General features: G+C 47.3%; 6 protein-coding genes and 2 long non-coding RNA genes across 20 annotated transcripts; 4 read left to right on the forward strand and 4 right to left on the reverse strand.

Annotated features, from left to right (window-relative positions):
* Positions 1-17,247: 17,247 nt before the first annotated feature.
* Positions 17,248-69,537, reverse strand: NKAIN1 (sodium/potassium transporting ATPase interacting 1). 4 transcript variants are annotated; one of them, XM_084963664.1, is made up of 8 exons: positions 69,140-69,229; positions 25,107-25,244; positions 24,367-24,521; positions 22,584-22,664; positions 20,868-21,065; positions 20,118-20,178; positions 19,364-19,445; positions 17,248-19,215 (listed from the first exon to the last, which is right to left on the reverse strand). In XM_084963664.1, exons 3-8 carry the CDS (start codon positions 24,475-24,477, stop codon positions 19,206-19,208), a joined length of 543 nt encoding a protein of 180 aa, XP_084819790.1. In that variant the 5' UTR covers positions 24,478-24,521; positions 25,107-25,244; positions 69,140-69,229; the 3' UTR covers positions 17,248-19,205. The 4 variants fall into 4 exon arrangements, with proteins under 4 accessions (XP_084819790.1, XP_003127796.4, XP_084819791.1 ...); XM_003127748.6 differs by lacking the exon at positions 24,367-24,521 and having other exon boundaries at positions 69,140-69,537; XM_084963665.1 differs by lacking the exons at positions 24,367-24,521; positions 69,140-69,229 and having other exon boundaries at positions 20,868-21,081.
* Positions 69,538-82,706: 13,169 nt separating this feature from the next.
* On the reverse strand, positions 82,707-123,361 carry SNRNP40 (small nuclear ribonucleoprotein U5 subunit 40). Of its 3 annotated transcripts, XM_003356266.5 has the most exons (10): positions 123,188-123,361; positions 120,325-120,454; positions 117,930-118,023; positions 116,007-116,172; positions 107,510-107,632; positions 93,828-93,948; positions 90,822-90,904; positions 88,517-88,578; positions 84,359-84,462; positions 82,707-83,642 (listed from the first exon to the last, which is right to left on the reverse strand). In XM_003356266.5, exons 1-10 carry the CDS (start codon positions 123,329-123,331, stop codon positions 83,593-83,595), a joined length of 1,077 nt encoding a protein of 358 aa, XP_003356314.1. In that variant the 5' UTR covers positions 123,332-123,361; the 3' UTR covers positions 82,707-83,592. The 3 variants fall into 3 exon arrangements, 1 of the variants encoding a protein (XP_003356314.1); XR_014807424.1 differs by lacking the exons at positions 82,707-83,642; positions 84,359-84,462; positions 88,517-88,578; positions 90,822-90,904; positions 93,828-93,948 and adding an exon at positions 104,584-106,852 and having other exon boundaries at positions 107,191-107,632; XR_014807425.1 differs by lacking the exons at positions 82,707-83,642; positions 84,359-84,462; positions 88,517-88,578; ... (1 more) ...; positions 93,828-93,948; positions 107,510-107,632 and adding an exon at positions 112,767-114,507 and having other exon boundaries at positions 114,951-116,172.
* A 238-nt stretch (positions 123,362-123,599) lies between these two features.
* On the forward strand, positions 123,600-188,412 carry ZCCHC17 (zinc finger CCHC-type containing 17). 4 transcript variants are annotated; one of them, XM_084963730.1, is made up of 8 exons: positions 123,600-124,123; positions 132,580-132,700; positions 139,650-139,707; positions 155,450-155,550; positions 157,609-157,700; positions 168,394-168,494; positions 170,392-170,537; positions 185,382-188,412. In XM_084963730.1, the coding sequence occupies exons 2-8, from the start codon at positions 132,635-132,637 to the stop codon at positions 185,541-185,543; spliced, it is 726 nt and encodes a 241-aa protein (XP_084819856.1). In that variant the 5' UTR covers positions 123,600-124,123; positions 132,580-132,634; the 3' UTR covers positions 185,544-188,412. The 4 variants fall into 4 exon arrangements, with proteins under 4 accessions (XP_084819856.1, XP_084819855.1, XP_020951427.1 ...); XM_084963729.1 differs by having other exon boundaries at positions 123,600-123,921; XM_021095768.2 differs by having other exon boundaries at positions 123,600-123,652.
* Positions 187,196-194,903, reverse strand: FABP3 (fatty acid binding protein 3). Its single transcript, NM_001099931.1, has 4 exons — positions 194,788-194,903; positions 190,782-190,954; positions 188,600-188,701; positions 187,196-187,251 (listed from the first exon to the last, which is right to left on the reverse strand). Exons 1-4 carry the CDS (start codon positions 194,858-194,860, stop codon positions 187,198-187,200), a joined length of 402 nt encoding a protein of 133 aa, NP_001093401.1. The 5' UTR covers positions 194,861-194,903; the 3' UTR covers positions 187,196-187,197.
* Positions 194,904-194,963: 60 nt separating this feature from the next.
* Positions 194,964-195,674, reverse strand: LOC146402653 (uncharacterized). 2 transcript variants are annotated; one of them, XM_084963738.1, is made up of 2 exons: positions 195,519-195,674; positions 194,964-195,287 (listed from the first exon to the last, which is right to left on the reverse strand). In XM_084963738.1, the coding sequence occupies exons 1-2, from the start codon at positions 195,627-195,629 to the stop codon at positions 194,964-194,966; spliced, it is 435 nt and encodes a 144-aa protein (XP_084819864.1). In that variant the 5' UTR covers positions 195,630-195,674. The 2 variants fall into 2 exon arrangements, with proteins under 2 accessions (XP_084819864.1, XP_084819865.1); XM_084963739.1 differs by having other exon boundaries at positions 194,964-195,262; positions 195,519-195,672.
* On the forward strand, positions 195,034-199,520 carry LOC106510641 (uncharacterized). 2 transcript variants are annotated; one of them, XR_014807431.1, is made up of 3 exons: positions 195,034-195,384; positions 197,374-197,562; positions 199,082-199,520. It is a non-coding gene; the product is annotated as an uncharacterized LOC106510641 (long non-coding RNA). The 2 variants fall into 2 exon arrangements; XR_001309284.3 differs by lacking the exons at positions 197,374-197,562; positions 199,082-199,520 and adding an exon at positions 195,687-195,934.
* Positions 199,521-204,671: 5,151 nt separating this feature from the next.
* Positions 204,672-212,172, forward strand: LOC110261129 (uncharacterized). Of its 2 annotated transcripts, none has more exons than XR_002344961.2 (3): positions 204,672-204,808; positions 207,918-208,028; positions 211,774-212,172. It is a non-coding gene; the product is annotated as an uncharacterized LOC110261129 (long non-coding RNA). The 2 variants fall into 2 exon arrangements; XR_002344959.2 differs by having other exon boundaries at positions 204,684-204,972.
* Positions 212,173-237,283: 25,111 nt separating this feature from the next.
* On the forward strand, positions 237,284-261,502 carry SERINC2 (serine incorporator 2). 2 transcript variants are annotated; one of them, XM_021093393.2, is made up of 11 exons: positions 237,284-237,357; positions 237,902-237,952; positions 248,229-248,390; positions 249,280-249,470; positions 250,462-250,541; positions 250,944-251,081; positions 252,010-252,179; positions 254,095-254,185; positions 254,488-254,629; positions 259,233-259,448; positions 260,939-261,502. In XM_021093393.2, exons 1-11 carry the CDS (start codon positions 237,343-237,345, stop codon positions 261,072-261,074), a joined length of 1,392 nt encoding a protein of 463 aa, XP_020949052.1. In that variant the 5' UTR covers positions 237,284-237,342; the 3' UTR covers positions 261,075-261,502.
* Positions 261,503-264,869: the final 3,367 nt, after the last annotated feature.

The following is a 264,869-nucleotide window of genomic DNA, read 5'->3' on the forward strand; positions in this document are numbered from 1 at the left end:
AGTCCTACAGGGAGGATAGGGTGCGGGTGGAGGCGCCAAGGTCCGGTTCCACTTTGCTGAGTCAGCGACTCCCAAAACCGGCGGGTTGGCTGTGGAACAAAGGGAGTCCGCGGGGCGAAGGGGTGGGGCTCGAGCCGGGAAAGCTGGAGTTGGAGAGCGGCGGCCAGGCTCGACCCGGGAGACCGGGCGGGAGCGGCCGGGTTCAGAGAGGGGTGGGCGGGGCCCTCTCTGAAGGAACTAGGCGGGGCTGGGAAGAGCCGGAAGCGGGGGCGAGGCGCTCCTTGAGGGGTGGGGCTGGAGGCGGGGCCCAAGCTCCGGGAGCGGCGGGCGGGAGGGACCCTATGGGGCGGAAGGCGGGAGGTCGGAAGGGGCACGATGGGCGGGGCCGAGGGCCAGTCGCCGAGGCCCTGGACTTTTCCAGGACGCTGCTAGCTCCACAGCCTCCCCTGCTGGTCCCCGCCGGAATGGCCGCCCTGCGGACCCGGAGGTCCGAGACTCTGCTGAGCCTTGCGGCAAGTCCTTCCCCCTGCGTGGATGCTGCTTCCTCTCCTATGAAATGATGACCACCCGCCAACCCTTAACAAACATGTATTTTGTATTTGCTCAAAAGAACTGTACTAATCACAGTGTGTAATTATCTTGTTTTTACTTTTTGGTTGTTTTCGTCTTCCCTGAGACTGTAGGTAGGCCCTGATCTTGCTCACCACTGTGTTTGCAGTGCACAGCACTGGTGGGTGGTAGGTGGACAACTGTTGGATGAATGGATGTGAATATTAGACATCTGTCTGAAAAGTGCCTCTTCTACCAGGAGATTTTCTTTTGGGTTTTTTTTTGATTTGTTTGTTTGTTTTGTCTTTCTCTCTTTTTAGGGCCGCACCCGAGGCATATGGAAGTTTCCAGGCTAGGGGTCGAATCGGAGCTTCAGCTGCTGGCCTACGCCACAGCCACAGATGCCATCGGCCAGATCCGAGCCGCATCTACGACCTACACCACAGCTCATGGCGACGCCAGATCCTTAACCCACTGAGCGAGGCCAGGGATCGAACCCAAAACCTCATGGTTCATAGTCGGATTTGTTTCTGCTGCACCACAATAGGAACTCCTACCAGGAGATTTTCATCCAGCTCACCCCCTCCAGGTTTTCCAGGTGTTTTCCCTGCCCCCTTACTCATCTTTTTCCAGTTTGTCCCACAGATCCTCCAAAATTCTTCTCACCCTGTATGTAGAGCCTGTTCCATTTTCTCCAGCCCCTATTCCCAAATGCATCTACAAATCCAGCTCCCCCAGAAATTTAGAAGAAACAAGAGAGCTACTCTATTAAGCATAGGGTTTTTGTTTCCTTTTTTTTTTTTTTTTTTTATGGCCTAACCCATAGCATATGGAAGTTCCTGGGCAAGGGATGGAATCCCAGCCACAGCTGCAACCTACACCACAGCTCTAGCAAAGGCAGACCCTTAACCCACTGCTCCACAGGAGGAACTCCACACAGTGGTGGTTTTCAATGTCCCCAGAAGCTCCCATTGTGGCTCAGTGGATTAAAAACACATCATAGTGTCCATAAGGATGCGGGTTTGATCCCTGGCCTTGCTCAGTGGGTTAAGGATGAGGCGTTGCCTCGAGCTGCAGCAAAGGTCACAGATGCAGCTCGGATTTGGTGATGCTGTGGCTGTGGCATAGACCAGCAGCTGCAGCTCCAGTTCAACCCTTAGCCTGGGAACTTCCATATGCCTAATAAATAAATAAACAAACATCCATTATCATTTCACCCCTAGTACACTGTACAAGTCTTGGCACAGTAGGAGTTGAGGCTACACATGTATTAAATGCAGCGGAATGGAGAGACTTTAGATGATGTGACAGATTAAAGTTGATCACAGATTCTTCGCCAATCCTCTTATTAAAAGGTAGAGTCAGGGAGTTCCTGTTGTGGCTCAGCAGTAATGAATCTGACTAGTATCCATGAGGACACAACTTTGATCCCTGGCCTTGCTAAAGATCTGGCGTTGCCATAAGCTGTGGTATAGTTTGCAGATGCAGCTCAGACCCTATGTTGCTGTGGCTGTGGTATAGGCCAGCGCCTATAGCTCTGATTTGACTCCTAGCCTGGGAACTTTTGTATGCCATGGGTTTGGCCCTAAAAAAAAGGTATGGTCAGTGGTTTCATTGGCTGCTCTTTTTTTTTTTTTTTTTTAAGGGTGGAAGTTCCCAGGCTAGAGGTTGAATTTGGAGCTGCAGCTGCCAGTCTACACCACAGCCACAGCAACAGCAACGTTGGATCCTTAACCCACTGAGCGAGGCCAGGGATGAAACCTGCATCCCTGAACATTAAGTTGAGGTTCTTAGCCCACCGGGCCACGATGCTGACTCCTTAAGCCATTAAGTATTTAGGTTGATTTGTTATGCAGCAGTAGGACAGGAACAGAGGGAGCAAGCCCTTTGGGGAGCCAGACCAAGGAGGCTGGCTGGGCCACCACTAGGACTCAGGAGGGCAGGTGAGTGACACCCTGATGGGAAAAGGAAAGCAATAAGAACATCATTTGCACCCTGACAGACCTGTGGCTGGAGGGACAGGCAGTGGTGGCCGCCCCACCTCTCCCTGGCTGGCCCAAGCAGAACGAGTCCTTGGTGATCTACAACATTGGCCTCCCAATGGAGGTGATGATGTACCTTGTACTGATGCCATGGGACAGTAGGGTACATATATATTGAGTTTCTACTGAGTACTGGGCACTGATGCATGGTTCCTTACAAACCCAGTGCAACCCAGGGGGAGAGTGAGTGAGCGAGCGAGCGAGCGAGAGAGAGAGATGTGTGCAAATAACAGGTCTGCATGCATAAAACCAAGGCTTGGAGAGGGATGGTGATTTGTCCTGGGGGCAGTGCTGGGATTGGAGCCTGTGTCGCCTGTTTCAAAGCTCCATCTCTAAAGGAGTTCCCTGGTGGTCTAATGGTTAGGATTCAGCACATTTACCACTGCGGCCCAGGTTCCATCTCTGGTCTGGGAACTGAGATCCCACATCAAACTGCTGCACACCATGACCGAAAACACTTCAGCTCTGGAATTGTGGCCTGGCCACATCAGACGGGTCAGAGGGCCTTGAAAACCACACGGCGATGGTGGTGACCAGAGTGCCCAGTGGGGCTGATGTGTGCATTCACCCTGGAGGAGGGGCTGCGGTGCCCCCTGCTGGAATGAGGGCTTTTTTATTTTTCCCACAGAGAAGAGAATGGGGAGTGTGGGGAGCCCAGGTCCCCTAAAGCCCAGAAAATTAGGCCTCTTGTTCTACCATGTCCACAGAGGGCAGGAAATGCTGCAGGACCAAACGGCAGAATCTCAGCTGATAGAAGAACAAGGGCTTTATTTATTTATTTATTTGCTTTTTAGAGCCACACCTGGAGCATATGGAAGTTCCCAGGCTAGGGGTCGAATGAAAGCTGCAGCTGCTGGCCTACACCACAGCCACAGCAACACTAGATCCTTAACCCACTGAGCAAGGCCAGGGATCAAACCCACAACCTCATGGTTCCTAGTCAGATTCAGTTCCACTGTGCCACGAGGGGATCTCCAAAACAAGGGCTTTAGAGTCAGAGACCAGGAATCCAGTCGCAGCTGTGTGACCTGGTGAGGGAAAGGGCCCTTTGCCTCACCGAGCCTCAATTTCGTGATTTGTAAAAAGGAATAACCACAGTATCCACTCTGCTCTTCTTTCGCTCATTCATTTATTCATTCATTCTCTTACTTGCTCAACAAACACCTACTGAGCACCAACAGGACCAGGCTGGGAGCCTAGGGTGCAGCCCTAGCTGCAGTGTGCCGGTGACATCCAGACCCCAGGCCAGTCTTTGCAGGCCATGGCATGGGGACAGAAGATGGTCTCCAGACCTGGAACACTTCCTTTCACTTCCAGAGGCCCTGTTTTCACTTCAGGGCAATGGGAGTGCTTATCACAGCGGAGGCTTGGAGACACCTCCTGGGGCCGCCTTTGGGCAAAGGCTGCAGAGGGGTGAGCAGAGTGTGGAGTGGAGAGAAGGCAGGAAGAGATGGCAGCTGGTTCTCAGGGCCAAGTCCTGTGACAGTGAGAGGGGTGCTTTGCCCATCGCCATCCCAAGAGGGCAGGCTGGGGCTGCAGAGGCAGATGGAGAAAGTGTAAGCAGCCCCCAGAGATGCCCCAGGCCTGGGAGGCCTCTGTGAGCACCCCTGGGGGTCAGAGCTGAGACTCAGATCCTACCAGACTGCTCCAGAGGCCTGGCAAGAAGGCCTCAGGCCACCCAAAAATACAATGAGTTCTTTTCCTGTGTACGGCTTCCTCTGTGTACAGCTTTTACAATTGCCAAAGTCCATACCCTCTATGGCCTGAAGATATAATTTATTAGGGCCATTTTACAGATGAGATGATTGATGCTTAGAACAGCAGCTAACTTGTCTAAAGTGACCCATTAAGAGTTTCCATTGTGGTTCAGTGATAATGAACCCGACTAGGATCCATGACGATGTGATGGATGGATCCCTGCCCTCACTGAGTGGGTTAAGGAGCCAGCGTTGCTGTGAGCTGTGGTGTAGGTCCTAGATGCGGCTCAGATCCCACGTTGCTGTGGCTGTGGTGTAGGCCAGCAGCTGCAGCTTTCATTCGACCCCCAGCCTGGGAATTTCCATACGCTGCAGGTGCAGCCCTAAAAAAAGCAAATGAATGATGAATGAATGAATGAATAAAGTGACCCATTAAACAGATAAGAACACACCTTCCTGGCCACTCCCAGTGCTCTGTCTCACCCTGACTCTTCCCATCTCCCCACTGACCTTCTCCCGACCCCAGCTCCCCATCTACCATTCCCATCCATGGTGATCCGGGTGCTGTTTTCCGGAAGGAGGTGGATGCCAGGGGAGGGCAGGGATTCGGAGGGGCATGGACTGGAGTGGAATCCTACTGTATTCCACTAGGCAGGCAAAGAGGACACCTTCAGAAGGGAACATACACCTTTTTTTGGCCACAGCCACGGCATGCAGAAGTTCCTGGGCCAGGGATGGAACCCCCCACCACAGCGACAATGACAGATCCTTAACTGATTGGCCATCAGGGAACTCCCCACATTTCATATTTTACATTCATCACCACCTGTGATCCTCTGAGAACCCTATCTGGTGAAGGATTTTACAAGTGAAGCACTGAGCTTCTGAGAAATTATATGACTTGGCTGAGATTACCCAGTTAGTCAGTGGCAGAGCCAAGACAAAAACCCTAGTCTAACTCCAGAGCCCATGACCTTTCTGAGACTGAGATCAAGAAAAGAGAGGGAGAGGGAGGGCACTGGCTGGGCAACAGAATGGCCAGGCATTCAAGAGGACATGGACTCAAGGGTAGGAGAGGTTTTCCCCTCCCAGTCTAGATGTTTGGAGGCAGTGCAGATGCAGCACCAGCCAGCAGGTGTCGCTGTGACAGCCTTGCTTCCCAGTGTTCTTAAGGAAGGAGGGGGAGTGAGAGCAAGACTAAGATTGTGAAGGGAGTTCCCGCTGTGGCACAGTGGGTTAAGGATCCAGCGGTGCTGCAGCTGTGGTGTAGGTTGCAGGTGAGGCTCAGATACAATCCCTGGCCTGGGAATTTTCAATGATGTGGGTGCAGCTGAAAAAGAAAAAAAAAGATTAAGATTGAGACAACCAGCAAGAGACTGCAAGGGTAAAACAGGAGATGTACTTCTACTGGAGATGGTGGAGAGGATGAACAATATCACTTATGAAAAGCGTCCCGCCAGACACTCAACAAACAGGTGTCTTCTCCCTTTACCACCTGTCAGTTTCCTCATCCATAAAATGGGGATTATGATAGCTTCTCTGGATCTCTGCAGATAAAGGAAGTTAAGGTAAGGCAGGTTATAAGGACTTGAGTGTTTGATGTTGATTATTTTCCTCCTATGAGTAGCATCCTGCCCCGCTGGGCTGCAGGGCTTTATTTCCTACCACCCTCACAAACCCTACCAGTCACACCGAGGACCTGGTCACCAGGACAGGAGGCTGAGCATGTGGACGGAAATGCATACAGGGTCACCTGGAGGGTGAGATAGTATGGAAGTCAGTGTCCTTGGCAGGTGACAGGATGCTACCTATAGAAAGCCCTAAAGAGTCCACAAAAAATGACTAGAACTGATAAATGAATTTGCAAGGTAGTAGGACACAAGATTAAACACAGAACTCAGTCGCACTTCTTTACATTAATAATGAAATATCAGAAAAGGAAAGTAAAAAACAACCTCTTTTAAAATCACATAAAGGGGAGTTCCCGTCATGGCTCAGCAATAACAAACCCATTTAGTATCCATGAGGATGTGGGTTTTAATCCCTGGCCTCACTCAGTGGGTTAAGGATCCGGTGTTGCCATGAGCTGTGGTGTAGGTCACAGACGGGGCTCAGATCTGGTGTTTCTGTGGCTGTGGTGCAGGCTGGCAGCTCCAGCTCCGATTCAACCCCTAGCCTGTGAACTTCCATATGCCGAGAGTGCAGCCCTAAAAAAAGACTAAATAAATAAATCACATAAAAAAGAATACTGAAGTTCCCTCTTGGCTCAGCAGGTTAAGTATCCAGCATTATCACTGCTCGGATTGCTTCTGTGGCTCGGGTTTGATCCCTGGCCCCAGAAACTTCCACATGCTGCAGGTTCGGCAAAAACAAAGCAAAACAAACAAACAAACAAAACCCAAAAAGCTTAGGGATAAACCTGACCAAGGAGGTGAAAGACTTATATGCTGAGAACCATAAAACATTGATAAAGGAAACTGAAGATGATCCAAAGAAATGGAAAGATATCCTATGCTCTTGGATTAGAGGAATTAATACTGTTAAAATGGCCATACTGCCCAAAGCAATCTATAGATTTAACACAATCTCTATCAGTGTCCTTATCTATGAAATGGTGACAATGTCAGTGAATGAGCCAGCCATGCAAGTGTAACCCCAAGCCCAGTGCCTGGCTCAGTAGCTGTAGGACTTGGTCCTGGTGCTGGGGGTGCTTGGGAGTCCCTGCTCTCATATAATCACCAACTGATCTGTGACTCTACTTCTTCTCATTTTCTCTCTCTCTCTCTCTCTCTCTCTCTTTTTTTTTTTTTAAATCTGAGCCACAGTTGCAACCTACATGCCAGATCCTTAACTCCCTGTGCCAGACTGGGGATCAGAACCTGCATCCCAGGGCTCCAGAGACAATTGCATTGCACCACAGTGGGAACTGCTGATCTGAGATTTTTTTTTTTTTTTTTTTTTTTGTCTTTTTAGGGCCGCACCCTCAGCATTTGGAGGTTCCCAGGCTAGGGGTCAAATAGGAGCTGCAGCTATTGAACTCTGATCCTGATCTGTGCTTCTTCATCTGAATTCGGGAGCTTCTAATGGCAGAATGGGGTCCTTGTGCTTTTGCAGCATTTCTGAAAGCCAGGGAACCGTCCTGTATTTAAGTGGGAAGAGGTTGTCAAGCTAACAGAGGAGTCTCTGTTCTGGCTGGGATCACCAACTCTCCAGGTCACAGCTGGTCACAGTAGACAGCTGTCTTGGGCAATTGGGAAATAAATGAATTTAATCAGTGCTCTCTTTTTAAAAATAGGACCAGGATGAGGGTGGCAATTTTAAAAATTGGAAGCCACTTGGTCTAGCTTCATTCCTCTCTTCACCTCAATGCCATTTTATGGGAAGAGACGTTGAGGACTATTTTGGAGCCTAAGTACCGTAATCTCCAAAGTAGCCTGCAGTTTGATGAGCCTGGGGGTCAGGGATTATCATTTTTGTCTTAAAATGGAAAGGAACTAACATTTATCAGGGGTCTTTTATGTGTCAAGTGCTTTACAGGTAATCTCATTAATTATCCCAATAGGAGTTCCCGTCATGGCGCAGTGGAAATGAATCCAACTAGGAACCATGAGGTTGCGGGTTCCATCCCTGGCCTTGCTCAGTGGGTTAAGGATCCGGCGTTAAAAAAAAAAAAAAAAAAAAAGGAGTTCCCGTCGTGGCGCAGTGGTTAACGAATCCGACTAGGAACCATGAGGTTGCGGGTTTGGTCCCTGCCCTTGCTCAGTGGGTTAACGATCCGGCGTTGCCGTGAGCTGTGGTGTAGGTTGCAGACGTGGCTCGGATCCCGCGTTGCTGTGGCTCTGGCGTAGGCCGGTGGCTACAGCTCCGATTCAACCCCTAGCCTGGGAACCTCCATATGCCGCAGGAGCGGCCCAAGAAATAGCAACAACAACAAAAGACAAAAAAAAAAAAAAATTATTACAATACTCCTTTGGAGTATGGTACCATTTTACAGATGAGAAAAATAAGGCTCGAGTTAAGTGCTTTACCCCAAGTCTTACTCATCTCCTCCCTCGACTTAGCTCACTTTATTTCTTCTGCCTACAGAGGTAATACTCCACTGGGGGCGATACTGCCTCTCAGGGATGTTTGGCAATGGCTAGAGTCATTTGGGGTGTCACTCCTGAGGGTGGGGGTCCATCTCGTGGGGAGGGCCCAGGGATGCTGCTAAACACCCTCCACTGGGCAGGACAAGCTCCCACGACAAGGAATTATCTGGCCCCACATTGGAAGAGAACTGACTTTGAGAAACTCTGGTCTAGAGAACTCTGTGTCCTTCCTCCTGGGTCACTCCAGGAGGCCCTCCCTTCGTCCCCACATGGGAGAAGTGGTCCCTCCTTCTAGCCCCTGCTGCCTGCTGCCACCTCTCCTAATGGATGCTGATCATGCTGCCTCGAACCAGAGCTCTTTGGGTAAATGGCATTGGACAGATAATCAATAAATGCTTGTTGGCTTGACACACAAGGTAGTGCCTGTCTTTCTCTTAAGGTCCTGCTTCAATTCGGTTGGTAATTCCTAACATTCCAGGACTGGAATGAAAAACCCCACGGCTTCTTTGTCCTCGCCAGAGAAACAGTGGGCTTCCTGTCACTCCAAGTGTGCAAGGTGAGACTGCATGAACACTTAGTGGTGTGCATGTAGTGCAATGCAGAGGTTAAAAACACAGGACTTGTGTCTCAGCAAGGTCCCGATTTCAGTCATAGCCCTGCAACTCACTGTGCAATCCTGGACCTGGTACTGAACCTCAGTCTCCGTTTTCTCGTTTATGAACTGGAGATAATAATAATAACCACCTTAGAGGTTTGTTGTGAGGTTCAAACCAGACAATCCCGCCACAGTGCTTTGCACAGTGCCTGGCAGGCATCTGAGAAGGTTGGCTATTACTATGACGAGGAGATGCAAGCAGCAATGAGGTTTCCACTAAATAACACCAACGTTCCTTCTAACTCTGAAATTCCCGGAACATGCTAGATTCTTTCACACCTCTGTGTCTTTGTTTGCCTTTTTATCTTTTTAAGCCAACACCCATGATAGATGGAAGTTTCCAGGCTAGGGGTCGAATCGGAGCTGTAGCTGCCAGCCTACGCCACAGCCACAGCCACAGCAACGTGGGATCCAAACTGCGTCTGCAACCTACACCACAGCTCACAGCATTGCCAGATCCTTGACCCAACTGAGCAAGGCCAGGGGATCGAACCTGCATCCTCATGGATACTAGTTGGGTTCGTTAGCACTGAACCACGACAGGAACTCCCACACCTCTGTGTCTTTGAACAAGCTGCTCTTTGGGCCCGAAATGTCGTCTGTCCACACAAGTCTTCCAAGCACCCTCTTCATTCTTCAAGTCTTAGTTCAAACTGCCACCTTGTCTCTTTTTTTTTTTTTTTTTGGCCACCCTGTGACATATGGAGTTCTAAGGCTGGGGATCAGATCCCAGCAGCAGTTGAGACCTAAGCCACAGCCATAGCAACACTGGATCCTTTAACCCACAGTGCCCGACCCGGGGAAAAAACCTTCCACCTGTCGCTGCAGAGATGCTGCCAATCCCATTGCACCACAGTGGGAACTCCGTGCCACCTTTTCTAAGAAGTCTCCTCAAATTGCCTTCTTTTCTTCTTCCAGCCTGATTCTCCACCGCATCCTTCGATCATACTGCCTTTTATAGCATCTATTTTGTCTTTGGGGGTTTTTTTTGGCCACGCCCACAGCATATGGAAATTCCTGGGCCAGGGACCGAACCCATGCCATGGAGGCAACTCAAACCAGTGCAGTGACAATGCCGGATTCTTAACCCACTGTGCCACAAGGGAACTCATAGATATAGACATATAGATATATACAGTATTACAGTTTGTTTTTGTTTTTTGCTTTTCGGGGCTGCACCCGTGGCATGTGGAAGTTCCCAGGCTAAGGGTCGAATAGGGGTTGTAGTTGCCAGCCTACACCACAGCCACAGCAACACGGGATCTGAGCCATGTCTTCCAACCTACACTGGAGCTCACAGCAATGCCAGATCCTTAACCCACTGAGTGAGGCCAGGAATTGGACCCGCATCCTCATGGACACTAGCAGGGTTCTTTACCACTGAGCCACAATGGGAACTCCATGTAATACAGTTTCTTGTATTAAATTTTCCCTCTATCTGAGGGCTCCGTCCAAGGACACGGATTGGATCAGATCTGTCTTTGCACCCCAGCTCCAGAACAGGCCTGTGGAAGCAGCAATAAACACCTATGGAACGAATCCATATGTCTGATTGTAGGAGGTCCTCCAGCAGGCTTCTCCCGTAAATATTTATCAAGTATCTACCATGTCCCAGGCACCATGGACTCTTCACCAACTAACAGATCAAATCGGCTTTTTTCCCCGGGGCTCCAAGTTTTGAGTTTTGGAATCTGGAAGATCACAGGGAAGAGTAGAGGGCAGGAAACTGATGGTACATTTCTTCTAAGCACCTGTTCAATTTCTTAAAAATAAGGTAAGACAGAGTTGCTGCAGGGCTTTTAAAGTATGTCTACAAATTCTTTGACAATCTTCCCCTCAAAAGGTAGAGAGGAGTTGCTTATTCTTAGGAGTGGATTGGATTTAGTGAGTGAGTCACATCTAACTAAAAAGATTAAAAAAAAAAAGAAGAATGTGGAAGTGCCTCAGGACTGTCTTCAACCCACTTCCCTGTCTACTTTCACTCTGTTGGTGGTTTTTTGGTTTTGTTTTGCTTTGTTTTGTTTTTAGGGCAGCAACTGCAGCATAAGGACGTTCCCAGGCTAAGGGGTCCAATCAGAGCTGTAGCCACCGGCCTAGACCTCCGCCACAGCAACACGGGATCTGAGCCGTGTCTGCAACCTACACCACAGCTCACGGCACTGCCGGATCCTTAACCCACTGAGCGAGGCCAGGGATCAAACCCACATCCTCAGGGAGGCTAGTCGGGTTCATTGACCGCTGAGCCACAACAGGAACTCCTCTTGGTGGTTTTATCCATTGTCATGACTTGAAATACCATCTCCACACCAGTGGTTCCAAACTTCCTCTCTTCAGCTGAGACCTCTCCTCTCTTTTACCCAAGGACCTCCTTGACATCTGCTCTTGAATGTCTAACAGGCATCTCAAACTTTACGTGTTCAATACCAGGACACTGAAATCCTCCCCCAAGCCTTCTACCACTGTTGTCCCATCACAAGGGCAGCTTCCCCTCACTCAGGCTGAAAACCACAGGGTCTTGGGAGTTCCCACTGTGGCACAGCAGGTTAAGGATCCAGCTTTGTCTCTGCCATGATGCAGGTTCCAACCCTAGCCTGGGAACTTCCAAATGCCATGGCTATGGCCCAAAAAATAAAATAAAATATTTAAAAAATTTTAGAAGTTCCTATTGTGGTGCAGTGGGTTAAGAATCCAACTTCAGTGGCTTGGGTCACTGCAGAAGCACCCGGCCTGGCACATCGGGTTAAAGGATCCAGTGTTGCTGCAGGTGCAGCATAGGTTGCAGCTATGGCTTGTATTCAATCCCTGGCCTGGGAACTTCCATAAAATTAAAAAAACAAATAACCTTGGGCTCCTGTGTGACTCTTCTCTCTTATTCACATCCCACAGCCAAACCCCGAGAAAATCCTCTGGGTCCAACTTTCAAAATATATTGGAATCCAGCCACATCTCCCCTCCTCCACCTCTGCCCCTTGATTGAACACTGCCATCCCTCACCTGGATTATCTTGAAGGTCTCTGTGCTTCAGCCCTTGACCTCTTATAGCCAATCCTCCACGCAGTATCCAAAGGGATTCTTCCCAGCTCTGTGGCTTCCCACCTCACTCAGATTAAGAACCGAAGCCCTTATGGTGTCCTTCAAGCCTTCAAGGCCAATATGGTGTCAGACACGACCCTACCCTGCCTTATCTCTCTGGCTTCATCTCCAACTATGCTCCCCTGTCTTTGCCTTGAACCACACTGGCCTCCTTGTTTCCCTCTAGTATTCAGGCTCCCACCTCAGGGCCTTTGCACTTGCCGTTCCCTTTGCCTTCTAACTAACTTCTTCAGGTATTTTATCCAAAATATTTCTCAGTGAGACCTTCCTCACTAACCTGATGTCCAGTTTAAAACCAAAATCAGGGGACTTCGCTGGTGGACTAGTGGTTAGGATTTGGTGCTTTCACTGCTGTGGCCTGGGTTCAATCCCTGGTCTGGGAACTGAGATACCACATCAAAATGCTGTATGCTGTAGCGAAAAATAGGAAAAAATAGCACCTATTCCTAACCTGCATCCTTTCCTTGCCCTCTTTTATTTGGTGACATTTATCTGACACTGTATGTGTACACACACACACACACACACACACATAGCCTTTTTAGGGCTGCACCCAAAGCATATGGAAGTTCCTAGGCTAGAGAGTTGAATCGGAGATGCAGTTGCTGCCCTACGCCACGGCCACAGCAATGTGAACCTTGTCCAGGTGACCCACACCACAGCTCACGGCAATGCTGGATCCTTAACCCACTGTGCAAGGCTAGGGATTGAACCCACAACCTCATGGATACTAGTCAGGTTCTTAACCTGATGAGCCACCATGGGAATGCCTACAGGCTGTATATTTTATTAGTTTACTTATGTATGTCTCCTCTCATAGATAACCTCCACAAAAGCAGGGATTATGTTCTGTTTTGTTCACTGCTCTATCCCCAGTACCTGTACATAGTAGGTTCCTTTTTTTTTTTTTTTTTTGCTTTTTAGGGCTGCATCTATGACATTTGGAGGTTCCCAGGTTAGGGGCTGAATTGGAGCTACAGCTACCGGCCTATGCCACAGCCCCAGCCACATCATATCCAAGCTGCTTCTGGGACCTATATCACAGCTCAGCTCACGGCAATGCCAGATCCTTAACCCAATGATTGAAGCCAGGATTGACCCCGAAACGTCATGGTTCCTAGTCAGATTTGTTTCCCCTGCACCACGCCACATAGTAGGTTCTTAATAAATACTTGAAGGACAGATTCAGAGGCTTGGGTCTCAAAGAACTAGAAATCTCTTTTTTGTTTCGTTGTTTTGTTTTTGCTTTTCAGGGCCGCACCCACAGCACGTGGAAGTTCCCAGGCTAGGGGTTGAATCAGTTATAGCTGCCGGTCTATACCACAGCCACAGCCACTGCCACAGCCACACAGGATCTGAGCTGCACCTGCAATCTACATGGCACCTCACAGCAATGCTGGATCCTTAACCCTCTGAGTGGAGCCAGGGATCGTACCTGCATCCTCATGGATACTCTTCAGATTTGTTTCCACTGAGCTGTGATGGTAACTCCCAAAATCTTTTTTTTTTTTTTTTTTGCTGCCTCTGTGGTATGTGAAAGTTCCTAGGCCAAGGATCTAATTCACACCACAGCAACAACTCAAGTGACAATGCTGGATCCTTAATCTGCTGCGCCATAAGAGAACTTCAGAAATCTGTATTAAAAAAAAAAAAAATCCCAAGTACAGTTAGGGTTGAGGAGCCCTGTCCCAGTAAAGAAGCCCAGGAGTGTTCTACAGGGTCCAGCCCTCTCATTTCACTGATGAGGTCATGAAGGCCAGAGGTGGGAGGATTGGCCCCAGGTCCCAAGGTGAGTAGGGAACTCTAATATCAGCATTGGACGCCTGGGGCAGGGCTCTCTCAGCAGCTCCAGTTGGCTGAGGCCTGTGTAGTCTGATTCCAGGGGAATCGCTGAGTCCCTAGACCTGAGACTCAGGGCACAATGTGGCCCCCAGCTCAGGTGGCCATGGGCAAACTCAGACCTGCCTTGGCCCAAACTAACCCAGGGATGAAGTTGTCAGTGTTTACATTCAAGAGCTGGAGTTCCCGTTGTGGCTCAGCAGTAACAAATCCAACTAGCATTTCTAAGGATGCGGGTTCAATCCCTGGCCTTGCTTAGTGGGTTGGGTATCCTGTGTTGCCGTGAGCTGTGGTGTGGGTCACAGACATGGCTCAGATCCTGCAGTGCTGTGGCCATGTCGTAGGTCAGCAGCTGCAGCTCCAATTTGACCCCTCGCCTGGGAATGTCCATATGCCACAGGTGCAGCCCTAAAAAACAAAAAAGACAAAAATAAAATAAAATAGAAAGAGCAAGACCCAATTCCAAAGCATTCAGGTAAACATTAGTCTGCAAATCCCAGGAGCCTCTTGCAATTGCCAAATGCACCTTATGGAATACATACTCTAGTGCTTCCAAGAATGGCTTGGGCACTTTTACAACTCAGTAGTTATTGAAAGATATGTTCTGTCTGGATTACTGGGATGTGCAGAGGCTGTCTGGAGATGGTTCCAGGATGCTGGAGCTATACTGGACTCTGTGGGGAGACCAGCTTGACTGTTTCTAGAGTGATAAGTGGGGCCCAGGGACGTTTGACTCCCGCAGTTCATGCTGATCATAACTGCACTGGCGCACAGAACTCATGGTCCCACACCAACTCCCAAGAACACACACTTACACAGGATAGTGAGAAACCCTAGGTCTCTTCCAGACAGAATACTGCTTCCTGCTTCCATCCTCCAGCGCCCCCTTCCAGCCCTGCCAGTTCTCTCTCAAGGACGGTTCTGAGTAACTACTGCTCCATCTCCACCAAGAGCTCCCACTACCATCAATCACATCAGGCTGACGAGCTCTGGTTTGACACTCAGGCCCAGTACACCTGGATACCATCTCCCTCCCTTCCTGTAGCAGAAGAATGACACACACACACCCCCCCCCCCGCACCAAGGAGGTCCACATTCATTCCTGGAATCTCTGAACGTGTTACATGGCAAGAAGGACCCTACAGATGGGATTAAGGATTGTTTTTGTTTTTTTTAATGGTAGCATCTGTAGCATATAGACGTTCCTGGGCCAGGGACCGCAGCTGCAGCAATGCCGGATGCTTTAACTCACTGTGCAGGGCCAGGGATCGAACCTGTACCTCCGCAGTGACTCAAGCTGCTGCAGTTGGTTTTTTGTTTTTGTTTTTTTTTTAATTTGAATACGAGCAGTTGGATTCTTAACCCAGGGTACTGCAGCAGGAACTCAAGGATTCAGGACTTCAAGAAGAGATTATCCTTGAATGTTCAAGTGGGCCCAATCCAATGGCATGAATCCTTACAAGTGGACCTTTCCCGGCTGTGCTTAGAGATGTGATCATGGAGAAAGGGGTCAGAGAGCTGCAGGGTTATTGGCTTTGAAGATGGAGGGAGGGGGTACAAGCCAAGAAATGTGGGCAGCCTCCAGAAGCTAGAAGAGGCATGGAAATAGGTTCTCCCCTAGAGCCTCCAGAAAGAGATGCAACCCTCCCAACATCTTTTTTTGCTTTTTACAGCCAAACCTGCAGCATATGGAGGTTCCCAGGGTAGGGGCTGAATGAGAGCTGAAGCTGCCAGCCACAGCCACAGCCACACAGGATCCAAGCCGCATCAGTGACCTACACCACAGATCATGGCAACGCCAGACCCTTAACCCACTGAGCGAGGCCAGGGATGAAAGCCACATCCTCATGGATACCCATTGTGACCCATTCAGCCAAAACAGGAACTCCCAGACTTCTTGATTTTACCCCGGTGAGATCGATGCTGGATCAAACCAAACTGTAAGATCACAAGTGTGTATTGCTCTAAGAGACTAAAGTTGTGATAATTTACGACAACTACGAAAAACTAATACATTCCCCACTGAAGCTTCCTCCAGCCAGTCAGTCTCCGGTTGTTCCTACCCCAGACGCCTCAGGTTTTCCTCTTCCACACCTGGCTCATGCTGTTGGCCTGTCCAGGATGCTCAGTTCGCCTCTCCCCCCAGCTCCTATTAATAACTGCCTTTCACAACTCACTGTCCTCAGCATTGACCACCTGCTCTCAGCATCCAGCCTTCTCCCTGCTCACCCTGCGGGCTCCCCACTAGACCTTGATTTATCTCCTCCTGACTCCACGGTCCAGAGTGGTCCACGGAGGTTTGCACAATGGACCTGGGCATCCCTATGTAGAACTTCTGGTTCTTGGCCCCTAGGCACCAAGATCACCTGGGGATCTCAAAAATGGTTCCAACAAATCATGGAGGATGAATTGAAGGCAGCCCCATACGTATTAATGGGAGAAAATTTCCAAGATTCAGATTTAGGTGAAATAAGCAGGGAGTTGAAGAGTGAGTATCCCGCTGCAACTTTCTGAATCCTGTACCATATACCCTGTTTTTTTTTTTTTTAATCTTTATTACCTATTCACAAAAATAAACAAAATTTGGTCATTCAAAATACTGATTCAGGAGTTCCCGTTGTGGTGCAGCGGAAATGAATCCGACTGGGAACCATGAGGTTGCACCTTCGATCCCTGGCCTTGCTCAGTGGGTTAAGGATCTGGCATTGCAGACGCGGCTCGGATCTGGTGTTGCTGAGGCTGTGGCGTAGGCTGGCAGCTGTAGCTCCTATCAGACCCCTAGCCTGAACTTCCATTTGCCGTGGGTATGGCCCTAAAACAAAACAAAACAAAACAAAACAAAAAGCCCCTGATTCAGATTGTACTGCCAGAAAAGGATCCACGATGTCCCAACTGGGATGCAGCAATCTGTGTCTGAAGCCCTGTCTGCCAGCTTATTCCAGGCTAGGAACTGAATTGTCAGGAAGAAGGCAGAGCCAGGATGTAAAGGATTTGAATGCATCAACTTCAAATGCACCTAATCAGAAAAATAAATAGAAAGCTCTCTAAGGGATTCTGAAGCCAGGTTTGGGTAGCCCCTGATTTAGTCCCCTCTCTGCCTTTTATGGATGAGGAAAAAGAGGGAGAACTCATCTAAAGCTATACAGTCAGCCAAAGGCACGGGCCAGTGCCCCAGGAATGTCTGACAATGACAGTGATGTAAATTCCAAACCTCTGCCCACCCTTCCTGCAGAGACTTCTCCCTTAGAAGAGCCTGTCAAGTCATGGGGCAGGAGGACAGGAAGAAAGAGAAGAAAACACCATCTTTAATCAACCCACCTGCACAGAAACCAGGGGACAACTCCCTGCTTTGCAAGGTCCCAGTGGGAAGAAAACTTGGTCTCCTTGAAAAAACCGTCTTATAAAAACAAAAGGCTTCAAAGCACCAGTGGCTAAACCCGTTGAGTAAAAAGGGGACTGGGGGGTGGGGGGTGGGAAGAGATGACAGCTGGCTGGGATGGGAGAAAAGAGGACTGGAGGCAGGAGTTGGCCCAGGGGCAGGGCAGCAGCCAGATCTGAAGGGAATTGTCGCCCTTTGGGGCTGTGCCCATCAGCCAACCGGGCCAACCTTCCAGGACCTCGGTCTCTGCAGCGACCAGAGGAACTCCTGGGATTGGCTCTTTGGCACAGACCTGCAGATGGGATGGATGGTGGGGTGAGGTCTTAGTTCAGGATATTTTAGCCTTGGATGGGAGGGAAGGCTAGATCCGAGGGGGGGAGCATGGAATGGTCCCCATTGATGGGCTCAGGGGTGCAAAGCGTCCGCAATTCCCGCTGGGACCCTGTGCCTCCCACCGTCCTTCCTAAGCCGGGGCCACTCCTGGTTCACAGACCGGAAGCTGAGGCCACACCTTCCTGTCCTCAGATGCACCAGCCAGTGCACAGGATGCAGGGTCCTTGGGGGTGTCTGAGGAGGGAGGTGGGAAGAAAGAGTTCTCGTCTCTACTTGTTCTTAAGGAAGGGTGCTGGCCCTCCAGAGCCCCCTCCCCACTGTGACCCACACCCCCATTCTGCCTCTTCGGAACAAATTCTGGGCTTGACAGAGGTTGTTTCTGGAAACTGGCATGATCATGAACTCTAGTGATCTTTGAACACTGGTGCCCTTTTCCACTCTGGAACCACAGGTCTTCCAAGTGGTAAAGTGGCTGGAGCTGTCAGGGGTTGGTGGAATTGCTGGGGGTGGGGAATCATGGGTGCAGCAGCCTCAGGGACCTGGAAGGGGGGGGGCGGTGACTGAGTTGTGCCCTCCCCCCCTTGCTAGAGAGGTTGAAGGTTTTGCCAAGGGTGGACAGGGACTGAGTCTAAGAAGGCTTCCCTGTGGGTCAGGCTGAATTCAGGGCTCTAGGATCCATCCAGCCCATTCCCAACAGGAGAACAGGTATATTGCTTTAAGAGAGGCGTGGGCAAGTTGTGGCAGTGGTATGGAAGCGTAATATCGAATGGGTTCTAGAGTGTCCATGCTGCAAGGGAGCTTGGAGATGGAATTCAGAGACCAGACACCGGGTTTTGGAGTCTGAAACTACAAATCACACCCTGCGTTCAAGGCCTGCCTCCAACAAAAGTCTAGCTCTGTGGCTTTAAGCAAATCACTTTACATCTCTGGGCCTCAGTTTCCCTATCTGCAAAATGGAGATTACAGTAAAATCCCAATATTGTCCACGGAGTTGAGAATCAAATGAAAAGGCTAGAAAGAGCTCTGTGTACTCAGGGATTATTTTAATTGAGGTGGGAAACTGAGGCCCAGAGGGCAAGGGCCTTGCCAGTTATCACACAGAGAGTGATGGAGCTGTGATTAGAGCCCAGGACTCCTGCTCCTAGTTCACAGTAACTTTCCCCAGGGCTGGTGAATGAGTGTGGTGAGATGGGGTGCGTCTGTCCTGCCCTTTCTCTCTGGACAGGGGACAGGATGCTGGGTGAAGGGTGAAAGGGAGAGGCTGGAGAAGGAAGGGAGGCTCTAGCACAAGCCAAGGCTGAGATAAAAAAAATACAAACTCCGCGATCCCCCTCCCCCGCCCCTCCCCGCCCCGCCCCACCCCTTGAGTCCAGGTTTCTAAGGGTCAAGTCCAAGTCCACTTCAGACCCTGATCGAGCCGATGCAGGCTGCAGTCTGGTCAGAAAGCCGCCAGGGGGCGCGCCTGCAATCTTGGCGGGAGCTCGAGGCAGCCGCGTCAGTCTAGCCGCGGGGGTGGGCGCCGGGCAGAAGCTACCCGGACCTGCCGGAAAAAAAAGCAGGTTAGGGAAGTGGACCCCCAAGTATTGAGGCGGAGAGATCTGGCTTCCTCCCGGCTCCTCCGTGCTCTTCTTTCTCCTACACTAACGCCCGGGACTTTCCACCCCACCCTGCTCTGCGCCATGACCCACGTGTACAGAGGCTGCAGTTGTAAATGCGAAGTCTTCTGCGGCGCCTGGTATCCGTAGGAATCAAAACCGCCGATGAAGTCAACTGCGGAAGGGGAGATGGCACGTGGTTAGAAATGGGTCTGCGGGAGGGCAAGTTATGGGAGGCTGGGTTCTGAAAGGGAGGAATCTTAGGGCCAGACCCCGTACTGGGCCTGAGGGATTGGGCTTTGCTGCAGTATCCCGATGCGTGAGCCAAAGCCCGAGACAGCTGGGGGACAGGGGGTAAGGGTGTGGATGGTGGAGGGGGACGGCGCTCTAAGGGAGAAGGCTCGGGGTGGAGACGGCGAGAGACAGGAGGGAGGCTGGCGGGGAGGGGGTGGGGTGGGGGTTGGGGGGGTAGGCAAGACCTCCCGGGGGTTGGGGGTGGGACGAACTGAGAATGGGCGGCGCTTAACAGGGGTAGGGCTGCGGAGCCCTTCCAAGGGACGCGGCCTAAGAGGGACGGGTAGGGGGAGCGACGCTGGGGCCTTGGACTGGGCACCTGGACGTCTGGACCACAGCCCAAAATGGGCTGGCTATGCAGATCCCTAGCCACCCTGCGCCTCTTCTTCTCCAGCCCCAAGAGGGGCTCCTTAACTGACCCAGTGCTCCCTCCTGCTCGGGCCCCTGTCCAGGGTGCTGACGGCGTGGGGTGGCGCGCGGCCAGGCCAGGTTTTCCCACTTCCCTATGGGCCCCGGCCAGGTTTTCCCACTTCCCTATGGGCCCCGCACTCACAGCTGTCCTCCTCCTCCAGGAATACTTTGCTCACGTAGCAGGCAAACACGAAGCCGAACAGCTGGGGGAGGACACAGAGCGTCACGGAGGGGAGGAGGAGAGGGAGGCTCTTTCTTCACCCTCTGCCTGGCCCGCCCACCCCTCCTGGAGGGATGTGTGTGCTAGGGGGAAGGCAAACCCATAGCAACTTCACGTTAAATGACTGTGCCTGAAACTTAAGACACCTGGTTCCATTCTCCGTTCTGGGAGTGTCACTCTGTACAAGTAAGTATTTTACCTTTTTGAGCCTCAGTTTCCCCAGTTGGACCTGGGCAATACCTTACTGGCTTGTTAAGAAGAAAGAGGATTATGTGACTTTGTGTGTGTAAAGTGCCTCGGACACAACTGGCCCTCCTAGAAATGGAAATTACTATCTTGGAGTCATTTTTAATTTCTTCTCACAACTCTATGAGGTTGATATTATCATTCCTTTTAGAGAGTAAGGAATCAAGCTTGGAGAAAGTCAGTGACTTGTCCAAGGTCACGCAGCAGGTATGTTGGAGATTTAAACTCAGGATTGACTCACGTCGGATGCCTCATCCTATTCATTAAAGCTGCTCACTTCCTGAAGTGAAGGAAGGTGGTACAAGACACAGAAACAGAGCCAGGACGAAGCACAGGAGGGTCGTCCTTCTTAACAAGGGCTAAACAAAGGGGTGGGGGTGCCCTCCACCTCTGGGGGTGCATCAATTAAGAGACAGGAGAACTCACGGCCAGGAAGATCTGCAGGGCACTGCTAAGTGCTTCGATGTAGGGATAGTCAAGCAGGCAGCCGGTGACCGAGATGACATGGTGGTCTTCCAGGGCCAGACGGGAGTTCAAGACAGGTGTCACCAGGCAGCCTGGCCCATTCTCCATCCACCAGGAGCGGTGCAGGGATGTGTTGAAGGTCATGATGAAGTCCCGGTCCTGGGGGCAGAGGGGCCTAGGATACTGAGCTGGGTGGGGAGGGGGAAGGGGAATCCTCCCCTGGCTCTAGGAGACTTTACATAAAGTCTACCTCACACCCAGGTGGTTGTAACAGCTTCCTTTCCTGTCTTGGAAAGGAAAGGGTATGAAGTCTGTATCTGCAAGTTTATGTTTGGCCAGTAGGCGGCGCTTGATGACCATGCGGGCCTCATCGCAGATGGAAGCGGGACCCACAGGAGCCCTAGAATTTCAGGGCTGGAAGGGGCATTAACTGTGACCGTTTCCAATTTTCCAGCTATTGAAAACCTCAATAATACAGACCCCCTTCATAGCCTATTTAGCCTCTCCGCTTCTCTCTGTGTGTGACCCTGGGCAAACCTCTCCTCTCTTTATAGTCCTTGGTCTCCCCTTTTGAAATGGAGAATGGGCTGGCCCAGATCAGAGGTTCTCACCCACATGTGCATTTACCGTGTTCATCAATCCATTCACTCATGTGGTCCATCCACAAATCTTCACGGCATGCTGACCAGGTGCCAAGCACTGAGATGTGAGATCTCCTTTCATCCCTTCAGCAACCACATGAAATTGGGATTTCTATCAACTGCACTTGCTAGATAAGGAAACTGAAGCTCAGAGAGGGTAAGCCACCAGCCCAGGGTCACACGGCTAGGAAATGGTTCAAGCTGGGATTTAAATCTAGCAGAAGTACAAAGCCAGGGCTCTCTTTCATATATCTTGCCTCCTTTACATCTAAAAATAGAAGTTGTGCCCTCTGGACTTGCTCTTCTCCAAGCTCAACACTCCCGCTTTCTTCAGCAGTTCTCCAGGGTCTGTTCCATTTTCCCAGAACAAACTCTATCTAGTCTCCTTTCCTCTGAAAAAGTATCGATCAGAATTGGACTCACATCTTTGACTAAGCAGCCGTACAAAGCACATCCTTTTTCACTCTTTTGCACTGAACACGGTTCTTGTCCACCACATATTGCTGGTTTTTACTGAGATTGGGGTCAACTGGGACCCTAATCCATTTTCACACAGACTGCCCTTCAACCTCATCTGCTCCATCTTTTTTTTTTTTTTTTTTTTTATCTTTTTAGGGATGTACCTGTGGCATACGGAGGTTCCCAGGCTAGGGGTCCAATCGGAGCTGTAGCTGCCGGCCTACGCCACAGCCAGGCGGGATCTGAGCCGCATCTGCAGCCTACACCACAGCTCACGGCAGCGCTGGATCCTCAACCCATTCTGTGAGGCCAGGGATTGAACCCGAGGCCTCATGAATGCTAGTCGGGTTCGTTAACCACTGAGCCACGACGGGAACTCCCTCCATCATTTGTTTTTGAGAAGTACAGAGGAGGTGTACAAAAACACAGGGATGCGGGTGGGGAGCACAGATGATTTGAATGTGTAGAGGGTGGTCTCTTCAAGAGATGATGCCCAGACCCACCCCAAGGAGCCTGGGGGGTGGGGGATGGGGAAGGTCAGGCTGTGCCCTCTGGCACTGCCAGGCCTGAGGCTTACCTGGGACAGCTGTCCAACCTCCAAGTAGAAGCAGATGATAAACGCATTCCAGCCAACCCAGAGCACCAGCCAGGCTGCGTACTGGGGAAAGCAGAGGTGGGATCAGGGTGGGGCGTGGGGGAGTGGGGTGGGGGTGTATCAATATGCTGAGGAGACCTTTGCAGGGGAAATTATGACAATGCCTCACTCAGAGAGCTTACAAATCAATTTTCTTTCCATATGCACCTGTCTTTTTAGGGCCACACGTGTGGCATATGGAAGTTCCCAGGCTAGGGGTCCAACTGGAGATGCACAGCTGCCGGCCTATGCCACAGCCACAGCAATGCAAGATTCTAGCCACATCTGTGATCTACACTGCAGCTCATGGCAATGTGGGATATTTCACCTGCTGAGTGATGCCAGGGGTCGAACCTGAATCCTCATGGATACCAGTCGGGTTTGTAACCTGCTGGGTCACAATGGAACCTCTACAAATCATTACAACACAGTTGTCCTTACAACAACCCTGCAGGGAGGGCACCGTATTTCTCTTTAAAGATAACTAAGTTAAGGCTCAGAGAGGGTTACATTTTCCAAGATCACACAGCTAGGAAGGAGTAAGGCTGGCATGTGAACCCAAGTCCTCTGGTAGCTAATCCTATCCATTCTGCAGAGAAAAACAGACACCAGATGACATCCTACCCATGGCAAAGAACGAGACAGGAGCTGCATATTTCCAACCCCATCCTCTGCCTACAATTCCAGGGGCAGCCACCTGGCAGGCGGTGTTGTTTACAGGGGTGCTGGGGTCTTTCCTGAGCACTGGAAAGAAGGGTCCTCTCATCTTGTTAAGGGAGAGATTTGGAAGCCCTGTTCACTTGGCTTCTGGAACTGAGCCTGTGGGATGTGGAAAGAAGCCCTAGAATGAGTGTGAGTGGGCTCAGGGGAGTGGCATGACATTACGAGTCATTGCTATTGTGGGTGTCAAACATTTATGTAGCAAATCTACTGAAAGCCTTTTCCTTCAAGAGAGGTGTGTGAATGGGTCACTGAGAAAGAGCAGGGGACAAGGCTGAGACTAATTGAAACTGGTAGTTTGATCATCATCAAGGACTGGGGCTTGGAAAGAGGAAGTAGGAGGAGAGAGCTAGGCACACAGTGCACTCCTGGGATTGGGGCACAGGAGGCACTGGCTTCACTAGCCACTCTAGCCCACGTTATTTTATTCTATTTTATTTTTGTCTTTTTGCCTTTTCTAGGGCCGCTCCCACAACATATGGAGGTTTCCAGGCTAGGGGGTCTAATCAGAGCTGTAGCTGCTGACCTACGCCAGAGCCACAGCAACACAGGATCCAAGCCATGTCTGTGACCTACACCATAGCTCATGGCAACACCGGATCCTCCCACTGAGCGAGGCCAGAGATTGAACCTAAAACCTCACGGTTCCTCATCAGATTCGTTAACCACTGCACCACGACGGGAACTCCTTTTATTCCATCTTTTTTAGGGTCACACCTTCGCCACATGGAAGCCCCCAGGCCAGCGGTCAAAGCCACAGCAACTTGGGATCCAAGCTGGGTCTGCGACCTACACCACAGCTCACAGCAATGCTGGATCCCTAACCCACTGAATCAGGCCAAGGATCGAACCCGCATTCCCATGGATACCACTCAGGTTCATTACCACCAAGCCATGATGGGAACTCCCAGCCCACATTCTTGATGCACATCAAGGGACAGAAGGCAAGCCTTCCTAAGCAACCTGAGAAACCAAACGAGACACTCTATCCCTCCCACGGGCTTACTGGGGCAGCGTGGGGATGCAGCAGGAGCCTTTGCTCTGGACGTGGTGCTCTAATCCTGCCACTTGTTAGCTGTGTGACTTTACGAAGCGTCATCACCTTTCTGAGCCTCATTTCTTCATCTGGACAGTGGAGATGGTAAGATACACCTCTCAGGGCTGTTGTAAAGATAAGGAAAGCAGGTGAAACTCTTCTCACGTGCCTGGCACGTGGTAGGCACTCAATAATATAGCTTGCTAATATTTGGATTTTTCTCTAGGTAATTCTTTTTTTTTTTTTTTTTTTTTTTTGCTTTCTTAGGGCTGCGCCCGAGGCATATGGCGGTTCACAGGCTAGGGATCCAATTGGAGCTACAGCTGCTGGCCTACACCACAGCCACAGCAACGCAGGATCTGAGCCATGTCTGTGACCTATACCACAGCTCACAGCAACCCCAGATCCTTAACTCACTGAGCGAGGCCAGGGATCGAACCTGCAATCTCATGGTTCCTAGTCAGATTCGTTTCTGCTGTGCCACAGTGGGAACTCCTCTAGGTAATTCTTTAGGAAAAATATTAATCTCGTCTCCACTTAGAAAAGAAGCACTGGGATTTGAACATCCACATCACCAGCCAGGCTGGAGTCAAGACAGAGGCAGGGGTCTGGGTACCCGGGGTTTAGGGAAGCTCTGCCTGGAGATGGAGGGGGAATGGATGGGGGTGAGAAGAGGGGGTTGGCTTGGGCAGGGGCCAAGTGAGTCATACCAGAATGAGGTACCGGGAGCGGTACTGCACGGTGCCAAAGATGCCCAGGATAACTGCCATGATGTGCAGGAAGTTGGCTAGGATCGGAGCCCACTGGTAGCCCAGGAAGTCAAAGATCTGCCGCTCCAGCGCAGCCACCTGTGGGAAAGAGCAGAGGACTGGGACTCCTCCTTGACCTTGTGGTGACACCGGTTACCATGGTGATGAGGCACCACGGGCTGGTGATACACAAGTCTCAGAGCCCTCCCAGCCCCACAGTACCAAGGGGGTGCTGAGAGGTGAGGACAAGTCTGTGAGGATGAGGGGGAATGCAGCCCTGACCGTGACTTTGGGATGGGCTAAAGGGTCATGGGAGCTAGGGCTCAGAACACCTTCCTCCCCACCAAGAAGCCTCCCCAACTTCTCAGGGCATTGGGTCTCAGCTAGTAGATTCAAGATCCAGACTGCCCCACCCAAGCCACATGGACTGAGCGTCTGGGGGGGCAGTTGCCACAGCTCACGGCACCACTGGATCCCTGACCCACTGAGCAAGGCCAGGGATCGATCCACAATCTCTTGGATACTAGTCAGATTTGTTTCTGCTGAGCCACAATGGGAACTCCCCAAATGGTTGTTTTAAACTTCTGTTTTGGAGGAATTCGTTACACAGCAAAAGCTAACTGATATAGGATGCAATCAACACATTCCCTTTCCAGGAGCCCCTGGTTCAATCTTTCAGCTGATACAGTTAGGAACAAAGGTGCCAAGGATACCAATTGTTTTTTGGTTGTTTTGCCCCCTCCCCTGCACCAGAGGCATAGGTAATTTCCCTGGCCAGGGATCGAATCTGAGCCACTGCTGTGATCTATGCCATAGCTGCAGCAGCTCCAGGTTCTTAACCTGCTGTGCCACAGTGGGAACTCCAAGGATACCAATTGCTATTGACCATCCCATATTCCTTTCTCTGTTGACAGAACCTATCTCTTTGTTCTGGACACAGAAACCTATCTCAAGTCCACGTGGCTTGGGTGGGGGCTGAGGCCACTTCTACTTCCCACAGTGGGTTTGTGACGAAGAGCTAACCAAATAACCAACATGGTGATATCTGTTCAGGGATGGCACTCACTCTGGGCCTGCTCCTGAGAGTCACCCTGGGTATTTGCCAGAGCTTGGGGACAGAGATACTCTCCATCTGCCAGGATACCTGGTCAGGTATAGTGTCAGCTGACAGCTGTTGGCGGCTGTCTTTGCCACCACTGGGGAGGGAGGGGGAGAGAGCCGGCTTGAGGAGGAAGCCAAAGCTAAGGGACAGAGAGTGAGGGGGGACGCGTGAACAAGCAAAGGCAGTGTCTGGGAGACATCATTCTGGGTCTGAGGATCTAGCCATGCCGCAAATGAACTCTCCTTTCTTGTACCGCTGATTTCTGTCACTTGCACCTGAGTATCCTGCCTAAGACGGAAGGGGAGATAAGCGTGTCTGGCTAAAGAGGGAGAAAGAAGATCCTCATAAAGTAAGAAGACCCCAGGAGTTCCCGTCGTGGCGCAGTGGTTAATGAATCCGACTAGGAACCACGAGGTTGTGGGTTCGATCCCTGACCTTGCTCAGTGGCTTAAGGATCCGGCATTGCCGTGAGCTGTGGTGTGGGTTGCAGACTTGGCTCGAGTTGCTGTGGCTCTGGCGTAGGCAAGCGGCTGCAGCTCCGACTGGGAACCTCCATGTGCTGTGGGAGCGGCCCTAGAAAAGGCAAAAAGACACACACACACACACACACACACACACAGAAGATCCCAGAAACCTTTTTCCTGGCAGGGAGGCAGGAGGAAGTGGAGCTAAAGCTGCCACACAGATGGCAAAGCTTGGGCAGAGACCCAGGAAGCAGCAGGCCCAACCCTGGTACCCACCCCACCTGGCACCAGCCTGCCTCTTGCTGGTGACTCCCCTTCCCAGGGCTCTGAAGATTGTAACGAGTTTTCCAAGTTCATCTCTCACTGCATGCTCCTTGGCAAAAAGGTGCCGCTGAAATCATTATCTCAGAAGAAAGAGACCAGGAAGCTCAGAGAGGAGAAGTGACTTTCCCAAGGTCACACAGCAGGCTGGTGACGGAGCTAGGCAGCCATCCTGCCTTTCACTGCCTCCTGTCCCATCTTGGCACCAGCGCACAGCCTTTCCCAGTTGGCACTGGCTCAGGAGTTAAGACGTGTGGGTTCTGGTTGAGAGTCTGACACTGATTCCTGGTTTCCTTGTTCCAGGCTACCTTCCCTGTTGGGTCTTGGGCTCCTCTTCCATATGTAGAGGTCAGGCTATAAGACCTCTAAGGGCCCTTCTGGTTTCCAGTGACCCTGCTGATCTTGGGAGAGAAACTCCCCAGGCTGCTGCCCCTCCCAAAAGCTCCTGCCGCACTTTGGTTCTCCTTTCCACCCTGACTCGGCTGGGTCTTAGGAAGCCCTGGTAGTTTGGGGTCCAGCTGGATGCTCTTAACTCAGCTGGCGTGTGGTCCTGGCAAGGAGGTTGTGACAAAGTCACACAGGCTTATACTGTAGCTGGGGAGACACCCTGCCAGGGCACCTTTATCTAAACCTGACATCACTCCCAGTGCAGCCCTTGCTCAACAATCCTATGTCCTTAGGGACCTCATTGATAGAGTGAGCAGCAATGGAGTTACTAAAGCTCAGGTTCAAATTGCAGTTCTGCTGTGTGACTCATGGCAAATTACTTTCCCTTTCTGAGCCTAGTTCTTTAATTATAAATGGGGAAGATAAATCCCTCCTGAGAGAAGCTGTGGTGAGGATACGGAGACATCACATAAACTAATAATTAGAATTAATATATGGTGGTTAATTAGTAGAAGACCTAACAGTCAGAGCTTCTAAGTTTGGCTTTGAAGGCTGCTAGGATCTGGCTCAATCCTTTATTCCCTCAGTTCCTGCCCTCAAGTTGGGGTTCCACCATCATTGCCCTTTTCCTATATCCAAGTCCTCCTCAGTTTTCTTTTTTTTTCCTCTCTTTTCTTTCTTTTTCTTTGTTTTTTAGGGCTGCGCCTTCGGCATATGGAAGTTCCAGGCTAGGGGCCGAACTGGAGCCACAGCGGCCAGCCTACACCACAGCCCAGCAACGTGGGATCCTAGCTGCATCGCAACTACACCATCGCTCACAGCAATGCCGGATCCTCAACCCACTGAGCGAGGCCAGGGATTGAACCTGCATCCCTCACGGATACTAGTCAGATTCATTTCCACTGCGCCACAGCAGGAATTCCTCAGTTTTTAAAATATAGCACAATTTTCTCCTTTCCTAGGAAGACCTTCTGACTGGTCCGAAGGGATCTCTCTTTGCACTGAATATGGAAGACTAGCTGGTCATGTCACTTTCAGCCATCCCTCCAGCCTCCCATCCAACACTCACCCACTCATTCATCAAAACCCCATCCATATCCATTTATCCATCCATCTACCATCTGACATGCCCTCATATCCATCCTGGGCCAATCATTTATTTATTCACAGGACATTTAGTCTGTGTCAGGCCCTGTGCTGGCACCCCTGCCTTTTGGGAATTCAGAGCCTAGGAGGAGACAGATGGAAAATCGGACAGTTACAAACCACTGTGATCAGTGCTATAACCCAGGCCTGAATGATGCTGCCTTTCCCTTCAATGGTGACTGCAGAGATTGATTTAAACAAATAGATAGATAGACAATTTTGAGATTCAGTGTGTTATAAATAATCCTCAGAGTTCCCCTTGTGGCTCAGCGGGTTAAGAACCCAACAAGTATCCAAGAGGATTCGGGTTCAAGCTCTGGCCTCACTCAGTGGGTTAAGGACCCAGCATGGCTGCAAGCTGCAGCATAGGTCGCAGATGTGGCTCGAATCAGTGTTGCTGTGGCTGTGGAAGTGGCCAGCAGCTGCAAGCTTCAATTTGACCCCTAGACTTCCCAGGAAGTTCCCTAGCCTGGGAACATCCATATGCTGAAGGTGAGGCCTTAAAAAGTAAAAATAATTGTAATCTCAATTCTAATGTTTTTGGCCACACCCATGGCATGTGGAAGTTCCTGGGCCAGGGATCAAACACATGACACAGCAGTGACCCGAGCCTCACAATGACAATGCCAGATCCTTAACACACTGAGCCACAAGGGAACTCCTAAAGTTGTTGGGATTTTATTCTTTCTTTTTTTTCTTTGGCCGAGCCCATGGCATGCAGAAGTTCCCAGGCCAGGCATCAAACCTGTGCCACAGCAGTGGCAACACCAGGTCCTTAACCTGTTAAGCCACCATGGAACTTCCTAAAGTTGTTGTTTTTCATTAGAAAACCAAGCCAAATTCCAGAACTCCTGCTTGTGCAGCAGTGATATGCCACTAATAAACAAAGATAAGAACAAAAAATAGGAGAAATAGCTTCCCCATCTGGTTGCAATGGCTTAGAAACAATCAGCTGAGAGCGGCGGTGGTTGCAAATCATAACTGACCTTGGAGTGTCTCTCTCACTTTGATGGGAGGACTTGTGCAGAGATAAGTGCAACCTACTCCTTTGCAGAAAGTTCAAGTGCACTGAGGAGGAAAAAGCAACTTTGGGGATATTTTTCCCTAGTCAGTCCACAAGCCAGATCAAGCTGACTTTTTTTTTTTGTCTTTTTGCCTTTTCTAGGGCCGCTTCCCGCGGCACATGGAGGTTCCCAGGCTAGGGGTCGAATCGGAGCCGTAGCCACCGCAACGGGGGATCCGAGCCGCGTCCTTGACCTACACAACACACAGCTCCCCACAATGCTGGATCCTTAACCCACTGAGCAAGGCCAGGGATCGAACCCGCAACCTCATGGCTCCTAGTCAGATTTGTTAACCACTGCGCCACGACGGGAACTCCTCAAGCTTACTTCTTAAGTTTCCCTCCAAAGTGGGCAGCACAGAAGCTTCTGTGGGCAGCAGATGCAGCCTCCCGCCTGATCTCCTGATAGAAGGAGGGGCTGGCTACCATCCCTGCTGAGCACTTTTTCTTTTTCTTTTTTTTTTTTTGCTTTTTAGGGCCACACCCACAGCATATGGACGTTCCCAGGCTAGGGACTGAATCAGAGCTACAGCTGCTAGCCTACAGCACAGCCAAGCCACACAGAATCTGAGCCATGTCTGCAACCTACATCACAGCTCATGGCAATGCTGGATCTTTAACCTACTGAACGAGGCCAGGGATCAAACCCACATCCTCATGGAACCTAGTTGGGTTTGTTAACCACTGAGCCAGGAAGGGAACTCCCTGAGTGCTTTTTCTAGAGCACAGATCTAGTCAAGTCACTGTCATCAATGCAGCCCAGAGAGCCTAGGGTAATCCCTAGGGCCTCTGGGCCACCAACTCCCTGGTCACACAGCACTCCAGAGAAGCAGGACGAGTCCCCTGGCTGTAGTCCCAGAGGGACACATAGATCCAGTCCCCCAAGCCTCACAGTCCTGTTCAGATCTGTCAGCGCCCACAGAGGAAGTCCCACTTTCCTGCCCGTTAAGCCCTCTCTGTCCTTGATCCACAACACGCCGTCCCGTCCTTTGACCCAGCCCTCCCCTGGCCCCTTGCACCAGCCCTTCCACATCAGCAAGTGTCTCCCTGGCCTCAGCACCTCCCCTGAGAGGCGCCCCCACCCCTTACAGTGGCACCCAAAGAGGCTGCTTTCTCCGCAGTCTTCTCAGTTACTGATTCTCTTCTCTTGTCCCATGTTCCTCAGGTCCAAAGGTGGGGTTGGTATCCTCTGGGGTCCTGAAACTGCCTGTAGAACAGCATGAGTCTGTGGTCTCGCCATCCACTGGCCTCTGGGTCTCACCCCTTCTTCTTTTAAAAATAAATTTTTTTAAGGCTGCACCTGTGGCATATGGAAGTTCCTAGGCTAGGAGTCAAATCCGAGCGGCAGCTGCGGTCTACACCACTGCCACGGCAACACCGGATCTAAGCCGCATCTGCAACCCACGCCATAGCTTCCTGCAATGCCAGACCCTCAACCTCTGAGGCCAGAGATCAAATCCACATCCTCATGGACACTATGTCAAGTTCTTAACCCACTGAGACACAATGGGAACTCCCAAATGGAAGGCTTTTTTGCTTTTTTGTTTTGTTTTAGCCTCCCCGAGGCATATGGAATTCCCGAGGCCAGGGACCAGATCCAACGCTGGATCCTTAACCCATTACGGGGGCCAGGGATCAAACATGACTCCCAGAGCCCCAGAGACATCGCCCATTCTGATCCCACTGTGCCACAGCAGGAACTCCTTGTCCTGAGTTTGATACCTACATCATCTAGGTCAGCTTTGACATCTGGGGGCCACCCCCTCCAGCACCCCAACCTTTCAGACTCTCAACTCTTCCTCCATTCTTTCTCATTCACAGCCACCTCTAGACTTGTCATCACCTGTAACTGTCCTGCCTCCAAAGTCGCCAACTGGCCAGCTCCTCTCGGACCACTTCAGCTTGCCTCCCAACACCCTTCAGGATGACGTCCCCAGCCCCAGCGCTCCCCCTCCCCATTCCCCACTTCGCACCCCAGCTCAGCCTGCTGGGATCACAGGACCCCTCGCTTCAACATCAGCTTTGCCTGTGACCCAAACTCTCAACCTCCTCTGCGTTTTCATTATGTCCACCAGGAAAAGCCCACACCTGGATAAACCCAATTAACAGTTTCCTCGTGCTCGCAAAGCAGCCCAGCGCTGCTGGAGAAAGTCAATCCTCAGGGCAGACTGGGGCCACTGGAGATGCAGAATCATCCATTCTAGGAAGGCCTGATGCAGGAGTTCCTGTCATGGCACAGCAGAAACAAATCCTACTGGGAACCATGAGGTTGCCGGTTTGATCCCTGGCCTCGCTCAGTGGGTTAAGGATCCGGCGTTGCTGTGAGCTGTGGTGTAGGTCGCAGATGTGGCTTGGACCTGGCATTGCTGTGGCTCTGGTGTAGACCAGCGGCTACAGCTCTGATTGAACCCCTAGCCTGGGAACTTCCATTGGCCGCAGGTGCGGCCCTAAAAAGACTATATATACATATTTGAAGCCCCAGCTAATGCCTTATGTATCCTAACTTGCTCTCTCTCTCTTTTTTGTCCATGCCCATGGCATGTGGAAGTTCCCAGGCCAGGGATCTAACCCGTGCCACAGCAGTGACCCAAGCCCCAGTATTTGACGCCAGATCCCTAACCCACTGGGCCACAAGAGAACTCCCCCAACTTGCTCTCATATCCAAAACTGTTTCAAGGTCTCCACACCGGCTCTGCCACTCACTCCTCCACCCATTTGCTACAACTTGGTCCAAAGGTTGGAGCAGAGCTGGGTTAGAAACCTGATGCCTCCGGTTTTGTTTGTTTGTTTGTCTTTTTGCCTTTTCTAGGGCTGCTCCTGCGGCTTATGGAGGTTCCCAGGCTAGGGGTCGAATCGGAGCTGTAGCCACCAGCCTACGCCAGATCCACAGCAATGCGGGATCCAAGCCTCGTCTGAGACCTACACCACACACAGCTCACCGCAACGCCGGATCCTTAACCCACTGAGCAAGGCCAGGGACCAAACCCGCAACCTCATGGTTCCTAGTTGGATTTGTTAACCACTGTGCCATGGCGGGAACTCCCTGATGCCTCTGGTTTTTATAGAACTTTGGGCACATCACTTAGCCTCTCTGTGCCTCAGTGTTCTCATCAACAAAAAGGGTATCACTCATGGTACCTCTCCTGCTTGGCCAGCACTATTTAAAATTATATTGGCTAACAGACTTTCTACTTCTTCTCCCTCCCCCCTTTATTTTTGTCTTTTGTCCTTTTAGGGCTGCCCCTGTGGCATATGGAGGTTCCCAGGCTGGGGGTCTAATTGGAGCTACAGCTGCCAGCCTACACCACAGCCACAGCAACTCGGGATCCAAGCCTACACCACAGCTCACGACAACGCCAGGTCCTTAATCCACTGAGCGAGGCCAGGGATCGAACCTGAAACCTCATGGTTGCTAGTCGGATTCATTTACGCTGTGCCATGATGGGAACTCCCCTTTTTTGGCTGCCCCACAGCATATGGAGTTCTCTGGGCCAGGGATCAAATCCAAGCCACAAGCTACTCTGAAGCTGTGGCAACACTGGACCCTTAACCCACTGTGCCAGGCCAGGGATGGAAGCTGCATCCCAGCATTCCAGAGAAGCTACCCATCCTGTTGTGCCACAGCGGGAACTCCTATGCACTCCTTCTTTCCTGTCTCCTGCATTAGAAGGCAAACTCCATGAGAGCAGCGCAGCTACATCTCCAGTGGTGAGAGCCAAGCCTGGCACACACTCATTCTCCACCTCCCTGGCCACTCCCCTGATTCCTGTGCAGCCCATCCTCCCTGCGCGAGTCGGGCCCTTAAGTGTCAGAGCATTTCAGGGCACATTCCAGCCCCTCTGCACACTCTACGTGTCCCAGCAAATGCATGTCCTCCCTAGCTTCGGCTCCTTTATAACCGAGTAGCCACTAGATGGTTCATCATGAACTTAATATGCCCAAACCTCGCCCATTTCCAGTGCTTTGGGCCCCTGATGTGTCCACAGCTGCACAAGCTAGAAAGCTAAGCTTTAGGCCCTGGTCTCCCTCGGGCTCCCTCGCCTCCATGCCCAGCCTGCCATCAAGTCCTGGCTCTCTGATCTTCTGAAACTCACATCTGGCCGCTTTCCTCCTGCTATCTTCTCTCACCTGGCCAATTGCAAGACCAGCCCCCAGCTTAACCCACCCCTCTTTCCAGAGTGAAGCTTCCACAAGGCTCCCCTGCTGCCCCTCCCCCTGCCCTTAGCTCCCCACCCCCACCCCTGATTATTTATTTATCGGGTAGCTGCCAGCTGAGGGGGATGCAGTTGCCATGGGAACCTTCAGCCCCGAGTCAGGGCTGCCTCTGTTCTCAGTAGGATGCTCTTGTCTGTCTAGACGCCAACCCCAGGAGCCCAACACCAGGTGGGGGGTTTTGGGTGGGGGGGTGAAAATGAATAATGCAGATGGGCCCATCCTAGCCCCAGAGAGCAGGCTGGGGGGAGGGTGGGAAGGGGATGGGCTTGGGACCACAGAACACATCAGAAGCCTCTTATCCCAAGTCCCGGCCAGCCAGTTCTGCAAGTTAACTACTCCCCTGTCCCAAATTCCAGCCATGTCACCAAGGGACTTAGATACCTAAGTCGAGTTGTCCAGAGAATGATGGAAGGGGCCCTTGAAGTTTCTAGAAAACGGTTTGATCAAGCCTGATACTGTCTCCTTTACTGACTTGAGTGCGGGAAGAGCTCGCCATTGGAGGTCAGGCAGACCTAAGTTTCATTCCCAGTTACCGCCCCTGCTCCCCGCACTCACTCTGTGACCTTGGCAAGTTATTCCCCCTTTCTAAGCAGCCTGTTTCTTCACAGGGAAAATATCCTGGGGATTCAGACAGTACATGCAAATCTGCTATCCCAGTGCCTGGTACACAGTTGGTGCTCAAGATATGGTAACAGCCCTTGCCACATCCCCAAACTCAAGCCCCCACCTCTCCCAATGGATTTCTGAGGCAGCTGACAAAATTAAACTCGACTCAGCCCCTCATCCGTGAAATGAGGTAGTGGGACTGAAGCCACAGACGGCAGAGCTGGAAGGACCCCTGGAGATCCACTGGGCCAACCCTCTCAGCGGAGAGTTGAGCCAACTGACAGCAGAGAGGGGCGGTGACTTGGCTCAGGGGAGGGGGGCGGGTCTTCTCTCTCTCCCTGAGTTCTGTCCCTATCTCCAGAGTCCATCTGGGGTCCATGTCATTTGAGCATGAATTGAAATAAATACCCAGTAAGAGATTAAAAGAAGTACAGTCACAGAGACCAAGGAATCTCTGGCACAGTCAGGGAAGATGGGCCTAAAAGGGGCTCAATTCACGGAACAAATATTCCTTGAGCACCTACTATGTGCCAGGCCCTGTGCAGGGTATACGGCAATGAGCAAGCTGGGGTGGCTTCTGCCTAGGAGGGCTTAAATCTAGATACAGATACCACAGTCCTCTGGGCACTGATGATGGGGGCTTCTCTGCCTGGTTTTCCACCTATTGTGCCTAGTGACCTGTGGGGGCTCCTTTCTACCCCAACACACACACACACACACACACACACACACACACACACACACACACACACACACACACACAAAATCACTCTCTCTCTCTTGTACTCCCAGAGCTCCAGAAGCCCTTCTGCCTCTCTGTCCCAGCCTGGATCCTGCTGGAAAATGGCCAAGGCCATCACTGTTAAGTGAAAAAAACAAGCTGCACAGCAATATGATTTCATTTACGTTAAAAGAAAAAAAGAAACAGACATGAAATGTGTGTGACTGCAGATACAGAATCAAGAGCCAGGGAAACACACAACAAATGCTCATAAGAAGTTCTCTCTAGGGAATGGGAAGGGTGAGGCTTTTCCTTTTAAATACACGCGCTCTTGTATTTCTGAGATGTTTCACCACAAGGCTATAATTTTTTAAAAGTTAAAAGAAACGTTTTAAGGTGGTGTTGACACATTGCTAGACTGTTGGAAGCGCACTTGGGATCTGAGGTCTTCTGACGGGACTGTGCTTTGAGACCCAGGGCAAGTCTCCCCCTTGGGGCTTCAATGCTCTCATCTGTACACTGGGGTTCTCTGTATCTCCAAGCTGCTATCTAGGCATGTGGTTGCTGTAGCCCACCTGTCTGCAAGGGGACTTGCCTTGGGGCCCTGTGACCTCTGCTGAGAGCCTAATGGCCCTTCTTACCCAGAAGGAAGTTCTGCCCATACCTGGTACAGCCTGTCCATAGGCTCTGCCCGGGTCATCATAGCCCAGATCCATCACCACCCTTCCTCCAAGTTCTGGCAGTCCCCTCCCCATAGCCCTAGTATGGCCACCTTGAAAGGAAGGTCCCCCTCTTATAGAGGAAGCTCAGAACAGTTGCTGAGTCTCCTGAAGTCACTCAGGATGTAGCAGACCTAAGATCTGAGTCCTTGTCTCTATACTCACTGCTCTTCCCACCCACCAGGCATCTCTGCAGAGACAGTCAAGGGCAAACGGAGGGACAGAGTGGAGGTGGGGGCAGAGCTGCTCTGCATCAAAGGGCCTCTTCTGAGCCACCCCAGCTCTGCCTCCCACGGGCGGGCATGTAATAGCTAAGGTTTATTAACCCTCTGTGAGTGCCAGGCTGTTCTGAGTACTTCACATCTGTCCATTCATTCTACAAACAGTTCTTGAGTGTATTTTGTGGGATTAGTGCTGAGAGCTCAGTGGTGGATACAGAGGAGCCAGTTCCTGTCCTCCTGGCCTGTTCCCTCCTCAGTGCAGATACCAGAACATCTGCCCCAGGCCAGAGAGCAGGCAAAGTGGGAGAGGACCAAGGAGAGAGGAAGCTCTTTCCCAGCAGAAAACTAAACCCCCTCCCAGTGGGTCTTAGAATTGAGTCATTTATTGAGTACCTACTGTATACCACACCTCCTGGGTCACACTGCTTTCCTCCCTTTTTTTTTTTTTTTTTTTTTTTTAAGGGCCACACCTGCTGCATATGGAGATTCCCAGACTAGGGGCTGAATGGGAGCTACAGGTGCCAGCCTATGCCACAGCCACAGCCACACGGGATCCAAGCCACGTCTGCAAGCTACACCACAGCTCGAGGCAACACCGGGATCCTTAACCCACTGACCGAGGGCAGGGATGGAACCTGCATCCTCATGGATATGGCTCTGGTTCGTTTCCGCTGAGCCACTACGGGAACCCCGTGGTCACATCTCTTAATCCTACCCCTGCTGATAGACGAGGAAATGGATGCTCTGGGAAGCGAAGGGTCTTGCCCACAGGCACGTGGCGAAGCTGAGTCTTCCGCCAGTTGCTTTTCTCACCATGCGCTTCCCTGAGACTGGGCCACTCTCACCTCTAGGGCCCTTCTCTTCCATGCCTTCTGCTCTCCAGGCTAACCTCTCTGCCCTCACTGCTTGGCCCTCCTCTTCAGGACAGCTCCCTGTGCCCCAGCCCCTCCCCCCGCCCCCCGCAGACTGCCATCTGTCTGTCCTCACACCCTCCCCCTGTGGCCCAGCCCCCTAACTCAGCTGGGTCTGGGGGAGCCAGAGAGCAGCTGGTCACTACCTTCCTTGTAATTAGCCCTCAGAGACCAGGCTTGGAGCTGTTAGAGGCGCCCAGGACTGTCTCAGTGGGCTGGGCTGGCCAGCCCTGGACCTGTCAAGAAGCAGCGGATGAGGCTTGGTCTCTGTCTCCATGGCAACCCCACCCCTTCATCTCAGTGACTGCTGACCCATCCCCTGCTGGGGGGCTCCTCAGGCCCCTTCTGGGCAGATCTAACCCACTACACCACTGAGCCGGCAGCTCCATTAGAACAATGGGCCTGGTAGTGGCCTAATTAGCATACATCTACATTAATTTGCATAAACCCTGGCCCCAGGGTGATACCAGGGTTAGTTGAAAATCAAAGGGTCCCTCCATCTCATGGGGCGCCTAACTCCTCATCCACCATCTGGTCCAAACACACAGCGCCAGAGTGGGAGGTGGTATGGGCAATGCAGAGAAGGTCCTTGAGGACAGGGACTCTCTGTGACTCAGTCTCCTCCTCTGTAGAATGGGCACAAGGTGTTTACATCACAGCAATGTTGAGGACTGAGGGGTCTTCTAGCTTCATGCCCAAGCCCAGGCCTTACCCACTCCTCCAACCCCTCAATCTCCACTCCTGGAGCACTTTGCTTTCAGCCTGTGGGGCCCAGAAAAACCTGTCGGAGCCCACAGAGCCTGCCCTCCCCAGGAGGCTCCTCCCACCAGGCTCCCCAGCTTAATTTCTGGGTTCTGGCAGGAAATGGTTTAGAAGCTGCTGGCTACCAGCTTCGGTCTTTCATCAACAATGCCTCTGGGCTTTGGCCTGGTTGGTGCACAGCCAGGGAGCAGGGGCCCCAGTAACACCCACTCCAGTGTTCCCTTTGGAAAACCACGCAAGGCAATTCAGGGCACTCTGGAGACAGACTGCTTGGGTTTATCTTCCACATGAGCCTCAGTCTCCCCATCTATAAAGTGGGGAGAACAAGTCTCCATACTTCCTGGAGTTGTGTAAATTCAATGAGATAATGTATGTCGAGTGTGCGACACAGGAAGCGCTCCATAAATGTGAACTATTGTTATTAAAATAATGACAGGAGTTCCCGTCGTGGCGCAGTGGTTAACGAATCCGACTAGGAACCATGAGGTCGCGGGTTCGGTCCCTGCCCTTGCTCAGTGGGTTAACGATCCGGCGTTGCCGTGAGCTGTGGTGTAGGTCGCAGACACGGCTCGGATCCCGCGTTGCTGTGGCTCTGGCGTAGGCTGGTGGCTACAGCTCCGATTCAACCCCTAGCCTGGGAACCTCCTCCATATGCCGCGGGAGCGGCCCAAGAAATAGCAACAACAACAACAACAACAACAAAAGACAAAAGACAAAAAAAAAAAATAATAATAATGACAGTCACGAGAAAGAAACCTGAGACCACCTGGAAGGTCAAAGGAGCGTTTACAGAGGAGGTGATGTATATTTTGCCTTTTAGGGCTGCACCTGCGGCATATGGGAGTTCCCAGGCTAGGGCTTGAATTAGAGCTCCAGCTGCCAGCCGACACCACAGCCATAGGCCAGGATCCAGATCTCATCTGCAACCTACACCACAGCTCATGGCAACGCGGGATCTTTGACCCACTGAGCGAGGCCAGGGATCAAACCCAAGCCCTCACAGACACAGACACTAGTCGGATTCATTTTCACTTCGCCACAATGGGAATTTCCAGAGGAGACATTTAAATTTGGCCTTGGGAGTTCCAGCTATGGTGCAATGAGTTTTGAATCTGACTGCAGCAGTTCGGGTTGGTGTGGAGGCACAGTGGGTCAAAGGATCCAGCATAGGGACTTCCCATGGTGGCACAGCAGATACTAATCTGACTAGTATCCATGAGGATGCGGGTTTGATCCTTGGCTTCGCTCAGTGGGTCTGTGATCTGGCAGTGTCGTGAGCTGTGGGGTAGGGTAGGTTGCAGACTTGGCTTGGATCCCTTGTTGCTGTGGCTGTGGCATAGGCCGGCGGCTGTAGCTTCTATTCAACCCCTAGCAAGGGAACTTCCATATGACACGGGTGCAACTCTAAAAAGAAAAAGGATCCAGTGTAGGTCACAGCTGCACCTCAGGTTCAATCATTGGCTATGCTACAAGGGAGGCCATAAAAAAAAGCTAAAAAATAAATTTGGCCTTGAACTGGCTATAATAATGAATGCTGAAAACACTCTGGATGCCCCTCAGAAGGACACAAAATAAATCATGGCATCTTCCTGTGATGAAACCAATGCAGCCATTCCACTAGGGGGTGGACAGGGGCCAAGCCGTGTGGTGTGAAAAGGCTGCAGGGCCACCTGAGAAGTATGATCCTATTTTTGTGCCGAAGGAAAAAGAATCATCAAACTGTTAACTCTGGCTAGTGGAACTGGAGGGGCTCTTTAAGAGTCAACCAGAGGTACTTGTATAAGGATTTTACATGGATGACGAATACTCTTATAAGGAAACAAAATACACTCCTAGAGGACAAATGAACATGGGCAAAACTCAAGGTGTGGGCAGGGTGACCAATCCTCCTGGTTGGCAGGGATTGGGAAGTTTCTTGAGCTTCTGCACTTGAGGGGATAAACCCCAAATTCCCAGGCAAACTGGGACAAGTTGGTCACCCCTGATGTGGAAGGGGATGGACCACTTGGTGACCTGGGGTGGCTCTGCATGGACACAGTGAGGAGTGGCAGGGTGGAAGAGACCTGCGACTGGGCCTTAGACACAGAACCTTATCCCACTGGCCTAGGAGTCAGGGAAGCTTTGAAAAGAGGGACGTGGATGCTGGATGCTCCGAGCACAGGGCTCTCTGGCTGGGGAGAAGGCTGGAGGTGGGCAATTGGCTGGGGATGCTGAAGCTTTCCTTGGATGGCTGAGGGCAGGGCCTAGAATCCCTTTCCATGAGCAGGGTCCCACGCTTCCAGGACTCCCACCTTCTTGGTGATGCCCACTCTACTTCTGCCCATGACTCCATGTCCAAAGTATTGGCTCACCCCCCAGTGCCATCCCCCAGCAGGCTCAGGAGTGGGCAGGAAGGGCCTGAGAGAAGGGTGCCCTCCAGAGAGGAGAGCCTCAGATAAGGATGGAGGGGAAGAAAAGCCAGGTGGAGAAAACCCAGCAAAAACTAGGCTCTCCCAGGAGATACCAGCTGCAGACAAATGGAAATGTGAATAAATATAAAGGTGATTAATCAGATCCCCCCATTAAGTTCAAGGAATGACACCATAAAATTAAGTCAAAACCTCGTGGCAGAAAGTACCTTAATGGAGCAGGCACTTAGGCAGGGAAAATTAAGGAGGTGTGGAGAATTTCAGGAGTGGCTTATGAGGATGGAGGGAGGGTGGCAGAGACCAGAAGACCAACAAAAATAATCAGGAATTAACATTTGCCCAGGATGGGATGGAGGCAGAGCCCTGGTGTTATCAGTTCATGCTGACCGGGCATGGAGTCCCAGGTCTCATTTACAAGCTGCGGCATCTGAGAAAGTCATTTCCTGGAGCCTCAGTTTCCGCATCTGTAAAATGGGACCACTACTACCACTAATACCCAATTCCTGGAGTTGTGAGGATTCAGTGAGGTAGTGTGAGTGAAGGACTCTGCATACAGTAAGTGCTCAGTAAATTATCATTCATTGGACAAGTCACTTTCCCTCTTGGAATTTTTGTTGTTGTTGTTGTCCTTTTAGAGCCGCACCCATGGCATATGGAAGTGTAGGAGAAAATGTCCCAATAAAATGTAGAAAGGAGAGACCCCAGCCATGATGACTAAGCAAAGTCTAGCCAACTGCCCCAACCAGTCCTCCCCCATGCATCTGCTTCCGCATCTATTACCTTGCCTGATGTCACTTCAGTCCAACTAGTCAAGCTTGGACCCGGAAGTCGTAGCCCATAAAAGCCTTGTGAAACCCTTCTTCCGGGCTCAGACTCTGGAGAGCGATCTCCTCTGAGCCCGCCGGCGTAATAAAACTGAGTTCTCCAACTCTCTGAGTGCTCGCTTGGTTTCTCGCCGGGTAAAAGAGCTGATCCACTGCAGCCGCAAAGCTGCCAGAGCTGGTACACTATCGCCACGGGGCTGTCGCCAGAGCTGATATGCTGCAGCGCAGGGCTGCTGGGTATCTGCCGTTAACAGAAGTTTCCAGGCTAGTTTCCAGGGGTCAAATCAGAGTTACAGCTCCTGACCTACACCACAGCTCACGCCAACACCAGATTCATGACCCACTGATGGAGACCAGGGATTGAACCCATGTCCTCAGTCCTCATGAGCACTAGTTGGGTTTGTTACCGCTGAGCCACAACAAGAACTCCCTCTTTTTTTTTTTTTTTTTTTTTTTTTTTTTGTCTTTTTTTGTCTTTTCTAGGGCCACACCTGCAGCATATGGACATTCCCAGGCTAGGAGTCGAATTGGAGCTGTAGCCGCCAGTCTACGCCACAGCCACAGCAACAGGGGATCCAAGCCGCGTCTGCGACTGACACCACAACTCACGGCAACACCAGATCCTTAACCCCCTGAGCAAGGCCAGGGATCGAACCCGCAACCTCATGGTTCCTAGTTGGATTCGTTAACCACTGCACCATGACGGGAACTCCAGGAACTTCTTCTTTTTTTAAAAAAAATAATTGGTGGATTACAATGCTGTGACCCTCTTGGGATCTTAATTCTCACGGCCAGAAGAGGATAATGTCCTCTCTTCTTCACTGAGAAACTGGAGGGCCAAATAAGACCACAGCCATGAAAGCCATTTATATACTATAATGTGCTTTTTAAACTGTGAAGTACTCTTCCCACATCTGTCGTTATTAGGATAATTAGTAAGTCCTTGGTTTCATACCAAGGCCGGACTCTTGCTGCTTATTCCCAGAGGCTATACTGTGTGGTGGCTAAAAGTTGTAGGAGCCAGACAGTCTCGGTTTGAATCTGACCTTAATATATACTAGCTGTGTGACCATCCGCAAGTTGCTTAACCTCTCTGTGCTTTAACTTCCCCATCTGTAATATGAAGGTAATGATAACAGTACCTATCTCATGGGATTGTGATAAGGCCTAAATGAGGGAATAGGTGTAAAACATTCAGAACATCTCCTGGCCTCGCAGCCGTGGGTAAAGCCATGTTGTTCACTGCAATGACTGCTATCAATGGTGTAGACACAGGCTCAGTCGACTCCTGTGCCGCAAGAGATGAGACCACAGTCGTGCTGGTGTGCAGGCTCTTTTGAGGCCAGGAAGCACTTCCCGCTCCGCCATCCAGCCCAGCAGCTGCCTGGCCCGGCCTGGCCCCTTACTCCACCCTTGTTCTTCTCAACCAGCCTTCAAGCATTCGTGGGTGCTGACTCCGTGCCAGGCCTGCACTGAATGCACAGACAACTGACTCTTAAGTGTCTGTGCAGTGAGAGCCCAGAGAAGAGAACAAGGCCTTCCCTCCAGGGATCTGCCCTGTACAGGTGGCTTTATGTCCATTCTATGGCTCCTCTCACTCTTGAGAAGTGTCATTTTTACATGCGGAAGCTGCGGTGCAGGGACTAAAGTCACAGACCTCAGAGCAGGATACAAACGCGAGTTGTGGGCTCCAGAGCCAGGACACCACCCCACGTTTCCCCAGGAGCCGCCCTGGTCCATGTACAGCATCACCACCACCGTGGCCTGACGCCCTCATGGCTGAAACCCGTGCCCTCCCAAACCATCTGCCAGAGCCATGGAGGATGCTGAGATGTCTTCTGTTGAAAGCCATCATTCTCTAGCTGTGTGACGTCCAGCAAGTCTAAACGTCCTGAGCCTCGGCTTCCTCATCTAGACAGGAAAGAATTTTTTTTTTTTTTGGTCTTTTTGCCATTTCTGGGCTGCTCCCGCGGCATACGGAGGTTCCCAGGCTAGGGGTTCAATCGGAGCTGTAGCTGCTGGCCTACGCCAGAGCCACAGCAACACGGGATCAGAGCAGCGTCTGCAACCTACACCACAGCTTATGGCAACGCCCGATCCTTAACCCACTGAGCAAGCGCAGGGATCAAACCCACAACCTCATGTTCCTAGTTGGATTCGTTAACCGCTGCGCCACAATGGGAACTCCCAGATGTCTTTTTTTTTTTTTTTTTTTTTTTTTAAGGTCATACCTGCAGCATACGGAAGTTCCCAGGTCAGGGTCAAATCAGAGCTGCAGCTGCAGCCTTCGCCACAGCTGCCACAACACTGGATCCTTAATCCGCTGAGTCACAATGGGAACTCCTGCAGTCAGATTCTTAACCACTACGCCACAGTGGGAACACCCAGATATCATTCTTTGGTCTCCTTTGAGTCCAATTCTTCTACCTGCCCCACCCCCCCTTTTGTAGACGGTGTTCTGATCTGCAGAAGTTTTCTTCTTCCTTCAGTGAAAGTTTCTTTCTGGATGCCTTTCTTCCTTGCTACTAGGACAAAAGAGAGGGGCCTTCCTGCAGCCCTTCTGCTATCACCTCAAGCAGGGTGGCCTGCCTGCCTTCGAAGTACCCTGCAAACTTCCCATGTTTTGTTTTGTTTTCCTTCTCTTTTGGCCACATCCATGGCATAAAGAAGTTCCCGGGCCAGGGATCAAATCCCCGTATCTGCAACCTCTGCCACACTTGTTGTAATGCTGGATCCTTAACCCACTGCACCACAGCGGGAATTCTCAGACCTCCAATGTTAAAGTATGCTATTTGTTGGGCCCTAGGTCTCCCTCAAAAAGCTCATGGGGTACTCCCTCCAAGCCAGGCTGGCTGCACCAGCCTTTGAGAGGGGTCAGCGCTTGGCTGTGGCAGAGGCGCTCTGACAAGATGCACAAAAACCTCCTGACTTCAGTGGCTCCTTCCTGAACTCTGGTATGAATGGATGCCATTCTGTCTGACTCAGAAAATTAGGATGCTGAGACCTTGGGCAAATCGTTTGACCTTTCAGGGCCTCAATTTCCTCATCTGTAAAATGGGACTTGTAAATCCCTACATTCTTGGCTCCCAGGTTGAAGGGTGGATTCAATGGGATAACTGACCTCTGGGAACCTTAAAGCTTTCCCGCCAAGGGGGAGACCCCTCCCTGCTCGTACTTTCTGTTCCAACAGGGTCAAGTGAAGCAGCACAACCAGTCCAGGTTCCTCCTCCTTCCCCCCTGGGCATCCCCAACCGCAGATCTGGCCTCCAGGGAGTCTCCTGTAAGAGGCGAATCTCCCGGAAGTGCGTTTTATCTTAAAAGAATATGCATCAGGAGTTCCCGCCGTGGCGCAGTGGTTAACGAATCCGACTAGGAACCATGAGGTTGCGGGTTCAGTCCCTGCCCTTGCTCAGTGGGTTAACAATCCGGCATTGCCGTGAGCTGTGGTGTAGGTTGCAGATGCGGCTCGGATCCAGCATTGCTGTGGCTCTGGTGTAGGCCAGTGGCTACAGCTCCAATTAGACCCCTAGCCTGGGAACCTCCATATGCCGTGGGAGCGGCCCAAGAAATAGCAAAAAAAAAAAAAAAAAAAAAAAAAAAAAAAAGAATATGCATCAGAGAGTTCCTGTGATGGTGCATCGGAAACGAATCCAACTAGTATCCATGAGGATTCGGGTTCGATCCTTGGGCTTGCTCAGAGGGTTGGGGATCCGGTGTTGCCCTGAGTTGTGGTGTAAGTCGCAGATGTGGCCTGGATCCTGTGTCACTAAGGCTGTGGTGTAAGCTGGCAGCTGTAGCTCCAGTTAGAACCCCAGCCTGGGAACCTCCATGTGCCGTGGGTACAACCCTAAAAAGAGACTAAAAAAAAAAAAAAAAAAAAAAAGGGGGAGTTCCCATCGTGGTGCAGTGGTTAACAAATCCGACTAGGAAACATGAGGTTGCAGGTTCGGTCCCTGCCCTTGCTCAGTGGGCTAAGGATCCGGCGTTGCCGTGAGCTGTGGTGTAGGTCGCAGACATGGCTCGGATCCTGTGTTGCTGTGGCTCTGGCGTGGGCCGGCGGCTACAGCTTGGATTAGATCCTTAGCCTGGGAACCTCCATATGCCACAGGAGCGGCCCAAGAAATAGCAAAAAGACAAAAAAAAAAAAGAAAAAAAGGAATATTCATCTAATACTCTACTCTGAAATAGAGCCTTCTTCTTAGATCATCTCCCCCCAGGTCAGAACAGAATGCTCTGTAGAGATGCAGTTTCTTATCCCGTGGTTCAACCTCCTCCTCCCCCCCAGCTGGGCAGGTACAGGAAGTGCAATCCGAAAGGCCAGACAGATCGAGTGCAAATCCTGTCTCCATCACTTACCTATGGGCCACACAGCTAATGAGCCACTCAGCATGGCTAAAGCTGTTTCCTCATCTGAAATGGGGATAATTTAAACCAGAGCCCACATCTGTGTATCAGGCCAGGGTAAGGCTGAGAGGAGTGAGTGAGGAGAAAGAGCCCAAGCCTGAGGTCAGGGACATGGAAGCTGGAGTCCTTGTAGGAAGTCTTGAGAAGACTGGGCTCCACAGCCCATGACTAGGTCTTTCCATTCGCCTTTCAGTTGTTCAATCGATACATCTTTACTGAATGTCGGTCCCACTACTAGACATTGAAGGTACAGTGCTGAGCAAAAGAAACCCAGACACAGCCCCTGACTCAACCAAACACTCAATGAAATGGGAATAGAAGGGAACTTTCTCAACCTGGTAAAAGGCATTTATGAAAATCCCGCAGCTAACATCATACTTAATGGTGAGAGACTGAAAGTGTTCCCTCCCCTAAGATCAGGGACAAGACGAGGATGTCCACTCGTCTTACTTTTATTCAACACCGTCTTAGAGGTTCTAGCCACAGCGATCAGACAAGAAAAAGAAATCAAAGCCATCTGAATTTGAAAGGAAAAAGTAAAACCAATCTCTATTTCAGATGACATGATCTTTTTTTTTTTAAATTGAATGAAAGAGGAGTTCCTGTCATGGTTCAGCAGTTGACAACCCTGAAAAATATCCATGAGGATAAGGGTTCGATCCCTGTCCTTGCTCAGGGAGGTGAGGATCTGGTATTGCTGTCAGCTGTGGTGTAGGTTGCAGACACAGCTCGGATCTGGCATTTCTGTGGCTGTGGTGTAGGCTGGCAGCTGTAACTCCAATTGGACCCCTAGCCTGGGAACTTCCATATGCTATGGGTGTGGCCCTAAAAAGACAAAAAAAAAAAAAAAAAAAAAAAAAAAATTGAATGAAAGAGTCTTTAAATTCTATAGGGCTTTACAAATTTCACACATTTTATCATCATGGAAAATAATATGAAAAAGAAGAGGTATATGTAACTGAATCGCTTTGCTATATATCAGAAATTAACACAACACTGTAAATCAACTATACTTCCGGTTTTAAAAAAGTTGCACACACTCGATTTCATATAATCCCATTATTACCCCTCTTCTCCCCCTTATCCTTACACTGTCCCTCTCCCCACTGGTAACCACTAGTTTGTTTTCAATATCTGTGAGGCAGATGACATGATGTTGAATATAGAAAGCTCTAAAGAATCCACACAAAAAAAGAACTACTAAATCAGATTAGCAAAGTTGCAAGATCCAAGATCAATATACAACAATCAGTTGCATTTCCATGCCCTAGCAATTAACAACCCAAACCTGAATTAAGAAAACAATTCTATTGGGTTCCCATCGTGGCTCAGTGGTTAACGAATCCGACTAGGAACTATGAGGTTACGGGTTCGATCCCTGGCCTTGCTAAGTGGGTTAAGGATCCCGCGTTGCCATGAGCTGTGGTGTAGGTCACAGATGTGGCTTGGATCCAGCTTTGCTGTGGCTCTGGTGCAGGCCGGAGACTACAGCTCTGATTAGACCCCTAGCCTGGGAACCTCCATATGCTGCAGGAGCAGCCCTAGAAAAGGCAAAAAGGCAAAATATATATATTCTAGCCCCTTATCATATCTATGATTTGTAAATATTTTCTCCTATTTTGGGAGTTAATTTTTCACTTTTTTTTTGGCTGCGCCTGCAGCATATAAACATTCCCAAGCCAAGGATTCACTTTCTTCTTTCTTTCTTGTCTTTTTAGGGCTGCACCTGTGGCCCACGGAAGTTCCCAGGCTAGGGTCGAATCGGAGCTCCATCTTCGACCTACACCACAGCTCACAGCAACGCTGGATCTTTAACCCACTGAGTAAGGCCAGGGATCAAACCTGTATTCTCATGGATACTAGAGCTCTGATGGAAGTGGTTGAGGAGGACTGCCTGGAGGAAGTGATCTGAGGGAAGAGGGGTTAGCAAAGTGAGGAGGGGAGAGAAGGGAATTGCAAAGATCCTGCATGAAAGGAAACTTGGCAAGCAGAAAGGTCCAGAAAAGACCCCTGTGCCTAGAGCAGTGGGAATGAGAGAGAGCAGGGCACCAGAGGGAAGGGCTGGGAGGCATGTTGTGTCCTGGGGCCCCATGCCAATGTGGCAAGATCTGAGGCTGAGCAGGCAGGAAAGCAGCTTGGCGCTGGGGAGGAGGCACCAAGCCCTCTGAGTGCCCTGTGGGCAAGCATCATGGGCTGGGGGAGCTATCTGCACCTACCGTGGGGGTCAAGTGCACCTGGTCAACATCTGGAATGAGGTGGGAGGTCATTTCTCCTGAGTCACTCTTCATGTGATCTGATGGAAGGAGGAAAAAATCCAATTCTCTGACTTATTTAGTGGCACCTCTTACACTGATGCTCCCAGGGAGGAAACACTGATGAAAACCAGCCTCACTGCTATGGCAACAGCAACCACTTCTGACTTCCCGTCCTGATGAAAGACCAGGTGGAAAGTCTGCCTAGCAACAGCTGTGGGTGTCAGGAGCCCCTCCCCGGGGCTTCAGGATCCCCCTTCCATCACTGTCCTGCCTTGGCTTGGGTCCCAGCTTTTCCTTCCAGTGGAGAATCGCAGCAGCTGCCAGCATCTGGACAGCTCTTCACAGTTCAGATTGTGATTTATGCCACTACCCTGTACCGCGGGACTATCAGCCCCATTGGCCAGATGAAGGCACTGAGGTTCAGAGAGGTGAAGGGGGGCCCTGGTATCCTTCCCTCTGTGCTTCCTTCAGTCTCCCTTATGATAAAGGTCTGTTGATCTGTGCAGGTCTTCCGCTCTGATTCATCTGCGGCACGAAGGAATAAATGAATAGAGTGTCATTCCCCTACCTTGTCCTGTCACCTTCTTTGTTGGTGATCTACCAGTTTGGGTTTTCCCGCCCCTATGCTCTGCTCTGGTGCAAGAGAGGACCAGGACAGAGGGTCATCTGGGGCTCACTGGGGCTGTAAGAAGGGATGGCAGGAGAAGCCCTGCACAGGAGAAGTTACCTCCCACCCCCGCCGGGCAACCACGCTGAAGTCTTTCCCTTCAAAATGCCTGGCTCTGAACTTTAACACTAGCATTAATATCGATGGTGAATATTTTGTGTGCACTTGCTCTGTGCCAGGCTTTGTGGCAAGGGCTTTGCACACGTCCTCTCATTTGAGCGAGGGCTGGGTCATCAGCCCTGTTCTATGGAGGGGAGCGCAGCCTGCGATCTCAGAGCTGTGGGAAGCCAGGTGGCTCTGAAGCCCGGGTCTGGCTCTTCACCAGATTCCTGTAGCCCCCCTGAGACATGCTCGTCCTCACCTCCCCATCCTCCACCCCGGGAGCTGGCTGGGAAGATGAAAAGGGCGGCCGGAGGAGCTGAGGAGCTGTCTCCTGCTATCATTTCCTGGCCCGGGGCCAGAGGGCTGCTGAGGGACCTGTTAGAGGAAGAGGTGCATTGTCTGCGGGGCAGCAAGGGTGGAGGGAGGAAGGGACTCGGCTGGCCTGATTTACAGGAGGAAGGGAAGGGAAGGCATGATTTTTTTTTTTTTTGGTCTTTTTGCCTTTTTCTAGGGCTGCTCCCGCGGCATATGGAGGTTCCCAGGCTAGGGGTCTAATCGGAGCTATAGCCACCGGCCTACGCCAGAACCACAGCAACGCGGGATCCTTAACCCACTGAGCAAGGCCAGGGATTGAACTCGCAACCTCATGGTTCCTAGTTGGATTCATTAACCACTGAGCCACAACAGGAACTCCAGGAAGGCACGATTCTTAAATGCCTACTGTGTGCATATGCTGACCATTGCCCTTTACCAGCGGCATTTCATTTTATCCCCCCGAAAGACCCAAAGAGAGAATAACAACTAATGCTTATGATAAACCAAGTATCTCAAATGCTCAGCATGATTTGATTCATTTAATCCTCACAGAGGCATGCCAAGTAGAGACGCTTTGCACAGGGGCAAACTGAAGCATAAAAAGAAAAGTAACTTGCCCAAGGTCACACGGCCAGAAAAGCTTTGGTCCAGGTCCTCTGGCCCTAGAGCCCATGAGTAATAGATGTCATATCCTGCCAGGGGAGTGGCATGCCCATTCCAGAGGGGGAGACCGAGGCCCTTCCTTGAGGATGCCAGGTGTCACAATGGGGTCTGAGCTCTGTCTCCCGGGAATCTCTGTGGCATTTTGTCTTGGAGATACCTTTGCCCCTGCTCCCTGCTGGCTCCTGTCCAGAAACATCGAAATCACAGAAACAGCTCTAGCTAAGGATGCTTGTCCACGGCTGCCCAGAACTAAGCTGAGAACAGCCTGTTCCCACCCACCTGGGGAGCTTATTTTTGTTCGGGGTATTTTTGCCTGGAATCACACACTCCAAAGCCCTCCTACCCAGAAACAGCGTCAGCTTGCTTCCTGGAACGGTCCACAAAGGGCCCTGACGCTCTTCCTCTATTGGGGCAGCAAGGGACAGAGACAGGGATTGGACCTCACTGTCTCCCTGGGGCTCTGTGGGCCCCTCTGTACAAAGGGTGGGAGGGACGTTCTCTGGAAACTTCCAGTTCCCACCCTTCAGGATTCTCTGCCAGGACCTTCACATTCAGCAAACAGTCCTCCCTGGGTGCTTTAGACACTCTACCACCCAAAGCATCATCACAGTTCCCGTTAGCCATAAAATAACAGCAGTCACTGCTTCCTAAGCATTGACTAAGGGCCAGGGGCTGTGCCGAGCACCTGTCATGGATTCTCTCACTGAATGTACTGAGCAGCCCTAAGAGGCCAGCACAGTGATCTCCACTTTACAGATGAAGAAACTCGGCTCAGAGAGGCTGAGCCCCTGGCCTGCGCTCACACTCCAGGGAGCAGCAGCAGAAGTCTCAGCACTGCCTCGGGCAGCTGGGAGGGTGAGAGCCGATCTAGTATTCAAGCATTTGGCCACAGGCCTTGATGAACCGCCAGGCCCTCCCTCCGTCCTGCCCCATCAGGCCCGGGCGCCAACCAGCCCAGCCTGTCACAGCTGACAACCCTGGTGTGATTCCCAGGACGGGCCCCAGACAGCGTCTCACTTTGGTGGAGGACCCCTGTGAAGCTGGTGGCCTACCATGGGAATGACGGCTAGTGGCAGCTTGGGGACAGCAGCCCACTTCGATGGCTCGTGGGGCTGCTGATCAGCAGACAGGCTGGCATCATTGGAGGCAGACAAGGCACCTGGGGAACCTCCACCTGCAACCACCCCTGAGTCCAGACCCTTCTCTAACATCTGGGGGCCTTCAGGATGGAGGCAAGATCACCACTTGCCACAAAGCACTGCAGGTCCAAATATTTAAGTTGTGAATCAAATTGACAAACTTTTTTTGGTGTGTGCTTTTAGGGCTACACCTGAGATATACCAAAGTTTCCAGGCTAGGAATCAGAGCTGCAGCTGCCAGCCTACACCTCAGCCACAGCAACTCAGGGTCCAAGCCGAGTCTGCGACCTATACCACACTTCATGGCAACACTGAATCCTTAACCCACTGAGCGAGGCCAGGAATTGAACTTTTGTCCTCATAGATATTAGTCAGTTTTGTTACTGCTGAGCCACAATAGGAACTCCCCAAACTGACAAACTCTTTTTTTTTTTTTTTTTTTTTTTTAGGGCTGCACCCACGGCATATGGAGGTTCCCAGAGTAAGAGTCTAATCGGAGCTACAGCTGCCGGCCTATGTCACAGCCACAGATCCAAGCCGCGCCTGCGACCTACACCACAGCTCACAGCAACGCCGGATACTTAACCCACTGAGGCCAGGGACTGAACTTGCAACCTCATGGTTCCTAGTCAGATTCATTTCCACTGTGCCACACCGGGAACTCCCTAATAAATTCTTAAATAAAACACGTTCTATCCTCCTACCCAAGCATAATGGTCTGGAAGGCCAGGCTGTGCACTGAAATTTCTCCGACTCCTCAGAGTTCTGTGCTAGAAAATGGTAGTGTCTTCTGGGTCCTTTCTCTGCAGGGGCTTCACACACCGGTCTGGACACCCTGGGAGACAGCAGGCGTGGGCAACATCTACACCCACCCCTCCTGCTGGCAGCCAGCCTTTGTCTGTCCAGAGGCCTCGGGGCGCACACACCAGCTGCACAGGTTTCCTCTGGAGAAGCCCCAGCAGGTCCTGAAAGTGGGCTTGGGGCTGACCTAACAGGGGACCCTGGGGTCTGCTGTGAGCAAACTGGCAAACCCTCCCTGGAGGCACATTCCCAAAAGTTTCAGGCCACACAGTTGCCTGAACTCCAGGTGGATGGAGTTTAGGATTTAGTATCAGGAGATCCAGGCAGACTCCAGCTCTGCCTCATGCGTGCTGTGACTTGTGGCTGCTGAGCTCCCCCGCTGGGCCCCGTTTGCTCATCTGTAAAACGAGGATGACAGTTCCTGCCCGGTGGGGTTGTAATCAGGAGTAAACGCAGTGAGTCCATGAAAAGGTTCGTGCCTCGTGGCCTGTTCAACTCTGCTGACCACCATCTCTAAGAAGCCCTCCCCTCAACACCCGGCTCCTTCACTGCTCCCCCCCCCATAGCACTGGCCACACCCCAACGTGATCACTGACAGCATCAGAGCCCACGCGAGCCAGGACTTTGCCTCCCGCACCACTGAGTTCCCAGCACCTAGCACGGTGCCTGGCACAGAGTAAGCAGAAGCTTGTGATTATTCACCTGGGCTGCCCATCTGCTGGGGTTCAAAGAAGCATCACTACCATGGAGGACCTTCTGAGGGCCAGACGGCTCAGGCACCTCTCCAGGCCCCATGGATTGCACGGTCTACAGCGAGTGATTTGAGGTGGAAACAGGAACAGATTACAACAGAGTGATGCCTGCCATAATGCTGGCAGTAGGGGCAAGGTACAGCCAGAGCCCAGAGGAAGATGGGTGCAGGAGCACAGTGATGCTCCAAAGAGAAAGGGTGGGTGAGCTGGCCTTAAGGAGGTCAGGAGGGGAAAGGACGTCCACAGGCAGGAACAGCAAATGCAAAGGCACAGAGGTGTGAGGTGCAGCCGGGAGTTTATCTCAGTGTGGCCAGGGACATGGAAGTGGTGAGCATCAGGCTTGACAAGGGAGGGCAGGTAGCCCCATGTCCCACTGGCTAGACCAGTAATTCTCAGTGTGTGACCAATAGCACTTGGAACTTGTTGGAAATGCAAATCTGGAGTTCCCTGGTGGCTCAGCAGGTTAAGGACCTGGCATTCTCACTGCTGTGGTGCAGGTTCAATTCCTGATTCTGGGAACTGCCACATGCTGGGGGTGTGGCCAAAATGCAAATTCTCGGGCCCCACCTCAGACCTATTAAAGCAGAAACTTGGGGCAAGGCACAGAAATCTGTATTTTCACAAGTCCTCTAGATGATTCTTTTTTTTTCTTTTTAGGGCCTCACCCGTAGCATATGGAGGTTGCTAGGGGTCGAATTGGAGCTGTAGCTGCAGCTTGTGGCAACGCCGGATCCTTAACCCACTGAGCGAGACCAGGAATCAAACTCGAATTCTCATGGATACTAGTCCGGTTCCTGACCCACTGAGCCACAGTGGGAACTCCCTCTGGGTGATTCTGAACCATTAGATTTCCTCCTGAAGACAATGAGAAGCCACAGAGAAGTCATAAGGAAGCAGGATCAGACTGGACTTGATTACAATTGCTGGGCTGGTAAGGGGCCCACATCTGAAAGTCGGCCCCATGTGAACACTCACCTCCAGCTGGGCAGAGCCTCTGCGTGAGGCAGAACAATCTATCTTTACTTGTGAGGGGAGGGAGGGGGCCACTGGGAAGTCAGAGACCCCTGGTGAGCACAGGGCCTGTTGCCAGGTGACCACCTGTCTCTCAGAGAAAGGGGGCAGCACCCTACAGAGGGTCAATGAAGGGGAGCTGGATATCATGGCCATGTCCCCTCAGGTGGGACAGGGTAAGGGAGGAAGGAAGCCTCTTATCTTCAGACAACCACCCCCATGCCCAGGTGGGAGCATCACAGCCCCATGTTGCTCCTCTGACCGCATCTAGCCCACGGTCCCCTTCTCTGCCCACTTGGGCCCCAGGTGGCAATTTCCTTCCCTCCCCATCATGAAGCCGCACCCTCCTGTCACAGCCTAAAGGCTTCGGGGCTGTCCCCTTGGTTAGCCTGAGGTCCTAAATCCATGGTGACCTTCTCTCAAGAAGCCAGAGGAGTTCCCACCGTGGTACAGTGGGTTAAGAATCTGACTGCAGTAGCTTGGGTTGCTATGGAGGCGAGGGTTGGATCCCCAGCCCAGGGCAGTGGGGTAAAGGATCCAGGGTTGCCACAGCTACAGTGTAGGTCACAGCTGCAGCTTGGATTAAATCTCTGGCCCAGGAACTGCCATATGCAGTGGGTGCAGCCATAAAAAAAGAGGAAGAGAAGAAAAGAAGTCTGAGACCCTCATCGGCTAGGCCTTCACTTTCCTTTGCTAAGGCTGGTTCTGGGCCAGTGACCCAGATCAGCAGCAGGGCTCTCCTAGTGTCTCTTCAGCTGACCCACGGTGAGAAAAAGAGGGGTAAGAGGATTATTCAACATGGTAGCTTTGAAGCACATACGGTAATAGCTACAGGGAACTATACTCGATATTTTGTAATAACCTATAAGGGAAAAAGAATCTGAAAAAGAATATATCTATATAAAACTTAATTGCTGAGCTGTACACCTGAAACTAATGTAATAACACTGTAAATCAACTCTACTTCAATTCAAAAAAATAGAGGGAGTTCTCTTGTGGCACAGTGGGTTAAGGATCTGGCATTGCCACTGCAGTGGCTTGGGTCACTACTGTGCTGTGAGTTCGATCCCTGGCCTGGGAACTTCCACATGCCATAGGCGTGGCCAAAAAAAAAAAAAAACCCATGTTACCTTCGCCCAGGAGATGGATGCAGAAGACACATTAAATAACTTTTCAAAGTCCAACCGAAAGCTCAGGAAAGAGCAAACGGGGAAGTCCCTGTCTTGGCACAGCAGTAATGAACCCGACTAGTTCCCACGAGGACTCTAGCCTTGATCCCAGTTCGATCCCTGGCCTCGCTCAGTGGGTTAAGGATCCAGGGTTATTGTGAGCTGTAGTGTAGGTCACAGACATGGCTCAGATCTCGCATTGCTGCGGCTGTGGCATAGGCCTGCAGCTTCAGCTCCACTTTGACCCCTAGTCTGAGAACTTCTGTATGCTGTGGGTGCAACCCTAAAAAGAAAAAATATAAAAAAAAGATAGTAAATAAATAAATAAATACTTAGCTTTTCAAAGCCCAACTTAAAGCTCAGGAAAGAGCAAACAGGGGAGTTCCTGTATTGGCTCAGCATAATGAACTCAACTAGTATCCATGGGGACACGGGTTCGATCCCTGGTCTCGATCAGTGGGTCGAGGATCTGGTGTTGCTGTGAGCTGCAGTGTAGGCTGAAGACATGGCTCGGATCCCACATTGCTGTGGCTGTGGTACAGGCTGGCAGCTGTAGCTCCAATTCTACCCCTAGCCTGGGAACTTCCATATACTGTGGGTGCGGCCCTAACAAGAAAAAAGAAAAAAAAAAAAAAAAAAAGCAAACTGCATTCTCAAGCCTAGTAGAGTACAAAGCACAAGGAGAGTTCTAGTGTCCAAAGGGCCTGGGTTTGAGTCCTGCATCAACCTCGTGTTATCTTGGGCAGGCTTGGTCACTTTTTGAGCCTCAGTCTCCTCATCTATTCATTGGAAGTAACATTAATATCTATCCCCTAGGGTCCCTGCAAGATGAAGTAAGAAAATGCATCTGAAGGGAGAAGCCCGGTGCCTGGCACCTCACTGCGTCTTATCGTCCTGTCCCTCAGGGAGGAGGAGGAATGCCTGCTCCTGGGTGACCTCCTTCTACTGATGCGACACCTGGTAGGGAAAAGCAGTGGCTCTGGGGTCAGAAACACTCCATAAACATTAACTGCTGGTACTGTTATTATTACTATTAATCATCTGGCAATGAATGGAGCCCTGCCTGGTAAATTGCTTCCTCCAGGTAATTTACACTTCCTGTTGTCACCGTAGTCTTCACTCAGTACAATCTGATACAGGGATGCTTTCTAGAAAGCAGGAGCCACGCTGGGCTTCTCAGTGCCCCTGCAGTGCCCGTCCCCGGCCCTGGCAGGGAGCACCCAAGCAGCTCAGCATGGAAGGGACTCGGAAATCACCTGCTCTTAGTATGCAAGGCAGAGAGCTCTCCTCCCAGCTTATCAAGCACTTGGATGCCTCCAGGGATGAGATCCTCATTCCTTGCTGAAGGTGGACCAGTGCCCAGGGCTCTGGGGAGGCTGAGCTCCAAGGGGTGAGCAGGAGCTGAAGGGGCAGCTGCAGGAGTTGGGGCTACGGGAACTCCCGGGGCCACCCCTCACGCCCTACAGCCCCCCTTCCTCTCCCACTGAGAGTTGATAATAGAAGTGGTTCTAATTATGCTCTAATTGCTTTCTTCCAGGCAGTTTCTTGGGAGCCAGGAAGTTCAGAGTTCATGAATAAATGAAGAGGGAGGAGGTGAGAAGGGATGTTTATTGACTCACAAATCTGTGTCCCAGGGTCGGCCCCACAAAGGCTTGGGCACGTGGCTGCGTGCAATTCTGCCTGCATACATACAAACACACAAATATACATACCGCAGCCCCCAGACTCTCTCCAAAGGACTGGTTGGGGGTAAGAGGAAGGTAACAGGAAGTGTCCTTAACTGGCTTTGGGCCCCCGTCCAACTCTACCCCAGTGAACAGCACCATGGCCTTGGGCCAGTCTTTGTTTTCCTGGCCGTGGAACGTGAGGGTGAAGCAAAGGTCTGAGAGCCTCTTCTGAGAAAACCCAGCCTTCAGGATATCAATGGGAGAAGCATCCAGTTAGACAGAACCCTGGGCGATGCCAGGTGGGCACTGTCACCCACAGATTGCCCTTCCATCTGGAGGCCTAAGAAGACTTGGCCAAGCAGCCAGGGGCTCCAGGGAAGTGGCTGGAGGAACACACATCTCCGAGCTGGTGGGACACCCTAGTGGGGATGAGCAGGGGTTCCGGACTCAGGGTTGAGGGCAAGGCACTTGAACTTCCTGAGCCACAGTTGCTTTGTCTGTTAAATGGGAATGAGAGATTCTGTGTCATGAAGGTTCACCCAGGGCAGACAGTGGCCTTAGCAGAGTGCCTGGCCTATAGGAAGCATTTGCTAAGTGGCAGTTGTCATGGCTAATACTGTCAACACCCTGCAAGGCACAGATTGGTGCCTTCATTACAGAGGAAGACACTAAGGCACAGAGAGGTCAAGCAACTTGCCCCAAATCACACATTAAGTGGCAGGATTTTAACCCAAATCCATCTGACCCTGAAGCCTGTGTTCCAGTCTTGCTTTTTCACTGCATCTGGTCCCCCAAAGCTGGCAGATAGTAGGTAGCCATAATATGCTGAATGACAGGGAAATGCAGGGGGGAAAAAAGAACATAAAATTATGCTCTTTTTCTAGTGATCAAGGCGGTGGTAGATTGATGGAGGAAGAGCTAGATCAAGCTTTCCTTCAAGGTCAAAGTGAAGTGCTGCGTCTGAGGGATCCCAGGACTCCCTGCATCCTCAGTGGCTGGGGCCAGGCCAGGTGAGGATAAAAGGGGTCCTTGTTATGTGCTTGGGGAAGGAAATCTTTCTACTTTTTATGATTTCCACTAAAAAGTCGTAGTTGGCAATCCTGGCTCTTGGGGCATCAGCCGGAACCTGCTGCACCACTGACTTGCTGTGCAACACCGGACAAGCAACTTCAGCTTTCTGAGCCTCAGTGCCCTCACCGAGGAAATGAGGATATCAACAGTCCACCTCTGGGGCTGCTGTGAGGCTGATCTGGGTTGACATATGTGAGGGCATATGCTGGAGGTTAAGAGTGGGGCTTGGGAGTTCCCGTCATGGCTCAGTGGTTAATGAACCTGACTAGCAACCATGAGGATGTAGGTTTGATCCCTGGCCTCGCTCAGTGGGTTAAGGACCTGGTGTTGCCATGAGCTGTGGTGTAGGTTGCAGGTGCGGCTCAGATCCTGTGTGGCTGTGGTGTAGGCCAGCGGCTACAGCTCTGATTGGACCCCTAGCCTGGCAACCTTCATATGCTGAGTGTGCGGCCCTAAAAAGACAAAAACAAACAAAACAAAACAAAAAAAAAGAGTGGGGCCTGGAGTCAGACTGCCCAGGTTTTTATCCCAGCTCTGCCACTGCCTGATGTAACCGCTCGCAGCCTCAGATTCTGTCTCTGCGAAAGAGGAGTCATAGCAGAGTCTAGCACCTAGGGGTGCAGTGAGGGTGAAGGAGCTACCACAGGGAAAGCAGCTGCAATGGTAGACAGTTCACTTGAAATGCTCAGTAACTCTTCTCTATTGGACACTTAACATATGGGGAAACTGAGCCCCAGAGAGGGACAAGGACTTGTCTGAAGTCACAGGGCCAGGCCTCTGTGGGAGCCAGCTGACGCAGAGCCAGCTGTTTGTAGGCCCCCCTGTCCAGGCCGCAGCTTGAATGGGGAAAGCCACAGACCTTTCACAGTACCTGGCCCATCTGGCTCAAGTCTTGAGGACTCTGAGGGGCTGAAGGTCCCCCTTCCTGTTCTCCCTGGTGGCTCTGAGACTGACTCAAACCCGTAGGGTATGTCAGAGGGCAGGGAGGGCTGAGCCCCCTTCCTGGCTCACCTGGCCAGCCCCTCTACTCCAGGGCTGACTGCAGAGGCCTCAGGAACAAATTCGGGGGTCCAGGACCAGAACACCATTTGTCAGCCCTGCATGGTGGTGGCGGGCTCGTCTCCATGGCAACAGTGCAGTGTGAAGGCATCCTGGCATCATTAGGGAGCGCGCGCTGAGTAGTATAAACAGAGGCTGCAGTAGATTACATGCCTATTATGAGCAGTCGCGGGCTCTGAGCACTGGTAATTATGCCTAATTGTGCATTTAATTGTGTAATTGAAAACCCGCATCTCTGGTTCTGGCTGGGGCTGCAGAACCCAACTACCCCCCCCAAAAAAAATAGGCATAGGAGCCACCCTTACCCCAACAATCCCAGCGCTGCCTCTCCTTCCAGGGCAAGGGGTAGCTAGAGCGGGCAGGAGGGGTAGGTGCCTACAGAGTCCCATTTCCCCCACTTCCTGTGCCAGGAGCTCAGTCAGGATCTGTGATGGGGGGGGAGGGAGGAGCATCTTAAGGCAAAAGGACATGATAAAAGCACAAAAATGCTCACCATTTTCATTATTCATAATAAACACCATTTCGTGCTACTGCCACTGTCCTCTCAGGACTTAGAACCAGCATCTGGTGGTTTCAATGCACCCTGATCATCATCAGACCCATTACACATCCAAGGGGTCATCCAACCTCCACAGAAATTCTTTTTTTTTTTTTTTTTTTGGTCTTTTTGCCATTTCTTGGGCCGCTCCCGCGGCATAAGGAGGTTCCCAGGCTAGGGGTCGAATCAGAGCTGTAGCCACCAGCCTACCCCACAGCCACAGCAACGCAGGATCCGAGCCGCGTCTGCAACCTACACCACAGCTCACAGCAACACCAGATCGTTATCCCACTGAGCAAGGGCAGGGACCGAACCCGCCACCTCATGGTTCCTAGTCGGATTTGTTAACCACTGCGCCACGACGGGAACTCCTCCACAGAAATTCTTAACCACTGCCAGAGACAGGGACCTCACCACCTGATTGTCAGTCCAGCCTTGCAGAGTCTCTGTAGATACTCTGATAATCGCTGCTGGAGTTGAACATTCTCTCTTCCATCCCCCAGTTCCACCCACTGTAGAAAATGAGGCCCAGAGAGGGGCAGGGCCAGCTTAAAGTTGGACAGCAAGAGAGTGCCAGAACCCTGAGATTCGGACTTGCAGCTGAACTCTAAGGTGACTCGGTACCAAGAACTGCGCCCAGCACTTTGTGGGTGCTTCATAATGGATATGTGTGGAATGCTGGGAATTCCCATCGTGGCGCAGCAGAAACGAATCTAACCAGCATTCATGAGGATGCAGGTTTGATCCCCGGCCTTGCTCAGTAGTTGAGGATCCGGTGTTCCTGTGAGCTGTGGTGTAGGTTGCAGACGCGGCTGGGATCCCACGTTGCTGTGGCTGTGGTGTAGGCCGGGAGCTACAGCTCCGTTTGGAGCCCTAGTCTGGGAACCTCCATATGCCTCGGGTGTGGCCCTAAAAAGACCACAGCAACAAAAAAGTGCTGAATGCAACTTGGCGTAGTGTTAGTTGATGGCAATGCTGACTCTCTCATCCATCAGTATTTATTTTGTCTTTTGGGGGTCAGAAAGTTCCCCTGTGGTGGGTCAGGGGTTAGTGATTGGTTAGAACCTCCTGCTCTAAACTTCTGTGGTCTGAGACTTTGGAGGGGGACAGTACAGACATTCATTCAAACAGAGGATTTACCAAAGGGGACAGGCAATGGGGGAAGTTCGGGGAGGGGACTGGGGGGTTGGGATGGAAATGCTCTAAAATTAGTTTGTGATGATGGTTGGGCAACTATAAATGTAATAAAGTTTATTGAATTAGAAAACAAAACAAAACAAAAAATAAACAGAGGAAAGAAGAGGTCCCTCGAGTCCCTGACAACCTGACACGCCTGGGTCACGCCTCGGGCAGGCGACTGGAGGCAGGAGTCTCAGCCTCTCCCCAGAGGTTGAGAGGTTCTCAGTCCCCATGGCCTGCAGCCAGGTGGGCTGATGTGGCAGCAGCTCTGATCTCCGCCTGCAAGAGGATGGAACTCATCGATGAGTCAGAGCTGGAGCCCAACTGTCCCCCTTTACAGAGGGGACACAGAGCACCAAGCTTCCTCTCTGATTTTCTCTAAGTAAGCGCTGGACTCTGCCCACGTTCTCCCCGCCTTATCTCAGGTCGCCCTCACTATAGTCCCATAGGGATGTGCTATTATTATCACCATTTTACAGAAGAGAAGACTAAGGGACGGTAAGGCCAAGGCCACAGAGACTTGGCAGAACCTCTGCTTCCGCTTGGGCCTTCCACTGGTTGAAAAAAAAAAAAGGACATGCCCATTTCCCATCCCACAATATTCAGGTTCATAGAACGTGCTGTCTCACTTCTGGGGCATTCAGGAGCGTGAGCCCTTTGTGAGCTCCTACTCCGCACATCCCATCTCCAGAAAGAACAACCCTCTGAAGCAAATTACTAGTATCCCAATTTAGAGGAGTGCAGGTGGACGCTCAGAGAGGTTAAGTGTCTTGTCCAAGGCCACTCAGCTACAAAGAGGAAGAGATGAAACTCAAACCCCAGCCTGATCCCACAGACCAAGACCTTCCTAGTCAAACTCCCTGCCTCTGGACTCACCAGCTGCTTTGAAAGATGGGGGCCAGTTGGCCAGGGTGGCCCGTTAAAACCTGTAACCACAGTAACTGCTCTTCCAAAATGCTGGTGCTCCTTAGCAGAAGCACATGTCCCAGGGAGGCGTGCCTTGCTGCCTTGAGGCTCTCCCTCCATCTCCAAATCACCACCCCTTCTCTCCAGGACCAGCAGGGAGGCTGAGAGCATTGGGACTAGGGTCCCCCAGACCAAAGCCAGCTCCACCTCTGTGGCCAGGAGCTAGCTAGCGTGTATGTATGTATGTATGTACGTATGTATGTATTTTTGTTTTTGGCTGCCCTGTGGCATATGGAGTTCCTGGGCCAGGGATCGGACTTGAGCCACAGTTACTACCCATGCTACAGTGGCGGCAACGCAGGATTCTTAACCCACTGTGCTGGGCTGGGGATCGAACCTGTGTCCTAGCACTGCAGAGACACCACAGATTCCGTTGTGCCACAGTGGGAACTTCCAGGAGCTAGCTTTTAAAAACACATCTCTGATCTCAGCCTGCTCTCTTATCTCCCACACTTCCCTGAAACGAGAGGAGAAAAGAGACTTCAACCATCAGAGTGGACTGTCTCCACTTGGTCCAGATTTTGCAATTGTTCTCAAATCCTTTCCCCGCAAACACTGATGTGAAGCCTAGACTGTATCTTCTGTTTCCTTGGTAACAAGTCACTTTGTTCTTCTGACCTCAGTATGTCCAATAGTAAATGGGTGAAGAGACCGTTCCTATCTTACAGATTTGTTAAAAAGGCTGATAAGTCTTTTTTTTTTTTTTTTTTTTTTGGTCTTTTTGCCATTTCCTGGGCCGCTCCCGAGGCATATGGAGGTTCCCAGGCTAGGGGTCTAATTGGAGCTGTAGCCCCTGGCCTACGCCAGAGCCACAGCAATGTGGGATCCGAGCCGCATCTGCAACCTACACCACAGCTCACGGCAATGCCGGATCCTTAACCCACTGAGCAAGGCCAGGGATCGAACCCGCAACCTCATGATTCCTGGTCGGATTCCTTAACCACTGAGCCAAGACGGGAACTCCAAGAGGGCTGATAAGTCTTAATTACAGGTTAATTGCTTTCCTGGGTAACTTTCTCTTAACCTGCAACATAGTTCCCTTAAACCCAACACAGGCCTTGGGGTGAGCAGAAAATGGGGACCGGGGATGGGGGTTAACATTTGAACAAGCAGCTCAGAAAGTATGGCATCTAGGCATCTAGCAACAACCCTTTATGTTATGATTTTGACGAGTTCCCTTGTGGCAAAGTGGGCTAAAGATCTGGTGTTGTCACTGTAGCAGCTTGGGTTGCTGCTGTGATGAGGGTTTGATCCCTGGCCCAGGGAACCTCCACATGCCACGGGCATGGCCAAAAAGAAAAAAAAAAAAAAAGAGAGAGAGAAAGATTTAGATTTCTGCATGGGCTTCCACATCCAGCCTCCCCACAATCCTACAGGGGGGGGCAACAGGGCATGCAAGGTGGAAGCTGCGGGGTCCTAGATCGGATGTCTGCATCCTCTGTCCCTCCTATTTATGTGGCCATGGAGGAGCCAGACAGTAACAAAGGACAAGGTACATAAAGGGCTTTGCACAGTGCCTGGCTCATAGCAGACACCAAATAAAAGGAAGTCGAGGTTATTATTATTTCCCACAGAACCATACATCTTCCATATAAAGAGACAGCCTTGAAAAGTTTATGGGTATAACTGATTGTTAAAACCTCTAATCCAGGCAGAGATGGGGGCTGAAGTAATTTCTCCGAACCTCAAAGCAAGTAGATCTAGGGAGCGCTTGCCCCGGCCAGAACTCTCTGAACACTGTCTTATGGAAACTCTCAAACTGTCTGGGGTAGGAGCTCACAGAAGCTCTCAAACTGCCTGGGATGGGAGCTGTTGTTCTGACTACTTCACAAGACGAAGGCCGAGGCTCAGAGATGGTGAGGGATTTCTGGAAGTCACAAAGCAAGGCAGCAGCGTCTCCCTGCTCCCAGAGGTACTGGTCCTTTACCCCTCTGTGCTGCACCTCAGAGCAGCTGCCACCCACCCTGGCAAAGGAGCAGAACCAGGACCATCCGCTGCCCCCTGGAGGCTCCCTGCTCCATTCCACCCTGCTCTGTCCACCTCATTAAGGGTCCTGAGGGCTGTCCAGTCTCATTCTGTCCATCTGCAAAAGGGGGTTGATCACCCTAGCCCCCACCTTGTCCAAAGGGGTATAAGGGGAGTTCCCGCCATAGCTCAGCAGTTAACCAATCTGACTAGCATCCATGAGGACTCAGGTTCAATCCCTGGCCTCGCTCAGTGGGTTAAGGGTCCAGCGTTGCCATGAGCTGTGGTGTAGGTCACAGAGGTGGCTCAGATCTGGCGTTGCTGTGGCTGTGGCGTAGGCCGGCAGCTGTAGCTCCGATTCGACCCCTAGCCTGGGAACCTCCATATGCCGCGGGTGTGGCTTTAAAAAGCAATAAATAAATGAATAATCCAAAGGGACACAAGGGACAAAGAGGGTCAGTGGCCTGGACAATTTCATGCCCCTGACTGTAAGACTAGCCCTAGGACCCGAAGCACCCAGAGCCGAGCCAGCCCCTCCCCAGGAAGCCACGAGCTCGCAGATGCAGCTGCTTCAGCGCACAGGCCTCCCCAAGCCCGTCTCCCCCCGCCCCGGGTTTCCAGCATTACTATCGCTAATAACGACATCAATCAGGTTGACCACGTTTTGCACCATTACTCGCAGCTCGGCAGGAAGCGACACATTTCCCCCTCACCCACCACCTTCCAGAAAGCAGAGAGCTTTCCACAAGGGAAGCGAATGAAACTTACATTTGTTTCTAAGTACCTACTATGTGCATGGCACCTGGCTAAGCCATGTGTTCACAACTCTGAGAGGCAGGGATGACTCTCTCCCTTTGACAGTGACAGACACGGGGGCCCAGAGGAGCGAAGGCATGCATCCAAGGTCACACAGAGTTGGGACAAGAACAACCGTGGCAGTGATGTATTACCGATCCCTCGCTGGCTCACAGTGCCAGGCATGTGTCTGATCCCACAGAAACAGCCTCATGTTCATTTTCAGGTGAGACTGAGGCCTGAAGCAGTGAAGAGATCTGTCTGAAGTCACCTGCTGCTTAAACAGGAGCAGCAGAGTGGCACAGGGCAGAGAGGGCGGCTCTCTGCTCAGGCTAAAGAGCAGCTTCGACTGACTAGTTAAGAGACTTTCCTGAGCCTCAATCTTCTCATCCAGGAAAGGGGATAATAAAAGCATCTATCCATTTTTGTAGGACCACAAGAAGAAGGATAAAAACAATAAAAGAGCTAACATGTATCGATTGTTTAACATGTACCAGGCGCTTTGCCAAGCACTTTACATATGTAAGTTCACTGGGCTGAAGGAGGTAATGCATATAAAGTGCTTCGCACAGGATGCCGGAAAGGGGCGTGATGATGATGATGCCGAAGAAACTGATGATGATTCGCTTGGGCAAGTCTCCTTGGTTCATTCTCTTACGGGAAGAAGAGGGTGGCCTGTAAGGTTTCAGGACGTTTGTGGACCAGGGAAGAAGGGCAGGGTTTGGATGGGGGAGGGAACAAAGAAACACATAAAACTGGGGAATGAATGGCATTAATAATGTTAAGATGATACACCAAGAAGGGAGACTCCAGATGTTCTATTGGGTGGAACAAGGCTGAGACACACGGAAACCTCCAGGCCAGTCCACACATCCTCCCAGAGTCCCAGATGGGCGGAACTGGCAGGACCCTAGAGACACAGACCAAAGATTCTCCCCCCCGCCTTTTTTTTTGTCTTTTTACGGCCGCACCCGCAGCATATGGAGGTTCCCAGGCTAGAGGTCTAATCAGAGCTGTAGTCGCCGGCCTATGCCACGACCACAGCAACGCCAGATCCTTAACCAACTGAGTGAGGCCAGGGATCAAACCTACAACCTCAGGGTTCCTAGTCAGATTCGTTTCTGCTGTGCCACGATGGGAACTCCCTTCCCTTATACGTGGGAAAAACACAAGGATTGCAGTAGGGAAAAGACTTGCCTAACTTCACAGGATGTCAGTGGCAGAGGCAGGCTTGAAGCCTTCTGACTCTCAGCTCAGTGCCCAACTACCTGCAACTTTCCACAAAGAGTGCAGGGGGACACCTGGATATGACTGAGTCACAATCCCAAGGACACACTCCAGGGTATACAGCATTAAGATAATAACAATAGGAGTTCCCGTCTTGGTGCAGCAGAAACGAATCTGACTAGGAACCATGAGGTTGTAGGTTCGATCCCTGGCCTCACTCAGTGGGTTAAGGATCCAGCATTGCCATGAGCTGTGGTGTAGATCGCAGACATGGCTCGGATCTGGCGTGGCTATGGTGTAGGCTGGCAGCTACAGCTCTGATTATAGACCCCTAGCCTGGGAGCCTCCATATGCCTCGGGTGTGGCCCTAAAAAAAAAAAAAAAAAAAGGTAATAGCAATTAAAAAGTTATAGTTGATTGAATGTTCACTCTGTGCCTGGCATTGTGCTAAGCCCATCATAAGCATTTAATCCTTGCAACAACCCTAAGAATTGGGAACCGTCTTAAGTATCTCTGTTTAACAGATGACACAACTGTGGCTCAGAGAGGGTAAGCAACTTGCCTAGGATCACACAGCTGGGATGGGACAGAGCCAGGACTTAAGCTCATATCTGTACTAACTCCAGAGGCTTGTCCCCTACACTTGGCCACCTGAAATGGTGCAGTCCCCACGTGCTTCTCCCAGCCTCAGTGCACTCTCACATCCTACTCCCTCACCCGAAGCAAGTCTAGCCAACTGCAGAAGAGTGTTTAAAACTGGCCTGTTGTATTGCACTGAAAACCCCACAAGAGAAAGAAAAAAAAATGAAGTTCCTCTTCTAAGGTTTTCAGCTGAAAAACTGTAAAAAATTTTTTTTAATGTTTTTGCTTTTTTAGGGTCACACATGCTGCAGATAGAAGTTCCCAGGCTAGGGGTTGAATCAGAGCTGCAGCTGCCAGCCTATGCCACAGCCACAGCCACACAGGATCTCAGCTCCAAATGGGGCCTATACCCATAGCTCAGAGTAACACCAGATCCTTAACCCACAGAGCGAGGCCAGGGATCAAACCCCCATCTTCAAGGACACTCGTCGGATTTGTTTCCACTGCACTGCAATGGGAACTCCTTAGCTGAGAAATTTAACAGCCTCTTCCTTCTCTGCCCCTTTCCATTGGAAGACAAAACAGGCTCCCTTCTCCCTGGGATGATGTCAGGCTGGTGAATTCCAGCATCTGGGAGCTCATGATGGAAGCTGCCAGGCGGCAAAGGCTCCTGGAGGTTACCAACAGCTGACCGGATCCACGCTGCAATCCGCTCAGAGAGAGCAACAGACCGGAGAGACCAATGTTCGAGAACCTCCCCACAGCACCTCCCCCAGTTATCTCATGTGCCCCTACAAGCTGCCCAAAGGCACCCAGCCAAGATGCAGAAGGATCAGAATCCCACCCTGGGCTTGTCTGATTCCAGAGCCCTTTGTGCTGGTAAGCCCTCTAAGTGGAAGGGTGGGTTTAGCTTAGCTGGGGAGACAGGTGAGTGAGAGGCAGCAAGAGGGCCTCTGTCACCTTTATCTCCCTAGCAAGGAGTAGGCACCTCCCAAGGGACTCCTGACTTAGCAGAGCAGGGACTACTTATTTGATTTTATTTTTTAAATATGGTAGTGTGTATATGCCAATCCCAATCTCACTATTTATTTATTTATTTATTTTTGTCTTTTGTCTTTTTAGGGCCGCACCCATGGCATATGGAGGTTCCCAGGCTAGGGATCTAATCCAAGCTGTAGCCACTGGTCTACGCCAGAGCCACAGCAACAAGGGATCAGAGCCGCGTCTGCGACCTACACCACAGCTCACGGTGATGCCGAATCCTTAACCCACTGAGCAAGGCCAGGGATCGAACCCACAACCTCATGGTTCCTAGTCGGATTTGTTTCCGCTGCGCCACGACGGGAACTCCCTTTATTTTATTTTTTATTTTTTGGCTGCAAGGCATCTGGAGGTTCCTGGGCCAGGAATCAAACCCGTGACACAGCAGTAACAAGACCAGATCCTTAACCCAATGAGCCTCCATGAAACTCCCAGAACAACTTATTTTACAATTAAGAAGGCAATAGGATGCTGGTCAGCTGCCTGGCTTCATAGTTTGGCCCCTAACTGTAGAACTCTGGGCAAGTTATGTTATAGGGCTGTTTTGAGGATTAAATGAGTTCATACATGCAAACGTGCTTAAAAGGGTACCTAGCACCCAGTAAGTGTTCCCCAAAGCTAAGCACTGTCACTATCATCAACAGAGAATGTTGATGATAATTGTGCTTATCTTAGAGTATGGGACTGGGCATAGAAGGAAACATCTTTATCTTCTGCTCTGTTTGGTTATTCATTGATTTAATCATTTTACTTTTTGTTTTTGTCTTTTAAGGGCCGCGCCCGCAGCACGTGGAGGTTCCCAGGCTAGGGGTCAAATTGGAGCTGTAGCCACCCTCCAGCGCCAGAGCCACAGCAACTCGGGATCCGAGCCACGTCTGCGACCCATACCACAGCTCATGGCAACACCAGCTCCTTAACCTAGCAAGGCCCGGGATCGAACCTGCATCCTAATGAATGCTAGTCAGATTTGCTTCCGCTGTGCCACGATGGGAACTCCCGATTGATCATTTTATAATATGCGTATGTTACTTTTCTAATTAAAAAAAAAGTCCTACTTTAATATTTTTAAATGAACAGGAAAAAAGATCGTCTGAAAAGTTTCAGCACTTTTTGGCATTTTATGTTCCTCAAAGGAGGTAAAGACGGGTGTGTCTACTGGGAGCCAAGAGTTGCCAAATAACTGATTCACTCATTTATTTCACAAATATTAATGGAGTGCCAGGCACTATTCCAGCTGCTGTGGATTTAGTGGGAACAAAACAGATAATCTCTGCCCTTCAGGGGTTTCCATTCCACCTGATCTTTATTAATCCCCTCTGCAACCCTCAAGGATGAGGCATTTATAAAGAGGCCGACCAAGATGGCCCAGCGGGGGGAAGTCACTTGCCCCGCATCCCTCAGCTAGAAGCAGCGCTGCGGTCTTCAGGGCCCCGACTGTTTCGACCACTGACCAAAAGGGCAGGTCTGTGGATGGCAAGATTGGGGCTGGGGTCCCCTAGAGGAGAGAAAAAAGATGAAGAGGTCTGTGTATCCACACTTAAAGCTGCATTCTACATTACTGTACACACCTGTGGTGGAGGAAGGGCAATGGATGCAGGCACAAGTGAAGACCCAGATGGTGGAGTCAGGCATCAGTGAGGCTCCAGCTCTCCCAGCTCCCACTGAGTTCCGCCTGTGGAGGTCTGCCTCCAGACCCCCTAGTTGATGGGCTTCAGCTCTAGGGCAGGCAGGAGATCCTGGCCTCTCCTTAACCACCTTCCCAAATTCACCTGCCCAAGCCAGAACTGAAGGGCAGAGCTGGTCCCTCTCAGCCCCCAAATTCACTCCACTGGCCTCCCTGAGACAAGACCATGAGTTTGCAGAGATGGGTTTAGGTAAAGTGTCCCCACATGCTCCCATCCTCCCCAGGACACTCAAGTATCCTCAACCCCCATGAGTGGCAGCCCAGGCAGAGGAGCTGGTCTTGCCTGTCCCCCTGCTTTCATCACCACCCCTGTCCTGATGGAACTGATGACCGAAGGAAAGCCAGTGACCACAGCCAAAGCCAGGAGTGAGGTCCCGCACCTGGTGGATCAGACTGGCCCAGGACCTGGTAGCTCCTTGCGACCCTCTCCAGGGAGGTGGCTCTCCATTCCTAGACCTGCCCAGTCAGGAGGGTGGAGGGAGGCAGGAACAGCACAAAGGAGTGAACGGTTCTTGGAGTCTAAGATCGCAACACGCACAGATGAACATGGACTAGAAATGGTTGGAGATCTAGAGACGTACCAAGGAGAAACCCGGGGAGAGACACACAGGAGCAGAGACTTTGTGAGAAACACTCACAGGGGCGGAGACCAGAGGCAGAGACCCGCGCAGGGTCTAGAGGAAAACACACGGCGGGGACCTCAACGGATCCACACACCAGTCTCGGACACACCCCCAACCCCAGTGAGGCACAGTCCCAAGGCGCATCTCCCCAACAGGAGGCCACTGGTACAGAGCGGGCCAGACGCGTGGAGCCCCAGGCGCGGGGCGGGCCAGGGACTCGCGCACAGGACGCACTCGGGGACTGGGGAGCGCCGGGCGAGAAGCGCACACAAAGAGACAGCCCGGCCAGCAGGAGCAGGCTCCGCCCGTCCGCTCCGTGACTCCAGGCCACCCCCCCAACCCGGGCGCTCCCCGACACCCCTACACAGACACAACACCCCACTCGCACGCCCCGGGACCCCGCCCCGCCGCGCCCCACCCGGCCCCGCACCGGGGCGCGCGGTGCTCACCAGCTGCAGGCAGCAGAAGGCGACCAGCGTGCAGCGCCCGCTGCACTTGCCCATGGCCCTGGGGGCCGCGCGCGCGGTCCGCCGCGGCGCCCCTCTAGCTCAGCGGCCGCCGCCTTCTCCGCGCCGCGCGGACTCTGCGTCCTCCCCGCTGGGCGCCCCGGGCGGCGGGGCCGGACGCCTAGGGCCGGGCCCGGGAGCGCCGGGTCCTCAGGGCTGGAGCCGGCCGCTCGCGCTCGGAGTCCATGGTCCGTCCGCCCGCGCGCCGGTTCTACCGCGCCGCACCTCCTTTGTCTGGCCGGCCGGCCGCCAAGCGCGCCTCCTGCCCGGGGGCGGCTGGCGGGGATCGCGGAGCGGGGAGCGCAGGCACCGAGCGCGGCGCAGCGCAGAGCCTCACTGCCCAGCTGGGGCAGCCGCCCGAGCGCTCGGCGGCCGCGGCTTCCCGGCCCCACCACGTGGCTCCGCCGCTGCCGCCGCCGCCGAGAGGGAGGGAGGGGAGCAGGGGGAGAGGGGAGGGGGGAGGGGGGGAGGGGAGGAGAGGGGTGGGCGGGGCGGCCGAGGGAGCGGAGGGGAGGAGAGAAGGGGTAAGAAAGCAGAGAGCCACTGGTGAGAGGCAAGGAGTGAAGTGGGAAGAGTGCGCCCTTGGGGGCCGATAGCCCCGGGTCAAATCCAGACTTCACTGCTCACTCGCTCTGCGACCTTGGGCAAATCACAACACCTCTCTAGGCCTCAGTTTTCTTAACAAAGTAGGAATAATAATGACTGCTTCAAAGCAGCCACGAAGATGAAATGTAGGGAGTTCCCTTCTGGCTCAGCAAGTTAAGGATGCAGCATTGTCACTGCTATGACTCGGGTTGCTACCGTGGCAGGTTGGACCCCTGGCCTAGGAACTTCCATATGCCGTGGCTAAAAAGAAAAAAAAAAAAAAAAAAAAAAAAAAAGAGTAAATGCAATTATGTGACTAAAGCACTTAGCTCTGTGTCTGGCCTCCTCGGGGTGCCGGAGCAGTCCTGTGTCCACCTTGTCTATAGGCCCCTGTGAGTCCAATCTTGACTCTAATTCCACTCCAGTTCCCACATCTCCATCCCAGCCTCCCTCCCGAGTGCCTGTCCACATTTTCTTCCTTCCTCTTTCCTTCTACTGGAATTTATTGTGCTGCATACACACCACTGGAGGCCCTGTGATCCAGCGATGAGGCCTGCAGCACTGCTCCAAAACCCCCTGAGCTTCCCAGTCTGGGGAATGGCAAGTTCCCAGGGGCGTGGGTACAAGGTGCCTGATGACAGAAGTCTGCCAAGGGGGACTGTGGTCAGCCTCTAACCCAGGCTGCAGTGGGGAGTCAGAATGGGCTTGCCAGTGGATGACTGCCTTCTCCAAAACACCCCCCCCCCGAAAAGCACTCAAACCCTCAAACACACCCCCAATCCATTTAACCATCCCAGCCCCACTCCTAACTTCTTATAGTCATCACTCAGGTGGGAATCCCTGCATCATCTTCCAGGCTTCTTGTTCCATCTGACCTGTCATTACATTCTGTGAACTCACCTTCCAGCTAATATCTATGAAATACCTACCATGTACCAGGTTCTCTACTAGGCATAAGGAAATGAACCAGTCTCTGCACACTCATTGAGAGAATAGTCTAGTGATGGATTATCATTAACTCCAGAAAACATACAAATACATAATTCTGATGAGTACTTTAAAGGACAATAAAGAATAAAAGAATAAGGGTGCCATAATTCAGATTTAGAGACCAGAAAAGGCCTCCATGAGAACAAGGCATTGACACTGGGAAGAGAGTTGGAGGGAAGGAGAAGCAGAGGAGTGGAGAATAGTGTTCTGGCGGAAGAAGCATTGTTTCTTTTCTTCCTGTTGTTTTTTTATTTGTTTGTTTGTTTTGTCTTTTTAGGGCCTTACCTTGGCATATGGAAGTTCCCAGGCTAGGGGTCAAATCAAGAGCTGCAGCTGCCAGCCTATACCACAGCCACAGCAACTTGGGATCTGAGCCATGTCTGCAAGCTACAACACAGCTCATGACAATGCCAGATGGGATCTCTAACCCACTGAAGTAGGCCAGGGATGGAACCCCCATCCTAATGGATACTAGTTGGGTCCCATTACTGCTGAGCCATGACAGGAACTCCGAAACATTTCTTATTCTTTCTTTTCCTCTCAGCTCTTACCAGCCCCCGGTCTCAGAAAGCATTGTGACAGTTGAGACCCATGGTTCTGGACCCAAGAAGCCTGGGTTCCAGTTGCAGCATTGCCACTTGTATGCTGCTTACATAATAAGCACTCAAATACATGATTATCTTCTCCTAGGACTGGCTACATAATTTGTGGGGTCCAGTGCAGAATGAAAATGCAAGGCTCCTTGAGGCTCATTAGAAATGAATACAGCAGAGCATTAAGCCAAGGACAGGGAGGGCCCTGTATTACTGCAGAGAACGCACGCCCCTGAAGCCAGCTGTGTCTTCTTGGTCTTAGAATGGTCTCTTCACTGGTCTCCCTCTTCCACCCACTTGTCTGCATGCTTCTCAGTATTTAATTTAATTTAATTTAATTTAATTTTATTTTATTTTATTTTATTTAGTTTTTGTCTTTTTAGGGCCGCACCACTGCATATAGAAATTCCCAGGCTAGGTAGGGGTCTACACCAAAGCCACGGCAACTTAGGTTCTGAGCCCATCTTTGACCTACACCACAGCTCATGGCAACGCCGGCTCCTTAACCCACTGAGAAAGGCCAGGGATCGAACTCACGTCCTCATGGGTACTAGTCGGGTTCGTTACTGCTGACGCACAATGGGAACTCCCCCCTCGGTATTTTAAAACACACAGACTATTTGTAGAGTTGAAATTATGTGAGCTGAGGTCTTTCACTAAGAACGATAAGCTGAGCGAACAGTGGGAATTTTCTCAGCTATGCTTGACAAGTAACAGCTGTATCCAACCAGGTTCCATGACTAGAGAGGCCTCCAGGAGTCTGTGAAGTCCCTGAGATAACATGCAGAGCTTCATCTGAGCAGATGTGCCTTTTTCTGGGGAGAGGGTCCACGGGTTTCATTGGATTCTCCAAAGAGTCTATTTCCCTCTAAAGAATAAGAACCAGCCCGCAAAGCCTCGGCCCAGATGTGACAGTTCTCTAGCAGATCGTCCTTGGGGCCTCTTCCAGATAGTCTGCCAGTTCCCTCTGTGACACTAACAGTGCAGTTCAATAATAATAACAACAGCTCCTGTTTATCAAGTGCTTGATCTGAGCCATACACTTGACATACACTATCTCATTTAATCCTGATGATAATGGTGGATTCCACTGGGGCTGTGACCAGCCCTTGCCAGGGTCTTGGCTGTATCACATGATGCCTGTGATACCCGGTTCCAAGGCCAGGCTGACTCGCTCTTATGTCTGTCCCCTGGGACCAGAGATGATGGACTGACCTCGGCTTCTCCCCTTGGGTCATTCCATTTAGTCAAAGTCTTGCCCACCCCACACACACCATGCCATCTCTCACTCCATGCTTTGCACATGGAAAGTTGTTCTGTCTAGACTTCATCTCCCATCCAGACTCTCAGCTTGGAGACCCCCTATTCAAATTTAAAATCTCAGCTCTCCTGTCACTCCCCCTACCCACCTTGGCCCTTCCTTAACACTCTGTGACCTCGAGGAGGCACACGCCTTTGGGATCACATGTGGTCTGTGCTACCTCCATTAGAACTTTTAGTGGGAGTCACTGTACTAGTCTGATTTTTGTTTTCCCGAATAGACTGTGAGCTCTATGAGGACAGCAACTGTGTCATAAATCATCTCTGGCCTTGGATCATGTCAGCAGTCAGCAAATGCCTGATGAATGAACGATCTTCCTGCCTTGAGCCCTTGCATACATTGTGCTCTCTTTTAGGAAGTTCAAGGATTTTTTTTTTTCTTTTCTTTCTTTCTTTCTTTTTTTTTTTTTTTGCTTTTTAGGGCCGTACCCGCAGCATATGGAGGTTCCCAGGCTAGGGGTCTAATCGAAGCTACAGCTGCCAGACTACGCCAGAGCCCTAGCAATGCAGGATCTGAGCTGCATCTGTGACCTATATGACAGGTCATGGCAACGCCAGATCCTTAAGCCACTGAATGAGGCCAGGGATTGAACCCTAAACCTCATGGTTCCTAGTCAGTTTCGTTTCCACTGCGCCGCAGTAGGCACTCTAAGTGGCAAGGCAATCTCATTGTAGGAATAGATAGAAACATCTTTGGCGAGAAGTTGGGGGTGTTTGGAGCTGAGGATGATGTCAGGAGGGACTTGAAATAGTCAACACAAAAGATGACTAACCCTTGGACTGGGGAAAGAATGTGGGAAAAATGAAGGATTTAGAAATAAAGGACAGAGATGATTCAGAATATACCTACCCTTCCTGAGTGAGAAGGCAGGATCGTGGTCAGCCCTAGAGAGAAGCACATTAGGAGCTGCTGAAGTGAGGAAATTTATGAGGTGTTATGTTCTGTCCTTGCCCTAAACCAAGCCTAGTCACAGTGTCTAAATCTTCCACCATTAGTCTCTCCATGGACTGAAGGCTTCTCAGAAAGTTCACTCATAAGATATCAGAAATGTTAAACCTATTAATTTCTCCTTCCAAGTTAGAGGACTGAATGTGCTCACTAATTATAGTTTCTGGGGTGTTTTCTGACACCAACTAATTCTCCAACACCAGCTGGTTGTCCAACAATTCAATTCTGACACTAACTACCCAGAGTTGGCACAGAATCACTCTTTAAAGGTTCAGTCTCACAAGATTGCCTCTCCCTCAGATGCTAGTTGCAAAACTCCCGCTACCTCTACTTCTGGCCAACTATAAATCGGGGGTCCCCGTGACCTTCTCCTCAGGCTGGATAATGTGCTTATGAATAGATCGCAGAACTCAGGAAGATACTTTACTTACCTTTACAGATTTCTTTTCTTTTTTCTTTTTCTTTTTTTTTTTTTGGCTTTTTAAGGCCGCACCTGTGGCATATGGAAGTTGCCAGGCTATGGGTCGAAATGGAGCTACAGCTGCAGAGCTGTGCACCGCAACGTTGACACAGTGAGGCCAGGGATCGAACCCACGTCCTCATGGATACTAGTCAGATTCATTTCCACTGAGTCACAATGGGAACTCCCTTTATTTTTTTATTTATTTATTTTATTGTCTCTTTGTTGTTGTTGTTGTTGTTGCTATTTCTTGGGCCGCTCCCGAGGCATATGGAGGTTCCCAGGCTAGGGGTTGAATCGGAGCTGTAGCCACCGGCCTACGCCAGAGCCACAGCAACGCGGGACCCGAGCCGGGTCTGCGACCTACACCACAGCTCATGGCAACGCCAGATCGTTAACCCTCTGAGCAAGGGCAGGGACCGAACCCGCAACCTCATGGTTCCTAGTCGGATTCGTTAACCACTGCGCCACGATGGGAACTCCGGGAACTCCCTTTATTGATTTCTTATAGAGGATACGAGTGAAGAGCCAGATGGAGAGGTACACAGGGTGAGGTTTGGAAGGGTCCTGGGCACTTCTGTCTCTGTGGAGTGGGAGTACATAATCCTCCCAGCCAGTTCATCACCCAGAAAGCTGCTCTGGATCTCACTGTTCTAGAGCTATTCTACAGCTTGGTCTCTAGGTACTGCCTCTTTTTCCTGGAGCTCAGTAGGAGGGGCTAAAAATTTCCTTTAATCACTTGGCCTTTCTGGTGACCAGCACCATCCTGAGTTGGTCTAGGGGGTCCCATCCTAAGTCACTTCATTAGAACAAGCTCAGATGCGTTCGAAAGGGACTCATGAATAACAAGAGGCACTCCTATCACTGAGGCCATTCCAAGAGTTTTAGGAGCTCTGTGCCAGGAATAGGGACAAGGACCTCATTCCATCACAGTAGCTAACACTTAAGCATTCTGTGTCGGGCACTGTTCTGAGCAACTTCTATGCATAAACTTCTTAAACCTCATAGGAGCCCTTTGAGGTAGGTACTGTTATCACCACGCCCAGTTTCTAGGAGGAGGAGCTGAGATTCAGAGAGCTTAGATTCCTTGTCTAGGGTCAGACAAAAAGGAAGTGGCAGAATCAGGATTTGGATCCAGGCAGAACTGCTTTACCTCTACCATTCCTACTATATTCCTTCTGGTTTTCAAACTTTTGTTTTTTAGCAACAGATCCTTCTCTTCAAAAGAAATGATACATTTCGCAAACTGAAGAAAAAGGGGAGCCGCTCTGGTTGTGTGAAGAGGACAGGCAACCTGCTGTCTCAGTCTGCCCTCCCATCCTGTCAAGGCCCCAGATTAGCACCTCAATCCAAAGTCTCTCAGGAACCAAATGGAAAAGTCGCTGGCCTAGGTGATCTGCAAGGCGCCTTTTTTTTTGGCCACGCCCATGGCATGTGGAAATTCCCAGGCCAGGGATCGAACCCAAGCCACTGAAGTGACAATGCCGGATCCTTAACCCTCTGCACCACAAGAGAACGCCTTCCTTCATATCTTAAAAGAAAAACAAAATACAAAAACCAAAAAATTCTAAGAAAGAATAGTTCAGAAGAAAGGCAGAGGAAGAATAGTGTGTATATGAATGGGCAGAGTCTAGGTCAGGAAGCCCTAAACAGCTCTGATGGCAGTAAATTTGGAGAAAGTTGACTCTGCCTGTCTGGGTCCAGAATCTCTAGCACAGAATCTGCTGACTGACAGCCAAGACAAATCTCCCTTTTCACTAGGCCTTAGAGGCCACATGGGTTTTCAGTTACAGTCTACCCTCAGGCCAGCTGAGCTGGGGGTCATTGAGAGATGGCAGGAGGCCCTCTCCAACCGGCTCCTTACTTTGCTGGGCCTTTATTATGCCAAACTGGGCTTGCCCGAGGGCCAGCTGAGGGTAGGAAGACAGATGGGTCAGCTCTGGCCTGGCCCCTCCAGCAGGTTGCAAATGCTATGATTCTCAACCCCCTGCTAGCTCCCTACCCCTTATCATTTTCTATAAGCCCTCACCCAGACATCCTTTCACAGCAAATAATTCACTGAATCCTAAAATTACCATCTTCAAGTCTGGGGTAAACAGCACATAAAATCATAGAACAGTGGAGCTGGAGAAAACCAGTGGTCCTCTAATTGAGTGGCTCCCAAATGTGCAGACTACCTGCGTCTGATTCAGGGCCCCACACCAGCTCAACCCCAGCAAAATCTCTGGAGGTGGGACCTGGTTAACAGGTATTTTAAAAATACACTCCCCAGGGATTCTTTTTTTTTGCTTTTCAGGACCACACCCACAGCATATGGAAGTTCCCAGGATAAGGGTCACAGCAGAGTTACAGCTGCTGGCCTATGCCACAGCCACAGCAACATGGGATCAGAGGTGGAGATACATCTGCGACCTACACCACAGCTCATGGCAATGCTGGATCCTTCCTTAACCCACTGAGCGAGGCCATATCCTCATGGATACTAGTCGGATTCATTTCCTGTGCACAACAGGAACTCCCTCCCCAAGGCTTCTGATTAGCAGCTCTAACCCTCTAAATCAACACAACATAGGCATTCCTATCAAATGGCCACCCAGCTTCTGCTTGCACGCTCCTGAGAGGGGTACCTCACTACCATTCAGTGTTTGCACAGCTCTGATTCAGCTGCTTTCTTTGCTGAGTATAAATCTGCCTTCTTATAATCCACTTGTCCTGGCTCTGCACTTCAAAGCTTCCCAGAATAAGAGCATTTTCTCTTTCCCAAGGTAGTCTTTTGATGTTTGAAGATATTGATCTCATCTATCTTCCCCAGTTCCTACAACAGCTCCCCATCATGATCTTCTGAGAGGGTACTCAGAATCAAAAGCATCCTCAGGTGTGGTCAACCTCCTGTGCAGAGGATCTCGAGAACTTCGATGGCTTCCTTTCCATGGAACAAAGCCCAAAGCTGTCCACCTGGCTTTCAGACCCTTTGCAATCTGGCTCCAACACTTTCCAAGGTTTCTACTCACCTGTCACTCTCCCAACATGCTGTTATCACCATCACGTGCTGTGTGTCACTTTTGATCACACCAGGAATTTTGGTGATCTGTGATGTTGTCCATGTTTTTTGCTGCTACCCACACCGTGCTTATTTCCACCCCCCCAATTTCCAATCTTCCTTTAAGATTCACTTCAGGTGTCATTTCCTCAGTTAAACTTTAACTCCCCCTTAAGCACTGCCTCCTACTTTGTAGGTATACCTCTGACAATATGTATTAGATTGAATTTGAATCGCTTATTTACATATATACATATATATAGTCTTTTTTAGGTCCACACTCGTGGCATATGGAGGTTCCCAGGCTAGGGGTCGAATTGGAGCTGTAGCTGCCGGCCTACACCACAGCCACAGCAACATGGGATCCAAGCTGTGTCTGCGACCTACACCACAGCTCATAGCAACGCCAGATCCTCAACCCACTGAGCGGGGCCAGGGATTGAACCTGAAACCTCATGGATACTAGACGGGTTCGTTAACCACTGAGCCATGAAGGAAACTCCTACATGTCTCTAAAACAAGGATAGGAGAAGACACAAAGCACAGATAAATGTGATACATCTTCCTGGATTGCTAATTTTGGTGCTTAGTCATTTACAACATTTATTAATGTAAAACATAACTATACTATGAAAGCAGCATGTAAAACCACATACATTTAAATAGTTGATTTCACTGGAAACAAGGTATAGGGGAATTTTCTTCCTTTTTTTTTTTTTTTTTTTTTTTGTCTTTTTGCCTTTTCTAGGGCAGCTCCTGCAGCATATGGAGGTTCCCAGGCTAGGGGTCTAATTGGAGCTGTAGCTGCTGGCCTATGCCAGAGCCACAGCAACGTGGAATGCACCTACACCACAGCTCATGGCAACGCCAGATCCTTAACCCACTGAGCGAGGCCAGGATCGAACCCGAAACCTCATGGTTCCTAGTCGGATTCGTTAACCACTGAGCCATGACGGGAACTTCAAGGGGAATATTTCTAGATTAAGAAATACTAGAGGGAATACTCTGGTGGTCTAGGGGTTAAGGAGCTGGCATTGTCACTGCTGTGGCACAGATCTGATCTCTGGCCCAGCGGTAAATTCTGCATGTTATAGGTATGCCCCCCCCAAAGAGAATACCCTAAAGCATAAAACTTGATTGATTCTAGATAGAAAAGTTAGCTATAAAAGGCTTTTTTTTTTTTTTTTTTTTTTTGCCACACCTGAGGCATGTGAAGGTTCCCAGGCCAGGGACTGAACCCATACTGCAGTTGCAGACTGGGCCTTGGGAGAAATGTTTGTTTTTTCTTTTTATGGCTGTACCTGCAGCACATGGAATTTCCCAGACTAGGGGTCGAATTGCAGCTACAGCTGCCAGCCTACACCATAGCAACAGCAACACAGGATCTGAGCCGCCTCTGGGACCTACACCATAGCTCATGGCAATGCTAGATCCTTAACCCACTGAGCAAGGCCAGGGATCAAACAACTCCAAGTCCTCATGGATACCAGTAGGATTCGTTTCCACTGAGCCATGACAGGAACTCCAGAGAAGTGTTCTTAAACTCACACAGATTACAGGTCAGAGCAGTGGTTTCCTTGAGCGCCAAGGAGTGTCAGGAAACTCAGCTTGGCTTTATGCTGCCCTCCTGGCTAGTCATAGCCACGGCTAGCACTTACTGTTCTCAACTTTAACTGCATGTTGCAATCACTCGAGCAAGCTTTAAAAAATACTGATGCTCACCCTGGGGATTAGGATATAATATGCCTGGGGTATGATCTAAGCATCTGGACTTTTATAGGCCCCCCAGGTGCTTCTAATGTGCATTTAAGGTTAAAAGCCACCAAAGCCTACATTGTGGTGATGGGGTTAAGCACTCCAGCTAGGTTTATGTCCTGGCTTTGCCACTTCCTAGCTAGTTGATCTTAGGTATTACTTCTCCTTGAACCTGTTGCCCTAAATGTGACAGTTGAGATAAAGCATGTAAGCCAAAAAGAATAGTTAAATAGTTAATGACAACTATCACTGACGAAACAGGAGAAGCCTCTGTGGCCCTCCTTCAAAAAGATGAAAACCCTGAGTCTGCAGAACAGTGGGTCTCAAACTTGCATCAGAATCATCTGAAGGACTTGTCAGACCAGATTGCTGAATACCTCCTTCTCCCAAAGATTCTGATTCAGTGGGTCTCAGAGCTCTTGAGTTTGCATTTCTAGTATATTCTCAGGTGATGCTGATGCTGCTGTTTCAGAGACCACGTTGAGAATCACTGCTCTAGAGCAGGGTTTCTTAACAGCATGACTAATAACATTATGGAGCACCTACTTCTTTGAGCATCTCTGGCCTCTGCTCACTAGATTTCCTTAGCACCCCACCAGTTGTGACAATCAAAAATGTCTCTAGGAGTTCCCGTCATGGCTCAGTGGTTAACGAATCTGATTAGCATCCACGAGGCCCCAGATTTGATCCCTGGCTTTACTCAGTGGGTTAAGGATCTGGTGTTGCCGTGAGCTGTGGTGTAGTCACAGATGAGGCTCGGATCCTGCATTCCTATGGCTGTGGTGTATGCCAGCGGCTACAGTTCTGATTGGACCCCCCTATCCTGGGAAACTCCACATGCTGAGGGTGTGGCCCTCAAAAGCAAAAAAATAAAAAATAAAAATAGGTGTTAAAAAAAAGTCTCTAGATGGAGTTCCCATTGTGGTGCACCGGGTATTGGGTTGGGGATCCAGCAGCTGTGATGCAGGTCACAGTTGCGGCTTGGATTTGATCCCTGGCCCGGGAACTTCCATACGCCATGCGTGTGCCCTCCCCCCGGAAAAGGCTCCAGACATTGCCAAGTGTCCCTTTGGTAGCAAAACTGTGCAGAGTTGAGATCTACTACTCTAGATATAAATTAAAGAAGAATCTAAGAAGGTAAGTGTGTTGCACAGGTGAGTGAGGAAAAGAAGCTGAAGCCTAGAAGAAAGGACAAGAGTTTGGGATAGCTCTCAGGGCCTGAGGCAGAGAGAGTGGGTGCCCAACCAGGGCTTTTTTCAAGGATCATTATGGGTCTGGGTCAGAGAGACAATTGACCGGAGGGCAGAAGGCAGGCTTAGAGGTCAGACTTGGCTTCAGTTGGTCCCACAGGAGTAGGGGCTGCCTTTTAAGTCTGGCCCCTTCTGCCCTGGGATACAGCTGTTAAGCCCTAAAGTCTCTTGGAAGGAGCAATCCTGTCCTAACTTAGCCTTTCTCTAAGGCTCAATTGCCTGAAGCCCCAAATGATCAGAGTTCTATTACCTCGATTTCCCATCCAAACACCTTGAGATATTAACAAGCAGCAGATTTTCCATCTACCAGGAGAAACAAATAACTCTTGTTTTGCTGTGAAGAAGCAACTCTGATAAAAGCCCTGACCTGTCCAAATCCACCTCCCTGACAATTCAGCTCACAAAACTCAACCACTCAGTGAAAAAAAGATTTGGCTGTTTAAGTGCCAATGATATTAAGTGTTGGAGACTGTGGAAGTCATAAAGAGAAATTAACTGAAAACCAGAGATGCCATTATTCATTTGGGAGCAATCCATCTCTCCCAAATTGAGAATACAATTTGCACCCTCTAGGGATGTTTTACACTCAACTCTTCATTCCCTAGGCTAGGGCCTCTATTCTCTACAAATTCTAAGTGGTGCAGCTATTTCCTGCTAATGGCTTCTATCCAGGCTTTGAAGAAGGCACTTGGGAGGAGTGAAGAGGCTTAGGTTTGAGGAAAGCCCTTATATTCCCCAGGGCCTTGGCTCTTCCCAATCATTGCTTACTTCTCGAGGGGTTGGTAGCTTTTAAAAGTGCAGTGTCAAGATTCAAGCCTAGAAAGATGAGAATGGGTGGAGAGGACTGGACTAATTCTGAGGTATGTAGACCAGGTGTTTCTAAGAGATTACGGAATAACCTGTGATTGTGCTAGAGGTGTGAAAAGTGGCTTGCAAACCATCTTTGGCCAAGTCTCTTCTGGTTAAAGGCCTGACCATATATGTAATTATTGCTCAGGCCTGCAATGTGAGTCACCACTCCCTTTGAAGATCCCACTGTACTTAGTAAAGGTACTAAGCATTCCAGCAGTAAAGAAACCTGTTGCACTTTATTAACCCAATCTTTGCTGAACTTATTTAAGCATGGGATCTTTATGCCTCAATGTACCTAACACACCTGGGAAACAGTGTTCTGTAGAATACTTAAGGAAATTTCAACCTATCAGACAAATGACATGAAGTACAAGCTCCCCAGGATTTGGCTCCTACTTAATTTTGCAACTTTACTGTCTGCTGCTCTCCACAGCTAACCATGCTGAAGTTCTTTTTATTTTATTTGTTTTTGCTTTTTAGGGCCACACCTGTGGCTTATGGAGGTTCCCAGGCTAGGGATCCAATCGGAGTTACAGCTGCCGGCCTACACCATAGCTCATGGCAACGCTGGATCCTTAACCCACTGAGCAAGGTCAGGGATCGAACCTGCGTCCTCATGGATGCTAGTCAGATTTGTTAACCGCTGAGCCACGACAGGAACTCTCATGCTGAAGTTCTTTTGGTTCATGAAACACACCAAGCTTTCAAGTTTGTGCCTGCTGTTTCTTGGAATGCACTTTTTTTTTTTTTTTTTTTAAAATCCACTTGGCAAAGTCCTACTCAATCTCTAGGTCCCAATCTAAGTATAACTGCATAATCTGTGAAACTTTCTTAACTTCCAGGAACAATAAATTGCTGTTTCCAGTATACTTTAACTTTTCCCACTATATTAAATCATTTGACAGCTTTAACCACCCTGATGGTTCCTTCCTTAATGAGTTAAATCTTGAACATGTGCTCACTTAATCTTTTTTTATTTCTTAAGATAAATTGATGATTCGGTTTGTGAGCTAAAAGTATAAAACCAAACGTTCAGAACAGGCTGGGGGTGCGAAGACCTCAGTGTTGAGATAGGAGATTCAGAAAAGACACACTCAAGAGTTCCTGCTGTGGCTCAGCAGAAGCTAATTTGACTATTATCCATGAGGATGTGGGTTTAACCCCTAACCCTGCTCAGTGGGTTAAGGATCTGGCACTGCCATGAGCTGTGGTGTAGGTCACAGATGCAGCTCAAATCCCATGTTGCTGTGGCCGGCAGCTATAGGTCCGATTCGTCCACTACCTTGGGGATTTCCATATGCTGCAGGTGCGGCCCTAAAACAAGAAAAGAAAAGACACACTCAAGTTTCCAGTGCCAGATGGGATTCATTAGTGTGGGTCTGTGTGCTGGGCACAGTCACTCAGCAATCTGGAGAGAGTACCGTCTTAGGAGTAGAAGGCAGACACAGCATTTCCTTTTTTTTAACCCCCTCCAGCTGCCTCGAGGTATATGGAGCTCCCAGGCCAGCTGCAGTTGCGACCTATGCCACAGCTATAGCAATGCTGGATTCTTAACCCATTGTGCTGGGCTGTGGATCGAACCTGTGTTCCAGGGCTCCAGAGATGGCGCTGATCTACAGTGGGAGCTCCAGCTAACAGCATTTCTTAATGCCCATCAGTTTAAGAAAGACAGACAAATAAGCTGAATCATAAAAAAAGTCTTAGACAATGTCATGGTCCAGTCACACCAAAATTTTATCATATTCTTTTGAGTTTATACAGCATTCCAGCCAATGCTTTTGCTACCAGCTGAGACTGCCCCAAATCAGCCCACTTCAGGACACCTGAGGGTAGGGACTGCTGCTCAGAAAAACAATTTGGGCAGGAGGGAGAGTAGACACAGACTTTGTTCATCAAAGATCATGTGAAAATATATAAGAACCAGATTCTTTTTGACCTTATATATCACCTCTTGACTGCTATGCTTCTAGACAGGAGAAAAGTATTCTGTCATTTTCATAGAGTAAACCTAAAAATACAGAAAAGGGGAAAAAAAAGGCCAAAACATCCCACTAGCTTCTTGGAAGTTTAAATGGATTGCATCCTCTGGACTTGCTTAGATTTTCAGTGATCAAGCCTCAAAGAAAAAGACAGCAATAAATCCAATCCACATGGCTGTTGTAAAAAGGCATCTATTTCACTTTTAATACAAAATGAGTCAGAGAAACACAGAAAGAAAGTATCATACAAGTTACTGAATTAAAAAAACACACCCCGACAAATAAATTTCAGTCACATTCCTGTCTTTAGAATGGATTAGGAAACAGGAAACTACAAACCAACCAATGCCTGTCTCTTTGAAGAAATCTTATTTTAAAAAAAGGAAAAAAACCAAACAGTCCCTGAAATCTGGCAGGTGGTTTTAAGAGGCCACTGTAAGCTTGCCTTAATCATCCTGGTGAAATGGGACACATGTGGTTGCTGGACTATGGCCACCTCCTCCTGTTCCTTGCTAGTAATGATCTTCATCTGAAGGGAGGATGCTGGCTTGGGCATCATTTGATGCCACTCACACTGAGGTCTCAGGGTCAAGCAGCCTTGTAGAGTCTTCCATTCCATATCTTCACTGAATCTCCCCCATATACAGTCTCTTGTCACTGGATGCTGAGAGAACTGAGGCGAAATAAACAGATAACTGGAAACATTGAAGGCTAAAGGAGACTTGGTGCTCAAAAACTCCTATGTCAAGAGGCAATTATGGTACAAGAGAGCAATTGGATTTAGCTTAAATTCCCCTCCTCCTAAACATCATTCCCAGGAAACTACAGCCTGGCTTTTCAATCCAAGTCCTCTCAAAACCATGAAGGCGGACTGTGCTATGGGAAATACATTATCAGCATCTAAAGCCTGATGTCCCTTTTCGGTCAAACCTTAAGAAAAAGACCTTCTAAGTCACTCTAGAGGAGAAGAATCAATGTTTGTACCAGACATTTTGTAAATGTGCTTCTGCTTATTATACTTCGATCGGAAGAAAAGTTACACTTTCTCCTTAAATTCAAGGCCCTTTATTTAGTTTAGCTAGCCAATAAAATGCAAATTAAGTTGCAATTTATAACTGAAATTAAGAAACATCACTGAATCATAGACTGAAGCAAGCAAACACAAAAGAACTAGAAATAGACTAACCAAGCTCCCTTTGAGATTGAGAAGAAAATGGATCATTGCTCTTACCCCCACCGCTTGGAACAATGGTGAGACTGTCAACAATACCCATAAAGACTGTTTGCATGGAAATTCACATAGAACAGATGTCCGCCTCCGCCTCTGTACTCTTAGGGCCCCTTTACGGAGATTTCCCCAATTTCCCTTTTCCCTCAGGGCAAACTTACTGATTGGTTCGTCAGGGTGGAAAGCCACTTCATTGATGGAGCCAGCATGGCCGGGTAGTTTATACAAAATCCTCCTGCTTGTGGTATCCCACACATACACAAACCTGCAAGGTATCATGAAGAGCAAGGCTAAGGCCTCCCAGAGCTGAGGGTAGGGTAGAAGCATGGCTTTTTAGGGGAAATGGCAACAGCCATTTATTTATTCACTACATATTTACTGAACTCTACTCTGACCTCTAGAAATTAGTCATAGATTTTAAATAAAGCATGGATCCTGTCCTTGAGCAACTGAGTGGAGAAATAAAAACAGCTAAAAAACATAAGCATTACTGGTATCTTCAAACACAAAATCTTCTAAAATAGGAAAGATTATGGAGAAGAAAGGCACACACAAAGAAATCTTCTTTAAGGAGCACTCAACATAATTAGGGTGTAGTTAACCTCATATACAATCAGGACTGTCTTAAAGGTAACCCAACTCATGGTAGGTTGGGAACCTAGGTTGTGGGTCCACATGAACTTCTTAGTACTGTATTCAAATCAGAGAGCCCAGAGAAGGGGAAGGAAATTTCTGCTATATAAACATAACACAAAAATGCACTTGATCCAAATCTTACACTGAATTCACAGGCAGAAAGAATACTGAATCCTATCACGGGAAGAAGCCAACAGAAATCAGCTAGTCTAAACTCATTTTTCTTTTCTTTTTAGGGCTGCACTTGTGGCACATGGAAGTTCCCAGACTAGGGGTTGAATTGGAGCTACAGCTGCCGGCCTATGCCACAGCCACAGCAACACCAGATTCCCGACCCACTGAGTGAGGCCAGGGATCAAACCTGCATTCTTATGGGTACTAGGTGGATTCACTTCTGCTGTGCCACAATGGGAACTCCTAAACTCATTTTGCAGATAAGAAAAACAGTGACTCTTCCAAGGTTATACAGTTCATCAGCTGGCTCAGTGGCAGAACTATAATTAGAACTTTTTCTTTTTTCTTTTTTTAGGGCCACACCCATGGCATATGGAGGTTTCCAGGCTAGGGGTCCAACTGGGGCTACAGCTGCTGGCCTACACCACAGCCATAGAAAACATCAGATCTGAGCCTCGCCTGTGACCTACACCACAGCCCATGGCAACGTTGGATCCTTAACCCACTGATGGAGGCCAGGGATCGAACCTGAAACCTCATGATTCCTAGTCGGATTTGTTTTCTGCACTATGATGGAACTCCTTCGTATAGACTTTTTGGCTCAGATGCTCCTATTTTCCCTCCTACTATCTTCTTTCCTGACACGCACAAGTAACTATCCTCATTAATTCAGCTAAGGTGATGTAGTATAGTGGAAAGGTGTATAAGTTCCAGACTCAGAATGACCTGGGTTTTGCACTGAAAGTCTCAATGCAACTATTTAATAGCCAAGTAATCTTAGACATTTAACTTCTCTGAGCTTCTCTTTGCTTAATGAAATGATGGAGTGATGAAGAGACAATATTGATTTCACAGCTTGGTTGAGAGATATAATGAAATGATGTATACAAAGTGCGTGGCTCACAGAATTAATAGCAGCTACTATTATGATGATTAAATACATTTGTCATCAAAAGAGAATCACATGACGTTTAAAAGGCTGAATAAATCGCTCACGGCAGACAGACGGATCGGTCGTCTCACAGTCCTTGATAGAAACTGTTGAAGGGTTTCAAGTCTGAACATGAGGAGGTAGGTGAATTGCAGGTGGGGAAGGGAAATTTGCCAAATCCAGGTCAAGCTGAAAAAGCAGTTTTCTGAGGAGGAAGGATACATTTTCCAGGCACACAAAAGCCAGCACAATACCAGATCTCCAAGGGTTTACTTCAAGGCCTCACTCTCCATGGCTGCCAATTAGACGCTAAATTTAGAGGGGTTCCTTTTCCTCTCCTTACTCTGGCATGGCAACATTTGACAGGAACCAGACTCCTTATGTAACAGAGCTGCTTGTTGACTTGAAGCTAATTGGTGAGGTGGCCTGTGAAATGTGGCCAACCCTCAGCAGGTGGACACATAGGCTTTCCCCAGACCAGACCCATTGTTCCACGAGTAAGGTTTAAAGGAACAGGGGGGAGGATAAGAGGGAAGAGAGGACATTGCAAGTTAGAAAGGGCTAATATCAGAAACAAACTGCTCAGAAGAAAATCTAGACAGGTTATCACTTGGAAGCTAAATCACCTAGGAAAGATACAACATTTCTGCTGAAAATGATGTAAAAATACTTAGAATGGTTCTGTCACAATAAAAGACACCTCAGGCTGTGGGCCTGTTTTTTGTTTTTGTTTTTTTTAAGGTTGTCTTTAGAAACCTGGCAACTAAAAAAATTCTTTAGATTTTCAGTAGCAGTTCTCTAAACCACTAGGACTCAAATCAGCATTGTGGCACTGTTTTACCTGGGACTCTTACCCTCACCCCCAGAAAATACTCAAAAACTTGTACATTTTCCCTGATATTATACATGCTAGGGGAAAAAAAAAAAAAGGACTCTGGAATCTTCAGGTATATTCAGATTGTTCACAATTCAGAAGCAAAGTGAGGCTTCTTTATGGTCATGCCAGAGCTCCAACCAAATTGGAGAAAACTGCAACATGCTGAAAGCCCAAGCTAGCCTAGAAAAGACTTCATGCTTATATGATGGTGTCTGTTTTAGTTGGGCAGCAGAAAATCTCTAAAGGGTGAGAGAAATGGGGTTAAGCCAAAAAGGGTTAAGATATTTCCCAGTGGGAGCTAAACCCAGAGGGCCATCAGAGGGTCTCACCATTCTTTTTTTTTTTTTTTTTTTTCAGGGGTGGGGGGTGCACCTGCGACATATAGTTCCCAGGCTAGGCAAATTGACAGTTTCCAGCCTACACCACAGCAACACAGGATCTGAGCCTTGCCTGCAACTAACACCACAGCTCATGGCAATGGTAGATCCTTAACCCACTGAGCGAGGCCAGGGATTGAACCTGCGTCCTCATGAATACCAGTCAGGTTAGTAACCTGCCAAGCCACAATGGGAACTCCCAGCCTCACCATTCTTTGCCATCCCACATTTGTGGCCCAACAACCTGGGCAACTGGACATTTCTGTCGACTTCTGACTCCCTTCCAATTATAGATCACCATAGATGTACCAAATACAACAGCAGCTGATTGAAGAATTCTCTGCCTTCTCTTTTCCACTCATCATCTAATGATGAATGAGAAATTAAATTGATAGTTAAAGCTTCATAGCTCTTAATTCAGCTCAGGGTTGGAAGATAACTAGCCCACATGTTGCCACATCTCTCACCTAGCAATCTTGACACTTCTCCCACTGAACCCAGACCCAGCTCTGAATCATCCTCAACTGAGGGAGACATTACCAACAGCTCAGCTGACATGCAGGCAAAATTTGACTTCCATTCTTGAGCTAGGAATTCATTCATGTATTATTCACTAACTGCTTGGAATAGGTCAAGCACTGCCCTGAGTTCAGAGATGACTAAGACTCATTCCTTGACCTCCAGGAGCAAATAATTTAGCGGGAGTGCCCCACTTTGTCTTACTGTAAGATGCAATAAATGCTAATAAAGGTTAGATGTATATAGTGTGACTACAGCCCAGAGCAAAGAGTGATCAGTTATGCCCAAGAGCTGAGGAAGAAAGAGGACCAGGAAAATTTATAGATATAACATAGGTGATTACTAGAGAGATATAACTACTAGAGAGAACAGGAGTTTGGATAACAGAAGAGGGAATATGAGAGAAGCCTGGAGGCAGAAGGGATGTGAGAGTAGGAAACGTTCCATGTGAGTGAAGCATTGTGGTGACAGTGGTGGGGGTGGGTGTGTACATGGACCTGAATGAAATGAAGCATGGCAGAACCTGATGAGGGAAACTGGAGCCAGAATAGGAGTCTGAATTTTGTTTTGATGGCAAAGGGAATCCAACAACCCAAAGAAACTGTTACCCTCCAGGTCTAAAATGTATCTGAAGAGGAGAGAAATGATTTGTTTGTCCATATGATCTTTAAACCCTGTGCACGTGGCTTCATCTCTGAGTATAGCTGTAATTCTATGTCTGCTCTAGATCAGTTTCATGTATTAAACATGAGAAGACACCTGCATTAGCTTTACCATCCTTTATCTCACACCCAGTAATCCTTACCTGTCAGCTGACCCAGCTGCTATCTTGCTTCCATCAGGTGACCAAGAACATCTCAGAAGATTCTATAATGATGAATAGACAGGAATCCAATGAATACAATTATGCACCAAACCCCTCTTTATTAGACTGTAGCATTAAGAGACTTTAAATTTCTTAAGCAGAGTTTCAATTGTTCTCCCCAGAATATAATCAACAATTGCCTTATATTCTATGGCCCAAGAGAGCATACTTCCATATATTTCAAGCCATATAAAAACCAACCACAGAAAATGCTTAATTTACAGTAATAAGAGTGGAACTGGCAACAAAATTTTGTTCTACCTACAAATGGAAGCTCTCTTTGCTCCTTTACCTTGATTCTCATTAAATATTTTTTATCTTGAAGGAAAACAAAAATAAAACCAAATCTAACAAAAAATAAATTTTGATTTATAAAGGGAAACAATCTCAATGGAAACAAAAGAAAAATATTAGTATATATTAACAAACTATCGGAGGAAAAGCTGCTTTCAAGAGCTGACCTGGGGAGTTCCTGTCGTGGCGCAGTGGTTAACGAATCTGACTAGGAACCATGAGGTTGCGGGTACTATCCCTGCCCTGGCTCAGTGGGTTAACGATCCGTGTTGCTGCGAGCTGTGGTGTAGGTCGCAGACGCGGCTCGGATCCCGAGTTGCTGTGGCTCTGGCATAGGCTGGTGGTTACAGCTCCGACTGGACCCCTAGCCTGGGAACCTCCCATATGCCAAGGGAGCGGCCCAAGAAATGGCAAAAAGACAAAAAAACAAAGAAAAAAGAGCTGACCTGGGGTTTGAGAATTCAGAAAAAATGTCTGCCTCTCAAAATTTGGCTGGTGGTACTTAGTGAGGGAAGGGATGTATTCTCTGGGCTCTAATAGCTGGTCACTGGGAGGGTGAGGGAGGCCATCTGGGTGATAGGCATGAGAGTCTGGGTGCCCTATGGAACAGAGACCTACGAGAGTCAAAGTTCCCAAGGAATTAAAAAAATAGGAGTATCTTGTTGAAGTCAGAAGTCCTAAATTTGAGAGGGGCCCAATCCCTATCTCTCTATGTGATTACTTTCTTCCTTATGCTTTTATTAGTTTTTTTTCAAATAAGACTACACATCTTTTTAATTTTTTAGGCGATGCCCATGGCATGTGGAAGTTCCCTGGCCATGGACTGAATCTGAGTCAGGGTAATGACCCGAGCCACAGCAGTGACAAAGCCGCATCCTTAACTCCCTATACAACCAGGGAACTCCCATTTCTATTAGTTTTATTTTTGGCAAGAGAAGTTTTGATGGACAACAGTGCTTCTGGAATGTAGTCCCTTCTCAGTAGAGCTACTGCCCTCTATCTTAGCACCGTTTAAAAAAAAAAATTATAGGGAGTTCCCGTTGTGGCGCAGTGGTTAACGAATCCGACTAGGAACCATGAGGTTGCGGGTTCGGTCCCTGCCCTTGCTCAGTGGGTTAAGGATTCGGCATCACCGTGAGCTGTGGTGTAGGTTGCAGACGCGGCTCGGATCCTGTGTTGCTGTGGCTCCGGTGTAGGCCGGTGGCTACAGCTCCAATTCAACCCCTGGCCTGGGAACCTCCATATGCCGCAGGAGCGGCCCAAGAAATAGCAACAACAACAACAACAACAACAAAAAGACAAAAAAAAAAAAAAAAAAAAAAAAAGACAAAAAAAAAAATTATAGTTGATTTACAATGTTAATTTCTGCTCTATAGCAAAATGGTTCAGTTATACACACACATACACACACACATATATATATTCTTTCCCATTATGATTTATCTCAGGACACTGAATAAAATTCCCTGTATCATACAGTAGGACCTTGTTATTGATCCCTTTTATATGTAATAGTCTGCACCCACTAACCCCAAACTCCCAGTTAATCCGTCCATCCCACCCCCTCTTTATTTTGAATTTTAGGGCCACACTTGAGACATACAGCTTCCCAGGCTAGGGGTCGAATCAGAGCTACAGCTGCTGGCCTGAGTCGTGTCTGAGACCTACACCACAGCTCATGGCAATGCTGGATCCTTAACCCCTCGAGTGAGGCCAGGAATTGAACCCGTGTCCTCATGGATACTAGTTGGGTTCGTTACCAGTGAGCCATGAGGGGAACTCCCCCCAGCCATTTAAGAAAAAAACTGAGATATAATCGACAAATAAGACTGTATTAGTTTTAGGTGTATAGCATTATGATCTGATGTATGTAAATACAGTACCCTAGCACTGTCTTAAGTGTTTCTTGAATCAAATGGACAGTAAAACTCCCCTGCCATGCAGAACTTACCTTTTCAAAGTTGTGCACATTTCCTTGAAATATCTTCACACACCTCTCTTTGGGAGCGAATGGCCGGACATCCCAGACCCGCACTGCAAATTCAAACAAAGCAAAACAGCTATTAGCCAGGGGCCTCCTGAGAACCTAGCTGAAATCAGTATCACATCAATGGCAGATGCTGTTTCCTGGATAGAGAAGGACCAGCACGGAACACTGCTACCTGATCAGGCCTTTTCTTTTTCATCTTTTTTTTTCGGGCCACACCCTCGGCATATGGAAGTTACTAGGCTAGGAGTCAAATCACACAGCTACAGCCATGCCAGATCTGAGCCATGTCAGCTACCTACACTGCAGCTGGTGGCAACGCCAGATACTAACCTACTGAGTGACTCCAGGGATTGAACCTGCATTCTCACGGATACTGGTTGAGTTCTTAACCCAATGAGCCACAATGGGAACTCCTTCTTTCCTCTTTCTAATGGGAATGAAATGTATCCAAGTTCGATCAACAGGGCACAGAGGAAAACTGAGAATGTAGGAAGGGAAAATGTTGAACATTGCCGAGGATTTGGAACAGCAAGTAGTTGGGTATGATACTGATTTCAACAAAATACTGTGCAAGTGATGCCTCTGCCAACCCCAAGAGTCACACATAGCAAAGTTTCTTTCTTTCTTTCTTTTTTTTTTTGCCATACTTTTGAATTGTGGAAGTTCTGGGGTCAGGGACTGAACCTCGCTACAGAAGTGACTTGAGCCATAGCAATGACAACACCCATCCTTAACCTGCTGATCCACAAGGGAATGCCCTGCAAAGTTTCTATATGACAAACTAAACACCACTGACTGTGACAATCAATCTATAAAAAACAAACTCAGGACTAACCTTTTCTAATTTGAACCATAGGAGCAATTGACAGTTTAATTGTAAGGTTAAAAAAATATATAAATTTATATATATACATATATAAAATACCTTACCAAGAATTAGAAAAAGTAAACTTTGATTTCAATTCTAGCTCTGCTATAATTGGGGGAGTATCAGGGAAATAGTGAGGTTCTCTGTGTTCTGGTCTCCTTTGTAAAATGAGAGACTTACTCTTTTTTTTTTAAAAAAATAACAGTACTTTAAGGACCAAATAAAATGATATATATGAAAGGGCTCTAAAAGATTGGCAGCAATGAACTAAAAATAAAGAATTTAGGAGTTCCCGTCGTGGCGCAGTGGTTAACGAATCCGACTAGGAATCATGAGGTTGCGGGTTCGGTCCCTGCCCTTGCTCAGTGGGTTAACGATCCGGCGTTGCCGTGAGCTGTGGTGTAGGTTGCAGACGCGGCTCGGATCCCGCGTTGCTGTGGCTCTGGCGTAGGCCGGTGGCTACAGCTCCGATTCGACCCCTAGCCTGGGAACCTCCATATGCCGCGGGAGCGGCCCAAGAAATAGCAACAACAACAACAACAACAACAACAACAACAACAACAACAACAACAAAAAGACAAAAGACAAAAAAAAAAAAAAAAAAAGAATTTACAATTTTATTATATAGCTATAGCAAGAAATTCTTATTTTTACTTCAATAAACTTTTAGGGAATCTCATCCTTCTTCACTATAAACAATGCTAGAATTAGATAATCTATTAAAATAGGATATAAACACCCACAGTACACAGTGGCTACAGTTGTTCACTAAAGCTAACCTACAGTGGCATTTAAGTGATATCATTTTATTTGAGTGTGGGAAAAAAACAACAATCCTTGAAGTTAGACATAAAAAGGTGAAGCTATTCATGGAAGTTTGCTTTTGAGCTGAGAGTATAGTCAGAAGGTAAGGATGTTCTCATCTAACAAGTATTAACTGAACACCACTGAGGAGGTGTTATTTTCATTACAAAACACCAGTGAAAACATTTTACTTCCTGGAGTTCCTGCTGTGGCTCAGCAGAAATGAATTCGACTAGGATTCATCAAGATGAGGGTTCAATCCCTGGCCTTACTCATAAAGATGAGGGTTCAATCCCTGGCCTTACTCATAAAGATGAGGGTTCAATCCCTGGCCTTACTCAGTGGGTCAGGGAATCCCACGTTGCTGTGGATGTGGTGTGGGCTGGCAGCTGCAGCTCTGATACAACTCCTAGCCTGGGAACTTCCACATACTACAGGTGCAGCCCTAAAAAGAAAAAAGAAAAAAGGAGAAAAAAAAAAGAAAACATTTTAGTTCCTAACAAGTCTATGAACTTATATACCAAAGGGGCATTTCAAAACTCCCAAAATTAAGAATCTGACAAATCATCTTTCTCTTTTACTATAGTAAACACATCCAACAACTCAAAAACAAGCAATGAAAAGACAAAAGTGTATTTATGTAAATCCAGTATATTGAGCAGTTTTTTTTAACCTTTTTTTTTTTTTTTTTGGCCTTGTCCAGGCATGTGCAAGTTCCCGGGCCAGGGATCAACGTGTATCACAGCAGTGACCAACCAGGGCCTCGGCAGTGACAATGCCAGATCTTAACCTGCTGTGCCACAAGCGAACTCCCCAGAATATTGAAATGTTTTAATGAGGATCTCCTGTCACATTAATACTTTGGAGTGAGGAGGGAAGACAGACTGGCAGGAGAGTGCAACTGAGATAGCAATAGGTCTACTGATCATCTGAGCTTGGTACTCTCTGAAATTTACAGCATACCCAAGCTGAAAGGGGCTTTAAAAGTAAAGTCCAGTCCTCTTATGTTATCAATGTAGAGACTGATGCCCAGAGAAAAGAAATGCTATGTGCAATACTACTCGGGGATTAGATGGCAGATTTGGGAATAGAATCCTGGCTTCTCACCCATCTCTTCTAAAGCTTTTACTATTATAGCCTGTTTTCCTAATCGCACTGGTGGACACTTGGAAGCCATCCTTGACTCTTTCCTTGGACCCTCTTTCATCCTAGTACACATTTCTAGCACCTAATGCCCATTTTCTTTAGGGTCCACAGTAACTGGGCACTGGGAGACCTTTTCTTTCCAAAGTTACCTGTATTGTCCATTGCATTGGATAAGAGATATGAGCCTTCAGAACTTAAACTCAGGCCTGTCACGGAATCTGCATGGCCCCTCATTGTGTAGGTCAGCTTGTTTTGGCGCAGGTCCCAGACCTACAAAATAAAACAAGGTGGCACTCTCAGAAATCAAATTGTGAACAGCAAAGAAATAGAGTTACTAAAGAGTCAACTGCCTGGGAAAATTGGTATCCCTTCTTGATCTGCCTTTGGACCAAGTATTACTTTACCATAAAATATAGGATTTCTATCAATGAAGAAAAAGCTTTAGTGTTTCTTAAAAAAATAAAGAGTCCAAGTTACAATGTTTGACTAGAAAAATATAAACTAATGAATGTCAAATATTATAGTAAAGTTTAACAAAAAATAACAAAATTTAAAGAGTTTATTTTCGTTTCTTTTTTTTCTTTTTTCTTTTTTCTTTTTGTCTTTTAGGGCCACACCAGCAGCATATGGAGGTTCCCAGGCTAGGGGTCGAATTGGAGCTGTAGCTGCTGGCCTACACCACAGCCACAGCAACGCTAGATCTGAGCTGTGTCTGCAATCTACACCACAGCTCATGGCAACGCCAGATCCTTAACCCACTGAGCCAGGCCAGGGATGGAACCTTCGTCCTCACGGACGTTAGTTGGGTTTGTTAACAGAACTCCTAAAGAGGTTATTTTCAATTTATAACAAAATGTATTAGGAATTAAAAAACTAAGTATCATTTACATATTTTTTTTTTGGCTTTGCACATGGCATGCAGAAACTCCCAGGCTAGGGATCTAAACTGTGCCACAGCAGTGACACCACCGGATCCTTAACCACTAGGCCACCAGGGAACTACATAAGCACATTTAATTAAACTATGATTCTTAGCAAATAGAAACAGACTATTGGAACTATATAAAAACAAGTAAACAGGTCATTTGAAAAAGGCATTATGATTTCATAAAAAATGTATATAACAAGGTAATATGCAAAAATAGAGGCTTAAACATTTTCATTTAATGTCATAATATGTATATACACACCTACTACACAGAAGCACATTTACTAAAAAGAAAACAAATTTTAGGTTCATTGTTGCCTGGGTAGGAAAGGTAAGAGAAACAATTCAAATGAAAATAAACTAAAGTCAAACACGACAAATAAATGGTTTATTAAGTTATGGCTCATAAACACACTGCAACACTATGAGCTCTCATGCCAGAGGATCAAGGAACAGAGTGGGAAGACTGAGGATGCAGGGCAAGACCGAACCAGTCACCACAACTTAAGAGTTATGTGTTGCTGGGCCACTAACCCTCTTTGGGCTTGTTTCCGATCTGTGAGATGGGGCTAACATTTACTTTTCATGGCTGTTGTGAAGATTACAAATAGAATGCTTAGCACATGGCTGGTATATAGCAGGACCTTAATAACTGATAGCTATTACTAAGAAACTCCTAAAAATACTTTGATGATCAGATGTAAAAATGTTTACTAGATATTATTAAGCAAATAAGAAAAACATAAAAGTATCTATATTTACATACACTGAATCTATGTAGAAAATATATTAAAGGCAATAGAAATGGTCTGGAACCTCACATGGAAAAAGAACAGCAATTTTGTTAAGGCCATTGTTACACAAGATTTCATCCAAATTTGATTTAACATTGCCACGTAGTTTTTCTAAATGAAAAAAAATTTTTGCTATCCCTTTAAGCAAGGCCTTTTCCTCATCTAGAAATGAGTTCGGTGTTGTATGTCAAAGCAATACATAAGGCAGACAACTCCACTTTCCCCATCAATAACTCATTCATGTGTGGAACCCAACACACTTTATATACAATCCTTTTTGTGTCAGGATGTTTGCTGCCTCAATAATCAAGAAAGCCTGAAATGGCTGACATTTTGTTCAAGCCATTGTTCTTCCTCTCCAGAGAAGACATTGTTGAAATCTTCAGCTTTTTAGGAGAGAATTCACTATCTCTTATAGCACCTAGGTGCTATTTCCAGACTTTCCTCTTTGGAGCCTGCACAAATTGTTTTGCAGAGCCAAAATGTATTTGGGATTTGTCAAAGAAAGAGTCAGTAGGGCACTAATTTAAGCAAAATACTTTGCAAATGTCCTAAAGAGCTGTTCAGTAATGTTTGGGCATCTGATTAGTGGCAGGCACCACTGGAGAGAAAAAGAGATGCTGTCTCTGTTCTCAAGGAGCTTTCAGTCTAGCAGGGAGTAAACCAATGATGAGGCCTGTACAAGATGCAACAGCAAAAAGGGTAGAGGGATTAATGCTCCTGTGGTACACAGACGGTAATGAGAAAGGGAAGGTTTCACACAGAATAAAGCACATTGGCAGAGAAGAAGAAAGAAGTAATTTTTATTTGGACAAGGTAGAAGCATATTCCCAGGCAAAGATACTGTATGAAAACAAAGAGGCATGAAAAAATTGCTGGGTTGCAGGGAACTAGGCAGAGAGAGGCAGCAGATAATGTTAAGTGGTAGGCAGGCAGAGAGGCCAGCCATGAAAGGCTGTGAATGAACGGCTTAGACTTCATCTCCCTCTCTGGGGACCACAGAAGGGTTCAGAGTGGCGGAATGAGTTGGTCGGATCCTAAACTTTCTCTATCTCTCTTTTCTAAGTCACACCTGCGGCATGCATAAGTTCCCGAGCCAGGGTTAAAGCCCTTACCAGAGCAGCGATCTAAGCCACAGCAGTGACAAGGCTGGATCCTTAACCCACATAGGAACTTCAAAAATGGAAACAACTTAAACTTTCTTTTTTTTTGAGTTGGTCAGATTCTAGAAAGTTACTTTTGGCCCAGATAACTGGAAAGGATGAGAGGAGTAGTGGGAAAATCAATGAGAATCAATTCTATCCCTTTACCTGCTACATTAAAAAAAAAAAAAAAATCATCAACTAAACTTCCATTCTGACTAGAGCTCAGGATTGTAAGAAATGACAAAGATTTGGCAGCCAAACCTTTAAGCCATCCAACAGAAGCACGTTTTCTTCTTTTATTCATTTTCCTTACTCCTATGCCCGAGAAGAAAATCCCAAGAGGCTGGCAGGAACAGAGTATTTGCTCACAAACATATACAGAAGCTACTCACATCAGATTTTAAAAAGGGCTTCCATTACTTATTTGCTACCCCCTTTTCAGAGTAGGCAGTGCTACCTCAGAGACTGAGAAGCAAAACAAAAAACAGGCTTTTCAGGAGTACTTCCTAATGTAGTAAGGCAGTGTAGGGATTTGTCAAGCAAGTGCTCAAGCCTGGTATGCCCCCGACTGCTTAAAAAGTACATGTTAACTGACCACAGGCAATATGATAGAGCAGTAAGATTACTGGCCCTCTGGAGATGGAGTCCTGGCTCTACCACAGACTGAGTGAATGACTATTATGATCTTGGCCAAATCACTTAACATCTTAGGGCTTTGCTTTAGTCATCAGTAAAATAAGAGGGATGAAGAGATGTCTAAGGCCCCAGTCAGGTTTGACCTATTCAGAATTCTGAATCTATTTCTGATAGAAAAGGAATCTCTCTTTTGCATTTTAAAAGAAACTTATGAGGGCCTGAGGACAATTAATGGTCTTTCTGGGTCCAAGGGCAGTAACTCACCCCGAAACATGTCAGAATAGGGTGTTGTTAAATAGGGAGAAGACTGAAGACTCTTTCCAGTATGCTGCTTAGTTACACAGGAGCAAAATGAACTCAAAAAACTATAGCAACCTGATTTCAAATACTGACTTTAGGGAGTTCCAATTGTGGCTCAGCAGGTTAAGAATCCATGAAGATTCAGGTTCAATCCTTGGTCTTGCTCAGGGGGTTAAAAGATTTGGCGCTGCTGCAAGCTGTGGTATAGGACGAAGACTTGGCTTGGACCTAGTGTTGCTGTGGCTGTGGTGTAGCCCAGCAGCTGTAGCTCCTATTTAACCCCTAGCCCGGGAACTTCCATATGCCGAAGGTGCTGCCCTGAAAAAAAAAAAAAGAACAAATACTGTCTTTAGGAGTTCCCACGGTGGCGCAATGGTAACGAACCCAACTAGTATCTATGAGGATGCCAGTTCAATCCCTGGCCTTGCTCCAGAGGGTTAAGGATCTGGCATTGCCTTGAGCTGTGGTGTAGGTTGCAGACGAGGCTCAGCTCCTTTGTTGCTGTGGCTACGATGTAGACTGGCAGCTTCAGCTCTGATTCAACTCCTAGCCTGGGAACTTCTATCTGCTGTGGGTGTGGCCCTAAAAAGACAAAACAAAACAAAAAAAGCCCATCTTTATTAATTGCTATCACCAAAAAATAATCAAGCAACCTGTATGCAAAATGTGAAACATCCATATATATATATATATATATATATATATATTTTTTTTTTTTTTTTCCTTTCTTTCTTTTAGGGCCATACTCATGACATATGGAAGTTCCTGAGCTAGGAGTCAAACTGGAGCTGCAGCTGCCAGCCTATGCCACAGCAACATGGGAACCAAACTGTATCTGTGACCTACACCACAGCTCATAGTAATGCCAGATCCTTAACCCACTGAGCGAGGCCAGGGATCAAACCTGCATCCTCATGGATACTAGTCAGGTTCTTAACCTGCTGAGCCACAGTGCGAATTCCTGGTTTGTGTTTGTTTTTTTTTTTTTAATTTATTTAGGCTGTGCCTGTGGCATGCAGAAGTTCCCAGGTAAGAAATCAAAACTGTATCACAACAGCAACCCAAGCCATAGTAGTGACAATGCTGGATCCTTAACCCACTGAGCCATCAGGGAATTCCCATCCTTATATTTGTTAATGAATACATTAATTTTCATATAGAAATCTATTCTAAGGAAGTAACTAAACACGTAATAAATTTCACACACAAATACATCCAAAGCAGCATAACTTGTGATAGCGATACAAATGAAACAGGCTAAACCAAGTTAAGACTGCCACTTACTAAATTATTGAATATTCTAATACTTAAAGTAAAATGATGACAACGTCAGTTGACATACATTGGATACTTCCTATGTAACTGCCATATTGCTAAGATTATTATATTTTTATCTCATTTATTCCATGTAACAATTGTATGAGGTAGGCTGATTATTCCTTTTTAGAAATAAGAACTGGAAATTCAGAAACGTTATAAGTTTCTTTCCTTTTTTTTTTAAATATAACTTTCTTAAGATCACATAGCTAGCAATTAAGGGGCAGAATCAGAAAAATGATCCTAAGTTCTGGGGATATTATGTACAACAAGGTTCCTATATCACTAATACTTCATTTTACTGAATGTTTAAAAGTTGCTAAGAAAATAGATCTTAAAAGTTCTCATCACAAGGAAAAAAAACTGTAACAATGAGAGGTGATGGATGTTAACTAGACTTCTTACAATAATCATTTTGCAATATATACATATATCAAATTATTATGACACATACCTAAAACTAATACAATGTTATATGTCAATTATATCTCAATAAAACCAGAGAAAAAAAGAAACAGAAAAATGACCCTAACTACAATACTAAGAGAAAATAAGATAAAAGTGACGTGATGGAGAGTAAGTAGGAGGGCCTAATTTAATAAGAAATCCTCTTTAAAGAGCTATCTGTGAAGTTCCCTTGTGGCATAGTGGATTAAGAATTTGGAACTGTCTAGAGTTCACGTCGTGGCGCAGTGGTAAACGAATCCAACTAGGAACCATAAGGTTTCAGATTCAATCCCTGGCCTCGCTCAGTGGGTTGAGGATCCGGCATTGCCGTGGGCTGTGGTGTAGGTTGCAGATGTGGCTTGGATCCCGAGTTGCTGTGGCTCTGGTGTAGGCCGGTGGCTATAGCTCCGACTGGACCCCTAGCCTGGGAACCTCTATATGCCACAGGAGCGGCCCTAGAAAAGGCAAAAAGACAAAAAAAAAAAAAAAAAAAAAAAAAAAAAGAATTTGGCATTGTCACTGCAGCAGCTTGGGTTGCTGCTGTGGGATGAGTTCGATCCCTGGCCTGGGATCTTCCACATGCCATGGGTGTGGCCAAAATAAAAATAGTAATAGGAATTCCTGGTGTAGCTCAGCGGGGGTTAAGAACCCAACTAGTATCCATGAGGACGCAGGTTGGATCCTTGGCCTTGCTCAGTGGGTTAGAGATCTGGTATTGCTGTAATCTGTGGTATAGGTTACAGACATGTCTCAGATCCAGTGCTGCTGCGGCTGGTAGCTACCGCTCTGATTCAACTTCCATACGTCGTGGGTATGGCCCTAAAGAGACCAAAAAAAAAAAAAAAAAAAAAGGAAATGATACTTGCAGAAAAATAAAGAGATGTCTGAGTTGATATCTAAAGACAAGACTAGGTCAGCTGTGGCAATATCTAGAGTAGGGGATTCCAGACAAAGGACTAGGTATATGTTACTAAGTGAAAAGAACACCATATAAGATTTTCTCTAAAGTGTGATCATTAAGATATTTACATTTAAAACACTGGCACAGGAGTTTCCGTCGTGGTGCAGTGGTTAACGAATCTGACTAGGAACCATGAGGTTGCGGGTCCGGTCCCTGGACTTGCTCAGTGGGTTAAGGATCTGGCGTTGCCATGAGCTGTGGTGTAGGTGGCAGACGCGGCTCGGAGCCCGAGTTGCTGTGGCTGTGGTGTAGGCTGGTGGCTACAGCTCTGACTGGACCCCTAGCCTGGGAACCTCCATATGCCTCAGGAGCGGCTCAAGAAAAGACCAAAAAAAAAAAAAAAAAACAAAACAGGGAGTTCCCGTCGTGGCGCAGTGGTTAACGAATCCGACTAGGAACCATGAGGTTGCAGGTTCAGTCCCTGGCCTTGCTCAGTGGGTTAAGGATCCGGCGTTGCCGGGAGCTGTGGTGTAGGTTGCAGACGCGGCTCGGATCCCGAGTTGCTGTGGCTCTGGCATAGGCTGGCGGCTACAGCTCTGATTCGACCCCTAGCCTGGGAACCTCCATATGCCGCGGGAGCGGCCCGAAGAAATAGCAAAAAGACAAAAAAAAAGACAAAAAAAAAAAAAACCCCAAAAAAACCCAAAACAAAAAAACAAAAAACCACTGTGGCACAAAAGCAGATCGGAGGAGATATATACTGAAATATCAAGAATGACTAAATTCTTTTCCTTTTTTTTTTTTTTAGGGCCATACCTGCAGCATGTGGAAATTCCCAGGCTAGGGGTCGAAACAGAGCAGTAGCTGCCGGCTGCAGCAACACTTGATCTGAGTCATGTCTGAGCCCTGGCACCGCAGCTCAAGGCAACGTCAGATCCCTAGCCCACTGTGTGAGGCCAGAGATCAAACCAGCATCCTCATGAATAGGCGGGTTCTTAACCAGCTGAGCCACAATGGGAGGTCCAACAATGACTAAATTTGAACAATGAGACTGCAAGTGATTTTTTTTCCTATTTTTATGTTTTTATATTTTTCTTCAATGAACAAATTGTTTTTTGTACTAAAAACATTTAATTGTAATAAATTTTATTCCCAATAAAGTTGATTTATTAAATACACATTTGAATGCAATTTTTATATCTCTGCAAAACTTTTAAAGTAAATAAGTAGGCAAATTAGGAAGGATTTCTCTGATTTTTAGTTTCTAAAATAAGTTATACCTTATAAATAGTACACAAACACGGTGTTGTCAATGCTGACAAAAGAAGGAAATAACCCTGACCAGGTACACAATAAGAATGTCCCAGTTTTTGGAATACTGTGTAAAATTCTAATAAAAAAAAATTCCCTGAAAATGAAGCACTGGTAGAAAAATTCGAATGTTTGTGGATAGAATAAAGACTTTTTTAGTTTAGAAAGTTAAAGACTACAGGACTGTGATAGGATCCAATAATTCTACCCCTGGGCATATATGTGGAGAAAACCATAATTCAAAAAGATGCAGGCACCCCAATGTTCATAGAAGCCCTATTTACAATAGCCACGACACAGAAGCAACCTAAATGTCCATCAACAGATGAGTGGATAAAGAAGATGAGGTACACAATGATACACAATGGAATCTACTCAGCCATAAAAGAATGAAACAGGAGTTCCCGTCGTGGCGCAGTGGTTAACGAATCCGACTAGGAACCATGAGGTTGCGGGTTCGGTCCCTGCCCTTGCTCAGTGGGTTAACGATCCGGCGTTGCCGTGAGCTGTGGTGTAGGTTGCAGACGCGGCTCGGATCCCGAGTTGCTGTGGCTCTGGCATAGGCCGGTGGCTACAGCTCCGATTAGACCCCTAGCCTGGGAACCTCCATATGCCGCGGGAGTGGCCCAAGAAATAGCAACAATAACAACAACAACAAGACAAAAGACAAAAAAAAAAAAAAAAAAAAAAAAAAAGAATGAAACAATGCAATTTGCAGCAACATGGATGGACCTAGAAATTATCATACTAAGTGAAATTAAGTCAGACATAGAAAGACAAATATCATATGATATCATATATATGGAATCTAAAATATGACATAAGTGAACTTACAAAACAGAAATAAGACTCATAAGTATAGAAAACAAACTTATAGTTACCAAAGGGGAAATGGGGTGGGGGAGGGATAAATTAGGAGCTTAGGATTAGCAGATACTAACTAATACATATAAAATAGATAAACCAGGAGTTCCCATCGTGGCGCAGTGGTTAATGAATCCGACTAGGAACCATGAGGTTGCGGGTTCGATCCCTGCCCTTGCTCAGTGGGTCAAGGTTCCGGCGTTGCCGTGAGCTGTGGTGTAGGTTGCAGACGCGGCTCGGATCCCGCATTGCTGTGGCTCTGGCATAGGCTGGTGTCAACAGCTCCAATTAGACCCCTAGCCTGGGAACCTCCATATGCCGCAGGAGCGGCCCAACAAATGGCAAAAGACAAAAAAAAAAAAAAAAAAAAAAATTTAAAATAGATAAACCACAAGGTCCTAATGTATAGCCCAGGAAACTATGTTCAATATCCTGTAATAAACTATAATGGAAAAGACTATGAAAAAGAATACATATACACATATAAAAAACTGAATCAGGTGTTCCTGTTGTGGCTCAGCAGAAATGAATCCGACTAGAAACCATGAGGTTGCAGGTTCAATCCCTGGCCTCAATCAGTGGGTTAAGGATCCTTCGTTGCCATGAGCTGTGGTGTGGGTTGCAGATGTGGCTTGGATCTGGCATTGCTGTGGTTGTGGCGTTGGCCAGCGGCTACAGCTCTGAGTAGACCCCTAGTCTGGGAACCTTCATATGCCGTGAGTTTGGCCCTAAAAAGACAAAAAAAAAAAAAAAAAAAAAGAATCACTTTGCTGTACACCAGAAACTAACACAATGCTATAAATCAATTATACTTTTAAAAAAAGACCTCGGGTGGAGGTCCCATCGTGGCTCACTGGTTAACGAATCTGACTAGGAACCATGAGCTTTTGGGTTCGATCCCTGGCCTCGCTCACTGGGTTAAGGATCTGGCGTTGCCGTGAGCTATGGTGTAGGTCACAGACATGGCTCGGATCCTGTGTTGCTGTGACTGTGGTGTAGGCCCGAGCTATGAAAACGTCCATATGCCACACATGCCCTACAAGCCAAAAAAAGAAAGAAAGAAAGAAAAAGACTGCAAGGCTGTAATATAAACTTATTAACTGCTGTACTCATGGGTACTCATGTACATTCAGATTTCAGAACAAAATTGGTTATCTATCAACAAAGACTCGGATTAGCTATCTGAAGAAAAAACCCACCCTAAAAGAAGCTATAACATACAGTTATGTCTGAGAAGACATGGAAAACTTTCTAAACCTAAAAAAGGACTCAGTCCCTTCAGTACAAATGAATTTATTTATTTATAGGAGGCTCTGGAACAGTCCAGACAAAGAGAATAAGCCTCACTATTTGTTGTAAGAAGACTTTTTTTTGGTCTTTTTGCCTTTTCTAGGACTGCACCCTCAGCATATGGAAGTTCCCAGGCTAGGGGGTCTAATCGGAGCTGTAGCTGCTGGCCTATGTCACAGCCACAGCAACGCAGGATCAGAGCCATATCTGTGACCTACACCACAGCTCACGGCAATGCCGGATCCTTAACCCACTGAATGAGGCCAGGGATCGAACCCACAACCCCATGGTTCCCAGTGGGATTTGTTAACCACTGAACCATGATGGGAATTCCTATTGTAAGAAGACTTTACTAGCAGAAGAGTATTATTCTTAGGCTAGTCTATCCCCACAGTAGAGTTGAGATCAATTCTCATAGTTTAATTAATTGATTTGGCTGTGCCCTCAGCATGGGAAGTTCTGGGGTCAGGGACCGAACCCACACCATAGCTGTGATAACGTGGAATCCTTAACCTGCTATGCCACCAAGGGAACTCCAAATTCTCATAGCCTTAATTTAAAAAGCCAGTCTCAAAAGGTTACATACTGTATGATTCCATTTATATGATATTCTGGATAGGGACCCAAGGACAAAGAACAGATCAATGGTTGGCAGTGGTTAGGAATGGGCAGAGAGTTTGACACAGAGGAGTTTTTTGGAGTGATGGAAATTGTTCTGAACCATTTGTGGTAGATACATGAGTCTGCATAAGCATTAAAATTCATAAAACTCTACACTAAAAAAGGTTAATTTCATTGCGTAAAAATTTTTAATAACAACTTAAAAGTATGAAAATTATCATTGTTTAATGACACTAACCCACTCTCATGTGTATTAGAAGCCCTCTAGTGATTCTAATGATAGTGAGTGCCTAAACTTTACTCAGGGAAATAATGCATAGCTATTAAGATCTAATTAATAAGCCCTCATGGTTTTTTTTTTTCCCCTCCCTTTTATGGCCACAACTATGGCATATGAAGGTTCCCAGGCGAGGGGTTGAATTAGAGCCTCGGCTGTGGCCTGAGCCACAGCCCCGACAACACCGGATCTGAGCCACAACTGCAACCTATGCCGTAGTTTGTGGCAATGCTGGATCCTTAACCCATTGAGCGAGGTCAGGGATTGAATCCACATCCTCGCAGAGACAATATTGGGTCCTTAACCTGCTGAGCCACAATGGGAACTCCCAAACCCTCATATATAACTTCAAATAGTTATAGGGCAGGAAAGGAATGTGAGGTTGAATTCTGGAAACCGTGAATTCTGAAGTATTTATGAGATACCCAAGTGGGAGATACTGAGTAGCTGCTTGTATTTATGTTCTGGAGCTGAAGATCTGGTCTGAGAACAGTCATCAGCATAGAAATGACAAGTCAAAAAAAACCCAAAACAACCCCCCCCAAAAAAAAACAAAAGGAAAAGAAATGACAAAGTCACAGAATTAGATGAGAAATGTCTAGAAAAAGGTATATAATAAGAAGAGCACCTTGGACATAATCTTGGGGAATAGTGACATTTAAAGAATGCATAGAGAGAAGAGCCTGCAGAGTTATCTGAGGAATGATGTGCCTATTGGAATGAGTAGGAAAGTATATTTTAAAAATCAAATAAACAAAAAAGACTAAAAGGATCTATCAGATTTAATAACAGAGAGAGACTGGTGACGATGAAGAGAAAAGTATTAATAAAACAATGGAGGCAGAAACCAGACTGTTGAATGGTCAGGAGATACAGAACTGAGGAATAAAAGGGAGGTAAGGAATTAAAGACAGTGAGTGTAGAAAATTTTCAGGAAATTTCTCTTACAGGTATTAAGAGCATGACTCTGGAATCGAACTCTGGGTTGTAAAGTGAATTTCACTGCTTATTAGCTATATAATCCTGGGTTAAGTTGTGCCTCTCTCTCTTAGCTCAGTTTCTTCACTGGTAAAATGGCATTGACAGTACTTACAGGATTGTTGTGAAGCTTAAATGAATTTATAATGTAAAGCTCTAAGAGCAATGCCTGACAGTTTTTTTCTTTTGGTTTTTTTGGTTATGGCATGTGGGCATGTGGAAATTCCTGGGCTGGGGATCAAACCCATGGCATAGCAGTGACCCAAGCTACTGCAGTGAAAACAATGGATTCTTATTCCACTGTGCCACAAGAGAATACAGTTAACTGTTAGAATACACTATTATTATCAAAACCATTATACTATCTTTTAAGAAGTTTGGCTGTAATGGGAAAGATTAACAGGGCAACAACAAAAGAATGTGGAATTGAAGGAAGACTCCTTCCCCCACCAGAAGAAGACCTGAGCATGATGAAATGGTAATAAGAAGAAAGCAGAGAACAGGAGGTTGAAAATACTGGATCTAGAGTTCCCTTAGTGGCTCAGTGGTTAACAAATCTGACTAGGATTCCATGAGGGTGCAGGTTTGATCCCTGGCTTTACCTGGTGGGTTGAGGATCCGGCGTTACTGTGAGCTGTGGTGTAGGTCACAGATGAGGCTTGGATCCCACATTGCTGTGGCTATGTCAAAGGCCGGCAGCTGCAACTCTGATTCAACTCCTAGCCTGGGAACTTCCATATGTCGCCAGGTGTGGCCCTAAAATGCAAGAAAAAAAGAAAGAAAGAAAATAATAAAATACTGGATCTGTAAAGAGATGGGAAAAAAAATGCAATTCTTCAATTTAAAGGAAGGACATCCTAACCAAAGTAACAGCAAAGGAGACAAGGAGGGATGGATTATTAGTTCCTCTGCTGCACAAATGAGCAGAGGCTGAAAGAAGTTAAGGAACTACCTTGAATTAACAAAAAACCGCAAAATGGTGGAATTGAGATCAGACCCCAAGTCAATTACCTGAAAGCTTTAGCTACACTATACTGCCACATAGTCTACTGCCTCCTTCTTTCTCCAACATCATTACCTTCTCACATTCTTAGCTATGGATCCCTCAAAACTTCCTTTCTATAGTCTCAAAAAGAAAGACATACTGAGAGATTAGGGTACAGAATCACAAATTGATTTACTGCTATCTCAAGAGACAAATGCAGGGGTTTTTGTTGTTTTTTGTTTTTTGTTTTTTTGTCTTTTCAGGGCCGAACCTGGGGCATATGGAAGTTTCCATGGCTAGGGATGGAATCAGAGCTGTAGCTGCTGACCTACAGACACAGCAATGTCAGATCCAAGCTGTGTCTGTCACCTACACCACAGCTCACAGCAATGCCAGATCATTAACCCACTGAATGAGGCCAGGGATCGAACCTGAGTCCTCATGCATACTAGTTGGGTTCATTACTGCTGAGCCACAACAGAACTCCCCAATGCAAATTAAAAAAAAAAAAAAAAAAAGTTTCCGGAGTTCCCGTCATGGCGCAGTGGTTAACGAATCTGACTAGGAACCATGAGGTTGCGGGTTTGGTCCCTGCCCTTGCTCAGTGGGTTAAGGATCCGGCGTTGCCGTGAGCTGTGGTGTAGGTTGCAGACGCGGCTCGGTTCCCAGCTCCGATTGGACCCCTAGCCTGGGAACCTCCATATGCCGCGGGAGCGGCCCAAGAAATAACAAAAAGACCAAAAAAAAAAAAAAAAAAGTTTCAAATACCTTTAGGCAGGGAATGCATTCTTCACTTTCAAAGTTCACACATAAGAACTTCCTATTTCACGTTAACTGCCTGGTTCCTGACAGCATTTATACAAGCTGCAATGCAACCATGACTTAGGAAGTCAATGAGGATAGGACAGAAAGGAAACGACTTCTAAGTTATTATCTTCCATTTAGTTGGTATAAAGTGCAAACCTAAGAAGTATGGAAAAATTTACCTCTGTGAGTGGAGATAGGTGAGAGGTAAACATAACAAACATCTAACATACCTTGATATCATTGTCTATTCCACCAGAAATAATTTGATCACTTGTGTCATTGAAGGTCACAGCTAACACCTGGTAGGTATTCTGAAATGTCTGGATGGCTGCTTTCTTACGGATGTCCCAAAGCTGAAAAAGAAGACAAGAGAATCTACAGTAACATCACTCTAAGAAGCAACTGCATAGTACACCCTTAAGTCCAAGGACTTTTACAGAGGTGAAAACATTTGAAATGGGGACCCTGTTCCGAAACTTGTCTGGATATCCTATAAACATCGTGAAAAGTGACTATAATTTTGCCAACATATCTGAAGGCTGGTGGAACAAATCACGCTGGTTCTATTTTCAGACTCCTTTGTTAAAGTTTTTTTTTTTGTGTGTGTGTGTTTTAGGGCTGCACCCGTGGCATATGGAGGTTCCCAGGCTAGGGGTCTAATTGGAGCTGTAGCCACTGGTCTACGCCAGAGCCACAACAATGTGGATCCAAGCCGCATCTGCAACGTACACCACAGCTCATGGCAATGCAGCATCCTTAACCCACTAAGCAAGCCCAAGGATTGAACCCAAAACCTCATGGTTCCTAGTCAGATTCATTAACCACTGAGCCGCGACGGGAACTTAAAGTTTGAATAAACACAGTTAACAAACATGTCCTTGGAGTAAAAATCTTTACCTTGTTTATTAGTTCATATGTTCTTAGTATACAAAGGGTATTATTAGTTCAGTATTTTCAAACTGTAGATATTAATTCATTAGTGGGCTGCAACTTACATTTAAAGAAAAAAAAAATATATATATATATGGGGGCGGGGGGACAGACAGAGGAGCCTACATCAGTGAAAAAGGCAAGAGCAGGGATTGCCCAAAAATTGTTCCTACAAGAGCAGAGACTTACCTGGCAAAAAACCTGGCAGAATCAACTTTATCAAAACTCTAGAAACTAGAGTTTACAGCAACCAAGTGAATATTTAATGAGGAAAAACCCACCTGGGGTCTAGTAAGAAGAGTTTTGCAGTATTTTAACTCACTCCATTCCTACTCAGCAACAGCTTTGAAGACAACAGTCTACAATCCTGGTATAGGTTCCTAAGTACCTGAGGAAGATGAATGGACCTTCCTTCTTCCTTTTTAATTAAAATTAAAAATTTTTACATTTTATAAATTTTTTTTTAAATTAAAGTATTGTTGATTAACAATGTTGTGCCAATTCCTTCCTTCCTTTTCTTTCTTTTGCTTTTTAGGGCCTGTGGCATATGGAAGGTCTCTGGCTAGGGGTTGAATTGGAGCTACAGCTGCCAGCCTATGCCAAAGTCACAGGCACATAAGATCCAAGCCGTGTCTGTGACCTACACCATCAACTCATGGCAACGCCAGATCCTTTAACCCACTGAGAGGCTAGGGATCAAACCAGCATCCTCATGGTTACTAGTTGGGCTCGTTACCGCTGAGCCACAATGGTAACTTCCTGTTGTGGCAGTTCCTGCTGTACAGCAAAGTGACCCAGTCCTTCATATATACACATTCCCTTTCTTGTATTATCTTCCATCCTGGTCTATCCTGAGAGAATGAATATAGTTCCCTGTCCTATACCATAGGATCTCATTGCTTATCCATCCTAAATGTAATAGTTTGCATCTACTAACCTCAAACTCCCAGTCCATCCCACCTCCTTCCACTCTTCCCTTTGGCAACCACAAGCCTGTTCGCTATGTCTATGAGTCTGTTTCATAAATAGGTTCATTTGTGTCATATTTCAGATCCTAATATTTTAAATTTATTAGGATTTTTATTTTAAAGACTTTAAGTTAGAGGTTCTCTTGAGGCGTTTTTTTTTGTTTGTTTGTTTCTTTTTTTGCTTTGCTTTTTTAGGGCTGCATTCACAGCCACAGCAATGCCAGATCCAAGCTACATCTGTGACATACACCACAGCTTTAGGCAAAGCTGGATCCTTAACCCACTGAGCAAGGCCAGGGATCAAACCCGCATCTTCATGGATACTAGTTGGGTTCTTAACCCAATGAGCCATGATGGGAACTCCACAACCATAATTTAAGATTATTTTATTTTGAAATAGTCACACTTACCAAAGAAGCTGCAAAAGTGAACTCTTCTTCTGCCTAAATTATTTTAGAATTGCTACCCTCATGTTCTGATGCTTGTAAATACTTCAGCGTTTACTACATTTGTTCTCCAAAGATGTTTCCCTACATAATCTGAACACAATCATCAGAATCAAGAAACTAACATGGGAACTTCCACATGCTCATGGGGCCAAAACAAAACAAAGCAAAAAAACATCTAACACTAGGCGTTCCCATCGTGGCACAGTGGAAATGAATCCAACTAGGAACCATGAGGTTGCAGGTTCGATCCCTGGCCTTGCTCAGTGGGTTAAGGATCTGGCATTGCCATGAGCTGTGGTGTAGGTCGCAGACGCAGCTCAGATCCTGCAGTGCTTTGGCTGTGGCATAGGCTGGCAGCTGTAGCTCCAATTGGACCCCTAGCCTGGGAATCTCCTTATGCCACGGGTGCAGCCCTAAGAAGCAAAACAAACAAACAGCAATAGCAAAAAACACCTAACACTGATTAAAAAAAGAGAGAAACTAACATTGATACATTTCTACCATCTTCAGATCTCATTCAAGTTTCACCACTTGTCCCAATAGGGTTTTTTACTGCAAAAGGATTCAGTTTCAGAATCATTTTATGTTGAATTTAGCTGTATCATTTTTTTTGTTTGTTTGTTTCCTTCAGCATAGAAGAGTTTCTCAGACTTCTCCTGCGTTTCATGACCTTCATACTTCTCAAAGTTACAGGACAGTAATGTTACTCAATTTGTGTTTGTCTAATGTTTTCTCATTATTAATTCAATTACATATCATTGGCAGGAATATCACCGAAGTGATACTGCATTTTCATTGTATCCTATCTAGAGGCTCAGAATTTTCACTTGTCCCATTACCAAAAACACTGAATTTGATAATTTGATTAAGAAATTCCTTTAGCAAGTTTTTATATATAAGAAGTTCTAGGTCCGTCTGGAACCCAGCCCATCAGTCCATCAGGACTGGCCAGTTTCCCTGCCCAGTCCTGAAGGAAGGAGCCCTTTTAGTGGAAAATGATATGCAAGGGCTAAGATCTCAACACAACATTGTAAATCAACTACACTGCAATGAAATTAAAAATAAAAGAAAATAAAGGCCAATACCTACACAGGAGATGTGCTCATTGGTTGTGTGGTTGTTCCTAAGCCCTGTGAGTGGATATTTAAGCAATACATGTACACATAGGCACGCACACACACACACATATATATACCACACACATCTGGTTTTTTCCTATACCTATCTTTTTATATACTGAATGCCATGAGTTCACATTGACACTTTCAATTCTCTACCAATAACACAGGAGGTATTTTAGTTTTCTCTTTCTGTATTGGTAACCCCTTCCTCAGTAGTGAGAAGTCTGCCTCTCATTATACTTATTTATTTATTTGATCAGGCTTCCTGTCTGTAACCAATCTCCTACATCCTCTTCCAGCTTTCTCTTGCATAGATGTCTTCTCTCTGTTTGAACTGTGATTCCCATTCTGGGCTGATTCTATGTGAACCACCTCCTCACCCCATTTGGATGATCCCTCTGTGTGATGCCTTCTTTACTCTGCTCTGGCTCTAATGACCCCTTCCAGGCTACCCTTCCCCAGGAAGTCCATCTTCATCTTGCTCAGCCTCAGATTACCTACCTGAACTGCTCCCACTCTGGGCAGGCACCCCCAGTTCAGCCTCTGACCCCCACACTGTCTCCCCCACCAATGTGCAGGTAGATGACCCTTGACCTTGCTAAAGCAGTGGCTCTCCGTGCTGGGCTGTTCTCTCTCTTTCTCACCCTCCAGTTCCCCACACTGGGCTACTCACGCTGTGTTGTATGGATGCCCTCCTTACCCTATGCAGTCTCCATCTTCCTACAATGGACTGCCCCCATTTAGTGTGGATGCTCTCCTCTCACTTCACTTGGGTTCTGACACCCTACTCGGGGCCACTCTGGTTTAGCCCTACCTCTAACCCAAACACTTTCCCTGCTTTAGTCTATGTAATAATGGTACTAGGACTTGAATTGTTTGCAAAAAGGAATAATGTACACGATTTCACTTAATTGCTTCATTAGGAGAAAGAATAAATTGCCGAAAAAGGTTTGAAAAGACTGATATGGACAATGCTCAGGATATCACCTCTAGATTGAAAAATGCAAGAGTTAGTGAACTCTTAGCTTTCTGTTGGGAACTCTAACCAATAAAAAACATGACAGACACCTTCTTGGACAAGCAAAAGTTATTAAAGTCCTGTACTTTTAAATCTAGCAACAGGAAAAAACAAGAAAGCATTCCAACTTGGCAAGTAACTAAAAAGCATATATAAAAGGCTGTTCAACAAAGCATTAATTATAAATAATATGTTGAAATTAAAAATAAAGAACTGGTGGAGTTCCTGTCGTGGCTCAGTGGATAGCGAATCCGACTAGAAACATGAGGTTTCTGGTTCGATCCCTGGCCTTGCTCAGTGGGTTAAGGATCCGGTGTTGCTGTGAGCTGTGGTGTAGGTGGCAGACGAAGCTCTGATCCAGCGTTGCTGTGGCTCTGGTGTAGGCTGGCGGCTGCAGGTCTGATTAGACCCCTAGCCTGGGAACCTCCATATGCTGCGGGAGCAGCCCTAGAAATGGCAAAAAAAAAAAAAAAAAAAAAAGAAAGAAAGAACGAACTGGTTAAAAAACGTGATATATTGCACATTTTAAAAAAATGCCACCTTGAATAACAAAGCTAAAATAATTATTTCAGGAGTTCCCACTGTGGCACAATGGGATCAGCTGCATCTCCACAGTGCCAGGATACAGGCTCCATCCTGGCCTGGCAGTGGATTAAAAGGATCTGGTATTGCCATAGCTGCGGCATAGGTCACAACTATGACTGGGATCTGATCCCTGGCCTGGGAACTCCAAAAAAAAAAAGAAAGAAAAGAAAAACAATCATTTCAAATCATATTTTATTTTATTTTTTCTTTTTTAGGTCCACACCCATGGCATGTGGAGGTTCCCAGGCTAGGGGTCTAAGAGCTACAGCTGCCAAACTACACCACAGCCACAGCATGCCAGATCTGAGCCTCAACTGTGACCCACACCACAGCTCACGCCAATGCAAGATCCTCAACTCGCTGAATAAGGCCAAGTATTGATGAACCTGCAACCTCATGGTTCCTAGTTGGAATTGTTTTTTATTCTATTAATTTTTATTTTATATCGGCTTATAGTTGATTTACAGTGTTGTAGTAGATTCAAGGGTACAGCAAAGTGATTCATTTATATACATACATATACCTGTTCTTTTTCAGATTCTTTTCCCATATAGGTTATTATAGAATATTGACTAGAGTTCACTGTGCTATATAGTAGGTCCTTGTTGGTTATCTATAGTAGTGTGTATATGTTAATCTCAAACTCCTAATTTTCCCTCTCTCCCACCTTTTCCCTTTCATAACCACAAATTTTTTTTTTATGTCTGCGAGTCTGTTTCCGTTTTGTAGATAAGTGCATTTGTATCATTTTTTTAGATTCCACATATAGGTGATACCATATAATATTTGTCTTTCCTTAGTTGGAATTGTTTCCACTGCGCCAACAGGAACTCCTCAAATCATGTTTAATTAGGTGAAAAGAGAAGCAAGAAACTGAAAGAAGGATAGAGTAAAAAGACAAAACACATGCACAATGGAAGAGAGTAAACAAAGAAAAAGCAAAGGCGAGATGGAAAGATAAACATGAGATAAAAAAAAAAGACAAAATGGGAGTTCCCGTCGTGGCGCAGTGGTTAACAAATCCGACTAGGAACCATGAGGTTTCGGGTTCGGTCCCTGCCCTTGCTCAGTGGGTTAACGATCCGGCGTTGCCGTGAGCTGTGGTGTAGGTTGCAGACACGGCTCGGATCCCGCGTTGCTGTGGCTCTGGCGTAGGCTGGCGGCTACAGCTCCGACTCAATCCCTAGCCTGGGAACCTCCATATGCCGCGGGAGCGGCCCAAGAAATAGCAAAAAAAAGACAAAAAAAAAAAAAAAGATAAAAAAAGACAAAACGAAATAAGGAGAAAAAGTGAAAGAAGGAAAGGTGAAACTAAACAAGAGTAAGTTCCTAGATGGTTATCATAGGAAGCCCTCAATAAATGTTTGTTAACAATATTCATTATGCACTCTTAACTCGACCTTTAGAAATGCCAATTAGCAAATCAGCTACTGTTTCTGCAATGATAGTCCACTTAGGTTTAGAGTTTTGGGAATTATTCCTAAACCACAGACAGACTCTCTTTTTGGCTAAGCATCAAGGGGGCCCAAGCGATTGTTCATTACAAAAACCATTTAGCAGAAAACATCTCAAAGCACATAATCCAGTATGACAGTGTCAACACCTTTAATTATGAAAAAAAGGAAATTCAATTAAAAATGCAACAATCACAAGTTTAGTGTGGTTTCTCAGATGTACTCTTCTGAATTCCCTCCCTGTTTAATCATAAAAATACAACCCAGAGGCCAAAATTAGTGCCAAAAAAATAATAAAATGGTACTACAAAGCAATGTGTCTGGTGTGCTCTTGAACTAAGTTACTGTTTCTAGGCCTGCTTTTCCTCATTTGTAAAGTGAGGAGGCTGGAAATCAATGGCTCCCAGTATGTCATACGTGCTACATCAAATCACTTTATGAATGTGTTTAATATCCTGATTCTTTAAAACATAATACCATTTACACGAGCATCCAAAAAACTGGGAAATACTCAGATATAAATACAGAGTTCCCGTCGTGGTGCAGTGGTTAACGAATCTGACTAGGAAACATGAGGTTGTGAGTTTGATCCCTGGCCTTGCTTAGTGGGTTAAGGATTCGGTGTTGCTGTGAGCTGTGGTATAGGTTGCATACGTGGCTCGGATCCCGCGTTGCTGGCTACAGCTCCAATTAGACCCCTAGCCTGGAAACCTCCATATGCCATGGGATCCAGCCCTAGAAAAAGGCAAAAAGACAGAAATACATAAATAAATAAAATAAAAAAGATCACAAAACAAGCCATAGACTATGAGAAAATACTTTTATGAGACATTTGTTAAAGGACTATTACTCAAAATACAATACAAAGAACAATAAGAAAACTAACAATTTAGATCAAAAATTGGAGCTAAAGAACTTAACACACCTCGCTAAAGAAGTATACAGGGGGAGTTGCCGTTGTGGCACAGTGGTTAACGAATCCGACTAGGAACCATGAGGTTGCGGGTTCGGTCCCTGCCCTTGCTCAGTGGGTTAACGATCCGGCGCTGCCGTGAGCTGTGGTGTAGGTTGCAGACGCGGCTCGGATCCCGCGTTGCTGTGGCTCTGGCGTAGGCTGGTGGCTACAGCTCCGATTCAACCCCTAGCCTGGGAACCTCCATATGCCGCGGGAGCGGCCCAAGAAATAGCAACAACAACAACAACAAAAGACAAAAGACAAAAAAAAAAAAAAAAAAGAAGTATACAGGGAGTTCCCATTGTGGTACAGTGGTTAACGAATCCGACTAGGAACCATAAGGTTGCGGGTTCCATCCCTGGCCTTGCTCAGTGGGTTAAGGATCCGGCGTTGCTGTGAGCTGTGGTGTAGGTCACAGATGCGGCTCGGATCCTGTGTTGCTGTAGGTCTGGTGTAGGCCGGTGGCTACAGCTCTGATTGGACCCCTAGCCTGGAAATCTCCATATGCCGCGGGTGGGGCCCAAGAAATGGCAAAAAGATAAAAAAAAAAGAAGTATACAGGAGTTCCTACTGTGGCGCAATAAGATTGGTGGTGTGTTGGGAGAGCTGGGACGCAGGTTCGATCCCTGGCCTGGCATTACCACAGCTATGGCTTAGGTCGCTACTGTGGCTCAGATCTGATCCCTGGCCCAGGAACTCCATATGCCATGGGGTGGCCAAAAATTAAAAAAATGAAATAAAAGGTTCTTCAGGTAATTCTGATATGTACACAGGTTGGAAATCATTGGACTAACTGACCTTTAATATTCCATCCTAAGTTACTAAAACCATTTGCTGACCTTTTAATATACTGACTATAATTTTACAACAGCCTTGTAAGACATATATATTAATGTCACCATCCTAAAGATTGAGAAACTGAGGATCAGATAAGTAAACTGTCCAAGGTCACACAATTAAGTAAATAGCTAAGCCAAGAATCCAATTATTCTCGGATAGTGATCCATTTTATTCCAAGTCACAATTGTTCAATATGGTTCTAATAATATTCCGTAGGATATTTTTGAAAAGAAAAAAAACCCAATTGCTTATTATCTTAAAATTATTTTAAATAGTGCCTGTTTTGGGAAATCTCTGATGATACAGAGTTGTGGAGGGCAGGGAAGAGCACAGGTGGGAAGGCAAGATAAGGTTCGCATTATGTCACCTCAGAAACCCTCAACACACAGACAGAATACAACACTCACCTTAACTGTACCATCATCACTGCCAGTGCAGACAAGCTGGGGGCCTCTCCTGGCCGGATAACAGGAATTCACAAAGGAAGTATGTCCCTTCAGTCTTTTAACCCTTTCGCCTGTTTCGCTATCCCACACTGCCACAGTTTTATCTGTGGAAGCTGAGAAGAGCATACTAGAAGGTAAGAGGAAGAATAAAAAAAATAAGTGAAGATAAGCAATAGCAATCTATCTTTCCCACATGCCAAACGTGCCAAACTCTTTAAGATCACTAACAGGTTGTGCTCTGACAGTCTGGCACATGATGCTGGAATACCTCACCCTACCTACCAAAATCATAATGGTGCCCTAGACCCAGTTACAAAGTCCACCCTATGAAACATAAAAAAAAATTTCCCTTTGTCAGTCCCCATGACATATTATACATCTAATAAGGCAGTCTTCTCAATCGTTTCCTCCTCTGTCATGATATACAACACTTTATGCATAACACGTCCTTGTACTTAGAGATGTTCAATCACTCCCAGCTGCAAAGGTAAGACAGACTGTAAAAATTCCTGACCCAATGGCTTGCTAACTCTAACCCTTTCTCTAATAATTAGAGGTTTTATTTTGTCTCCGAGGATGGTTTCTAAGTTATGGTTGATTTAAAAAATTTATTTATTTTTTGTCTTTTTAGGGCCGTACCCATGGCATATGGAGGTTCCCAAGCTAGAGGCCTAATCCAAGCTATAATGGCCAGCCTCCGCCACAGCCACAGCCACACAGGATCCGAGCCTCATCTGAGACCTACACCATAGCTCATGGCAACTCCGGATCCCTAACCCACTGATCGAAGCCAGGGATCGAACCTGCATCCTCATTGATGCTAGTCAGGTTCGTTAACCACTGAGCCACGATGGGAACTAACTCCTATGGTTGATTTTATAATGCTTTCTTTACTTAAATAGGAAAACTGTATACAAGGCTATACATTTTTTAAGAGAATCCTAAAATTTTTAGAGGTCTGAGGTGTAAAATAATAAATGTTTACTGAAATATGTAATGTGATTAATTAACTTTGCATAACCACATTTTTATATCATCTATAGTTATTCTAAAATTATGCCAATTATTAAAATATTTATGGGATTTCCCGTCGTGGCACAGTGGAAACGAATCTGATTAGAAACTATGAGGTTGCAGGTTCGATCCCCAGCCTCGATCAGTGGGTTAAGGATCCGGCATTGCCGTGAGCTGTGGTGTAGGTTGTAGACATGGCTCAGATCCCAAGCTGCTGTGGCTGTGTCGTAGGCCTGTGGCTATAGCTCCTATTTGACCCCTAGCCTGGGAATCTCCATATGCTGCAGGTGTAGCCCTAAAAAGACAAAAAAGACAAAAAAAAAAAGATAAATAGTATATTATGATAAACAGATACATCAGGTGAATGATGTTAATGGTAAAAAGCAGCAGACAAGATTGTATGAGTAGTTCTAATATACACATAAAACCAACTGTTTTGAATAGAAAAAAATGCTTGAGAAAAACATATAATATTAACAGTAATTATCTTTGGAGTGGTAAAAATGTGGGCTATTTTGTAATTTTCCTGCTTTTTTCACATTTTCTCAAAACAGATTATTTTATTACTTTTATAATAATAGCTTATTTCTACATATAGATATTACATTTTATGTCTTAAAAAAGGAATATTTTTTGGGCTGCTGCTAAGTTAGAAATGATGTATTTATAATGACCTATTTATTGATGCATACATGGAACAATAAACACCTTAATTGGGTGACAGTGATAGGATAATAAAGTGTTTATCCAAAATGTAGTAGTTTTTGACAGCACGGGCTCCCTGAGAGAAAACTCGGGGATGAAATATGAAAGAATGCCAAGAAGAATTAGTATGAGAAGCAGCTGTCATCCACTATACAGAAAACTCACCTGCCATCTGTGTTATAATGCAGTTCCATCACTGCTCCACTGTGTCCCTTCAACGTAGCATAGTTATCACAGTCGCCATAGACATTCCACAACACTATTAGGAAGAGAGGGGTTCTGGGAGCATTACTAGGGAAAGGAAGCCTCATTACTGGCCATAGAAATGGTACTTTTGAATTCACTAGAACAACAGTTCTGAAATTATACTCCTTTGGAACACTATTAGTTCTACCAGCTAGATCAATTTTTCTTACATTAAAACAAAAATGCAATTATTTCCACACTTCGTAAAATTAAAAAATTTTAGTTAATGGATATAATTTTTAAATCTTAAGTTCTCCTGCCATATTTTTTTTTTTTTTTTTTGTCTTTTTGCTATTTCTTTGGGCCGCTCTCACGGCCTATGGAGGTTCCCAGGCTAGGGGTCTTATCAGAGCTGTAGCCACCGGCCTACGCCAGAGCCACAGCTACGCGGGATCCGAGCCGCGTCTGCAACCTACACCACAGCTCCCGGCAACGCCGGATCCTTCACCCACTGAGCAATGCCAGGGATCGAACCTACAACCTCATGGTTCCTAGTCGGATTCGTTAACCACTGCGCCACGACGGGAACTCCATCCTGCCATACTTTTAATAACGTTGGCACCCACTGCTACTCATCTGCTATGAGTAGAAGCAGACTGCAAGGTGATGGTGCTTATGGGAAACTTGAAGGTCACATGGCAACAACTTAGTACTACATTTCCTCATTCCACATGTACTAAATATCTATAGCAGGTGCTATGGTAAAATAAGGTAAATGAATAGAAACAGTTCCAATCCTCAGGTCCGGCATAGAATGATCAAATGAGTGTTATTAAGGACACTCTACACTTAGTAAGGTACTTATGGTTATTTTTCTGCTAGTAAAACTGTTCCTAGTTTGTTTGATGAAACTAAGCATACTGGTAATTAAAGTATGCTCTGCAAGGATCCCTAAGCCTTCCAGATACTTGGCCACCACTAAGTTTAAGGAATATATTACCAGAACACCTAAAACAGAAAGACAGTGAAGACATCATCCATCCTGAGGCACAGTTATAAGCAAAAAACCAAAGGACTCATTTCATCTCACAATGTGGCAAATGATGCCAGACGGGGAAAAAGTCAGGTGCTTCTGACTTCTTTCACCCTTTTCTCATGACTTTCCCAATGTGATTTTTGTTCCCACTTATTCCCCCCCAAATGGGTATTCCTGACTAGTAGCTGAGAAGCTGGTAGCAGGTCCTAATGATGGACAGGTAGGTGATCTGAGTTGCCACTTTTTTTTTTCTCTTTAGGGCTGAACCCGCAGCATATGGAAGTTTCCAGGCTAGGGGTCGAATCAGAGTTACAGCTGCCAGCCTACACCACAGCAATGCCAGATTCAAGCTGCATCTCGACCTACACCACAGCTCATGGTAACGCAGGATCCTTAAACTACTGAGTGAGGCCAGGAATTGAACCTGCATCCTCATGGATACTAGTTGGGTTCATTACTGCTGAGCCACAGTGGACACTCCATGAGTTGCCACTTTAGGATCCCCTCCTTCCTTCTCAAGTGCTAAGATCTAAGGAAATGTATCACGAGGAAAGCCTCTGGGGGGAAAAAAAGTTACTGCTCTCTTCTTTACTCCCATTAGCCTGTTAAGCCCAGATCTTCAGTCTTGCTAAATCAGCTGGAGATTTGTCTCCATAAGGAAAATATTCTTAAACTAGAGCAACTCACTTACCAATGGGTAACGTAATTCCTTCTATATTTACAACATGGACTCTGAGTTCTACAGCCAAAAATCATTCAACATTTTCATGACTATATTTTATTTAAAAATTTTTTTTCCCTTTGTCTTTTCTCTCCTTTTAGGGCCACACCTGCGGCACATGGAGGTTCCCAGGCTAGGGGTCCAATCGGAGCTGTTGCTGCCAGCCTATGCCAGAGCCACAGCAACACCAGATCCAAGCCACATCTGTGACCTACACCACAGCTCAGGGCAACGCCGGATCCTTAACCCACTGAATGAGGCCAGGGATCGAACCTGCAACCTCATGGTTCCCAGTTGGACTCGCTTCCACTGCGCCACGATGGGAACTCCTCATGACTCTATTTTAGCATGATAGCCACAAAGTTTGTTAAGGACCAACTCAGACTGATACCTTCTACGGCAATGATGATTTAAAAAAATAAATCACTGGAATTCCCTTGTGGCACAGAGAACTAAGGATCCGGTGTTGTCACTGCAGCATCTTGGGTTGCTGCTGTGGCATGGGTTCTATCCTTGGCCTGGGAACTTCCACATGCTGAGAGTGCAGCCCAAATCAAAAACAAACCACCACTATTTGGCAGAGAGCAATTACTCCAGATTCATGAACTATGCCTTACATATCAGTCGGTCAAATCCTGCAGATGCTAAGGTGGATCCATTGGGGTGAAACTTGCAGCAATACACTTCCCCTTCATGTCCTGAGAGAAGCATGATTGGGGCTTGAAGGGAGGAACATCTTGGAGGCCCCTAAATAAAAGAAGAGAGGGTACAGGGTAGTCACTATATATAGGCTAGGGGGACTGAAAAATGGGGGTAATGGGGAGTACAAGGAAAAGACAATGGAAACAATGATTGAGTATATTTTTCCTGATTTAGATAATGGCAACTCTTCTCACATAACTTACGTCTCTAATTAGATTCTCTTCTTCTGAAGTTTCCAGGGTCTGTTTGTTATGCTAACTCTCCTCCTCCCTCACTGCGCTCCTACTTTTGATTGCTCAAACATGTTAAACTCATTTCTGCCTCAGGATCTCTTATACTTGTAGCTGAACCCGCAGGAACAAGACAGAAACCCCTTCCCCTAGATCTTCCTGTGTGTGACTCCTCTCAAACATTTCTGCTTCAGAAAGTCCTTCCTGGAACACTCAAACTCAAGCAGCACTCTTCCACCTCCCTTCTACATGCTATCAACCTTAGGGATTCTCTCACAGCACTTCATTTTTCTTTTTTTGCTTTTTAGGGCTGCACCCATAGCATACGGAGGTTCCCAGGCTAGAGGTCTAATGGGAGCTACAGCTGCCGGCCTATGCCAGAACCACAGCAACGCCAGATCCTTAACCCACTGAGTGAGGCCAGGGATCAAACCCGCAACCTCATGATTCCTAGTCGAATTCGTTTCTGCTGCACCACAACGGCAACACCTCTCACAGCACTTCTCTAACTACCTGAAATTACCTTCCTCATTACTTGTTTACAGTGTCTCCCCTACTGTGCCACTAGAAAAGCTCTGTGACCACAGGAACCCTATAGAGTCATTCAACAGTCTTCCCAGTTTCTAGTTCATTTAATGAATGAATGATTGAATTGAGCTTCCCAACAACCTTGCAGGGTACAAGGTTACTAAGGAAAGTAGTCTTGTTTACGGTTTTAGCCACTAAGCCTAGGCTTGGGCAATTCACAGAAACTTGAGCTGATATTCTTACTTGTCAGATGGAAGAACAAATACACTGGCATTCTCTTCATGGCTCAGTGGTTAACAAGCCTGACTAGGAACCATGAGGATATGGGTTCAATCTGTGGCCTAGCTCAGTGGGTTAAGGATCCGGCGTTGCCGTGAGCTGTGGTGTAGGTCGCAGACACAGCTCAGATCCTGAGTTGCTGTGGCTGTGGCGTAGGCCAACAGCTGTAGCTCTGGTTTGACCCCTAGCCTGGGAACTTCCATATGCCATGGGTGCTGTCCTAAAGAAAAAAAACCAAAAGAACAAATACACTATTAATAATTCCTAAATCTCATCAGTAGTTTCCAGCTTATTCATTTACTCAAAAAATACTATGTGTCAGGCACTGTTCTAGACATTGAGAAAACAGTGTTGAACAAAATAAACAATGTAGGTTGTATTCTAGCAGGAGGGAGGGACAGAAAGGAGGGAGGGATGGCAGAAACAAGTATAAGGTATAGATGGTGGTGGTACGTACCATGGAGAAAACCAAACAGCAATGTGTTAGTGAGTACCCAGGTATGCAATTTAAAACAGGTTGGTCAGGAAAACCTTCATGGAAAAAGCGATATTTGAGCAGAGACTTGGAGGAGCTGAGTGTGTAAACCAGGTGGACATTTGGAAAAAGAACACTCCAGTAGTGGGAAAAGAAAATGCAAAGGCTTTGTGTGTGGTAGGAGCATAGAAGCCAATGTGACTGGAGTAAGGTGAGCAATGGAAAATTGGTAGATCAGAGAGGTCAAGGGAAAGAGGGCAAAAGGTTGTTAGGATTTTAGTTTTACTCTGAGTGAAGCGAAAAGCCATGGCATGTTTTCAGCAGAGGTTAACATGATTTGATGTTTAGAAGGATTCCTCCGGCTGCTGGACTGAGAATAGAATGAGCATCTGAGAAAAGAAACAGGAATGCCATCAGGATCCTACAGCAGGAATACTAGGTGAGAGAATAACAGCTTAGATCAGGAGGTAGTGATGGAGATATTTAGAAGTGGTAACAAATCTGGGTTTATTTTAAGGATGGTGCCAGCAAAGATTTGCTGACAGCCTGATTGAGGAGTTTCAGGAGGGGACATATATTCTTCAGCTAAGCCTAATAGAGCAGAAGGAGAGATGTCATCCATCACTACCTCTATCTTATAAGAACTCTAGTTAAAAGCCTGGATTCTGATTTTAAAATCGGTTTCTATCACTTATTAGAGAAGTTTGTTTCCCCATCTACAAAATGGGACAATTAACAATTCCTACCTCTTAGGCAGTGACCAAGATTAATGGAGTTTTCATATACAAAACACTTAGTACATGGCTCAATAAGTGTTACCTATTCTTCAGTTGTTAATACTAGTGCAGAGAAAGAGTTTTCCCCAAAGCAAGTTGCCCCAAGTCCCAAAGCGAGCTAGTATCGTTCATTTCCTTCCTTTCTTTCTTCCTTCATTCATCCATCCACTCTTTCAACTTTCCTGAACGTTTATTCTATGCTGGATCCCTGGAAGATTTAGGATGCGAAAGCCCGGGGCCCAGTTTTAAGATCCCTCACTAATTCTAACGCCCCCTCACAGGGCCATCGAGACGCTGAAACGTCAAACGGGGAAACGTAGCATCGCAGGGTGTTGACCGCTTTAACAGGTTTTTCTGCTCTAACTCCCTGGTGTGAGTCCCGTTCCGCCCCCGCAGTGCAGGGAAAGGGCCGGTATGGGATCTCACGGTGGAGCACTGAGGAGACAGGAAGATGAGCTGAGGGCCGAAGGCCATCTGCTCGTTTACTCACCGCTTGCAGCAAAGCTCCCGGCGCCGCCTGCTGCTGCCCGGCTCCCGGGCCCGACCCCGCCGCTCCCAAAAGCAATTCATGCCGCTGCCGCTTGACTGGGACCAGAGGCAACTCTGGGCCCTTGCGCTTCTGCTGTTCTATCATGGCGGCAACCGCTCTCCTCAGGCCGCCACTGACCGCGCCGACACCCTCAGGGAGCGCACGATTGGCTCCGACTTAGTCTTTCCCTTAGAACTTCCGGCTTGGAGAAACCAATCGGCTTCCAATACTCCCCTCTGCACCGCCCCCTGGGGAGTCTCCAGTTATTGGGCAACTCATTCTGATGTCACTAGAGTACGATTCCAGGATTGGTGGAACGAGCTGGAGTCCCGCCTCGGCGCGCTGGGTCTTGTGGGTGGAAGCGCGCTGACTGGGTTCTGGCGTTTCGCGCAATGCTGCGGCGGGGAGACCTGACGCTAACTCCGAGTAAGTGTTGGGGGTGGGTGGCTGCGGAATCTGGAGGCGGCGCCTCCGTTGTGTGGTCTGAAGCTGGCCTCTCTCAGCCCAGGGTTGATCGCAGAGGGCAGAGGGGGCCCCTGAGTTCCTAGCTCTTGGTGTATGGTGGCCTGGGTTCCCTTTCTAGGTTGGAGCAGAGCAGTGGGGTCTCTGCGCCTGCCTGGGGCCCTCGACGGCTGCTTTCTTTAACAAGCGCCTTCTGTGTCGAGCCCTGTGCCAGGTGCTCCTTGGGAGAAAAGGTCAGTTTCCCAGCCTCCACCAGGGTCGTCTCAGACTTTGGAGGCCGACTTCTTTCTGCCGTGATACTGCAGCCTTTTACCAGCGCCTGCTCTGTGCCCCTGAGAGAGAGAGAGGGAGAGAGAGAGAGAGATGAAGGAAATGTCCGACTCTTGGTCTCCAGAGCACAGTCTTGGCTGAGAAATTCAGACTCATACTTGTGAAGTAGGTTTTCTCCTTAATCGTTCAACTGATATTTATGGTGCAAAGCTTTGAGGAGACATTGTGAACCAAACATGGTCCCTGACCTCAGGGCTTTGAGTCCGATGGGAAAAACAGATGCTCAACAATGATCTTTATAGGGAATGCAAAGTAAGTGCTGCCAGGGAAAGGTACCTGGTGTTTTGAGTGCCAGAAATAAGCCGGAAGACTTGTCTAACAAAAAGATGCCTGAACCTATGCCTGAAGGAAGAATTCTAATTAGTTGGGGGAAGAGAGGAGGGCAGAATATTCCATATAGAACAGCATGTGCAGAGGCCCAATGGCAAATGAGAGGAAAATGACTAAAAGGTACAAAGAGGCCAGTGTTGCCAGGACAAAGAGAATAAAGGGGAGTGTGGTACAAGATGAAGCTGGAGGCAAGTGGAAGCCAGACTGTGTAGGAATTTGTAGCTTTTCTTTAAGACTGATGGGAAATCACTGAGGTTTTATTTTGTATTTTGCAGTGGAGAAGGTGGTGTGATGGAGGAGGCAGCTTGGTCCTTCTGGCTCAGTAGTTTGAATAGATTGGAGGGGAGATAAATGCAAATAGACCGCTGAGGTGAGAGTTGTTAGCAATGAAGACTATAGAGTGTTGGTGGAACTGAGAGGTAGATATTTTCTAGACTCCTTTGCACCTAAGATGAGAATTGAATTGGAAGGGAAAGGAGGAGGGTGAGAGGCATCCTCCTTTGCTGGCAAATACCATAGTAGAGGCAGTGGGTTTCTTAGTCACCAGCTTTTTGGTGTTGTGACTTTCTGCAATGATGGCCATAACTTTTTTTTTTGGTCTCTTTTTTAGGGCCTCACCCAAGGCATATGGAGGTTTCCAGGCTAGGGGTCAAATCAGAGCTATAGCTGCTGGCCTATGCCACAGCAACGTTGGATCCAAGCCAAGTCTGCGATCTACACCACAGCTCACGGCAAGACCAGATCCTTAACCCACTAACTGACTGAGGTCAGGGATGGAACCTACGTCCTCATGGATACTAGTTGGGTTCATTAACGCTGAGCCATGACAACCCTCTGTTAGGTGGGTTAGGAATTGTTCCTCGGAAGTTCTACCAGTTCTTACCATAGCTCTTTCAGTAATTTTGTAAGTCACATAATGCCGGTAAATCCATTTCTGCTTAACCCTAGCTAGAATGGGTTCTGATATCTGCAGCTGTACTCCATAAGGGTAGGGATATTGCCAGTTAGGTGGGCTATAAAGAGGGAGCATTAAAGGGAAATTAGGTTATTGTTTGAATGGTGGACTGTGGAGTCTAAGCTGGATAGGGAGGAAAATGAAGAAAAAGGAGAGGGCTGCTAGATTGGAAGAAAATAAATGTCAATAGATTGGGGTTCTATTGAGGTCAAAGAACAGTATTCTCAGCTAGAGGACTTCCGTTTATCCTTAAAGGCCCACCCAGTTGTCACCTTTTAATGCTCCTAGTTTTCTTAATACTTTGAACCTAATCACTGTTTTAGCACTGATCATCCAGCATTGTAATTGGTCTTTGAGGACAGGGACTATGTTGAGAAGGCTGGTTTAGTGACAAGTGGGTGTGGCTCTTGGACTGGCCTAAGATTTATCTCTTTCTAGCTATGAGTTTTGGACAAGTTACTTTGTTCCTTTAAAAAAAAGATACCTACTTTGTAGAACTATTTGAAGGATCGAAAGGTTTATAAAGTGCCTTGTACAGATATATATAACATTTATATTAATGACATTTATGTAAATGCCAGTAAATGTGCTGAATTGATAACAATTTAAAATAGAGTAAAATTAAGTAGTTCAGTATTTCAGTAGATGGTTATAAATTTCTGTGTGCTTTGTACTGTGCTTAGCACTGGAGATTTGAAGGATATGGTGATGTGGGCATGCTGGGAAGAATTTCACAGTCTAGAAAGAAAAAATGCTCATAAATAAGATTTGAATCCCATCTCCATCGGTCATGTTTGTAATAGTTTTGTAATCTTGAGCAAGATTAACTTAGCTTCTCTTGTGTCTTAGTTTCCTCATCTGTAAAATAGCAATAATAATTGCCTATCTTGTAGGGAGGTCAGAAAGGGAGTTAAATTAGTTAAGACAAGTGAAGCTTTTAGGTTGATGGCAAATAGGAAGCACTCAAATATTAGCTATTATTTTTAGATGATTTGGGAGGGACTTTAGAGATTATTGACTGAAAGACCAGTGTGGGGCAGTAGAGTAAGTACTGGTCTTTTGGTCCGGTACCAATAGGGCTAAAACTGTAAACAGCCCTTGTCAAGTCACTTGACCCCTGTTAGCCTCATTTTCAATTAAGAGTAATGGGCTGAATGATCTCCATAATTGAATTGCTTTCAGCTTTCACTGTTTATGAATCTATCTTTGTTTTTCCTTGCTTTTTACTCTTTTTCCTGCTTTTGACATTTTGCTCAACAGATCCACAACCAGAGTTCAAAATGGAAGAAGTATCCGTCTAAGATAGTCACTCTAGAGATTTGGTGAAAAGAAGGAAGATTGGGCAGCCAGTTTGGCTTTTCTTCTTCTTCTTCTTCTTTTTTAGGGCCTCATCATTATCTGGAAGTTCCCAGACTAGGAGTTGAATCAGAGCTACAGCTGCTGGCCTACACCACAGCCACAGCAACTCAAGATCCGAGCCCTGTCTGTGACTTACACCACAGCTCCTGGCAACGCCAGATCCTTAACCCACCAAGCAAGGCCAGGAATCAAACCCCAGTCCTCGTGGATGCTAGTTGGGTTCGTTGCCGATGAGCTGCGACGGAAACTCCCAGTTTGGCATTTGAGTTTCCCATCTTAGGACCTAGGCAGCTTATTGTGTAGAACTCAATTCTTTCTCCTATATTTAGATCAGAATGCTTTTTCTTCTTTCTCTACTTGTGTTTGCCATATAGTAAGGCTTTATTCACTCATTCAAGAAAACTCTGGGTATCCACTCTATATAGGCACTGGGGACAAAATCAAATGAGGACTGGTCCTTCATTACATGTTTGAATGAATAAATCCAGACTCTACTCAGACCAGCTTCCATGAATGGTGCCCTTCTGATCACCCTTTATTGGAATCGCACATTTTGGGACCTAGTTAGGGTTAGAACTATACTCTTCAAAATTTGGAGGTGGACTGTGAATTCTTTTTGAGGCAGTGTAGAATAGTGGTTAAGAGTTCAGGCTCTGTCATTATTCTGTCTTTGCTGTATCCCAGTATTTTGCTTTTCAATTGATTCTTCTCCATTCTTATACATAGCTTAAAAATAAATTAAAATCCCTTTAATTCTCAAGAGTTCTATCCAGTTATTACCGTTAAGTAACAACAACAGTAAATCTAAGTCTTAAACTTAAAAACAGCAAAAAATCTTAGCCAGATCAGTAAGTTGACACACGAAATGAAGTTCCAAAGGGGCTATATAGTATCTTTCCAATTTAATACTGTTCTATGAACTTCTCATTGCTTGAGGGAAGGAGAAGAGGATGTGGTTATTTTTTTTTTCCAATTGCAGGCACATTAAAAAAAAATCACAAAATTAGGGAGATACAATACAAATAACACTTTTCTTTTTTTCTTTTTTGGCTGCCCCAAAGCATGTGGAGTTCCTGGGCCAGGGATCAGATCTGAGCTGCAGCCATGGCAATACAGAATCCTTTGACCCACTGTGCCAGGCCAGGGGTTGAACCAGGTCCTGACACTGCAGAGCTATCTCCAATGCCATTGCGTCACAGTGGTAACTCCACAATTCACCCCCCCTTTTTTTGTCTTTTTTAAGGCCATACCTGTGGCATATGAAAGTTCCCAGGCTAAGGATCAAATCAGAGCTGCAGCTGCCGGCCTATGCCACAGCAGCTCGTGATCTGAGCCTCGTCTTCAACCTACACCACAGCTCATGGCAACGCTGGATGCCTAACCCACTGGGCAACCCACTGAGTGAGGCCAGGGATCGAACCCAAGTCCTTATGGATACTAGTTGGGTTTGTAAACTGCTGAGCCATGGCAGGAACTCCCACAAGTAATATTTTTTAATGAATCATTTGAGAATTAAGTTGCTGACCTCATTCCCCATATGAATAGTTTTGCTACAAACAAGGACATTCTTCTGTATAACCATAATATAACTTCTGAAGTCAGAAAGTTAGTATTGTATAACTACCCCTTATCCTCAGGTCCTTCTCTTCTGTGCTCAGGGACCGAATCCCCATTCTGGATTACCCTGTGTGTGTACCCTGGTCACCCTGCTTCTTCCCACACTGAGTTCTCCTTTGCACATTTCCTCCTCACCCAGCATAGGCTTTGACCTCACTTTGGATCACCATTCCCCTGCCACACCTCCCATTCCCACTCCTACACTGTACCTACCTCTGTCCTTTGTTTTGGGAAGGAGGTAGCTAGTGCATTTTACATATCTACTACATATTACAGTTGTTTAAAACATTCAAGTAAAATGAAACACTTGAGGAAGATTTTCTGTTTTTAGAACTATTGCAAGGTATTTCCAAACGGTGTACCTCAATCCTTATCAGTTTACTTGCTCTTTTAAGTCTATAGGTGTGGTCCTATTGAACTAGACTATATCTGGATGTTTCATAAACTTATTAAAAGCAGCAGGGATGCTTTTTCCAAATGAAATGTTACACAGAAGCTTAATAGGTAAACCAGAGCAAAGCAGAATATGCTGTTAAAAGTAGGCCCTTCTCCTCTAACCTGCACTTCGCCTTGTCACCATGACCCACCCCAAACCTGGGAGGGCAAGAGTGAATCAGCAATAATCAGCCTCTGCCTAATTACCGAGGAGAAACTTCTAGTTTTCCAACTGCATGAGGGGGGGGGGGCCTCTAAATCTGATTTCTTTGGGATTGTGCTCCCTCACCTTTGGTTTAGAGGCTCTCCTCTGGTTGGTTGGCTGGCCAAGGGGCCTACTTCTTGGACCTTCTTGACTCTATGGTCCCTAGATATTTCAGAACTGACTTTTTAAAAATAAACTTGAGTTAACTGAGAATCTTCTGGATGACCACCATTTCTCCTTAGGTATGTTTTTTCCTAGATATTTTATTAAGGAAACAATTCTAAGTGAAATTGTTTTCTTAATTTTTCTTTCTGGTAGTTCATTGTTAGTGTATAGAAATGCAGCAAATTTCGCATATTATTTTGTATTTATATTGTATCCTTCAACTTTACCAAATTCATTACTGAGCTCTAATAGTGTTTTGGTGGCATCTTTAGAATTTTCTATGTATATCGTCAACTGCAAACAGTGACAGTTCTTTCTTTCCAATTTGGATTCCTGTTGAACAGCCACCATAACCCTAGGTTTTTACGGAATATCATTAAAAAAAATTAAATACCATTATGGGAGTTCCCGTCGTGGCGCAGTGGTTAACGAATCCGACTAGGAACCATGAGGTTGCGGGTTCGGTCCCTGCCCTTACTCAGTGGGTTAACGATCCGGCGTTGCCGTGAGCTGTGGTGTAGGTTGCAGACGCGGCTCGGATCCGGCGTTGCTGTGGCTCTGGCGTAGGCCGGTGGCTACAGCTCCGATTGGACCCCTAGCCTGGGAACCTCCATATGCCGCGGGAGCGGCCCAAGAAATAGCAACAACAACAAAAAGACAAAAGACAAAAAAAAAAAAAAATTAAATACCATTATGGGAGTTCCCGTCGTGGCGCAGTGGTTAACGAATCCGACTAGGAACCATGAGGTTGCGGGTTCGGTCCCTGCCCTTGCTCAGTGGGTTAACGATCCGGCGTTGCTGTGAGCTGTGGTGTAGGTTGCAGACGCGGCTCGGATCCCGAGTTGCTGTGGCTCTGGCGTAGGCCGGCAGCTACAGCTCCGATTCCACCCCTAGCCTGGGAACTTCCATATGCCGTGGGAATGGCCCAAGAAATGGCAAAAAGACAAAAAAAAAAAAAAAAAAAAAAAAACCATTTTAAAAAACAGCAATCTTTTATAATCCGGAAATTGTTAGCCTGTTACTGTTGTATAACAGGATGTTTCTCAAAAACCCATGCCAGTTTTCCACTTGAAGAATTGCATAGGGTTTCTACAGAAGAAGCAAATAGAGCTTTAAACTTAGCTGTTTATAGTCTTATCACAGCAGATATCTATAAGAAATAACTTAAGATTATATTGCTTTTTCCCTGATCTTTGTTCAAAGAAGAATAGCTCATAGACTAAGTTGTTTGAGCTTAATTTAGATGTCTTAGCTGCTGGTGCCTCTGTGGATTCTGTACCTCACTGGTGCTAAAAGAGTGAGGCCACTGGCCTAAGGTTAATAACCTTTGTTCTAGGATATGAGGTGAGAAATGCTGGGCAGAGGGAAGAGAAGGACTAGAGATGAGACTGCATAGCTGGGAAGTGGAAGAAGCAGAACCCAACCAGGCTGTGAAACCTGGATTGAACCTATTTATCAGCTTTTTCTCAAGAATAAAGGCAAATCTACCTTTATTCTACCTGTGTGCTATTAATAAATAAAACCCACCTCTGGCTGACCTAAACAGAAAAGGGCAAGTTTATCGTAAGGATGCATGGTTGTCTTACGGAACTCAAGGACAGGAATGTTCGTAGGCCCAGGGATGATACTAGGGTTTGGAAGGCTGACAGAATTTTCTTTCATTTCTGTTTTAAGGAAAGCAGTTCAGTTAATGGATGGTCATTGTAAATCAGGAAGACTTTCCAAAAATGGCACCTCAAATAAATCATCTGAAAGTAAGGGAATACACTCAAGGTCGAGGAGAGGAGAAGGTATTTGCTTATAAAAACCCAAGGAAATGGAGGTCCCTCTGTGGCTCAGCAGGTTAAGAACCTGACTAGTATCCATGAGAATGCTGGTTAGATCCCTAGCCTCAATCAGTGGGTTAAGGATCTGGCATTGCTGCAAGCTATGGCGTAGGCCAGCAGCTGCAGCTCTGATTCTACCCCTACTTCCAGGAACTTCCATATGCTGCAGGTGTGGCTCTAAAAAGAAAAAAAGAAAAAAGCCCCAAGGAAAATAGAATTTCAGGATTATACTGATGTTGAGTATAACTGGGAGGAAAAAGAGGACTGGGGACAGTACCATTAGATTTATCTTTATGTAACAGTGATTTATCCAGCAGAATGAAGGGGCATGGTTAAGAGCCGTTAGAGTGCTAGTTTTCCTTTTTAAAATGAGAAGGCTGGGCAAGAGTACCTCTTAGGTCCCTAACAACTCCAAAGCTATAAGACTCGCTACTCTGGCAGCATCAGCATCACCTGGGAGCTTTTCAGAGTTTCTGGCACCACCCTAGACTTACTGAATTGCAATCTGCATTTTAACATGTTTAATAAATAGTTAAATAAATTTGATGCATCCAGCAATAGATTATGATATAAACATTAAAAAAATGTGTTTGTATATGAATCGCTAAAATACAGTAAGAAAATGGATGTTAATGTATTAATTAATGGCTTCATTACTCCATTAAAAAACCCACTTGTACATATAAAAAAATCAGAAAGTGTATAAACCAAATTGAAATAAAGATGATTTTCTTTTCTTTTATTTTTTGCTTTTTAGGGCCACACCATGGTATATGGAGGTTCCCAGGCTAGGAGTTGAATCAGAGCTGCAGCCACTGGCCTACACCACAGCCACAGCAAAGCCAGATCCTTGATGTGTCTATGAGGTACATCATAGCTTATGGCAATGCCAGATCCTTAACCCACTGAGTGAGGCCAGGGATTGAGCCCGTGTCCTCATGGGTCCTAATCAGGCTTGTTAACCTCTGAGCCACGAAGGGAACTCCCTTCTTTTCCTTATTAATGTATTATCTGAATTTTTTAAATGAGCATTCATATTTTTAATTTTGTTAGTGAAAAAGGTAAGCTCTGCTCTCTTTTTGAAGTCATTTCAGATTTAACACCCACAGTGGTTAAAAGCATGGACTCTGTCAGCTAGAATTTAACTCCTCCATTTTCTGGCTTGTTGATATAGGCCCATTAAATTGGCCTCTGGAAGCCTTGGTTTTCTCATCTATATAATATGATAATTAATAAAACCTACATCTTGAGAGTTTTGAGGATTAAATGAGATATTGTGTGTCCAGTGCTTTGCACAGTACTTGGACATAGTAAGTGCTTGATAGATGTTAGCTCGTATTACCATTAGTATTCCTTTTTTTAAGATCCATTCTCACACACACACACACACACACACAGCCCAAAAGCCTTTCCTTGGCAAAAGAATAGCAATGACAGCAATTAAAAAACAGAACAGGCTAATGGCTTTGGGCAAGTATCAAATTGTAAAGAAATAAGATCAAAGTTACCAAAACTCCCCACTAATACAGTGAACAAAAGAGATTTGGATATAAGTGCACGATATTAAATCTAGTGGTTACCCTGAGAGACAATCTGTGATTAGGCAGCACACATTTCTTCTTTATTGCAGATCTTGCTCTAATTGTTGCCTATTTTATCTTTGTGACAGGACACTTGAATTAACTTTAGCAGAAGAGAAATGGAGGAACCATAGAACATTAAGGATGAATTCGGGAAGACCTGAGACCATGGAGAACTTGCCTGCTCTCTACACTATTTTCCAAGGAGAGGTATATTCTTTTGCTTCTGAAAACCTTCCGTTTATATTAAGCATAGATTGAGGGTGAAAAGCAGCAGGGTTTGGAGCTCCTGTCCACTTGAGAATGTCTTGAAGGACTAGTAGAACATGTACCTTCTCTAAGCACCCTACTTCTAACTACATACTTGATATCTTCATCTGGATACTTCAAAGCATCTCTAATCTATGTTTTAAACTGAATTTTTAATTTTCTCACCAAATATCTTCTTCTGGTTTTTCCCATCTCAGCAAAATATCCATTCACTTACCTATGCTAGTAATCTGGGCATCATCCTTGATTTGATCTTGTTTTCTTCTGTCTACAGTCCATCAGCAAGTCCTATCATTCCTACCTCCCAAATATGTCTCTGGTGTCTGTATTTCTTTATCCCCTTTATCTGGTGTCTATTTTCTTGACACCCCATTAGTATAAACTTGCCCTTCCTGAGCTCCCTACTTCTTTTGTAGTCCCCCTCCAATCTCTTTTTCCGCATTGCAGCCAGAATAACATTTTATAAACAGGTTGGACCAAGCTACTTTCTTGAAGCTCTTCTATGCTTCTGATTGTACTTGAATGTATCCAGACTTCTTTTCATGACCCTTATCTGACTGTGCTTCTGCCCACTCTGATAATGTTGTTTTGTTCTACTCTACTCATACTCTAGCTACTCTGGCCTCATTATCGCCCTGAACATTCTAAACTTGCTTTCTTCTCAGGACTTGTACACATGCTGTTGTTTCTAACTGCCCCACTTTCTTACCAACTTTATCTTTTAGGTCTCAACCCTAATGCATCTTCTCAGAGATTTTTTTCCCCACTGTAAATAAATGGGCTCACCCTCCATTTATTTTGTACTTATTTAAAGCCTTTCTTCCTCACAGGATGCTAAGCTCCATGAAGACAGAGCTCTGTCTTTTTTATTTACCATTGTGTATCTCAGTCCCAGGTAGGTGGGTGGAAAATAGTAGGTGCTCAATACGTCTTTGATGACTAAATGAATTACCAACCTTTGAGGGAGAAGGCGTTATATTTGTTTAAAGAGCAGAGTCTTTGGAACCAGACAAAACCGGGATTCTAGTCCTAGCTCCTTTACTTACTAGCTGTGTGATCCTTGAGGTCATCACTTAATGTCTTTGAGCCTCAGTCTTCGCATTTGTTACATGGAGATTTAAAAAACAAAAAACAAAAAAATTTCATAGGATTGTGATGATGGTTAAATAAGCTGTCATCTCTAAAAACCCAATGCCTGAGACATAGGAGGGATTCAGTTTAAAGTATTAATGTTATTTCCCTTCCCTTGAAGCAAAATTAAAGGCAAAAAATTGTTTTCAGTGTCTTATGAGTACCTATAGTATTTTAACTATATTATTCTTATGGCGTTCACCTTGCTGCTTTATGATTGACAAAAGTTTTACCACCTAATTAGGTGAGGCCTTTGAGGACAGACATTGTGACTGTTGGTTATAGATAAACAGGGCTTTTGACTTCTGTTAAGTAGACCCCAAGTTGTAACAGTCATATAAAGGATCATAACATTCTAACAAATAGCAAACAACTCTGCTCTTCAGAGCCTCTGTTGTCTTTCTTTAGGGCCCATGGTACCCCCAAAGGTGAGTGAGGAACCAGGGCTCAGAAGAAGGAAATGGTAGCTCTGGAGATAATGTCAATTTTTCTGATCATGAGCCCTCACTTTTCACATGTTGCATAAAAGAAAGAAGAGCTCTCTGCCCTCCATAAACTGACTCAGATTTCTAGTAAAGTGCTCCTGACCTATGTCTTTTTCTTATTTGAGATGGGGCTTGAATTAGTGTAGGTTTTATGTTTTACTCTCAAGGAAGGATGGGCTTGGGTAATGTTCAGAAAGAACTTTATAGTTCTAGTACTAGGACTATAGTTCCAGTATTTCAGAAACACTTTTTGAAAAATGTTTAGAAGTGACTGAAATTAGGGAAAGAGAAAGTTCATGATAAATTGGAAAGAAGAGACTATTTTTTAGAATATTTATCCAGCAGCCAGTCAGTGCCTAATATTTATAAAGAAGAATTTTTTTTTTTTTTGCTATTTCTTGGGCCGCTCCCACGGCATATGGAGGTTCCCAGGCTAGGGGTCTGATTGGAGCTGTAGCCACCAGCCTACGCCAGAGCCACAGCAACGCGGGATCCGAGCCGCGTCTGCAACCTACACCACAGCTCACGGCAGCGCCGGATCGTTAACCCACTGAGCAAGGGCAGGGACCGAACCCACAACCTCATGGTTCCTAGTCGGATTCGTTAACCACTGCGCCACGACGGGAACTACAAGAAGAATTTATATTATAATTTTTAAAAATTGTAAGCTTAATATATGCCAGCACTTTCACACGTTATGTGTTGTTGACTCCCCAAGTCTGTAGCTGGGGTTGTTCAACTGGTCATAAATGCATGAAGGAACTGAAAGACCCATAAGAGAATTCTTTTGACTCACTTGGGATAATATAGGAGGTAGATGGTAAATCCGGTTGTTCCACTGTCATTTGTTTGTATCTCTATTGTGATGGTTATCTTAGTCTGTCTTGTACTGTTGTCGCTTGTATATGTGTCTGTCTCTTCAACTAGATTGTATTTTACTGGAGAGCGGAGCAGCCACAGTGTTTACGTCATCTATCTTTCCTGGGGCCGCACCAGCGGCACGTGGAGGTTCCCAGGCTAGGGGTCGAATCGGAGTTGTAGCCGCTGGCCTACGCCAGAGCCACAGCAATGCCAGATTTGAGCTGCATCTGTGACTTAACATCACAGCTCACGGCAACGCTGGATCCTTAACCCACTGAGCAAGGCCAGGGATCGAACCCACAACCTCATGGTTCCTAGTCAGATTCGTGAACCACTGCACCACGACGGGAACTTTGGCGTCTGTTTTTTTTTTTTTTTTTTTTTTTTTTGTCTTTTTTGCTATTTCTTTGGGCCGCTCCCTCGGCATATGGAGGTTCCCAGGCTAGGGGTTGAATCAGAGCTGTAGCCACCAGCCTACGCCAGAGCCACAGCAACTCGGGATCCGAGCCACGTCTGCAGCCTACACCACAGCTTACGGCAACGCCAGACCGTTAACCCACTGAGCAAGGGCAGGGACTGAACCCGCAACCTCATGGTTTCTAGTCGGATTCGCTAACCACTGTGCCACGACGGGAACTCCCGGCATCTGTTTTTTTAAGTTGTCCTATTTCACAAGGCCTGACATGGCATCCTCCATACAGGTACTCAGTAAATGTTTGAATTAAATTGAATCCAAGCTTCTTAGGACCAGTTGGCTTTGAAGAAACTGGTGGTGCAGCCCATATCCTAGCAGCCTTTCTCTTAGCAGGCTCAGCAGAGTTGGGGTCCCAGTGACTGAATAACTGAGAAGCCAGTATTCATCCTTCTCTTGTCGTCTGAATGGCATCTTGGAGTTCATAAAGCATGGTAGGCGGTTCAAGCATAGCAACGGGATTTGAAATTTGGCTTAGCCCAGCCATAGCCAAAGAAATGCTGAAGGGAGATGTGTATTTGTAAGTTGGAAATAGCGTTGGACTAGAAGTCAGAAAACTTCTGTTCTGTACCTGGCTTTGATACTTTCTAACTTTGACTTTAGACAAGTAGCTGGTGTCTCTGAGCTTCAAATTCCTCATTTACGGTATGGGGATAACTAGTTTCAAGGCTAATGCAACCTCTAATAAGATGGTAAATTCATTTTACCCAAGCCCTGAGTTCAGTTGAGATAATTATGAATTTTTTTCCCCTGAGCTACTTGATGAATTATTCTTGGGACACCAGGCAGACTGTGTGATCGTTTAAGGCAGGTGCCATTCGGTTAATTTCAAGTCTGACTGCACCCTAGGAGACACAGTGATGGAAACACCTGGTGCTGGAAATAGGCAAGAATGTGTTTTCCGAACTGAACAGTTGAGTGCATCCATTCTGGAGCACATTAACCATTCCTTTTGGGAGAGGCCAAAATGAGGTGTGATGTGGTATTTCCTCAAAAGATCATAATGTGACACTGGAGCTTCAGATTGAGAGGTGAGATTGTTTTAATTTATAGCAGCAAGTTGATTTGGGCTCCAACTTCCAGATGCTACTTTGAAGTTATTTAAATAATTATGCCCTTAAATAATGTTGGTTATGCAATATGAGGCATTTAAGCCCACTTTCTAGAACTCTGGGGTGAAAACCAAAGTGCCTTTGGTTGGTCTAAAAAGAAGGGATTTGTTTTTATTAAGTCTCATGTTCTTTATCCATGTGGCCCTGTTTTATAGAGAAGAGCTTGTTTTGTGAACTTAAGTACTTCATGTCTCTGGTCATTTTCCTCATTTAAAAAAAGTGACAGGATTGATCAGCTCATCTCTAAAGTCCTTTCTTCAGTTCCACCTTGTCTTGATTTTAAGTACTAGTATCTGCCTGGTTGTACTGTTTCTTTGGGAGTGTCTGGTCCTTATGCCAGCATAGCATATTCGTCACTGTAAAACAGGAGTTTAGAAATTTTGGTTCTTAACCCATTCTTTTTTTTTTTTTTTTATAATTTTTAAAATTTTCCCACTGTACAGCAAGGGGGTCAGGTTATCCTTACATGTATACATTACAATTACAGTTTTTCCCCCACCCTTTCTTCTGTTGCAACATGAGTATCTAGACAAAGTTCTCAATGCTATTCAGCAGGATCTCCTTGTAAATCTATTCTAAGTTGTGTCTGATAAGCCCAAGCTCCCGATCCCTCCCACTCCCTCCCCCTCCCATCAGGCAGCCACAAGTTTCTTCTCCAAGTCCATGATTTTCTTTTCTGAGGAGATGTTCATTTGTGCTGGATATTAGATTCCAGTTATAAGTGATATCATATGGTATTTGTCTTTGTCTTTCTGGCTCATTTCACTCAGTATGAGATTCTCTAGTTCCATCCATGTAGCTGCAAATGGCATTATGTCATTCTTTTTTATGGCTGAGTAGTATTCCATTGTGTATATATACCACATCTTCCGAATCCAATCCTCTGTCGATGGACATTTGGGTTGTTTCCATATCCTGGCTATTGTGAATAGTGCTGCAATGAACATGCGGGTGCACGTGTCTCTTTTAAGTAGAGTTTTGTCCGGATAGATACCCAAGAGTGGGATTGCGGGATCATATGGAAGTTCTATGTATAGATTTCTAAGGTATCTCCAAACTGTTCTCCATAGTGGCTGTACCAGTTTACATTCCCACCAACAGTGCAGGAAGGTTTCCTTTTCTCCACAGCCCCTCCAGCACTTGTTATTTGTCTTAACCCATTCTTAATGCTATATCTTAGAGAGTTAGTTCAAGTGCCCACTAAAAAGTGAGGAGAGTAGAAGTTTTTATCTCTTTCAGTCCTAACATTGAAGTGAGTAGTGATGATATTTGGTGAAGTATGAGGCATTAGACTAGGAGTCAAAGGACATAGGTTCTGTGCCTACCATGTATCTAAGGTAATTTTGTGCCTTTCCAATAGTCACTAACCTTTTTGTGCTTCACTGTCTTGGACTGTACATTATTAGGAAGCTATAATTTATTGAATGTACTTTGAATGCCAGATAACAATGCCTGGCTCTTTATGTACATAAATTGTTATCTGCAGCAGCAAAGTGAATACAAATGGGAACTTGGGCTCTGAAAGGCAGGTTGTGTTCTGGATGCCACAGGTAAGAAGTGGCAGAGCTGGGATTAGAAGCCACATCTTTCCCTCCAAAGCCTGTGGTCTTCCTACATCGGTACTATTCCACCTCATCTGGAACATGGGGACCCATCGTATATACTCCTAAGGTTGTTGCCAGGAGTAGATATGATGTCAAATGTCACATTGCTTTTGGCTGTTTCTATGAAGGGAACCTATGAGCAGCTGTAGTAGTGGACAGTTAAGGACTCCCTGCATTCAAATCACAGCATTAGTTTTGTCATCCATCAAATGAGAATAATATTAATACCAGCATCATATGGTATAAGAATTATGTAAAGCACTTTGATTAGTGTTTCGCATGTAGTGAGTATTCGGTATACATTAATGAGTAGCAGTGCAGCAAGGATTATCTCCTTCTTGTTTTAGTTATGGTTAAGCTGAAACTGCCCAAGATGAAATAACTAATTTTAAAGTTACTGAAAAGCACAAAGTTTATATATGTAAGATTGTATTGAATATTTTATAAATAATAATGAATTTAGTAGTAAGTACAGTATATAGTGACAACTTAAATCCCAGTCCATAATTGATGGGTGGTGGTAGGGGAGCAATAGAAGTAGGGTCTGGGATAATGATTTATCTGGCAAGAAAGGCTTTGGGGCCTTTTGTTACTATTACACATTGCATATTATATAGATCCAGCAAGTCTTAACTGCTTCATTTTATGTCAGCTCTGCAAAAGACAACTCTTTCTGATTACATCTTTTCAGGTTCTATCAGATGTCTTTGTATTGGCTTCTTCTCTAATTGTCTTGAAAAAACTAAAGACTCTGGTTTGGAGTGAAATGGAGTAAACTATATGGTCTGGTTGGTTTGAAGTTTGGGGAGAAGAGATATCCTACATGATCCATCTCAAATTATGAAACTTCTCTGTATTTGGATTGGAGGCCTCAGTTCCAGATGAAATAAAGTGTAAATTTATTACCTAATTTTCTGCTGCTTTTTCCTTTTGTTCATATACCTTTTGGAGGGACCTCATACGTACTGGATTTGGGTTTGGGCATTCTGAAATGTTGTGATAGCATCTGACAACATTCCAATCTCACTAATGTTTTTAATGTGATCACATACCTGGCGGTCTAAATTTTGAAAAGAATGGAAAGAACATTTGATAGAATAGCAGCAGTTTTGCAGCAGAGGAAGTCAGTACCAAGTAGAAATGCAGGGAGACTAGGCTAAAGGCTATAGGAGAGAGAGATTCTCATTTGAATGACATAGTTTTTGTTTGTTTTTTTCTTTTTAGGTTGCTATGGTGACAGACTATGGAGCCTTTATCAAAATCCCAGGCTGTCGGAAACAAGGTGGGAGCCTATAACTTGAAATTCATCATTCTCATTTCACTCTCTGCTGTCACCGCCACCACATCCTAATTATAGGCTGTGCATTTTTCAGATAGTAGTTTTTGTTTTTAGTGTAAACACATGAATACAACTGACAGTTCATTTTTAGTAAGTCTAAGCTCAGAAGAGTGGAACTGACTTGGGAGGGACCTGGCGGCGCATAGCTACTTGTGTTCCCTAAATTTCACCTGTGATCCTAGGTGAGTACTTGACCTCTTTGGACTTAGGATTTAGGGGAGGTTTAGCCACTTATATTCTGAGGTTGACATTTTGATTCTTCTAGTGTATGGCATATGGAAGGGAAATAGTATTCTAACCAATACATCCATCCATGTATGTATGTATATATATATATAATGCTTTACATTTTCTTTATCTGATGGGTATTTATTGAACATTTTTGAAGAATCCTTTTCACATCTATAGTCTTTTTTTTTTTTTTCTTTTTCTTTTTAGGGCCGCATCTGTGGCATATGGAGGTTCCCAGGCTAGGGGTCAAATCGGAGCTACAGCTGCCAGCCTATGCCACAGCAAAGCCAGATCTGAGCTGCGTCTGTGACCTACGCCACAGCTCACAGCAAGGCCAGATCCTTAACCCACTGAGTGAGGCCGAGGATAGAACCTGCATCCTCATGGATACTAGTCAGGTTTATTAACTGCTAAGCCACAAAGGGAACTCCACATCTTTAATCTTAAATCTTATATTTCTTAAAACAATTGTGTTAAGTAGAAAAGGAAGTTCCGCAGACTAGTGGCCTTCTCAGAATGATTTAGCTAAGGTCAGCATGGCCAAAACTAGAACCCAGGCCTCCTGATGTCTAGCCCAGTGAACTTTCAGCTCTGTTACATTGCTAATGAATCAAAAGACTCAACTTGCTAATTCCTTGTGCTAAAACAAATGAAAGATTTATTAAAGATTTTAATATGAAAGATATAGCCATAAATGTATTAGAAGAAAATATAGAAGAATATTTTACTATATAAAAAAGTCAATATAGGAGTTCCTGTTGTGGCTCAGTGCTGACAAACCTGACTAATATCCATGGAGATACAGGTTCTATCCCTGGCCTTGCTCAGTGGGTTAAGGATCCGGTGTTGCCGTGAGCTGTGGTGTAGCTCGCAGATGTGATTCAGATATGGCATTGCCGGGGCTGTGGCGTAGGCTGGTAGCTACAGCTCCGATTCAACCCCTAGCCTGGGAACCTCCATATGCCATGGGTGTGGCCCTAAAAGGACAAAAGGACAAAAAAAAAATCAGTTCTTCAGTTCTCTGATTCTTTGATTCTCTGATATCAAGTGAGTGTCGAGCAATTCATTTTAATTCTGACACTAACTCTACAGAGGTAATGTTGGACTCCACAGGTTTAAGGTCTCAGTCTCATAAGACTTCGCTCACTTCAGACACCACTTGGAAGTATTGTGTCTCCATGTTACGCACTCTTCTGTCCAACTTAGCTGCAAATTTGAAGGTTCCTACACCACCTTCCCAAATTTTGATAACTTGGTAGAACTCACAAAACTCAAAAATGTCGTACTCACAGTTTATTATAGAAGATACAGGTGAACACCCAGATGGGGAGGTACATCGGGCAAGGTCCAAAGGGCCCTGAGTACAAGAGCCTCTGCCTCTGTAGAGTTGAGGCTCATCACCTTCTTGGCACATAAATGTGCCTGGCAACTCAGAAGTTCTCCAAACCTTATCATTTTGTAGAGGCCCCATTATGCAGGCATAACTAAATAAATCATTGGCCTTTGGTGATTTGACTTCATCGCCAGCCCCTCTCCCCTCCCTGGAAATTGGGATGGGAGCATAAGTTCCAGCTCTCTAATCTTACGATGGTTCATGTGTTAATTACTGACCCCCATCTCGAAGTTCTCTAGGGGTCCACCAGTAGTCACCTCTTTAAGTACTGAGTAAGATTGAAACGGCCTTGTTATAAATAGCTAGATGCTCCTGTCACTCGGGAAATTCTAAGCATTTAGGAGCTCTCTGCCAGCAACCAGGGACAAAGACCAAATATGTATTTCTTATATAATCACAGTATCAATTATCACGGTACCCTGGTTGTGATAGTGCCCTATAGTTTTGCCATATGTTACCATTGGAGGAAGTTGGTTAAAGGGTTCATAAGATCTTTCTCTGTTATTTCTTTCAACTACGTATGCATATAAAATTATTTTTAAAATATTTTTTTAAGTGTTGGTTATTTGAATAATAGTTTCACTTGCTATTGAGGGCATAAATTGTTACAGACTTCTGTAATGCCTATTAATGTTTTTCATATGCTTTTTTTTTGGCCTGGCCCATGGCATGTGGAAGTTCTCAGGCCAGGGTTCAAACCCATGCCACAGCGTTGACAATGCTGGATCCTTAACCACTAGGCCACCAAGGAACTCCAGTGTGCTTATTATTACTCTTTTAATCCAGCAGTTCTTTGGGGAATTTTGATTGCACTATGGAATTAGATAAATTATGTACATCTATGCAGTGAACTATGAAGATGATAAAAAGAATGATAACTGTATTTCTGAGATACTTCGATGCTTGTGCCCTCTTGATTTTACCAGTAGGGTCAATGGAAAGATTTTATGCAATTCCACCACACTGATACCTGACTGATAGCAGTTGTAAGACACCATTGTTCATAATCAGCATTCCAGTTTCAAAAACATTAAAGTGAAGGGTGGAAAATGCATCAATAAAACAAGATAACTCTCAATTTACTGAAATGGAAAGGTGTCTAAGTCAATAAAATGAGAAAGCGTGTTGCACAAGAATTTGCATAGCATGACCCTTCCCCCCCTTAAAGCATGTTTACATAGGCTTATGTTTTTTATTTTATTTTTTATTTTTTTTATTACTCAAGTGACTTTATCACATCTGTAGTTGTATAATGATCATAACAATCTGATTTCACAGGATTTCCATTCCACAGCCCAAGCACATCCCCCCACCTCCCCCCAAACTCTCTCCTCCGGAGACCATAAGTTTTTCAATGTCTGTGAGTCAGCATCTGTTCTGCAAAGAAGTTCAGTCTGTCCTTTTTTCAGATTCCACATGTCAGTGAAAGCATTGGATGTTGGTGTCTCATTGTATGGCTGACTTCACTTAGCATGATAGTTTCTAGGTCCATCCATGTTGCCTAAAATGCTGATATTTCATTCTTTTTAATGGCTGAGTAATATTCCATGGTGTATATGTACCACATCTTCTTGATCCACTCCTCTGTCGATGGACATTTAGGTTGTTTCCAGGTCTTGGCTATTGAAAACAGTGCTGCAGTGAACATCGGAGTACATGTGTCTTTGCGAGTCGTGGTTTTCTCTGGGTAGATGCCCAGGAGTGGGATTGCTGGATCAAATGGTCGTTCTATGTTTAGTTTTCTGAGGAATCTCCATACTGCTTTCCACAGTGGTTGCACCAATTTACAATCCCACCAACAGTGTACTAGGGTTCCTTTTTCTGCACACCCTCTCCAGCACTTATTGTTTGTAGACTTTTGGATGATGGCTATTCTGGCTGGTGTAAGGTGGTACCTCATAGTGGTTTTGATTTGCATCTCTCTGATAATGAGTGATGTTGAACATCCTTTCATGTGTTTCCCGGCCATCTGTATGTCTTCTTTGGAGAACTGTCTGTTTAGATCTTCTGCCCATTTTTTGATAGGCTTGTTTGTGTTTTTGGTATGGAGCTGCAGAAGTTGTTTATAGATTTTGGAGATTAATCCCTTGTCAGTCGATTTGCATGCAAAGATTTTCTCCCATTCTGTGGGTTGTCTTTTTGTGTTGTTTAGGGTTTCCTTGGCTATGCAGAGACTCTGAAGTTTGATTAGGTCCCATTTGTTTATTTTTGTTTTTGTTGTCAATACTCTGATAGGTGGATCTGAGAAGATGTTGCTGTCGTTTATGTCAGAGAGTGTTTGGCCTATGTTCTGGGCTTTCTATCCTGTTCCACTGATCTGTATGTCTGTCTTTGTGCCAGTACCATGTGGTTTTGATGATTGTTGCTTTCTAGTATATTCTGAAGTCTGGGAGCCTGATTCCTCCAGCTCCATTTTTCTTTTTCAGGATGTCTTTGGCTATTCTGGGTCTTTTGTGCTTCCAAACAAACTTTAAAATATTTTGTTCGAGTCTGTGAAAAATGTCCTTGGTAATTTGATAGGGATTGTGTTGAATCTGTAGATTACCTTAGGTAGTATAGTCATTTTGATAATATTAACTCTTCCAATCCACGAGCATGGTATATCTTTCCATCTATTTGTGTCATCTTTGATTTCTTTCATCAGTGGCTTGTAGTTTTTGGAGTACAGGTCTTTTGTCTCTTTAGGTAGGTTTACTCCTAGGTATTTTATTCTTTCGGATGCGATGGTAAACGGTAGGCCTATGTATTTTAAACATTGTGCATGTTTAGAAGAAAGCCTGGAAGAGTATTCAACAAATTATTAATGATGGTTACCTCCGGGGATCTTGGCTTGCTAAGAGAGAGATGTACATGGAAAAGGGACTTTCACTATTTGCAGTTTTTTATTTATTTATTTATTTTTAAATTTCATTTTTTTTATTTATTTATTTTTGGTGGAGATGCTGGGGAACGAATGCAGTTTTTTAAAATAATCTTTTTCTTTTACAGAAGTCCAACAGCTGATCTTGCTAATAATCTGTGCCTCTAGCCTTGGAGACTGCTCTGCTTGAAATTGTATCTTGGTGCATTAGAAATGGCTTACTGGTGGTTTCCAAGCTAGCAGTCAGCAATCTGTAGTAGAGTTTCTTGTTTTATGTCGGCTGGGAGTTAATGAGGTGGAGCTCACCCTCATCCCTATAGGGTATGCATGCACCTCTTTTGGTCTGAAGACAGACTTTCTTGTCAGTGACTTGCTGTAGCTGCCAGTACCTGAAAGTCCCATCCTTACTTGAGCATTTATATGACACTTTGGGGACTGCGTGGGGATTAAAGGCCTGCCACTTTCCAGCAGTTAGTCTTCAACTCAATTGCGTCGATACCCTGTCAGGTGATGCCTCTGATTGTGCCTGGCAGTTTATAAGTGCATCTGTCAGTCTGACAGCTGTGTTGAGACAAGCCTGGGAGGGAGAACTCAGGGAGCCAAATAATTAGGTGGAAACTCTGTGAGTTTTAATCCTAGGCTCTTCTATAGGTTTATTGGGCAACTTTAGCAGTTGACTTTTCTACAGTGTATTTTAGGTGTCCTGCCTCTGCCTTTAAATGGGGGAAGGTTATTATTAAGTCCCACCCTGAAAGGATTGAATTGTGAAATAACTCTGCTCTCTAGATTTTAACCTCAGAGAGTCTAGAAGGTAGACTCTAGTTAGGGTTACTTTTATCAGATTTTTATTTTCAGAATTCTTTCATCACTACTGAGTTAAAGATTCCTTCCTAGTCTTCAGATCTAAACTAGATATGTTTGCCCTCACATAGTGTTGTCCAATAGAACTTTCTACAATGATGAAAAGAATCTGTATCTGTTCTGATGTGTTTTGTAACACCAACCAGTTCTGCAGTTCTCTGAGCAGCAACTGGGTATCTAACATTTCAATTCAATTTTGACACTATCTACCTGGAGGGAGTGTGAGGTCCCACAAGTTAAAGGAGCTCATTCGCAGAAGAATGCCCTCACTTCAGATGCTAGTCTCAAATCTTGAGCCACTCTTCCTTCTAGCTGACCTACTGTGAATCAGGAGTTCCTATGACCCCCTCAACAAGTTTGGTAATTTGCTAAAATGGCTCACAGAACTCAGGAAAACATTTTCCTTTTGTTTGCTTGTTATAAAGGATACAAATACAAATAGCTAAATGGAAGAGATGCATAGGGCAAAATTTGAGGCATGGGGTATGCAGAGGTTCCCTGGCATACTACCCTCCAGCTAACTGATGTGGTCACCAACCCAGGAGCTCTCTGAATTTCATTGTTAAGGAGTTTTTATAAAATTCAGGCTCCAGCCCTTCCCCCTTTTTTCTTGGCAGTAAATGAGGCTAAAAGTTCCAATCCTTTAATCCCTTGGTCTTTCTGGTGACTAGGTCCACCCAGAAACTATCAAGGGGCCCCACAACTAAGTCAGCTTATTAACATAAACTCTAGTGTGATCAGAAAATGCTTACTGTGAATTACAAAGGTACAGCTATCACTAGGGACATTTCAAGAGTTTTAAGGGTTCTGTGCAGGGACCAGTGACAAAGAGCAAATGTATTTGTATTGTACCACATCTGTGCTGTCTAATACAGTAGCCCACTGACTTTTAAATTTTGTTTATTGTGATTAAATTTAAACTTAAAATAGCCATGTACCTAGTGGCTCTCATAGTGGACAGTACAGCCTTATACACTTATGAAGTTCTTTTTTCTTTACTATCCTCTACCCACAAGCACTAAACTATGAAATTTTGAGGGTAGAGCTTGTTCAGTGTTACACTTTTTAGTATGTTTTTTAGGGCTGTACCCGAGGCATATGGAGGTTCCCAGGCTAGGAGTCAAATCGGAGCTACAGCTGCCGGCCTATACCACAGCCATAGCAATGCTAGATCCGAGCCGTGTCTGTGACCTACAGCACAGCTCACGGCAACTCCACGGCAACTCTGGATCCTTAACCCACTGAGCAAGGCCAGAGATCAAACCCGCAACCTTATGGATCCTAGTTGGATTCATTTCCACTGCGCCACGACAGGAACTCCCGGTATTACACTTTTAAAGTACCTTGCTTAGAGTTCCCTGGTGACCTATTAGTTAAGGATTTGGTGTTGTCACTTCTGTGGCTCAAGTTTGATCCCTGGCCCAAGAACTGCATGCTATGGGTGAAGTCAAAAAAGAAAGAAAGGAAGAAAAGAAAGAAAGAGAAAAAGAGCCTTCCTTTTTATAGAAGCTTAAATATTTTTAACAGTAAATTCAGCTTAGCATGTAACTTGAGTTCTATTTTCTGGTCACTATGTTATGTGAGAACACAGAGATAAGAAAACAGTTCTTTGAATCGTCAGATTGTTCAAAGTCTAGAGGTGTAAACAAATTACAGTGTAGTGTAATAATATTAGTGTAGTGTAATAAAGTTAGTCCACTGAGCTGTGGAATAATTAGGCTATTGGGATGAGTCAGGGCCTAGTACAGTGCCTAAGGTATAGTCGGTGCTTGGTGAATTTTATTAAATGAATAAATGAATCCTAGTCCCAGCTCCAACATTTACTAGCTTCTTGCCTACAGCAGGTTGCTCGGTCCTTGAGCCTTAGTTTCTTTATCTGTAAAATGAGAATAATGTATACAGAGTTTCTTGACTGGCAGGATCATGTCTTAACTCATCCTTGGATCCATTTTTGCTTATAATGTAGTGGTTTCCCAACAAGATAAATGAAGTGAAAGCACTTTAACTTCTGTGCTTACATTGTTATTGTCTGATTGGAGATAACTTATTTGAAAAGTCTGGAGAGGGAATTCAGATCCCCCAAAAGTAAAGAAGACCTTTTGACATTCTTTGGCTGCAGCTGTCCTTGAATGGTTTGTAATTTTTAACCCCTTTCCTTTACTGTCAGTGAAATTTGTGAAAGAAGTTAATGAACCTAACACAGTTGCGAGAATATTTTTCAGGGAACTATGATAGACTAACTCTGTTTTTCTCATTTGGTGCTTGAGATACTAGCTTTTTCCAAGCTGTCAGAATTTTTTTTCCCCTTCTTTTACCAGCAGACACTCAGATGGGCCTCATTCTGTTTAAGTATTGGGTTTATTGAGTGTGATCATGGACTTGATATGCCCTTTGGGTGTTTATGGCTTAATGTCAGAAATCCAGACACAAACTGCTTCGTTCCCTCTGGCACAATGAGCAAAGCATTTTTGTTTGTTCCATTTTGGAGCATATGCTAGAACAGAACTAGATGTGTTTCTGTATTTGTAGATGAGGTCATTGTTCTCTTTTTTAAATTTAATTATTAACAGATCAATAATAAAGAAAAAACTGAAGTATTAGTATGTCGTAGAAGACCTGACTCGAATTTGAATTACAGTTCTTTGTTTATTAGCTTTGTGACCTTGGACAGTTTACTTCTAGATTATTTCCTCATGTGAACCTATGTCACAGGGTTGTTGTAAGGATGAAATGAATGATTGGATGTACTGTATCTAATGAGGTACCCAGCGCTGAGTGAGGAAACCTCATGTTTTATTTGGTGCCCTCTACCATATATGCTTAATTCACCTGTTGGTGGTATATGTGGGTAGCAATGAAGTACCTCCCAAGAATTCAGGCTGTATTCTGAGAATGAAACTGGTTATGAATCCCCCATTCAGAGTACAGGATTAGGGATAGATAGATAGATAGGTATATCAGGTAATTGCCTGTAAAGCTGTGATTGAAAGAGATGGGAGCATTTAGACTTCAACAAGATAATCTGGGTTTAATTCCAGGGAAGAGGGATTGGAATGAAATTACAGTTCAGGAGATTGAAATCTAATTGATTGTGTCATTCTACCTAGAGAGAGATTATATGAACAGATATTAATCCTTGGAACATAGTAAAAGAAAGCACAAGAGTCTGAAGTTGGCAGTATTTATCTTGCCTCATTAAGGCAGAAATGAATCTGATGATAGGAACTAGAGAGGTGGGTTCTTTTATGAGGAAGTGATAGTCCATTAAATCTTCACAGACTTGGAAACATCCCTTAAAATATTTGTTTCCCGGAGTTCCCGTCGTGGCGCAGTGGTTAACGAATCCGACTAGGAACCATGAGGTCGCGGGTTCGGTCCCTGCCCTTGCTCAGTGGGTTAACGATCCGGCGTTGCCGTGAGCTGTGGTGTAGGTCGCAGACGCGGCTCGGATCCCGCGTTGCTGTGGCTCTGGCGTAGGCTGGTGGCTACAGCTCCGATTCAACCCCTAGCCTGGGAACCTCCATATGCCGCGGGATCGGCCCAAGAAATAGCAACAACAGCAACAACAACAACAACAGACCAAAAGACAAAAGACAAAAAAAAAAAAAAAAAAAAAAAAAAAAATATTTGTTTCCCTTTTGTTCTGATTCCATTTGAAGCAATTTCTGATCACTAATCTTATTTTCAGGTATTTGATACTGGGGTTAGTGGGTAGTTTACATTGATAAGGATTTAGAACCTTCCAGGTATAAGAAAAATAATTCCTTTATTATATATTAATAAATTGGTGAATTGTGTCTGTCCCCGAACCAATCACTAAATCAACAGTCTGGGTAATTTATTTTGGTACATAAGTATTTGCATGCTGAAGACGCCTATATTTATGTCTTTGGTTTATACCTTTCCTCTGGTGCTTGCACTTGGACTTAAATAGCCAACTGCCTACCTGATATTCTCATTCAAGACTGTGGACTAGTTAAGGATCCGGTGTTGTTGTGAGCCGTGGTGTAGGTTGCAGACACAGCTCGGATCCCGCGTTGCTGTGGCTCTGCTGTAGGCCGGTGGCTACAGCTCCGATTAGACCCCTAGCCTGGGAACCTCCATATGCCGCAGGAGCAGCCCTAGAAATGGCAAAAAGACCAAAAAAAAAAAAAAAAAAAAAAAAGACTGTGGGCTACATCATTTCCCTTGTTTAATCCAGTGAATAAGCTAAGACCTTTTGGAGATAAGCCGTTAATGTCTCAACTATAAAAATCCTGCACCCCAACATAACTATTTTTGTTTCTTTTCATCTGTGTCCATAGGGGACATAGTTTTACATAATTTCAATAATAATATACACATGATTTTTACATTTTGCTTTTTAAAAAATACATATTGGGGTTATGGTTAAAATTTTTATGGTTAAAAATAATGCTCACTTTTTCCTGTTGTGGCTCAGCGGTTTATGAACCCAACTAGTATCCATGAGGTTGTAGGTTCGGTCCCTGGCCTTGCTCAGTGGGTTAAACGATCTGGTGTTGCCGTGAGCTGTGGTGTAGGTTGCAGACGCGGCTCAGATCTGGTGTTGCTGTGCTGTAGGCCGGCAGCTGTAGCTCCGACTTGACCCCTAGCCTGGGAACCTCCATATGCCGCGAGTGCAGCCCTAAAAAGAACAAAAAAGACCAAAAAAAAAAAAAGAAAAGAGAAAAAAACTACCAAAGCAAATGGTCATTATGCGATGGTACTACCACACAGAAATAGGCACTGTTAATGTTTTGGTGTATTGCCTTTTTTATTTTTTATTTATTTTTTATTTTTTTACGTCTTTTTAGGGCTATACCTGCAGCATATGGTAGTTCCTGGCCAGGCTAGGGGTCAAATTGGAGCTGTAGCTCTTGGCCTGTGCCACAGCCACAATAGTGTGGGATCCAAGCCTTCTCTGTGATCTACACCACAGCTCACAGCTACACTGGATCCTTAACCCACTTAGTGAGGGCAGGGATTGAACCCGTGTCCTCATGGATACTAGTCAAGTTTGTTACTGCTGAGCCACAACAGGAACTCCTTCCTTTTCTTCTTAGGGCCACACTTGGAGCACATGGAAGTTCCCAGGTTAGGGTTCAAGTCTGAGCTGCAGCTGCCAGCCTACACCATAGCAATATTAGATTTGAGCTGCATCTGCAACTTGTGCTGCAGCTTGCAGCAACACTAGATCCTTAACCCACTGGTGGAGGCCAGGGGTCAAACCTGCATCCTCATGGATACTAGTCAAGTTCTTACCAGCTAAGCCATATCAGGAGCTCCCTTGATGCATTTCTTTATGGTTGCATATGTGAATAAAAATTAACATATTGAGATAAAAGTGATATTCTTTTTTTTTTGCTTTTTAGGGCCACACATGCAGCATATGGAAATTCCCAGGCTAGGGGTCGAATTGGAGCTGTAGCTGCTGACCTACGCCATAGTCACAGCAATGCCAGATCCACCAGATCCACCACAGCTCATGGCAACGCTGGATCTTTAACCCACTGAGCAAGGCCAGGGATTGAACCTGAGTCCTCATGGTTCCAATCAGATTTATTTCCACTGAACCACAATGGGAACTCCTAAAGAGATATTCTATATAAACATTTTGTAGCTTTTACACTTAATGAATATTAAACATTTCTTTGTCTTTTTAAAATAGTCTTTGTAAACATTTAAGTGGGAGTCTATCATTCAGATGTACCACGTAATCATTTTAAATCATTTTTAGTTTTTCATTATTAATGTTTTGCTAAGTGCCATGTCTAAGAGACGTGCCTGGGCCAAAACATATCCTGCTTTGGGATCATGTGGGAGAAGAACAAGTGGTTAATTCATTATTTCTTTTTTTGTGATACTCCAATAGACCTATTTTATTTTATTTTATTTTATTTTTTTGCTATTTCTTGGGCCGCTCCCACGGCATATGGAGGTTCCCAGGCTAGGGATCGAATCGGAGCTGTAGCCACTGGCCTACGCCAGAGCCACAGCAACGTGGCATCCGAGCCACGTCTGCAACCCACACCGCAGCTCACAGCAATGCCGGATTGTTTAACCCACTGAGTCAGGCCAGGGACCGAACCTACAACCTCATGGTTCCTTGTCGGATTCGTTAACCACTGCGCCACGAGGGGAACTCCAATAGACCTATTTTAGGAAAGGAAAAAAAAAGTTCTCTCAAGTAAATTAGGTTCAACATTAATTTCCTTCACAATTTCCATTAGCAGTTCAGGAAGTAAGTGAAGTTTAGAATTAGAGGATAGTTATAGTCAAAAAGATGTCAAAATAAAAGATTTCCCTTCCTTTAGGGCATCTGAATTTCCCCTCTGGACTTTCCAATTAGGCTAGTCTGTTCATTATACCACCACAGGAAAAAAAAAAGCCCAACTCCATGAATTATATCCAATTTGAAGATCATGTGATGGCCTAAAATTTTATTTATTTATTTATTTATTTTTAGAGCCACACCCATAGAAGTTCCCAGGCTAGGGATCGAATCAGAGCTACAGCTGCTGGCCTACATCACAGCCACAGCAATGTGAGATCCTGGCTACGTCTGCAACCTACACCACAACTCAGGGCAACGCTGGATCCTTAGCCCAGTGAGTAGGGCCAGGGGTCAAACCCACATCCTCATGGATACTAGTCAGATTCGTTACTGCTGAGCCACAACCGGAACTCCTGATGGTCTAAATGTAAAACATGGGTTATATAATGTATAGAAAACATTTTGTCTTCAGAGGTATCCAGAGAGATAGGCTATCAACCTCTGGAATCAGCTGAAGTAGGTCTGAGAGATGCAGTGTCCATGATCACAGGAAAGCAGTGGCTTTGCATAGGAGCGCCACACAGAGTGGGCAGATACTTTGAGTTACAGGCATGTGCAAACAACCGTGTGTATGCATGTATGAGAGATTAAGAGAGAATCAAACTAAATTCTCCCAGAAACTGCAGGTAGGGCAGCCTTTTTGGACATAAATCTTTGACTTAGTGAGTCTTTCCTTTAGTAGAGATTGCTAGTTTATTTTCATTCAAAATAATTGTTAAGTTTAGATTCCTGGTTTATTTTCATTCAGAGTAATTGTTTATTATATTCATTTTCCTTGAAGTAGATATAATTTTCTCTATTAAAACATTTGAAAATAAAAGAAAAAATTAACCTACAGTCCTGTAATTTAGTATAACCATTGTTATAACATTTTGGATTATTTCTTTATAATTTTTAGAATCTATTTTAAGCATTTTTATTATTTAAATGAGAAAACACTAGTTGCCTACTGTGCTTGACACATAGGTCCTCAAATATTTACAAAAGTGAATTATTGATATATTTTTACATAATCTTTTAAACATTGTTTTTGAAGGACTCTCAAGTAGCTGTATCATAGTTGACTTATCCATTACCCTATTAATGGATATTAGGTTGTTTCTAATATTTTTCCATCTTAAAAACACATTGAAAATTTTGATGTAGCTCACTCTTCCAGATGCATATAGGTTTTTGTATGTATAAGATTATTAGTCTCAGAAGTGATTATGGGTCAATGCAAGGGACAGAAGCACAGGAGAAATGCTTTGGCTACTTTCTGGCTAATTTCGCTGAGAAGTGCAAGATAAATCTGCCTTCCACCAGGGCTGGATCTGGTGCTCCATTTGTGCTTTTGGGGCTTTGTCTCTTGTTTATGCAGTCTTTTCTTTTCTTCATTCTGGCTGACTCTTGCCACCTAGTGGTGAAGATGGGAATTGGTAACTTTTTGTAGTTTATAATCCTGACAAAAGTCTTGAGAAAGAAATTTTTTTTTTGGTCTTTTTGCCATTTCTTGAGCCACTCCCGCAGCACATGGAGGTTCCCAGGCTTCGGGGTCTAATCGGAGCTGCAGCCGCCAGCCTACGCCACAGCCACAGCAACACGGGATCTGAGCCACATCTGCGACCTACACCACAGCTCATGGCAATGCCGGATCCTTAACCTGCTGAGCAAGGCCAGGGATCAAAGCTACATCCTTATGGATCCTAATCAGGATCATTAAGCACTGAGCCATGAAGAGAACTCCCAGTATGACTGAGTTTTTTGGTTGTTGTTATTTTGTCTTTTTAGGGCTGAACCTGAGGCATATGGAGATTCCCAGGCTAGGGATCAAATTGGAGCTGTAGCCGCCAGCCTACCACACCAACGCCAGATCCCGAGCTGCATCTGTGGCCTATACCACAGCTCACGACAACACCAGATCCTTAACGCACTGCATCTGCACCCTCATGGTTCCTAGTCAGATTCCTTTCTGCTGTGCCACGATGGGAACTCCAAAAGTCTTGAGGAAGATGATTTGACTTAGCTAGTCTCTTATGTCTGTCCCTGAATCAGTCAAATGCTGTGGCCAGAGGTGTGAAGTACCTGTGTCCTGTGCCCACAGTTGGGGGTTAGATAAGCTCAAACCAAATTATAAAGACTGACTAGATTATTTTAGAATATAAGGAAGGTGGTTCTCCCAGGAAAGGACCTTGGGCAGACAGGAAAAGGATACCTATTATAAATACTTTATTGTCATTAGTAATTTATTTAATAATAATTGTACATTTTAATTACTTAATTTAAAATTAATATATTAAATATTTTTATCTTCTTGATAGCTATTGCTATATGAATTCTAAAAATTTATATTAGCCCCAGCAATATTTCTTACTTTACTATACTCATATCAACATTGGATGAAGTTCCTGCCATGGCACAGTGGGTTAAGAATCCAACTGCAGTGGCTCAGGTTGCTGTGGAGATGAAGGTGTGATCCCCTCCCCCTGGCAGTGGGTTAAAGGATCCAGTGTTGCTGCAGCTGTGGCTCAGATTCAGTCCTGGGCCTGGGAACTTCCATGTGCTGCAGGTGCAGCTGTAAAATAAGTAAATTAATTAAAACATTGGATGTTATTATCTTCTAAATGTTTTGCTAATTTAAAATGGTACCTTGGAGTTCCCTCTGTGGTACAGCAGGTTAAGGGCTTGGCGTTGTCTCTGAAGTGGCTCAGGTTGCTACTGGGGTGCAAGTTCAATCCCCAGCCCAGCCCAACCCAGTGCATTAGATCACAGCTTTGGCATAGATCACATTGCTGCAGCTGTGGCATAGATCACAGCTGTAGCTCAGATTGGATCCCTGGCCCAGGAACTTCCATATGCCACAGGCGTGGCCAAAACAATGGCACCTTGTTTATATTTGCTTTTTTTCATCTAACATCTATCATAATCATTTTCTGTAACTGAAATTTAAGTAGCTGAATTTAAATTTAAAGTTTCTTTTTTGAAATATTTAATTTACCAAGCTATTTCCAATTACTAGGTCATTTAGCTTGTTTTATAATGTTTTTATTTTTAACCTTTGTAGGTAATAATACTGCAACTATTTTTATATGCCATAGTATTTTGCCCCTAGAATTTTTCTTTTGGAAAAATTCCAATGGTGATACTCTTGCATCAAAGGTATAAACATCTTTATGCCTTTTGTTTTCAAAGAATTTTACCAGTATTTATAAATGTAGTTATTATATCACATCTCTTTACTAACATCAAGCACTATTTTATTTTTTTTTTTTTTTTTTTTTTTTTTTTTTTTAACAGAAACATGGGTTCTTTCCTTTATTTCTTTTTTTTTTTTTTTTTTTTTTTTTTTTTGTCTTTTGCCATTTGTTGGGCCGCTCCTGCGGCATATGGAGGTTCCCAGGCTAGGGGTCTAATCGGAGCTGTTGACACCAGCCTACGCCAGAGCCACAGCAACGCGGGGTCCGAGCCGCGTCTGCGACCTACACCACAGCTCACGGCAACGCCGGAACCTTGACCCACTGAGCAAGGGCAGGGACCGAACCCGCAACCTCCTGGTTCCTAGTCGGATTCGTTAACCACTGCACCACGACGGGAACTCCCTCAAGCACTATTTTAAAGAATATTTGTTAGTTGTACGAAAGCTGAAATAAGAAGGCTAAGCCTTCTGAGATAGTAGATGCTGGAGACAAAGTGTGGGTGAAGCTAATTGGCCTCACCCTATGTGACCTCAGATGGGAATGTGAAATTTGGATGACTTGAATTTTTTTACTGCTGTACACACATCCATGAATGTGAATGAATCATAAGCATTAATTTGGGGATTATAACTAAATTTTGGTGAGTTAAAAAGAATATTTGTTAGTTGGTTAAGTATAAAAAGAGATTTTAAATTGAAATTATTTACTGAAGTTTTAACTTAACAAAAACTTTTCCAGTGAATCTCCAACTTGTCTTCTCCTTACTGTGTTATTTAGAGTGTGAATACCAGACATGCCCTGTGCTTTATCTTACTTCTTCTTGTGCCTAGGTCTGGTCCATCGAACTCACATGTCATCCTGTCGAGTGGATAAGCCTTCTGAGATAGTAGATGTCGGAGACAAAGTGTGGGTGAAGCTAATTGGCCGAGAGGTAAAGTCCTGTGCAGCTTTAACTGGTTACAAAGGACTAGGAAAGCTGGGATTTTCTTAGTATTTCATGATGATATTCCATGAGTGTGTATATGTTGTTAACTGTGGCTGATAATCTTATATTTGAATCCTGCCATTCTAATCTGGCCTGAATTTAAACCTTTTGGCTGGCTGTCAAGCAGACTCAAAAGGAATGGTGTGGACTGTAATAAGTGTGATATAATAAGTACATGGTTATAAAACTTCCCTCCTTGAAGTTCCCCCAAATGGTGGGTGTGGGGAAAAAGAAACCCCAAAAAATAAAGAATCAAAAAAAGAGAGGAGAACTTAATCTATGAGACTGTCGTTTGGTAGAAAGCTTCAAGATATACTTCAGTATAAAGTATTTAAACTTCAGTCTAAAACAAAAAAGGACGTAGAGTTTACAGTGATTTTTCCTAGTACGTGTCACCCAGCAATATGAGGGAAGTGAGAAAGCGCTGGAGGATCCTGTTAACTTGCCTGAGGGGCTGCCAGTGTGAGTGTGGGCAGGCCGCAGGAGAGATGTGTGTGTGCTCTGAGACCTGCTCTTTTACCAGAGAATGGCAGGGGAGATGGGCCTGAATGATATTATTCATATTTTTGAATGCTTAATATGTACTAAGTATGAGGGATACAAGAGTATTATGTAAGTTTCCAGTGGTTATGGAACTTGTATAGAATATAACTGGAGGAGACAAATAAAAAGTAAACAACTAAAATAATTAAAAATAATTACAAGCTACAGTAAGTTCTGTGATAGGTTCAAACAATGTGGAGGTAGACTTAGATAAAGTGGTCAGGAATGAGTTTTCTGGGGGAGGGGTGGGGTGGTATATGAACTGAGACCCAAAGGAAAGGGAACCAGTCATGTGGAAAGTTGGGATAAGAATAGGCAAAGATAGTAGTTGATGCAAAGACTCTAAGTGAAGAGGGCCTTCAAGTGCTCGACAAAGCAAAAGAACAGTGTGGCTAATAGTTGTCTTCATGTTTGTTTGTTTTGGCCACGCCCACGAACCTGAGCCACAGCAGTAATCTTAGCCGCAGTAAAGACAATGCTGAGACCTTAACCCCTAGCCACCAGGAAACTCCTTGTCTTCATGGTTAAAGATGCTCAAAACTCTTTTTTTTGGGGGGGGGAGCACACCTGTGGCATATGGAGGTTCCCAGGCTAGAGGTCTAATCGGAGCTACAGCTGTTGACCTACACCACAGCCACAGCAGTGCCAGATGTGAGCCACATCTGCAACCTACATCACAGCTCACTGCAACACTGAATCCTTAACCCACTGAGCAAGCCCAGGGATGGAACCTGCAACCTCATGGATATTAGTCAAATTCATTTCCGTTGAGCCACAACGGGAACTCCTAAAAGGCTTTTAAACAAAGTTCAAAAGGAGATCTAGGAGTTCCTGTCGTGGTGCAGTGGTTAACGAATCCGACTAAGGAACCATGAGATTGCGGGTTCGATCCCTGGCCTCGCTCAGTGGGTTAAGGATCCAGCGTTGCCACGAGCTGTGGTGTAGGTTGCAGATTCGGCTCGGATCCGGAGTTGTGTGGCTCCGGTGTAGGCCGGCAGCTACAGGTCCAATTAGACCCCTAGCCTGGGAACCTCCATATGCTACGGGAAGTGGTCCTAGGAAAAAAGTAAAAGGAGATCTAGTGCGTTGGAATGTTCTGAAACCCATTCTGCAGTTGTGGATCTCTGAATTGATTATTACGCCAAACTGTCTAAAAGAAACAGCTCTTATTTTCTGCCCGGTTTACTTCCACAGGCCTTGGATTTCTGAGCAACTGTTTTTTATCTTTTCCCTCAAGAGGGTAAAGTATGAAATGAAAAGCATTTCCTAAATGCTTCTGCCAGAGGATCTGCCTGCTGTATTTAGTAGCAGGACCCCCAGTGTTTCTAGCACAGGGCCTCAGCCATTAGAGAAACTCAGTGTTTGTTATATGATAAAAACTTTAATTCTTAGATAATTTTAGATCAGCAGTCTAACTGATGTACGTTGAGCTTTTGCTGACTTTGCTTTTGTCTTTTTCAGATGAAAAATGATAGGATAAAAGTATCCCTCTCCATGAAAGTTGTCAACCAAGGGACTGGGAAGGACCTTGACCCCAACAACGTTATCATTGAGTAGGTAAACAGTTTGAAAAGGCTAAAATCCTTCTTCCTCTTAAACCACAAAAGGCTGTAGTGAATCAGACCCACCCAGGAACTCTGCCATTTATAGACTATAACATTGATGAATTATGTGGCCTTTGTGATCTTTGGGTTTTTTTTTTTTTTTTGTCTTTTTGCTATTTCTTGGGCCGCTCCCGCGGCATATGGAGGTTCCCAGGCTAGGGGTTGAATCGGAGCCGTGGCCACCGGCCTACACCAGAGCCACAGCAACGCAGGATCCGAGCCGCTTCTGCAACCTACACCACAGCTCACGGCAACGCCGGATCGTTAACCCACTGAGCAAGGGCAGGGACCGAACCCGCAACCTCTTGGTTCCTAGTCAGATTCGTTAACCACTGCGCCACAATGGAAACTCCGATCTTTGGTTTTTAGAGGTATGAAGTGTTACAGATAACATGTACTTTACTGTATAGAGTTACTCCTAACATGAAGGGATAACATGCAGCTCCTAGCAGAAAAGTGGTCTGTCAGTGGTTTTGTTTCCTTCCCCTTATTCTTTTTCTGCATTTGCCCTTTAACCAGTTAGCTAATAAGCATTCATCATGAGGTACTTGATGTTTGCCTTTCTCCTAGCTCTGGGACCATGTGGGAGGACCCACTAAAACCCAGTGCAGTTTTAGACTCCTGCGTCATGGGATACGCTGTGTTCTGAACACAACACCTTTCACTGGCTCTTCCGACCTTTCATTTATGAATGGAAGATTTTCTCTCTATGTAAAATACTGTCTGGTATACAGGAAATTTGCTGTCTGCCTCAACATCTTTCTTGAATATAAGCATACCTCAGAGATACCATGGATTTGGTTCTAGACCACCACAATAAAGCAAGTATCTCGATAAAGCGAGTCACATGAATTTTTTTGGTTTCCCAGTGCATATAAAAGTAATGTTTACATTATACTGGAGTCTGTTAAGCATGTAGTAGCATAATGTCTAAAAAACAATGTATATACCTTAATTAAAAGACACTTTATGGAGTTCCCGCTGTGCCACAGCAGAAATGAATCTGACTAGGAACCATGAGGTTGTGGGTTTAATCCCTGGCCTTGCTCAGTGGGTTAAGGATCTGGAGTTACTTTGAGCTGTGGCATAGGTCACACACCCAGCTTGGATCCTGAGTTGCTGTGACTGTGGCATTGGCCGGCTGCTGTAGCTCCGATTAGATCCCTAGCTTGGAAATCTCCATATGCCATGGTGCAGCCCTAAAAAGCAAAAAAAAAAAAAAAAAAAAAAAAAAAAAAACCAGCAAAAAAAACCCCTTTATTGCAGTTCCTGTTGTGGCTCAGTGGGTTAAGGACCTGATGTTGTCTCTCTGAGGATGTGGATTTGATCCCTGGCCTCGCTCAGTGGGTTAAAGATCCAGTGTTGCTGTAAGCTGCCACGTAGGTTGCAGATTCTGCTTGAATCCGGTGTTGCTATGTCTGTGGTATAAGCCTTGGCTGCAGCTCCGATTCAACCCCTAGCCTGAGAACTTCTATATGCCACAGATGCAGCCAGAAAAAGAAAAGAAAACTTTATTACTGGAGTTCCCTTGTGGCACCATGGGTTAAGGATCTGACATTGTCACTGCAGTGGCCTGGGTTGCTGCCATGTTATGGATTAGATCCCTGGCCTGGAAACTTCTACATGCCTTGGGTATGGCCAAACAACAACAGCAACCAAAAACCCCCACAACTTTATTACTAAAAAATGCTAAAACAATGACATTAATAGTATCAGAGTTCACCATAACACATAGAACAATAACAATAGTGAAAAAGTTTAAAAACATTGCAGAATTACCAAATTTCAGCAGAAATTGACAGAACATTGTAAATCAACTACAATAAAAAAAATTTTTTTAATTACCAAATTTGACACAGAAACACAAAGTAAGCAAATGCTGTTGGAAAAATAGGCCAGTAGACTTGCTCAACTCAGGGTTGCCACAGACCTTTAATTTGTAGAAAACACAGTATCTGTGAAGTGCAGTAAAATGAGGGTATGCCTGTATATGCCAGTGATTTCTAACCAGGGGTTCCTAGATCCCTAAGATCCCTTGAAGGAGTCTTGAGAGTTTATGAACACTGTTTGCAGTGTTTCAGAAAGCCAGCTAGGGAGTTCCCGTCGTGGCGAAGTGGTTAACGAATCCGACTAGGAACCATGAGGTTGCGGGTTCGGTCCCTGCCCTTGCTCAGTGGGTTAACGATCCGGCGTTGTCGTGAGCTGTGGTGTAGGTTGCAGACGTGGCTCGGATCCCGCGTTGCTGTGGCTCTGGTGTAGGCCGGTGGCCACAGCTCCGATTCGACCCCTAGCCTGGGAACCTCCATATGCCGCGGGAGCGGCCCAAGAAATAGCAACAACAACAAAAGACAAAAAAAAAAAAAAAAAAAAAGAAAGCCAGCTAAAATCATATATTATCCTCAGGTTAACCATGACATTATTTTGTTACTTCTGGTGATAAAATATCACGTTGTTTATCTTATATTAATCGGTGCTCTTAGTGATCACATTATTGATTAATTTTTAAAAAATAACAAAAAAAAAAAAAAGAGTTCCCACTGTGGCGCAGTGGGTTTGAGAATCCGACTGCAGTGGCTTGGATCACTCCAGTGCTGTAGGTTCCATCCATGGCCTGACAGTGGGTTAAGGATCTAGCATTGTCATAGCATAGGTCACAACTGCGACTCAGGTTCCATCTCTGACCTGGGAACGTCGATATGCCATGAGTGTGGCCATAAATAATTTTTTAAAAAAAGAAAAAAAGGGCAAATGTTGCTTGAGTGGGATTTTGGTAGCAAAATATTTGTAAACCCTTATGTTTATAGTTCTGAACAAAATTATTTTGGATATGAAGGAAATTTACCTAAAAGGAAAGGAAGCAGGAATTCCCTTATGGCACAGCAGGTTAAGGATCCAGCCTAGTCACTGCAGTGGCCCAGCTCACCGCTGTGGCATGGGTTCAGCCCCTGGCCTGAGAACTTCCACATGCCGCAGGTGTGGCCAAAAAGAAACATAAAATGATTTTTAAGAGGAAGATAAGTGATATTTATTGAATATATATTATGTTCCAGGCATTATGCAAGGTGATTTATGTATATTAATGTATCTAATTCTCATTACAACCTCCAAAGTGGGTGTTATCTCCATTTTACTTTATTTTCTTAGTTTCTAGCTTGATGCTTGGTGATAACTTGCCTCTGATTGTATAGCAATTTATAGTGGGTCAAGGACTTGAACGTAGGTCTGCCTGATGTCAAAACTAGTGCCCTTTGCACCCTAGGATGCCTCTCGATGTTGCATGGTACCTGCAGAGTTTTTCATATTTCTGTAAGTTAGTCTTTAAATATTGACATATTTGTAGGGCTGGTTATTGACAGATACTTTCTGTTTACTTTAGAAATATTTTATAACCCTAAGCTCAGAAATGTTTAAATCTGGCTTTTACTGATTGCACTGTAATAAATTACTTCTGCTACAAAGAATCCTGTCTGTACAGACTCAGTTAAAAAAAACAGAGAAATTTCCCAAAGCCACCCTTAAAAGGATAAAATATAAAACAAGATAAAAAGAGCTACCTCCCTTTCTCACAAGGGAAGGGAAAGGAAAGGACTTCCTGGTTTTATTCTGTATGTGCCCCTTTGTGTTGGCTATTTCTAGTAATGACCAAGTGGCTGAACTTTGTTGTAAACTATTTCTAGACTGCATCCAGGAAAGAAGCATAGCATAGTGAAATGATGATGGGACGGGTTTTAGAGTTAGACTTGAATCAGAACCGAGTCCTAGTTTTGCCCCCAACCTGGTGTATGACCTTAAACAGATTACCTGGCTTCTCTGATCCTCAGCTTTTTCACTGTAGAATAGAAGTAATGACACCTACATCTCTTAAATGATGGGTTTTGTTTTGTTTTGTTTTGTTTTTGGTCTTTTTGCCATTTCTTGGGCTGCTCCTGCAGCATATGGAGGTTCCCAGGCTAGGGGTCTAATTGGAGCTGTAGCCGCTGGCCTACACCAGAGCCACAACAACATGGGATCCGAGCCTCGTCTGCGACCTACACCACAGCTCACTGCAACACTGGATCCTTAAACCACTGAGCAAGGCCAGGGATCAAACCCGCAACCTCATGGTTCCTTAGTCGGATTTGTTAACCACTGAGCCAACGGGAACTCCAGTAATGGTATGATTTAAACAAAATCTTGTTTATAAAGAGCGTAGCTTATTGTCTAATCTATAGCTGATAATTAATATATAGCAGCTACTTGTAGTTATTGTTTTAAAATGTCTATTTTTCCTCTAATATCTGAGATTGTTGTACCCTTTCTTTCGAAAGAATATGTAGAACCCACACAAACAGGGGCCACATCTTTCTTATCTCTCATGGTGCCTGATCTATAACAGTTGTTTAGTTGGTACATCTGTTTACTCATTATTCAACAAATATTTATTGGGTTTATATTCTTTTTGAGGTACAGTGGCAATACCAAGGATTATGCCTAAGGACCTTACTGCCTAGTGTAACAAGATAATTATGCAAATAACTTTAATATAAGACAACATGTAATAAATGCCAAAAGAGTGGTTTAAAGGAAGGAGTATAAGATTTAGCCTGAGGAGGAAGAGTTGATGTCAGGCTTGATGATCAGAGAAGAAGTGGCAATTGAGCTAGGTCTTAAAGAATGGATAAGATTTTGTCAGGCAACAGGGGAGAGAATAGTACTCCAAGCAGAAGAAATAGTTTGAGGAAAGGCATGAGGCAGGAAAGCCCATGGCACATTCAGGAGTCATGTTTAAGGAAAGAAGAGGATATGGTCAAGTACTAGAATGTAGGGCTTGAAAGATATGTTGGGGTAATATTGTGAAGAGCTTTGAATATCAGTCAGAGAATATGAATTTTGTGGGGAGACTCCCAATCAGATTATTCTCTCCAGGTACCCATTCTTTGGCCTCTCACCCTGTTAGGCTTAATACCTTTGTGCTCCAGCTACTCAGTTTGTCAACTTTCCTTTTCTGTCAGAATCTAGGTGTCTTATATTTCATTCCCTCAGGCGCCAAAGTATTAACAAGATGATCTAATAATAAGTGAATGTGCAAATGGAAAAGGGCTAAATGCAGTTTCCAGTTAGGTTTAGCTAGCATAGTATTGACTTTAGAAAGAGTGTTTTCATATCACCGCACTGTCATTATCCATTTATATAATCTCCTTTCACTGGTAGACTCTTTTTCCTTGAGGTAAAAGACCATGTCCTATCATTTTAATAGACTTATTCATCGTCACTAGTACTATCAGTGTGCCTGCCACTTATTAGTTAATTTTTTTTTTTTTTTTTGACTGCACTCACAGCATGAGGAAGTAGCAGGACCAGGGATCAAACCGCACCACAGCAGTGACCTGAACCACAGAAGTGAGAATGCTGGATCCTTAACCCCTGAACCAGCATGGAACTCCTCATTAGCTAAACCTTTTTTTTTTGTTTGTTTTGTTTTTTCTTTTTAGAGCCGAACCTGAGGCATATGGAGGTTCCCAGACGAGGGGTTGAGTGGTTGCTGTAGACGCTGGCCTACACCACAGCCACAGCAGTGTCAGATCTGAGCCAAGTCTGCAACCTACACCACAGCTCATGGCAACACAGGATCCTTAACCCAATGAGAGAGGCCAGGGATCAAACCTGCGTCCTCATGGATGCTAGTCAGAATTCTTTCCACTGAGCCATGATGGGACCTCCTAGTTAAACTTTGAAAAAAGGAAGATTAATTCAGCTCTGTGTGCTGAACGGAGTAGAGGCAGGGAGACCAGTGAATGAATTATTAGTATTTAGGTGAATGTAATGAAGCCTAAACTAAAACAGTGGCAATAAGGACAGAAAGGGAGACGTGGGCTAGGCGACACGTTTGTTGAATTGAGTGTTAGGTGGGATATATGATTTGGCTTATAGTATGTTTTAATTCACAGAGTGATGGGATTTATAATGAGGGTTTACTTAAGCTCCAACTCAAACCCACTTGAAACTCAGCTCTACAAATAGGACATCCAAAAGCCATGGAGGTTTTGTGACTTAAAATTTATGTCCTCAAGATGCTCCTTGATTTTTTTGTTTTGTTTTGTTTTTTGTTTTTAATTTTACCTTATTGTAGTGAGAAGTTTAAGGTGATATCTACCCTCTTAATAAAGTGTATAATATAGTATTGTTGATTGTAGGTGCAATGTTTTACATTAGGTCTCTAGAACCTATTCATCTTCCTTAACTGAAACTTTATGCCTGTTAATAAGTAACTCACCATTTCCTTCTCCACTCTCCTCACCTTGGTTTTTGTAACTCCAGCTTCACTCTTTGAATGGACCTTCTAGGGCAAAAGCTAGGGATTTGAGTAGACGTTTTCAGAACTTAAACCATGTGTTTGTCTGGTCTGTTCCAGCTGGTAACATAGGCTATTTAAATGTAAATTAAACAGGAGTTCCCATTGTGGTGCAGCAAAATGAATCCGGCTAGGAACTATGAGGGTGCTGGCTTGATCCCTGGCCTCACTCAGTGGGTTGAGGATCCCACATTGCCATGAGCTGTGGTGTAGGTTGCAGATGTGGCTCGGATCTGGTGTTGCTGTGGCTGTGGTGTAGGCTGGCAGCTACAGCTCCATTTCGACCCCTAGCCTGGGAACCTCCACATGCCAAGGGTGCAGCCCTAAAAAGACCAAAAAAAAAAAAAAAAAAAAAAAAAGGTAAATTAAACAAAATTTAATAATTTGGTTCTTTGGAGTTCCTCTCGTGGCTCAGTGGTTAACGAATCCGACTAGGAACCATGAGGTTGCAGGTTCGATCCCTGACCTCACTCAGTGGGTTAAGGATCCCGCATTGCCATGAGCTGTGGTGTAGGTTGCAGACGCGGCTCGGATCCCGCGTTGCTGTGGCTCTGGCATAGGCCAGCAGCTACAGCTCCAATTAGACCCCTAGCCTGGGAACCTCTATATGCCATGGGAGTGGCCCTAGAAAAGGCAAAAAGACAAAAAAAAAAAAAAATAATAACAATAATAATAATAATAATAATAATAATTTGATTCCTCAATTGCTAAGTACATTTGAAGTGCTCATTAGCCACAGACATAATTAATCAGCAGTACAGACATAAATTTATAGAACATTTCCAGCATTGTAGTCTCTTGGACAATGGTTATTGCTAGTGAGCTCTCTGCAGATACAGAGAAGAATATGATGTAGACTTTACCTTTCAGGTCATGGTCATGGTACAAAGGGTGAGGCAGAATGTAAACAAATCTAGTAAAATAAAACAAGTAATTAATTCTGCCTTGGTAGCAGGGAGCATTATTTGAACTGAACTTTGAGGAATGAACAGAATATGGAGTGTCTTTATCGTGTTTCTTCTCTTGAGCCTGTATGTCCCATGGAACTTGGCTAAAATATGTAAAGTGAGTAACTTTGTTGTGCTTTGATATTGTTATCCTGCTTATCTCTGGGTAACATGGCTCTTTTGGTAGAATGTGTCTCTGTTTTTGCTCTACTCTATAGAGACCTTAGAAAATTTTAGATGGAATCAGAGTTCAAAGTTAAAGACATTTGGAGTTCCTGTCATGGTGCAGCAGAAACGAATCTGATTAGGAACCATGAGGTTTCGGGTTCGATCCCTGGCCTCGCTCAGTGGGTTAAGGATCTGGCATTGCCGTGAACTGTGGTGTAGGTGGAAGATGAGGCTCGGATCTGGCGTTGCTGTGGCTGTGGTGTAGGCCAACAGCTACAGCTCCGATTAGACCCCTAGCCTGGGAACCTCCATATGCCGTGGGTGCGGCCCTAAAAAGACAAAAAAAAAAAAAAAAAAAAAAAATTTAAAGAGATTCACGTAAAAATACTTTGCTTAAAGAACAAATTTCAACAAGCATTTATTGATGCTGTTGCTTGCTAAGCCTTGGGCTAAGATGCCAGGAAAACAAATACAAGTAAGATATTTTTTAAAAGGACCTACAGTCTAGGGAAGAAACATAAGTATATGATGTGATACATGCTAGGATTGAAATATGTATAGGATACAGTTAGAATTTGAAAGAGTGGTCAGGGGTGATATTTTTTTTTTTTTTTTTTTGCTTTTTAGGGCCACACTAGCAGCATATGGAGGTTCCCAGGCTAGGGTTGAATCGGAGCTGCAGCTGCTGGCTTACACCACAGCCACAGCAACGCTGAATCCGAGCTACATCTACAACTACACTACAGCTCATGGCAACAGAGGATCCTTAACCCACTGAATGAGGCCAGGGGTCAAACCTGCAACCTCATGGTTACTAGTAGGATTGTTTCTGCTGCATCACAATGGAAATTCTGATACTTTTCTCTTTTTTTTGTCTTTTTAGGGCTGCACCCACAGCATATGGAAGTTCCAGGCTAGGGGTCAAATTGGAGCCGTAGCTGCCACCACTGCCTTAGTCACAGCAACTCGGGATCCGAGCCGAGGTTGTGAATTACACCACAGCTCACAGCAATGCTGAATCCTTAACCCACTGGGTGAGGCCAGGGATATAGAACCCACATCTTCGTGGATATTAGTCAGGTTTGTTAACCACTGAGCCATGATGAGAACTCTTTTTTTTTTTAATTTTTTTTTAAGAAGTGATATTTTTTAATGAAACATTTTCTAAGAGTGCCTACTCTGTGCACATACTTTATGTTAAAGTAAAGGTGAAATACTAAGAGCTATGACAGCTGGGGCACTTAGACTTAGGTGGTAGGAATGTAATTGGTGAACACTATCTGGCAGTGTCTACTAAATCGACGCCATACAACCTGGGAGTTCCACGCCTACCTGGAACTAGGCATTTCCCAACAGAAACGCATACGTGTATATATGTTCCCCAAAAGATATGTGTGAGAAAGTTCACAGAAGCACCCACTATTCATAATAGAAATTACTCAACTACCCATCAACAGCAAAATACTTTACAGTAATGAGAATGAGTGATCCACAACTACACACAACAGTATGGATGGATCACAAAGTAACAAAAGGAGCTAGACTCTGAAGGGTCCATACTCTGAGTCTGTTGATATAATTTACAAAAATAGGTAAAGCTAATCTATGCTGTAGGAAATTAGAATAGCAGTTATCCTTGGAGGAGGCATGGTGGCTAGAGGGGCTTCTGAGGTGCTGGTGATGTTCTGCTTCTTTATCTGTACTGGTTCCATGAATATTTCAAATTGTGAAAATTAGTCAAGGAGTTCCCACTGTGGTGCAGTGGGTTAAGGATCCAGCGTTGTCATGGCAGTTGCTCAGGTTGCCACTGTGGTGGTGGTTTGATCCTTGACCTGAGAACTTCCACATACATGCCGCAGGTTTGGCCAAAAAAAAAAAAAAAAAAACAAAGAGAAAAAAAATCAGTCAGGCTGTGTACTTATGAACACTTTTCTTTTTTTTTTTCTTATTTTTTTAAGGCCGCTCCTGCGGCATATGGAGGTTCCCAGGCTAGGGGTCCAATCGGAGCTATAGCCACTGGCCCACGCCAGAGCCACAGCAACGCGGGATCCGAGCCGCGTCTGCAACCTACACCACAGCTCACAGCAACGCCGGATCCTTAACCCACTGAGCAAGGGCAGGGACCGAACCCGCAACCTCATGGTTCCTAGTTGGATTCGTTAACCACTGCGCCACAACGGGAACTCCTGAACACTTTTCTGTATGTATATTATACTTTGCTCAAGTGTTTAGAATTTTTAAAAAGTGTTATGAGAGGAGTTCCCGTCATGGCGCAGTGGTTAACGAATCCGACTAGGAACCATGAGGTTGCGGGTTCGATCCCTGCCCTTGCTCAGTGGGTTAACAATCCGGCGTTGCCGTGAGCTGTGGTGTAGGTCGCAGACATGGCTCGGATCCTGCGTTGCTGTGGCTCTGGCGTAGGCTGGTGGCTACAGCTCCGATTCGACCCAGCCTGGGAACCTCCATATGCCGCGGGAGCGGCCCAAGAAAAGGCAAAAAAGACAAAGAAATAAATAAAGAAATAAATGTGGAAAGATCATGGTCAATTTAAAAAAAAAAAGTGTTATGAGAATGTGAACAGAGATTTATTCTGGCTGAGGAGCTCAGGGAAGAAGACTTGATAGAAGAAGGGGCAGTGATTGAGCTGAGCCTTGAAATGTTTGGGTGTAGTCAGGTGGTGAGATGAGAGTAAAGAGGGGAAGCAGAGCATTTCGGAAAGAGGAAGCTGCCGGAGCAAAATCAGTGACGCATCTAGGGAAGGTAGAATAGCCTGGTGTGGCTCGAGCATATTGTATAAGTAAAGATGAGGTCGGCAAGTAGGTTAGAGGCAGACTGTGAAAGGCCTTGAATACCTTGATTTTCTAGGAGGTCTTTGAAGGTCTTTTAAACCCAGAAGTGACCTTGTAAGGGTTGTAGGGGCTTAGCAAGGTGGATAATTATATCTTCATCCCTAGTGCATCAGTGTGATGGAATCTAGTCTCATTCATAATTATTAATTCAAAGCCTTATCCTGAGTGAAAAAATTGTCTATTTCATGTCACAGCTTTCACTGCCTGTCACCTTATGCTCAGTGCCTTTTCTTTTTCCCTTCTACTGCTAAAAACAAAACAAAAAACCAGCATACCGTATTAACTTGTATAGTATCTCTGGCCACATCTCTTAAGAGGGCCAACAGTCAGTATCCTTTTCTTTACAGGCAAGAAGAGAGGCGGAGGAGGTCCTTCCAGGATTACACTGGGCAGAAGATCACTCTCGAGGCTGTCCTGAACACTACCTGCAAGAAGTGTGGCTGTAAAGGTAAGGCAAAGCCTCTGCCATTTCAGTTTTTCTCTCCTTGTAGATAGACCCTTTACTGGATGAGCAAGGCCACCTAATGTGAGTTTCGTTCACCCTGATCTTTAGCCAAGTGTTGGCCTCACCTGCTCATCGTGCTGTTCCTACTGGACTCACATCAGAGTTCATGGCTTTTTTTTTTTTTTTTTTTTCTTTCCCCCTTCCTTTCTTTTTCGGCTGCACTCAGGGCATGTGGAAGTTCACAGGGTGGGGATTGAATCTGAGCTGCACCTGCAACTTAAAGCTGCGGCAATGCAATGGGCAATTCTTAACCCATTGTGCCACAGCAGGAACTCTCTCAGAGTTCATAGCTTGATGCTTGTTCTTTGTCTCCCTGCCAGATACTGTACCACCACCACCACTCCCCTCTATCCGCAGGTGATACCCTGCCTGGAAAAGGTCCTAGTGTACTTCCTCAGGAAGGATGAGAGTGTTGGATTATTACTAACACTAAATTTTTGTCTCTAAGGATCATTATTGTTCTGTTACAAAAGTTAAGCGACTTGGAAATATATTCCTTAAGGATCCAAGTCAAACTCTTTTGTGCTTATTACCTTTATCTCTTTAACTTCAGAGTTCTGAATACAGTATCTTTTTAGTAATGAAGAATACAGGCTAGTCACTTCCTTTTAGCTCTGTTTCCTCAGGTTTCTTTTAGTCCCACTCAAATATTAAAGAGCTCTTTCAGCCTGACTTCCCCTGTTGGAGTTATGAGAGGGATTGCCAGCTTCTCATTTTCAGAGTGACCTCAATTTGTCACCCCTTCTCCCTAGCCTTCCATCCACCCTGCTTTTGATTTTTCTACAATGACTGGTAGCAGATTTGTGCCCTGGTTGAGGTTGAGGGGCTTAAGTCTCAATTTATCATTAATGCAGAGGGAGAAAGGGAAAAAGAAAATTGATAGAATACTTCCTCACAGGTATTGTGGGAACATTCCAAATATTTGCAAGACTTTATGCTGTATTCTCCTTCTAGGCATATCCTGCTTCTGGACTCCGAGTTGCAAAGTAGTTTACACATAGCTTTTTGATGATCTTTTTGTACCCCTGAGACAGAAGCTACAAAAAGCTCAGACAAAACCAGCTGTGTAACATCTGTCAAAGGGCCCCTTCATAGCACTATAGGCTCAGGGAGGGTGGGGTTCTCTTACCTTCAGCTTGTGTCCACCAAGTGTTACATGAGGCAGAGAAGAATAATGAGAGATGGAATTTGGCCTAGGCAGACCAAAGGTGGTTGGTTTTGGTGCAGCAGAAAGAGCACAGGGCAGGGAGAAATGAGACCTGGGGTAGGTTTTAGCTCTCCTGCTATCTGTGTGACCTTGAGATACTTCTCTACTCTGGCCTTCATATCCTTGGCGAATGCAGTTTTGGATTTGATGATCTGTCAGGCCCTCGCCAGACCTGACAGTCTGTGAATTGAGTGCCCCTAGTGACTGTGCCGTCTCTGTGTGTTAGCTTGAATCTGAGAGCTGCCTTCCTGTCTGCTGCTGAAGAGCTGTCTTCCTATAGGGCTTGGCCTGCCCCTCGGCTCCCTATACTAAGTAGTCTGCTCTCTGGAGCAGCTTTTCATGTCAGGAATAAATTCCAAATAGATCTTTAAAAATTGCTCAGCCCACTTGCTAACAGAGGACCGTACAAGCCCGTACCCTCACATCCTACGCCATCTCCAAAGCAGTGCCAGTGTTTCCCACAGCTCTGGGACTGGGTGCTTGTCTGGCTCTGGTTGAGTGAGCATTGCCATCCGAGGTGACAGAAAATCCGCTCTGAATGCAACAGCTGCTCTGGATGAACTCAGTAGTACCTCCTGAACCAGTGAAGAGACTGTCTTTTCCCTCCCTACCTTGTCTACCTCCCTTCTGCAGGCCACTTTGCGAAGGATTGTTTCATGCAGCCAGGTGGGACCAAGTACTCTCTGATACCTGATGAGGAAGAGGAGAAGGAAGAGGCCAAGTCAGCAGAGTTTGAAAAGCCTGACCCCATGAAGAATTCTTCTAGAAAAAGAAAGAAAGTGAGTGGTCTTGCTTTTATTTTATTTATCATATGTTTTGAGTTTTAAAATAAAAATATATTTTTTGCAGGAATTTTAGAAATACTGGAAAACATAAAGAACATCAGGATCTCTTGTAATCTTTCCACTCAGACTCTTATTGTATTTTTCATATATTCCAATATTTTTCTAAGTAGACATATACATACATACATATATATATATGTATGTGTATAGATATGGAGTTCCACAAGGAAACTCCAAAACAGAATTGTGATGCAGAAAAAAACTGCACTTGTAGCATGTAGTCCAGAGAGGAAATTAAAAAAAAAAAACAAAATCTGTAATAGTTTGATCAGAAATAGTTGTTCTCTTGGAGTGGCTCAGCAGGTTAAGGATTCAGTGTTGTCATTGCTATGACTCAGGTTGATGCTGTGGTGCAGGTTTGATTCCTGGCACTGGAACTTCCACATGACGCAGGTGTGACCAAAAAAATAAAAAAATTAAAATTCTCAACAGCATACTAGCCACCCTATGCATCAAGACCAGGTGGGGTTTATCCAAGTAATGCAAGGTTGTGTCCGTGTGTGAAAATTGATCAATGTAATATATGATATTAATAGAATAAAGAACAAAGTCCAGTGTGTTTTTTTAAAAAAGGAAATAGTTGGGGAGTTCCCGTCGTGGCGCAGTGGTTAATGAATCTGACTAGGAACCATGAGGTTGCAGGTTCGATCCCTGCCCTTGCTCAGTGGGTTAACGATCCGGTGTTGCCGTAAGCTGTGGTGTAGGTCGCAGACGCGGCTCGGATCCCGCGTTGCTGTGGCTCTGGCGTAGGCTGGCGGCTACAGCTCCAATTCGACCCCTAGCCTGGGAACCTCCATATGCCGTGGGAGCGGCCCAAGAAATGGCAAAAAGACAAAAAAAAAAAAAAAAAAAAAAGGAAATAGTTGTTCTCATGTAGTGTAGGGTTTTTCTGATTGCGATGAGTTATTAACATTGGGGGTTCCAGTTTTATTATTTATTTATCTATTTATGTATGTATGTGTGTATTTATTTATTTATTTGTTTATTTATTTATTTATTTAGTCTTTTTAGGGCTGCACCCTTGGCATGTGGAGGTTCCCAGGCTAGGAGTTGAATCGGAGCTACAGCTGCTGGCCTACACCACAGCCACAGCAACACGGAATCTGAGCTGCGTCTTCAACCTACACCACAGCTCACGGCAACACTAGATACTTAACCCACTGAGCGAAACCAGGGATTGAATCCGTGTCCTCATTGTTCCTGGTCAGATTTGTTTGCACTGTACCACGACAGGAACTCCTGGTTTTATTTTTTAAAGATTTGGGGAACTTTTATTGAGTGGTCATTTTGTACTAGACATTGCAAACCTAGAAATGTAAAAACTGTGGTAAGGTCCTTGTCCTCAGTAGACATGATCTACAAATTATTGTTTTCTTCTTCTTCTTTTTTTTAATGTCTTTTTAGGGCTGTACCAGCAGCATATGGAAGTTCCCAGGCTTGGGGTCGAATTGGAGCCATAGCTGCTGGCTTATTCCACAGTTTGTGGCAACCCTGGATCCTTAACTCACTGAGCGGGGCCAGGGATCAAACCTGCATCCTCATGAATACTAGTCAGGTTCTTAACCCACTTAGCCACAATGGGAACTCTTATCTTCATTTTTTTTGGACAAAGAAAAAGGCCCCAGTGTACCATTATGAGAATTAGTTTAATAATTTATTGATCTGTATATTCTCTCCCTGGATGATCACATCCCTCCTAAGATTTCAGCTACTGTGACTAGTGTCCCACTGGTACGTTGTTTGTGAATTATTTAACTTTGTTAAGCCATGTTTTGCAATTTTCTTTTCTTTTATTTTTTTTGCTTTTTTTAGGGCCGCATCTGCAGCATATGGAGGTTCCCAGGCTAGGGGTTGAATTGGAGCTACCAGCCGCCGGCTTACGCCACAGCCACAACAACGCAGGATCCGAGTCTGCAACTTATACCACTGCTCACAGCAACGCCAGATCCTTAACCCACTGAGCAAGGCCAGGGATCGAACCTGAGTCCTCATGGATACTAGTTGGTTTCAGTACTGCTGAGCCTCGACAAGAATGCCTGAAGTTTTCTATTTTTGCAAAAAATGTCATGGGATTTTGATGTTACAACAGATCTAAAAGTTACTTTGTGTAATATTGACATCTTAACCATATTAAGTCTCCCAATCCATGAATACGGATCATTTTCCATTTATTTATATTATCTTAAGTTTTTTCAGCAATTTTATAGTTTTCAGTGTACAGATATTTTTGCCTCCTTGGTTAAATGTATCCCTAAATATTTTATCCTTTTTGATGCTGTTGCAAATGGAATTGTTTTCTCAATTTTATTTTTGGATTGCTAATTGTTAGTGTATAGAAATGCAACTGATTTTTGCATGTTGATTTTGTATACTACAGCTTTTCTGAAATCACTTATTAGTTCTAACAGGTTTTTTGTGGAACATATTAAGATTTTTTACATGTAAGATCATGTCTGCAAACAGGTAATTTTTTTTTTTTTTTTTTTTTTTGTCTTTTTGCTATTTCTTTGGGCCGCTCCCACGGCATATGGAGGTTCCCAGGCTAGGGGTCGAATCGGAGCTGTAGCCACCGGCCTACGCCAGAGCCACAGCAACGCGGGATCTGAGCCGCGTCTGCAACCTACACCACAGCTCACGGCAACGCCGGATCCTTAACCCACTGAGCAGGGGCAGGGACCGAACCCGCAACCTCGTGGTTCCTAGTTGGATTCGTTAACCACTGCGCCACGACGGGAACTCCCGGTAATTTTACTTCTTTAGTAGAGCTGTATTTTAACTGTGACTATTTATATGTGCCAAGGCTTTTTCATTCTCTTTTAATAACCTTTTGGGTGGTATATGGCATTTGTCAAACTCCTAAAGTGATTGTATAAATATCTCATTTCTGTAGGTCTTTGGTTATGTTCTTTTTGCATTGCTTAATACACCTGGTGAAATTAGTTATTGGTTTGTCTCTAAAGCTGCTTTGGGATGTGTATTTCAGTTCACAAAAATAATTCTTTTTTTTTTTTTTTTTGTCTTTTTACCATTTCTTAGGCTGCTCATGTGGCCTATGGAAGTTCCCAGGCTAGGGGTCACATCAGAGCTATAGCTGCTGGCCTACACCACAGCCACAGCAAGGCAGAATCTGAGCCGCATCTTCGACCTACACCACAGCTCATGGCAATGCCGGATCGTTAACCCACTGAGCAAGGGCAGGGACCGAACCCGCAACCTCATGATTCCTAGTCGGATTCGTTAACCACTGAGCCACGACAGGAACTCCCACAAAAATAAATCTTAAGAATCTGCTAGGTATGAGGTCTTTATGACCTGCTTAGTCAACCCATTATCCTACCCTCCATCCCTCTTCACTTAGTAGAGAAGTGGTCTGATGAACAATGGCAGTAGTAATCATTGTACCTTATTATTTTTTTGTACCTTATTATTTTTTAAGGTATCATTGTCTATATGAACTTATAACTCATTAGTCCTCTTTGATTAAAAAGTACTCTAGGAGTTCCCGTTGTGGCGCAGTGGTTAATGAATCTGACTAGGAACCAGGAGGTTGTGGGTTCGATCCCTGGCCTTGCTGAGTGGGTTAAGGATCCGGCGTTGCCGTGAGCTGTGGTTGTAGGTTGCAGACGCAGCTCAGATCCTGCGCTGCTGTGGCTCTGTCGTAGGCTGGCGGCTACAGCTCCGATTCAACCCCTAGCCTGGGAACCTCCATATGCCGTGGGAGCGGCCCTAGAAATGGCAAAAAGACACACACCAAAAAAAAAAAGATACTCTAGGGAGTTGAAACTGTAAGAACTTCCCCCTTGATGCCCACCCACTGTTTCTACCAAGATATCATCTAACATTGCCTTTTCACCTCATTGTTAATCCCTTTAACTATCTTTTATACCTTTTATTGTTTTGTATTTATAGTTTTAAGAATATGTTTGGAATTCCCTTCGTGGTGCAGTGGAAGTGAATCCAACTAGGAACCATGAGGTTGAGGGTTCGATCCCTGGCCTCACTCAGTGGGTTAAAGATCTGGCGTTGCCATGAGCTGTGGTGTAGGTCTCAGATGCGGCTCAGACCCCACGTTGCAGTGGCTGTGGTGTAGGCCAGCAATTGTGCCTCCAATTGGACCCCCTAGCCTGGGAACCTCCATATGCCACAGGTTCAGCCCTAAAAAACAAAACAAAACAAAAAAACAAAAAAAATATATTTTTTTTGTTTCATTTTATACTTACACCAATCCTGTGTGGTAGCCAGAGTAGATATTATTCCACCATTTTACACAATAGGAAAATGGAAATTAAGAGAAATTATTTCACCCAAAGTCACAAAACTATAAGAGATGGTGCTGAAATAAGAACTCAGTTCTTCAGATTACTAACCCCATATTCTTTTCTATATTGCACATTTCAGCTCTTAATTCATTTAGCTCTTCCGTTATTTACTCACCAACTATGTATCTACCTCATACATGTCGATTTTGCATTGTATTAGGTGATCAGGACTCATAAGGTCAGTTTTTGCTCTGTTATCAGCTACCTTTAGCAGTCATCCAATGTTCTATTGATCTTCTTCTGTTCACAACCGTAAATCAAGATTCTGGGCCTCCTGTCTGTTTCCTTTGCCCCTGTAAATCTTTGATTCCAACAGGAGGTTGACTTTCCTTTCCAATACAAACTTCTACCTGAGATAGATATTTTGGAGTGTTCGAGGGTAGCAGATTTGGACATGTGTTCCAGTACTAGTTGGTTCTGGACTTCCCAGAACTAGAATCAGAAAGTCAGAAACAGGCTATTGGGCTCGCATTTCTTGTTTCTTCACGAGATTTATTCATTGAGAGTTTCCTGGTGGTCTAGTGGTTAGGATTCAGCGCTTTCACTGCTGTGACCTGGATTCAATCCCTGGTCTAGGGACTGAGATCCCACATGAGCCGCTGCACACCACAGCAAAAAAAAGAAAAAAGACTGCTTCATTGTCCCACTTCTTTCTGCAGTCTAGTAGAAGAGAATGTCTAATGTAAAACCTCTAAGACAGGTGAAGGTGCTAGGAAACCAAGAACAGCCCAGGATAAAGAAAGGGTGTCACCTATTCCCAATGGTACCTGGCACATATAGGCATGCACCAGCTACCTTGGAATAGTAGGCTCCATAGTCTCTTTGGGGTCCTTGGCTGAGTCCTGCCCTCCTGAGTTTGGAGAGTAATAGGGACTCACTCCTGCTGCCACTGGTAGGTAATAATGAAGGGATCAGGGGCAAGAGTAAGAGATCTTCCTAGCTCTAAGCCCTCCACCTCTTTTTATCAGACATTCAGGAATCGAATGCATGTCCTTGTCCAAAAATGTAGTGTACTTCAGTTTAGTTCTATATAATACCCATTCAGTACCATGACAGTTTTTATCCCAGTGTCTGAAAATTGTAAGTCACTTTTGTTAGAACAAGAGGGAACTGTGTGTTGGAAATGGAAATGGGCTTTGAAGACGTTGGTAAAATAGGAATAGAGGTTTTTGTAGTGAAACTCTGGGTAATCTTTCCATGAACCTATGTCTGTGCTTTGCTAGCCTCTTTCACTTATCATATGCTGTCATGGGTTTTCCTGAATCAAGCTGTATTATGAGGAAGCATTTGCCTTGGGGGTCAGGCTGCCCACTTTAGTGAAATTTAGCTATATTTGATCCAGAATATAATTTTCTTCTTTTTTCCTTTTTTGGCTGCCCCATGGCATATGGTGTTTCTGGGCCAGGGATCAAATCCAAGCCACGGTTGCAACCGACCTCATAGCTGTGGCAATGCTGGACCCTTTAACCCACTGTACTGGACTAGGGCATCAAAACTGCATCCCAGCGCTGCAGAAACACTACCGATCCTGTTGCGCCACAGTGAGAACTCCATAATTTTCCTCTTTTGATATGGCTACTATAATTACTCTTTGCTGTATTATATATAGAAGAATGGAAATAAGAACGTCATCCCTTGGCTACAATGCAGGCTCTGTTCTGTTGTCTAGAGAACTTCTGGTGTCTATATTAGAGGTTGCCAGTCCTGGGCCCATTTTGCTGGAGCACAGAGAATTGTCAGCTGTAGCATGCTCAAAAACCTTCAGTAATGCCACTTCTGTGGAATAAAGTCCTTTATTCCTTTAAGATTTTTCAGTCTTGGAGTTCCCCTCTTGGCACAGTGGTTAACGAACCTGACTAGGAACCATGAGGTTGCGGGTTCGGTCCCTGCCCTTGCTCAGGGGGTTAGGGATCCGGTGTTGCCGTGAGCTGTGGTGTAGGTTGCAGAAGCGGCTTGGATCTGGCATTACTGTGGCTCTGGCGTAGGCCGGTGGCTACAGCTCCAATTGGACCCCTAGCCTGGGAAGCTCCATATGCCGCGGGAGTGGCCCTAGAAAAGGCAAAAAGACAAAAAAAAAAAAAAGACTTTGCAGTCTCTCCAGCTTCCTAGCATCGTCTCTCACCAGTGCCTTCATCCACACACTGTCCTCTTTGCCTCATTCATTAAAAGAACTTTTACTACATGCCAAGCTCTGTTCTAGTCATTGCAGATACAGCAGTAGACAAAACAGATAAAATCTCTGTCTTCATGGCACTTACTTCTCATGGTTCCTAGTCGGATTCGTTAACCACTGCGCCACCACGGGAACTCCGGCACTTACTTCTTAATGGGAGTCACAGACAATGAACTGGTAAATAAATACAAAATATTACTTATATTTCAAATACTGATAAGTGCTATGGGAGAAAAATTAATTGGTTATGAGACAAAGAAGGGATAAGGGTGCTTAGTGACTTACTATTCTTGATAGAATGGTAAGGGCAGGCCTTTCTCATAAAGCATCATTTGGGTGGATATTTGTTCATTTGTTTTGTTTTGTTTTTTTTTTTTTGGCTGTACTCTCCGACATGTGGAAGTTCCTAGGCCAGGGATTGAATTTGCACCACAGCACAGGAGCCACCGTGGTGGCATAGCCAGATTTCCTTAACCCACTGAGCTATCAGGGAACTCCTGAGTGGATTTGAAGGAAGTAAGAAAGGAAGCTCCTCGAAGTTCCTGTTGTGGTTCAGCAGGTTAAGACCCCAACTAGTATCCATAAGGATACAGGTTTGATCCCTGTCCTCGCTCAGTGGGCTAAGGATCCGGCTATACCACAAGCCGTGGTGTAGTTTGCAGATGCGGCTCAGATTTGACCCCTAGCCCAGGAGCCCAGGACCTTCCATATGTCACAGGAGTGACTCTCAAAAGAAAAAAAGAAAGCTCATATGAGTGGTGAGAGAGTATTTCAACAAGTACAATAGCTAGGTACTGGGAATGAGGTTGGTGTGTTTAAGGAACAGTAAGGAGGCCACTGTAGCTGGAGGAAGTGAATGATGTAGAGGAAACCAGGGCCTTATAGGAGAAAAAGAGGACTTCAGCTTTCACTTAGAATGAGATGGATGTCATTAAAGGTTTTGACTAGAGGGATGACATGATCTGACTTATCTTTTAAGAAGAATTATTCTGGCTACTATATGGAAATTAGGTGGTCAGACTGCAAGAATGGAAGTAAAAAGTTAGCTAACAGACAGTATTAATAATCTGTGTCAGATGATGGGGACTTGGACTAGAGTGATAATAGTGGAGGTGGTGAGAAGGGAGTTGAAGTGTGTATATATTTTGAAGGCAGAGCTGACAGAATTTGCTGAGTGATTGGGTGTGAAGTAGGAAAGAGAACAGTTGAAGGTGACTACAGAGTTTTGGGCTAATTAAGAGAAGGAATGAAGAAGTAAGTTTGGGAATGAAGAGCATTTGGGTTTTGTTTGAGGATGAGAGAGAAAGCTGGAGTGGGGGCAGGGCATAGGAGTTGAGAAGCCTATCACATACAATGGATGTTGAACAAACAATTGGATGTGTAGTTCTGGAGTTCAAAGGAAAGGCCCATGTAAGATAAATTTGGGAGTCATCTACATATAGATGGTATTTAAGTTGTTTCTTTATTTTTGTCTTTTGTCTTTTTGAGGGCCGCACCCGCAGCATATGGAGGTTCCCAGGCTAGGGGTCTAATTGGAGCTGTAGCCACCAGCCTATGCCACAGCCACAGCAACGTGGCTGAGCAAGGCTAGGGATGGAACCTGCAACCTCATGGTTACTAGTCGGATTCCTTAACCACTGAGCCACGATGGGACCTCCCAAGATATTTAAGTTCTTATATGAGATCTCCTGGAGAGTAAATATAGGGAAGAGAAACAGAAGACTTGAGCCCCAGAGTTTTCCAACTCTTAGAGATTATGGAGCTGAGGATGAACTAGCAAAGGAGTCTGAGAAAGAACAGCCGGGGAAGTCAGCAGAGAGTAAGAGCATATGGTGGGAGTAAGTAAGGAATGTGTTCTAAGGAAGATGGGTTATTATGTCAGATACAGCAGATCTGTTGATTTATTTATTTATTATTTATTTATTTTTTTAAATTTTTTTATTTTTTTAAAGGCCATACCGAGGCACATGGAAGTTCCCAGGCTAGGGGTCGAATCAGAGCTACAGCTGCCGGCCACAGCCACAGCAGTTTGGAATCTGAGCCATGTCTGTGACCTACACCACAGCTCATGGCAATGCTGGATCCCCAACACCCTGAAAGAAGGCAGGGATTGAACTCGCATCTTCCTGGGTACTAGTCGGGTTCTTAACCTGCTGAGCCACAATGATTGGAATGCCCTCAGATAAAACAGAATGGCCAAGTAAATGAGGCCCAAGAATTGACCATGAATTTGGCCATGGAAAGATCATTGGTAACTTTGACTGCAGCTGTTATAGTAGAGGGGTGGGTTGACAGTGTGGTTAAAATTGTTTAGGAGGGTTGGTTTTGTTTTGTTTGTTTGTTCAATGGGAACTAGTATAACACATTCGTTTATTTTGGGGGATGAGCCAGTAAAGAAGAAAAAAATTGATGCAGGAGAGAGGGGACAATTCCTGGACTAATTTTTTTTTTTTTTTTTTTTTTTTTGCCATTTCTTGGGCTGCTCTCGCGGCATATGGAGGATCCCAGGCTAGGGGTCTAATTGGAGCCATAGCCTACACCAGGGCCACAGCAGTGCTGGATCCGAGCCGCACCTGCAACCTACACCACAGCTCACGGCAATGCTGGATCCTTAACCCACTGAACAAGGCCAGGGATTGAACCCGAAACCTCATGGTTCCTAGTCGGATTCGTTAACCACTGTGCCACGACGGGAACTCCTGGACTAATGTTTTTGAGTAGGAGAGAAGGGATGGGTCCAGGGCAAGGTAAATAAGCTGCTCAGGCTCTTTCAGGCGTTCGCTTCATTCTGTTTTCCCTCTGGCTAGAAGGCCTTCACTTTGCTTTTTCCATCAGCTCTACCACCACCACTCCACTTGCCACGACCACATTCATACCTTCAAAAGTACACACGTTCCATATCCTTCAGTGAGGCCGTCCTCAAATTCCTCAGACAATTGATTTGTTTCCCTCGTATGTCCATGGCATATTTTTTGTACTTTTCTTACATCACTTCCATGGACTGCCTAGTATCTTAATTAGTCTTTCTCCTTGATTAACTTGTCCCTTGAAGGCTCCTGATCCCTGATTTCTAATAGTCAATTCTAACAATCATTCAACTGTTATAAGAGACAAATTATTTACTAGATATTCCTGGCTCATAGAAGGTACTCAGCAAGTATTTGTTGAATGGATGTCCTGAATGGGTATAAGGAGTTATTCTTTCCCTTGTTTGATGAGGTTGGCTCAGGTTTAGAGGAATGGCGCCAGTCACCACTACTGAGCTACCAGATGTGTTTACTTTGCATCTGCTACTGTAGCCTTGCACTAGTAGGTATTTTTTGTCTGAATTCTATTAAAAATCAGTGTGGTCTTCTTATCTCCTAAGCAACACTGTATGTAACTATGGCTCTGTAAAGTGCTTTGTAGGCAATAAAGTTCAGTAAATATTTCTGAGTTGATTAATAAACCTTTGCCCTGTGGTCTTACCCTTTCCAAGCTGAGATAAACTGGTGCTTATAGGCAAATTCTAGTCAGGAATCACCCTATGTCCTACTTTATAAAAGTTCACCCTAGGGGTTCTCCTATGGTGCAGCAAGTTAAGGATCCAGTATTGTCACTGCAGCGACTCAGATTGCTGCTGTGGCATGGGTTCAATCCTTGGCCCGGGAGCTTCCACATGCTGCCGGCATGGCCAAAAAAAAAAAAAAAAAAAATCCACCCTAGAGAATCAGTTTGAACATCAAATTTTCTCTTGAGAATCAATCATTTCTCAAGAATAAGAGAATAGGAGTTCCGTCCGTGGCTCAGTTGTTAACAAACCTGACTAGTATCTATGAGGATGCAGGTTCCATCCCTGGCCTTGCTCAGTGAGCTAAGGACCCTGTGTTGCCGTGAGTTGTGGTGTGAGGGAAAAAAAAACCCAAAAAAAACAGAGAATAAATAACCAATGCTTTCTTTTTTTTTTTTTTTTTTTTTTACAATTCCTCTTTTAGAACTCCTAACCGGTGTTTTCTCAAGAATAATTCTTAAAGGAGTTCCCGTTGTGGCGCGGTGGTTAACGAATCCGACTAGGAACCATGAGGTTGTAGGTTCGGTCCTTGGCCTTGCTCAGTGGGTTAAGGATCTGGCGTTGCCGTGAGCTGTGGTGTAGGTTGCAGACACGGCTTGGATCCCGCGTTACTGTGGCTCTGCTGTAGGCCGGTGGCTACAGCTCCGATTAGACCCCTAGCCTGGGAACCTCCATATGACGCAGGAAGCGGCCCTAGAAAAGGCAAAAAGACCAAAAAAAAAAAAAAAAAAAAAAAAAAAAAAGAGAGAGAGAATAATTCTTAACAATATATTAAAAAAGAATAAATACTTGCTTGCTGGATTTCTGGCTAGATCAGTGCCCTTGGGTTGGGAAATGCTAAATTAGGTCCTGCCTTTAATATAGATAGGGCAAAAAAGAACATTTAGTTTGGGATCCAGCCTGAGTTGAATCCTGGGTCTACCAATTGAGTAAGTCACTTTATCTCACTTAACCTCTCTGAAGTTATAGTTTTCTTTCCTGAAAATACAGAGATGGAGTTCCCGTGGCTCAGCAGAAATGAATCTGACTAGCATCCATGATGAGCTGTGGTGTAGGTCACAGACGTGGCTCGGATCTGGCATTGTTGTGGCCGTGGCATAGGCCAGTGGCTGCAGCTATGATTGAACCCCTATCCTGGGAACTTCTGTGTGCTGCAGGCACGGCCCTAAAAAGACAAAATGACAAAAAAAAAATAGAGATGATTATGTCCATTTAATATGTTGTGAAGTTCATGAGGGATGCCTGCAAAGTCTCCACCTCAGCATCTAGAAAATTAAATACTCAATTAGCTGCTCTTCCCTTTCTCAGTTTTTGTATTTCTCTCACACTAGGTAGCTGCTCTCCTGTTTCTGAGAAAGTAGATGGGCTAGCTGCTATAGCACCAGATAGATGTGTGCTTTTCCTAGAGAGCATTTGAGCAGTGGCTTCTTTCCCCTGCCCCTCTGGCCTGTCTGCCCTGAGCAAACAACCCTGGGTCATTACTCTTTATCCTATGCTCTCCTTCCACCTAGAATGTCATCAAGGGACTAGAAGTTACTTTACTTCTGACTTTTCGTCTTTTCCCAACTTTCCTTTTGAACCACAACATATAAAGTAATTTTTGCTCTCTAGCTCAAGGTTAGACCGATAATGAAAATGATGCCACCTGCTGGAGGACTAGATTTTCTTTGTTCAGGTTGTAAAAGAGCTTTTACATCTACATCAAGATTGAGGTTTAAGCAGTACCCATTGTGGTGCAGTGGAAACAAATCCCACTAGTATCCATGAGGATGCGGGTTCAATCCCTGGCCTTGCTCAGTGGGTCGGGGATCTGGCTTTGCTGTGAGCTTTGCTGTAGGTCACAGATGCAGCTCAGGTCCCAAGTTGCTCTGGCTGTGATGTAGGCCCACAGCTGTAGCTCAATTTGACCCCTAGCTTGGGAACTTCCACATGCCAAGGGTGCAGCCCTAAACACATTCCAGCATGCCAGGGTTCTCTCTAGCAATTTGTTTTTTTTCTTCCCTCCTCCTGAACCTGCATCATTGAGAGAGCAGAGTGGAAATAATGCCAAACTGAGTTAGAAAGTGTAACATTCTTTTCGGGTAGCTCAGCTCACTTTACTTGAGTTGCAATGTTTATTTGCCTCTGTAAAATGGTAGTAATAATTCCTAAATTTTTACTTTACCAGATTATTATTACAAGATACGGGATGAAGAAGGCTTAATAAACTAAAGTGCTATTTGGTTATAAGGAAGTATTATTATTCTCCTTTCTCATATATTTATCCAGGCTTGGGGGAATTGGTACTAGACTCTGCATTTGCTTATTCTTTCCCAGGATTTTGTCCCACCTAAGGGACACAAACTGGTGAGGCTGCCAAGCCCATATAGCCCATGATTGGCTTCCATGATCTTGTCATCCGGGAAATTGCAACCCTGCTGATTTGAGGACTATTAGCTTCTTCCCAACATGGTTCCCACAGCTTGTCGATTTGGGCTTAGGAAGCTTCTCTACTCCATTGAGGACTCCAAGAAAGAATTTTGGTTTAATCTCCTGTCACAACTTTGATTTATCTGCCATAGATAATTGCCCAGACTGTCAGAACCTTCTGGAGTTCTGTGAAATGAGAAAATAATACTATACTTGCAGCTACCACCAAGTGCCTACGGTCTATCAGGCACTATAGTTAGTATTTACCGTGTTTAATCCTCATAGCATCCTTTGAAGTAGGTATTATTTGTAATTTACTGAAAACTGGCATTCCAGAAAGTTGTCTCTTGTTCTAAGTCACAAAGTAAGTGTCAGAGTTGGAATTTGACTTACCATATTCTCAAATTGTTGTTCTGACCACCATATACCATGCGGCCTCCCATCGTCATACAGGAAGAGGGACCATATGCTACAGAGGGAGACTCCAGAGATTTTCAGTTATATGATCTGCATGCAGATCCCAGCCCTACCTGTGTGATCAGGGCCATGGCTTCCAAATTCTGCAGCCACAGATACTATCTCATTAAATCTTCACCACAGCTCTGTGACATAGGTACTCTTCTTATCTCTGTTTTACATTTGGGGGACGAGGCTTCAGTGAGGTGAAATGATTTGCCCAGGGTTACAGAAGAGTAGTGGTTAAGTGGCAGAGCCAGAACTAAGTCTGGGTCTCACATCAGGTTCCCTGTTTTGTCCACCGTTTCTCGCAGCCAGCTCCCAAGACCTGGTCTTAAGCAGACTTATGCTCTCAGGATACTGGTTGGAAGCCTATAGGAGCAGGAACCTTGCCCTCTTCTACTCTCTTTCTCCTCTCATAATCTCGCCTTCTTAGAAAACCTTATGGAGACAATATACACACATGCGCAATTCAAGGAAAAGTTTTGTGCAGTGCTTAAAAACTGCTGGGAGCACCCTACAGAAGCCTGGAAATGTCTCATCCTTTGTATGTGTTTGTGATGTGAGTCTGGCAGCATGGCGTGGTGGGTATAGTGTTGAGAAAGTTCTTTATCAGTAAGGTGGTTGTGAAAGTTAGAGAGAAATGTTAAATTTTCAAGAGCAGCAGGTGGAGCCTTATTAATTGAGGGCAGTTATTTTCCCTGGCAGAAGGGTCAAAAAGAAAGCAGGCTGGGAGTCAGGAGTCCTAAGTCTCTTACTTTCTTATTTTGGGGCATGTGAGGTACTGTATCTTAACAAAGTGCTCTCTAAGGACTCCATTCAGCTTTAATATCGTATGCTTTTTAAAAATGAAAGTAATAAATGCTTGCTTTAAGAAAATGAAAAAGGACAGTGAAAGACCCCAGCTTTCCTGTATCGATTTCATTGCTGGGGTAAAACTTTCTACTTGTTTGTGTGCTTTCTGTTGTTTTCTGTGTATTTTAAATACATACAGGTATGTTAAAACATACATGTTATATAATTTAATGTACTATTATAATTAATATATGTAAATATATATATAGTATGCATGTATATGTGCACGTGTTTATACACATGCATGTTACATACCCTGGAGCCTAAAATACATACTTCATTATAATTATGACTTGATCTTTTTTTTTGGCTGCACCTGCAACATATGGAAGTTCCTGGGCCGGGGATCCAATCTGGAAACGCTGGATCCTTAACCCACTGCACCACAGCACTCACTCCATGACTTGCAAGTTCCCTTCGTGGCTCAGCATTAAATGAATCCGACTAGGATCCATGAGGATGCAGGTTCAATCCCTGGCCTTGCTCAGTGGGTTAGGGATCTGGCGTTGCTGTGAGCTCAGGTGTAGTTTGCATGGATCTGGGACAGCTGTAGCTCCAATTCAACCTCTAGCCTGGGAACTTCCATATGCCACATGTGCAGCCCTAAAAAGCAAAAAATAAAGAACTCATGACTTGATCTACTTTCCCTTGTTTTGAGCATTTTTTTCTTGTTGGTACCCAAAGATGTAATTTATTTTTTAATTAATGTTTTATTATTTATTAAGTTATTCCCTACTGATTACATGCCATTATTTTTTTAATGGCCACACCCTTGGCCTATGTAAGTTCCTGGGCCAGGGGTCAAATCCGACTCACAGGTTCCATAGCTGTGGCAATGCCAGATCCTTTAGCCTTCTCCTGAGGGGCCAAGGATCAAACCTTTGCCTCCACAGCAACCCAAGCCACTATAGTCAGATTCTTAATCCACTGCACCACAGCAGAAACTGCACATGCCATATTTTTAAAAGCAAATATGCACATACAATGTTGAGATTCTTGTTTATTTTTTTGTTCAGGAAAAGAAGAAAAAGAAACATAGAGACAGGAAGTCATCTAACTCTGACAGCTCAGACTCTGAGAGTGATACAGGCAAGAGGGCAAGGCACACATCAAAAGACAACAAGGCGGCCAAGAAGAAGAAAAAGAAGAAGAAGCACAAGAAGAAGCACAAGGAGTGAGAGTGGAAAGAGTAGAAGGGGTGGTTGAGAGAAGGAAACCGGAGCCTTGTACCTTGAAGCCCTGGCTCCTGGAAGGACTCACTAGTGAGAATGTGGCCTCCCACCCCATTTTCTCTCCCATGGAAGGTGGCTTCCCCTTAGCCACAGGCAGGTTTGGGAGTTAAGTATCAAAACCATCTGCCTGAACGAGTTGTTTCCTTATCACTCCTGGTCCCTCTGCAAGTGACCCCTGCAGCTCACCCTCTCATCGACCCAACTTCCTTCATTCAGCAGGAGGTCCTGTTAACCTCTCCAGCTGCCACTGCCAGAGCCAGATTCCTATACAGGAGTCTAGGCTAGAGCCACAGGTACTGCTGTGGAGGTGAGTCTGGCTATAGTTGGAGGACAGTGATTGGCCTGCTGTTGGTCTGCCCTGGGCTAATTGGTGGGTGATCTCTGTAGCATCCAACACAGGCGCAGAGGGAGACTGGCAGTACAAGGGAGAACATGGTAAGAAGTGGTGCTCACTTTTTCCAGTCCCCCAACACGATTCTACTGTGTTAGAAGCGACAGCCAGCAGTCACAGCCAGAAACCATTGTTTGCAGTGACTCAGCTTGTGTGTGACATTCCATCAGACCACTGAACCAAACAGCTCAAGCCAAGATCGTTGCTTTACTTTGCATTTACTACAGTGTGAGTCAAATGGTTCCATTTCAGGTCTCTGCTTAAATTCCTGGCACTAAATGGAAGTGTGTTTGGTTTTAAACTTACTGAGAGTCTTAACTGGTATAATCTCTTCCTGTAACCTCCAAACTTAAAAGTTACTGAGTGTGCATTAGTTGACAGAAAAACATTTAATATGTTACCTTAGACCTTGGAGAGAGGCCCAGCAAAGGTTCTGAGCCAAAGACACTGGCAGGTCCTAGCCTTCTTAGGAGATCACTTATAAGCCTCTCTTCTGTAATGATCAGTTGACCTCTCCCCTAGGGCTGACTGGAGAGCCAGTAAGGATCTGTAACCGCAGGTAACGGCCTGGCAGAAGCTCAGCGGTCCTCTTGGCCAGTGGGCATTTTCTTGTGCCTGGCTTGTGTCCTGAGCCTACTTTCTGGAAAGAGACCACTGCCTTCCACAAAGGGCAACTGTCCAGACTCCAGGGCATTCAGTGCAGGACAGGCCTGAGGTGACATTTCAGAAGCCTTGCCACTGAGTGATTATTCCAGGCTGGACGAGCTCACTTGGCCATAGGAAGAGGGCAGTGTAAAGACAAGGTGTAGGTACAGCGGTTTAATTTCTTGTATGTGTAAGGTGATCATCTATCACTGTTCCTGACACTGTCCACTTCAGTCTCATCCAGTGCATCTTCCTGAATGGCAGTCATCTCTGCCCACTCTGACACACACTGAAACTGGAACTCCCAGAGTCATGTCACCAAAGACAAAGAGGCAGCTGGGTGGCCTTGGCTATTTTATTGACCTCAGAGCACCCTTTGGATGCAATTAAAAAAAAACAAACATACACAACAAGAACCGGAACTGAACGCAGGCTGGTGCAACCTGACCCCAGGAGAATATCCCCAAAGTAGATTTTTACAAAATGCCAGAGGAAAAAATGAGGCAATCTGGTGCTGAGTCCAGGAGTAGCCAATTGGCAGGAACAGTCGAAGGGATGGGCAGGTCATGCCTCTTTCTCGTAAGTGCGAGTGCAAACTGCACTGCCATGGGTGAGTGTCTGGAATAAAAGAGGGTCAGATTAGGGCAGGGGTAAGGGCACAGAAGGTACTGGGAGCACTCTTCACTCTGCCGGGGAAAGCCCTCTACCTTCATGCTAATAATCGTCATTTACTACCTACTACATGCCAGGTACTTGACATGTATTTTTTCCTAATGCTTACACCAGGTCTTCAAGTTCAGCACTGTAATTCCTCTCGTAGAGACTTGGGAAAATGAGCTTTGAGGAGGTAACTTGGTCAAGATCCTAGAGCATTTCTCTTTCCCTTGTACCATTCTTCTGTCATCCTTTGTGCCTAAGATGGTGCCTGGTACATAGTAAATGGGTGAACAAAAATGCCCAGAGATGCTTGGGGAAAGGACTCTACTAGGCCACCAACTCTCCATTCCTTCCCTAACTTAGGGCAGTGCCAGGGCCAAAACCCCATCATCCTGCCAGGCATCATGGTTTCACCATAACCTGAATGCCCAGTGAGTATTTGGTTCTGTATATCACATTCCCACCTGAGCCAGGTACCTCATTCTTAACTCTGCTGGGCCCCTGCCCTGTTTGAGTGCAAGAATGCAGTCAGCAGGTCACACTGACCCAGGAGGGTCTGCAGTGAAGATACTGAGGCAAAAACCTGAGGTGCTACAGAGTTAAGTGGTAGAGACCACAGCTGGCTGCTGTCTCTGCCCCTGGGGGTATTCAGTCAAGGCTCCATTCTTCCAGTGATGTCCCCAAGTGTGTCCCTAAACATGCTGCCAGCCTGATTGTTGCCTCCAACCCAGGCCATGGTCAGATAGGCCAGGCACAGAAAGCACTGAGAGGAGGTGAGCCTGAAATGAAATAGAAAGGGCTGTGCTATCAGCCAGGGCCCCACCATCACCAGCCTGCCTCTGCCCCAAGGCTTAGGAGATGAGAGCCTCTCACCAGGACCTGGGATCAGATTTGGCCCCGCTTTCTACTGCTTCCTGGGTGAAGCAGAATGAAACTAAGGCAATGGCGCATGCCTACTATAGTTCTCTCATGCCAGTGATCCTGTGCTCCTCATCCACCATCTCCCTCAGACTTCACAGCAGCCCTCCAAGGCTGGTGTCATTAATACCCACTTTACAGTTGGACATGGAGAACCTAACTTACCCCAAGTCATGTAGCCTATAAACTGTGATTTAAACCCAATCTTGTGTGAGTCCAAAGCCACTACATAAGAAAATTCCTACCTAATGCCTAATGCCACCCAGCCTTGCCTCCACCCTCCACTATCCCAGCTTCCACTGGTCCCAGGGAACCTTGGCTTTTCACAGTAGGGTTGGCTGAAGGGGCAGTAAGAACCAACTGGGTGAGACTCCAAAGTTGTCCATCTTACCAGGATGAGTTTCCCATCAACTAGTTCCCGAACAAGCGTTGTCTCTTGTCCATTCCACTTCTGCAGGTGGACAAGTTTGCCTCCATCCAGTGTCACAATGGACTGTGGAAAGAGGGTAGAGGCCTGAGCTGGGATTGAGGGACAGGAAGGGGGTGTCTGGTCACTCTGGCCACAGCAGACTCAGCCTCTAACCTAAACTGTTGATGGTGCTAGGACCAGAGCTCAGGTAGCCCACCTTCAAGCTAACCCCATGGGAGGTGTAGTTCACCACTGCTGCTTGGTGGGGGGAGGGGCCTTCAGGTGCTGGGCAGGGAGGGAGAGGTGGACAATATGGTAGAGTCAGACAGCCCAGCTAGAGAAGTGCCACCAGCCTTCAAGATGGGCACTTATCCTATACTCCAGGGGATGCCCACAGCCCCAGTCCCACTAAGATAAAAGGTGCATGTACCAGCCTAATCCCTGGGAAAGACTGGGGAGGAAGAATGGTCCTGAGACTCTCCAGCCTAATGGTGATCACACACAATGTCTAAAAGATTCTTGGGGGAGTTCCCATCGAGGCTCAGCACTAACAAACCTGACTAGTATCCATGAAGACTCAGGTTCGATGCCTGGCCTCGCTCAGTGGGTTAAGGATCCGGCATTGCTGTGAGCTGTGTAGTTCACAGACATGGCTTGGCTGTGGCTGTGGTATGGGCCGGCAGATGCAGCTCAAATTAGACCTCTAGAGCCTGGGAACTTCCATATGCCACGGGTGAGGCCCCAAAAAGCAAAAAAACAAAAAACAAAAAACAAACTCTCAGGAATGGGAGTTATTGGAAAATTAGGACTCTGCCCTGTATTCCTACTCCTCTTGGTCCATATCATGTGAGCCCTTCAGCTGACAAGTGGGCAGCAACTGCCTTGTCCTGGGGCTGGGTACCCTTGGAGTGTTCCACAGCCCTGGTTAAATGTCCACTTAAACTCTTCTGGGTGCTGCTGCCAGTCCACATCAGCTGGTTCTCATTTGGCAGCTCTCCCAGGTGTCTCTTCTAGAAGTCTGGGGGCTCTAAGCCAGGCTAGGGGACCGTGACTGAGCAGGCTTAATAGGAGAATCTGAAAAGGCTGTGTGTGTTTAGGGCTAGGGGTACACCCTTATGATCACCTTCCTCATTCCCATTCCCCCAGCTTTTTGTCCACTCAGAGCAGATTATTTCTAGCCTGGCCATCCCATAGAACTGTTGGCGTTTAATTGGATTTCTTGCCCCTCAAGAAGGTAGGCTACTTTAAGTTAAAAGCATGTGGTAGGACAGGCACCTCTCCATCTCTGGGTACTGTCCCATCTCTGCTGCCCGCTTCCTCCACAAGGAGGAAACTATTGGAGGCAGCTGTGAGGAAGAGGAAACAGCTGAGTAGCTGAATGATCGGGTCTGGTGAAAAGATACTACTATAGGGACACCCTGTAGAGAGCAAACCTCCCAGTTCTCCCTCTTCCATGCCTGGCCCAGGGGCTGGGAGGCCTGAGGCAAGCTGCTGCAGGGTAGCCGGTCCTGAGAGAGGGTAGATGTCCCCTCCTCCTTGGAAGGAGGGGGGAGCTGAGGCTTGGCAGAAAGACACTCAAACACACCGAAGGCAATGCTCCATCCAGAACATAGTTTTTCCTGCTTGTGGGCTGGCAGCCTTGGAAACAGTTCCTCAGGGTCACTGGCCAAGCCCAAGAGGTGGTGGCTGGAGAAGCAGAAGCATCTGAGTAGGTTTCAACCTCTTGCCCCCAGCTGTCTCTGCTGCTAGAGGCCAGGATGGCCTATTTAGCAGAGGATTTGACTTCAGGGCATTGTCCTAAAGCACTTGAGGTTACAGCCATGTCCACATAACCCCCATCTATGGAAGGGGGAAGAAAGCCAGAGGTGTTGCATGCCAGGCACAAGGTCACCCAGCTGGAGCTGCAGCAGACACGGAGGTCAGAATATCCTGGCTTGATGCTGCCCTCGTCCAGAGGTAACAGGTAGATGCTTCCCAAGAAGGGAGGGAGGAAAACAAGAGGACAGGACATGCTTTTAGCACTCAGGACATCCCAGCACTGCACAGGCTTTAGGGACTTTGTTTCAATTCCTCATAACATCCTACCCCTCAAGGTGCAATAATAGGGTGCCATCCTATTCCCCTTCAGGGACTTTCATTCCCTGTGACACTTCCCTCAACTCACCTTGACCTTCCTGTCATCTGCTGTTGTCTCATCAAACTCCACTCCCAGCTTGAAGCTGATCTCTGTGCTCTTGAAGGTGCTTTGTGTTTTTATGATGATTGTGTCCCCATTCACTTCGATGATTGTGGTAGGCTTGGTCATGTTGGCCACCTGCCTGGTGGCAAAACCCACACCTGAGGGCAGAGGGAAGGTTATGAGTACAAGCTGGAACAGACCCGGCAGACAGCAAACAGCTCTTAGGCCTAGATGTGGGAAAGAGGAAGGAGGAGGGCAAGAATTTTCAAAGGCTGCATGGCTGTTTTTAAATTCAGTCTTCGTAGCTCTGTGCTATGAAGAGACATTACTGATCCCATTAGACAAATGAGAAGCTTAAGGAACAGGCATGCCTCACAGCAAGTCAGTGGTAGAGCCGAGATTAGAATAAGCTACCATTGGGAGTTTACATCGTGGCTCAGTGGTTAACAAACTCAACTAGTATCCATGAGGATGCGGGTTCAATCCCTGGCCTCGCTTGGTGGGTTAAGGACAGGGCTCGGAACCCGTGCTGCTGTGGCTCTGGCAAAAGCTAGCGCTTCAGCTCTGATTGGACCCCTAGCTTGGGAACTCCATGTGCCATGGATATGGCCCTAAAAAGACAAAAAAAAAAAAAAAAAAAAAAAAAAACTATTAAGTGCTTTCTGTGTAGTAGAACAACTACACATGTAATCTCATTCAATTCTTCCAGTCTCCCTGAAGGATCTGTGTTATTAACTCTACAGATGCAAAAACAGAGTAAGTTGAAGCCCAGAGTCCAAATCTGGAATTCAAGCCCAGAATGTTCAATGGCAGAGCTCGCTTTACTGCTCAGCTATACTCCCTCCCAAGGCTGGAGCACAAGGCTCCCTTCCAGGCTCCTGAGCAGCATTCAGGTCACAGGCCGAGGGAGAACGAAGGTAAATGTGGGCTTTGCCTTCCAGAGCCTTATGGACAAGAACTTTCCACCTTTCTAAATTTTTATCCTGAGACACACTGGCGCTCTTCTTCCCCATATATAGTAACAAAGACATTTTCCAAGCATCTTAGCCACGATTTAGGAAGTAGGCAGAAGAGAATGTGCAGATTTAGGAGAGGCCTAAAGAGGCAGGCATTCAGGTCTCCAATTAAGGCCCAGAGGAACTTCCCCAAGTGGTACAAGACAGTGTGGACAAAAGCCCTGTAGGTCTCGGCTTCCCTGCGTTTTGTCCTTTTACCTCCAACCTCCCCTCTGCTCCCTGCAGCCACTGCTAAGCTCTCCTCCAAAGGCAGAGGCCATGGGGAAGTGGTGAGTAGAAAGTCCCCATATGTGCCTGGCTACATGGATTGTTTTACTTAATGCTTGTAACAGCCCAATTTACAAATGAGGCTTAGAGTGCAATGACTTGCCCAAAATCAAAGAGTAAACGGTAGATCTAGATTTGAATTCAGGCTCCAAAACTGTTCACTATTCTTGCTGGGCCAGTCTGCCTCCCAGCATGTACTACATCCAGACTCTAAGGCTACCAGGTGTGCCTGAGATCACTGGTACTAACTAGGCTGTACTTCTTTGTCCTCTGAGAACTCTTGGTCTGAACAAGAGGGGCACAGGGAGCCCCTGCAGCTGTGCTGCTGCTGGCCCATCCTGCCTAGCCACGGAAGTACCTGGCCTTGCCACCTGCTGTCAGTGAGTCAGGCCGGTCCCACTCCCCAGCACAGAGCAGGGCCTTGTCACTGCACAAGGAGCTCTGTTTACTTAGGACCTGCCCAGAGATGTGGGGTGTTTGAGGAAGGGAAGGACACACTGTGGGGTGGGTGAGGGACTGAGCCAAGAGAAAGTTACAGAATTAGGAGACTCAGGAAGAGTTGCTTTCTACTCAGAAATTAAGCTGAAGTTATTTATTGAGAGCCGAGGAAGGTCTTCTCCCGCATGGGCCTCTCATTTTTTCCATCTGTTACAAGCCGGCTGGATGGACTCTCAGCCCACTTGCCCACTCCCAAAATAAGGGAGTGAGGGTGGTAAGGATGTTGCAACTCACTTCAGGGAGCCAGGTCTTCAGTTCTAATGTCTGCTGGGAGAGGAACTAGCTCCAGGCATTCCAACTTCCTCTATAGCTGCTGGGCTCCCACCCCCACCCCCTTCTCCCAAGAATTGCTACCTTCCTGGAGTTATGGGGCATAGTGTTCAGCATGGAGTAGGGGCAGTTGAGTGCTTTGGCCCCAAGAGCCAACACTTGGAGTTTCTGTCTGGCGCAGTTGTTAACGAATCCGACTAGGAGCCATGAGGTTGTGGGTTCGATCCCTGGCCTTGCTCAGTGGGTTAAGGATGCGGTGTTGCCGTGAGCTGTAGGTTGTAGATGCGGCTCGGATCCCGCGTTGCTGTGGCTCTGACGTAGGCTGGTGGCTACAGCTCCGATTGGACCCCTAGCCTGGGAACCTCCATATGCCGTGGGAGCGACCCTAGAAAAGGCAAAAAGACAAAAAAAAAAAAAAAAAAAAAAAAGCCAACACTTGTGGTCCTTATTTCAGGGGTCAGGAACAGAGGCAGGAGGTGCCCAGATGGCCCCCACCCCTGGCTATCTGCTGTAATCCAGCACCTCTTCCCTTGGAAAAGGCAAGGAATCCAGCTCAATCATGAACAACATTCCAGTTTTCCTTATCCCAGCCTAGGGAACTAGGATAATCTCAGCTGGGGATTCCAGAGAAAGGATATCACCCTCCCTGAATGCATATCAAGAGCGGAAGGGCTAAAGTCAATCATTAGCTAAGCAGTTCTTGCCACTCCCAGCCCTAGGGCCCTTAGGTTTTCACATCAGCCCTGCTGCGGAATTGATGATAAATCTGTACTCTTTCTGAGTCTTGGCTTCTCCATCTGTCGGAACAAGCGGAACAAGCGGTCTCCAGAGTCGTCCTGTGCAAGATTCTTTCCCTCTTCATTCTCCCCCATCCCAGCATCACACACTTGTGGACCAAAGACCCTCCCTGCCTTCCTCTACCAGGTCTTGGGTTGCAGCTGGTGTTGGGGGCTCTTGCCCTATCCTACCACTAGACTCACTAGTGACTAAAGCCTGGTTACACACTGTAGGACAAGGTCAGAGGTTGGTTGAGAAAAAGAAAGAGGGCACCGGAGTTCCCATTGTGGCACAGTGGTTAACGAATCCGACTACGAACCATGACATTGCGGGTTCAATCCCTGGCCTTGCTCAGTGGGTTAACAGATCTGGCACTGCCGTGAGCTGTGGTGAAGGTCGCAGACCCGGCTCGGGTCCCGCGTTGCTGTGGCTCTGGCGTAGGCTGGCAGCTACAGCTCCGATTAGACCTCTAGCCTGGGAACCTCCTTATGCTGCGGGAGCGGCCCAAGAAATGGCAAAAAGACAAAAAAAAAAAGAAAAAAAGAAAAAAAAAAGAGGGCACCTTCCAGTGAGAATCCTTTAACCCAACATAGAGGAGCAGAAATTTTTGCGAACTGTGCAGACCCCTGTCTCACCCCCTCCTCATATCCCATTCACCATTGTCCGCTCTTCCATCTTCCTCCTCCTGGGGATTCCTTACTTCTTTAGGCCATAAAACACTTCCCCCATCCACTGCTTCCCTTTCAGTGTTCATAGTCTCCAGTTCCTAAACCTCCCATGCACCAGTTCTTTTCCTCCCCTAGCTAGCCTCCCACCGACCTTCTGGGACCAATGCTTCCCTTTTATCCAAACTCACCCCCTTACCCACGAATCCTACGCCCTTCTTCCTCGAAAGCGCCTTCCTGCCCCCACACTGACACAGCGGCCTCCTTATGCCTCCTTGCCTGGGAATCTCTTTCGCCAGGTTCAGACCATGAAAGCTCCCTCCCAAGAGGCCTCGCAAGCTCCAGCCCAGGCTACCACCTTCTCCGCGTCTCCGGATGCTGCATCTTTGACCAAGAGGGATGCAGCCTGCGCACAGGGTCCCAGCCAGGGCTGGAGCAAGGCTCCGGCCGGGCACGCGGCCAACCTCTTCCCAGCCCAACATCCCGAGTCGTCCTCACCAATTGACTTCATGTAGTCATCGAAATTCTTGCTGTCCACTAGCTTCCAGGTGCCCGCGAAGGCGTCCACCATGGTGAGGCTGGGCTAGGCTGAGAAAGAGACGACAGAACAGGCGCGCAAAAATTCCAGGACCGGCGGCTCCCAGCCCGCGCTACCGCTTTAAATGGCCCTAGCGTCACGTGACGAGGCGTGGCGTACGCCCCCGCTCCCGAAATAGGAAGCCCCATGCAGGCGCTGCCTCGCCGGGTTGATCGCCCATCCCCCAGCCTGCCGAAAGAGGAAGGGGCAGCCCGTAGGCGCCCGGCAGCACGGGTACCCGGGATCCGAATCCCTCCCCGGGGCTGGCAGGACCAGTCCCCTTTCCTGGCCTCAAGGCGCTCTTCGGAATCTGAGAAGGAAGCCGCTGGGGGCACGGAGCCCGCGAGTTGGGGCGCAGGTCATGGACATCTTCGGTTTCCTGGTCCCTCCACGAGCCTGGGGTCCGAACAGAGATGAGAGACTAGAGGAGAAAGGAAACTCACTCTTGGGCTGATGCCCCGCTGGGAAAGTTCTGGCCGACTCTCCGCGGCGTAGGCATCTTGGTCCTCTTTTTACAGGTGAGGAGTCCAAGACTTAGAGGGGACTGACAAGGTCGCAGGATTAAGGAGAGGGTGAGGTAGAGTCCAGATCACAAGCCTGGTGTAGCAGGCCCCAGACACCTCCCCCCGCCCCACGCTGTCCCGCCACTCACCGGGGGCAGCGTGTGCCCTCCCGGCAAAAGCATGACCCTTCCCGTCGCGCCGCTCCTGCCGCACACGTGCTCGCCCCTCCCTGCGGAATGTCCCCCGCGCCTTTCCGCCATGTGGTCCAACTCCCCCGTCCATCCTGCCAGTGCGCCCGGCTTTTCTGACCTCTGTAGGCACAAGCGTTTGCTCCCGTCGGCCGGGCGGTTCCCTCCTCAACCTCCTTCAGAAAGTCTGTGCTTGCAGCCAGCTCTACAAGGCTCAAGGACAGCTCCCTGTTCTGCCTGACAGCTACGGCCTCCACCCGCCACCTGCTGCCCTTTCTCTGACCTCCGCACACCCACAAGCAGCCTGTGCCTTCATAGACTGGCAGTCACTTTTAAAGAGCCTACCTTTTAATAATAAAGCACTTTTAATAATAAGATCCACCGTGTATTGCTGTTTATTGCATGCAGAGGGCTTTAAGGGCATTGTCTCATTGAACTTTTAAAACAAAGTCCCTGAAGTAGGTTTTATTATTATCATCCCTTTTATAGATGAGCAGGCTTGAAGTTTAGAGGAGCCCATCCGTTTCTTAATCCAGCAGTTATTAAAACACCTACTTTTGTGCCAGGCCCTGGACTAGGCTCTGGAGAGACAGCCATGAACAAGACACACACTCAAGGAAAAAAGACACATAAGGAAGTGGTGCCCAACTGAACTTGAGCCAGCAGAGGTGGGTACAGGGGGGCATGCAGGAGCAGGCCAGTGGTCCTCTCTGCCACTCCTGTACAGTGTGGCAGGCTTCCTTCCTGGACCTCTTTTTCTCCATGTGGAAGTGGAAACATCTGCCCCTACCTCCCTTCTCCTGACTTTCTGGGAAGAAGGCCAGGGAGGAAGAGCCTTCTCTTCCCCAAGGTCTTGGTTCTTTTGGGCAGATCCACTTGCCAGAAGACCAAAGAGGCCTGTTTCTGCCAAAGCGCTGGGACAGGCCTCAGGGCTGGGCATGGAGCCCTAGTGACCTCACTGCCTGAGCAGGTGCAGGGGGAGGAGGAGGAGTCAGAGAGTTTCTAACTCAAGGTCACAGCCTTTAGACACAGGGCCTCTTCCTCTCTCAAAGACATTGAGTGGCTGGAGAGCTAGGGACCAGAGCTCTCTCCCTACATGGCCTTTAAAAAGCAGGGCTGGAGAGCTGGGGCTGGGCTAACAGCTGCTGGCAGATAGATTTGTGTTCCAGTTCTCATTCCAGTCGTACTAGCTGTGCGGCATGAGCAATTCGCTTAAGCCACTCTGAGGCTGTTTCATCTTGAAAATGAAGGAAATGACAGTAGTTACCACATAGAGGTGTTGGGAGATCAAATGAAATAATGTATTAAAAATGCTGAGCAAAGTAAACCGAATAAATATTCGCTACTGCTGCTTTTATCTCCGTGGATAGTGCAGGACTCCTAAAACCTGGTTTCAGCTCTGCCCTCACCTGTGGGGACAAACCCTAGGCCCGCTGTTCTCGCTGCCCTACCCCCATCTCCCACCCACGCTCAGATCTGGCTCACCAAAGTTGACTCCTAAGCCACAATCTATCACCTTTCCATCTGACTCTTGTCTTTCTCTTTGTAAGTATGTGCAACTTTCATTCATCCTTCTGATTGCACGCACCCTCCCTGGCTGCTTATGCTCACTACATTTGGGGAAAGAAGGGCAAGGGGAGGGAATGTGAGCCCTGTCCATTTTCTTGTCCCCACCCTGCCCTTTCTTCCCCTTGGCAGATCCAGATGTGGCTTTAACATCTGGCAGGCAGCATGACCAGTCCCTGCCAAGAGCAGCATCGCCCCAGCCCTCACCCTATGGTGATGTCACTGTTCTGTGTTTCCATGGCAACCACAGGCCGGAAAGATGGAGAAGAGGAGAGATGAGTAACCAGGAGAGAGCCAATGAGATGGGCTGGCAGCACCGGATGATCTGTGGGGCCATGGGAAGGAGGGGAGAGGAAGGCCGACTCAGCATCTTCAGCTGTTCCCTGGACCTCCCTGCCATCTAGATGCATCCACTAGAGGCTCAGGAGAGATGTGAGAGGTAGAGGCTAAAGAAGCTGAGCTTGAAAGCTCCACTGACCTAGGGATGTGGAGATCCCACTTTGCCCTTTCAGGACCTAAATCTTCAGATGCTGACCATTCCCACTCACAATACCTGTAGCTGGGAATTTTTCTCTTTGGCTGGTAGTGGTAGAGGGACTCTGTCTCTGCCTTCCATGGAATCAAGTCTTAGATAACCCTTCTCTCCATTCCCTCCACACCACCGCTCCCTTGGTGCATGTTCTATTCAGAAGCAGTATCTGCTTTGGTTTTTTTTGTTTTGTTGTTTTGTTTTGTTTTTTGCTTTTTAGGGCTGCACCTGCGACATATGGAGGTTCCCAGGCTAGGGGTCCAATCAGAGCTACAGCTGCGGCCACAGCCACAGCACAGGTGGAAGCACGTCTTCGATCTACACCATGGGTCACAGCAACGCTGGATCCTTAGCTCACTAAGCAAGGCCAGCAATCAAACCTGAAACCTCATGGTTCCTAGTCGGTTTTCCACTGTGCCACGATGGGAACTCCTGCTTTGTTTTTTTGTTTGTTTGTTTTCTTTTTTTGGCCACCCCGTGGCATATGGAGTTCGTGGGCCAGGGATCAGATCCAAGCTGCAGCTGTGGCAAGGCTGGATCCTTAGCCCACTGTGCCAGGCCAGGGCTCAAACCTGTGTTCCAGCACTCTAGAGATACTCCTGATCCTGTTGCACCACAGCAGGAGCTCCTCAGAAGCAGCATCTTTAGAAACAGTTCTGTTTTGTTTGTTTCTTTGTTTGTTTTGTTTTGTGTTTTTACAGCCACACCTGCAGCATGTGGAAGTTCCCAGGCTAGGGGTTGAATCAGTGTTGCAACTGCCTACCACAGCCACAGCAATGCCAAATGCAAGCTGCATCTATGACCTACACGGCAACTCATGGCGACACCGAATCCTTAACCCACTGAACAAGGACGAGGATCGAACCTGTGTCCTCCTAGATACTGGCCAGGCTCTTAACACGCTGAGCCACAACGGGAATTCCAAGAGGCCTGTTACTCTATATCCCAAGCCTGCCAATTACTAGCTAGAGACCCGGAATAAATGCTTTCCCCCTTCTGAGTGTCCTTTCCTCCCAAATGGAAGTAGGCCACCTATTCTGCCCAATTGTCACGAGGGTTGAAAGAGATAACGTGGGGAGTTCCCGTCGTGGCGCAGTGGTTAACGAATCCGACTAGGAACCATGAGGTTGTGGGTTTGGTCCCTGCCCTTGCTCAGTGGGTTAAGGATCCGGCGTTGCCGTGAACTGTGGTGTAGGTTGCAGACTCGGCTCGGATCCCGCGTTGCTGTGGCTCTGGCGTAGGCCAGTGGCTACGGCTCCAATTCGACCCCTAGCCTGGGAACCTCCATATGCCGCGGAAGTGGCCCAAAGAAATAGCAAAAAGACCAAAAAAAAAAAAAGAAAAAAAAAGAAAGAGATAATGTGGAAAGGCTAACACACACCAGCACTCAAGAGATGGTGACTCCCTTCCTTCTGCGTCTTTACTCCAGGGCGTTTGACTCAGCAGTACGCAAGAATGAGCCAAGGCCTGGATGGAAGAGGGTCCAAACATCTCTCTCTCCTCCTCCTCGCTGACGTCCCTGAGTGCCTTCCGATGCTGCAGTGATGTCTTCTCATGTCTTCCTTTCTCTCGTTTTAAATAATGTATCCAGAGAGTTCCCGTCATGGCTCATGGTTAACAAACCCGACTAGCATCCATGAGGATGCAGATTTGATCCCTGGCCATGCTCAGTGGGTTAAGGATCCCTCATTGCCGTGAGCTGTGGTGGAGGTGGCAGACATGGCTCGGATCCCGTGTGGCTGTGGCTGTGGCGTAGGCCAGCAGCTGCAGCTCCAATTGGACCCCTGAGAATCTCCATATGCCATGGGTGTGGCCCTAAAAAAAGACCCCCAAAATAAAAAATAAATAAATAAATAATGTATCCATTCCAGGAGACTCATGGAGCATCGCCTATGCTCAGCACTGTGCTGGGTCCAGTGGGAATTCAGGGTAAACAGGAGAGTCGCAGCCCTGCCCTCCCTGAGCTCACAGTTGGGGTGGTGAGGTGGGGATTGCAGCCACAGTGGCTGGAATGGAGTGTTCTTTGTGCCACTAGGAAATTGCTTCCTAGTTCCTCTAGACTTCCAGATACTGTGGGTCTTGGAGAACAAGTGATGGCAAAAGACAGGGGTGTACTCAACACCAGTTTGCTTCTTGGAAACTGCTGCCTGTGGCAAAGTGCTCCCTGGAAGGAGAACAATGGCTCTCCTTGCAGGGGCCTGGGGGGCGTGCAGCTCCCAGTGGAGGACTGTCACCCTTCCTTCCCAGAAACCAGCTGTCCTCCGCTTGCTGGCAGAATCAAGCCCAAACTCTTTTTTCTTTTCTTTTTGTCTTTTTAGGACTGCACCCGTGGCACATGGAAGTTTCTAGGCTAGGGGTTGAATCAGAGCTGTAGCTGTCAGCCTACACCACAGCCACAGCAACGCCAGATCTGAGCCTGCAACCTATACCATAGCTCACGGCAATGCCGAATCCTTAACCCACTGAGCAAGGCCAGGGATCGAACCCACGGCCTCATGGATCCTTGTCGGATTATTTACCCCTGAGCTGTGATGGGAACTCCACTCCAAGCCCAAACTCTTTTTTTTTTTTTTTTTTTTTGTCTTTTTGCCTTTTCTAGGGTCTCTCCCGCGGCATATGGATGTTCCCAGTCTAGGGGTCTAATCGGAGCTGTAGCCACCTAGCCACTGGCCTACGCCAGAGCCACAGCAACTCGGGACCTGAGCCTCGTCTGCGACCTACGCCACGACTCATGGCAACGCCAGATCCTTAACCCTCTGAGCAAGGCCAGGGATCGAACCCACAACCTCCTGGTTCCTAGTCGGATTTGTTAACCACTGTGCCACGACAGGAACTCCTAAGCGCAAACTCTTTAGCCTTGTCCTGAGACAGGCTGGGACCTAGGGCCTGGGAGCCTTTGCTGCAGTGGCTGCAATGTGTGCATCTGGACAAACATCTCAAGCAATGAAATACAAAGGAACTTTAAGAGACTAAAAATAACTGCATATGGAGTTCCTGGGTGGCTCAGTGGTAATAAACAAGACTAGGATCCATGAGTACGCAGGTTCGATCCCTGGACTTGCTCAGTGGGTTAAGGATCCAGCATTGCCGTGAGCTGTGACAGGGCTGGGATTCCGAGTTCCTGCGGCTGTGTTTTAAGCGGGCAGCTGCAGCTCCAATTTGACCCCTAGCCTGAGAACTTCCATATGCCTTGGGTGTGGCTCTAAAAAGACAAGAGAAATAAATAAATAACTGCATACATGTGCAGCTGGGGCAAATTATGGACAAGAAGACACACAAAAACTAAAAACCAAACTGCCACTTCTGAAGAGCCTAGAGCCACATCAGGGTACTACGCATGCTCCCTGCACAAAACACCACCATGGGGGTGGGCAGACCGCACAAGCCTTCCCCACCATCCCTGCCCCTACCCCCGCCCCCGGACTTGTCCCCATATAAGGCAAGAGTTCCCAGCTGCCACCTCCCCATACCCAGGGAACCAGCACACAAAGGAAACTGTTGCTTGTTTTGGCTCCTTCCTGCTGCAGCAGGGTTCCCCAAAAGCCTTGCCTGAATTTTCCTGTTTGGCCTCTTATCAATACCTATTGATTAGGGAGCCCGAGAGCTCTGGACAGTAACAGCTCCATGTGTTTCACGAGTCTCATTTATCACTGAAATCCTGCTCCAGGAAGAGTGCCCGGCAGGCATGAATAAATGGCATGAATGAATGACTCTAAACGATGAGTGTGTGAATATTGAATGTGCGGATGAGGGAGTGAATCTGTGCACTTCCCCAGCTTTAGGGACTCTGGGGTGAAACTCATTTGGGTTCCAGTCCTACCCCTGCTCCTTAGCTGGGTGGCCTCAGGCAAGTCCTGATCTCTCCTTTTGCAAAAAGCACAGCACCATCCCCACCTAGCTGGCCTCCCAAGGACTCTGGGAAGATAAGGTAGGATAAGTTTGGGAATGCAGTACAAAGGCTAATTGTTTATCTTCTCAGCCTACTCCCCTGGCTGCCCCTGGCCTTTTAAGCGCAAGACCCACATCCCTCGCTTAGGCAGCAGAGTCAGATCATTAACCCACAGTGAGGGTCCTGGGGATAGAACCTGCGCTGCTACAAAGACGCGACACCAGATCCTAAACCTGCTGCACCACAGTGGGAACTCCCACTCTGCCCTTCTGTGCTTTGAGGGGTGCCATGTTTCTCATTCGCTGTCTGCCTGGAATACTCTTCCTCCCCAGGCATTACTTTGTTAGTTAACTCCTGTTCACATCTCAGCTTTCAAAGGTAACCCTTCCTACAGGAAGCCCTGAATCGCCCTGTCAATGCACTTAGCCTGCTTTCATGGAGTCCACTTGTTTCAGCGTCTGTCTTCCCATCACACTGGAGAACCTGTGAGGGCTCCCTGCTGTGTCCACAGAGCCTGGTGCTGGGCCAGGCAGAGATTTGCGGAGCAGACAAACAGTCTCTCAAACAAAGAAAGCCACTTGTCCTGGTCAATATTCTCTCTGTTTGAAAAGCCTCCTCCCTCCCTTGTCTACTGCTCTCAATTTTCCTCCTGCCAAAGTATCCTCTCATGTCCTCTTTCTTAAGCCATCCCTGAGGGCCACGAGACTGGGTAATTTCCAGAGTAAGTGGGGCCCCAAGTACACTCGGGGGAGTTGCCTTTCTGGGCATCTAGGTATAGTCCGAGTCTCCATGGAGTTCTCTTTAGGGATAGGACAGTTCCCAGGAAGTATTCAAACAAGATCCCAGACTTGGGCTGCCCCTGACTCCTACCCTAAACTACTCTATCGAAGGAAAAATTTGCCTCTGGGAAGTTCCCATCATGGCTCAGTGGAAACAAATCTGACTAGTGAAGATGCCGGTTCGATTCCTGGCCTCGCTCAGTGGGTTAAGGAGCCAGTGTTGCCGTGAGCTGTGGTGTAGGTGGCAGACGCGGCTCAGATCCCGAGTTGCTATGGCTGTGGTGTAGGCTGGCAGCTACAGCTCCGATTTGACTCCTAGCCTGAGACCCTCCATATGCTGTGAGTGCGGTCCTAGAAAAAAAAAGAAAAGAAAAAAAAATTGCCTCTGAAAAAATATAAAGGATATTTGATTAAGTATAATTAGAAAGGTAAACCTAAGGCTTACAAAACATCACATCACACCACCCTGAGTTCTGGGTCATGTTTGTGTGCCATGTGACCTGGCACTAACCAGATGGTTCAATGGTCATTCCCTCAAGTGCACTTCATTCAGGAGTAGCTTGCCCAAGATTCTGCAAAGTTTCAGGCAGCCCCAGGAGGCCTGATGAGCCTGGTTAGTGTGCACATGTGGCCGCTGTGTGTCTTTAGATGAGGAAAGCTGGCAAGACATGGCAAGGGGCCTGGTGGGGAGTAGGTGTTAGCTCCAGGAGTCTGGGGCCAGTAGTGTTCCAGGAAGCAGGTGAAAAGCCAAGGCTTTCAGCCTGGCTTGGCTTGTTGTTGCTTTTTTTTTTTTTTTTTTTTTTTTTTTGCTTTTTTAGGGCTGCACCCATGGTATATGGAAGTTTGCACCCACAGCCACAGCAACACGGGATCCGAGTCATGTCTGCAACCTACACCACAGCTCATGCAACGTCAGACCCTTAACCCACTGAGCAAGGCCAGGGATTGAACCTGCATCCTCATGGATACTGGTTGGTATTGTTACCACTGAGCCATGACGGGAACTCCTAGCTTGGGGTTTTTTAGGCACTTGGGATCTTGAGGCCGGCTGGGGGTCCCTGGGGAGCAGCATCCCTGGGCTCTGTAGTGAACAGAGACACTAAGTAGGAAATGGAAAGAGTCATTTGCAGGAAGAACTTGGTAGGCTGGGAGACAAGACTGGAGCCCATGGTGAGAGGTTTCCCCTTCGAGGGGTGGGAGGTGCAAGACCAAGACATTAGAAGGCGGGGATCAGAGTCAAGAGGGATGACGTCAGATAAGCAAGATTGTCCTCCCCACAACAGGGTAGCCCTGTGCAGGGGTCAGAGGAGTCCAGGGCAGTATCGGGAGGCAAGGGCTGGCTCTCCAAATGGCTGTCTCTGGTCACTTCCATGTGATGAGCCAGTGTATGCACTGTCAGGGGCAGGGGGCTGGATATGGAAAGACCACTGATAGATGGTTGGGAGACATACCATCTGCGTGAACTTGGCCAATCTCTGTGCCTGTTTCCTCCTCTGTGCCATGGAGGTAGTAATGTCTGCCTTTCAGGGCTGTGGGAAGAAATACATGAGATTGTGGTTATTGAGAATCTGCTGTAAAGTCGGGTGCAAAAAAAATATTGCTAACATCACTGCAGCCCTGAATAAGTGCCAAGCACTAGCCTTAGCAGTTTTCAGTCTTTTGACTCTTGAACTCCTAACAATAACCCAGTGATGTAGGCACTATTGTCCCCAACATTCATTTACACGTGAGAGTGAGGATTAGGATCCAGGCAGACTGGCTCTAGAGTTTGTATGACTTAACCACTATTCTGCATTATCTTTTCCTGTGACCATCTTTGCCCTGTCTTGCTCTGTGACTTTGGGCCAGTCTCTTCCCTTCAGTGTCCCCACCTCTATGGTAGGGATTGGGCCAGATGATCTCTTACCCTTCAAGCTTTGGGAGTTGGTAGTTCCGAAAGGGAACTTCCAAGTGGGCAAGAGGGCAAGGTGGAGCCAGAGTGAGGAAAGGACAAAATTTTCCAGCATCCCTGCCCTAGCCCTTAGTGGGTAGACTGGCAGGCTCCCCTTTGCCCTATAAGTTGTGAGGCCAATAGAGCAGGTGATGCTTAGTCTCAGCCTGAAATACTCGCTGGTCACTGGGGGTCACTAAAATCTGAGTGCCAGGAGTGCCTGAGGACAGGCAGACAGGGGACATTTGCTCTGGGAGAGCAGATCCCAGGGGGCAACAGGGCAACAGGGCCACTGGCTTCTGGAGTCACACCTCCTAGTTCCCACCCACCCACCCTGGGCCCCCACCTCCTCACTCAGGGTCAGTTTATCTGGGCACCAGGCCTGATCTGGGGCCCGGGATAGGGCTATTTCTAGATGTCCTCCTTGTCTCCTTGGCCTGGGCCTCCTGCCAACTCAGGGCACTCACACACATAGCGTGCACATGCACACACACAGACCCACTGCCTCTCACTCATTGAACTTGACTGCTGCTTGCTTGGTGCCTGACCCTGTGCAAGGTACGGACAACCAACAGATATCCCAGACTTGATGCTACCCTTTTGAGAGATGGGAGAACTGGATGCCTCCACAGATTATGACGATACAGGAAGACTATCACTGTCCCAGAGGGCTGTACACAGACCCGAAGACCAGAGCAGAAGCAGCTCATTCTGCCAGGAAGGTCAGGAAAGGCTTTATGTAGAAGATACCCTTTGGGAGTTCCCTGGTGGCTCAGCAGGTTAAGGATCCAGTGTTGTCACTGCTGTGGTTCAGCTTATTGCTATGGCTCGGGTTTGATCCTTGGCCTGGGAAGGATCAAACTGCATACTGAAGGTGTGACTCTCCCCCCACCCCGTCCCCAAAAAAGAAGAAGAAAATATTCTTTGGGCTGGGTCTTGAAGAATCCATCAGTGTCTGCCTTGTGTGGGGAGTGGAACTGAGAAGGCAGAGGAAGAGGGGATGGTTAAGCCTGGATGAGATTTTCCTGCTGAATGATCCGGGATGAGGGCAGAGGGTAGAAGTGGCAAGTGATAAGACTGAAGAATAAGAGCTCCCGTCATGGTGCAGCAGAAATGAATTCAGCTAGGCACCATGAGGTTGCAGGTTCGATCCCTGGCTTTGCTCAGTGGGTTAAGGATCCGGTGTTGCTGTGAGCTATGGTGTAGGTCGCAGACGTGGTTCAGATCTGGTGTGGCTGTGACATAGGCCGGCAGTGTAGCTTTGATTGGACCCCAAGCCTGGGAACATTCGTATGCCGAGGGTGCGGCCCTAACAAAAAAAAAAAAAAAAGAAAAAAAGAAAAAAGAAAGACCGAAGGATAGTTTAGAGCCAGAGAGGAAAAGGCCTTGCCCATCATGGAGGAGGCTGGCCTTTCTTCGCGAGGGAATGGGGAGCCATTGAAAGTTTGGGGCAAGGCAGGGCCAGGATCTGAGTCTTATTAAGGAAAGGGTTTTCTGGCTTTCGTGTAGAGGCTGGACCAGGGACTGGTTAGGAGGCTGTGGCAGCTGTCCCAGTCTGCTCATCCATGCCTGCGGCCAGCAGGAAGGGGAAGAGGAGAGGGGACATGCCTCTCCTAACTAAAGGCATGCTCTGGCAGCTGCACCCATCCCCTCTCTCTGGGTCAGGTGTCAGCTACTCCGCCCCAAGGCTGGGAGATAGTCATTATTTTGGATAGTGCCTGTAAGCTGAGAAAAAGGATAGGATGGGAGTTCCCGTCGTGACTCAGGGGTAACGAACCCAGCTAGAATTCATGAGGATGCAGGTTCAATCCCTGGCCTCACTCAGTGAGTTAAAGACCCTGCGTTGTGTGGCTTGGATCCTGTGTTTTTGTGGCTGTGGTGTAGGCCAGTAGCTGCAGTGCCAATTTGACCCCTAGCCTGGGAACGTCCATAGGCCATGGGTACGGCCCCAAAAAAGGCACACACACACCAAAAAAAAAAAAAAAAGAAAGAAAGAAAGAAAGAAAGAAGAAAAGAAAAAGGAGAGAATGGATATCAGGGACCGGGAGGCCTCTGACATAATGGTTTGAAGTCTCTCTCTGAAATTGGACTTCCGGAGTCTTGCCTCAGCACTTACACAATTCCCAGCCGTTTGGGCAAATTATTAGCCCTCTCTGGGCCTCAGTTGTCTTCTGAGCTAACATACCAAGTCTTAGAGTCAAGCCTGGTGCATAGTGAGGCCTAGGGTTGTCTTTTGCCTCTTTGGTGTGGGGGAGTTGGGGGACACTTGTGTCCTGAGTTCCCTGGCAGAGCTGAGGCACCCATAGGGGCTGATGTATGGCTAGGGCACCCAGGACTATTTAGCCCCTTCCCTTAAACCTCATGGTTTAGGCGTTCCTGTTGTGGCTCAGTGGTTAACAAATCCGACTAGGAACTATGAGGTTGCGGGTTCGATCCTTGGCCTTGCTTAGTAGGTTAAGGATCCAGCGGTGCCGTGAGCTGTGGAGTGGGTTGCAGACGTGGCTCAGATCTGGTGTTGCCATGGCTATGGTGTGGGCCAGTGGCTACAGCTCCGATTGGACCCCTGGCCTGGGAACCTCCATATGTTGTGGGTGCAGCCCCAGAAAAGACAGCAAACAAACAAACAAAAACCTTACGGTTTAGCAGAGAACAGGGCCTGGGGGCCCTGGGAAAAGAAAGGTCAATTTTGGAGGGAGTTCAAGAACAAACATGGCCCAAGAAATTATACCTATGGACACAGAATCTTTGGAGGTAGCACAGCCTGGAGCCCCTCCCCCTCGAAAGATGGCAAATCCCCCAGCACCAGGAGGAGGCAGTGAGTTTTTTTGTTTGTTTGTTTGTTTTTTGCTTTATTTAGGGCCACACCTGCGGCATATGGACGTTCCCAGGCTAGGGGTCGAATAGGAGCTACAGCCACCATCCTACGCCGCAGCCACAACAACATGAGATCTGAGCCTTGTCTGCGACCTACACCACAGCTCACGGCAATGCCAGATCCTTAACCGGCTGAGCGAGGGCAGGCGGCGAACCTTCATTCTCATGGATCCTAGTTGGGTTCCTTAACTGCTGAACCCTGAAGGGAACTCTGGAGGCAGTTAGTTTTTTGTTTTTTGTTTTGTTTTGTTTTTGTCTTTTTGCCATTTCTTGGGCCGCTCCCGTGGCATATGGAGGTTCCCAGGCTAGGGGTCGAATCGGAGCTGTAGCCACCGGCCTACGCCAGAGCCACAGCAACATGGGATCCAAGCTGCATCTGCGACCTACAGCTCACGGCAACGCTGGATCCTTACCCACTGAGCAAGGGAAGCGATCGAACCCGAAACCTCATGGTTTCTAGTCAGATTCGTTAACCACTGCGCCACTACAGGAACTCCAGGCAGTTAGTTTTGAGTCAGGGGCGCTTGACGCCGAGGCTTAGGGCTCAGACTCACAGATGCTATGTGACCCCAGGCCTCCAGCCACCATTGCCCCTCTCTGGGACCTGCGTCTTCCCATTTGGAAGCTGGGGTTTACTTATTCCTGCCCCTCTGCTGGGTAACTGTGAAGATGAGAGGTGGGTCCTGGCTCTGAACTGGGATCTCCTGGGAAAGCGGGGCATTGCCGTTCCCTCCTGATGTCACGCTTATCTGTCCTGCCTTCGTCCTCATTCAGCCTGTGCCCCCTTTCCCAGGCTACTGGCTGTGAAACAGGGTGAGAGACGTGCTGACGTAGGATGGAGAGAAGAGCCTAGAAGGCCTGGCGTGGGAAGAAGATACAGCAACTTCAGGGGAAAGGCAGAGCGGTAAGAGGGAGGGTTCGAGGGCAGGGACCAGAAGCTTGGCAGGGGAGTGGGGAGGTTCTGGGGGGGCACCTGTTCTCCCCCTATTCAGGCCCAGATCGGGAGCCTGCTGAGGGCAGGCACTGGGTCTCATTCATCCCTCTGTCCCCTTCCAGGACATCGCATAGGCCCCCCACAGAAAACAGGTCTGCTCTCAGGGTTCGTTGGTTGCCTCAGGGCCCACCCCAGGCCTCCATGAAGCCCCCCATTCAGACTCTGCTTAGAGGAAGATCTGAAAAGCAGCCCTAGGAGGAAAGCAATGCCCTGGGAGGTAGTGAACCCAAGCAGGACCCTACGGGCCTCCTGGACACAAGCTTTTCTATGTCTCCCATTTCTTGTGTTTAGGAAATACTATGTTTCAGCCTCCACGACCCACCCTGGTTTCCAAAGGGCAGGTTCAAACAGTGGCTACTCAGGGAGGGGAAGGGATGCAGAGACGGGAAGAACCATCAAGAAGCAACAGTGCAGCCTTGGAACAGGGTCCTGCTTCCTCCTCAAGGAATATATATAACCATATCTTTGAGTTCTTCTGCAGAACTAACACCCCAACACATGAAAACTAGAGAGAAGAACCACCACAACCAGTCCTGGGCCACATAACACCAACTTTGAAGAAGAATACAAGCCTTCACCTACCCTGATCCTTAACCTTACCTATTTTCTTTTTTTTTTTTTCTTTTTTTCTTTTTTTTCTTTTTGCCATTTCTTGAGCCACTCCCATGGCATATGGAGGTTCCCAGGCTAGGGGTCTAATGAGAGCTGTAGCCACCGGCCTATGCCAGAGCCACAGCAACGTTGGATCCGAGCGGCATCTGCAACCCACACCACAGCTCATGGCAACGCCGGATCATCAACCCACTGAGCAAGGGCAGGGACCGAACCCGCAACCTCATGGTTCCTAGTCGGATTCGTTAACCACTACACCACGATGGGAACTCCAACCTTACCTGTTTTCTACTCCCAAACTATAAAACCATTTCCTATTCTTTCCCAAGGGAGGCCATAGTTTTTTGTTTTGTTTTGTTTTTCTTTTTAGGGCCGCAACTAGCACCAATGGCATATAGAAGTTCCCAGGAGAGGGGTCGAATCAGAGCTATAGCTGCCGGCCTACACCACAGCCACAGCAATGCCAGATCCAAGCTGCGACTGCAAACTACATGGCAGCTCATGGCTACGCCGGATCCTTAACCCACTGAGCAAGGCCAGGGATGGAACCTACATCGTCCTGGATGCTCAGTCAGGTTCATAACCCACTGAGCCACAATGGGAACTTCTGAGGGCACAGTCTTTAAGGCATTAGCCTGTTGTGGCCTCCTTTGCCTGACAAAGCAATAAAGCTTTTTTTTTCCTCCTTCACCTAAAACTCTTGTCTCCATGTTTCTATTCAGCACTGGTGGACAGAGGCCAAGTTTTGGCAACAGCAGGAGACTGGGTCCCAGGCAAGGGATCCTTGTTGTCTTGCTTTGTGACCTGGGACAAATCACTGTCCTCTGGGGCGGTCTTGCTATCTGAATAGCATGAGGGCCGCTATGGTTTGAGAGCCATCTTACACCAGAGAATCCTGTCTTTAAACAAATTCTGGAGTTCCCATAGTGGCGCAGCGGGAACAAATCCGACTAGGAAACATGAGGTTGCGGGTTCAATCCCTGGCCTCACTCAGTGGGTTAAGGATCTGGTGTTGCTGTGAGCTGTGGTGTAGGTCGAAGATGCGGCTCAGATTCTGTGTTGCTGTGGCTGTGGTGTAGGCCAGCAGCTGCAGCTTTGATTGAACCCCTAGCCTGGGAACCTCCACATGCCATAGGTGCGGCCCTAAAAAGCAAAAAACAAACAAAAAACCCCCCCAGAAAACAAATTCTTAGGTAAATGTCCAGGAGATGAAAAAAGTGAAAGCGTGCTGCACTGGTGGCACTGGGAAGGAGCCTGGAAACTACTTGTGTGGCCCTGGGGTCCAGCAAGGCCACTGTAAAGAGTGCCGCAATGGATGATGGATGCCTGCATCTCTGGGCCTGGCAGGCCTGGGGTGGGGATGGGGATGTGGGGAGATGGGTGTCTACATGGCTTTGGCAAAGAGAGGGCAGAGCCCCTCCCCAGGTTGCCCTGGGAACTGACCACATCCACGAAGATACAGCAGCCATCCCACCCCCACTCCTGGGATCCCTGGGCTGGAAGGGAGGCGCCCCAGAGAAAGCCCCCAGATTCCACGGCCTCTGGGTGCTTAACAGGGTTTGGAGTCCTGAGTAGGACAATGAGGTGAGGAGAAATGAGGTGGAACCACGAGAGAGATTTGGCTTCAGGAGACTCCTGGCAACAACGGGTTAAGTGATCTGGAGACCTTCTCTGGGTCCCAGTTTCCCCAGAGGGATGAAAACGAAGATATCCTTTCTTATCTTGTGACTGGAGGAAGGATGGGGGTGGGGTTGGAGATTGTGCTGTGGGAGCCGAGTTTCCCAGGAGAGATGAAATCCTGCCTCCCAGGAGAGATGGAATCCTGCCTGAAATTCAGAGGCGGTGAGGGTGGGAGTGGTTATCAGAGGCATGGAGGAGGTGGGGCGGGTGAGGCAGGGGGACCGGAAGACTAACTTTTGAGCCTGGGCTCTGCCACTAAATTGGTGTGTGTTGTCCCCTCTCAGTGTTAGCGGGACTTATGTACAGAGAAACGAGACACCAAGGCTTTTACCAGGAAGCAGCGTTTATTCGCTGGGGCACTGGCTCAGCAGGTTAGCATTCAGAGGCTGAGCCCCGAACGGAGCGGGATGCCGCTTTATATACCCCACTTGTTTTCCCACTACGTCTGTTTCTTTGTCCCCCCTTATCAGGTATACTATTAATTTGGGGCACACAGCTATAGATGCGCCTGCGCTCATGGATATAGGTTATACTACATTACTATAGAACTACGCATGCGCGCACAGCTCTCGGAGGCGCCTTCCCTTTGATCTAGGAGGGCCCGGCCCCCACCCACTACATCGGGGACGCAATTTCCCTTTCTAAGGGGACTGGATGCTCCCAGATGCAAGAGTCAGTGACTGGAGTCCGACTGGGGCAGGCCAGGGTCCCTTTGTGCAGAGCCCGGAGCGGCCGTCACAGGCAGTGGGAACCCGAGGGCCAGGTAGGACGCAAGTGCTGAAGGGAACTTAAGGGTCATAACATCCAACTTTTGGGGCTTACAGAAGGGCACCAGTTGCCCAAGGTCCCAGGATGGATTGAGGGCAAAGCCAGGACAACTAACTCCAGACCACCTGATTTGGCTTCTCCTCACAAGAAGCCCCGATTGGGAGATGCAGGAGCAAAAAAAGCAGGGAACTGGGGAGACTGACTCCCTGATCCCTGAGGGGTGGGGAGGGTAGAGGTGACAAGCATGGAGATGGTGATACACTGCGTAAGCCCAGCCAGAGTGCCTTCCTCTCCTCTCTCCCCGGAACTGGTGATCTGGGAGGTTTACTGTTGCCCTTCTTATCTTCCTGTAGGTGCTCCAATTAGACCCCTAGCCTGGGAACTTCCACATGCCACCTGTGTGGTCTTAAAAAGACAAAAAAAAAAAAAAAAAAAAAAAAGGCATGCATCTCTAGCTCAGACATCTTTTAATATTGATACTGTAATAAAGACAATCATCTCTGTTTCTGCCGTCTGCTGACTATCCTGGGGTTGCTCACGGAAAGCAGTCCAGGCGATGTTGCATTATAATCCTCTTTCTTCTTCATTTCACAAGAGGCCCTGAGAGCTCTGGGTCGACAGTGCCTGACAGGTGCTGGCACAACGCCATGGCAACAACTGACCAAGCAGTTTCTCTGGAGCAGACAGCCTGGGTCCAAATCGCAGCCTCCTTGCTAGCTGTGTGATCTCAGACAGGTGACTTAACTTTTCTGTGTCTCAGTGTCCATGTTTGTAAAATGGCAATGTCACAATATCCATCTTATGAAGTTGTCAAGACTAAAAGAGTTAATATTTATAAAGTCTTAGAAGATGATGGAACATGATAGTGTATGAAAATAGAATGTGTACATGTATGTGTAACTGGGTCACCATGCTGTACAGTAGAAAAAAAAAAGTTGTATTGGGGAAATAACTATTAAAAAAATTGAAAATAAATAAATAAATAAAAAATAAAGTCTTAGAAGTGCCTAGCATGTGGTAACTGTTCAACAAGCATTCGGTGTTTTTTCTTTTTCTTTTTTGTTCTTTTTTGTTGTTGTTTTTGGGGCTGAGCTTGTGGCATATGGAAGTTTCCAGGCTAGGGGTCACATCAGAGCTATAGCTGCTGGCCTACACCACAGCCACAGCAAGGCAGAATCTGAGCCGCATCTTTGACCTACACCACAGCTCATGGCAACACCAGATCCTTAACCCACTGAGCAAGGCCAGGGATCGAACCCACAACCTCATGGTTCCTAGTCAGATTTGTTAACCACTGAGTCACGACGGGAACTCCCTTAGACTCTAGTCAACAGAAATTGAGAAGAGGCCAGACAAGAAATCCAGGTGAGACTTTGTCGGGATTCAAGGCTTTATTGAGACTTGAGTTACAGCACGATGGAGTGAAAACGATCAACAGATTCCCTTGCTCGCTCCCTGGGTTGAGGAGGCGGCACTGTCAGGCACTGTCGACCCAGAGCTCTCAGGGCCTCTTGTGAAATGAAGAAGAAAGAGGATTATAATGCAACATCGCCTGGACTGCTTTCCGTGAGCAACCCCAGGATAGTCAGCAGACGGCAGAAACAGAGATGATTGTCTTTATTACAGTATCAATATTAAAAGATGTCTGAGCTAGAGATGCATGCCTTTTTTTTTTGTCTTTTTAAGACCACACAGGTGGCATGTGGAAGTTCCCAGGCTAGGGGGGTCTAATTGGAGCTATTGCTGCCGGCCACAGCCACAGCCACAGCAATGTGGAATCCAATTCCTGTCTGAAAATTACACCACTGGAGTTCCCTTGTGGCACAGTGGAAACAACTCTGACTGGGATCCATGAGGTTGCAGGTTCGATCCCTGGCCTTGCTCAGTGGGTTAAGGATCCGGCATTGCCGTGAGCTGTGGTGTAGTCGCAGACATGGCTCGGATCTGGTGTTGCTGCGGCTGTGGCTGTGGCTGGCAGCTACAGCTCTGATTAGACCCCTAGCCTGGGAACCTTCACATGCTTTGGGTGTGGCCCTAAAATGACAAAAGACAAAAGACAAAAAAAAAAAAATTACACCACAGCTCATGGCAACGCCAGATCCTTAACCCTCTGAGCAAGGCCAGGGATGGAGCCCACATCTTCATAGATACTAGTGGAATTTGTTACCACTGAGCCACAACGGGAACTCAGACATATTCCTTTTTTTTTTTTTTAATCTTTTTACAAATAAAAATGTCATATGTGTAATGAAGGCATTTTCACTGACAACAGTGTACCTGGTCGGATAATGGACAGTCCACCAAGTGGCCAGTTATCTTGGAGACTTTCGAATTAACTGCAGTGAAGAGAAACCTGCCCTGCCAGTGAGTCATGGGCATCCAACTGGCCTCCATTAGGAACAAAAGTTTTTTTTTTTTTTCTTTGTCTTTTTGCCTTTTCTAGGGCCACTCCTGCAGCACATGGAGGTTCCCAGGCCAGGGGTCAAATCGGAGCTGTGGCTGCTGGCCTACACCATAGCCACAGCAATGTGGGATCTGAGCTACGTCTGCAACTCACATCACAGCTCACGGCAACGCTGGACCCTTTAACCCACTGAGCAAGGTCAGGGATGGAACCCACAACCTCATGGTTCCTAGTCGGATTTGTTAACCACTGCACCACGACGGGAACTTCTAGGAACAAAAGATTTACAGATAACCAGATTTACAGAAAATTTACAGAAAACCATTTCTTTTCTTTTCTTTTTTTCAAGCTCGGGGTTGAATCAGAGCTGCCGGCCTGCCTACATCACAGCCACAGTCATAGCAACTCCAGATCTGAGCTGTGTCGGCAACCTATGCTGCAGCTCATGGCAACACCAGATCCTGAACCCACTGAGCGAGGCCAGGGATCGAACCCGAAACCTGATGGTTCCTAGTCCGGTTCGTTAACCACTGAACCATGACGGGAACTCCCAGAAAACCATTTCTATGGGAAGATGCGGGCTTACTGGAATCACTCCTCTGATACACTTTCCAGAGTTCCCTATGGGCCCACCCTTGAGAGTGGCTGTTCTTTTGTTTTGCCCACTAACGGCAGCCTAAGAGGGAGTATTTCAGAGAGCTCTGAAATAGCACCCCAAAGAGGAAAGGGGAACTATCATGATATAAGTCCTAAAAGTGAAGGGGGAGGCCCACGCAGCCAGGCACACATTTTACGGACGTTTGCTGCCGGTCCCGTGAAGGTTGCTACTAGTTACCAATATCAGTCATCATTGATGGATTTTAGTGTTTTTTCTAGATATGAGGAAATGCAAGAATTAGCATAAAATCTTCTCCTGGGAGTTCCCGTTTTGGCGCAGTGGTTAATGAATCCGACTAGGAACCATGAGGTTGCGGGTTCGATCCCCGCCCTTGCTCAGTGGGTTAACGATCCGGCGTTGCCGTGAGCTGTGGTGTAGGTTGCAGACACGGCTCGGATCCTGTGTTGCTGTGGCTCTGGCGTAGGCTGGTGGCTACAGCTCCGATTCGACCCCTGGCCTGGGAACCTCCATATGCCGCGGGAGCGGCCCAAGAAATAGCAACAACAACAACAACAACAACAACAAAAGACATGAAAAAAAAAAAAATCTTCTCCTGAAAATATCTATCTAAAGGCCCGTTCTTCCAGTTTTCCCAGAGTACAGCGTGTCTCACTCCTGGTCTCCCCGCTAAGCTCCACTCAGGGGGTGGGTTCGATCACTGGCCTTGCTCAGTGGGTTGCCATGAGGTGTGATGTAGGTCCCAGATGCGGCTCGGATCTCACATTGCTGTGGCTGTGTGGGTAGGCCGGCAGCTACAGCTCCGATTCGACCCCTGGCCTGGGAACCTCCATGTGCCACAGGAGCAGCCCTAGAAAAGGCAAAAAGACAAAACAAAACAAAAAAACTTTTGTTCCTAATGGAGGCCAGTTGAATGCCCAGGACTCACTGGCGGGGCAGGTTTCTGCGGGTCGGCAGCTGCAGTGGCTCATGCTCCACTCCAGGTAGAGGCTGATGGCAAGGGCCAAACTTCAGTTCACAGTTCTATTGTCATTGTTGAAGGGTTCCCATTGTGGCTCAGCCAGTTACAAGCCCGACACAAGCGTTCCTGTTGTGGTTCAGTGGGTTAAGAACCTGACTAGTAACCCTGAGGATGTGGATTTGATCCCTGGCCTTGCTCAGTGGGTTCAGAATCTGGCGTTGCCACAACCTATGGCGTAGGTTTTGCCAATGCAGCTCGGATCTGGTGTTGCTGTGGCTGCAGTGTAGGCTGGCCGATTAGATCTCTAGCCTGGGAACTTCCATATGCTGTGAGTTTGTGCCACCCCAAAGAGACAAACCAAACCAAACAAAAAACCGACAGTATCCATGAGGATAGGAGTTCAATCCCTGGCCTTGCTCAGTGGGTTATAGATCTGGTTTGAAGATACGGGTCAGATCTGGCCTTCCTGTGGCTGTGGTGTAGGCCAGCAGCTGCCACTCCCATTTGATGACTAGCCCCGGGATGCGGCAGATGTGGCCTTAAAAAGAAAGAGAAAAAAGAAAAGATATATTGTCATTGCTGAAAAAGATTCCAAAACCACAGAGCTATTTGTGACCTGGCCATGTCCCCAAGGAAGGCATGTGATGTGTCTCCTTGTTTTGAAAATACTTCCCATAGTGGAGAGGACTTCCCCAGGAAGTAATGAAACCAAGTTCCCTTTCCAGTTTATGATTAATCTCTCTATCCAAAACTTTATTCTTGGAGTTCCTGTCGTGGTGCAGTGGTTAACGAATCCGACTAGGAACCATGAGGTTGTGGGTTCGGTCCCTGCCCTTGCTCAGTGGATTAAGGATCTGGCGTTGCCGTGAGCTGTGGCGTAGGTGGCAGACGCGGCTCAGATCTGGCGTTGCTATGGCTGTGTTGTAGGCCGGTGGCTACTGCTCAGATTAGACCCCTAGCCTGGGAACCTCCATATGCCGAGGGAGTGGCCCTAGAAAAGGCAAAAAGATAAAAAAACAAAAAAACAAAAAACAAAACGTCTTTCTTGTCCCCTCTGACCTCAATCCTGTGCTAAACAATCACTCATCAACCAGAGTCAGATGACTAAAATCGCTGTTGTTGAGAACACAGTTAAGATACTAAAGTTGTTGGAATAGATAACATTGTGAGTGTGCCAATTCAGGTTATTCCTCCAGGGCAAGAGGAGCTAACGGACCCCTCCCCTGTCCCCGCCAGGGACCACCTGGCCGGATGATCATAAACCAGAGACATTCTGACTCCCGAAACTACAATTAAGAAAGGCCACTGAAAAGTCACATGATGATTAATCCCAGCCTCTTTCTCCTTCCCCTTTAAAGAAACCCCCTAACTCAAAGACCAAGTTTGGGGAGATCTGAGGCTCATCTCCCACTCCCTTGCTTGAAGGCCTGCAATAAACCTTTTACTTTGCTGCAAACGCCTGCTGTCAGAGTTTGACTTTCTGCCCAGTAGGCCCAGGAGTAAGCCCTTTGCCCAATTTCAGAAAAGTGCTTTGCACAAGACCTTAGTAAACTTGGGTTTGTCCAGCCGTGTGCCAGCAAATTTTTGTCAATTGGGTCTTCAGAAATCCAAATGTATACATTACATACATATGTGCATATGTCAACTATAAATGTTACTGACATAGGTGTTCCAGTTGTGGCTTGGTGGAAACCAATCTGACTAGTATCCATGAGGACACAGGTTTGATCCCTGGCCTCACTCAGTGAGTTAAGGATCGATCCAGCGGTTGCAGTGAGCTGTGGTGTAAGTCGCAGACGTGGCTCGGATCCCACGTTGCTGTGGCTGTGGCGTAGGCTGGCAGCTCTAGCTCTGATTCGACCCCTAGCCTGGGAACCTCGATAGGCCAAGGGTGCAGCCCTAAAAAGACAATTTCTTTTCTTTCTTTCTTTCTTTTTTTTTTACTGATATAACCAGTCTATAGAACATAACTTATAAAGAACCAAAGTGGGAACTCTTGATTGCAAATCCCCTGTGGTCAGTTGATTCTCCAGAAGGTTTTTGTTAATTTTTGCTGAATCCTTTATCTCTAGTCAAACTATCTGCAATTCAACCAAACTTTGAAGTGGAATTGCATTCCAGGTTGCGACACTAACTCTTCTCCCATAAATGTGTTGTCATTCAATCTGATACGTGATCTACTGTTACACTCTTCTCACTCTCCTATAAATATATTCATTACGCTGAAACCTCTTTCAGCTTCAGCATTTCAGTTTAGTTTTGCACTGTTCATATTTTGTCCATCACTTTCGCTAATTTAGAAAGTCAACAAGCCCTGATTTGTAACATATGCCAACTCCCGCCTTGGCGGATTCCGAGTTGCTGAGGTGATGTCACTCAGCATAGAGTTGGGAAGAGGTGTATGGAAGCACGTGGTTAGGTCAAATTTCCACTGCTCAATAGATACACGATACAATACCCTGTACAATAGATACAGATAACCTCAAGAGAACAGTAAAATGTAGTAAAATCATTAGAAAGTCATGAGTTTCAGAGTATTGTCTTTGTTTTACTATTTCTTCTTTCTTTTTCTTCTTCTTTTTTTTTTTTTTTTTTTTTTTTTGCTATTTGAGGGCTGCACTTGTGGCATATGGAGGCTCCCAGGCTAGGGGTCCAATCGGAGCTATAGCCGCTGGCCTATGGCTCAGTCATAGCAACAAGGGATCCGAGCCATGTCTGTGATGTACACAGACATCGCCGGATCCTTAACCCACTGAGCGGGGCCAGGGATCGAACCTGCATCCTCATGGATCCTAGTCGGGTTTGCTAACAGCTGAGCCATGAAGAGAACCCCTATTTCAGTATTTCCTAATTGTAAACTTATACAATTTAATTTTTTTCTCTTTAGGGCCATACCTGCAGCATATGGAGGTTCTGAGGGTAGGGGTTGAATTGGAGCTGTAGTCGCTGGCCTAGGCCACAGACACAGCAACTCAGGATCTGAGCCAGGTCTGCAACCTACATCACAGCTCCTGGCAATGCCAGATCCTTAACCCACTGAGCGGGGCCAGGGATCGAACCCTAGTCCTCATGGACACTAGTCAGGTTTGTTAACCGCTGAGCCACGAAGGGAATTCTACAATTGAATTTTTATTTTTTATTTTACTTTATTTTATTTATTTATTTATTTATTTATTTATCTTTCTGCCTTTTCCAGGGCCGCTCCCATGGCATATGGAGGTTCCTAGGCTAGGGGTCTAATCGGAGCTATAGCCTCGGGCTTACGCCAGAGCCACAGCAACTAGGGATCCGAGCCTTATCTGCGACCTACACCACAGCTCATGGCAACACCAGATCCTTAACCCACTGAGCAAGGCCAGGGATCGAACCCACAACCTCATGAAATCCCTAGTCGGATTCGTTAACCATTGTGCCACGATGGGAACTCCTACAATTGAATTTTTCATAATGTCTATTCAACAGCCAGCTTGCAAAATTCCTGAAACTATAGCAAGTGGTTTCTGTGAGCCTAGGTAGCACATTGGTCAGCTGTGATCTTGTCTCCATCCAAATGCATCCCATGGGACATTGTCAACAAAAGAGATCCCAAGAATGGAGAGACTGTGGTAAAGCCATTTGCCCCGAGACAGTTTGAGCTTGTTTGTGTCTCGCAGCAGAGGAAGAAACTCGAAGCAATGATTTGGTCAAATTCAGGTTTGCCCTGGGTACTTTGATTCCTTCATATCAGAATAAGACATTTCTTTTTTCACCATTAAGTGTTCAACAGACATCTCTGACCCTTGATCTCAGCTCCTCTCTGCACCCTTCTCTGTATCTGAGAGAACTTTCACTAAGATTGCACAAGCCAATGTGGCAGGAAAAATTGTTTAATTTTAAAAGAATGCAGTATCTGGAGTTCCTGTTGTGGCTCAGCAGTAACGGACCTGACTAGCATTCATGAGGATGCGGGTAGGATGGGGGTTTGATCCCTGGCCTCAATCAGTGGGTTAAATATCCGTTGTTGCTGTGAGCTGTAGTGTAGGTCACAGACATGGCTTGGAACTGGCATTGCTGTGGCTGTGGTGCTTCCATAAGCTGCACCTGCGGCCCTAAAAAGACCAAAAAATAAATAAATTAATGAAAAGCAGTATCTGTTATACTCACCCTTACCCTTCAAAACCCTACTCACATGTCACCTCCCTTCTGATATTTCATTTTCCAACACTGCTATGGCTGTGACTTGTCCATAATCCTATCGTACTTGTTTAGACAAGAGGGTAAATGTTTACTAATCCGTGCCCTTGACTAGGCTGTGAATTTTCCCTCAAGGGTGAAGATTGTGGTTGTCTTGCATGCTATTATTTGGCACAAGACACTGTGCAGGGTCTGGCACCAAGGGTTTTCTCAGTAAATCTGTCAAGTTAAAAACCTGAGGAAGTTCCCGTGGTGGCACAGCGGAAATGAAGCCAATTAGTATCCATGAGGATGCAGGTTTGATCCCTGGCCTCACTCAGTGGGTTAAGGATCTGGCATTGCCAGGAGCTGTGGTGTAAGTTGTACATGCAGCTTGGATCCCGTGTTGCTGTGGCTGTGATGGTTGGCAGCTGTAGCTCCAATTTGACCCCATCCTGGGAATCTCCATATGCCACGGATCGGCCCTAGAAAGCAAAGCAAAGCAAAACAAAACAAGAAACAACCTGAATATATGCGTTCCCTGGTGGCTCAACAGATTAAGGATCCAGCATTGTCGCTACAGTGGCTTTGGTTACTGCAGTGGCTTGGGTTCAATCCCTGGCCCAGGAACTTCTGCATGCTTCGGGGGCAGCCAAAAAACCAAAAACAAACCCGAATAAATATTCAATATCATGTGACCTTCCATAATCCCTGGGAAATGATTTCAGCCTAGTCCTTCCTTAAATTTTTTTTTTTTTTTTTTTTCCTGGGAATTCCCATCATGGCTCAGTGGTTAACGAATCCGACTAGGAGCCATGAGGTTGTGGGTTCGATCCCTGGCCTTGCTCAGTGGGCTAAGGATCTGGCGTTGCTATGAGCTGTGGTGTAGGTCACAGACGCGGCTCGGATCTGGCATTGCTGTGGCTATGGCATAGGCTGGTGGCTATAGCTCTGATTAGACCTCTAGCCTGGGAACCCCCATATGCCGCAGGAGCAGCCCTAAAAAGAACAAAAAGACAAAAAAAAAATTTTTTTTTTCTTTTTTGGGCACAGCATGGCATGTGGAGTTCTTAGGCCAAGGATCAGATCCAAGCCACAGTTGTGACCTATACCACAGCCAGATCTTCTCACCCACAGAGCCAGGCAAGGATCCAATCTGTGTCCTGGCGCTGTAGAGACGCCGATGATCCTGTTGCATCACAATGGGAACTCCTAGTCCTTCTTTAAGGACGTTCTCCTTGGAGGCCCTTGAACTGGCTCTTAATCTCCCTAAACACATAAATGTCAGAGCCAGAGGTCCTGAGGCCATTTAGCCTCATCAACTTGTGCAGATGGGGAAACGGAGGCCCAGGAAAGGGTAAGACTGACCTGAGTTCACACAGCTCATTAATAGGATGGAAACCAAGCCTTATGCCTCCTGGATCAGGCTTCATCCTATTACTCCCTTTTTAGAAACAGGGAAGCAGGCCTAGAGAAAGGAAGGGGAGCACAAGCTTACACAGTAATTGAGGGGCAGAACCAGGGCCCGGGAATTCTCCTGCCTCCCCTGGGCCTCCTCCTGACCTTTCCCTTCTTTTGAGGCCCAGCAGTGGGACTGGTGGGGCCTCCTCCATGTTTTCTGGGTCAAGGATCAAGATTGAAGGGCGATTCTGTGAGATCCTCCCAGATTCTGTGAGATCTGGGAGCTGATGGAGGCACGCACCAGTTTGTCCACTAGGTGGCACTGCAGATCCTATCTCGGTCCCCTTACTGTGCATCCAGCCTTGGTTCATCTGTACTGGGGCCAGACGGGGAAAACTGAGGCCCTGGGAGGAGAGGGATTTGTAGAGGTCACCCTGAGAGCTAGAGGCAGAGCTGGCACTTGTCTTGGGCCTCCTGACACCGGCCAGGTCATTCCCTAGGCGGCTGAACGTGGCCTGGGGGCGGGGCTTTTCCACCGTTTGCTGGTTGGCTGTCCCTGTGGCTAGTATGGTATTGCGCCTCTCCCTGGGCCACACTGGCCGCCCACGGAGTCACACCCCTCTTCACCTCTGCTCTGTCCAGGGACCCCTACCCTGTCTGCCGCCCGCTGTCATCAGCACAGGTCTTCGTGGTTTCAGAGACATTGTCACTTTCTGCCTGCCCGCTTTGCGTGCTTGGAGAAGGGGGCGGGCCTGGGGATCGGCGATGCGGACTCCAGTCAGACCAACTATGCAGCCTCAGACCAGGTTACCCATCTCTTTCTGCCTCAGTTTCCTTATCTGTAAAGCAGAGATTCTAGTGGTTCTTATCTCTCAGGGTTTTTGGGAGGATTACATGAGATAGCACATTAAGTCCTTGGGAGCTTTTTATCAAGCCTGAAACCTGCAGAGCATCTGGGAGAGATGTGAAACTGCCCCCTCACCCCTTATGGATGACAGACTGAGGCCCAGGGAGGTCAGTGAGCAATGATGATGTCATTTCCTCATTGAGGGCCAGGTATGATTGTCAGGCCATGACTCAAGAGTATAAGAAGTAGAACTTTCTTTTTCTTCAGCCCAGGGGGATGTAGAAGTTGAGGTGGGATGGGAATGCAAGTAGAACCAGCATTTGGGTTGCCCTGTGTGTGTGTTTCCCGCCATGTGTCTGCCTGGAACACCTTGGTGACACCCTCGTCCTTTTTGCTTTGAATGGCCCTCCGGGGCCACCGTCTTTCTCCAGTTCTCCCCGGTCACAGTAAAGGGCACAGGGATTGTTCTGCTGAGTTGGGGGTCACACTGTGGTTTGGGGGTCATTCTGGTAGGTCCCCCTTTGGGCTCTGGCTGCCACCTGCAGGGTCTTCTCAGGGCCTGTGGTGTCTCTGCTCTCAGCTCTTTCTGTTCCAGCCTGGGGAGGTCTCTAGTCTGAGTAACAGATGCCCTGCTTATATGGGGAATGGGGAGAGTAGGAAGAGGGTAAAATACCAGGAGAGAAACATACAGATCAATTATACCAACACATATTTCTGGAGCATCTTGTGTGTACCAGGCACTGTTCCAGATGCTTGGTACATTGCGGGGTTGCATTTTTTTTTTTTTTTTTTTTTTTGCTTCTGTCTTTTTAGGGCTGCACCTGTGGCATATGTACGTTCCCAGGCTAGGGATCGAATCGGAACTACAGCTGCTGGCCTATGCCACAGCCACAGCAACACCAGATCTGAGCCACATCTGCAACCTACACCACAGCTCATGGCAATGCTGGATCCTTAACCCACTGAGTGAGGCCAGGAATTGAACCTGCAACCTCATGGTTCCTAGCTGGATTCGTTTCCACTGAGCCATGATGGGAACTCCCTGGGGGTGCATTCTGAGCAAGCAGACAAATCTCTTCTCTCAAGGAGGGCTGCAGCAGGAAGCAGACAGTGATGGTCACGAAGGCTACCATTTATGGAGCCCTACTATGTGCTTGTGTCATCTCCTTGATTACTTCCTTTTTTGTTTTTTTTTAGGGTGGCACCTATGGCATATGGAAGTTCCCAGGAGAGGGGTCAAATCAGAGCTATAGCTGCCAGCCTACACCACAGCCACAGCACATGGTATCCGAGCCATGTCTGTGACCTACACCACAGCTCATGGCAACACTGGATCCTTAACCCACTGAGCAAGGCCAGGGATAGAACCCATTGGGTCCTCATGGATCCTAATCAGGTTTGTTACTGCTGAGCCACAAAGGGAACCCCTCATTGATTACTTCCGACAGTATAATGACATAAGTGCTACTATTATCCCCATTTTTTTTTTTTTTTTTTTTTGGCCACCACGTAGCATATGGAGTTCCCAGGCTGGGAATCAGATCTGAGCTGCCGTTGGGACCTGTACCGAAGCTGCAGCAACTCTGGATCCTTTAACCCTCTCTGCTGGGCTGAGAATTGAACTTGTGTCCTGGTGCTGCAGAGACGCCGCCAATCGCCTTGTGCCACAGCAGGAACTCCCATCACCCCCATTTTATAGATGAGGAAATAGAGGCACAGAGGTGTTCAGTAACTCGCCCCAGCTAGTAGATGATAGGGGTAGGATTCCGAGCCAGGCAGTATGAAAATTAAACAGGGTGACTTGGTTGAGAAGAGCTGCGTCCAGCTGGAGGATGGATTTTCTGGTCGAAGAGGTGCTGTTTGAGCTGAGACCTGCCTAATGATAAGGAGCAGCCATGCCTGGGGGGATCTCCAGGCAGAGACAACAGCAAGTGCAAAGTCTCTGACGCCAGAATGAACGTGACTGATCAAGTGGCCAGGAGGTCAGGAGTGAAGGACAGCAAGTGGCAGGAGGGGAGGGGAAGAGGAGACAGGCCCAGACTGGCAATATTAAACTCTGGGCAGGGGGTGGTGGAGGGGTTCCAGCCATCCTCCTTTGAGCTGGCGGGGCCAAGCCCTACGCCCATAAACCCCAAGAGGTCATTATCTCCTGTCCCTGCAGGCAGCTGGGGCACCCCTTGCTGGGGCCTCTTCTGACCTCTCACTGGTCCTGGTACCCTGAGGACTACCCAGCTGCCAAGGGGAGGGGGGCACGTGTGGGCTGGGGTGGAGGCCTTGGGGTGCAGAGAAGTCTTATTACTGAGAGGGCACCCATGAGTCGGACCCCTGAGGTCTGTCCCAATAGTGCCACCCTCATTTTGATTGGAGTCATTAAGATCACTCAGCCTTGATGGCCTGGACGTGAGCCAAGCTGTCCCTACTGGCTGCCCTTGACTTCCTGGCCTGGCCTCTCCCTAGTGCCAGTGACAAGAGAGGCCCCTCTGGGGAAACTAATTAGCACCCCTTCCTCTGGATTCCAGGGCTTTCTCCCTGCCCCCAGCCAGGGAAAGAGCTCCTTTCAGAGACCAGTCATTGCCCCTGCCCCTCCCACTCTGCTGCCCGCCCCCAGCCTGGGGGTTCAGCTGAGGCCAGCATATTTCCCAGGGCGTCCTGGTCCTTCCTGCCCATGGGGAATTTTCACCCATGGGTGCTTTTGCCCATGTTGTTCCCTCTGCTTGGAATGTTCTTTCAACTTCTGTTTACACTGAAAATTCCTTCTACCTCATTCTTCAAGGTAAAACAGGTGAATTCCTTTCTTTCTTTTTTCTTTCCTTCTTTCTCTTTCTCTCTTTCTTTCTTCCTTCCTTCCTTCCCTCCCCCTCCCTTTCTTTCTTTCTTTCTTTCTTTCCTTTCTTTCCTCCTTCCCTTTTCCCCTCTTTCTTTCTTTCCTTCCTTCCTCCCTTCCTCTCTTCCCATCATTCATTCTTTTTTTTTTTTTTTTTTGTCTTTTGTCTTTTTTGTCTTTTGTTGTTGTTGTTGCTATCTCTTGGGCCGCTTCCGCGGCATATGGAGGTTTCCAGGCTAGGGGTTGAATCGGAGCTGTAGCCACCGGCCTACGCCAGAGCCACAGCAACGTGGGATCCGAGCCGCATCTGCACCCTACACCACAGCTCACGGCAACGCCAGATCGTTAACCCACTGAGCAAGGGCAGGGACCGAACCCGCGACCTCATGGTTCCTAGTCGGATTCGTTAACCACTGCGCCACAACGGGAACTCCCATTCATTTTATTCTTACATTTTGGGCCTTTGTTCTTTTAGCTTCCACCAGGCCCTGGGGGCACAGAGTGGGCAGGACAGATTCTGAGGTCAAGGACTGACCTGCGTGAGAGGCAGAAGGTAAACAAGTAGGATGTGTTACTTCAGGGATGGGTCCCTGTGCAAAATAAAAGTGAGATCCCTTGTTAAAAAATTATTAAGGATTTCAAAGTTGTAGAGTAGAGCATTAAACAATCAAGGGCACTTCCTAATTCAGGGGCCCTTCTGCAGCGGTCGTGTGCTCAGACTGCTGGCCCTGTAAAGGGGTGATTCCATCAGACCTGCTGTGGCAGGCAAGCCTGGGAGTCATCCAGGAGGAGGTGACATCTACAAATTGCAAGAGACAGGAGGACAGAGACGGGAGGACTTCTTGGAAATGGCATGTTGTCCAGACAACAGTGAGAGAAGGGGCCCGAGGAGCAGGTAAGCTCAGATGCAAGGGAGCTGGGTCTTTAGTCTGTGGACAGTGTGGAGCTGCCAAAAGTTCTAAACAAGGATGCAGTCACCTTTGTGATTCTTATTCAAAAAGATTATTCTAGGACTGGAGTTCCCATTATGGTGCAATGGGAATGAGTCCGACTAGGAACCAGGAGGTTTTGGGTTCGATCCCTGGCTTCGCTCAGTGGGTTAAGGATCCCATGTTGCCATGAGCTGTGGTGTAGGTCACAGACACTGCTTGGATCTGGCATTGCTGTGGCTGTGGCATATGCTGGACGCTATAGCTCCGATTAGACCCCTAGCTTGGGAACCTCCATATGCTGCAGTGTGGCCCTAAAAAGCAAAAAAATTCTAGGACAAAATAAGAAATACAAATAAAAAAATGAAAAATTTAAACAATAATACAAAAAAATAAAAATACATGTGAAAAAAAGTTCCGATTCACTAGCAATTAAACACATCAAAGAAAAAGTAATTTTGTTATTGTTGTTTGTTTTTGTTTTTTCTGTTTTCAGCTGCACCTGCTGCATGTGGAAGTTCCTGGGTCAGGGGTAGAATCCTAGCTGCATCTGTGACCTATGCCACAGCTGCAGCAACACCAGATCCCTAACCCCTTGTGCCTGGCTGGGGATTGAACTGGCAACACCACAGAAACAAGTTGGATTATTAACCCACTGCACCACAGTGGGAACTCCAAAAGTAATTTTTTTGCTTATCATCCAAAAGGGTTGTTTATAATATCAAAACTTTGGAAATGACTTTAATCCATACAGATCTGGCTAATCATGGATGCTAGTTGGGTTCGCTAACCACTGAGCCACAACGGGAACTCCAGTTTGGCAGTTTTTAAAATGCTGAACAGGGTTACCATATGACCCAGCAATTCACCTGCTAGTATATACTCAAGATGAAAACGTATGTCCACACAAAAATGTGTTTCTCATTGTTCATAGCAGAATTATTTATAACAGCCCCAAAGTGGAAGCACCCTAAACGTCTATTAGCTAATGAACAAATAGAATTTTTTTTTTTTTGTCTTTTTTTTTTTGCTATTTCTTGGGCTGCTCCCGAGGCATATGGAGGTTCCCAGGCTAGGGGTCGAATTGGAGCTGTAGCCACCGGCCTACACCAGAGCCACAGCAAAGCTGGAGCCAAGCCGCTTCTGCAACCTACACCACAGCTCACGGCAACACTGGATCGTCAATCCACTGAGCAAGGGCAGGGACCGAACCCACAACCCCATGATTCCTAGTCGGATTCGTTAACCACTGCGCCATGACGGGAACTCCTGAACAAATAGAATTTTAAGAAGTGCTGTATTCATGTATATGTAATGTTATTTGGCAATAAAAAGAATGGAGTACTGGTACATGCCGTGACATGGTAGAATCTTAAAAACATTATGTTAAGTTAGGAATCATCTGTGTGGCTTAGCGGTTAACGAACCCAACTAGTATCCATGAGGACACAGGTTTGATCCTTAATCTCGTTCAGTGGTTTAAGGATCCAGCATTGCTGTGAGCTGTGGTGCAGGTCGAAACGGGGTTCGGATCAGGCATTGCTGGGGTTGTGGTGTAGGCTGGTAGAAAGACCAAAAAAAAGACAAAAAAAAAAACCCTCAAAAAAAAGTAAAGTTAAAGAAGACAGTTACCAAAGGCCACAGGTTTCCAGTATTTGATTTTTTTTTTTCCTGTTCTGTTTTTTGTCTTTTTATGGCTGCACCTGCAGCATATGGAGGTTCCCAGGCTAGGGGTCTAATCGGAGCTACTACAGCTGCCAGCCTATGCCAGAGCCACAGCAATGCAGGATCCGAGCTGTGTCTACAACCTACACCACAGCTCATGGCAACACCGGATCCTTAACCCACTGAGTGAGGCCAGGGATCGAACCTGCAACCTCATGGCTACCGGTAGGAGTCGTTTCCACTGTGCCATGACAGGAACTCTGGTTTCCACTATTTGAAATGCCCAGAACAGACAAAATCATAGAGACAGGAAGTAGAGCAGTGGTTAACAAGGTTGTGGGGAAAGGGGGTTGGGGAGCGACTGGTCAGTGGATATGAGATTTATTTTGGGGGCGCTGAAAAGTTCTGGAATTAGATAGTGGTGGTGATCATATGACCCTGTGAATGTACTAAAACCCACTCTAAAATGAGTGAATTTTTAGAGTTCCCTGGTGGTGCAGTGGGTTAAGGATTGGGCATTGTCACTGCCATGGTTTGGGTCAACCCCTGATCTGGAACTTCCAATTCTTCAGGCAAGGCCAAAAAATAAAATAAAATAGGGAGTTCCTGTTGTGGCTCAGCTGTAACGAACCTGACTAGTCTCCATGAGGACAAGGGATCGATCCCTGGCCTTGATCAATGGGTTAAGGATCCGGTGTTGCTGTGAGCTGCTGTGTAGGTCTCAGATGCAGCTCAGAATTGGCATTGCTGTGGCTGTGGCATAGGCCGGCAGCTGTAGCTCCACTTCAACCCCTAGCCTGGGAACTGCCATATGCCTTAGGTTTGGCCCTAAAAATAAAATAAAATAAAATAAAATAAAATAAAATAAAATGATATTGTATGTGGAATATATTTTAAAAAGCTCTTATTCATTTATTATTTATTATATTATTATTTGCTTTTTTAGGGTGTACCTGTGGCATATGCAAGTTCCTAGGCTAGGGATTGAATTAGAGCCACAGCCACAGCAACACCAGATCCGAGCTGCATCTGTGACTGAACGAGCCCGGGGATTGAACCCACATCCTTACAGAGACAACATCAGGTCTTTAACCTGCTGAGCCACAGTGGAAACTCTAAAGCTGTTTTATTTTTTTATTTTTTATTTTTTTTTAGGGCCATACCCTCAGCATATGGAAGTTCCCAGGCCAGGGGTCAAATCAGAGATGCAGCTGCCAGCCTACACCACAGGTACAGCTACACTAATCAAACCCAATGAGCAAGACCAGGAATCGAACCTGAGTTCTCTTAGATTCTAGTCGGGTTCATAACCTGCTGAGCCAAGACGGGAATTTCCAAAGCTTTTTTTTTTTTTTTTTTTTTTTTTTTTTTATCATGAATGTAATAGAGCAAAGAATTAGGGTGACCAGCTGTACCAGTTTGCCCAAGGCAGAAGGAAGGTTTTCCTGGGACTTTCAGGGCTAAAATGTCTCAGGCAAAATAGGACAAGCCCGGTCACTCTGCATAGAATGCACTTCACATTTATTTTAATGACAAAAAGTGAGAATTTAAAGAAATTTCCTGGTTAAACGAGAGGTAACACAGTGGGGAAGCTTAGGAAGTTATTCACTCATTCATTCATTTCCCCCTAGGAGTTCCCATCGTGGCTCAATGGTTAACAAACCCGGCTAGGATCCATGAGGTTGCATTTTTTTTTTTTTGTCTTTTTGCCATTTCTAGGGCCGCTCCCTTGGCATATGGAGGTTCCCAGGCTAGGGGTCGAATCGGAGCTGTAGCCACTGGCCTACGCCAGAGCCACAGCAATTTGGGATCTGAGCCGCATCTGCAACCCACACCACAGCTCACGGCAACACCGGATCCTTAACCCACTGAGCAAGGCCAGGAATCCAACCCGCAACCTCATGGTTCCTAGTCTGATTCGTTAACCACTGAGCCACAGTGGGAACTCCGAGGTTGCAGGTTGGACCCCTGGCCTTGCTCAGTGGGTTAAGGATCTGACATTGCTGTGGCTGCGGCTCTGATTTGACCCTTAGCCTGGGAGCCTCCATATGCCATATGTGTGGCCCTAAAAAAAAAAAAAAAAATTTCCATTCATTCCCCCCTAGAGTGTAAGCTCCATAGTGGCCAGGGGTTCTGTCTGTTTTATCCACTGCTGTCTGTATTCTCAGGGCCTAGGACTTGCCTGCCACATACTCCATGAACGTTTATGAGGGAAGTTGTGTGCTAGATGCCAATGCTTTAGTTCCTCCTGTCTTAAGGCGCAAACTACCTTGTGGCCAGTTTAATAACATACTAGTGAACAGATGAGGGAATAAGATAATTTTGGATCATTATAAATGTCATGAAGAAAATAACATGATTGAGTGGAAGGCCAATTTAGGCTGAGTGGTCCCAGGAGCCGTGCTAAGAGAGTGACTTCTGGGAGTTCCCGTCGTGGCTCAGTGGTTAACGAACCTGACTAGGAACCATGAGGTTGTGGGTTCGATCCCTGGCTTTGCTCAGTGGGTTAAGGATCCGGCATTGCTGTGAGCTGTGGTGTAGGTCGCAGATGTGGCTTGGATTCCGCATTGCTGAGGCTCTGGCGTAGGACAGTGGCTGCAGCTCCCTTGCTACCCCTAGCCTGGGAACCTCCATATGCTGCAGGTGCGGCCCTAGAAAAGACAAGGAAAAAAAAAAAAAGAAAAGACTTCTGGAGTTCCCATTGTGGCTCATTGGGTTAAGAACCTGATACAGTGTCTGTGAGGATGAGGGTTTGATCCCTGGACTTGCTCAGTGGGTTAAGGAACAGGAGTTGCTGCAAACAGGAGTTGCTGCAAACTGAGTTGTAGTTTGCAGCTGCAGTTTTAGTTTGCAGCTGCAGCTCTGATTCAACACCTGGCTTGGGAACTTCCATGTGCCACAGGTATGGTCAATAAAAAAGAAGAAAGAAAAAAAGGAAAAGAAAAAAGAAAAAGAAGGTGGCTTCTGAGTGGGACACCCACTGACAGAGCCATTCTCAATGCCATTAAGAAAACATCTTAGGGAGTTCCCATCATGGTTTATTGGTAAAGAACCAGACTAGTATCCATGAGGATTCGACTTTGATCCCTGGCCTTGCTCAGTGGATTAAGGATACAGCATTGCCATGAGCTGTGGTGTAGGTTGCAGATATGGCTTGGAACTGGTGTTGCTGCGTCTGTGGCATAGGCCGGCCACCATAGCTCTGATTCAACCCCTAGCCTGGGAACTTCCATATGCTGTAGGTTTGGCTCTAAAAAAAAGAAAAAGAAAAAAGCAAAAAACAAAACATCTTAATGGCCAGAAAAATGCTCATGGTGGAATGTTTCATGAAAAAGACAGGACTTTGGGAATTCCCAGGTGGCCTAGGGGCTTAGGGATCTGGTGTTGTCACTGCTGTGGTGTGGGTTTGATGGCTGGCTCAGGAACTTTTGCCATGCTGTGGACAGGGCGAAAAAAAAAAAAAAGAAAAATAAAAGAAAAAGACAAGACACAAAACAAGTGCTAAAAAGAAAAAGGGGGAAAAAAGACAAAAAAACCTCCATAAAAATACAAAAAAAAAAAAGGGAATAAATAAATAAATAAAATAAAAAAACACATCCAGTGTCTCTTTTTGTGTAACAGACGGGAAACCTGAGGCTGAGGTGGGGACACGGTTTCAATCCCTGGCGTTGCTGCAAGCTACAGTGTAGATCGCAGATGCGGCTCTGATCCTGAGTTGCTGTGGCTGTGGCGTTGGCTGTAGAGCAGGCTGGCAGCTGCAGCGTGGATTCAACCCCTAGCCCAGGAACTTCCATAAGCTAAGAGTTGAATCCCAGCTGCAGCTGATGGACTATGGCCTACGCCACAGACACTGCATCCTCATGGACCCTCTTTTGGGTTCTTAACCCACTGAGCCACAATGAGAATTCCAGTTTGTTTGTTTTGCTTTTTAGGGCCGCACCCACAGCATATGGAGGCTCCCAGGCTAGGGGTTTAATCAGAGCTACAGCTGCCGGCCTACACCACAGCCACAGCAACTCGGGATCCGAGCTGTGTCTGTGACCTACAGCTCATGGCAACACTGGATCCTTACTTGATGAGCGAGGCCTGGGATCGAACCCACAACCTCATGGTTCCTGCAGGAATTCCCTGTTTGTTTGTTTTTAATGACTCTTCGTTGCATTCTTTCCCCTTGGATTGAGGCCAGGGATTGAACCCGTATCCTCATGGATACTAGTCAGACTTGTTATCCCCTGAGCCACAACGGAAACTTCCTCCTTCCTTTTAAAGATGGAATAATGTTCCACTGTATGTATGCAATTAGGTGGTTTAGAATTTCCATCAGCTCCAGTACGGCAGGATTCTCATTGCCAAGTCCCTGTCCTTCCTGGGGCTGATGGCTGCCTGGTGGTGTGGGGACCCTAGCTTCAGGTAGACTTTCCCTCCTGCTTGTGTCACCAGGCGGCCTGGGGAGGGCCCTGGGAATGGAAGGCTTTGCCTAAATAACTGCTGCCTTCCTTCTCTCTGGGGCTTCAGCAACCAGGTCAGGCCCTGGGGCAGGGCAGGGCAGGGCAGGGCAGGGCAGGGGAGCTAATGATGGCCTGCCCGGGGCTTGCTCACCCAGATGAAACGGATCTTGCTCCATGGCTGGACCTGATTACAGGGAGCCCTGTGCTTCCCCTCCTGGGGGCCTGGGCCTGGACTGGAAGCAGCCTGTGTGTGCCCAGCTGTTCAGGAGCAGCTGCAGAAACAGGCAGGCTGAGGAATCCGGGTTAGCATTTTCCAAATTGCATTGGCTTTGGAGACCAGAACAATAGATACAACACATGGCGAAGCCAGTGGGTTTATGTGTGATTTTCATCGTGGAGAGGGGCGGGGGTGACTAGTAACAACAGCCGCTCTTGCCTGAAAATTTTTATTTTTTATTTTTGTCTTTTAGGGCTGTACGCACAATATATGGAACTTTCCAGGCTAGGGGTCGAATTGGAGCTACAACTGCCGGCCTACGACACAGCCACAGCCACGTGGGATCTGAGCTGTGTCTGCAGCCTATACCACAGCTCATGGCAATGCTGGATCCTTTATCCGTTGAGCAGGGCCAAGGATCAAACCCACATCCTCATGGATACTAGTTGGGGTTGTTACTTCTGAGCCACAATGGGAACTCCCTCCCTGAAGTTTTAATCTGTTAAGCCCTGGACATGCATTATTTCATTTAAACTCACACAGCCCTAGGAGCTTGGTACTGTTAGCCCCATTTCACAGAGAAATAAACTGAGGCTTGGAGAGCCTTACCCAGCTGGTAAGTGGCCCAGCCTTGTTCTGTGCTGAAGCCTGATTTCTTATCCCCTATTTCTGCCATTGTGTGGGACTTTCTTTGGTGGTTCCTTGGTGGAGGGCAGATGAGGCGGCCAAGGGGATGGAGGTCTGCCTCCCTTGCATGGACCAAGGCAGCAACTCTTGTAGCTGCTTGGGGAACCTGCCTCCAAACATTACATTAAAGCCACTGCTGTAATGCACCTTGTTTATTTTACAGATGGAGAAACTCAGGCCCTAGGAGAGTCACGGGCACTCCGACAGGGTCTATGACAAAGCTGGGATTAGAACCCAGGTCCAGGATTTCCTGTTGTGGCTCAATGGGTTAAGGATCTGATTTGCGGGAGTTCCTGCTGCGGCTCAGTGGAAACGAATCTGACTAGCATCCAAGAGGACACCGGTTCAATCCCTGGCCTCGATCAGTGGGCTAAGGATCTGATGTTGCCACAAGCTATGGTGTAGGTTGCAGAAGTGGCTTGGACCTGGTGTTGCTGTGGCTGTTGTGTAGGCCAGCAGCTATAGCTCCGATTTGATCCCTAGCCTGGGAATCTCCATGTGCCCCAGGGGCAACCCTGCAAAGCAAAAAAAAAAAAAAAAAAAAAAAGAATCTGACTTGTGGATGAGGATTTGGGTTCGATCCCTGGCCTCGATCAGTGGGTTAAGGATACGGCATTGCCGTGAGCTGTGGTGTAGGTCGAAGATGCAGCTTGGACCCTGCATTGCCATGGTTATGGTGTAGTCTGTTAGCTGTAACTACAGCTCTGATTTGACCCCTAGCCTGGGAACTTCCATATGCCATGGGTGTGGCCCTAAAAAAGATAAGAAAATAAACAAGCAAACAAAACAAGAACCCAGGTCCAGCCATGCTCTGTTTCTGGTGCCCATGTGGCCTCCTGGATCTTGTGTGCCTGGACTCTCATAGGCAGGAGAACACTCTAAGGCTTCACCTGCTGGATCTGCTGGGCCTGGACCCTCACCTACAGTGACGCCCACTCCCAAGAAGGAGGGAGAGGCAGAGGTGACTGGTAATGGCACAGAGAATAGAATGCAGGCTTCAGTTCTGACTCTGTTGCCGCCTTGCTGTCTGGCCTGGACAGCTTTGCTCTCTCCAGGCCTCAGTTTCCCTTGCTGTACAATGGGAAGCTTCTGACAGTTTGGGCCTGCAGACACCGGGCAGGGGAGAAGGACTGGTTAGATAGGAGGTAACACGTGTATGGAGAGGAAGGGAGGCGCCACTGGGCCCCAGGACCGCCTGCCTTGCCCCCCTCTCCTCTGGTAAACACCCCAGCTTCTGCCGCCCACACTTGAACTGCTGGCCAGGAGACGCCGCTTGGCCTGAGCGTGTCCAAGCCTTAGATGACAGAGTTCTTGGTCCCCAGGGCTGCCCTGGGGCTGGTGGCTGCCTTTCCAAGATATCCCCTCGCCCTGGGAATGGCGCTGGCCTCATGGGGGCTTGGAGAAGGCCAAGATCCTGGGTGGGCACTCATAGGGGTGGCAGTCTCACCCACCCACGTGTGCTCACATCCCTACATGTGCAGGGCCATGCAAACACACACACACACACACACACACACACACACACACACACACGTCACACAGCAGGGACTCTCACCCCTGGAGAGGGGCCCAAACCAGTTCTGATTTTTGAGGCTCCCTGTAAGCTAAAAAGGAAGACATGCTGGAGGCACAATAGGATCAGCGAGGTGCCAGGATGAAGGTTCAATCCCTGGCCCAGCACAGTGGGTTAAGGATCTGGTGTTGCTCCAGCTATGGCTTAGACTGCACCTGCGGCTCGGATCTGATCCCTGGCCTGGGAACTGAATATGCTGTGGGGCGACCAAAAAACAAAAGAAGGAAAAAACGAAGACGTGCTGAAACAGGCTGGTCACAATCGTGGTGTGTTTTACATGTTTCCATTTCATACATTAATGTCTTTAACACACACATACATTCGCAAACCCAATGCAATTGAGGGAGTCATACAATAATTGCAGGGATTAGAGAAGATGTGAGTTCACGGTGCCATGTGCTCTGGCAATGGGATATAGTTTAAAATTGTAGGATGAGAAGTTCCCGTTGTGGAGCAGGAGAAACGAATTCGACTAGAAACAAACCCCACTAGTATCCATGAAGACATGGGTTTAATCCTTGGCTTGCATCAGTGGGTCAAGGATCTGGCTAGGATGCCCCTTAAAAAAATTCTTGGAGTTCCCGTTGTGGCTCAGCAGAAATGAACCCAACTAGTATCCCTGAGGAGGCAGGTTTGATACTTGGCCTCACTTAGTGGGTTAAGGACCTGCATTGTCATGAGCTGTGGTGTAGGTTGCAGACTCGGCTCTGAGGGTTGCTGTGGCTGTGGTGTAGGCTGGCAGCTGTAGCTCTGATTCAACCCCTAGCCTGGAAACTTCCATATGCTGCAGGTTCTGACATAAAAAAAGCAAAAAAATGAAAATATAAAAATAAAATTGTAGGATGAACATCCTGCTGTTTCCCCAAGACTAGACATTCAGCACTGTTTGAGTCTCCATTGTTTTCCAAGATTTTATTATGGAAGATTTAAAGCATCCAGAAAGGATTTTGTTGTTTGTTTTTGTTTTTGTTTTGCTTTTCAGGACTGGATCTGTGGCATATGGAAATTTCCAGGCTAGGAGTTGAATCGGAGCTGCAGCCACAGCCACAGCAATTCAGGATCTGAGCGACGCCAGGGATCAAACTCACCTTCTCATAGAGTTGGGTTGGTTGACCACTGAGCCATGAAGGGAACTCCCAGAAAGGTTGAAACAATTGTGCAGTGGATAGCCATATCCTCACCAACTGGAATCTACAACGAACATTTTGCAATGTTTGCTTTACTATATATCTGTCCCTTTTTCTTTTTTTGCCATGCCCAAGGCTTAAAAGTTCTGGGAGAGGGATCAAACCTGTGCCACAGCAATGACGACACCACATCCTTAACCTGCTAAGTCACCAGGGAACTCCTATCCACCCCTCTTTCCATTCACCCATCAATCCATCCAAATCCATCCATTCATTGATTCATCCTCCCTTCCGTCCATCTGTTTTCTGATGCATTTTTGAGGCTCATGAATGTGAGACCCGGGTTAATCGGCACTCTTTTCTCTCCTTCTTCCTGACAGTCACAGGCCTTGCTGCGCTCACACATGATTTTCCCACGCTCCCCAATGCCTGCACAGCCTCTCCTTACACATATCCACTTGAATTCACATATGCAAACACTGTACACAGTCACCTGTGCACACACAAACTTAAAGCTACACACACACACACACACACACACACACACGGTGTCCACATGTGCATTCATGGCAGACCTTGACATCCCTGAAGGAAGCATCCAGAGATCTTCTAGACTCCTCCAGGTCTAGAAAATGCCAGGTCCTAACTGACTCCCCCTACCCTCACTTCTAGTCCGGGGGCTCCCCTGCAGCTCCCCCCCTCCCATGTCCCACCTCTTTCACCTTCACACCGTCTTCTTGCTCACCTCCAAGGCTCCTCCCACAAAGAAAACCTCCCGCCAAACAAAAGTTACCTTCCGGAGTGTTACTGCGTTTGGGTACAAAACCCACCAGACTGTCACTCCAGGAGGGCAGGGACTGTGTTGGCTTGTTTGTACCACATCCCCAGCACCTGGCACCCAGCAGGGCCCCTCTGTGTTGGTTAGAAAAGGAACAAAAGCGGCAGAGCACTGCATCTATGGGACAGCCTCAGGGGCGCTCACCTGCCACACCCTCTCCCTCACACTCTGTGTGCATCCGCGCTCACCCCGAGCATCGTGTGTCTTTGCACCTGTGTGCACACACCTCTCTGCCTAGCTCCATATTCTCTCTCTCTCTCTCTTTTTTTCTGTCTTTTTAGGGCTGCACCCGCGGCATATGGACGTTCCCAGGCTAGGGGTCTAATTGAAGCTGTAGCTGCCAGCCTATATCACAGCCACAGCAACGCTGGATCTGAGCCACATCTGCAATCTACACCACAGCTCGCGGTAATGCCGGATCCTTAACCCACTGAGTGAGGCCAGGGATCGAATCTGAAACCTCATGGTTCCTAGTCAGGTTTGTTAACCACTGAGCCATGAAGGGAACTCCTGTCTCCATATTCTCTAGAGGGCATCAATTCTGGGACCTGAGTCCTTTCCTAAAGCCTGGGTCACCCAAGACCAGTGTGAGCACATCCACCAGAAGGTGAGATCCAGATGTGGCCCCATGACTGCGTGTTCCTGAGCTTGGCCCTGGACATCTACATGGCAGAAGTTAAGAGAACCAGCTATGGAGTCTGACAAAACCTGGGTTCTATCTTTGCTCCACCTGTAATTACTGTGTATATTTCATATCTGATGTATGTAAGTGTTACTTTTCTTTTTTGCTTTTTTTTTTTTTTTTGGTTGCTTTTTAGGGAACCACTTGCGGTATATGGAGTTTCCCAGGCTAGGAGTCTAATTGGAGCTGCAGCCGCTGGCCTAAGCCCCAGCCCCAGCAATGCCAGATCCAAGCCACATCTGCGACTTACACCACAGCTCACGGCAACACCAGATCCTCAGCCTACTGAGCGAGGCCGGGATCAAACCCACAACCTCATGGTTCCCAGTTGGATTCCTTTCCAATGCACCACAACGGGAATTCCTGTGAGTGTTACTTCTTAGACTATCAACTTCCTAATCTGTTAAATGGGAAAATATTTCCCATCTTAAAAACATCTTACAAGAGATGCTCTTAGCAGGGTGCCTAGGTATTGTAAGCACTTAAAAATTGTTGCTGTAGATATTACTATTGTTGTTAATTCAGGCCTTTGCTTCAAAATTTCATGTGCCCTTTGGGGGGAAGGGAAGCCTTGGTGGGGGGCTGTGTATGGGGAGTGTGGGTGGATGGTGTCTTGTGAATGCCTCTCCCCAGATGCTCCCCCAATTCTAAGCTCTCATTATCCACATGAATATTCATAAGGCATAGCTTCAGCCCTGCTCTGTAAATGGGTCAGAAGCAGGAAGTGGAGGCCAGTGCAGAGAGCAAGTCCCAGGGGACAGGAGGCTGAAAGCCAGAGTGCATCTGAGGCCCCATGGACGGGAGGATGGTGAGAAGGATGGGCAAGAATGGTTGGGGGATTCTGGGGGGCACAGGGGGCTTGAGAAGGGGATTGGCCCGTATTGCAGATTTGGAAATTGAGGCCCAATGAGATCAGATTAGAGAATGCTTAGGGTGAGTGGCCCAAGAAGCCAGACCCTTCTTCCTCTGGCATCTGGAGAGTTGAGCATCTGTCTGGGCTGGGTGATGGGCACAGGCAGATGGACAAATGACCCCTCTGCAGGTTTCTCTCAATGGACATAGTTTATATGGCATTATGTGGTTGGAGGAACGGGGTGGTGATTCTGAATCCCAACCCTCCAGTGAGGCAGGCTCTGAAAGGATTTGCCAAGATCACACAGCTACTGACTGTGATCTTGCCTTTGGAGGTGTCAGCGTGATTCTGGCCTCCAGCAAGAGAGTCAAGACTGGGAAAGAGGCCAGTGGGCTGGTCAAGATACCAAGAAATGAAGCCACTTTATCCACTCCTCATTTCATCTCCTGGATAGTCCCCTGAGACAGTTGGAGCAAACACAATTATCTCCATTTTACAGATGAGAAGCATGAGGCTGAAAGAAGAGGAGGCACCGGGACAAGGTTACAGAGTGAGTTGTCTGCAGGATGGGTCTGCCCCTCTGTGCAGGGTGATGGCGGGATGTGAGAGCCCAGCTTGCTTCCATCTTGGGTGGAGTGAGGCCAGGATAAGGCAGCACACCACCCTGTTCTGGGAAATTTCAATCTAAAAACTCAGCCAAGGATGTCCCTCTACACTTGCAGTCCTTTTAATCCCTCCTTCCTTTCAGATAACTGCCTGTTTCTTCCAATGCTTTCTGGATGCTCACAACTGCTCTCTGAGGTTAAGCAGGCTTTCCACACCCATTTCAGGGAAGGGGTGGAGATGCAGGGAGATGTGATCCCCAGGGCGGCAGAGGATGTGAGAGGGGTGACAGAACAAGAGTCTCAGGTGTTGCTCACTGAGGTCTTGGGCATTTTTCTATTGGACCAGGTCATGGAAAAGGAGGGATTGAATGGTGGAAAATTTGGCCGTTGGGGCAGAAGTGGCAAGAGGAGCTGACTCTGGAGTTCCCTGGTGGCTTAGTGGTTTAAGGATCTGGTGTTGTCACTGCAGTGGCTCAGGTCACTGCTACAGTGCAGGCTCAATCCCTGGCCCCAGAAGTGCCACATGCCGAGGGAGTAGCCAAAAAAAAAAAAAAAAAAAAAAAAAAAAGAGGTGACCCTGGGAAGGACAGCTACGAGAAGACCTGCTTCAGACTGCTGGGTGGTGTCATTCCAGGCATAGAGGATGGCTGGGTAGAAGGTGACAGTGGAAGAGCTTTTTCTGAATCAGACTGTCCATCACAGTGGACAGTGGAATGAGGAAAGTGGGCTTGGAGTAAACATTTAGGCATTCTTTGAACCTGTTTCCTCATCTGTAGATTGGGATGGAGTGGGAGTTAATCTACTTCTCAGGGTTACTGTAGGCCCTGAACGGGACCATTTAGGTGAAAGAGTTTAGTATGACCTTGAGCTGCGTGGTAACTTTAGTTATTCGTGAGGCCGTAAAGGAGTCCCGTGTTGTAGAAACACAGCAAAGGAGGAGGTTATTTATTCCTAATGGGGCCGGGTGGTGGTTTGGGGTGTGTGTGGTTCTCTTCACTGAGAAAATATGGGATGTGAGCAAGGCTTTGATGCATAGAGAGGGGGATAAAGAGAAGAACTTTCTAGGGGGAGGGTAACCTGTGGACAAAAGTGTGGAGGAGAGAAACTGCAGGGTATGTTTGCAGAACAGTCCTGGCGCAATTAATGGCCAAGCCTCGCACCCCATGATTCACCAAGGAAGTAGTCAGGCTGGATCTTTGGCCCTGGGGCCAGCGTTGAGGCACTCAGATTTTCTTCCCTAACATTATCCCATCTATGGTTGAGTGAGGAGAGGATTGGAAGGTGAACTGAGAGTAATTACAGAGCCCTGCTTCTGGGACTCTCTCACCTGCTCCTGTGGGACCATCCAGCAGGCATGTAACCCACTCACCGCTCTTGACCTCCTGAGCTGGGGGCCAGGTTTGGGCACCCCTGAGGAGTGATGAGCCGCCCAGTGGGAGTGGCTCCAGGGAGCATGTGGTCTGAGACAGGAGTCAGTAGAGCTTGAAGAACAGGGGGATGGAGGGGAGGACAGATGGAAGAGTGGGAGGCCAGGTTTTAGGACAGGGAGCGCACAGAGCAAGCATCTACTATGTGTGGTAACAGCCTCCCTTTGAGGTAGGTATCTTCGCTTTACTGAAGCTCAGAGAGGTGAAATGACTTGCCCATTTCTTCGTGCAACAACTCATCATTCAACACTTAGGCATTGGGCAGAGAGGCTCTAGGCCACGGGCTGAGGTGTCAGGGGTGACCGTCACTTGGCTTCTGCCCCCTGCGGTGAAGTGGGGGAATTGTGAGGTCGCGTCGCGGCCTCGCTGGGACCCGACCCCAGGTCTCACTATTTCCAAACCATCACTTTGGATCCGGACATGAGCCCGGGCCAGAGTCGGATCTGGTTGCGCGGCCGCTGGGATCCCCGGTCCCCCCACTTTCCCTACGGTCCCGCCCAGCGCACCTGCCCCAGGTGAGTCCCGGGAGGCCCCGAACGCCGCCGGAAAGTCGCGAGCGGATTCGGCAGGTGGGGCGGGGCCGGGCCGGGGCGGGGCCAAGGGCGGGGCCAGCCCGGGGCGCCCCGAGCCTGACAGGATCCCGCGCCCCTCGGTCCGCGCCCAGCGCCCTGAGCCGCCGCCGACATGGGGGCCTGCCTGGGGGCCTGCTCCCTTCTCAGCTGCGTGAGTCCTGACCCCAGCGCCCGCCCGGACCGCCTGCCCCTTCTTCGGCCTCGCACTTTTACCCCGTCTTCTTCCTCCAAATAGTTTCTTCTTTTTCCTTCCTCCAAACTTGTCTTTCTGGGCCCGCACCCCGCCTCCTCGTGCCTCCGGTCCCCCAGCTCAACGAGTCTCCCCACCCCCATCCCAGGCCCGCGGGCGCCGGGGGACGGCTGGTGTCTGGGGCTCAGGTTACCGCGGGGGAGGGGGAGGGGCGCGCCCGGGCGGGGGAGGGGAGTGTCCGGGGCCGGCGCCCCTCCCGGGAACTGGGGAGACGGAGGCCCAGAGCCCCGGTCGGGGTGGGTGCTGCGTCCCCAGCTCAACTTGCTGTCGTCCTGGCGGGGCGCCTCTCGTTCCCCTCCCGGGCGCTCTGACTCTTTGTGTGGCCTGCCCGGCCCCTGTCTCTATCCTGTGCGCCTTTCTCTTTCTCTGGCAGTGTCAGTCACTCTGTCTGTCTGTACCTGCCGTTCTACTTCTGTCATTTGTATGTGTCTGATGTCTGTGGGTCCCTTCGTTTGTCCGCCTGTCTTTGTCCATCTAAGCTTCTTCGTGTGTCATTGTCTGTTTCTGCAGTTTGGTGTCTGTCCCCCAGGGTCTGTTAGCCGGTCCAGTGTATCCATGTCTCTGTGTTTTGTCTGTGTCTGGTTCATTTTGGCTCAGGCTAACTCCTGGGCACTTCCCTAATGAGCCCCAGACCCTTCCCCTGTGGGCCCCAGAGCTGAAGTGGGTGGGGGGTGGGGGGTGGGAAGGAAGCCCCCTCCTCCCCTTTCTAAGCCAGTGTTGAGTGAGGTGGGCACTGGTTGCCACTGGCCCAACTCTGGGTGGGAAAACCTGGGAACTGAGGGAGGTTGGGGTGTGCAGGGGGAGGGAGTACCTGGTCGCCTGGACTTGGGGACCTGAGAAACAGTCAGCCTCCGTTTTGGGGCTGCTGCCAGCAGAGGGGAGGAGCATCAGCCAGACCCCGGCTGGGAGGCCCCTTCTCCTTTCGCCTTTCCCAGCCTCCTCTCCTTTTCCTCTTCCCCTCAGTAGATCTAAGGTTCTTTCAGGCAACCCCCTCCCGCTCTGCCCCACATAAAGCGGAGCCCAGAGAAAGGGGGGCCGTCTGCTGGCTGCTGAAAATCAGACTTCTTTTTCTTTGTTCCTGATTTGTGTGTGTGTGAGGATGGGGGTGTAGGGGCGGAGAGCTGGGGCATCTAGAGATTTACAGCCATTTTCTGAGAATGAAATCTAAACAGAGAGGCTACAGAGTGGGTCCCTGGACTCTTGTCCTCTCTGGGCATGCATTTTCCCTTCTGTGAAGTGTGTGTGTGTGTGTGTGTGTGTGTGTGTGTGCACCCACAGAAGGAGGAATCAAGAGCTGGTCCTTGAGATCCCTCCCTGCCCAATGAAACCAAGTTTTGGACTGGGGCTCTGGCTGGAAAGGGTTTGCTTCCCAGTTGGGGAAGGAGAGTTTCCTCAGTGTGGACTAGAATTCTGTCCACAGGGCTGGCCTTGAGGGCAGTGGGGGAGGTTTGCCTGGAGACTTGCCATTTCCCTGTGCCTCTGCCTCCTGGTCTGCCGCCCTTATAATGCTGCTGGGAAAATTTAAAAGTGCCCTGCCCTGTTTCTGACATGTAGTGATTGCTCCAAATAAGAGGTATTGTTGTTATCATTTTAGAAAGGTGGGTGGAGAATTTCTTCTGGAGCCAAGTGCTGCTCTCTGAGTCAGACTCCTGCAATGCTGAATCAGAAGGCACCTGGCAGGCCTGCTCCTATACCTAGTTTACAAATGAGAGGAAGCCGCAGCCCAGAGAGGTTAGCTGACTTGCCTAAGGTTGCACAGTGAAAGGAGGAGGAACTGCCCAGTCGTGATTAAAATCTGATTCTGGAGTTCCTGTCGTGGCGCAGTGGTTAACGAATCCGACTAGGAACCATGAGGTCGCGGGTTCGGTCCCTGCCCTTGCTCAGTGGGTTAAGGATCCTGCGTTGCCGTGAGCTGTGGTGTAGGTTGCAGACGAGGCTCGGATCCCATGTTGCTGTGGCTCTGGTGTAGGCCAGTGGCTACAGCTCAGATTCGACCCCTAGCCTGGGAACCTCCATATGCCGCGGGAGCGGCCCAAAGAAATAGCAAAAAGACCAAAAAAAAAAAAAAAAAAAAATCTGATTCTCAGTCCAGGCTTCTGACTGTATCTTCCCTCCCGTCCCATCCTGGGTGCTGAGGGACAGGGTTGGCCCAGAGCGGCATTGGGAGATTCGCTTAGTGAGTATCTAATACATCTGCAAGGGACCTGCTCTTCCTATCAGTGGCCTCCCCTTGGGGTTCTGACCTCTGACATTTACTGAGTACTTACTGCAGGCCAGACGCCTGCTCAGCCCTTTACCCATTACCATCCCATTACCGTCCCGTGAATGACACAGCTATCCAATTTTACAGCGTCCTTACTATAGGCCCAGAACTGTCCAGTAGTAACCCAGACCCAGCAGTGTAGTGAGCGCTGTATATCTATATCTACATATCTTCATTTAATCCTCACAACCACCCTGATGAGGAAGTTAATATTATCCCCATTTCTCAGCTGAGGAAGCTGGATCAGAGAGGGAAGGTGATTTACCCACAGCCACACAGTATTAAGTGGTGCAGTTAATAATAACAGCCCCTTTCAATGGACATTTGCCACACAGGAGTGAAGTTCTAATGGGGGGGGGAGGTTGCCAGGCATCTTCAGGGGGAAATTTTTTTTGTTTGTTTTTTAGGGCCACACCAGCAGCATAAGGAAGTTCCCAGGCTAGGGGTTGACTCAGAGCTGTAGCTGCCAGCCAATGCCACAGCCACAGCAATGGGGATCCAAGCCATGTCTGTGATCTACACCGAAGCTCATGGCAACTCTGGATCCTTAACCCACTGAGTGAGGCCAGGGATCGAACCTGCAACCTCATGGGTACTAGTTAGGTTTGTTGCCACTGAGCCACAACGGGAATTCCAGGGGGAACATTTTGGAATACCTGGGTCAGTGGGGAAGACTTTTGTAGCCTTTCCGCCATGATGCATTTGCAGCTGCACATCGTGGCTCTCTTGGTCAGCATTTATACCAGGCGGAAGATGAGTCCTGGCTGGGAGGGGATGAGGTGGGCCCACAAGGGATGGGAGTCTCCAGCCAAGCCCACCCATGGTGATTTGGACCTTCAGGAAATACTTAGGGAGAGCCTTCTAGAGGAGAGGGTATGTGAAAGGCCTTTGGGTCACACTGACTGGTCTGGGTCTTGGCTTGGCCTCCTCCAGATGGGTGACCGAGCGCCTCTCTCCTTGTCTATGTAGTGGAGAGAACCGTGGCCAGAGCCCTCAGCTGGGGAAGGTTGTTAGCATGATGCTGGCGCGCAGTGGTGGCTCCATCAGCACCTGTGAGTGATAGACTCTTGGAGACCACATTCAAGGAAGTGGGGAAGCAGATGAAACCCAGGACTCTCTGATGGGCTCCAGGCCACTGCACAGCCCTGCCCAGAAGCCATGGGGGAGAAAAGAGCCTTGTCTGAGGTCATGCTGCAAGCTGGTGGCAGGGTCAAGAAAGGCCCCTTGCCTCTTTGCGCTGTGTGCTCTGAGTAGTTTTGGGTGACCTCTTCGCTCCTGTGTTTTGCCTAGGGTGGCTCCGCCAGTTCTGGGGTGCCACAGACCCTTGCAGCTCAAAGACGCTAAGACTCAGGGTTTCTTAAGTTGCGAGTTCTCCATTTATTTATTTATTTATTTATTTATTTTTAAGGGCTGTGCCCAAGGCATATAGAGGTTCCCAGGCTAAGGTTTGCATCGGAGCTGCGGCTGCTGGCCTATATCACAGCCAAAGCAACATCAGATCCAAACCGCATCTGCCCACTATGCCACAGCTCATGGCAACGCCTGATCCTTAATCCACTGAGCGGGGCCAGGGATTGAACCTGCATCTTCATGGATACTAGTTGAGTTCTTAACCCATAGAGCCACAGCAGGAACTCCTCATGTTCTCTATTCTGAGAGCCTGGCTGGTGCTAAGAATCTGTATCAGCCAGGCTCTTAGTGTTAGTGTTTTGGTGCTTTTCCATGGCTGCCTTTCCCCTGAGTGCTTTTGGGGAGGGGGGCAGGGCCCGTAATCTGAGTGCAGGAACAATTTCGTAGTCTGCCTTGGCTTTTCCTGTTGCATAACAAGCAGAACCTGTATTGCTGTCAGTCTAGTGGCTTTCATCTTTCCTGCCTCTGTAACATTCCTTGGAGTCACTAGGCCACCACTGTCCCCTGGTTTGGGACATTAAGGTCATTTGCAGTTTCTTGATATTCTAATAAGCTCATACAACCTAAAACTTTGTGCCCATTTTAGTATTTTTTTTCTTAATTTAAAATCTTTATTTTTAAATAATAAAGTCAACTTTATAATATATAATTTATATGTAACCATGTTTAGTTACAAATACTCATTTAAGGGTTACCAACACATCCATTCCATCCAGCAGAGAGATTCCCTCTTAGGGGAGTACCATGTTGTATTGATGGGCATATATTTTCAGCTTTCCCCTATTATTTTCCGGGTGTGAGCAACGCCACAGTGGACTTGCACGTGTACGTGTGTGTGCACATGTCTGCCTTTACTCCCATGGACCGTACTTCTGTAGGAAGAGGTTCTTTTGGGAGTGATCCCCAGAGGTGGAGTGGGAGTCAGAATGTAGAACAGTTCCAAGGATGCTCCAGAAGCAGCTGTCTGGCTGTGTGCATTTTTCTCCCCCTGACCTGGTCTCTCTGGCTACCGGCCAGATCCTTGGAAATCCTGAGGTTTCAAGTATCAGGAACACCTGGATTTCAATCTCCAAGAACCAGAGTGAATTGAAAGGCCAGCTCCCAGACTGCGGTGTCACAGCTTTTCTTGGGTGTCAAATGTCTCCAATTGAAATAGTAACAAGCCAGAGCCAGGCCCTGACTTGGTTCCTTGGGCACTTGGTTTCTGGGATCCCTGCCTGTTGGTCTCTCTTGGTTTTCTTGGGCATTGACAGGATTGCTTTCATCACTGGGGTGTTTTGAAATTAAATGAGACTGCCATTCATGATTTAGCAGGCCCTGGTGCAGACAGATGTGACCTCGAATCCCAGCTACTCATCTAGTTTGCTTGGTGACCCTGGTCATGTCACTCCTCTGAGTCTGTTTCCCTATTCGTAAATGGGAGGTTACAACACACTTCACAGTGTCAGTGAGGCTTAAATCTAGACAAAGTGCCTACCAAAGTGCCTGGGACAGAGTAACTCATCATAAAGGGAGGCTCTCGCTATTGTTACTTGAATCTCAGCAATGGTGTCCACTTGCTCTGTGACTTCTGGCAAGTTTCTTAACCTCTCTGATCTCGGAATGACTTTTTGGGTTATAAAATACTTTTTCTGTCATTTCCTTATCTTTTCACCACCATCCCCCGAAGGTGGCTATGGATAGGGCTCAGGGCTTGGGGTGGGGCTGCAAGATATAACCAGAAGTTTCTGCATGGGTGAACCGTTATGATATGGGTCATGAAGAAAAATGTCCTTCTGCATTCATTTAGCATCTGTGTTGTCCTTGGCTTTGTGGGTGGGAGAGATGGGTAGGAAAGCGCATTTCCAGTGGCATTTCCTGTCTGGGGGAGAGGTGACAGGGAGACGGGAAGGCAGCTGCACCTCAAGCAGAATGGACTTGTGCCAAGTCCAGAGAGCAGGGGCTGGGGTCTCAGAGGAGCAGGGAGCCCTTTTCAGCCTGCTCTCCACAAAGCTGATCACTCAGCTAAGGCTTTTCCTGTCCCTCCTGGCTTTGGGAAGTGATGCCCAGTGGCAGTGGATGCCCAGTGCTCATAGGACGAATACCTGGGTCCTGCACTTGGCCGACCTTACCACTCACTTGCTCTTGAAGCTTTGGCCACAGGGCCTTTTTTCCGTTCCTCCCGTGCCCAGCTCCTGCCAGCCCCAGAGCCACCATAGGCTCTGTTCCCTCTCTCTGGAACACTCTTCCTTCCTTTTGGCCAGGAGAGTGAATCTTCATTGTTCAGCTCTCAGCTTAAATGTCACTTCTTCAGGGAAGTGACCTGCCACCCCCAATCTAAACGAGGCCCCTGCCAGTCACTCTTGTGGCAGCACGTGTTTCCTTCTTCGAACTTGCCATGATGGGTGTAATGATTTGTGGAGTATTTTTCCTGCTCTTGGATGCTCCAGGAGGGTGGGGCCTGTGTCTTTCTTGCCCTCTAGACTCTTAAATACCTGAGTATCCACTGTGGCACCATGGGATCAGTGGTGTCTCTGCAGTGTCAGGCTGCAGGTGTGAGCCCTGGCCTGGCACAGTGGGTTAAAGGATCTGGAGTTGATAGCAACTGCAGTTGCAGCTTGGATTTGATCCCTAGCCCTGGAACTCCATATGCCGTGGGGCGCCCAAAAAAAGAAAAGGAAAAAAGGAAAAAGAAAAAGGAAAAGAGAGTTGGGCAATCTGGGGGAAGAGAAACAGTTTATGAGATAAATCTGGGTGTGGCCCTATTTCCTCCAAGGCAGGGCTGTAGAACTGGTCCCCAAGGAGTGAGGCTAGAGCTGTGAACAGTGTGGCATCACCAGCTCCCGAGTGATTTCAGCCAGCCCCAGGGAGGGAAGGGGCTGACAGAGGGCAGAGGAGCCCGAGAGGGAAAGGGCTGGGACGCTGCCTTCCCAAACTGGTGCAGCCCAAGCAGGATATCAGAGCCTCTCACATTCTTCATTCCGCTCAGTTGGCAGATGTTGGTTTATCAGCGCTTGCTGTTTCTCGAGGTCTCAACATATGCCTGGTTCATTGCCAGACACATTACATTTGTTCAACAGATAGTCACTGAGCTCCTGATGATGTGCCAGGCATGGTTCCCATTTCTGGGGACGCCATGGTGAACGAGACAGACAAAAACCCTTGCCCTGGTGTGGCTTGCATTGCTCTCGGTGGGAGGGAGGCAAAAAGAAGCAAACTAGGAAGCCAATCAGATGGTAGGAAATCCTTTGGAGAAAAATAAAGCTGGGAAGGGGGAAAAAAGCCTGAGGGAGTTCTAATTTAAAATCCCTATTTTGGAGTTCCTGTTGTGGCTCAGAGGGTTAAGAACCCGACTAGTATCCGTAAGGATATGGTTCAATCCCTGGACTCGCTCAGTGGGTTAAAGATCCCATGTTGCTGTGAGCTGTGGTGTAGAATTCAGGTGCGGCTCAGATCTTGAGTTGCTGTGGCTGTGGTGTAGGTCGGCAGCTGCAGCTCCGATTCAACCCCTGTCCTGGGAAGTTCCATATGCCTCAGGTGTGGCATTAAAAAGAAAAAAAAAAAATCCCTATGTCATCCTTAGAATGGTCATGTGAGAAGTAGGTACTGTTATGATTCTCATTTTACGGAAGAAGAAACTGAGGTTCAGGGATGTTGAGTACAACGTCACATAGCTAATCAGTGACAGAGCTGGCCTCCTGGATTTTTTTTTTTTTCTTTTTGGGGCCACACCTGCAGCATGTGGAGTTTCCCAGGCTAGGGGTCGAATGGGAGCTATAACTGCTGGCCTACACCAGAGCCACAGCAACACCAGATCCGAGCCGTGTCTTTGACCTACACTACAGCTTATGGCCACACCGGATCCTTAACCCACTAAGCAAGGCCAGGGATCAAACCTGTGTCCTCATGGATGCTAGTCAGATTTGTTTCCGCTGAGCCACAACAGGAACTCCTGGGTTTTTTTTTTTTCTCCCACTCTGCTTCCTCCTAAATAAGAAACAGTGGGACCCCAGCTCTCTCTTTCTCTCTGAAGCGAGTGCTGAAATAGATCCAGGTTTGAATCTGGTACTGTTGCTTACTGGCTATGTGTCCTCGTGGGACCCCACCTCTTCCAGCCTCTCCCAGCCTAGATCTCCCCCTTGAGCTTGAAAGTTAAATGGGGTGACGTCAGGGGAAAAGGTATTCCCCTTTTTGATGGGGCACAGGCGGGCTCAGCGTAGGTTTGGAGGTCTTGCATGGACAGTTGGTGAGTGCTGCATGCCTGGGCAGGGAAGGGGAGAGGAGGCAGAGAATGAGGCGCTGTCCCCTGCCCTCCCCCAGGCATCCTGCCTCTGCGGCTCTGCCCCCTGCATCCTGTGCAGCTGCTGCCCCTGCAGCCACAACTCCACATTGAGCCGCCTCATCTTCACGGCCTTCCTCTTCCTGGGGGTGCTGGTGTCCATCATTATGCTGAGTCCTGGCGTGGAGAGTCAGCTCTACAAGGTGAGCCGCTGTGGGACCTGGCCTCTAGGGGAGGCTCCACTGCCAGGCTTGGGGCCCCAGCTGATCCAGAGGTGGGCGGGAGTGTCCAGTACACCTGTGATCCAGGCTTGGCGATGGGAGGGTTATTTCTTCATGTGGGGGTGGGTTTGAGTCGCACGTGGGGATTCTTCTTTCTCATAAGCCATGGTCATCCCCTTGGGAAATCTCACGACTCATTGTTGTCCCCCCCAGACACTGGTCCAGGGCAAGCTTTCCCTGCTTTATTTCTTTTTCACTTTTTAAAAAGTTTTATTAAGTATAGTTGATTTACAATGTTATGATAAGTTCTGCTGTGCAGCAAAGTGATTCAGTTATACCTGTACACATGCTTTGCCTGCTTTAATGCATAAGCCCAGTTTGAGGATCCTGAGTCCTCCTTTTATCTCAGTGTTTCATAGCCAGTGGGACAGTTAGGCCAGAGGCTCTGACACACTAGTGTGTGTAGAGGCATGGATTCCCTAGAAATGCAGATCTCAGACTGCACCTTGGAGACTCCAGCTCTCTAGGCCTGCGGAAGCTCAGGGGATGCTGCTGTAGCGGGTGTGGACAGCAGCACATTGGGAAATCCCGCCTTGGACCATGTGCCCTGTGTTCCTGGGGCTGTGGGGACGATAGCAGGGGTATTAACAGATAATAACAAGATCTAACTGGAGTCTGTCCCTGGGGGCTCCCTCACCTGACTTCAGCCGCAAAGCTGGGTGGGAATGGAGGTGGGCGGTGGATGGAGGTGAGTGGCTTGGGCTGCCTCCTGTCCAGCCCTCCTGGGAGAGCCTCCTGCCTGGCACCCTGGGCAGAGTCACCCAGTTCTTGGTGGGGCACGACCTTCCAGCTGCTCTGTCTGTCTCCACAGCTGCCCTGGGTGTGTGAGGAGGGGACCGGGTCCACCGTTATCCTGCAGGGCCACATCGACTGCGGCTCCCTGCTCGGCCACCGCGCCGTCTACCGCATGTGCTTCGCTATGGCAGCCTTCTTCTTCCTTTTCACCCTGCTCATGATCTGCGTGCGCAGCAGCCGAGACCCCAGGGCCGCCATCCAGAACGGGTGAGGAGGGGCCCGCCCTGCACCCCGGGGCCCTCCTACGGCGGCTTTCCCCCCTCTTCTGCCTGTCTCCAGCCATCTCCAGACCCTACCCTCAGACCTAGTTGCTGCTGAAGCTAGGGGGGCACAACATGGAAATCAGCTCATTTAGTGGTTCCTATTTCTTAGATGAGGAAACGAAGCTCAGAAAAGGCAATAATAGCCTTTTAGTTCCCATTGTGGCTCAGTGGTGGTGAACCTGACTCGTATCCATGAGGATGTGGGTTTGATCCCTGGTCCCGCTCAGTGGGTTAAGGATCCAGCATTGTCATGAGCTGTGGTGTAGGTCTCAGACGCGACTTGGATCTGGCATTGCTGTGGCTGTGATGTAGGCTGACAGCTGCAGCCCTGATTAGACCCCTAGCCTGGGAACTTCCATATGCCGTGGGTGTGGCCCTAAAAAGATGACAAAAAAAAAAAGGTAATAGCATGCTTAAGGTCACACAGCAATTTAGTAACACAGTTGGGGTTCGAACCCAGGTGACCATTCTCACCCCCCCTTTTTTGTCTTTTCTAGGGCTGTACCCTTGTCATATGGAGATTCCCAGGCTAGGGGTCTAATCTGAGCTGTAGCTGCTGGCCTACACCACAGCCACAGCAACGTGGGATCCGAGCCACATCTGTGACCTACACCACAGTTTAGGGCAATGCCAGATCCTTAATCCATTGAGCGAGGCTAGGGATTGAACCCACAACCTCATGGTTCCTAGTTGGATTCGTTAACCGCTGAGCCACGCCGGGAACTCCCATCCTCACCCTTAATTGGACCTTCCTTCTGCCCCTTGGGGCTTTTTCTAGGGCCAGTACAGACTTTCTGTGCCCTTCAGACTTTCAGAAAGTTCTTCTTCCCTCTCCTGGTACCTGCTCTTTGGGGATGGGGGTCTGGGGTTCAGGCCTGAGCCCCTGCCCCCTACTCAGCTCTCTTGTCTATTCTACCTCGCCCTTCCCCCCATAGGTTTTGGTTCTTTAAGTTCCTGATTTTCGTGGGCATCACCGTGGGTGCCTTCTACATCCCTGATGGCTCCTTCTCAAACAGTAGGTGGCCTTGGAGGGGAGGGATGGGAGCTTCCAGGAGGGAGGAGGTGGCGTTTCCAGAGGGAGGAGCAGTGGCAGGGGATGTGCTTTGCGTGCAAACCCCAGGCTGCTGACTGGATTCTTGGTCCCTCCCCAGGGTACAGTACACTGATGTTTGGCCATATGGCCTTTGGGCAACTTGAGGTGGGGGAACCCTCTTAGACCTGACCCATCTGTGCATGGCTAGGGGCTCCCTGAAGGTGGGGGGAGTCTTTGCTGCTTCTTAGTGTCCCCAGGGCAGGGCGTGGCACCAATGATTGTTGAATGTATAAAATAAGTGTGAGGGAGACCAGGGCAGGTGCCTGCCCCAGGCTGCTGCCCCACAGCCAGACCCCCTCGCCTCCCTCCCCTCTCCCCACCTAGTCTGGTTCTACTTTGGCGTCGCGGGCTCCTTTGTCTTCTTCCTCATCCAGCTGGTGCTGCTCATCGACTTTGCGCACTCCTGGAACCAGCGGTGGCTGGGCAAGGCTGAGGAGTGTGACTCCCGAGCCTGGTACGCAGGTCAGTGCCGCCCTGGTTTCCTCATGTGGGGGCTGGGCTACCTGAGAAGTTGGGGTCCCTGGAGCTGAATGAAGACCTGGAGTGCATCTCAAGCTGCCTCCCGCCTTAGGGCAGGAGCTTCGCAGACTAAGGCAGCTGCAGGGAAGGGTGTGTGGGCACGGGGGCAGCTGATTGGCGGGATTGAGGAGGGTAGGAGGAGAGCTGCACTGGAAAGGCCTTGGAGTGCTCTGGTGGAGCAGTCCCTGCAGGACAGGCCGCGCACAGCCAGACCAGACTTCCACTGATACCTGGTCATTGGAACCACTGTGGCAGGGAGTTCCCGTTGTGGCTCAGTGGAAACAAATCTAATATCCATGAGGATGCGGGTTTGATCCCTGGTCTCGCTCAGTGAGTTAAGGATCTGGCGTTGCCGTGAGCTGAGGTGTAGGTCGCAGACAAGGCTCAGATCTGGCGTTGCTGTGGCTGTGGTGTAGCCGGCAGCTATAGCTCCAATTCGACTCCTAGCCTTGGAACCTGCATATGCCATAGGCGCCGCCGTAAAAAGACAAAAAGAAAAAAGAAAAGAGAAACCCCTGTGGCAGAACACCTCCCTGTTCAATTCTTTCAGTTCTTCTGAACAGATCAAAAGAAAGGCTCACTTGAGGGCTGGTTTGGTTTTCAACTCCCTGATCGCCGTGCATCTAGTTCACTTTCCGAAAGACTTCTGTATTCCTTGTCCCTGTTTTTAGGGTGACCTTAGCTGCAGCAAGTGAATCATTTTAGTTCAGGGTGGGGCAGGAGCTTGCAAAGGCTTGGAGATGGACGTTTAGGAGATGCTCCTGGAAAGAGGAAGCTGGGGCCTGAGACAGGAGGACTGCCAGACAAGCCCCCTAGAGGACTGGGGGTCCCTCCGCCTCCTGACCCATCTGCCGCTGCCCCTCCTGCCCAGGCCTCTTCTTCTTCACCCTCCTCTTCTATGCGTTGTCCATTACGGCCGTGGCGCTGCTGTTTGTCTACTACACCCAGCCCGACGCCTGCTATGAGAGCAAGGTCTTCATTGGCCTCAACCTCACTCTCTGTGTCTGTGTCTCCATAGTCGCCGTTCTGCCCAAGATCCAGGTGAGCCTGCCTGTCCCTGCCTGCCTGAAACCAGGCCCTTCAGTGTGTGCGACTTCTTGTAGGAACCTTGGAGTCCTGGGGCTGGGGCTGTCAGTCACAGGGGCTTGAGCCAAGAGTGTGGGCTCCTAAGTCAGCCTCCCTGGATTAGAGTCTTGGCTCACATGTTTACATGCTGCGTGTCTTTGGGAAAGTGCCTTAACCTCTCTGTGCCTCTCTCTTCTAATGTCCAATGGGGATAATAACACTATTTGGAGTTATTTTCAAGATTGAGACCATGTTCGTGAACACTTAGAACAGTGCCTGACATGTGAATATCCATTAGACATTGGTTATTGTTATCATTATTTTGTTGTCATGATTGTTTTTATGCAAATCAGGTGAACATTAGGAAGGGTCCCTGAGTGATGATTCCTAGTCCTCTCAAGAAGTGATGTTAGAAGGTGCAATTCCAGTTTCCAATCTCAGACCATCTGGGATAATAGGTGGGGGCTAAGAAAGCTTCCTGAGTCCAGTGGTATTTCACGGTTTAGGATATCGGCCCACCAGGGGTTACAGAGGTAGCTAGTCTTTGAGAGGCTTTAGCAGAAGCAGAGTTCTCCTTTTTGGCCAGAGCCTCCATTTCCCAGTGAAAAAATTGAAGCCCAGAGAGGGTGATGCTCCTGTCCCAGGTCACACAGCAATCCGTATTCATTCGGCAGATACCTCTTGAGCACCCCGTGTATACCAGGCACTCTTCTAGCTGTTGGGGTTACAGCTGTTAGAAAGAGGAAGAAGAACAACAATAGCTGACAGTTCATGGCATCTATCATGTCATTTATCCTGGTGCCGTCATCACCACCACTTTACCGATGAGGAAGCAGAGGCTTAAAGGAGTAAAGACACTTGCCTAAGGTCGCACAGCTAGTAAGGGGTGGAGCTGGGATTTGAACCTGGCTCCAGAGCCTGTGCTCTTAATCACAGGGTTCCGATTCACATTTTCAAATGTGTGTGTGGGGAGGGGTGGGAAAGAAAAACCAATAGGAGAGGAGGCCAGGTGAGGTAATTTTTATAGTAAGCGCTATGTGGAAAGTAAAAGAGGGCGTGGCCTAAAAGGGAGGTGGGCTGGCAGGGCCAGGGGCTGCTGCAGTCAAGGTTTGGGGGCCCTTTTAGGTGGTCCTTTTTGAGGCGAGGCCCGAATGCTAAAGAGAGGCTGCTGGTGCAGAGACATGGGGGAGGAACATGTTGGGAGAGGGCAACGGCCCTGAGGTCGGAGAGGATTTGGTAGGTGCCACTCTGGCTGGGGGGTAGTCAGCAGGGAGGAGGCAGGCAGCCGCCAGGGGTTGGGGGCAGGGGGTGGTGAAGTTGAATAGGGGGTAAATGAAGGAGGGCTTTAACTCAGAGTGTGAGAGACACACCCTTGAAGGGTTCTCAGCAGAGGCACAAGTGGGGAAATCTGTTAAGAGAAAGAATTATGGAAGTTCCCATCATGGCTCAGCAGCTAAAGAACCCAGCTAGGACCCATGAGGATGTGGGTTCGATCCCTGGCCTCGCTCAGTGGGTTAAGGATCCAGTGTTGCCGTGAGCTGTGGTGTAGGTCGCAGATGTGGCTTGGATCTGGCATGGCTGTGGCTGTGGTATAGGTGGGTAGCTGTAGCTCTGATTGGACCCCTCGCCTGGGAACCTCCATGTGCCGTAGGTGCGGCCCTAAAAAGCAAAAAAAAAAAAAAAAAAAAGTGAAAGAATTATGGCTCCACTTTTGGGTGGGTGAGGTGGGCAATGGGTGGCCTGAGTGGTGTGTCTTCCTAAAGGGTGTGAGCTGGGATGGCCCCAGGGTGGTGGGGGTTTCTGAGGTCCCTTGGCTGGGTGAGAGTGGGCTGGGTGGGGTCTGGTGTGCCTGGGTTGGGCAGGGGTCACACTGATGGACACCTCTTGCCAGGATGCCCAGCCCAACTCCGGTCTGCTGCAGGCCTCAGTCATCACACTCTACACCATGTTTGTCACCTGGCTGGCCTTATCCAATGTCCCTGGTGAGTATAGGCCTGAGTTCCAGGAGGCCTGGATTTGTTCCTGGGCCAGCACTGGCCCTCTGGGGAGCTGGAGACCCTCAAAGGTGACTGGGTTATCCCAGCCCCAACTCATTGTGAGACCTCATCTTCAGGGAGGTGGGAGGACGCCTGCTGTTCCTGGAGTAAGTACCATCCCTGGGACTTGGATGGTGTGTTGTGTGTCTGTCTGTCCATTGTCTGTCTATCTGAGCCCATCCTCAAGGCTTCTGGGCTACTCAGACCTGGCCTGTGTGGGCTGAGGATGACCCTGCACCCATCCACAGACCAGAAATGCAACCCCCACCTGCTGACCCACTTTGGCAACTGGACAGCCCTGGCAGGCCACGAGGGCTATGAGACCCAGTGGTGGGACGCACCGAGCATCGTGGGCCTCGTTGTCTTCATCCTGTGCACCCTCTTCATCAGGTAGGGCGGGGGCTGGCTCCTCAGAAGGAATCATGATTGGGAGCCCTGAGCCAGAAGTGAGGGGAGAATGTGGGAGCTGGGACTCCCAGCTGGAAGGCGCCCTCAGCGGGCAGTGCATCCAGCCCCTGCATTGTGCTGGTGGCAGTGCAGGCGGGGCTGCACTTGCCTTCTGGCCAGGGCCCTTTCCTGCACACCCGCTGCCACACGGCCAGCTCAGTTGGGTGCAGGCAGCTGTGGGGCCAGGGCAGGAGCCTGGACTAGGGCCAGTGGGTACAGGCTTCTGTCACTCATCTGCCATGTGGTCTTGGAGGTGAGTGGCTTCACATTCTGGAGCTTCACTTTCCTCTTCAGTTAAAGGATGATAACCTCTAATGCTCTTTATTGTGGCTTGTGACCCCACACTCTCCCCTGAGAACAAGCAACTTATTCTTAAGATCACGAGGACTTTTTTTTTTTTTTTTTTTTGGTCTTTTTAGGGCGTCACTCGAGGCATATGTAGCTTCCCAGGCTAGGGGTCAAATTGGAGCTACAGCTGCTGCTGGCCTATGCCACAGCCACAGCAACGTCAGATCCGAGCCACGTCTGCGACCTATACCACAGCTCATGGCAATGCCAGATCCTTAACCCACTGAGCAAGGCCAGGGATCGAACCTGCATCCCCATGGATGCTAGTCAGATTCGTTTCCACTGAGCCACGATGGGAACTCCACATGAGGACTTTTTTTTTTTTTTTTTGTCTTTTGTCTTTTTTGTTATTGTTGTTGTTGTTATTGTTGCTTATTTCTTGGGCCGCTCCCGCGGCATATGGAGGTTCCCCGGCTAGGGGTCGAATCGGAGCTGTAGCCACCGGCCTACGCCAGAGCCACAGCAACGCGGGATCCGAGCCACGACTGCAACCTACACCACAGCTCACGGCAACGCCGGATCGTTAACCCACTGTGCAAGGGCAGGGACCGAACCCGCAACCTCATGGTTCCTAGTCGGATTCGTTAACCACTGCACCACGATGGGAACTCCAGGACTTTTTAATTTATTTTTTAATTTTAATTTTTTGATTTTTGGGGCCACCCCCTTGGCATATGGAGGTTCCCAGGCTAGGGGTCTAATCAGAGCTACAGCTGCCAGTCTGCACCACAGCTCACGGCAACACCAGATCCTTAACTCACTGAGTGAGGCCAGGGATCGAACCGGCAACCTCATGGTTCCCAGTTGGATTTGTTTCCACTGCACCATGATGGGAACTCTGAGGACTTTTTAAAAGGGGCATCTTAGCAGGTGCTTATCAGTGTGGACTGTGGAGCCAGACTGCCTGCATTTGAACCTGGCACTGTTGCTTGCAAGCAGTGTGATTTTGGGCAAGTCACTCAACCTTTCTGTGCCTCAGTTTCCTTATCTGTAATGGGAATAAAAATACTAGCTGCTTCCTTGGATCGTTGAAGGGTTACAATATATATAAGGGTTACAGTGCCTTATATATACATATGTATATCAGGCACTTAGAAAGGAACTTGGCAAGTAGTAGGTGCCAAATAAATGTTTGCTGGTATTACAAAGAGCTGTGAGCATTTGCACAGCTGGGTGGCTGTGGGCGGCTGATTTGTGTCACTGGATGATAACATTGAGTATGGTTATGTTGACTCTGGCAGACTCACTTATTGCCTCATTGCCCAGCATATTTCAGGTGCCACTTTCTGTTTTTGCCCTTTACTCCCTGGAGGGCACCTCTGCCCTGCTCCCCTGGTCATTTGTCCTGGGTGGTGCCTATTTGTCTGTGGGCCACACACTTGCCTCCAGGCCCCTGAGCTAGTACATTTTGAGGCTTGTTTTGTTTTGACCTTTTTCAAAACATTTTCTTGACGTTTCTGTTGTGGCTCAGCAGGTTAAGAACCCAACTAGTATCCATGAGGATGTGGGTTCAATGCCTGGCCTTGCTCAGTGGGTTACGGATCTGGCGTTGCCACAAGCTGCGGTATAGGTCAAAGATGTGGCTCGGATCTGGTGCTGCTGTGGCTGTATTGCATGCTGGCAGCTGCAGCTCCTCCAGTTCGACCCCTAGCCTGGGAGCTTGCGTATGCTACAGGTGCTGCCTAAAAAGAGAAACAAGACAAAACAACAGCAACAAAAATATTTTCTATAAGTTGGGGCACTTTATATCTCTTCTTTGTCATCTCCTTTGAGTCCTTTGGAACCCTTTGACCTGGAAGGGCCCATGTCACCTCTGAGGAGACTGAGACTCAATGAGGAGCAGCCACTTGTCCGAGGCCATGAGTACACAGCGGCTATGGAGCTTGAGCCCACTGCCCTGTCTCCGCCACCTCCCACCCCCATCCCTCCCCATCTCCCTCTCCATCCCTCACCTGGACACAAAATTGTGCTTTCTGATGTTTCTTATACTCACACTCTGAGAACCCGGGGCCTGTCTGTTCTTTAGCACAATTGTTTTGGTTTGTTTTAGCTGCACCTGCAACATGTGGAAGTTCCTGGGCCAGGAATCAAACCTGTTCTATAGTTGTGACCTGAGGCGACTCTGGATCCTTAACTCACTGTGCCACCGGGAACTTCCTTTAGCACTGTTCTCAAAACACAGGATGCAAAGAAGCATAAGCAGCCACAAGAGCCAAGGCCACTGGTGATGGCTCTTGCTTCCAGCTTGATGTCCCAGATCGAGGCTCATGTGCACTAACTCTCAGCACTGAGTTTGGTGATTGGGGTGCGCTGAGGCTCAGCAGGGGGTGTTTTCTCAGTGTGATGGGGTGGGCTGGAGTCTAGGTCTTATTTCGCTTTTTTTTTTTTTTTTTTTTTTTTTTCTTTTTAGGGCCGCACCTGCGACATATGGAGGTTTCCAGGCTAGGGGTCAAATTGGAACTACAGCTGCTGGCCTACAGCACAGCCACAGCAACTTGGGATCTGAGCCGTGTCTTCGACCTACACCACCGCTCACGGCAACGACAGATCCTTAACCCACTGAGCAAGGCCAGGGATTGAACCCACAACCTCATGGTTCCTAGTCGGATTCATTTCCACTGTGCCACGACGGGAACTCCTTCCCTTTTTTTCAAGATATAGGTTTGATTTTCAAAATGATATGTGTCTCAAATACAGTGTTTTAAATACTGTTAAAAACATCAAGACCTCATTATAGAAAAGCAATGACAAAAAAATCATTCTTTATTACGAACATAAAGGGGAGGCAATGGGTAACAATCCTTCCTTAAAACAAATAAAAGAACAAATTTAAGAGCAAATGAACATTATTAGTGCCTGTAGTACCTGGTATTGTTGTCGAAACTCTGGCCTCTGTCCGCCGACGTGGAGACAGAGTTTTGGGTTAAAGAAGAAAATAGCTTTTATTGTTTTGCCAGGCAAGGGAGATCACAGCAGGCTAATGACATAAAGACTGTGCCTTCCTTTGGGAGAGAATAGGAGTTGGCTTTTTATTTTTTATTTTATTTTATTTATTTCTTTATTTTGGTATTTTTGTCTTTTTTAGGACTGTACCTTCGGCATATGGAGGTTCCCAGGCTAGCGGTCCAGTTGGAGCTATAGCTGCCGGCCTATGCCACAGCCACAGCAACGCCAGATCTGAGCCACATCTGTGACCTATACCACAGCTCGCAGCAACGCTGAATCCTTAACCCACTGAGTGAGGCCAGGGATAGAACCTGCAACCTCAGGGTTCCTAGCCAGATTCGTTTCTGCTGCACCACGATGGGAACTCCAGGAGTTGGTTTTTTAGTTGTGGGAGTGGAGAATAGGGCCGCAGGTAAGGATTAGGGTAGATGCAAGGTTTCATTCTTCAAAGCTGATGTTTAGTGGTCCCAGGACTGGTTCTGGTGGTCCTGGAATGAAGGATGCTTCATCAAGTAGTTCACGTCGTCCATTTGTTGGGGATGTTAGTTCTGCAGAAGAGCTCAGAGATACTGTGATGTATATTCCTCGAGGAGGGACAGGACCCTGCCCCAAGGCTGCACTATTGTTTCTGGACTGTTCCTCCCTGGTCTCTGCATCCTCTCCCTTCCCTGATTTGTAACTGTTTGAACCTACCCTTTGGAACTCAGCGAAGGTCATGGAGGCTGAATGAGGCCCACTTCCTAAAAACCAAAAATGGGGGACAGAATGGCTTTTGTGCCCAGGAGCCCCACAGAATCCTGCTCCATTTCATTATGGTCCTTTGCAGTACTAGGTTCTCAGTGCATATTCATGGAGAAGGCAAATGAACAACCAGAATACCAGGGTCCGTTTATTTAGTTTCTACTCTATGCCAGGCACAGAGCTAGGGGCATCTCATCCTTATTCTGTTTAATCCTCCCAGCAACCCTGTAAGGGAGGTACTGTTATCCCTGATTTTATAGACAAGGAATCCAAGGCTCAGAAAGGTTAAGTTTCTTGCCCAAGGTCACACAGGGAGTGCGGGTAGAGTTGGGAGTCAAAGCACTTTATTAACTCCTGGGCCCAGGGCCACCAGGCCACCGGCTCCCAAGGCTCGGGGACCCTGGGGCCCACAGTCACTATGACCAATGCCATGGTGGGCATGAGGCCTCTGATGCTGTCCACCTGCCCACCTTGGCAGTGACGACCGCTCTCCCTCCTACCTCCCCCACAGCCTGCGCTCCTCCGACCACCGGCAGGTGAACAGCCTGATGCAGACAGAGGAGTGCCCGCCGGTGCTGGAGGCCACGCAGCAGCAGCAGGTGACAGTCAGCGAGGGCCGGGCCTTCGACAACGAGCAGGACGGAGTCACCTACAGCTACTCCTTCTTCCACTTCTGCCTGGTGCTGGCCTCTCTGCATGTCATGATGACACTCACCAATTGGTACAGGTACGAGGACGGAGTCTCAGTGCCCGTGTGGAGTGGGCTATATGGCTTCTCTCCTCTGCCCCCTCTGGGGTTTTCTTGCTGCCTGCCGAAGGCTTGGGTGTGGAAGCGTCTCCGTAGGACCCACCATGGTGCCCGCCCCATCTGTGCCCCAGTTTCCCCACCAGTGCCTCGTCTGCTCAGTAGCTGGTACCTTTGCTAAGTGCCTGGCTAGTGTGGACCACAGGTGGTGAGGGTGGGTCTGTGCAGGGCAGACCAGATTTACAGATCAGGGGTGGCGATTTGGGTTATGGGGTCAGATTTGGGATTCATGGTTGGAAGGTTAGGATTAGGGTATAGGGTCAGAGTCAAAGTCACAGGGTCAAGAATAGGAATCATGAAGTCAAGAGTTGGGGCCATATAAAGTCACAAATTTGGGAGTTCCCATTGTGGCCCAGCAGAAACGAATCCAACTAGGAACCATGAGGTTGTGGGTTTGATCCCTGGACTTGCTTAGTGGGTCAGGGATCTGGCATTGCCATGAGCTGTGGGGTAGGCTGCAGATGTGGCTCGGATCCTGCACTGGGTGGCTGTGGTGTAGATTGGCATCTGTAGCTCTTACTAGACCCCTAGCCTGGGAACCTCCATATGCAGGTGCGGCCCTAAAAAGCAAAAAAAAAGCAAAAAAAAAAAGAAAAAAATTACAACTTTGGTCATTTGGTTAAAATTGGGGTTATGAGGCCAGAAAGCCAGGATTGAAGTGGCCAGGCCAGGGAGCTAAGTTCAGAGTAACAAGATTAGTGGCCAGGACTGGGGCCTATGGGCCAAGGGTCAGAATTGAGATCAGCGATATCAGAACTGTGTGAGGAGTTTCCATGGTGGCTTAGCAGTTTAAGAACCCAACCACTATCCCTGGCCTTGCTCAGTGGACTAAAGGATCCAGCGTTGCCACAGTCTGTGGTGTAGGTCACAGATGTCCCTCGGATCTGGTGTAGCTGTGGCTGTGGCATAGGCTGGCAGTTATGTCTTCGATTCAACTGCTAGCCTGGGAACCTCTATATAGGAGTTGCCCTAAAGAGAAAAAAAAAAGTAAAAAAAAAAAAAAAAAAGAAAGAAAGAAAAGGAAAGAACTGTGGTTATAAGGTCAGGGATAGGGTTATGGATGGGATTGAGAGTCAGAGTCAAGGTTAGAGGTCAGGACTGAAGTCAGGAGCTTCAGGGTGCCAAAGTCAGAGAACCGGAGTGAGGTCATAGAATTAAGATTGCAAAGTAAGTGACCAGAATCAGGTCACAATATGACAGCCTAGGATTGGGGTCAAGGTTGACATTGAGGTCAGGGTCAGGTCTATGGTACAAGGTCAAGAGCTAAATGTAGGGTCTTAAAGCTAAGTGTCAAAAGTATCAGAGATGGGGGCCGGCTAGAGTTACAGGGTAGGAGCCAGAGGTGAAGTCTAGGCCAGGACTGAGGTCACGGGATCAGGGACCAGGCTCACTGGGATGGTGGTGTGTTCCAGACCCGGTGAGACCCGGAAGATGATCAGCACGTGGACCGCCGTGTGGGTGAAGATCTGTGCCAGCTGGGCCGGGCTGCTCCTCTACCTGTGGACCCTGGTAGCCCCCCTCCTCCTGCCCAACCGCGACTTCAGCTGAGGCCCCCTGCAGCCAGCCCACCTGGTGCCTCGGGGTTCAGTGACAGCCAGGCTGAGCCCTCACCCTGCCCCACCTCCGGGACATGCCCCTGAGCTGGGACCCTCTTAGTGCCTTCGGGGAGGAGGAGCATCAGGCCTGTCCCTCCTGCTCCCCCGCTCCCCCAGCTGCCTCATTTCCCCTTGCCCCCACTTGCCCTCTTGGGAAAAAAGGGCCCCTTGTTTTAAGGCTCCCCAGGAGAGGGTCCTGAAGGAGAGAAATGCTGAGAGCTGCTCAGAGAAGGGGAGCGCTCGCCTCCATGGGGTGCCCAGCACTTAGGCCCAGGTATTCCTGACCACGTCCCCCAGGGCGCCCCGTCCCCCTACTGGACTCTGTGCCTTACTGAGTCTCTAAGACTCTGCCAATAAAGAAGCCAGTGCGCGTGCCTCCCATGTCTGTGCCTCCCCACCCTCAGGATGAGCCCTGTCCCTGCTGAGACCGTTGTGGGGGCTGGGAACGGAATGTTGGGGCCGGGGTGCTGCTCTGTAGGAGTCAGACCATGAGGGGCCTCAAAAGGCAGACAGAGAGGCCTGCTCTGTCCCCTGGTTCATGGAGATCCTGGGAGTGGGGCCTAGAGAGGAAGGAGGGGCTTGGAGAAAGGGAACCTGGGAGGTCAGAAAAGGGGGGCCTGGGGCCATGTCCACAAGGGGGATGATGAGGCCAGAGTCAGGGTGGGGAGGGGGTCATGCGGAGTGGCTGAGAGGCAGTCTTTGGGCCAGCTTACCCATGCCCACCCTGAGGTCCTGCCACCTCTAACCCGCCTCCAGGGTCCTGCTGAAGAACTTGTCACCACCCTCCTCTTCTTCCTGCCAAGGTCGGTTCGTACCTGCCCTGGGCTGGCTGCTGGAGGAGCTCAGAGAGGAATCTAACCACTCCCTAGACTTCAGGTCATGGTGGGAGGAGCATGTGCTCTGGGGTGGGCCAGGCAGGCCTTATCTGCTCGTCTGCAGAAGATGTGAGGTTCCTGTGAGGCTCTGGGCAAGTCTTTGCCCTCTGGGCCCCTGGCTCCTCATTCATCAGATGGAAAAGCCCCATCCACTCCCAGCAGGTGATGCGGCCCACCCACCTCTGAAGGTGCCAGTGAGGCGTGGACAGGCTCCTGGCTGGGGCCCCGAGCCTGCTCTTGGTGTTGCGATGCCCCACCATGGGTCAGCCACTCCTTCCACTTTGGGGATACCAAAGAGCTACTGACAAGATTGGGGTTTGCTGGGTGCTGGGGCGTGGTGGGCAGGGACACAGCCTGCTTCTAAGGAGCTCCAGGGTCGGTCGTGGGGGGAAGGGGCAGGCAGCACAGATGCACTGAGAAGTCACCTGCCAGTGCACCCGTCAGGACAGTGGGAGGCACCCAGATCAGGAGGAACGAAAATGCCCAAGGGAGAGGACACGGCCTGTGAGCAAGAGAAAGAGGGCAGGGTGTTGGAGGACAAGTGGGCAATGAAGTGTGGCTGGGGTGCAGAGAGAGCATGCGGGGGGATCCGGAGGTTCTGTGACCTTTGGAGAGATGGGTGGGGCCAGAGTCCCACAGACCCTTGAGGGCCATGGTGAGGAGACCAGACTCTATCCTCAGGGTAGAGGGGAGCCATGCAGGGTCTTTGAGCAGGAGAGAGGCAATGAAGGTGTAAGCTGATCATGGGGAGGCCCTGGCGGGTCTAGAGCAGAGCCGTGACATGGTCAGATGGTTATTTTGGAAAGATTTTCATGGATGGAATAGAGGGCACAGCAGCTGGAGGCAGGTGCCCCTCGTCCCCTGCTGTCCAGCATCAAGGCTTCCACACATCCTCCCCTTCCCTCCCTCCCTTCCTTTCCTTCCCCCCTCTGCACCCCAACCTTTCCTGCATCTCCTCTTCTCCATCACATCCTCTTTCTCATTTCCGTCCCCTTTCCCTTCATAACCCTCCCCTCCCACTCTCCTTTGTCACCTCCCCTCCTTTGTCAGCCTCTGGGACAGGCTGTAGGAGCCCAGCTCTTTATGTCTACCTGCCCTCCATGGGCCGGGCTTTTCTGCTGCAGTGCTAATGGCGAAGGGGCACCCTCATCCCCCAGGGTCTAGGCTGCCTGGACTCCTGCTGCCTGGCTGGTGGTCCCTGCGGAGACACCAGCGGCAGCCTCAGCCCAGCCTGCCCTGGAGCAACTTTGGACCCAGTTGGAGAACAAACATCTGGGCAGGGTGTGGTGTGCTGGCAAGGGCTCTGGGTGCCACTCCTGTTCCATCGGCTCCATCCCTACCTCACCACTCTCTCACTGCGTGAACTTAAGCAACACAGTTGCTCTCTCTGGGCCTCAATTGCAGCTTCCGTAAAATGGCAAAGGTAGATATTTTGTAAACCATAAAGCATTGTGCTTTCATGTGGCAAACACTGTGGTTAACCAACAGGCATTCCCAAGCCCTGTCTCCCTTTCCTGCCTCCATCGAAAAGGCAGGAACAGCCAACTGTCACTTTGCAGCTTCCCTGAGAGTTAGAAGTAGGCATGTGACAACTTTCTGGCTAATTAGACCCCAGTGGGAATGCTAAGGAGCAATTCCAGGAAAATTTTGGCTTTTCTTTTACAAAGCACTATTCATTTTTCCTGTTCCTATTTTAACACAAATATGATGCCTGGAGCCACAGCAGCTGTCTTGGGACCATGAGGCAACAAGCCTGAGGAACCAGCATGTTGAGGATTGTTGAACAGAAAAATGGAAGGAGTCTATGTCCTTGATGCACCTGTGAGCTGCTGCATCAACCCTGCTGTGCCTGACTCCAGACTTCTGTTATGTGAGGAAAACAAAAGCCAATATATTTAAGCCCCTGTTAGTTGGGCATTAAGTTCCTTGCAGCTGAATGCATTTCTAAATGAAATCACTTGCAAGATGGTGATTCATGTTAGTGATAATAAAAACAACAGGAGAAACTTATTTCTATTACTCTAGCACCTTCCCCCATATATGTGTATATTTATAACTAAATGTATACTGTATATGTTCATATAATATACATATATGTTTAATAGCAGGATAAATTGTGACAAGACAATTTTTTGAGATATTAATTTTTTTTCCCTCTTCTGCCAAACACAAGGGAGGTTCTGGACCTCCTTGTCTCGGGGGAGGTCTGAGGAACAGTGCGAAGAGAGGGAGAGGTTACCTGCCAGGTGCACTCTAACTACCTCTGGTAGCTAAAGGCCCAAGTTTGCTGTGGAGCTTCTGGAGAGTGGGAAGAGGCCGTGATGGGGGCAGCAGAGGTGCCTCCCGGAGGGAGAGGTGAGAGTGAGGGCCTCAGAGGAACTTAATTAGAGACGGGGGTGGTTCTTCCCAGACCCCCCAAAAGTTTTCTGTAACTGGAAGAGGAGGCTGAGGGCTGTGGGTTCTATGAGCAAAGATGGGGGCACCAGTTCCTTCTGAGCTGGGGGAGCCAGGCAGAGCCTGGGGGACAGGTGAGGCCTCAGGGTGGAAGCACAGTTCCCAGCCCCACCCAAGGTGCCCAGGCCTCCCCGCCCTGACAGCAAATCTTTCCTGCTCTGCCCACAGCCTTGCTGCCACCCCAGGACTTTTGCACTATCCTAGAGAGGGGGCCGTGTGTGTTGGGGAGGACAATGAAAAATGGCTGAGGTTGAATTTCCCACCAGCCTGGTTGGCTGGGGCTTTGGATAGAAAGAAATTTGATATAAAACCAATGAGCAGGAGTTCCCACGGTGGCTCAGCGGGTTACAACCCAACTAGTATCAATGAGGATGCGGGTTTGATCCCTAGCCTTGCTCAGTGGGTCAAATATCCAGTGA

Source organism: Sus scrofa, chromosome 6 (genome assembly GCF_054392235.1).
Source record: "Sus scrofa isolate SSC_HxYL_T2T_F1_AM1 chromosome 6, Sscrofa_HxYL_maternal_Yorkshire_Landrace_v2.0, whole genome shotgun sequence".
Lineage (NCBI taxonomy): Eukaryota > Metazoa > Chordata > Mammalia > Artiodactyla > Suidae > Sus > Sus scrofa.

Excerpts from the sequence above, each read along its gene's own strand:
- NKAIN1 (XM_003127748.6), bottom strand. The coding sequence starts at position 69,193 with ATGGGCAAGTGCAGCGGGCGCTGCACGCTGGTCGCCTTCTGCTGCCTG. Across the intron at positions 22,665-25,106 it reads GCTCCCGGTACCTCATTCTG|TACGCAGCCTGGCTGGTGCT; the intron begins GTATGACTCACT and ends TGCTTTCCCCAG. Across the intron at positions 21,066-22,583 it reads AGGTTGGACAGCTGTCCCAG|GACCGGGACTTCATCATGAC; the intron begins GTAAGCCTCAGG and ends CTCTGCCCCCAG.
- SNRNP40 (XM_003356266.5), bottom strand. The coding sequence starts at position 123,331 with ATGATAGAACAGCAGAAGCGCAAGGGCCCAGAGTTGCCTCTGGTCCCA. Across the intron at positions 118,024-120,324 it reads AGGATTTGACCGACTGATAT|TGTTGTGGAATGTCTATGGC; the intron begins GTAAGGCATAGT and ends TCTTCCTAATAG. Across the intron at positions 84,463-88,516 it reads GCAGCTGGGTCAGCTGACAG|GTTTGTGTATGTGTGGGATA; the intron begins GTAAGGATTACT and ends GATACCTTGCAG.
- ZCCHC17 (XM_084963730.1), top strand. The coding sequence starts at position 132,635 with ATGAATTCGGGAAGACCTGAGACCATGGAGAACTTGCCTGCTCTCTAC. Across the intron at positions 139,708-155,449 it reads CCCAGGCTGTCGGAAACAAG|GTCTGGTCCATCGAACTCAC; the intron begins GTGGGAGCCTAT and ends TCTTGTGCCTAG. Across the intron at positions 168,495-170,391 it reads CAAGAAGTGTGGCTGTAAAG|GCCACTTTGCGAAGGATTGT; the intron begins GTAAGGCAAAGC and ends TCCCTTCTGCAG.
- FABP3 (NM_001099931.1), bottom strand. The coding sequence starts at position 194,860 with ATGGTGGACGCCTTCGCGGGCACCTGGAAGCTAGTGGACAGCAAGAAT. Across the intron at positions 190,955-194,787 it reads TGACTACATGAAGTCAATTG|GTGTGGGTTTTGCCACCAGG; the intron begins GTGAGGACGACT and ends CTCTGCCCTCAG. Across the intron at positions 187,252-188,599 it reads TTGATGGGAAACTCATCCTG|ACACTCACCCATGGCAGTGC; the intron begins GTAAGATGGACA and ends CTTTTATTCCAG.
- LOC146402653 (XM_084963738.1), bottom strand. The coding sequence starts at position 195,629 with ATGGCGGAAAGGCGCGGGGGACATTCCGCAGGGAGGGGCGAGCACGTG. Across the intron at positions 195,288-195,518 it reads GAGGGCACACGCTGCCCCCG|TCTCTCATCTCTGTTCGGAC; the intron begins GTGAGTGGCGGG and ends TTTCTCCTCTAG.
- SERINC2 (XM_021093393.2), top strand. Across the intron at positions 248,391-249,279 it reads TGGAGAGTCAGCTCTACAAG|CTGCCCTGGGTGTGTGAGGA; the intron begins GTGAGCCGCTGT and ends CTGTCTCCACAG. Across the intron at positions 254,630-259,232 it reads CTGTGCACCCTCTTCATCAG|CCTGCGCTCCTCCGACCACC; the intron begins GTAGGGCGGGGG and ends CCTCCCCCACAG.